We start from the raw sequence: 288,358 nt of genomic DNA on the forward strand, positions 1-288,358 counted from the left end.
TGAAATAAATACCAAATATGTTTAGATATTTGCCTATATTCAAACTAAATGATTCTAGTTAATTCGTATTACTGACCTACGATGACAAACAATTTGTGGAGATTTTATCAAGGCGTTTTGTTTTATTGAACTATAATTAAATTATGTCGTTTAAGAACAATCAAAACTGAGATTTAAATGATTTCTTTTTTAGAATTTAAATTGTTAATTTAAAGTCTAAGAGAATTCGAAAGGAATTTATTTATGGAAGATTTAAATTAGAGTGAAATGAAAGAGTTTTATTTTTACTAATTATTAGGAAATAAAAGAGAAAACAAAGATGCAATGCGTTTTTGATTTTGAAATTCGAATCTGTTTCATTGACTTATGTGTGAATGATGAGACCTTATTCAGTATTTGGACCACTTGATAACCAGCCCAATTATGAATAAAAATTCCCCGGGAGTTTTTTCCCTTTTCTTATTTTTCATATTCAAATTCAATGGGAAAAAACACCCGGGGAACAAACTCCCGCGGAATTTTTTATTCATAATTGGGCTGAACGTATTCTGAAGGCTGCAAGAGAAAGCGATACAAAGTCCAGGATGAAACAGTAAGGTCATGTGCAAATGAATGTCTTGGATTATTATATAAAACCTAAAAGAAAATAAAGTTGTAAATTAATTTACAGACTACAATCATTCATTTCAACTGATATTTGCCAATCCCCCTTGTTCTGAAAACTGAATCCGAGTAATGTTTTCATTATTAAAACAAATTTGGAAACTTTATTTGAAGACTACTTATCTCAAATTATACAGATATGAATCAGTTGGTTTCAGTAATATGGCAATAGAAAATAAACAAAAGAAAATGTCAAAATGGTTTTGGTTTGGAAACAGTGACAAATATATATCACACTCATTGCCTATTGAACATTTTATTTTTTCTCACGCTCTTCAAACCACAGCCATTGAAAAATGGTTGTAGAACGTCAAAATAAACACACGGTTCGATATTACTCTTTTTGACAACTGCCATTTGTTGCATATCTGTAATAATCTGTGCTATTTATATTCCATAATTTCTGTTATCAAAAACATGGCATGTAGAAGAGCGCCATCTTCTACAAGTCTCATGGACAATCTAAAGGAAATACTAGAATGTACTATTTCCACAATGATCACCTATAGATTTTATAACTGCTTCACAGTTATAAACAATGTTAATAACAGCGTTTTATCAACATTATTGATAAGTAGAAGTTTATACTGATATAAATGTTTGTAAACATAATAAATGTTGCAAGCAGGCGTTACAGACCGTTAAATTCAAATTGATAATTGAATTTCGTAACAATGTGTATAAAAACGATGTAAAAACTGCGAGAAATATTCAATTAATGAGCAGTTTCAAAAATTATAAAAACTGCTCCAAAGACAAGATAATATAATAGCAAAAGAATTGAAGAAATTTCCGAAAATTACTCCCCGGGTGTTATTCATAATCACCCCTATCGACAATAACATGTGATATTTTGTTCGAATGAAATATCCATTTCCCTCAAAGGTAAAATTGCTATCGTGATATTCCCATGAAATTTTCATTCACAATAGTTGATTTTGTTCGTAACAGCTGCTTATTGTTACAAAATTCCATCTAAAAATGTCACAACATGGGGAATTTTTTCAAGTGAATAAAATTGATTAAGAAATCGGAACATTTTTCATGTGAAATATTGATTCGCGATAGGGGTCGCAGATTTCCATTCCGATCAAAAGTGGAATTAATTCCGTATTTTGCTTCATCAGAAAAAATAAAACAAAAACTTCCTTCGGAATGAAACAACTTTCTGTTTTCATAGTGGAATTGATACTATTTCTATGTAATTAATTGTTTTTCTAAAATTTTTAATCAAAAAAAATAAAAAACGATGTCAAATTAAAATCATAAATACAGAATTATTGAATATTTTTGGAATTTTAAAAACCTAAAACGAAATCGATCAGAAAACAAAATGTGTGACAGGCCTGATTATGGCTTTATTACTAGAAAAAACCAATTGAATACATTAGTGAGTAGTAATAAATCCTTTTTATAGATGTTTGTCAACATGATGATGTTGTAAGGGGGGTAAATAAAGATTTAATTATAATTACTCATTATAATAGTTAAAGCTGGTTGTTAACGCATAAATATCACCTTTTTTCATTCAGACTTCAAAACTTTTTTGACTTTTTTTCAAAATGGACCGTTTTTATACCCTTCAACTTCGTGAGAAGGGTATATATAAGTTTGTCATTCCGTTTGTAATTTCAACGTTTTTCTGTCTGTTGAAATCAACTTTCCGAAGCCCCCAAATAACTTACATACATCAATATCTCCAGAATTCTTCCGGCACGGTTGCTATTTAAAATAGAGATATAAGGAAAAAACCAGGACCTCGATTTTTGAACTATTTTTTTTACCAATATCTTGATTACTAAGTCATTAATAAGACAATATGGATATCTAATGATAGATATTTCAAAGACCTTTGCAATGACGTATATGAGACCATAGTAAGTTGGACATACAATGGGTTATAATCGGAAAAAATATTTTTTAATCCGAATTTTTTTCGCTAAATATTAAAAAAAAAAAATTTTTAATTAAAAAAAAAATTAAATTAGAAAAAAAAAACAATTCGAAAATTTTTTTTTCAAAAAAATTAAAAAACAACTTTGGAAAAAAAATTGGTGTTTAAAATTTTTATTTTGAAGTATAATTTGGTGAAGGGTATATAAGATTCGGCACAGCCGAATATAGCTCTCTTACTTGTTTTAAATCTAACTTATTTTCAAATTTGCCCTTTATTTACTTTTTTTTTTGTTAAAAAGAAAGCTTAGTTTTTGTTTAAACCAATTATTTAAAAGTAATAAAATAAAGTGCTTGTTATTTAACCAATATCAACTAAAGCTTTTTTTAACAGTGTATAAAAATAACATTTAATAATATGGCAACATTAATAATAATAAATAAAACAACAAAAAAAAATTTTGTGATCATAATTGATAGTAAAGCTCGACTTGAGCTTGTAAAAGCTTTATTTTCAAAAAACACTTAATAACGACTAAAAATAAAATGACTACAATGTTTAAATATTAATTATGCATTACAATTAATTTGTAGCGCCTGCGCAAAAGGCAATTGACCCCGAACTTGGAATTGAATTTGATTTGATGTCTGTCTGGCTAATCTAATATGTTGCGATCTAAATACGGACAATGTGCGAGCAGTCAACTTGAATTGTAATAATCAAGTTGAAGGTAGATCAAATAAATAATATTCGATTTAAGTTGTGTGTATTTCCGCTTTAGTAACTGAAATAAATTTATTTATTTTATGGAAAATCTGAATTAAATGTTGTAAACAAATTTAAATAAAATGCATTTGTTTGTTGGCTGTGTTTGGCAAACTTTTACTTAACGAATGTTTGAATAATTTACAGATTTATTTTTTATTGCTTACAAATTTGGTTTGATACATATATAATGCATATAACAGGTAAATGATCTACATATGTGATAAGTTTAAATACATAGCTTTATTTGTTATTATACCCTACACCACCATATTAAGTTGGTGCTGAATTTTGTAACACCCACCTTAAAGTATTCCGATCGACTCAAAATCACTTTCTGATGTCCATCTGCCCGTCCGTCTGGCTGTCCATGTAAACCTTGTGCGCAAAGTACAGATCGCAATTTTAAAGATATATAAAGCTTTTAAGCAAAAAAAAAATTTTAAAATGGTCCCTTTTGGAAAAAAAATCGATTTTGCCAAAAAAAAAATCAAAAATTGTATATCTTATGTTACAAAACATTTATTTTGCTATATATCCCACTCGTATCCCACTAAGCGACCAAATAGGTCTTATAGGAATAGACCCAAAACATTTATTTTTATAGATATCGAACTCGCATCCCACACGAGACCAAATAGGTCTTCAAGAAATATATCTAAGTCTTTTTTTGACAAAAAAAAAAAAAAGTGTTTTTTTTGAAAAAAGTCAAAGTTTTTGATTTTGCAAAAAAGTCAAAAATTGCAAGGTCTGAGTAACAAAACATTTATTTTAATAGATATCGAACTCGCATCCCACTAAGCGACCAAATAGGTATTAAAGGAAAATATCTAAGCTTTATTTTTTCGGAAAAAAAATTTAATTTTTTTTTATTTTTTTTTTAAATATTTTTTTCGAAAGATTGGAGAAATAGCTATCTAAACTATTTGGGACACATTTTGCTATGAACAATAGGTAATAAATTACATGGATGAGAAAAATCACATGTTTAGCCAAAATGACAAATTTTTGTGTCTGAATTACTATCCAATAGGTCTAACCCCGGTGCAAATTTCATCCCGATCGGAAGACATCGATTTTAAAAGTTTGTTCACTTGACATAAAACCCCCCATATACATAAATCACACGACCTAATCTCATGATGATCGGTCAATAATTGCTCATAACACCCATTTAAGGCCCACAACCAAAAATCACTCACCAAACTAAATTATTGAAATTTTAAAAGAAAAACATTTTTGCTGATTTACTCAGCATAGATAAACACATAGGGCCTGATTCAGAAACACGAAAGAAAAACAATTTTCCTTTCTTGCTTCTGAATCAGGCCCATAGATCGGAAACTATAAAAAAAGCTTAAACAATAAAATTACTCAAAATAATCACACATACAAGTGTTGTTTTTGTTTTCACATAGTTTGTTTTGAAAATACATTTCCAGCACTTAGGTTTTTGACAATTGAGTTAGGTCATTGACAGGTGTAGGGTATTATATATATATACTTTCTTACTTGTTTTCATTACATATTTGTATATTTATTATATGTATAACTAAATATTGGTTATTATATTAATGTAGTCCGCTGAATTATTGTTTGTTTGTCGATTTGTTCTTAATGCTTTAAGCCAACTTTTTGAATCGCTGAGTCTGTCTTGAGTTCTCGATGTGTTCGGTACGAATAGCGGAAAAACAACACGTTTTAATTAAAACAAACAGTAACAATAAAGTGCATAAACTAATTAAAATTGCAATTAAATTTGTGATAAAAACAAAAAAGTGCATAAACTAATTAAAATTCCAATTAAATTTGAGATAATTTTTTTTGCGCTCCTTTTCATTCTAATTTCATAAATATTAAAAAAAATATTCTAATTAAAATCAATTATTCAAAATTATTAAATAATCGAGATTTGTTTTATTTTCATTCTTTGTTGCTGTAACATTTGGCATGTTGATTTTTTGATTTGCTGCAAATTATTTAATTAAATTATAACAATAACAAACTAGAAAAAAAAACCAACAATTATAAAAAAAGTTTTTACAAAACTCTAAACAAATGTTTCGAATTTTTGGATGATTTATGAGTAAATAATGTAATTTTAACAACATTTTTTTTATACAATAAATAATTGAAAAACAAAAAAGCAGAAACGGGAAATGCTGTGTTTATCACATCTGTGAAAATATTTTTTGTTGAAACAAAACATATTTATTGTATTGTTTTAGTGTTTAATTATACTGTGCTAATTTAGTAATGCCTATTCGATTTTCAAGATTATATTATTTGATGAAATCAGAAAAATATAAAAAAATTATTAGCTTTATATATTTTGTATACCCTCCACCAGAAATTCCCATCTTTTGACATTTCATTTGTAAATCTTCGAAATTTATATGACATATTTATTGTTTAACAAATCGCAGTGTCTCGACTCTACATATGTATGTACATATGGACATTTCCTCCGATTAGTCAACCAGGATCGAAAAATAAAATGTTGATAATCATCGTGTTTTATTGAAGATACATATTTCGATATAATTTGGTACATACATATAAGTTTTTCGGCCCCAGGACGAAGTCATAGTTCCCATATAAGACCCGCTTCCGTAAATCACTTTAACGTTCATAAATCTCATAAAAACTTTGGTATACACATAAAATTCAACATAAATAACTTTCACATAGCCGTAAACTACGACCTAATTTCATGGTGATCGGTTAATAATTGGTCCCATATTTGGACCACTTCGAAAATCACTCACGATAAAAATTATTGAATTTTTAAAAGAGAAATGTTTTTGTTCATTTACTTAGTGTAGGGTATTATATGGACGGGATTGACCGACCATGCTTTCTTACTTGTTTATTAAGGAAATTTTAAGATATTTATGGGAAAATGAATGGTGATAATAATAAAAAAAAACATATGGAAAAATCGTACGTTCGCGACCGTTACTTAGGCCAATTAAACAAAAACCAGTAGAGTTATTTTAGCTAGAAAAAGTTTTGTTTTTTATATTCTTTAGACATCAAAAGCGTACGAACGTACGTTCGTTACCCCAGGAAATGCTCATATGTATGTATAATCCTCTATGACAGGTATTGTTCATATAAAGTGTTAGAACTAGTTCTTACCCCAGAGAAACTAATTAAGGGAACTGTTCTGTGTCGTTTTCCTTTCCTATATAGACATTATAATGTTTACGCCTAATGTTTTAATTTCCAACAATTGACTTGGTGTGTTAGTTCTTAAAGTTTCTTTCATATAGCTTTTTATTCCCACCATCACTATTTTGTCAATCCATTTGTAACATATCGAAATATTGATCGTAGAACCAAAAATCCTGAGTCCTAGTAAGATTCCAAGATGATATAGCTATTTCCGTCTGTCTGTCTGTTGAAAACACGATAGGGTCCCAACGAAAGGAGCTAGATAACTGAAAATTTTTATTAGTTATTAATTAGTTCTAAGTAGTCTGAAATTATACTGTAAATTATGGCGAAAATTGGGCAACATTTCTCCCTAGGAGAAGGTTCCCTCTTTACTTAAACATTTATAATTGTCTTATAATAATAAATATACCTGATAGATTTTTATCCTGATAAACGTCAAAATGTTTATCAAGATAAAAAAATATCAGGTATAGTCAACATTTATTAGTATTATTGCTTCGTTATGACAAAATTGTTAGTGCTTTTGTTCAGACAACTTTGTCTTGACAACAAACGTCATTAATTGTTATGATAAATATTTGTCAAGTATAGACAGGGAGTAATGAAATTGGACATAAATAAGATTTATATGAACCAAAATCTTTCTAGCTTAATTCAAATTGAATCAAAATCATTATTTATTTAATTAATAATGCAATTAGATTCAAACTTTGAATGAATCAATTCTAGGATATTTTTTTACATTTTATATATTGAAATTACCCTACAATAAGTATTTCCCCTCAATTATGAGCCTTATTGGATAAATAGGACTCAAATTAGTAGGTTGGTAGATCAGCAAGCAGGTTCGGATGGTATTGCAATGTTGAGATATATGTATCTCTCTCTAATCTGTCTAAACTCGTCGTTTACTAATGGTACGCGTCTCTACGGATGTTCTCATTTCTGGGTCCTCTGTACAAGATCGATACTTGACGTTCCCCAAATTGGTTTTAAAAAAGTCTTATACAGTATACCTTCTCAGTCAAGGCTTACTTTCGATTTATGAATGATTAGCCAGTGCATATTATAAGCTTTAGTCTCATATGGTTGTTAAGTGTAACTGGTGAAAAGTTTTCTCCCCTAAATGTAAACGTATAAACCACATCTCCAATTATCTAGTTCTCTAGATGCTATGATTGAGTTCTCGTATGAATCTGCAAATGTAGAAATGGTTAAACTATCGATCAATGGTAAAGCTCGATAAATCCCGGGAAATCCGCAAAATTTACAATACCGAAATTCCGGGAAATTGTACGAGAATTCCAGGGAATTATTTTCCTTAGTTTTATGTGAAGTTTTTTGAAGTTGACTTTCTCTAAAAGATGCTTAAAGCTCCAAAACAAATGTAAAAGATTCATACAAGAAAAAAGATTTCACTCAAACATACCAATATGAACTTGTCATTATTCAAATTATTTCAAAAACTCGTGAATGTTCAGCGCTGTCACAGTATTCTATTCACAAAGATTAAAACGAGGTTTTTTTGTATAATGAAACCACGTTCATTGTAATTGTATTTTTGTTTAATATTATTGGGTTTTCTTCAAGTTTTAATTAACATCTTTACTTAATTTTTGATTTAATAAGCAAAACATTGCCGCCAATTCAAAATAAAAAAAAAAATTTTTTTTTGCGAATTTACCGAATTAATTGGAATCTAACGAAGGTAGAACAAAATCTAATGGAAATTGAAGCCATTCCGTTACAAATGGCAACAGGTTTGTATATAACCAAAAATATAAATCGGGTCAGTTTATCACTTTAAATTAAATTTTTATTGGATTTTTTTATTTGTTTCCAATTACTTCTTAAAACCAAAGAAATTGCTTTTTAACGATGTATACATTTTGACCCGATTTCCCAGGATATGAAAAACTGGGGGAAAGATAAACTCTATTCCAGAGTCTGATAATTAACGAAATTCGTTCGTTGGCAGTTTGTTTGGAAAACATTTCTTAAATGTCCTTTGCATCAGCATTTCTTAATAGTTTTTGTCCCTCTACCGGTGGCTAAATGTTCCTTCGCATGTAGAGAAACAGACAATTAATGTAATTCATTTAATCCGTTAATAAACTCAAGCATTAAAGACCGACAAATTCTAAATTCCTAATTACTGGATAATGCCAATGATATAAAGTCTAATACAACTATAATTCAATTAGCTTGACATTGGACTCAAGGCTGGAATTACACTTGTTTTCAACTTGAATTCTAGCAAAAATGCATAAAATGAATAAGGAAATATTTTTGTTAAGCTTTTTGTAATAGATTTCAATTAAAGAACAATTAATTGATTAAATTAATTTAGTTAAGATTTAATTAAATGAATTTTTAACAAAGTACAGTCGGTCATACCTGCTAATCGGGACTGATTTTTGAAAATCCCGGGGATCGGGATTTGGGATTCGGGAAATTTAAAATCCCGAAAATTATAAGAAAGAATCGTACATAATTATGTCTTTACAATTGAAAGTAAATTTTTTATTTAGCAATTAATTTTTATTAGACACTAAAAAGCATGCTATTGCATCTATGTTTTCGTCTGCCTTTTTGGAACGAATTTTGTTTCCGACATATGCTGCTGCCGAAAATCATCTTTCATATTGGCAAAACCGTTTGCAAATACTTATAACAAATCTGCAATTATTTTCCTCTTGTTCCTTTAGAAATAAAGTGATCTATTTCTTTTGCAAGTTGCAAATCTACATTATAACTTGGTTTCGTTATTTGGGTTTTTTACATTTATTAATAATATCTTTTAGCCTTTGAGCAATCGAAATATTTTCATTTTGTTCGAGCTCCTCATCTGAGATATTGATTTTATCTTTGAAGAGGATTTGAAGAGGATTTAAATTGAGTTTTGTTAGATAACTTACAAAAAAATGTGAAGAATTGATTTTCCAGAGCCCCACTCTAGGAAAACCAAAAATATCGCTTTCCTTTATTAACTATGTTGTAGCAGGAGTTGAGCTTAACAACTTTGCTGAACATCACTTTCCGATATTCGATCATGTAGAATGTCAAAATGCATAAAAAAGGCACACAAAAATTACAATTTCCCCTATTTATTTATGAAAAACAGGATTTGAAAAATCCCGGGTTTTTAAATTAAAATCCCGGGCTTCGGGGTTTAAGAAATCCCGAAAACCCCGGGAGTTTTTTTTCGCTAAATATTAAAAAAAATGAAAAAACAAAGAAAAAATTTTAAAATTTAAAAAAACAATTCGAAAATTTTTTTACAAAAAATTTAAAAAGTGCAAAAAAAATTCATTTTGTTTTCCTAAAAATATTTTTTATTTCGAAGTATAATTTGGTGAAGGGTATATAAGATTCGGCACAGCCGAATATAGCTCTCTTACTTGTTTTAGATTAAATTATCTGATTCTTAATTGGCATTTGATCTTCAAGTAAAAAATCCTTCCTCAATCATTCGGCTTTGAAAAGTAAATTAAACAGTTGACACTTTCTTACCTTTACTTACGCTGTTTTCAATTAAAACATTAAAGAAGTGCAAGTGCAGCTATAATTTGTTGTTCATTGGTCGTTATCTTCAATGGGACAGTCAGTCACACGAGTGAATGTTTAAAGTTTATTGACGTTGTTATGGATATGTCAGTTTTGTATATGACATTTGCAATTTGACGCATGAATCTATAATCCTACAATAACTTTCACTGATTTCAAAAGTGATAGGAAAAATTGAATTATTATCGAACACATTAAAAATTATTTTATTAAAGTTCAATTTATTTTCAATTGATAAAAATGTTAAACAAAAATACTAAATAACAATCAGTCAAAATGGTAGAATGAAATCTAAACTTTTCAATGAGTAGCCAAAATATAAAGGAGTTTGCCGCTAATTACAATTATGCAATTAACAATCGTATTTTAGCTTAAATTTGATCTAGTTACTTGATATAGATTTTTTACAATTAATTAAATTTTCCACAAATTAAGCGATTAAATTTCAGAGAATCAATATTATCAATTTAAGTCTAAGTACCTAGTAATAACGTTTTACAGTTTTGATTCTCACCTGGTTACTAAACTCAAAACTCAAACTGCTATAAAATTATTATCGCTATATCGTCTCATAGTTAGTGGAGAGTCACCAGCCAAATAATAACATTACGACTTGTTTTGACTGACTAAATAACCAAGATTATTTTTTTCTTATTTTTTTTGTTATAAACAAAAAACTTAAAAATTTTAAACTATTTGCCAAGCATTATTTATTTACCTTAATCTCATTGTTTTTTTGTAAGAACTTTAGTAAACAATTATGCTGTTGCCAAAACAAAATATAAAATTATTATTTAACCAAAAACAAAATGCAAACTGTGTTTTATCAGCTGCAATTAACTGGATGATATTAATCATACAATTAAAACATATATGCAGTTTTTTTTCATCCAAATCACTGCCGCTTAAGAATCAATTTCAAAATTTGATTTTATTTTAAAATAAACGTTACGTTCGTAAACATTTAACGAATCATCAATTGTGGACAGTGGGTGGGGGGAAGTACACACATAGTACAGGTTTTATTTATATGGCTAATGAACCGAATTTTGTTTTAAAACGTATTTTGTTCTGTATTCATTCTAATTGTATTACATACATGTTTTTTTTTACGTTTTGAAATAAATACTTTTTCAGTTTAATAAATTTCAACAAAATAAAAATCAAACAATAGACCTTAACGATTTCGAAGGCACGTTTAAGTTTTATTTTAAACAAATGTCGTGTTAATCATATATATTTTTGTATTTCAATAAGTAATTTTAATGAACATGTGACAGAGTTTTACAGAGTATACAATTTGCATATTTTGCAATACAAAACTTCTTAAAAAATTAATTTAGGAATACTAAGATGCAGAAAATAATTCGCTAATTATGAGTTAACAATGTTATATCGAAATAGTTTAATTTTGGGACGATACATTAGACTTGCATTTTAGCAAGTTTTCATTCAGGGTTATTCCTGTTCTCACTTTCACCATTTACCTTATTTTTGAAAGCATAATTACAACAATAGTATCTAATTTTCTCAGAATTTCTAATTATAAATGTTTACACGTGATTTTTTTAATATTAATTATATAATTTTCGAAATTTTATTTTATATTATTGAAATTATGCTTTAAAAAATAGGGTGAATGGTGAAGCGAGAACAGGAATAGCCATGATTATTTATCGGTTTAATAGTCTCATTTTAATTGAAGAGCTCTTTGATACATTTATATCTGGAAGGACAACATTTAATGTGAAATGATAACTAATCTTTTTACTTAATGTCTTGAGAACAAACAAAATTGGGTTTATAATTTTGCAAACTGATAAAGAAATTATAAGAGTTTAATCGAACTGTAAAATCCTTGAAATAATTCAAATTCTATTGGATTTTGTTAGGTACTTGACACTTTAATATTCCATAATCAATAGGTTCAATTGACTTCAAATGTCCCAAAGATGACTTCAGCATACGTTCCGACGATGTTCGAGAGTATCAATGGGGTAACAGTTTCGTCCCCTATAAAACCCATCGCTTTTTTTAGAACCCGGTCCAGCAACTCCAGTAGTAGTGGTGTAAAAGTATGGAGTATTTGGGTACTCTGTACACAATACTGTCTATTTTTCCCGGTACTCAATATCGAAAAGTAACTACTCGATATTTTCAGAATTGTATTTTTTTAAATCAATAAGGAAAAAAAAATCAATATTTCCAAAATTCTTGAGAGTATCCCTAAATGAGATAGCGAGATATTCTAGGATAACGCTTATATGGACAGGATAGAAATCAGGGTAATTGTATAGCAGACAAATTGGCCAAAAGCAGGAGGACCAATGGATACACCTGTGCTATCGCGAGGTCGACCTGGCGCGTCTGAAAAACAAATCTACTTACGGAATTCCGTCGTGAGCAAATAAGACTAATTCACCCCTATCGGCAATAACATGTGAAATTTCGTTTCCATGAAATATCCATTTCCCTCGATGGGAAAATTGCAATCGTGATATTCCCATGAACTTTTCATTCACAATAGTTAATTTTGTTCGTAACAGCTGTTTAATGTTTACAAAATTCCATCTGTCGTAAAGTAGGTATGGGTTGATTAACTACTCGCGCGTCATTGCAATTATTTTTTAAGTGCAATCAGGCCCGTTTTAGTTTTTTGCCTTCGACAATTTTGCGTATCACTCTGGCACGTGTGTGATGTAAGGCTTCGTATAACGGTTCCTGTTTTACGTCGTTTGCACCAACCGCGTGTCTTTTAATGTGATAAACCCTGGTGGAGACCATTAAAACTCTTCGTTACTGGTGGAGTACCAATTAAAACTCATATCGTGGAGTCTTTTAAGCGTTCCAGCTTCCTATATGAAGATATAGGTCGACTAGGGACTTACTTAAATCGTGTGGTATACCCTGGCGTTTTGGTTACGTACCCTTGTCATAAATTTTGAGAATAAAAAAAAAAAAAATTCCATCTAATTTTTTCACGTGAACATAGTTGATGAACGAAAAAAGGAAAATATTTCATGTGAAATATTGATTCGCGATAGGGGTGATTGTTTTCTTTATTACATACATACTGGGCCTACGGTTTAACGATTACTGTAGAAACTATCATAACGAAGAAGAGGAGGAGACTGTGTCTCACTTATTGTGGAACGCCCTTCCTCTCGTGTTTAGATGAGATATCAATGATGAATCTAAGACGCTTCCTGGTTGGTTCACTTTGGAAATAAGTAGTAGTGAAGTATAAGTGGAACCAGAACCTTTTAAAATTCTTATCTAAAACATTGGTAAATCGTGACGATGCCTTTCGCTATGAAATGTATTGAAAGTCTGATCTTTTCCTTAAAGTTGTTGTATATAATAATTATTCAAAGCACGTTTGCACACTGAACTAACGATATGTATATGTATGTAAGTCCCCATATTATCGGGAGTTTTCTAAAAGTTGATATCAGCTGTTATTTAGACAGACGTGCAAAAGATCATACAAAAGTTCCTATTCTAGATCTTTTGATCAACATACAAGTACATAAATGACTAAATTGCTTATCACAATTTAAAGATTTTAACCAGTCACTTAATAAAAACATCAATTAAATCTTAACGCCTCTTAAGTTTCTAATTGATACACGCTATAAACATATTAAACTTCTAAATAAGTAGTTGATATTTAAACTTTATTACTTTATCATTTTTCCCCAAACTATAAAATTTATGTTTATGATTTGTTTTCATTTCTAATCAACTGTTTTCGGTTTAGCGTTTAAAGGTAAAGTGCTACGTCACGTCAATGTTTACGTTAGCTCTAATCGTTTATTGATGGATGCGTCGTTGCCAAATCTTATCAAATCTGTGTGCGGCTAATCGAATCAGTTCAACAAGGCTATTAGGGGTTAACAAGAAAATTACAATACAATTTCTTATTAAAATCAAAGAGGAAAACAAATTTTGGAAAAAACACTCATATGTAGTATGTAGTTTGGCTTAATCTTATCTGAGGTTGAAGTGACTGAATACTGTTGATGACAAAAAATTTAGTTAGGTTTTTTTCCACATATGTAATTGACAGGTGGAGGGTGGACTATTGGTGCTCTACAATGGGTATGTTTAGGTATGAAGTTGTATGTGTTATATGAAACTCTTATTTTAAAGTAATTTCAGTTTTGGATGTTTATTTCAAGATTTCGAATCCAAAAATCTGTAATAACAGAGCTGCCGATTTTTTGTACAACTTGTTTCAGCCAGATAGAACTTATTACGAAAGAGTTAACTGTCATAATGCGCTCACTTTTTGACATTTATGATCATCATTAATAGAATGCTGCTTCAACAACGCTAATCAATTTGAAAATCAGTCATCGATTTGCGCATCTTATAGACGATTGTTTTATGGCCAAATTGTGTTCAGCGATAAGGCTCATTTCAGTGCACGTTTGGTGCGGTTTACACGCTGGTGATATCGTCGGAACTTATTTCTTCAAAAATGAAGCCGGAGCTCGCATTACGATGAATGGAGATCGTTAAAAATGATCAATAATTTTTTGTTTGAAGATATGGATGATAATTGATCCGGACGAGTCGTAGTTTCACCAGGATTTCTAAATGTTTTAAAAAAGATAGGAATATATTAGAATTAAAGGAACAAATTATAAATATTAAAATATTTCTTGCATCAAATGGATGCTTTATAAATTTCCTCCCACATGTTACCAATCCTGTCAATCACTACCTAGCTGTTCTGTAGGGTGTATAAATTACCATAATCTTAGATTGTATTGAATATTTTAAGGTACTCGAAGTAAAGTGACCTAATATCAGCGCGGAGTAGATAAAAGTAAAAAAACATACTCGTACCTTAAGCGGATTTTAACACTAAATATCAATTTGTGAGTGATTTTACCAAATTCAAAAAGTTAATTGTGAAAATTAGTGTTAAATGAAACATTGTCGTGTGCACAACGTTTAAGTCAAGTGATGCATTTAAAATTCTAAAAGGATCGTTACACTTAAAATCCTTTGAAATTTAGTTAAACTAATTAAATGGTTTAATTTACATATTTATGGTAAATTTTTATAACTTTTATAACGGCAAAATAAACTGTAATTAAAACATGTTTAAAGTGAAAACTATTTATTAATGGTTATTATTGTTATTAATTATACTATGAGTGTTTATAAATTCAATAAAAGTCACGTTTTTTTAAATTAATTTAAATAAACAATTATTGTGATAATCGAATGGTTGGTTCGGTGTGTATTTAAAAACTTATATTAAAGACTCGTTTATGGGATAAGGATTAACTTTGTTTTGGTTAAACTTAGTTTAAATTTGAAATGTTTTTATTCATCATTTGATAAGCTGCTTTATAATTTAGATTAATTGGAACAGCATTCCAAAAAAGTCACGTTTTTAAAAATGAATTTAAATTAAAAATTGTTGTGATAATCGAATGGTTGGTTCAGTGTTGTGTTTAAAAACTTATATTAAAGACTCGTTTGAGGGATAAAGATTAACTTTGTTTTGGTTAAACTTAGCTTAAACCTCAATTAAATCTTAATATTAATATTTTATTAATATTTTGATAATCTTTATAATTTAGATTTATTGGATCAAAATGTTAAAAAGCATGAAAAGAAAAAACAAGAAAAAAGTAGAAATCTAAATATCGTTAATATCTACCAAAATAATAATACGATCGCACAGCACAGTAGTCGTTACTTATGAACTCTAGGTTACTTAAAGACACTTAAGTGACAATTGACTTCTTGCTAGTTTACATGGGGTGTATAAATGACTTCTATCTGCACAACAAAGAGCTCATACGTGTCAACTGTCCAAATATATAAATTGGAGTCATTAATTTTTTATACCCTTCACCTTCGTGAGAAGGGTATATATAAGTTTGTCATTCCGTTTGTAAGTTCCACAATATAATTTTCCGACCCTATAAAGTATATATATTCTGGATCCTTATAGATAGCGGAGTCGATTAAGCCATGTCCGTCTGTCTGTTGAAATCAACTTTCCGAACGCCCCAAATAACTGACATACACGATTCATAGATCAATATCTCCAGAATGCTATTTAAAATCGAGAAAATCGGTCCACAAATGGCTGAGATATAAAGAAAACACCAGGACAACCTCGATTTTTGACCCATTTTTTACTATATCTGGATGACTGCGTCATTAATATAGACAATATGGATAATATCCATTGGATATCTAATGATACATATTTCAAAGACCTTTGCAACGACGTATATATGTAAGACCATAGTAAGTTAGACCAGCAATGGGTGAAAATTGGAAAAAATATTTTTTAACCTGAATTTGTTTCGTGAAATATTAGGACATTGTGACAATATACAAGCAAGTTGACAATTGAGTTAGGTGTTTAACAGGAGAGTTTCCGATCTATGTGTATTTATTAGGGTATTCAATTAATCGGGTTTCTGGTTTAATCGGTTAATCGAGCAAATAATTAATCGGGGTTTTGATTTCGGTTAATAATCGGTTAATTTTAAATTATTCGATTAACCGAATAATTTCTATTTTAATTTTAAACTGAAAAACAAACAAAACATAACAATTCAACAATCCTTTTTATACAAATGTGAGTTTTTTTAGGATTTTAGTGAGATCTTCTGAAAAAATCTTTAAACTAAAGAAATTAATTTAAATGTTTTCCTTTTAAATGATTTTTTCTTTAGTTTTAATAAAAGTTGACTTGGAAAAAACTCTGTCACTGATTGTCGATGTTGGAAAAATCAAAAGTAAGGCATGATAAAGAATATTCAATTTCTTAGTTCTTTTTTTTAGTTTTTTCTAATTTTTTTAGATTTGAATACTCTTAATAGTTTTTTTTTAAGTTCTGATAAAAGACTCGTTTCTGTAATGTCATCCGACTCATTTGGACAAAGTTTATTTTATCATAGAACATTGTAGAAAAAATGTCATTTTCAAATTCCTTAGTTTCAGTTTTGGAAAACTATTGTTAAAAGGGAATGTTCATGAGTTAAGACATACAATTTGAGTGTTTAAAACTATATTTCTATATAAAGTGCAAAAAAAGAAATTTCGGTTAATCGGTTAATCGACACAAATTAATCGGTTTATTTGTTATTTGAAAATCGGCAATTTGAAATTATTCGAACAGTTAACCGACAAAAATTAATCGGTTAACCGATTAAAGGTTAATCGATTGAATATCCTAGTATTTATCAGGCCTGTCACAGAATTCCATTCCGATTGAAAGTGGAATTAATTCCGTATTTTGCTTCTTCAGAAAAAGTAAAACAAAAATTTCTTTCGGAATGAAACCACTTTCAGTTTTCAAAGTGGAATTGATATTTACTTGTAATTATTTGTTTTTCAAAAAATGTTTAATCCACTTCTGTACCAAAAACCTACTTGTGTTTTAATATAAAAAACGCTGTTCAAATTATAGTACAGAAATAATGAATTATTAAATATTTTTCGAATTAATAAATTACACGGAATCAGAAGAACCTAAAACGAAATCGATCGGAATTGTATCTACGGAATTGAAACCATTCCGAACAAAATGTGTGACAGGCCTGATTATTGTCATTATTATCTCTAAATATGAATATCCTTAGATGTTTAAATGTTAATCATCTTAATAATTTATTTAAGTTTTAAATAAAAATTTGGCTTTGTCGCATAGAGAAAATAGAATTGGTGATGATAACCGAATTTATTGCAAATCAAAACGTCTTTATGACCGAACTTTTCTGTTGTGACAAAACAATTTTAGACTGGGGTGACAAATATGGTTATTGAAATCGTAATTATTATGTCAACTGAGTTTCTATTGTTATTTATTTATAATTTACATAAAACATAGAATCAATAATTAAATTATCTGTTAATTGTGCAGCCATTAATTTATTTACTTGCTATCTTATCTTAAAACAAACAATTCAGGCGTCTGATTTTTGCAACCGATTGCATTGGTTGTCATGATTAAATACCAACCAAATGCAATGTTGAAGTTTTTGCTGCTGACGTCTTCAATTTGATTTTGACAATCAAATAGAAATTACTTATTCAATTGTTTTAATCGTAGGACGATTATCAGTTATTATTTAGCATTTAAGTGAATGACAGATACAAAATGAAAACAGCTTGGAAAGATTTAGTTCCCAAGTTGGCGATTGCAAACACTTAAGATATAATTTCATATTGAAAACAAATGATAGGAATCTCAAAAAGTTAATGGAGCAAAAAACATGTTTTCATAGCACTGATTAGATTCCTTAAATTCTCTGCAAATGTTAATTAATCGTTTAGATTTCTATTTAAACATAACCATAGAATACCTTATAACCATATAAATACCGTTAACGGTTTACTGTTATTAAATCAGTTGCCAGCGTTTGACTCTTTCTAACTAATTTATTTAACTTCTTTATTTGTATCGTTTTAGTCGACATAAATGTTTAAAGGCTGGTCCTAATTTATAATTTTACTTTAATAAAAAAAATAAACTACATTTTTAATTATTAACAAATAACATACATACATAATTAAACATAAACTGTGATACCTTTAAAACACACAAACAAACATGGGTCTACCAGAAGTTTTACCAAGTCCAAAGACTGAAAGCCCTTTAGAATTACAAACACCAAAAGCCCGAGAGGCCGCTAATGAAACCGAAGATGTAGAAGCCACAACAAAGAAAAGCCATAGAACCAGGTAAGTTATTAAACAACTTCAGTTTTTATTATTGTAAATAAAATAATTTAATATTTGTATAGCAATATGGAAACTGCTATACACTTATTTAAGGGCAGCGTGGGTGCTGGTCTGTTTGCCATGGGTGATTGTTTTAGAAATGGTGGCTTGGCTGGCGCCGCTATATTTTTACCCATAATAGCTGTGATATGTGTTCATTGTGAACAAATGTTAATTGCTGGCTCCATATTGGCAGTGGAACGTACTAAGGGCGCCACATTTTATGATTATCCCGATACGGTAGAGAAGTGTTTTGAATATGGTCCCAGGCCGTTCAGACGTTTGGGCAAAATTATGAGAGTTATGGTGGAAACGTTTTTGTGTGTGACACAATTTGGTTTCTGTTCAATTTATTTTGTGTTTGTAACCGAAAATTTGCATCAGGTAGGTGAAGAATTCAAATTTTTAGTATTAAACAAATGTAAAACTCTTTTTCCCTTTCCAGATTTTAGAATCATATGGCTATAGTATAAGTTTCAATCTTACCATGCTATTATGTTTACTACCCGCTATGCTGCCTTCTCTACTGACCAATCTTAAATATATTTCACCCGTGTCGGCCATAGCCAGTTTTTCTCTAATCTTTGGTATGGTAGCCACGCTCAGTATAGCACTATCCAGTGGACCAATGCCCTCACCAGCCGAGAGACATTTATTTACTAATGGCCCCCAAATGTCTTTGTTCTTTGGCACTGCTCTATTTTCCTTTGAAGGTGTTGCCTTGATTTTACCCCTACGCAATGCCATGAAGCATCCGGAAAAATTCAACAGTCGCTATGGCGTTTTGAATATTACAATGGTGGGCATTACCACGATTTTCATTATAACCGGTTTTATCAGTTATCTTAAATGGGGCGAAGATGTTCAGGGCAGTATTACCTTGAATTTGGATCCAAATAATACGTAAGTATATAAATTATTTTATGAAATTTATAAATCTAAAATATTGAAAGAAATATTTTGAAAGTTTTGAGTCAATGGGACAAATAATGAGGATCGAAGTCATAGGGTAACAGACGAGACGTAATAGTCAAAAACATAAGTCTATGTATTTTCTTGTAGTATATGTCTGATATCAGACAAATGATTTTTTGTATTTTTGTTTGACAATATCGAAGAAATACACAAAGAGCGGAAACTAGAAAATAACAAAAACAAAAAAAAATACTCAATATATAATAGTTTTTTCCACTAATACATTCACACCACTTAGGTTTTTGACAACTGAGTTAGGTCTATGATAGGAGAGTTTCCGCTCTATGTTGTTGTCAAAAACCTAATTCATGAGAAAAAGCCTATGAATAAAGCTAAAGAATTTCAAAGATTTTGTGGAATTTTGAAATTTTTAATTCTTAATTAAGATTTCAATGTATTAAGTTTAATTAATTCGAAGCTCTGATTACACTAAAACCAAACTGGTAAAAAATAACTCAAATTAACTGCCTGTTCCACGATGTCGAAAGAAAAATGAGTCGAAAAAATTTGTATGAAAAACACTCAGTTTTTAAAATTCTTTCGAATAGTTTTCATACAAATTTATTCGAATCATTTTTCTTTAGACATCGTGAAACATGCCTTAAAACTGTATATAGGGTAAACATTTAAATAAAATAGAGAGGTACATACGAAAAGTAAAGATAGAACCAGCATTTTGGGTTTAAGGTCCAAATCAAGTTAAAAAAGCTACAATCTTTAAAAAACGCTTTCCCTATCAAAGAAGCTATATTAAAATAAGAAAATTATTATAAATATCCCTTAATAACTATTAATAATAATTAAAACTCATTTCAAATTTAATTTTAGATTATCCCAAGTTGTTAAAATCGCCGCCGCTCTGGGTGTATTCTTTGGCTATCCCATTCAATTCTTTATAATGATTAGAATCATCTGGCCACCCATGAAACAAAGTTCAACCAGTGCACAAAAATATCCCATTACGATTCAAGTCATTTTAAGATTCATCATGGTTTTACTAACCTGTAAGTACAATAATACCTTACTTAAATATTTGATTCAAACGAAACTAATTAATTTTTTCATTATTTTCCAACAGTTGGTGTTGCTTTATTGGTGCCCAAATTGCATTTGTTCATATCACTAATTGGTGCTTTCTGCTCCACTGCTTTGGCCTTTGTTTTCCCAGTTTTTGTAGATTTTGCCATTAGAGCTCAAAGACCCAAGGGTTTGAATACCTGGGTGTTTTTGAAAAATATGTTAATCTTGGCCATAGCAGTTTTGGGCATTATCACTGGAACCTATGAAAGTATTAATGAAATCGTAAAGGAATTTAAGGAATAAGTTAGCTTTTAATATAAAAAAAATAAGTATTACTTCTCTCTATTTGTATATAAATTGTTAATGATATTTTACTACTACTACTACTATTTTGTTAAAAAAAATTTATATTGTATATTATTTTTTGTTATTTAAGTTTGATTATGTGTAGTGTATTTACTTGTCGTTTTTAAAAAAAATTAATTTAAACTGGTTTAATAAGTATTATATGTAAAGATAAAAATAAATCTCAATACCTAAGTTTATAAATACATTTAAAAGTTATTAAGACTTTATTGAAACAAATTACAAGTAACTGAGTTTTATTTATTTTTTTTCTAGAGGCATTTGTAATGAATGGCCTTTGTTAAATTCTAAACTGACATTACTAAAAGCCATAACATTTAAACAACTGCCATGGCAAAATCTTGTTTTATTGAGCCCCAAATCAAGCATTAGTTCAAGTACAACTTGTTCTTGAATTTGTCAGCATTGGTAATACTAATACATTCATATGTATTGTAAATGTTTTATTGAGCGCAAAAATTTATTGCATATTTGTGAGAAATTTAATTATACTTTTCTCTGTTTGCATTGATTCACTAATTTAATATTCACATTTCGATTTGTTTTTATTTCCTTATTTATTTACACTTCTCCCTGTTGTTTCTTTAATTTTTTCTCTTCCATTTTTTGCTTATTCTTTTCTTTTTTCTTAATAAATTCACTTTTATCCAAATTATTTTGGAAGAATGTGGCTTCTTTGCGTGCCTGTGAGACCTCTGTCATCAGACGTTGTTTATGAACGGCCGTTTCGTAGTTCATGCGTTCGGTAAGATGGCACCATTTGAAACGTGGTAAGTACTTCATGCTCCATAGATAATCGAAGAATTGTGACTTCTTACGTGAGGAAATTTGTTTATTATTTAATAAAGGTACAATTTGTTTGGCCACACGTTTTGACTCAAACTCCACCCAACCTTCAGTGAAGTGGCGGGCAAAGGGTTTACGCTTTTTCTTCTTTTTATCAGGACCTGGAATTATATAAATATGTACATATTTTAAACAATTTGTTAAATAGCTAAACAATAGTAAATAATTCGGATTTATGACGTTATGTATTTAAATAAAATATAAATTTAGTTAAACTCTATTACTCATATCGAACTGTAAACAATTAACATGTATTTACATATAAAAATAAATAATTTTCTAAACAATACAGTAGGAAATTTTTATGGAAAATTTAAACCTGTTTTTATATATTTTAATCTAGATTTTAAATTTTGTTAAGAAATGTATTAAGTTGTGGCTTAAAAACAATTAAAATTTAATTGCAAAGTATTTAAATATCTTAACAGTTTTCTCTGAATCATACAGTCTGTGTGTATAACAAATATTAGGTGCAAACATATTTTCCATAAATTTTTTTTGAAAATATTAATGTTTTGGGGAAATTTATTAATAGAGCCAATATTTTGGGAAGAAGTGACAAATTTAATATATTTACAGTGACGGACATTACAATAGAATCACTACCAATATTTCATTTAAAACCAGGAGCAATCATAAGGATTGGTGTGGGCCAGAAAATATAAAAAAGTGGCAAAATGTGTTGTGGAAGGACGAAACGACCATTAATTTAATTGGTAGTGATGATAAGACATGGGTTAGACGTCCAAAAAATGGCAAAAATCAAAAACGTTTAAACATGGTTGGGGAAATATTATTATATGGGGATGCTTTTCTTGGTATTGCATTGGTCCAATTTATTGGATTAAAGAAAATATGGATAAGCACTTGTATGTAAATATTTTGGAGAATGTTATAAAGCCACATGCAGAATGGAATATGCCCTTAAAATGGCTCTTCCAGCAAGATAATGACCCAAAGCACACGTCAGGTCTTGCCAAAAAATGGTTTTTATATAACAAAATTCATGTTATGGAATGGCCGTCTCAACAACCAGACTTAAATCCTATGGAAAATAGTAAAAGACAAACTCGGACTTGAAAAATTGAAAAACAAGGAAGAACTTTGGCAGAAAATTCAGGAAATATGGTATGCAATTTCCCGATCTACATGCGAAAGTTTGTTAAATTCAATCCCCAAAAGATTTGATGCTGTTATTAGAAATAATTGATATGCAACAAAATATTAAGAAAACAACGAATTCTTATGATGATTTTTTATTTTTAATCATTTTAAGACTGAATGATTCTATTTGAATGTCGCATATTTTATTTAGTCTTTTAGATTTGACATCGTTTTTAACATAAGAATGTGTTATTTTTTATTTTGTTTTTTTCTATTTATTGCTTACGTTATGAGCATTAATATATAATGAACAAATTTTACATTTTGAAATCAAATTTTGTAGTTTTACCGCTTTAATCGAATTCATATGTAGTGATTCTATTGTATTGTCCGTCACTGTATTTAAACTATTTTTTTTTAACAGGTTTTCCGAAGACCTCTGATAACCTACGAAACCACATGTGGTTCTGATACATATATTCACTAAAATGTTGGTTAGGTGTCGATTTGCTTACGCTTCGGATTATTGTAATGGGTCCATTTTTTATCGCAAGTAATGATTCGGTGCATAAATAATTTTATTTTATAGCGTTCAAGCATCATTTCGGACATGAAAAATCGTCATTCGTGGTCTGTGGGTCTTTTAGATGAATCTTGCTCGCAAACGTTTTAAAATTGATGCTTGTGAAGATCCCAATGATTATGATTGCTCTTGTTGGGTTTGACAACAATATTCATCGAGTAATGCCTCGAAATCTTGTTTTTTTTTGGATGGGCTGGGCGATATTTTTCCTCCGTGTCAAAATCACCACTTCTGAACCGCACAAACCATCTCTCACACGTTGAAAACGTTTGGTGAGCAGCGACTTTTTTTCAAATTAAAGAAGTAAAGTAAAACTTCCCGCATATGACGCTTGGCACAAAATGTTTAATAACGAAGTGAGAATAAATGACAGATTTGTACCCTTCAAAATGAGATATAAGTTATAAAAAAAGAAAAACCGCGTTCAAAAGATACACCATCTATTGTAAATACCGCATTTTAAAGCCATACACAAAGGGGATATTCCAATTTGATAAAGAAATGTTTTGACCAAAAAAATATTTATTTATTTTTTTATTTATTTATTCACAGTAATATAAAAAAGCCTAACAAGTAATAACTAATAACAAGAGAGATATGTATTTTTTCACCAAAGTATACTTTAAAATAAAATTTGAAAACCCATTGTACCATGTGAAAACCTATTTTTTGAAAAAAAATTTGGGGTGAAACAAAAAATTATATATGACGATGAAAACGTCTTTGAAATGCCTATCATTAAATATTCATATTGCCTATGGATCAAAAATAGTTCAAAAATCTGGCTAGTCGTTGTTTTCGCTTATATCTTGGCTATTTATCCGAACTTATCCGATTTATAGCAACTGAACAGGGACTATACCTGGTATATTGATGTATCAATTTTGTACATCGAAAAGTTGATTTCAACAGACGGCTATGGCTAAATTCACTACATTTTGATCCATTGTATACGCTGTTGGAAAGGTCTTTGAAATACCTATCATTATAAAGCCATATTTTGTTTGTTAATGAGTTAGTAAACAAGATATAGATCACAAATCGAGGTAGTCGATTTTATATCTATGAGTTATAACTAACTCAGCCACTTGTAGGACTATTTAAATATAACCTGTACAAAGACTACACCCGATATACTGATGTATCAATCAAGTATGTATTTGGGGTATTTGGAAAGTTGATTTAAACTGGCTGAAGGACATGTCTATATCGACTTTAGTGGTCGCACATACAAAATGTAGAAATTACAAACGGAATACCCCTACCATTATTCATGGTGAAACTTATAAAAATAGTCTTTTTCAGTTATCTATTAATTAAAATTGCAGCGGAAACTATTTTGTTGAAACCACATTAAATTAAACTAAGATTATAAAATAAACCACAATTCTTAACTTTATATATTCTTACCTCCTGGTAATTTTTCCGGTTGCAAATATACACGTCCAATTTTACCATATTCTCCTAAAAACTCTCTGATGCGTGTAACATTCATGTGTTTGGGTATGTTGGATACATAAATAATGCCCTTCTTGCGTTTCTTTTTGATTTTTTCTAAGCCGGATTTACGTAAACTACCCAAATCCATATCATCGTCATCATCTTCTTCCACAGGACTTTCATGAGCCAAGCCGGAGCCATCATCTACTTCTTCATTTTTATCAGCAACAATTTCTCCGACAGCTTCTTCCTCTTTATCACTTAAAACTGTTTCGTTTAAATTTGTGGTTGTTTCATCTTTTTTCAGGGATTTATTTAAACTACCCTTAGTCTTCTTTTGTTTTTTTATTTTGACAGACATTTTAAATTGTATTTTCTCGTAATTATTTTAGGATTTTAAAATATTTTTTTTAATAATTTTAAGCAGCTCAAAGAAAACAAAACAAACTAATTTGACATTTCTATTCACGTGTAGTTGTTTAGAGTTGCCTAGATTTCTCAATTAACAGGGTGTGTTGTTAATTATTATTTTTGTAAAGAGTAGCCAAAGTTTATTTTATGAGAAATACAACACCGTAAGCGACAAAACTACACGAATGAAAAAGTACAGGTAAGCAAAACAAGAAAAAAACTAACAAAACAAAATCGAAAAAATACGTTACACGACAAACGAGTTGTTGACATGAACGTGTAAAGTCGTTAAAAGAAAGAGCGCGCGCGTTAGTGTTTCATTAAAAATGTAGAAATTATAACAAAAAAATAAGAGTAACTAAAACAAACAATTAAAATTTAGGAAATTAACGAAATATGTAATTATAAACAAAATTATATTAACAATAATTCAACGATATATAAATAATTATTTTAGAAATTAAACAAACAACGAAATCTAAAAGAATTTACAACAACCAACGACTTAATACAGTGCTAAAACAAAGTGCAAAAACTACAACAACAACAAAAATAAGAAAAACAAGTTTAGAGTTTGAGTAATGAAACAAATAAAAAAAAGCAACATAATTAATGTTGATGAAAAAAATCATGATAGTTTAATAAATAATTATTGGAAGAAATCAATTGCGTAAATTTATTAACAATATACCTACCTAGGTAGGTAAAAATGTTAACGAAATCGTTAAAGTGCGTGTTTTAAGTTTTTTTTTCTTCCCAAACATTCCTCAAAATAATTCTGTGAACAAAAAGTGAATCATTAGAAACAAAAATACACAAAGCATTAACAACTCCAACAACAACACAAAGCCAGCCTAAGTTTAAATAAATTAAATACAATAAATTTATACAATAGCAAACCATAAAAATTTATTATCTTTATTAGAGGATCACTAAATTTTGGTACAATTTTGTTAATAAAATTCGTTTTGTATTGTGGTCTCTTTCTAACAAGTGTGCTGTTAATAAATAAAGTGAACAAAAATTCCCTATTGATCAAGTGTCCTTTAATTTTAAAGAAAAAACTCTCTTTTCGCTCTCAGTCATGTACACAAACTCACACAAACATGTACACGCAAACTCCCTTTACTAGTTTATTACTAATTCGTAATAACAACCCTGTGCTGTATTAAAGAACAACAACAAAAACAAACAACTGCAAACAGCAATAAGAACCACTAAAAAAATTCTTAACAACAATGCAGCTGCTTTTTTACGTTGATTATTTTTCTAACGATGACAACAACAACAGCTCAACAGCAACTTTATTACTAACCTAGTATACGCCATACGTTTGATGTGAATGCAATTTCAAAGAAAAATTGATAATAGTTTTCAATAAAAAAAAGATAAAGCAAAAGAATCAAGTGAAAAGAAATAATAATACAAATTAAATAAATAATAATAATAATAAGATTTTGTTACTACAACAACAATAAACTCAATTCCATCATACACTTAAGTGTGATTTTTCTTCAGTCGCCTTGCTTTTAATTTGTGTTGTTGTATTTGTGAATTTTATTTTATTATTGTTTTGAAAAAGAAAGTAAGAAAAACGTGAGTTTTGCCAACATGAAAGTCACCGTTTGTTTTGGTGACACACGCATTTTAGTGCCTTGTGGCGATGGAAATCTCTTGGTGAAGGATTTAATTAATGAAGCAACAAGACGTTATAAAAAAGCAGCAGGAAAGGTAAACAAAATTATAAATCTTATCAGTTATTTTACCTTAGTTTTTCTCTTATTTACAAGCATATATATTGTTGTTGTAGTTTTAATGAGTATTTAGGTAAGAAAAGATAATAAATAAAAGTAATGACAGTAATTCATGTGTGATTTCCTAGAAATTTTTTTTTGAGAAATTAGAGCAAGTGTGTAAAATAGTAATTTATTTAAACAAATTGTGTGAAAATCAGAGATTTGAAATATTTTTTGAATGGTTTCAATACAAAAAGTTTAAAATAATTTTCCGTCAGACATTGACTGAACATTTTTTGGTAATTGATTTAATACAATTTCATAACATTCAGAACAGATCTATATTTATACCTACGAATAAAATATTATTCGGTTAAAAAATATATTTAAATATTTTTTTTTAGTTTTATACATATGAAAAACATTTTATTTGATAAAATGTATTCTGATATATAGGTAGGTATTTAAATTTAATTTTTTTATTGAAAAAGCTAATAAAATATGTCAAACAATTAAATTTTCATTTATTAGTTATACGAATCAAATATTATTCGGTTAAATTATATTCGAAAAATAAATATTTTTTTTAAATTATAAAATATATTCAAATGTGTTAAATTTCATAGGGTTCGATTATTTTATTTGATTTGAAATGTTTCTGAAACGAATATAATTTTTTAACATAACTGTCCCAACAGTTATGCCATTTAAAAAAAAACAAAACATAATTATATAGTTTTATTCGGTTTATTATACGAATAAAACTTTATGCGATTAAATTTATTCGAATATATATTTACCTGCAAGAATTTGTTATTACAAACAACTAATAAGATATGTAAAACATTTCCATTTTCATTTATTATTTATACGAATAAAATTTTATTCGGTGAAAATATATTCGAATAAATATTTTTGACTTAAATTTTTTTTTTCACTTATTTTATTATTTTTTTCTAAAAAAATTATAAAATAAGTGAAAAATTTTGATCTATTATTTATTCGAATAAAATATATTCGAATAAATATATTTTTAACTTGGATTTATTTATATTTTTTTTTAATTTTATATAATTTAAAAATAAAATTTTTCTTCAGTTTTTGTTAAAAAATATAATTATTCGATTAAAGTTATTCTAATAGAATCACGCGATTAAGATTTTTTTTTATAAAAAAATTACTCTTATTACCAAAAATACTAAGATAAGTGAAAAACTTAAATTGCATCTGAATTCTAAAACGATTAAAATTTTATTCGCTTAAAAATTATTCGAATTTATGTTACTTATTCTAATAAGGTTTTTATATTTACTTAGCAATTTAAAAATTTTTAAAATTTCTAAAAAAATATTTTTTGGAATTATGATACGAATAAATTACGTTAAATTTATATTTTAATATTTATTTTATTTTATTAATATAAAAACATATTTTGTGGGCAATTTCATTTAAAATGTAATTGCTTCACAAAAAATAATAAAATCAACGAATTTTTAACGATAATTTACATATACGAAAAAAATATTATTCGGTTCAAAAATATCCGAATACATATTTTTTTTAGTAGTTTTTCTTTGAAAAAAACCACTGAATTGATTCCTAACATTAGTGAAATTTTAACGATTATTTATACGAATAAAATATTATTCGGTTTAAAAATATTCGAATACCTATTTTTTTCTAGTTCTTTTCTTTAGAAAACCACTGAATTGAGTCCTATGGACAAATTTCGCAGCATGAGTTTTTGAAATTTATAAAGTATTTCTTTGCACTTGACACGTAATGTTCAATAATATCCCAGTTAGAAATAATACATCTGCGTTGCACACACAAAAACACAAGGCTCTTTTCATTAACTTGTGTGAAAAATTCTAGATTCGTATAAATCATATTTTTATACTCAGGTTGAGTAAGAGCAAAACGTGTAGTTTTTGTTTATTTTAAATCTGTTTAGTTAAAATATTATCTAAATCATCCTGTGACTGACATATGTCAATAGGACATAATATGCACCTGACATTCATTTAAAATTATCAGGCCTCACCTAACTTTGTTATTAAAACTCTATCTTGCATTTGTTCAAATGTCAATTGGAAAAAATTATCAGGTTGTTACTAGTGCTGATCGTTTACTATTGATAACTAGCAGATTTTCTTAGAATTTCCTTTGGTAATTTTAAATTTATACATTATAATTTCTTTTCTTACATTTAAATATTTATTACTAAAGTTTTGTAAACATGTTTATTTTAAATTAATATTTTTAATTTTAGTCGCTTTATTTAGGCTCCATTTCATATATATTTCTTAGAAAATATAATTTAATTGTAATAATTTCCAAGAATACAGAAAATGTTAAATATTTAAACTCTTAGCAGTAGAGAATGTATCTTTATTTTATTAATTTAAAATGTATAAGTCATATTTAGTATTTATATTGAAAATTAATCATAAAACTATAAAAAATTCTCAATTTTTATTACTCGTTCCGTTCAGTATGTATTTATTTAAACAGCACATATTTTTGTGATAAATTCTTAAGAATTTCAACATTATTATCATTAAGTAAATTCCCTTAAAAAAATCTCAGATAAATATTTAATTTTTGAATGAGATAAGATTTATTTATGCTTAAATATCTGCTACTTCCGTTGTTACTTTTGGTGACAGTTAGCCTTTTTTTACCCCTGACAGTAATGAAAGTAAATTTGTTGAGTGTTTTTGAATGAGAATTGAAATTGTGCAATGAACCAGGAGAATTGAGCTCAATTTATAAGCATTTTCAAGCAAAGTATAGAAATGACTTGGAAAATCTTAAAATCTTATAGTTTCAATTTTCTATTTCCGTTTAATTTAATTGTAAAAACTTGATTTTAAGTTGTAATATTTTGAAACCCTTGTATAAATTCACACTGTTTAAATATTCTAAGTGTTCGTTTATTTCTCTACATAAATTTTCTCATACAATTTAACCAAACTAATTGAAATACCTTTTATTTTAATTATTTAATTAATGATAATAATGATAAGAAAAATCTATTTACAACAACTTAAAAAGGTTGTAATCATAAAGCATGTAGTTTTTCAAAATTAGTTTTTTTCAAAATAACATTTTTGATATGAAAAAGAAAAATTCCCATAAATTTTTAATTAAAGCTTAAAAGAAAATACCTACAAAGAAACAACAAACATAAAATAAACACTAACAACATGAACCCTAATGACCTTTAGATATCAGAAAACCTAATGGAAATTTTCTTTAAAAAAAATTTCTTGAAGACGCCCTTCTTTACACTTGCTGCACGATGAAAAGAATAACGATTTATGTTTTGAGAATAAAAACACTTTTTAACTCATTTTAAAAAAAAAAAAAAAAAAATGATAGATAGATCAAAAGTAATTAATCACACGTAAAAGGTTAAATGAAAAAAAGTAATAAGTAAGAAAGAAATTTGTATTTATTTTTCTAAATGTAAACATTTCTCATATCTCTAGCAGGTACTTGTTTTCAGTTTGATTGATTTGTTACTAAAGATATTAGAAACTAATAATAATAAAATAACAAAATTGAAAATATACTTTATTGGTTTTAGATGGAAATAAGGTTTTTTTAAGATTTATTTTTTTAAAGTTTTTTTTTTTTTTTATCAATATTTGTCAATTCAATATTAAAGCAAAGCCAAAATGAGTTATTGTTATTACTAGATAACACAGTGATAAGTCAAATATTATAATCCCTAACCCACACAATGTCTTGACAAAGTATTTGTTCTTGAAAAATTGAAGAGATCTTCTTCCACTCCTTTTTTTTGTAGAGAAAACAAAATAAATCTTCTTTATAAAAATGAAAAATCATGCTAAATTCTCACAAAGATTATTTATTTATGCTGCCTATGTCTACTATGTCTGTTTGTATCTTTATGTGATTACGAGTATCATCATCATCATCAAATTGGAGCATTATTATTTTGTTATTAAACATTACATTTTTCAAATCTTCTAACACTGTCTGAGGGCTTTTTTCCAACCTTTCGTTTGTATTTAGATTTTTGTTATGAAGTGTGGCACACCCTGCTCTCATCTTTTTTCTTACTTTCTTGTTGTTGTCTGCAAGATCAGAGCTTCGTTTTGAGGCTGGCGATGATCAATCAAAATTAGTTGTTTTGTTTGTGGTGTCTGTACAGAGAAAAAATATTATGTGTCATAGTGAATTATTTGTGTTATAGATTACTTTGTATATGAGCAGTTTATTATAAATTACATGCATAGATTATTATAAAATGTATATTTCTTTCGTCTTTGTTATCTACATATTGTACATTTATACAATATCAAACATTTATATTGATGGATTTGAGAGTTGATTTTAGCATTTCTCCTTTTTTTTTTTTTGGTAATAAAAGGGTTTTTTTCTAATAATCGTTTATTGTAGTACATAGCTGTAACTTGTGAATAAAATACAAAATATAAATATTTTTTATATTATTTTAGCTTTTGTTTCCAATTATAAATATTTATTTTCCAAATTATTTATTAGTTAATTAAAGTATTTCTCTAATTTATTAATAATATTTACAGTTAAATTTATGCATATTTATATCTTTTAAAACCAAATAAATAATAAATAAAATCATTTTATATTAGTTTAATTAAATTATATTGATATTTTTTTAGAAAATAGTAAAATTTTATATATTCAAATAAAACAAAGTTGAATAAAATTTAAATTTATTTCATTTAGATACAAATAAAATCAACTAATTTCTTTGGAATATTTATTCAAACAAAACACAAAAAACTAAAATTATTCAAACAAAAAATGATTGAATAGAAATAATTCTAGTAAAACTTTAGAAATATTTTTATTTCTCACAAATTTGAAACAAATAAATTTATTTTTCCAAAAATTACAGAATAGAAATAATTCTAATAAATGTTAAAGAATATTTTTATTTCACAATAATACTGATGTAAAATGTCTTCTGATTGCATTCTGAGTTGAAAAAGTTATTTTCGAAACGAATTACAAATTTTTTTCAGATTCAACTTGTTTTTTCTTAGATATTGTTTCTCTGATATCTAATATTCTATTTTTAAAAACTACTAATTAATCATTGATTATCACTAGAATATGGACACAGATTAATGGTTTCAATTTGAGGTTTATTATTAATTTAAATTGTGAAGAAGAAAATGAATTATTTTTAAAAACAGTTTTTAAAGTAACTAGTTGTTCAAAATGATCGTCTTACATGGCATTCCTCCTAAGGCTATTTAATAACCCTGCAAGTGAAATTAGACGTTCAAAATATCGTTGAATTATTTTTGAAAGTTGTTTTTGTTTATTTATAGCAAACGAAGGATCTTTTTCATAATCCTCGGAAGAAAAATCTTTATCGTCCGAGCTCATTTTCACAAACAAAAATATTTTTTTATAAAATTGTTCAAAAATTTGTTGTTAAAATATTTGATTTTATTTTCACAAATAAAATTATTCAAAGAAAATTTCTATGAATAAAAAAGTATTATAAAATTTTTTGTTGAATATTTAAATATTTTTCTTTTTTTTGGAGAAATAAAATTATTCAAAGAAAATTGCTTTGAATAAAATCTATCAACAAATTTTCGAATAAGTAAAATAATATTTTATTCATAACTAAATTAATATTTCATTTTTACTATAAAAATATAATTTGAAAATAATTACATGTTTTCATATTGATTAGAATATTTTAAAATCTATTCATTATATAATAAATAAAATACAACTTATTGTTACTAAAATACAAATACTATTAGTATAATTTTATAAATGTTTATTAAAAACTTTTAAGTATAATTTATTTAATATCGTATTCTATTGAAATCAAATAATATTTAATGCTTTATATTCTAAATAGATATATATTAATTAATATCCTATTTTGAATAATATAGAATGATTTCAATATAAATTTATTTTTTTAAATGTAACTAAAATTCAAAAATAATTAAGCTTTTGGAAATATTTTGAATAAAAATATTCACAATTTACAGCTATGTTGTAGTAGAGAAAGACTGAAACAGACATGTTTCTATAAAAAACTGGTATACACATTTTTCACTAGAATTTTTCTATAAAAAAACTGTTATACACAACTTTTTCTATAAAAAGACTGTTATACACAAATTTTTCTATACAAAAACTGTTATATAAAAATTTATCTTAAGAAAAACTGTTATACATACATTTTTTTATAGAAAAAATACTGTTATACACACTTTTTTTTAAAAAAAACTGGTATACAAATTTTTCTCTAGAAATTTTCTATAAAAAAACTGTTATACGCAAATGTTTCTATAAAAAAACAGTTATACACACATTTTTCTATAGAAAAAACTGTTATACACATATTTTTCTATAGAAAGACAAACATTTTGCTATAAAAATCTGATAAACACAAATTTTTCTATAGAAAAATCACATAAATTTTTTTATAAAAAAACTGTTATACAAAAATTTTTATATAGAAAAAACTGTTATACACAAATGTTCCTATATGTTATACAAACATTTTTCTATAGAACATCTGTTATACACAAATAAAAAAACTGTTATACAAACATTTTTCTATGGAAAAAACTTTTATACACATATTTTTCTATAGAAAGACTGTTATATCCAAAAATTTTTCTATAAAAAACTTTTATACATAAATTTTTTTATAAAAAAAATCTGTTATACAAACATTTTTTTACAGAAAAAACTATTATACACAAATTTTTCTATAAAAAACTGCTACACAAAATTTTTTCTATAAAAATTCTGTTATACAAAAATGTTTCTATAGAAAAAAAACTGTTATACATAAATTTTTCTGTAGAAAAATCTGTTTTTCTATAGAAAATACTGTTATACACAATTTTTTCCATAGAAAAAACTGTTATACACAAATGTTTATATAGAATGAACTGTTATATACAAATGTTTCTATAGAAAAAACTGTTATATACAATTTTTCTATAGAAAAAAATGTTATACACCAATTTTTCTATAAACAAAACTGTTATACAAAAATGTTTCTATAGAAAAAAATGTTATACACAAATTTTTCTATAAAAAAACTGTTATACAAACATTTTTCTATAAAAATCAGTTATACACACATTTTTCTATAAAAAAAAACTGTTATACAAAAAATTTTCTTTAGAAAAAACTGTTATACACAAATTTTTCTATAGAAAGAACTTTTATACACAAATTTTTCTATAGAAAGAACTGTTATACACAATTTTTTCTATAGAACAAACACAAATTTTTCCATAGAAAAACTGTTGTACACCTCCGCCTTTGACAAAAACGTAACGCATAAAATAATCTTAATTAAATAGGAATTATGTTGATTCCTATTTAATGTCTAATAATTACCAAAAATCTATAAATAAAATACACATGGCACAGTAAAAGACTAATAAAAGAAAATCAGTTTCCAATCTCCAGTTTGATTCAACGAATCAACACCAAGGAGTAAAAAGGAAAAACACAAAAAAAACATACATAGATGAATTGTCAACCAAAGGTTGACTACAGCAACAGACACACTAATCTATATATATAAAAATTAAATGGTCCATGTGTGTAATGTCATCACGTGAGAACGGCTGGAGCGATTTGGCTGACTTTTTTGTAGTCGGTTTGTAAAGAAAAAAAATTAAAAAATTACGGCTAAAACCGGCTTTTTGAGTCCAGTCAACTGTAATAAAAAAGCCCCTAAAGTATGCAGTACAAATTTAGATATTTTATTTGCAAATAAATAAGAACAGGCAGGGTTGGACGAACTAACATTTACCAACCGGGCGAAGCCGGGGCGGTCAACTAGTAAAATAATAAATTTGTAATAATAATAATACACATATATAATACAAAATACATATTTGAATTTTCGTCTAATTTAAAAATAATATAAATATGAATTTGGCTTCCCATATTCTAATTCCTAATAATAGTAAGTTAAATACATTACAATAAGACCTTGACAATGAAGATTGTTGATGTCGCCCTTGGCAGGGTAGAAAATGCATTCCAATTTGCAAATTGTCTAAAATTTTAGTATTCAGTGATATTCTTTGAATTATTACAAATAAATTATAATAAAATGAACTTAAGCCTAATTAAAAATTTGCTTTCAAAATAAGTATTTATACTGTCATATTATGATTCAGACATTACTAAACTACTTTTAAATAATGCAGATGGTATGTAGTAGTCATTCGAAAGTATTTTATTGTAATTAGTAATTTTTGCTAACTATTTGAAGGCTTTATAAATTAGATTGCATCAAACAGACAATGACAATAAAACTTTCTTTACTTATTAAATCTGGATCTAGTATTTCTTAAAATTAATATTTTGTAACTAGAAAAAGTTAATGTTTTAATATTCATCTCAATCATTTCGCATTCAGACAACTTTGAACACAAAGTAGAATAACAACTACTCATATCAACAAAATTATATAAGATTAAAATAATATAAGATTAATAGAAAAAACGTAATTTCTTTATACAAGTACCAGCATGTACAAAACAAAAAAAAAATACAATTATTATTCAAATAATGTAGTTTTACTTGACACTCCTCCATACAGTCTCAGCGCAACACCTGAATGAAATATTAAAATATTGTAAAATTCTAAGTAGAAATAATATCTCTATAAAATTAACACATGAACAACCTACTATAATTGTTCAATAATGGAATTTAACTGGTTTTAAATAATTAATATTTCAAACTATTGTACATAGAGTGACAAATGAAAAATATGTATTGAAACTATTACGTCAAGTTGGGTAAAACTTACTTTTTTTTAAAAAATAAAAAATGCAATACAAAATTATATCATTTTATTTGCATTATTATTTCTCGTAGTACACTGATCGGTACTCATAGTCACCAGGGGCCGAAGATGAACGATTATTTTCCTGCGAATTTAAACAAAAAAAATAATAAAAAAAGAAACAGCTGTTCAGACAACAAATTATGCCCAAGTACTGGTTTAAAAGTTCATATATTGGACTGACTTTCAGTTATCAAATTTGATTATGATTTAAAACTAATTGCAGTTAAATTTAAATTATTAAATCCTTTAAAGTTCTGCCTTTAGAACAATAAAATATTGAATGATATATGCAATGAATAAATAAATAGTGTTTCATTTTATTGTACATTAATTAAAAATGAATGACTTTATGTGTGTTTAATGAAATTATATATAATTTAGCAAAATTTAACATTTTTATCTCATTTAAAACTAGTTAAACAAACGCCTACAAAATAAATTTTAATTGTAAAATACAAAACGGAAACATCTGACAACGTACGAATAAATGTGTGACGGGGACGATAAACGCGACGCTTTGTACTCCTCAACAATGGAAGGTCAGCACTATTTTTGTAGAGCATTTTGTTTTTAGATTATTTTAAAACAACTTCATCGACTAAAATTACCATCAACCACATATGAACACAACTAAATTAATACACAGAGAGGGAGAGAGAAAAAAATCAATAAATTTGCAAAATTTTTAGTTTAAAAACAAAAGCCTACTTAAAAATAAAAACAACAAATTGTGTGCTAAAATGGCCCAATTGGAAATATCTAAAACACATCTTAAGAGTCTTTTCAATCATTGCAATATCAGCAATTCAAGAACAGTTGCAATTTTTAGCAAAAACTTTCATTACCAAGTAATGGTTTAAAATGCTAATAGAACGACCTCTTCAATACCATTTTATGCAATGGAAGCAATCACATTTTTAACTGTGATAATCAACGTTAACTAAAACTATAGATGCAATTTCAATATCATCTGAATGCTTTATTTATATTTAACAAAAAACTTAACAATCTTAAACCCAGTTTAACCGCTAGCTTTTAATTATTGAAAATATTTATTGTGCTTGCCACATTTCAAAAAAAATACTGCTACATACTCTAGATATTTTTGAATTATTATTTATAGTCTGATTAATTGTAGTTTAGTTAAACTTAGAAGGCTTCTTTAAACCCAGCTAACCGTTAGCTTTTAATTATTGTAAATATTTACTTGCCATATATCAAAAGAATTACTTCATCTCATTAATTGTAGTTTAGCTAAACTTTTTACTAAAATAACAAAGTTAAACTGGATGAAAATCACAAATTTATCAAAATTTAAACAAAAAATTTAACTAAGATTAGTTATAGTTTAGTTAAGGAAAGCTTCTAATTTCCTTAACCTCAGTTTAAGCGTAAAATAACAAAGTTAAACTGGCTGAAAATCACAAATTTATCCAAATTTAAACAGAAAACTTAACTGAAATTAGTTATAGTTTAGTTAAACTTAGAAGCTTTTCTTAAACCCAGTTTAAGCGTAAAATAACAAAGTTAAACTGGATTAAAAACACAAATTTATCGAAATTTAAACAAAAAACTTAACTAAGATTAGTTATAGTTTAGTTAAACTTAGAAGCTTTTCTCAACCCTAGTAACAGACATACACTTTGAATTATTTTAAAGATTTACATGACACAATTACAAGAAACAATCTACAGTAATCCTGAGATTTTGTAACTCGTAATTATATTCTGATTTATTGTAGTTTAGTTAAACTTTATATTAAAATAACAAAGTTTAACTTAAAATATGAATGAAATACACAAACTTATCCAAATGCTTCGCTATTTATTAAAGGAAAAGCTTAACTATGATTAATTGTAGTTTAGTTAAACCCTGGGTTAAACACTTAAACCCAGTTTAATGGCAAGTTTAAGTGAAAAATTTTAAAATACTATAATATTACTTATTTAGTATTATTTAACGATTTAACTGTGATTATTTACTGTACAGTTAAACTTCGTTTAGACTAAACTTCAAATCTCAAATTTCAAATCTTTTTTTCAATGTCTGGATATTTTTTATCGTTATATCATAACAGTTTTCATTTACTCTCCGGAATAAACCGAATCTCTGTCAACTATTTGACAGCCGTATCAACCGAAAGTTTATTCCCCCAGGAAAACTGCATTTACATTGTCATAACCTGTAACAGCTGCAGTCAAAATGCTGAAATGTCTTGAAGAAGACTTAATTTTTAGTCAGTACTAAGAAACAATTTCCAATTTCCCAGCATATCTGTATGCACATTGTCATAACCTGTAACAACTGCAGTAAAAATGCTGCAATGTCTTAAAGAAGTTTTTAATAACTCATGACATTGTCTTGAGTACTCAATTTCCAACAGGGAAATAATTGTAATTTATAGCAGAATAACTACGTCTATAATTAAATTTATACTCAATCTCAATATACAGATACAATATAATTGTATGGCAAATACTACACTAACTCTACACATTCAGGTTTGTTCATCTGGTCTACTATAGTAAATAAGTATAAATTGCAACCTAAACGTGGGAAACAAAAATGTCAGCATTTTCTTTTAACAACAAAATATTGCAATCTAAGCTTTTGTTCTCATTTTGAAAATAAAATAAAATGAAAAAATCTAATTTCAATCGTTAAAAGTTGGTATTAAAATAAGCAGAACTCAAAAGGTATAAAAACATTTAACAAATTTCTAAACATATTTTCCATTTCACATACGCAAAAATATTTATGGTCTTTATGCCCTCATCAATTAACTGAATGATGAACCACATTTCAATAAAACAATTTTGAACAATTTACAATTTAATAGTGCAGGGTTTTACCACGTTCATGATAACAGCAATATTTACCGCTAAAAACGTTAGTTTTTTGCTATTTTTTCAAAACTCTAAGAATTCATTGCTGGCAATCACTGCTGTTTTTGTTAAACTTCTATTTATGCTCATGGTTTAAATGAATTACCACATTTGAAATGTAATTTGAATTGTAGCAAAAAATTCAAAAAAAGAATACCATTGCCAATCATATTTAATAGAGCTGGATTATAATAATAAAACTAAATTAAGAACACACGTGTTTTTACAGTTATTTATGTCTTATTTTGCCAAAAATATTTCAACCCAAAAACATTCCCCGTTTTATTAAACTTGTTTTAAACTAAAACATGTTTATTAACAGAAAACTGATTATCTTCCTTTAGTACTTGCAACATTATTATTATCATTATTATTATTATTATTTTTGTGTTCAACTGGAATTTAAGAGAAAGAAAAATAACTGAAATAAATAAAATTATTTTGACATACTTTTTAATGCATTACCAACACAAACCGTCGTATCGTCATATGATTGGACGGACAGAAAGACAAAACAAACTACTTGTTTGCCCCACTCTGTTTTTCTTACCTTATTGTCTGCATTTTTTGCTTAATATGTGGTTTTGTTTTTTAAACAAAAATTCAAAAATACTCCAAATAACATGAACATTTCCTGCTCGTTTGTTGTGTCTCTTTTTTTTTTGGTTAAATTTCACACACAATTATATGGGTTACACTGGAAGAAACTAAAAACTAGATCCCTTATATTAAATCCTGTAAACGTGGTTTAAGTGCAGCTTAAATTCTAAACATTCTCTTAATCTTAATTATTAAACTGTTTAAATTTTCATTCATTGTGATTGGCATACATTTTTAAAAGTATTTGAAAGTTTAACAAGCCATATTCCATATTACAATCAAGATCTGTACTAATGGCAGTTACATGCAGGCTTATGCCAAACATTTCTATGCTCACCCCTGTACCCTCCTACTCACTACAGTTTCAAAGTTTATAATTCAACCGATATTGAGCATAATTCACTTACTTGGGGGTAATGTATAGCAATAATATCGATATTTTAACAGAACTGATTAATTGTAGTTTAGTTAAACTTAGTTTACTTGAAACTGTGGATACACAGTTAAAGCTTAACTATGATTAATCGTAGTTTAGTTAAACTTAGAATTGTTCTTTAAACCCAGTTTATTGTAAAGATTTACAAAATATGAATGAAATACACAAACTTATTCAAATGTTTCAATAATTGCAGTTTAGTTAAACTTAGAAGCTTTCCCTAAACCCAGTTTAACCTCATGATTTTAATTATTGTAAAGATTTCCTTGCTAAATTTTAAAATTGACCTTTACTCCCACATAATCCTGAAATTTTGGAATTGCTATTTATATTCTGATTAATTGTAGTTTAGTTAATCGTAAGACTTAGATAACAAAGTTTAACTAAAAGCTCATCTGAATGTTTTAGTTGTAATTAAACAAAAAATCTTTATTAAGATAAATTGTAGTTTAATTTTGTCTTGAGATTTTTTAAAAGTTATTTATATTCTGATTAATTGTAGTTTAGTTAATCGTGGGACTACGATTACAAAGTTTAACTAAAACTATATTTAAAATACACAATCTCATCTGAATGTTTCAGTTGTAATTAAAAGAAAAGCTTAACTATAATTAATTGAAGTTTAGTTAAACATAGAAGCATAACTAAAACCCAGATTAATCGTTTGATTTTTATTATTGTAAAGATTTGCTTGCCTAATTTCAAAATATACCTTTACTGCTGAGATTTTGGAATTGTTATTTATATTCTGATTAATTGTAGTTTTGTTAAACTTGGATCTAAGATAATAAAGTTTAACTAAAACTATGGAAGCAATACACAATCTCATCTGAATGTATTAGTTGTAATTAAATAATAAATGTTTATTATGATAAAGTGTAGTTTAGTTAAACTAGGAAGCTTAACTAAAAACCAGTTTAACAGTCTGCTTTTTTAGTGTTTTAAAGACACACTCTTGAGATTTTTGCATAGTTATTTATATACTGGTTAATTGTAGTTTAGTGAATCGTGGCACGAAGATAGCAAAGTTTAACTACAACTATATCTTTCCAAATGCTTCATTAGTTATTAAACAAAAAGCTTAACAAATATTAATTGCAGTTTAGTTAAACTTAGAAGCTTCCCTTAAACCTATAATTTTAATTATTGTTAAGATTTACTTGCCAAATTTCAACATAGACCTATACTCCTACAAGTTTACTATGATTAATTACTTTAGTTTAGTTAAACTTAGAAGCTTAACTAAAACTTTCTGATTTTATTTTAGTTTTGTTAATCGTGAGACTAAGATTACAAAGATTAACTAAAACCATGTTTAAAATACACAAACTTATTAAACAAAAAGCTTAACTATGATTAATTGTATTTTAGTTAAACTTAGAAGCTTAATTAAAACCCTGTTTAATCGTTTGTCTTTTATTTTTTTGTAGAGATTTACATATATGAAAAGCAATATCTACCCTCCCCTTAGATGTTTGAATTGTTATTTTTATGCTGATGAATTTTAGAATACTTTAGTTAAACTTGGGATTAAGATAACGATGTTTAGCTCAAGCTATGGAAGAAATACACAAATTAATCGAAATGCTTTAGTTGTTATTAAACAAATAACTTAACTATGATTAATTGTAGTTTATCTACACTTAGAATATTTCCTTAAACCCAGTTTAACCATAGCTTTAGATGAAAATTAAACAAAACAAAAAATATTAAAGAACATATTTATTAATACGATACTTTTAAACACAGTAAACTTCATTTAAACTAATTTAGGGCAATTTAAATGGAATAAAAGGATTTTTTGGCGAATGTTTAAGGATAAACTGCAACTTTAACCAAATTCCATTTAACTTAAACTTTAGTAGTAACTCTTTAAAAAAATAAATGTAAAAATGTTCCTGTTTTTAAAATAATTTTTCCCAGTGTAATGCAAAGCATACAAATGTTTGTCATACTACTTTATGAATGAAAAGACAAACTCTAGCCATAAGTTTTTAGTTAAAAAATTTCATATTTCAGTTTTGTGCTACTCAAGTTGCGCATGCTCAGTATGACTGACTGACTGACTGATTATTATTATGTACTTGGGTTTCTGTGAATTTTACAAAATATACATACCGATTGTATTGTATTTTGTTAAAAATTTTATTTTTAAAATGTGAAAAAAACTACATATTGTATATTTAAAATTAAGTCAATTATATGTGGGACATTAAGAGGTACAGGTTAAAATAAATATTTACTAAAGACAAGCAGACACATGTGGGTGCTAGCACATACACTCGTACTTGAAATTCTTAGGAATGACAAAGAAAGTAATTTATTATAGTGTTTGCTTCAAGGAAACTATAACAATATGACCGCAATATGTACATTGAAAACAAATTCATATTTGTCATTTTTAAGGTAGACAGACGGAAGTTGTTGAGATATTTTAAGGACATGTCATGGGAATATTTTTATTTATAGAGTGCTAATGTAGGTAGTCGAAAGGTAGTTTAAAATTTGTTTAATTTTCCATCTGAATCTAGGGTTAAACAGAGTTTAAGGAAATCTTCTAAGTTTAGCTAAACCACAATTAAACATAGTTTAGCTATGTGTTATCATAATCTCAAGTTTAACTAAACATAAATTAATCAGAATTTAATAACTATTCAAACAGTAATAAAAAACAAACGGTTTTAAAGTTAGGCTTCTAAGTTTAACTAAACTACAATTAATCATAGTAAATCTTTTTGTTTAATAACAACTAAAGTATTTCGATTAATTTGTGTATTTCTTCCATAGCTTGAGTTAAACATCGTTATCTTAATCTCAAGTTTAACTACACCTAAATTAATCAGCAATAACAATTAGGTAAATATCTACAATAATATAAAACAAACGGTTTTAGAGATAGGCTTCTAAGTTTTTGTTTAATAACAAATGAAGCACATGGATAAATATAGTTGTAGTTAAACTTTGCTATCTTATTCCCACGATTAACTAAACTACAATTAACCAGTATATAAATAACTATACAAAAATCTCAAAAGTGTGTCTTTACAACAATAAAAAAGTAGACTGTTGAACTGGATTTAGATAAGCTTCTAAGTTTAACTAAACTACAATTAATCATAATAAACATTTATTGTTTAATTACAACTAAAGCATTGAGATGAGATTGTGGATTGCATACATAGTTTTAGTTAAACTTTGTTATCTTAGTCCTAAGTTTACAAAAAAAAAACTACAATTAATTAGCATATAAATAACAATTCCAAAATCTCAGCAGTATTTATGAGTATAGGTTGTATTTTGAAATTTGGCAAGTAAATCTTTACAATAATTAAAAGCATTAGGTTAAACTGGGTTTAAGGGAAGCTTTTAAGTTTAACTGAACTTCGATTAATCATAGTTAAGCTTTTTGTTTAATTACAACTAAAATATTCAGATGAAATTGTGTATTTTAAACATAGTTTTAGTTAAACTTTGTAACTACAATTAATCAGAATATAAATAACTATTAAAAAATCTCAAGACAAAAAAGGAGACTGTTAAACTGGATTTTAGTTAAGCTTCTAAGTTTAACTAAACTACAATTTATTATAATAAAGATTTTGTGTTTAATTACAACTAAAACATTCAGATGAGATTTTAACTTAAATTAACTTAAAACTTTGTTATCTAAGTCCCACGATTAACTAAACTACAATTAATCACAATATAACTAACAAATTCCAAGATTTCAGGATTATGTAGGAGTATAGGTCGATTTTAAAACTTAGCAAGTAAATATTTACAATAATTAAAAGCATGCGGTTGAACTGGGTTTCAGAATAGCTTCTTAGTTTAATTTAACTACAATTAATATTCGTTAAGCTTTTACTTCAATAAGTTTGTGTATTTCATGGCTTTAAAATTTTGTCTTTTTTTATTCGCGAATTAAAAGTATCGAGAAGGAAAATAATTAAAAAAATTCGTGTAATTCTAATTGAAAGCAATTACGAAGATATATATATTTTATTTATGATTTTTTTTTATTTATTTTCCCTCTCGATCCTTATTTTATTTTTAAATCGCGAATTAAAAATAAAAAAATGTTAAAGCCCTCATTAAAACTTTTAATAGGTTTAGACAGTAGTTGAAATGACAAACTCAAATGCAATTAATATTAATTTATTGTAATTTAATTTTAAGCCTTTTTAACCCAAGCAACTAAGCATGTTTTAGACAAATGTAAACTACTAAAGCGCATTAAGTCAAGTGTTTAATAAGCATATGAAATTTAATATATAATTGTAGATTCAAAACAAACATATTTTGTACATACGAGTACTTCTTGTAAATGTCATACCGTTTTACCTTGACCTTTAGTTTTTCAAAGTTTTGTTTTGGTTTTTCTGTGATTTCCCACGTAAATTGTGGCAATTACTTTGCATAAAATCATAATTATTTTATGTTGTTTATTTAAGTTTTACTTTAAAATACTTCTTTGTTATTTATAAAAAAACATATCACAAAAGAAAAAAAAATTAAAGAAAAAAATGTTGTGGTATGTTAAAGTTTTTAATAAAAAAGTTTTAGTTTTTAGGCTTGGTTTAACACACGTCCCCACCCGCATACTAATTTTTATTGAAATACGAATAGAAGTAAAAATGACAGCACAACTACAATGTATTATTTACTGTATAGTAATTGAAATAATTTAATTTATGCAAATCAAAAAAAAAAAAACTGACAACAAAAATCCAGCACAAATAACAGATTATTTTATTTAAAAAAAAAAATAACTGAATTAAAATAAAAAAAATGGGATTTTGAATTAGAAAAATACAACAAGTTTTAAAAATGGTAAACCTTCTTGACTAAAAATTTCAGATTTTAATATATTAAAAATAGTATAAATCAAAAGAAATTGAATCAGAAATTGTACTTGCATTACACTGAGTGTAATTTTTTGAGTCATGGAAATATAACCATATAAAGAAAAAAAACGTATATAAGACCATAGTAAGTTGGACCTACAATGAGTCAAAATCGGAAAAATATTTTTTAACCCGATTTTTTTTTTCACCAAACAAAAAAATTTAAACAAACGAAATTTTTTTTTAAAATTTAAAAAAAAAATTTTAAAATAACAATTTTTTTTTCAAAAAATTAAAAAATAAACTTTGGAGAAAAAAATTTTTGTTTACCAAAAAATATTTAAAATTCGTGTTTTGAAATATAATTTGGTGAAGGGTATACAAGATTCGGCACAGCCGAATATAGCTCTCTTACTTGTTTAAAGGCAAACTATAGTTCCAATTATTGAATTTTTATTTAAAATATGTTGTTTGATGTTTCAATAAAATTCGGTTTACCTTTTAAAATCTCTTAGATTTATTTTTAAGCCGCCAAAGAATCATTTTTCTTTGTTATCTTCAAAATTCCACAAAATCTTAACACCTTTTGAATGAAACTTTCATAATAGAAACATCAGTTTGTTCCCCCGCACAACTTCATCCACATTCTATTGTTAATTAGTATTTAAATATTGACTTTTATTTTCTATTGTTAATCACAAAAAGCAGGAACACACATCAATAAATACAATGAATAATTCCTCATGCGTCTGTCAATGTTAAAAGGTTTAAATGAAATTTCTTTTTGTAAGTAAATGTCAAGTAAAGAATATTTAAAATCATGTCGGTAGAAGAACGTGCGTAAGATCTGTAAACCTAACAAATTGAAATGCTTTGTATTGGTTTTTAAGTAAAAAAAAACAAAAAATAGGCAGAAAGTAGAAAGAAAAACTTGTAGAATTTTTACATTAAACTCCATGTAATGTAATACAAAACCTAGAACAACAAACAAATTATACCTACATACATTTTAACTTGTACAATGATGCAGTAAATGCATACAGTAAATACAATTCAACAGCAGTAAATGAAAAAATAGCACATGAAATAGCCATTGTTTTACTTACCTATAAGAATTCAAACACAGTTTAGTTTATTAACAATGTGTGCTATTAGTTTAACCCCTGCTGTTTGTTTGCATTCAACATTTGTATAATGTTTGACATGTGCTAGAAAATGGAAAATGTTGTTTATAAGATGATTAACATTACAACAGGAAACAAAAGAAACCAAAAACCATATTCTTCTATTCTTTTCTTTTCATTCTAAAACTGTTCTTGTACAAAGTAATGGCAACAAAATAGAAATTCTCTAGTAGAAAAGTATTCCTGAAACAATGTTGTTTTGAATCACAAATTATATGCCTAACAATAGCAAAAAGGAAACCTACAATTATTTTTTTGTTACTGCAGAAGTTTGAACATTAGCAACTGCATACTCCAGTTTGAGTCTAAAGTGCATGTCTGTCTCTCTATGATGTGTGATGTGGTGAACATTAAAAAAATGTGGTTTTCTAAAATGTTTACATTACAAATTTACCGAAAATATAATAGAAACTAATTTAAATGACAGCTGTCATTACACAAAATGTTTGTTTAGTTTATTTTCAATTAATCTAAATGTTAAATTAATTTTCAAAACAATTGTTTTTTTTTTGTTAAAAACAATAGTCTTATTACTTATTCTTATGTAAAGATATCAGTCCTGATGAATCAGTAGCTTTATTATGATTCAAATGACAATAAAAACCAAGGAATTACTCATACTTAAGAGCGAAATAAACGAACGTACGATCGAACGCATGCTTTGTTTTGAATTTTCCATATTTAGATGTTTTTGTGTTTTATTTTTTTAAAACTTTATCTCTCACAGAGCTTATGCTACACTCAAACAAATTGTGTGTCGTTTAAAAAGAAACAAATTTACAATGAATTGACAATAGATCGTTTAAGAATTGAAATTCGAAAGATGAGAATGTTTAGGAAGGAATTGTGATCATTTCTTCAATACATAATACTGCTTTGTGTATTCATGACTTCATCCATTCGTGGCTTCCAATATGAATTTTGTTAAGGATATACAAAATCGGTAGTTGTGCCTGAATCCATCAATCTATCCGGGAATTAAAATGCAAGATCACCACAATGTAATTTATTGCAAAATTGAGGCAGGCTTGGTTATCATGAATGTACATATATTAAATCAATACTATAAAGAAGTCCAATGTACTGAGAGGACTCTTAACAAAATATGACATCGCGACTCCAAATAAATTTCGAAAAAAAATTTATCGCGATCCTTTACAAGATCTTAACGAATCATGCATGATTGCAATAAGATTTTATAATTAAATACCGCCAAATTTGATAATCAAAATGCCTCCAAATGGCTTCAATGAAATCTGGAAAACATGTGACAGGGGACGAATCCTGAATCTAGGCTTAAAGAATTCCACTGTATTGAGAGCACTATAACAAAATATGGCTCCAAAGAATGCCGATCATTTTACAAGATCTATGCATATAAGACTAAAACTAAAAACCAGTCCACTGTATTCAGAACAGTTTATTCTTCTGAGGGTCACTCACGAGTCTTTAGAGCAATATAAACTCAGAATGCGGAAGTCTTAAAAGAAATAAAATAAGCAAAACTTCAAACTCGGAATATTCTCGATTTGAGATCTCCCCCAAGACAACTAATGCAAGTGGCAATTTTAAATATTCAAAACTTGGAATTAATTAGTTACGAGATTGATGTAGGAATATACTATTGGGTGTATGACTTAAAAATGCAGGATTTTATCAAATTTTTAGCTTTTATTTTGAAACATTTGTACAATATAAATTTATTCAAAGTATTGGCAATTGTTAGTTTTCTGGCAACATGTGGATTCCCAGTCAGAAGAACTGCTCATCTTTTGAGGACAAGAACAAATCAAGCCAATTTCGGATACTCTGTTCTCAGAGAGAGCGTTCTGCATCGATCGAAACAAATAGTTCTGGACTATAAGGCGTGTGAGGCAAAACTTACCAACCAATTCATTCTAAATACTTTTTCACCGGTATTGCATAAACGAATCATTTGCGTTCGATACAGGTTCCTTGTGAAGGTCTGGCCAGATTTCAATAGCTCATAATATAGAACATTGGTAGGCAAATAGAGGCATTTAATTTGTGTGCAAATGAAGCAAATGAATGAAATGTGTGTATTTTTACGCTCTTTTGTTCACATTCGGGTTGTTTGACGAAAATCATCGCCTACCATGGATATAGAACATTACCTTAACGACATAGATATTTAGCTTTGTTGTCGATTCGGCTGGTTGGTAGGGCTTCAGATACGATCTCTTACGCTTCGGGTTATTGTAAAGAAACCATTTTTCATCGCAAGTAATGATTCGGTGCTAAAATGATTTTCATTTATAACGTTCAAGCTACATTTGCGACATGCAAAATCGTCTTTCAAGGCATCTCTGCTTGAATACTGCTGCTCGCAAATGTTTTTAAATGGCTGCTTGAGTAGCTCCCAATGATTTTGCAAGCTCTTTTTCATTTCTTGATCTTCAAACTTTCAAACAAAACATAATATGGTCATGTCATCTAATAGGTTTAAAAATAATCATATTATGATTGAGCTAGAATCATAATATGGTTGGGCTCAACCATAATATGATTGTGCTGCAACCATAATATGATTAGTTTTAAACCTATTAGATGACATGACCATATTATGTTTTGTTTGAAGGCCAAGAATTGGGGGCTTCAAAAATATATGTTACCAAGGGATTAAATAATGGTTAATTAGGATCATATTTTATAATTCTACACATTAGTAACAATATCATATGGTAAACTGGTCTAAATGAGTCAAAATATTGGTAATTTATTAAGGAATGTTGAACTAATTTTGTGAAAAATATGAATGAATAAATTTACTTACATTTCTTAGAACAGACCAAGTTTGCTTATTGGCACAAAGTGTCTAAATGGTGTAAATGTAAAAATTCCTTTTTAAAGTGACATGTTGTATTTGTATACATCCTGTCCCCAAGGAACCAGTTACGTGACTAGTTATCTTTCCCTTAGCAAATTTAGGGAAATGCTTGTCAGCAATATTGAAAACTTGTTTTAGGTGTGATCCTGTCTCCCAGGGACCAATTATGTGGCTAGTTCTCTTGCCCTAGAAATCAAAATTCCGAAAACTTGTCTTCAAAATTTAAAACTTTTAAGATGAGTTCTAAAATTGTGTGTGTATGTGTACACAAAATATTTCATATTGAATTATTTATTAAAATTGTATAAAGTTTTCTTTGAGTGTATGATATAAAATAATGTAAACAAATAAAACATGACGCATGCATGTTATTTTTGTTTTTTTTTCATAGATTTCATTCTCAGACAATAACAAAAAAAAAAGAAATAACGTACCTAATAACTCCTAACAAAACAAATTATTTTATTTAAATTTTTGCACAATGTATGAATACTATAATTTCCATAGAACGTAATGTGTTTGGTAACGTTAGTTGTCATAGCAACTCCAATAAATATTTAAAGAAATAAACTAAACGTTTAATAATAATGGTCAAAGAAAAACTTAAAATAGAATCTCATTGAAAATGCCTTATGAATTAATAATGTTTTGTAATAGAAAATTGTCATTATTATTTATTGTTTAAATAAATATTATGGTTAATGAGGTTAACAAGACTATGAGGTTTTATGAAATTATTTTGATGAAAGAAATTTCTTGGAAAGAACTTTTGTTTATAAAAATAAACCATTTATCTATCATTTCAAGTAAATATTTGTGGTTTTGTTTTATATTTATTTATGAAAAATACAACTGTATTTATATAATATTTCCTAAGAATTGACACTACAAAAGAATAATATTTATACTCTAATACATCAGTTGGTTTTTTGTATAAAATCAATATTGAATTTACATCAATATATTGAAATTCTAATTTAATTAGTAATCACCCACAAATAATGCACCCTTTTATTTAAATTATTCATAAATATATAAATAAATATTGCATTTATGTGACAAAAACTTCAACTCAAAAATATTTTACAAAGGCTTGGTTCTTAACAAATATTGACATACGTTTTTCTATAGTTTTAAACCCCCTTTACAATGATGTTAACTTGACCAAGCATATTTTTGTGTATTGTAATAAATCATTCATATTTCTAGTTACGCATAAATTGCACTCAAGCATAAAATAATTAAATGCACACGAGTCATACAACATTTGAAATACATTTTACGTACATTTAACGTACATATGTATTTACAAAGTTGTCATAGTAATGAAAATTTATTTTTATCGATTAATGTATTTTTTTTTTTCATTTAATTTTGCTATGCAAGGCAAAATAATAAAGGTAACCCCTAAAAAAGGTTAATAATAATACTGCTCAATGACATGCAATTGTTTAGATATAAATGCAAACATATAACATTTGTTTAGTAATTTAGTGGGTTAAAATTTAAACAAGGAAGTGGTAATTTGTTTCAAGGTGTGTCCTTTATTTTTCCTAATTTAAAGGAAATGCAAGAATTCTAAATATCCCTTAAATTTATGAAAATTCTTTTCATTGCACTCAATATTTTATAGATTGCACTTATGTATGTAATAGCAATTCGTTGTTTTCTACAATTTCTGGTTGCTTGGCAACTTTGAAAGTGTGGCCAACGAAAACATTATTGGATTATTTTGCATACACTCAAAGAAATTTTGACATTTCAAAAAATACATCGGCTGTGCCGAATCTTATATACCCTTCACCAAATTATACTTCAAAATTTTAAATATTTTTAGGTAAACAAAATTTAATTGTTTTTCCAGTTGTTTTTTTCATTTTTTGTAAAAAAATTTTTTCGATTGTTATTTAAAATTTTTAAAATTTTTTTTTTTTTAATTTAAATTTTTTTTTTAAATTTAAAATTTTTTTTTAAATTTTAAATTTTTTTTGAGAAAAAAAAAATCGGGTTAAAATTTTTTTTCCGATTTTCACCCATTGTAGGTCCAACTTACTATGGTCTTATATACGTCGTTGCAAATGTCTTTGAAATATCTATCATTAGATATCCATATTGTCTATATTAATGTCTTAGTAATCCAGATATAGATCAAAAATCGAGGTTGTCTTGCTTTTTTCCTCATATCTCAGCCATTTGTGGACCGATTTTGCTTATTTTAAATAGCAAAATTCTCGAAAGCATGTCTGACAGAATTATTGAAGATTTGGATCCCGAAGATATCAGGGGTCTTCAGAAAATTGATTTCAACAGACAGACAGACGGACATGGTTTAATCGACTCTGCTATCTATAAGGATCCAGAATATATATACTTTATAGGGTCACACGAAGGTGAAGGGTATAAAAATGGGAATTTTTTATACTTTTGCTTATATTTACCACAACAAAAGCCAAGCGATTACAGAAAATTTAGATTAAGTTTGAAATTTACCTAAAAACTAGTTCTATTTTGGAGGAATCTGGACCTCGCAGTAACCAAAATTTTTAAATAATTTTTCATTGAAGTAATCTTTCAGAGAAATGCGAGATTTATCTTTTGAACGCGGGTTTTGCTTTTAATAACTTATATGTCAATTTGCAGGGTACATATCTGTCATTTATTCTCACTTAGTTATTGAAGATTATAGTGTAAACAACACAGTTTTTTCATGCTCGAAACGGTCGAATTTTTTGCCCAACAAAGCGTCATATGCGGGAAGTTTTGCTTTAATTCTTTAATTTGAAAAAAAGGTGACGCTGAAGCCCACCGATTGCTCACCAAAGCTTATGGTGAATGTGTTTCATCGGTTTCAACGTGCGAGAAATAGTTTGTTCGGTTCAGAAGTGGCCAGGCGAACATGAATTGAAGGCATTACTTCAGGAAGATTATTGTCAAAGTCAACAAAAGTCATTGGGAGCTACTCAAGCAGCAACTTCAAAACGTTTGCAAGTAGCAGGATTCATCCAAAAGTAGCAGGATTCATTAAAAAGGCGTTTTTAAATGTACGAAATGCTGCTTGAACGCTATAAAAGAATCATTTTTGCACCGAATCATTGCGATGAAAAATTTAGCCATTACGAAACATAAGAGATCGTAGGTGAAGCCTGTCTAACCAGCCGAATCGACACCAAAGCCAAATATCCATGGCGTTAAGGCAATTCTCTGTAATTGGTAGGACAAAATGGGTTCTATCTATTATGAGCTGCTGAAATCTCAACAGATCATCACAGGGAACAGAATATGCGGCCAGACATGAATCCTTAATATTCCATCATGACAACTATAGGCCACATGTTACAATACCTGTTAAAAATGATTTCGAAAGAAGTGGTTGGGAAGTTTTGCCTCACCCGCTTTATACACCAGACCTTACCCCGGCCGACTACTATTTGTTTTGATTGATGCAGAATGCTGTCTCTGGGATACGATTCACTTTGGAACAGAGTTTCCGATATTGGCTTGATTCATTCTTGGCCTCAAAAGATGAGTAGTTGTTTTGGATAAGGAATCAATATGTTGTCAGAAAGATGGTGAAAGGTCATAGCTAACAATGGACAATACTTTGAATAAATTTTTATTATTTAAAAAGCTAAAATTTTTAAAAAAATCCTGCATTTTTAAGTCATATACAATATAACAAAATCTAATATGATAAAGTATTTAGATAGCGGAGTCTATATTGCATCAATATATCCTCTATGGTATTATCGATTTGTGGAAAATCGGGTCGAAAATAGATAGAGATATAAGCAAAAAAAAACATCATTCCCTTTGTAACACATCGCAATATTGGTCATAGACTGACGAAAGTATATACATATGTACATATATTCTGAGTTCTTAGAATATTTTAAGACGATCTAGCTATGTCTGAAATTTTCCCCAAATATTCCCTGTTGAATAAATAGAACAAAATGTCCGTCTGTTTGAGTTTTTTCCGGCCAAAAGGGCGATTGTTCAAAAGCCGATTTATAGAATTTAGTAGTATTTTTCTATAGTTGAAACAAAAAGTTGACTTTTTCGACTTTTCTTGATTTTTTAAAAAGTCGACTAGTCGACTTTTTATATTATTTTCATGTAAAAAATTAAAACAAATAGTTTGATAAGAAAAACCCATTTTATAAAATGTTTACATAAAAATAAAAAAAAAATCGACGACTTTTTTTTGATCGATTATTCGATTTTTTTTTTTCAACCAAAAAGTCGATTGTTAATAAAACCCTATTAGTAGGTATTTGTAGTGTTGACTTTTTCTTAATATATTTGCAACAATTGAAACACGATAAAACGGTATAGCTATGTCTGTTGAAGCCATGATAAGGACCTAGGAAGATGAAATCATCCTAAATATTCACTGTTCATCAGAAATGTTATAGTTTTCTTATTTTACTTGCTACTTTCTATGAGTGTAATTTTTTTAAGTACCTAAAAACTGAATATTCATAATTTTGTTGGCTTTTGTTTTGTTTGGTAATAAAGAATCTCATATACATAAATTTTTTCGCAATCTACAGTGGGTTTAATTGTTGGCTTAACATTTGTTTTTTTTTTTTCTAAAACAAGTAGCGAGTGAATATATAGCAATAACAACAACATAATTACCATGTCTGTCAAACCATAAATCCTCTACGTTCTAGGTTTTCAACATTTACGCTTAAACTTACACAACTGCACTAATTTGGCTTATTTGAAAATGTACCACACAGTTTTCTTTTTTTTTTATTTTTTTTCAACACAAACGTGTTTTGATTCATGCTTTGTTTGAATTTTTTATTATTGCTGTAACTTTTTTAAACCATCCATTTCATTTCATTCTTTCATTGATTTCAAAAGCTTTTTTCATGTATTGTTTTCGGCCATCTGCAGACTGAAAGTAGTATGATGATGAGTGGTCTGTAGTGAGTGCTAAAAAGTAACGAAAACGTCATAAATGAAATATTTTTTCAAAAACTAATGTTGGCTGTTGGTCAGTCAGTTAAGTTAATATGATTGTGTTGTTGTATGTATGACAAATTATTTAAGTTTATGGTTTTTGTAGCTATTAACGAAAAAGTTTAGTTAACCGTAACAGCCAACATGTATTCATTAAATTTTAGAAAAAGAGGGCCAATATTTTTTTTTTTTCATTTTTTATTATTATTTTTGAAATGTGTGGTCGGTTGCAAGTAGCACGTTTTTAATTATTGCGAGTACATAGCAGCAGTTATTGTTGTCGCAGCCATGTCGTCAAATTAAACGTGTTTTTTTTGATAAAAGACAAATAAGAACCGTTTTTTTAGTTTTACAAACTCATAAGGATATTATTATTTTAATTGAACACGTTTTGACCATAAAATACTTAAACTGAAAACTATTTTCGTTTTTTTTTAAATTTTTTTCTTTAATCATTAGTTTATTGCTCTTTTATTTAAACCACTAATTGATTAAATAACTATGTACTAATACATATAATAAAAAAATAGTGTTAAATAATACAGGGTATTTAATGAAATTTTATTATTGTGATCATTTCATTTAAAAGTTTATAAAAAAAGTATTTTGATACCACACAAATCTATAAATTGCTCTTAATTGTTGTAAATACAAACACTTTTATTAGCTCATTTTTAATTTTTAAATTAAATTGTTTGATCATTCCAAACGCCTACACTTTACTATGCTTCACTTTAAACAACATATTTATTAATTTCCTTGGCAAAACATTTTCTGTTATACATGTTTTGTATCGTTTTAAATTAATTAATTATAAAAATTACTTTCAAATTGATTTATTTTGAAAAAAAAAATAACCATTTATGGTTAAATATTGTTGCCGTGCCAATTGCTGCTGCATGCAGCTTGAAAGTGTAGGTTTTTTTAAATTTTATTTTGTAGTTTCCTAAGCGGAAATGTTTATATTGCAATTAATTAACGAAAAAAAAGTAAAATATGACATTAATCAAAAAGAAAATGAAGTGTTAAAGAAATACAAATGCTGAGTCATTTAGGCATTATGTGTATTTTTTGGTCAAGACCAAAGAAAAAATGGAATAATTTATCTGAAAAACAGTCGCAGAAAACATTCCTAAAGTCTATTAATCGACTTTTGAACAATTGACATATTTTGTACAGCTTTTGAAGAAAATCTATTAAAAAATTTGAATAATGGAACTGAAAAAGGTCGTAAATTTTTTTTAATTTTATGCAAACATTTTACAAAATGCATTTTTGTCATCAACAAATTGTTTTTTTTTAGTATTTTACATTAAATTAATGTAAAAAGTCGACTTTTCAAAAAATCTAGGAAAGTCGAAAAGTCAACTTTTTGTTTCAATTATAGAATCCTGATTACAAAATTCTATAAATCGGCTTTCGAACAATGTATTTTTTGGTCGGATAAAAGATAGAACAATCGAACTGAAAAAAGTCGTAAATTCAATTAGTCGACTTTTGAATAATCGAATTTTTGTTCGAAAACAATCGAATAATCAAACTGAAAAAAGGTCGTCGAATTTTTATTTTTATGCAAACAATTTATAAAAAGAGTTTTTCTCTTCAAAAAATTTTTTTGTATTGTTTACATTGTAATAATATACATAAAAAGTCGAAGAGTAAACTTTTAAAAATTTTACAAAAGTTGACTTTTCAAAAAATCAAAGAAAGTCGAAATATCTACTTTTTGTTTCAACTATAGAACCGAAACTACGAAAAATCCACTTTTTGTTTCAACTATTATAGACTTTTCAAAAAAGAACAGCCGATACAATCGAACTGAAAAAAATCGTAGATGTTTGTATTTTTATGCAAACATTTTAGCAAACAAGAATTTTTTTAAAAAAGTCCAATTTTCAAAACTAACTACTAAATTCTATTCAAATGCAGCCATGAATTTTATACATTAAAGATGATAAAAAGTCGAATAATCGAGTGTCGAAAAAAAAATCTAAGAAAGTCTTAGTGTCGACTTTTAATTTCAACTTACGGTTCTACTTAATTCGTTCTGGATAGTACGTATTCTTAAGAAGATTCAATTTTGTATGTGTTTTTCTTCAATTTTGTAAATTTATTTTAACAATTTATTAATGATTATTGTTTTTTCTTTTCTTCCAGGTATGTACCAAAACATTGTCAAATTCTATACCGATTTTGTAAGTAATTTTTTAAATTTGTGTAAATAGCTTTATTAAAATAATCCATGATACATAAGTAAATGTTAGAATTGATTATTAGTCTTTGATTTTCAAATACAATTGGTCAATACAACAAGGTCATATATCATGTAATATTGTCATAATGTCCTAATATTTCACGAATCGGCGGCTCGGCTTAACCGACTCGGCGTTTGGCTCAGAGAGTAGTATTATTTTATAAAATTTTTTTTCTTGAAAGGCAATAGCAACATGTGAAATATTAGGACATTATGACAATATGACATGATAAGAGACCTTGTGAATTTACCAAATATAATTTCTTCAATTTGTTTAAATAATAATTAACTTGAGCCTAAATAATAATTAATAATATTAATCACAAAAAGAAAAGTTCGAAATAATAACCACTAATATTAATTTAAAAATACACCGGGCACGGTGTATTTTTACAACTTCTGTCGAGTTGTGCCTGATAAAAGAAACAACAAAAACAAACATAAAAACAACAATTGCTTCATTGTTAGCTGACAGCTGACTAAAGCAAAACAAAACAAGTAATAATACTAAAGAATACAACACTGAAAAAGCTCGTAAATTTCGTCTAACTCAAACAAAGTAGAAAAAGAAATAAGATTAAAAGAAAGATTTGATATAAGTCCTTTATTCTATTTCTGTAAAAACTGGTGAGTTAAATAGATGATATTTACAAGCGACACTTACATCGACACAAAAGAGTGCTGATGATGGGGTGGTGGCTAACCCCGAAAATGCATTCAATTCTGCCGTGTGTCTAAATATAACTTTTTAAAACTTTGAAAATTTAATAGAATAAATTGTATTTCTAAGGAAATCAATTTAATGAACATGAGCCTAAATAATAATTAATAATATTAATCACAAAAAGAAAAGTTCGACATAACCACTAATATTAATTTATTTTTTTAATGAACTAGTTCCTTTAGAGCTCTATATTTTAAATTGATTTAACAATAATTTGCAATTAAATAATTTCGTTATATTTTTATTCATCCCTCTCTCCCCAATTTTATACAATTGCATACCAGGTGTTCTTTATTTAACCCATTAAAAACCAAGACCATTTAAAATGAAAAATTTTTAAATTCATTTATTTATTTAAACTAAAATACGGTAAAAGAACATAGAAAATTAAAAAAAATTAAAAAAAAATTTTAGGAAACATGTTTTTGGGGCTGTACCTGAATGGGTACAATGGCGTAAAGTGTATGCTATTTTTATAATCTGTGAAAATTTTTAAAACATTACTTTTTCAACACAACGCAATATCGTATTGTTCAGACAACCATCTTATTCTGTTATGACATTCACCCCATCGTAGGGGATTTTTTATCCTTTAAGGAAATTGGTTTCCAGGAGTAGTTGCGACACCAGAAGCCAGTGTAATTTGTATATGGGTCTCACTTTGTCAGTAGCATCTAAGTTAGTGTTATCAGCCAAATTAACAAAACGAATCTGTTCCGTGATATAATTTCGGAAATTTTGGAGTGCGAGTATCCTCGCAGAGCATCCAATACATATCTTCTTTTGGCATAGGGCGATATTCACTGTAAAGTAAAATACTCAAAATATATTCAAATCTTCTGCGTTGAAGGATACATTGTGCTTATTAGCTTGCGATGCATAAATGCAAGTCTGCTAAATGGTTAAACTAAAAACCTTTTCCCATTCAAGTATGAAATAATATTGAACTCATTGTCCAAAAAAATAGTTTGAGACATTTGAGCATCGCATGGTCTTATTATCCAAATATAATTTGTTTTGCTTGATCTTGAGGGCATTATTTTCTGTCAGAACATCTCAAGTGGAACATCATCGTCGCTATCACTGTTATCACAAAATACTTATATTTCACCTGGTACATCAGAACTCTAACAATATCGTCAGCAACACCTTCATCTTCATCCATATTACAATCCGAATCTGATAAAATATTAGCTATCAAAATTGTGATGCTCATATTTTTTCCATAAATCTAGTTTTTAAAACTTTTGCATTAAAAACTTCACGTTTTGATGGTCTGAAATTCTATTTTAGCGTAAGAAAAATCTTAAAAAAAATAATACATATCAAGCCATTGTACCCAATTGGGTACACCGATTTTCCTAATCACACAACTTTGTCCCAAATAATTATTTTTCTTATACATTTTTATAAAATGTACACATAATCACTCCACTTCACAAAATTATAAAAAACTCTTGCTTTCGTAAAACTGTGTTTGCTCCCCGCAGCTCAATTGTTACTAACCTCGCTAATATTCCAAAAAATGATATAGCATTATAAAAACAGGACAAAATATACCTTAAGGGTATTATTTTTTTAAATTTTTTATGTGTGATGTTTAAAAGCACAGTGTGTTGAATGCAAAATCACAAAAAAAGTTGTCAAATTTATCTTGTTAAAAAATTTATGAGTATTTGAATATTGCCTTTTTTCTGTACTCAAGCAGGTACAATGGCTGGGAATGGGTTAATTCGTTTTGTTATTTTCTTTATACATTTCAACTACAAATCATGGATGGAAAACTTTAGTTTCGTGAGAAAAAGCTACACTGACAAGCCTGCCATATATTCTGTTTTGTGTGGTTTCGTTTCCTTAGCTATTACTCTGATAGATTTTGCAACAAAAAAATGTACAAAAGCGCATAGAAATTCTTGTTCTATGGACAATTCCAAAAAACTTTGCCGAAGAAACCATAGCTCAAAAATGAATTTCGTACCCACTGCCTTTTCAAAATCGAGGCAGAATTAAATTTTATTGCCTCTAGCCAAATTTTTGAGTACCACTTTTTTGACGAAATTGTTATGAAAATTGACGAATATTTGATTCTCATAATGAAATCCGGGAGCTCTCTGTTTATACCTGATAATACTATAGTCCCCATTTATTAATATTAAGCTAATTCACAAGGTGTCCTAATTTCAGAAGTACTAAAATAATAACAAGAAAAAATACGACTGTTGTGAACAACCCCTCATAACTAAGTGTGCTATTTCAAATCTAAATCAGCTGATATAAAAGACAGATACAAAATAAAACAATAACAAAAATTTTCTTTAACAATGCCAAGTGAGAAATCTAAAATAATATCCGGTTTGTGCGAAAAATACATTTTCGAGGTGGTAATGGCTGACTCAAGTAAATAAAGATTATCTTAAATTTGTTTGCATATTATTCTGCAACCACTTTTACACTTTTACGAAAACAAATTTTGTTCAAAAAATAATTGTAAACAAAAACAGCTGATTATCAGAGACCTGTGTCGAACACTTTTATCGGTGGCGGCGGCTTGTGAAAAATGGTATGGCGGCTTTGCATAATTTTTCCAGACTATAACTTTTTGACTGCGATTCTCAGTGTCGGCTCCCGAATATTATCAGCGACTCGGCGGCTCGGCGTATGCGGCTATTAGGGTTCGGCGCAGGTCTCTGCTGGTTGGTTACGACAGCACAATAAACATAGCTAACAGAGTAGTAATAGTTTAGGACATTTTTTGCTTGAATGGCAACAATAACATTTTTAAACCATTGTGAAATATTAGAACATTAACACAATATGACATGATAAGAGACCTTGTGAATTGACCAATTATTGTTACGTTATGACAAAAATGTTAGTACTTTTGCTAAGACAAGTTTGTCTTGACAATAAATGTCATTTAATTTACAGTACTAAAACATGTAAATAGTACTAACATTTCCATCCCTGGTTTAATAAAGTAATCGGTTTTTTGTATTCATTCTGACTCTATTTTCTCGTTCTCTATTATTTGTACTGCAAATGATTCATATGTATTTAGTAATCGTGTTATTTTATATTTATTTATTATTTCAATGCTTTTTTAAGTTAAATTTTTATGTTTTTGATAGGGTAAGATCTGTCTGCTACAGAACTACAACAATTTATTGTTGATTTTCTCTCTCTCTGTTTTCAATAACCCAAATGTCGCGGAAAAAACGCCTGTTTGGCTTTGAAATCTTTTAAGGTCTGTTTCACGATGTCAAAAGAAAAATGATTCGAACAAATTTGTATGAAAACTATTCGAATGAATTTTAAAAACTGAGCGTTTTTCATACACATTTTTTCGACTAATTTTTCTTTCGACATCGTAAAACAGGCCATTAGTTTAATTTCGTTGAAAAAGCAAAGTTTTATCTTATTCTCTTTAAGAATTACATTAGTCTCGTTAAGGTTGTGACTAGTTAACATTTCAAAACTTGAAATAAGTTGGAAACAATTAAATTAGGGTTAAATTAAGTTTCATGTGGCCATTTATATTGTGAATATTTCTCTTAATACAAATTTTAACAAATTTTTAACAAACGATTTCATTTGAAAATAAATTTCCATATTTTCCAGCTCGTTTGGAGGTAATACAATACATAAATTGTTGGCATCACTTAAACAAGGTGTTTTGTTGTTTTTTGGAAAATGCTCATGTTATTATTATTATTTTTATTATTGTTGTTGTTGTTGTTACTTTTGAGCTTAACAGGAGTTAACTAACAACTTGTATTGAAACGTTTTTGTTGCTGTTTTGCTGTTGTTGTTTTTGCATTCTTATGTCAAGATTATAGTAATTTGTAGTTGTTATTGTATTGATTGTAGTATTTTTGATTTTCTAGTGGATTTTATTAATACATGTTATTGTTACTGTTTCTGTTGTTGTTGTGTCTTGTTATTTATGGTGCAAAAAATAAAATGTGTTGTTGTTTATGTTAAACTTGTAATTTAAACTTGTGCGAGTATTATGATGGGAGCAACAGGGAGAAAACCGATTTTAAAGGTTGTTAAAGGTCGCTACTGGGAAAATTAAGATAAATTTAATGTTGAACAGTGATATCAATTTTGTGTTTTAAATTCAAATGTCAAGCTAAAAATTAACTAAACAAAATTTAAAATTTAAAACATATTCAGCACAATTATGAATAAAAATTCCCCTGGAGTTTTTTTCACTTTTCTAATTTTTCCTATCGAACTTCAATGGGAAAAAACTCCCGGGGAACAAACTCCCGCTGAATTTTTTATTCATAATTGGGCTGATTGTTAATTTAAAAGCTACTTTGAAAGATATATATTCAAAACTAAATTGCCATAAAAAAATTGTTTTATAAACCTTTGTAACTTTTAAAACTCCATATTCATAAAGAATTTGTAAATTTTAAAAATAAATTTTCCATACAAAATTTGTAAATTTAAAAACTAATTATTTATTAATAAATGTATTGGGTTTATGAGTTAAAAATGAGTGAATTTTTAAAATTGTTCAATATGACATACAAAGTATATGGGCAATTCCACGAGAATCGCTACCACGACTGAAAAAACAAAAACACTTGAAAATTTTTTTCAAGATGATTTGAATAGAAGAAAATAATAAAATTTATTACTATGTGAAAGTATTTAGATCATATTACAATATTTTAAAGACAAAAATAATAGTTTAAACAGATTATATTTAATTTTTTAATATTTTAGGTATGTTTTAGTCTAAAATTGCGGCGAAAACTAGGCTCCCAATTAGCTTGTAGTATGAAATGTATTTGACTCTGATTGTTTTTTGCTATTGTCAAATTGTTTATTGAATTTATATTTTCTATTAATTTTTTTAGTTTTTTGTATACATATACATATTTACATAATATATATTGTTTTATTATAAGAGAAAAATCTGTCACGTACTATATTAAATTTTATTTATGTATTATAAAATCATCCAAAGATTGTTTTTATTTAAATATGTCGGATTGTAAAGGAAAAATATTTCGTTTAGTGTAAGAAATTAAAAGAAAACATAATGCCTCTCACGATTCGAATATTTTCGCATATTTCTACATGTACCTCAAAATGACTACATTGTCACGTTCGATATACCTTTATTTCGCTCAATATTTTGGACAACAATATTCCGAAAGAATTTTTTATTATTTTCAAATATAGTACCCTCTGAATGGAACATAAAGACCAAATTATTTATCAGATACTCTTATTTTTGCAAAATCTATTCCACTCTATAGACGTACAAATGTTACGTACGATGATATGGAATTGCCCATAAGTATGTTATTAAAGACAAAAGCCCCGTTCAGAAGATATGCCATTTGTTGTGAATACCTCATTTTTAACTTATAAGCCGAATAATTTGTTTTAAATTCTATTTTATAGTCTAAATGACACCTCAGTAAATTTAGCTGAATAGGAAATTTATAAAATTCTTTTAAAATATTTAGGTATTTTAATTTGTTTTCATTGTTCGTTTTTTTTGTGAGTGAATGAATACCTTAAAAGTTTTTTATGTTTTTTTTTTAAACCAAATCCCAGTTTCACTTTTTGTTGCTGATAAATTTTCATTTCTTAAAATTCTGGCAAAGATATGGGTTAAATGAATTGTTAATTTTTAGCTTTTTTGTTTATAATTTTCAAAATATATTTTTATTTTAAGATTGGGTTGGGCTGGGCTTAACTTTAAAGTGTTGGTTGCTGTGTGTGGCTGACTGGCTGGCTGTCTTTTACGGTGATTTATTTTGTCGTGGCTGTTATTGTCGTTATTGATGATTTTGTTCAAGTTTTTGCTTGGATTCCCTGCAGTTATTTCACATTAAGTGTCTAAAAATTATGGTTTCACCAACAAAATCTTGCATATAATGTCCTGTTTCTGTTTTTTGTCTTATATTTTTTAGGGGGTTTCTTTTGCATTCTGGCCTCCTTTGTGGTTGCTTTAAACATAAAATGCGTGTAATCATGCCTTCAAGTTCAATTACGTGTTTGGCATAACAAAAACAATTGGTTTAAACTAATATAATAAAAATGCAAATGTTTTGAACTGACTAATTTGTAGACATGCAGCCTGTTTTTGTTTGGTATTTTCTATTACGTTATATTTTAATAGCAACATTCAGTTACACCATTAGACAGACATTCTTAACACTCGCCACCAAAAAGTCATTATAAAACTATTTTGTTTGCATTTATTGTTATTGTTTGTTGTTGTTTTTTATTTGAGCCGCCACCATTTAAGGCACGCAGTGTTAGACTGACTATTGTGTCATGTCTTGTTTTGTTTCGTTTTGTGTGTGTTGTAGCATTTTAATTATTTCGAAAAGTTCGGAAAAAACTGCATTTTTTCCCAGTTTTCCTTTAACAGTATTTAAAGACCGCTTTATGCCATCAATTAGACAATGGCATGTCAGTTTTTTCCTTCATTTTTTTGTTGCTTTTGTAAATTATAAAGAGGGTGTTGGGTTTTTTTCTAAATTAATTAAAAGTCTTTGTTGTGTTTTGATAATTAGAAGTTAACACGTTATGTGAAATCATGTAATACTTTTCATTTTTGTTCATTATTAGTTCAATAGGTTACTTTCTTTAGCAAAAAAAACTGGTTAAACGAACAATTTTTTTTTTGGAATCTAAATATTTGAAAAACAAAAGACTTAAGCAACGAACTGTAAAAAAAATCATGAAAACTTAAAATAATTTTTAAATTTTTTAAATATAACTCCCAAAGAAAAAATATAGTTTTTTTTTACTGTAACCATTTCAATTATTTATATGGTTGTGGTAACCATAATATGCTAAAGTTAAAATTCACATGATTACCACAATCATATATATGATTGTAATAAATAAATATATGTTTATGGCAATCATGTTCAAGATGAATCATTATCGTAATATGTTATTTCCAAATTATGATAACCATAAGCCTAGAACAATATGATTGTCACAAACATATAATTATTTACTACATTTAAATAGTTACCGTGACTATAATATTGTTATAAAACTTGTAAAAATTAAACGTTTATTTCAAAAACCAGTCAAACAACAAAAAATCCACAACTGAGTTGTTGGGCGATTATTGTTTTTTTAATGGTAAATGAATCGTTTAATGCACAAAAATTAAATACTGCTCACCTATTATGGTGAAAAATAGCCAAGAAATCGGTGTTTAAATTAGAAAGAGTGACAAGTGACAGCGCCTACTATGTAATACTACTCCCTAATCAATTTTTTTGTTCATAAATGTTGTAGGACTCAATAAATTTTAAGAAAATAAGAGATTTACATGATCTAAAACTCTACTTGGTGGCAGATGAAGAATTCTATGAGAATATTTTTCAGTGACTTACAGCGGAAGCAGAATGCACGTATTCATGGTTATGAATATGATGTTAAACTCTTTAAAAAATTCATCAAAAATATCAATTTTGTAAAAGTAATTTTTATGTTTCTAGAAAGTTTTCTTTGATTTACTCAAAATCAACAAATTGTAGCTTGACTGGTTTTTGAAATAAACGATTTAAATGTTTCTCTGCGTGTAGGGATCTTATATAAAACAAGTAAGAGAACTATATTCGGATTTGACGAATCTTATATACCCTTCACCAAATTATACTTCAAAATAATTTTTTTCCAAAGTTGTTTTTTTAATTTTTTGGATAAAAAAATTTCGTTTTTTTTTAAATTTAAAATTTTTTAAATTTTAAAATTCATTTTTTTTGTTTTTTAATTTTTTTTTAATATTTAGCGAAAAAAAAACTTTTGGTGAAAAAAAAATCGGGTTAAAAAATATTTTTTCCGATTTTCACCCATTGTAGGTCCAACTTTGAAATATCTATCATTAGATATCTATATTGTCTATATTAATGACTTAGTAATCCAGATATAGGTAAAAAATCGGGGTTGTACTGGTTTTTTTCCTTATATCTCAGCCATTTGGGCACCGATTTTTTCGATTTTAAATAGCAACCGAGCCGGAAGAATTCCGGAGATATTGATGTATGAATCGTGTTATTGATGTATGAAACGTGTTATTTGATTTCAACCGACTGACAGACAGACGGACATGGCTACTTTATAGGGTCGGAAAATTATATTGTGGAAATTACTAACGGTATGACAAACTTATATATACCCTTTTCACGAAGGTGAAGGGTATAATAAAAGCCTTAATACTGGCTGAATTTTTGGGATTTTAACAAAATTTTTAATTTTTTATTAAATAATTTTCAAAATATTTCAGTTTTTTTTACAAATATTTTATAAATTATCATTTTATGTTTTATTTTCTTGTATATGTTTCACTTAATTTATAATGGTTACTATTTATTATTACTTCTTTTTTATTAAATTTCTCTTTATGTTTATTTGGTTTGTTTTGCTAATTAAAATTGTAAGCGCTAGTTTTAATTAAAGTTTTATTTCATTTTGCAATTGCTGGTTTTAAACACATTTTTTTAACTTATAAATCTTTAGGTTTTACTTTTTATAAAACAAAAAAAAAAACACACATTTTAATTGCTTTTTATTTTTAATAAAAACCAAGCCTAAAAATTACTCAAACAAGCCTAAAAATTTTATTTGAAATAAATTTATAAACATAAATTATTTCACAATTTACTATATACCATTATATAGCACTTACTAAACAATTTCAAATATTTTAAAAAAAATTAACAGATTTAGGGCAAAATAATTAAAAAAAACTTACAAATTTATTTAATAAAAACCCTTAAAATAAAAATAAATTTAAAGAAGATTATTACTTTTAACACAAATTTTGCAGAATTTTCTACTCAAACAAAATTTGTCATGATTTCCAAAATTTGTTTTTAAAATAAATTGAAATTTTACATTTCATGTTAATTTAATACCAAATGTAACCTTTGTAATTTTAACCACCATAATCATAAGGTATTTCCCTATTTGTCTTTGTTTGTTATTTTCTTCAAGTCTTAAATAGTATTCAAATCAACGCCTTTTTCAATAGTTTTTTGTTTCTTCATAAAAGTATTGCATGTGTTGTTGTTATTTCTTTCTTTACTTCTCTCTTTTTTTATTATTATTATATTATTTGTTTATTTGTTGTTATTTTTCTCTACAAATTTGGTATGATTTGTTAGTTTTTATTTATTTATTTCTTTATTTTTTCATGGTATTTTAGCAAAATTCAATCAACAGTAGCCGCCTAATATTGTCTGAGTCGGCTGTCTAATTGTATGTTTTTATGGTTTTTTTTTTGGTTTCTTTTGCTCATTATACTTTATTTATCTTCTTTCCCCTTTTCTGAATTTGTTAACGTTTTGTGATCATCACAGATTTTTCTCAAAATTTATTGATTTTTAATTTCGAGGGTTTTATTTTTTTGGGAGAGCTCATCAAAGCCGTTTAAATTTGTGGGAAATTGTGTAAGCTTTAATAAAAATTTAACCTAAAAACCTGATAAAGTAGCAATAAACGCAAGTCTTCAAATATATATCCATCAGTGCAAAAGTGGTGTAACCCATAATTTTTTTTGGTTGCTGTTCTGGTGTTACATACAGTCCTTACATTACTAATATCAATACAAAAGTGGGGTAAGTTACCTTTTGGTATTCAAAAGCAGATGGAGTTGAAGAAATAGTTTTTGCACAGAGCATAATATAACAAAGTAATGTAGTAGAAGTGGTGTAAGTTGAATATACATAACACTAAATAAATAGTTTGGGGTTATACCACTTTAGCACTGATAGCCTCAATTTAGTTTATTCTTTTTTTAGCACCTTGAATACATATTTCCGAACATATCTTAAAATGCTTATATATGTATATTCTGAAAATAATTTAATTATTAATTTCGAAATTGAAAAATGTAAGAAATTAGTCTCAAATATAACTAAAATTATTTTTTTTATAATTCCTTTTGATGTAGAAATTATTTTAAATGCATTCAAAAATTTTCGAACATAACTTCGAATTTTCGAATTCTGAAAATACTTAAAATTCATGAAAATTTTTAATTTTTTTCAAAAATTTTAATTTCGAATTTGGAAAATGTAAGAAATTGGCCTCAAATAAATCTATAAATCAATAAATTGATTTAGAGATTATTTAAAAGCTTTCAAAATTTTTCGAAGATAACTTCGAATTTTCGAAATTAATTTTCGAACATTATATTGTTTAGGTATCAGCTTTATGCATGATATAGATATTATTTTAAAGGTTTTAAAAATGTTTCGAATATAAATTTGAATTTTCGAATATAAATTGACATGATTGCCAAATTTCAGCCTATTCTGGTTACGAGAACTGATACAAAATTCAGTTACAAATGTTGACATAAAACGACATATAAACAAATAAACAAACATTGTTTTATTTTTTTCAGAAAAGAACACAAAGAAAGGTAAAAGGCATAATAAATGCAGCATTTATGCCAGAAAAGAAAACACCATTAGTAAAACATTTAGAGCATATTTAGAATTATCTGGCCTATAAGAATATGTATAGGTTTTGCATAAAATGCATAACTGTAAGGAAATTGGTATCATTCGCCAAAAGTTTTCCGAAAATCGCAAAATTTAAATCGCAGGTACTAAAAACTAGAGGAGGTATTGACATATTTTTTATCCCTGTTATATTCTCAATAAATCACAAAAATTCTGAAATTTGTTTAACAAAATTTTTAAAAATTTGAAAATGGAGTTTTGAAATTAAATTTTTTTGATCATACCTGCGAATAGGTTAACGGTATCCTAAGAAGAGAAAAACTCATATGCGAGTAAATATGGATATATTTTAAATAAAAATCAGTTTTTATTTTAATATTTCTCAAAATATATTAATTTTGTTACTACATTGAGGAACCGCAGAACAAAAGGTACTTTTTTTGAAAATTTAAAAATTTTGGGAAATTGATTTTTTTCTAGAAGATTTTAACCCAAATATTATAAAAATGCCAAAAAAATCAATTTGTAAAAAAAAATCGAAAAAAGTACCTTTTGTGCTGCGGCTCCTGGGGAATTTTTAATAACTTTTTTACATTTTTTATCCAATTTTTGTCATTTATATCTTATTACAAAGAAAATTACTAACACATTTCGATTATATTGCATTCAATTGCAAAAGTAGTTATTTAGTAGCAACATTTTTACAAAAATTTAAAAAAAAAATTTACGAATTTTTGCGATAATACAGTTTGTGGGTTATTTTGACCCAAAGGAGATGTAAGGAAAATCTCCAAAAGATTTTTTTTAATGTGATTTTCATTAATATAAATAAATCTACTTATTTCTGTAGCATAATGTAGAAAGTTAAGAAGTTTCACAAATTTATTTCATATAAATTGTCAAATTTTGTATGTATCTGACCTTTGACCTCGATGCGCCTTCCGAAATCATTGTACGATTTGGCTCAAAATTTCAGCACTTAACTTTTAGACCGGCACTCCTTGAAATCTAAAAAAATCGGCTGTCACCCAAAGCTACGTTTACACGGTTGTCAGCTTGCCAGAAACATGCTCAGAAAATGGTTAACACAACCATGAGAACTTGTGTTGAAACATATGGTTGTTAACCATTTATTGAACATTTTCTGACAACTTTGTAAGAATATGATAAAATCTATTGGATTATATGTTTATCCATCTATTAATTTATATATCCATTAAAAATCTGTGCATTAAAGATATGAAATGTTTCTTATTTTTTTTTAATTTATAAAGAAATGTTTGAATTATTTTATGAATATCAATTAAATCGCCTTCACTTGCATCACGTTTTATTAATAATCTTTTGTTAACTATTTTAAGAGAATCATTGAAATGTTTTTTTTAAGGAATATTTGTTTGTTTTGTAAACAATTAAAATGAATTTCCTGTTTACTTAAACAATATTTAATTATTGACATACAAAATAAAATTTATATTAAACAGTCGTACATATAAACTAAATAAATAAATATTTATTATTCTTACTCTGCGTATATGGTTGGCAGCTAAAATTTACAAAAAAAACTTAATCTCATAAAATAATAATTACAGTCAATCCTTATGTGGAGAGATATGTATGTAGATGTCTGACATAGAGACACAAAAATGTTTTTATTGAAAAAAAAAATTCAGAAACGTAAATGATGAAATAATGACTAAGAAGACAGGTAGCAAAAGCAATTTAAAACCCACAATTCAACAGGTACTCAAAATTGTTTTTCAACAAACAAATCTATTAATGAAATATTGAATTTTTGATAGTTCAAAAAAACTCTTTAACTTAGTATTTTTAAAAAAATATTAAGAATATATGGCTATTTCTATTTAAAATGCTCTATTTTAAGTTAATTTTTTTTGAGTTTATAAATAGTTTTATTGTTTCTTAGAATAGTTCTTTCAACTAGATCCTGTACAATGAATGTGTGATTATCAAATACATAGCACAAAGTTTGTTGTACTTGTATTTACTATATAAATAACGTATATAATTAAATAAAAACTCCATTATTATAATCACCATCATCATGGAATACAAAATTTTATAATTATGCCACAAACGTTTGAAATATATATTTTTATATATTTTTTTATTATTAAGCGCGCATTGAAAAAAAATGTTTTTATATGCAGCGTTTATGTTTTCTTTAGATTTCATTGGAATTATAATTTGTACCTTTCAAGAATACTTAATCAAATAAATCCTTTTTTTATCATTTCATACAAGTTTCATGTCGTGTTTTCAGTACTTTGTAGAAAATACTCCACTGATCTTTATTCATTTCACTTTGGATGATTTGGTTGGTATAAGTTTGTCTGGCTGCCTGTTTCTTTGAATTTGTAAAACGGAAGGGGGTGTGTGTGATGAAATTTGAGCCATGTCAATGTAGGAATTGATGGGACCAACTATTTAAACATAGTTTTTTTTTTTTTTTGGTAGATGAAGGAAAGGCTGTGAGAACAAAGGTAGAAATATTGTCGTTTATTTGAATTTTATTATGAACTTAATATAATCCAGCCGAGCCTTAATTGTTTCCTGTTTAAATATATTCTTCAAAATCTATCTAGAAACCATTAAAATGCAATAACACTACTAATGCCCGTAATTTCAACAAATAGATATCTATCGGTGTTTATTTACTTGTGGAGTAAAAATATTTGGTAATATTTACCCGTCGATATTGATTTAAAATCAATGGCAAGTTACTTTTAGCAGATAAATTATCTGCTGGGAATTTTACATCGTGGATATCTATTTGTTGAAATTATGGACATAAACAACCCAAGTTTTGTTTATAATTCCTCTTATCTATTTATTTTCATATTGATTGTATTATTTAAAACAAGTAAGAGAGCTATATTAAGCTGTACCGAATCTTATATGCCCTTCAACAAATTATTCAAAATAAAAATTTTCAATATTTTTATTTAAACAATTTTTTTTTTCAAAATTGTTTTTTCATTTTATAGGAAAAAAAAATTTTAAATTGTTTTTTTTTAACTTTTTTAACTTTTTTAAATTTAAATTTTTTTTTTTTAAATCTATGACCTTTTCCCATATTTCTGGCAACATATGGATTCCGAGCCAATGTTGCTGTTTTTAAGCAGTTCAAACCAATTTCGGATACTCTGTTCCAAAGTGAAACTTATCCCAGAGAGAGCGTTCTGCATCGATCGAAACAAATGTTAGTCGGATGTGACATTATCTGGACTATAAAACGAGTGGGGCCAAACCTTGCCATCCACTTCATTCTAAATACTTTTTAACAGGTATTGCAACATGTGGACGAGCGTTGTCATAAATGGCCGCATATTCAGGGTGTTTTTCGACCAATGTTCGTTTCAGTTGCATTCGGTACAGATTCCCTGCAATTGTCTGGTCAGATTTCAGCAGCTCATAATAGATTGGAGCCTTTGTGAGGAATGATGGAATGTTAAGGTTTCATGTCTGGCCGTTTTTCGGTAAATGCTCGCTTCAAACGAATAAGTTGCGTTCGGAACAGGTTCCCTATGATGGTCTGGTTAAATTTCAGCAGCTCGTAAAATATAGGACCCTTTTGCTCCCACAATATACAGAAAATTGTTATGAATATTTTGCTTTGGTGTCAATTCGGCTGGTTGGCCGAGCTTCAAGTACGATCTCTTACGCTTCGAGTTATCGTAATGGATCCATTTTTCATCGCAAGTAAGGATTCGGTGCAATAACGATTTTCATTTACAGCGTTCAAGCATAATTTCGGACATGCAAGATCTCTCGGCTTTAGTTCGTATGATATCCAATTTCCTTTTGGATGAATCCTGCTGCTCGCTAATGTTTCGAAATTGTGGCTTGAGTAGCTCCCAATGATTTTGCAAGCTCTTGTTGAGTTTGACAACAATCTTCATGTAGTAATGTCTCCAATTCTTGGTCTTCAAACTTTTTTGGCTGGCCTGGGCGATCTTTGTCTTCTGTGTCAAAATCACCACTTCTGAACCGAACCGAACCTCTCTTACGTTGAAACTGATTGAAGACATTCATTATAAGCTTAAAGAAGTAAAACAAAACTTCCCGCATATGACGCTTTGTTGGTACAAAATTCGAAAATTTTGAAGCAATTATATTCAAAGTTCTCTCGCGAACGAATTAAAACCTTTTCGCAATCTATTTTCGTTTAGTTGTTCTCATTAATGTATAATTACACATATTCTAATCATTTATACCATATAGGAGTTTAACAAAAGGCCTAACCAGAGGATTCTTTACAAATAATAAATCTTTTGTATTTAAAACACTCAACCACAAGTACCACAAGCGACTACTCATCTTTATAAACAATTTAAAAAGAATATAATCTTATAAATAAACAGGTCGGTCGCATACATTCACCGGTTTCAACTTCTTTTGTTCCATATTTATTTTTTTAAATTACGAGTAAGAAAATAAAGTATTAAATAAATAAATAATGATGAAACAAATCTTTTGTTTTTTCTTCTTTTTCTTTTCTCCAAGATTTCAAGTAATTGTCAGTCACACTTCCCGCATGTTGGTTTAGTTAAAAATAATTTAGAATTATAGCTTTATGTGTCACTTTAAATTTGAAACCAAAACAAGAAATGTTGACAGTAATAGAGATTTCCGGTTTCAAAGATCTAAAACTTCAATTACATAAGACCAGGAGAAAGAAAGGTTTTATTTTTAAAGTTTCTACAACTTTCAAATGGTAATAATATTGTTTTATTATTGTCACTTAAAGTTTAAATGAATGTTAAGAAAGTTTAGGTTTTTTTTTCAGTAGTTAATATTTTTTAATTTAATAAAAAACATTTAACAATGTAATTACATTGTTTAACATTTGTTTGTTAAATTTTTCACAAATATTTTCTATTTTGGTGAAATTTATTCAAAAACCAGTTCCATTACTTTTAATATTTTATAATTTATTTTGAATTTTTTGTTAGTTTTTCTGGTTTTATTTCCTTTTGCCACTAATTGGCTAATATTTTTCGTTTAATTTCATTTAACATGAAATTTTTAAGACATACATTGCATTTAAAACTTTATTTGTTTTTTTAGCTAACAAATCCTATTTAATTTAATATTATTTGGAGCGTATGTAATAACAATTGATTTCTAGTTTTACTTACATAGTTTTTCAATTCGTTTTCTTTAATTGTTTAATTTTTATTTACATTTTCTTCGAGTTCTTGAGGTCAACTACTGCAGACCATGTGGGCATCCATTAAATATTGTAGTTGCTAGTAAACAGTTTAGCGTTTTACATTTAGAACTTGGCTGTTAAATATTAGAAATGTTTGTCTCCAATTTGTACTTAAAACTGCAGAAAATGTTACTCGTTTTAAATGAGAAACCTTAGAAAATATTTTACACTCATTTCTAGTTTATGTATGTTTTTTAAATCAGTGTTTAAATGATTATTTTGCTTAGTGGTCAATTGAGTATTAAACAACATTGTTTATTAATATTGAGAGCACTGTGTACAGATATATTTTTAGGCATTTAAACATTACTAAACATTCGAATAATTGCAAGCCGTCAATTCCGCTAAAAAACTTAAATGGAAGAGGGCAATTGTAATTGTAATAGTGCAATTGTAATTGCAGGAGTGCATTATTAATTGCAAGAGTGCAATTTTAATTGCAAGAGTGCAATTGTAATTGCAAGAGTGCAATTGTAATTGCAAGAGTGCAATTTTAATTGCAAGAGTGCAATTTTAATTGCAAGAGTGCAATTTTAATTGCAAGAGTGCAATTGTAATTGCAAGAATGCAATTGTAATTGCAAGAGTGCAATTTTAATTGCAAGAGTGCAATTGTAATAACAAGAATGCAATTGTAATTGCAAGAATGCAATTGTAATTGCAAGAGTTCAATTTTAATTGCAAGAGTGCAATTGTAATTGCAATAGTGCAATTGTAATTGCAAGAATGCAATTGTAATTGCAAGAATGCAATTGAAATTGCAAGAATGCAATTGAAATTGCACTCTTGCAATTGTAATTGCAAGAGTGCAATTGTAATTGCAAAAATGCAATTGTAATTACAAGAGTGAAATTTAAACTGCAAGAGTGGAAAAGTACAATTTAAACTGCATGAGAGCAATTGTTATTTCAAGACTGCAATCGTAATTGCAAGAGTTTAGTTTAAACTGCAAGATTACAAGTGTAGTTGTAGTCGGGGTGTTCGAATTAAATGCTTAATTTTTAATCTCTAAATTAATTTAAATTTTCCTTCGGTTTTAAATTGTATAATAATCTAATACTCTCTTAAAATGATTTTATTTAATAAGATTTATTTGAAAATTGGATTAAATGTTAAAACAGACATTAAGTTTTCTTTAAATTCCCACAAACAATATTCCTCACAAGTATTAACATGCTCTCTCTCTCTCTAATTTGATTTATTTACAAAATTGGCTTAAATGTAATTGTATATTTTCCAAAAGGGAATTAAAACTGAACTTCCTTAAAGTCAATTATACATACATCCATGTATTATAATAATTAAATCTCAATTCAAAAGTTGAATACCAAAAAAATTCAAAAAAAAAATAAAAAACATACGTCAGTCAATAAACTCACCCACCTCGATATCGTATAACAATTACAAACGCTTATTTTTACACTGTATTTTTATTATATTTTGGTGTGTTTTTTTGTTTCTTACACATCTTAATGTCTGTCGTATTTTACACTTCATTTACATTTTACCACAAATCAGTGACAATTCGTTATGTCGTTTTTTTTTGTACATTTTTTACCAGTTAAAGAAGACAACACAATTGTTGTTTCAAATGCATTATTGAAGGTATTTAACAGAATGAGAGAGAGAGAGGGTCAGTTTTGCGGTAAATATATTAAGGGTTTTAATCTTCTATCTGAAATATACCGAAACTTCCTCCCAAAACCAAAAAGCTTTAATATAAAAAGGACAAAAAAGAAAAATTTAAAATAAATTTTAATTTATTTTCTCCACCCCCACCCGTTCCAAATGGTTGATCCTCGCCTGAGTAGACATAATGAAGTGAATGTCATGTTAATAAGATAAGTCTAATCGGCTTTTAAACTCTTAGATAACCTCTCAATTTCGAAAATTTCGTACTGTTTAACGTTTACGGGATTTATTCTCGTTTAAATAAAGCAAATTAGGAAGTGAACTCTGCCCTAATTAATTATTTTGTAATAAAATTGATTGATCTCTCAAGTTATTGTCTTACAGGAAGCATTATGACTCTACCCTGCAGTATAACAAGAAGATAATATATCCCTTTTTGACTACTCATGATTTTGTAAGCAATAACAATTTTCATTTTGTGATATGTACATATTTTCAAATCTTATCTGCAATTTACTTATCATTCTCTTAATAACTTTAACTTGAGATGGTGCAACTGGCCCCTTAAGGACACATTCATACGTAACGAAGGTTATTGTACGATTTTCATATATTTTATACGTTATTTTGACGCTTTGTTGGCTTCATTTCAAAAATACAACTGACATTGTTGTAAATTTTATTTTATTTTTCTTGTCGTTTTTTTGTTTTTTTGTCAAAGAGACAAGGAGTGGGGGTGTGTGTGTTAGTTGTACAAAAGCCAAGTGTGCTGGTGTAAGTGAGTTAGTTACCTTCAAATGTATGCTTTGCTTATGCCCAGCAAACATTGGAGGGTTTGATTTCAAACTTTAGCTCAAATGTCAAACGTTTGATAAAGATTTGAGAATAATAACTTTCTTGGGATTTGTAATATTTATGTATATGATTCTTAAAGTTTAAATAAAATGTGGTAAAAACTAACTAAAATATAGGGACTGTTTACTTTGGAAATTTTCAATACAAAAAATATTGAAATTTTCCAATACTAAAATAAGTACATAGTATGAGGAGCCGCAGAACAAAGGGTACTTTTTAGAATTTTTTTACAAATTGATTTTTTGGTATTTTAATAATATTTTGGGTTGAAATCTTCTAGAAAAATCAATTTCCCAAAATTTAAAATTTTCAAAAAAGTACCTTTTGTTTTGCGGCTCCTCATATATTAAAACAAGAACAGATTTGTGATGTATATTTGGAAATTGTTTATTTTTCGAAAATTCAAACTTGTCTTCAGCTTTGAGAATACATTGAGAGAAACAGTAATAGCAAATGAAATTCTCGCGATCATTTAGCTTTTAATTAGGTTTGAGAATGATTTGGAAAAATTGATATCAAGTAGAGAAAATGTCAACCTCAAATTGTATTCAAGTCTGCAACTATATTTGAATTAGGTTTTTAAATGGATTTCTAAAGTTAAAACCAAAATAATTCAATCTTATGAATTTGTTTTTGCTGGGTTGCTTATACCGATGATGATTTTTGGTGGTACTGTCTGTGTGTTGTGTGGATTTGTTGCAAATATTTATGTTTGGTTGTATATTTGTTGAGTTTAAATTTAGTTCTTGTGTTTGTAATCATCATCATCTTCGCGATTGAATGACATTTTCCTTGTTGGTATTTTATATGTATGAATGTGTTTTCCATTGTTTGTTTTTTTTTATTACAATTTACTTGTAGCTATTTATATTATTTATTTGTAAAAACTAAAACCTTGTTTCGTTTAATTTCTTAAGTGAATTTATAGCATTTGTAACGCTTAAGTGGATTTGTCATTTAAAACGTCACGTGAATTGTTGTTTATGTTTGTAAAGTATTAAGAGAGAAAGAGAGAGATTTTGTAAATTAAATTGAATTACAAAGAAACAAAGTATTGTATATATTTAGGGGGCGTTATTTTTAAATATAACAGATTTGTTTTATACTCGTATTAGTATTTTGTGATTTCTTTATACATATTTTTAAAAGTATAAGTATCAATTGCATTTTAAAAAAATCATTGACTTTATTATTTTATTTATTAATTTTTTACTTTTATCTTTCTTTGCAGGTAAATTTTTAAACACTTTCTCGATATTTGGTTACATTTTTGGAAACTCGATAAGTATTGTTATTATTTATTACATAGTATTAACCTCAACCTGTTTTTCTTTCTAATAGTCATAAATCTATGACACCATTTTTTTCTATTATCTTATCATAGGAAATCTATTGTTTTTTGTGTAATTTATATCTACCTGCCCTTATGTCAACCAAACCCCTATTGAGCATTTAACGCCTTTAATAGAATTGAACTGAATTGATATGATTTGTTATTTTTGGTTATTTCCAACATTGCAACATGTTGCACTTTATATCTTATCTTGCTGGCATTCAATATTATTGTATTTTAGTTTTTGGGTTATTTAGGCCAGACACACTTAACTTTAATACTTTTCGCCCTTTTTTCTGTTGCTAGATATGAGGTTTTTTTTGATTAATCATTGATTGTATAGAAACTTAACATGCATTTGATGTTTTTCTTATCATTTTATTTTTCTGTTCATATGTTTGTTTTTATTCGATTGTGGTAAACAAATTTTTGGCTTTTACTTTTTGTTTTTTATTTTACTCATTGTGTATTTTTTCATTTTTCTATATGCTGTTTCTTCATCTTTTTTTATTTTGTTTTATTATCTTGTAAATAATATTAATAATAAAAAAAAAATAAAATTCATAAGCATATCAACGCTTTTTTAAATGTATTTAAGAGCCCTACTGGCAGTCATCTTTAAAAATATTAGCTAATTAGTATTGTTTGCAACAGTGAACATAAATTTGTAAAAATCTACTTCAAATCAAAATCCTTTGAAAAAATTGTTATACACAAATTTTTCTATAGGAAAAAACAGTTATACACAAATTTTTCTATAGAAAAGACTGTTATATACACATTTTTTTATAGAAAAAAGTTATACAATCATTTTCTATAGAAAAACTGTTATACACCAATTTTTCTATGTAAAAAAACTGTTATACAGAAATTTTTTCTATAGAAAATCTGTTCTACACACATTTTTCTATATAAAAAAACTGTTATACTGACATTTTTCTATAGAAAATCTGTTCTACACACATTTTTCTATAGAAAATCTGTTCTACACACATTTATCTATAGAAAAAACTGTTATACAGACATTTTTTCAGTAGAAAACTGTTATACACAAATTTTTCTATAGAAAAACTGTCATACACAAATTTTTCTATAAAAAAAAACTGTTATACAGAAATTTTTTTTATAGTAAAACTGTTATACACAAATGTTTCTATAAAAAAAAACTGTCATACAGACATTTTTTCTATAGAAAAACTGTTATACACAAATGTTTCTATAAAAAAAACTGTCATACAGACATTTTTTTCTATAGAAAATCTGTTATACACAAATTTTTCTATAAAAAAACTGTTATACAGACATTTTTCTATATAAAAACTGTTATACAGACGTTTTTTCTATAGAAAAACTATTATACAGACATTTTTTTATAGAAAAACAAACATTTTATACTATTTAAAAGCTGTCATAAAAAATTTTTATTTCTGTCATACAAAAAATGTCTATAAAATACACAAATTTTTCTATAAAAAAACTGTTTTATAGACATTTTTTTATTTAAAAACTTGTAAGATATACATTTTTCTATAGAGATAGCTTTAATACACAAATTTTTCTATAGAAAAACTGTTATACACACATTTTTCTATAAAAAAACAGTTATACACACATTTTTCTAGAGCAAAAATCTTTAATACACAAATTAGTCTATAGAAAGACAGTTATACACAAATTTTTGTACAGAATTTTTCTATAAAATAAAACTTATCCACAAATTTTTGTATAGAAAAACAATAATATATATAAACAAAATTTTCAAAAAAAAACTGTTATACAGATATTTCTTTTATTGAAAAAACTGTTATACATTCATTTTTATACAGAAACACAAATGTTTCTATAAAAAAACTTATACACCAAATTTTCCATAGAAAAAACTGTTATACAGATTTTTTATTGAAAAAAACACATATACACATATTTTTTTTATACAAAAATCTATAGAAATCCTGTTATACACATATTTTTAAATATACAAAATAGCTATACACACATTTTTCTATAGAAAATACAGTTATAAACAATTTTTTCTATAGCAAATACTGTTATATACAAAATGTTCAATAGAAAAAAACTGTTATATTGGAAATGCGTAATTTTTTAAAATGTTTAGCTTTTATTTTGAAACATTTGTACAATAAAAGTTTATTCAAAGTAGTGGCCTTTGTTAGCTATTACCTTTTCCCATTTTACTGGCAACATATGGTTTCCGAACCAAAAGAACTGCTCATCTTTTGAGGCCAAAAAGTGAATAAAGCTAATATCGGATACTCTGTTCTGAAGTGAAGCGAATCCCAGAGAGAGCGTTCTGCATCGATCGAAACAAATAGAAGTCGGACGGGGTACAGTCTGGACTATATAGCGGGTGAGGCAAAACTTCCCAACTACTTATTTCTAAATAGTTTTGTCCGAGTGTTTTCATGATGGAATATTACGGTTTCATCTCTGGCCCCATATTTTTAATCAGTTGCGTTCGTTACAGGTCCCATGTGATGGTCTGGCCACATTTCAGCAGCTCATAATAGACCCTTTTGGTCCCACCAAATATAGAGTATTACCTTGGCAACATGAATATTTGGCTTTGGTGTTGATTCGGCTGGATGGCCGTGCTTCGGGTTATCGGAATGGAGCCATTTTTCATCGCTGCAAAACGATTTTCTTTTATAGCGTTCAGTTTAATTTCAGACATACAAAATCGTCTTTCAAAGGCTCTCGGCTTCAATTCGTATAGTATCCAATTTCACTGCATTTGGATGAATCCTGCTGCTTGAAAAAGTTTTGAAATTGCTGCTTGAGTAGCTCCCAATGATTTTGCAAACTCTTGTTGAGTTTTACAACAATCTTCATGGTGTAATGCCTCCAAATCTTGGTATTGAAACTTTTTTGGTTGCCCTTTGTCTCCCGTATCAAAATCACCACTTCTGAACCGCACAAACCATCTGTCACACATTGAAACCGATGAAACACATTCACCATGAGCTTCGGTGTGCTTCAGCGGTATATTAATACTTATTTGTTTTTACTGAGGGAGTAGCGCATTCCTGCAGTCATCCATTACCCACTCTGTGTCTCAATACACTCAATGCATGCGATTTTGTCTGCATATGATCATTAAAATATCATGCTTTTTTGTGTTTTTATCTTTTGAAAAAAAGTATTATTAATCATTTTGTAAGCTAAAAAAAAAAAAATAACATAAAACCATTTCATACATGGGAGTATAAATATTAAAAATAAAATCATTAAGATAAATTTTATGTTAAAAAACAAAAATGATCACCAAAAATTAGTCATAGTATTTTTAGGGCTTTTTTTAAACATTTACATTTCAACAAAATTTTGGTAATTTAACAAATTAAATTACACAAATTGGAGTTAATTTCTATTGTCATTTAAATGTAAGTAATTGTGATGAAGTTTTTGTTTAATTTATTACTACTGGTTTGTTTTCTTGTGAAACAAAAGTTTGAAATAACAAAAAAAACACTAAATAAAATAGAGATTTTTAAATTTAAATATTGTGTAATTTATAAAAAAGAGTCGTGCGGCTTTACATGGTACAAATCACTACCAATTTACAAGTTTAAACTAATTGAAGTCTGAATAAGCTATAAACTAATTATTGTTTTAGCTCACTGAAACAATTCCTTTATTCCTTAAATTTATTCCAAATTGATACATCAACCTAAATACAGCTTTTTAACTCTCACCCTCCCCCCTCCACATTTCTCTCTGTGTATCATTAAATTATTACCATTTCCATTATATTTGCTTACTGCAAACCATGAATTTAAAATATTTTTCACACTAAATGTTGGAAAATCATAAAAAAGAAGAAGAAAGAATTCCAAGAATTAAATAACTGCTGTGTGGATCTTGTTACAATTATAAAAATAAAAATAAAAAGTCGCCAAAAACTTTGTTTTCAACATAAAGCAAAAACGTAAAATATAAAGAAATAAAATAAATTATAAAAAAAAACTCTTTAGCGAACATTGACTTGAACGTCAAATTCTTATGAAAAAATAAAAGAAAGAAACAAAATTAAATAAATGCAACTGCAGCTAGAAACACGCTAATACTTATTACTTCTTTCTACTCGTTTATAGTTTCAGTACTTAAGAAAAGAACTGCAAAACCACAAAAAAAAGAGAAAACTCCATATAAAAAATGGAGTAAAAGATTTCAATAATAAAAAGTGGGCCTGCAACAGGGATGGGCAATTTAATAAAATTCCGCGAGAGTTTTTCCCCGGGAGTTTTTTCCCATTGAATTTGTATAGGAAAAATGAGAAAAGGGGAAAAACTCCCGGAGAATTTTTATTCATAATTGGGCTGATTATCATTATTCTAAGGACATTTTAAATACTTTTTTATTAAATTATTTCAACTTAATTTATTTTGAAACATTTGTACAATATACTAAATTTATTGAAAGTATTGGCCATTGTTAGGTATGACCTTTTCCCATTTTACTGGCAACATAAAGATTCCGAGTCAAAAGAACAGCTCATCTTTTGAGGCCAAGAACGAATCAAACCAATTTCGGATACTCTGTTCCAAAGTGAAACATATCCCAGATAAAGCATTCTGCATCGTTCAAAACAAATAGTAGTCGGACGGGTCGAGGTCTGGACTATAAGGCGGTTGAGGCAAAACTTCCCAACCACTTCATTCTAAATAGATTTTAACATGTATTGCAACATGTGACCTTGTCATGATGAAATATTGTGGTTTCAAGTTTGGCCGCATATACTGGGCGTTTTTCGGCCATTGCTCGCGTTCAGTACAGGTTCAATTTGATGGTCTGGCCAGCTTTCAGCAGCTCCCACCAAATACAGATCATTACCTTAGCGCCATGGATATTTGGCTTTGGTGTCGATTCGGCTGGTTGGTTAGGCTTCACATACGATATCTTACGCTTCGGGTTATCGTAATGAGTCCATTTTTCATCGCAATTAATGGTTCGGTGAAAAAATTATTTTCTTTTATTGCGTTCAAGCAGCATTTCAGCCATACAAGATATTTCAAGGTCTCTCAGCTTCCGTTCGTATGGTGTATCAATTCTGCTGCTTGCAAACCATTTGAATTTGCTGATTAAGTAAGATAAGGTAAAGTTTCCAGGCAGCCGCGAAGTGAAGAAAAGAAGAGCAGCTCACGTGGGTCCAAAGTTATAGGTCCCTTTGTATTACCTGAAAGTAGTCTGAAAAAGAGGGACAGATAGATATTAAAAAGAAAGAAGGGTAAGATTGAGAAAGTTAAGATGAAGATGTCCGATGAAAGAGGGAGAAAGGAGATTTGTTTGATTGAGTAGCTACCAATGATTTTGCAAGCTGTTGTTGAGTTTGACAACAATCTTCATGGAGTATTGCCTTCAATTCTTGGCCTTCAAACTTTTTTGGCTGGCCTGGGAGATCATTGTCTTCCGTGTCAAAATCACCACTTCTGAACCGCACAAACCATCTCTAGCACGTTGAAACTTACATACATGATTTATAGATCCGCTATAGACCCGGTTCGGTTGCTATTTAAAATCGAGAAAATCGGCCCACAAATGGCTTAGGTATAAGGAAAAGTCCAGAACAACCTCGATTTTTTATCTATATCCGGATTACTAAAGGGTAGGGTCACACGTATAAAATACATTTGAATTCTTTTATTTATTTCAAAAACTTTTTACTTAAGTTGATTGATTCAAAACAAAAAATTTAGTTTTATTTTATTTGATGTTGTTTGATCGTACAGAATACTTGTATCAGTAAACACCTCAAACAAATTTGTGCTAAAAAAAGTGGTTACGCTTTTCTCAGCAAATATTTGCCATGTGTGACCCTACCTTATGTCATTAATATAGACAATATGGATATGCAATGATAGATATTTCAAAGACCTTTGCGTATATAAGGCTTAAGTAAAGCCGTGTGTCCACTTCCAAGTTTTCTTGCGGAAGTTACTTCCAGAAGTTTTTGTCATGTAAACACGTATTATAAGTCGACTTCCAGTAGTCATGGCTTGCAGAATTTACTTGCAGCAATTATGTGGAAACACGTGTTTGTTGCTTGATGGAAGTAACTTGAACGACTTGCTGTGAACTGCAAGTGTTTTGAAGACTTGCAGAAGAAGTCGGGTAAACGGTTTGTGGTATTCTCTTCTGTTTTTTTTGGAAGAGTAACTAAAAGACGGTCTGGTGGTGGTATAGTCAATCTCATTTTAGTATCCTGCTTTTGAATATTTGTTTGAATTAAAGATAAAATGTATTCAAAATCATCATTAAACATTCTCAGGAAATTTTTCAGCTGCGTGGATTCTTCGGTTTGCAATTCTTCAAGTGTTGTATTTTGAAAACTTAAATCTAAATACGCCCAATTTCTCACCTAAACACTTCTTTTTGTTTCTTTAATTTGATGTTTCTTTTTAGTTAAATATGCTGCAATTTTTGTATTGTCATTCGTAAAAGAGGCAAACTCGTCTGCAATTTCTTGCAGCAAGTTCGTCGTAATAACTTCTAGAAACTACTTCTGGAAACAGACTTCCGCAAGTTCCGGTTTGAGTGGAAACACTTCAGCAAATACTTGCAGAAGTTCTTCCGCAAGTGACTTGCTAGTGGACACACGGCTTAAGTCGGACTTAAAATGGGTGAAAATCAGGAAAAATATTTTTCACCCTGAATATTTTGTTTCACCCAAAAAAAAATGTTGGAAACAATTTTGTTCGCTAATCCCAATAAGCATTTTTACTGGAATTCAAGTTGAAAGTAAGTGTAATTCAAGCCTTGAATTATAGCCAAGCAATTGAATTACAGTTGTATTACGCTTTATTTCAATAGCATTCTCCAGTAAAAAGGAAATATAAATTCAAGCCATATGTTTTTTGTTTGAAAAATAAATAAATTTTCAAATATTTTTCATGTTTAAAGTATAATTACATTTGCATTCAAGTTAAATTCCAACAAAATGTTCAAGTGCTTGAATTTTCGGGGCTTTGGTGCTTACTGGGATAAATTTAAAAAAAAAATTATCATAAAATTTTGTTCGCTAATAAATTAAAAATTAAAATTTAGTTTACCTAAAAATATTAAACATTTTTATTTTAAAGTATAATTTGGTGATGCCGAATATAGCTCTTGTACTTGTTCAAATTAAAGAAGTAAAGCAAAACTTCCCGCATATGACTCTTTGTTGGCACAAAATTCGACATTTTCGAAGCAAAAAAACTTAGTTGCTTACACTCTAGCTATCAATAACTAAGTGAGAATAAATGACAGATATGTACCCTTCAAATGACTTATAAGTTATTACAAATAAAAACCACGTTCAAAAGATACGCCATCCGTTATGAATACCGCATTTTTAAGTTATTCACACAATATATAGCGCTTTGAATTTTTTAATTTGCCTATTACTCAGTATAAATCAATAATTTAGTACTTTTGGTAAGAAAATAGTACCTATTCTTTAACTTAACTTTCAATACTATTTTAAAACCTTAAATTTACAACCCTGGTAGCAAAAAAAAAAATAAAAACAAATCACTTGTTATAGATAAATTTAAAGCAGATATTTCTTATAAATTTTGGCCAACAATAAAAGAAACTCTACAAATATGTATGTAAACAAAAACGTGATGTAGGTGTAAAGTAGATACTTAAAAATATGTACTCACAAAATGTATCTATAAAAAACTGCTTAATTTTTTTTATTAGTTTCAGATTTTTGGCAAACTTCTCTTTATAAACCACATGTGTTTATCTTGTTTAAAAATGTATGTTGAGTGTTTTTTATCTAATATTTTCTAATTGAATTAAATGGCAAATCAATCGCACAAGTTTGCACAAATATGCTGGCTTGTCATGCCACAACAAAATGTAAAAAATAAAATAAAACTACCACAACACAATTCACTTTCGTAACATTCCAATCCTCCAATAGTTTTTTTTTTGTTTAGTTTTTTAAAGCAAAAAAATACAAAAAATCTTGTTTTAACTGCCAATTGACGGTTACGAATGGAAGACATTCGAAATTCGAAAGAAAAAGAATCTTTAAGCTCATATTTTTTGGTTTTGTTGGTTGGTAGGTTGATTGTATGTAGATTCTTTTGCTGCCTAAGCATTGTTGTTGACATCTTTTCGTTTCTTTTTTTAAGCTTCCTCCTCCTACTCCCTCTTCTTGTGCTCTCACACTATGTAGAGGTAGAATTTTATGCTGCTAAAACTCTTTTATTTTTGTTTTTTATTTTTTTTTGTTGTAAATTTATCTATGACAATCTAAACATTTGAATTTATTTTTATGCTGAATTGAGAAAACCTTATGTACCCTACATTATGCAAACAGCAATATTGTAAAAACCGAATGAAAAACATTAAAAATATTGTTTTAACTTGTAGTTAGCTCTGACCTTAGATCGTAATGTGGAAAATGTTCTCTCAAAAAGTGGGATTAATTTTGTTACCACTAAACTAGAATAGGACCTGAAAAGATTTTTAAATTTTTAGTATAAAAAATGTTTAAAACATATTTGAGTGATTTTCATATAAAAATGTTAAAATTGTTATCCGGTCGTGTTTCAGAATCAGGCACTAAAGTTAACCACAAAATTATTTTTCGTTAGATTTTTAACTGATTAATTTAAATGTTAAGTCCTCTAGTTAGTGCTAACTTTAGGTTAAGTTTTTATTAATAACTAGTTGATCGCCCCGGCTTTGCCCGGTAGCATTTACTAATGTTAGTTCTTCAAGTTTCTCCAACCCACGCACACCAGCCTGTTCTTATTTATTTGCAAATAAAATATCTAAATTTGTACTGCATAATTTAAGGGAGCTTTTTTATTATAGTTGACTGGACTCACAAAAAAAAAGAATTTCCGAGTTTTAACCGGAATTTTTGAATTTTTTCTATACAAACCATCTCCTGAAAATTTCGAATCGAATAAAAAAAAATCAGCCAAATCGCTCCAGCCGTTCTCACGTGATGCATTACATACATGGACCATTTCATTTTTTTATATATAGATTGTGTAAAAATAAAGTGTTTTAAAAGTCGACTTCTATCTACTGTCTTAAGCTTTTCTTTAAAATTCTGCTCTTTTTCGCGTATTATATTTTGCTGCCATTCAGGCGATCTGTTTGCACATTTTATTTATTTTTTTTATTTTTTCTTGTTGTCTATTTTTAAAGAATCTATTGAAGAAACTATTCAACATTCTTTTGCACATTTTGCGAGTTTTCAAATTGCGCCTGCTCATGTTTTTTGTTGGTTAGATTGCATTTTAGTTACAAACATCTAACTGCCGCTGAATTTTTGTAGTCATACAGATGGACAGACAGAAAGACAGACAGACAAGGCATATTTATTCTTTGCAAACAATTTTTTTCTTTGCAAAAAAAAAAAACAAAAATAAATGTGCCGTCGAACACACGTTTAAAAGCAAATCAAATAAATAAATGTTGAGGCGAATTGATATAAAGTGATTTAAAAGAGTTAAAACTTTTGAATAAATTTCCGATCTATACCAAGATATGTGTTTTCAACCTAGAGTAACGAATTAAAAAATGCGGGATTTACAATAGATAGCGTATATTTTGAACGCGGTTTTTGTTCTTAATAACTTATGTCCCATTATAGTGTAAACAACAAAGGTTTTTTATGCTTCGAAAATGTCGAATTTTGTGCCAACAAAGCGTCATATGCGGGAAGTTTTGCTTCAATTCTTTAATTTGAAAAAAAGGTGCCGCTGAAGCCCACCGATTGCTCACCAAAGCTTATGGTGAATGTGTTTCATCGGTTTCAACGTGCGAGAGATAGTTTGTGCGGTTCAAAAGTGGTAATATTGACACGGAAGAAGACAAAGATCGCCCAAGCCAGCCAAAGAAGTTTGAAGATCAAGAATTGGAGGTATTTCTCCATGAAGATTGTTATAAAAAGTGCTTGCGAAATCATTGAGAGCTACTCAAGCAGCAATTTCAAAGCATTTGAAATCAGCTGAATTCATTTAAAATCAGGGAAATTGGGTACCATACAAATTGAAGCCGAGAAACCTTAAAATACGAAAAGAAAATAATTTCTGCACCGAATCATTAATTGCGATAAAAAATCGATCCATTACGATAACTCGAAACGTAGGAGATCGTATGTGAAGCCCGGCCAACCAGCTGAAACGACACCAAAGCCAAATATCAATGGCGCTAAGGTCGTGATCTGTATGTGGTGGGAGCAAAAGGGTCCTATCTATTATGAGATGCTGAAATCTGGACAGACCATCACAGGGAACCTGTAGCGAATGCAACTGATTCTTTGGAAGATCTTTTGGCTCGGAATCCATATGTTCCCAGACAGATGGAAAAAGGTCATAGCTAACAATTTAAAATAATTTGAATTTATAAAATAAAAGTAAAAAATTTTAAAAAATCCCACATTTTTAAGTCATACGTACCAAAAATATAAAAATTTTAACACCTTCAAAGTCCAAAATTTCCAAAAAGTACCAAATTCATATTTGGTATTTCTAATAAATGAAATAATTAATATATTGATACACGTTTTTTGTCGTATGTTTTCAATCAGAACGATTTGAATTTGAATGCAGTTTTCTAAAAAAAATTAAGTATTAAAAAAGTACCAAAAAGTATTTATTTGAATTTGGCCTAGATCTAGATCTTCTCAGTTCGACTTCCAAATATAACCATGTTAGTTAATTTGTGTGTATCTGGTGGAAACAATGATTCAAATTTTATTACTATTGGCTCAATAATATTCCAGGAATTGCAAATGAATTTTCCCTTTTTTACCCATGTTGGTAGTTTATTGGGAGCTTTTATTAAACTAATAATTTATAAAAAGAAAAGTACCAACAATAGATTTAATTTTTACCCCGAATTTCCATAAAGTCCCAAACACTTATTTAAAATATATTGTCTGCCAAAAAGTACCAAAACACAATTGTATCCCTGTTTGTACTTTATTCAAATAAATATCAATATCGTTGTATGAGCTCTCATTAGAATATTTATGTATATGTTTATGCCAATATATAGAGACAAATGTTTTATGAAAAAAGCACCAAAAATATATAAAATTTTTAACACTTTAGGTCCAAATGTCCAAAAAGTACCAAAGTGATAAGTGCATAAAGTTCATAATTTAAATGTTATTTCTATGTTTATGATCTAAAAAAAATACCAAAGAGCAGTTCAAGTTACAAAAAAGTACCAAATCACAGTCTTCGTTCGACATTTGATGACATTGTAAATAGGAAAGAAGAAAATAAATGGCAGTTTTGGTACAATAAATAATGTAAGATATCTGGGGCCTTTGGACAATTGATTTTAACCAACATACGGACAGATAAACTTAGTCGTATTGAAGTGTAGTATAATTACTTAAATTGTATGTTTTATTTAACACTATGTTTTATTTAACACTTTCTTACAAAATCTGTGACATGCCCTAATATTTTTATATGAAATCATATTTAGTAAATAATATTGAATAAAAACTTTAGTTAACATTGAGAGCTATTATATCATTTACTTATTTTAAAGATGCAAATTAAAAATAAATTAGAAATAATTTTAAACAAAAATTGTGACAAAAAAACCTCATATGTACGTTAATTAAAAAGTATTAATTGAAAAAACCTGGTGCAAGCTAAAAATACTAAATAAATAGCCAACAATAACTATAGTGACAGATATTTAGGAATTTTTGAAATGATGAAATGTTGAAATTCATAATTTATTATTAAATTGCTTATAAAATAAAACAATATGCTCATGAATTGAGTACTGAAGAAAATTTCCATTCAAATTCAAAATTTCTTTAATTGTCTTATTCCAATTATAAAATAGAAGTTAAAGTTAAACCCCAAACACTTAACCAAAGTCGAACAAAATTAAATGGAATTATTAAATTATGATTAATAATAACTATAATGACTTTGTTCATTTCAAAACCATACAAGTTGATAATTGATCAATGTGTTATTTAGTTTTTGAAAATTATCTTATTTTTTTTTCTACACAATACCACAAATTAGAAGAGTCAGACATTAAGAAACATAAACTAAAATGTAAACAACCAGAAACTATAACAAATGAATGAATGAATGCACCTGTTGCCGGTTGGTGCTCTCCAAAAACCACTTTATTTCTACAAAGAAACAAATATTTCCATAGTCATCGTTTACAGAAAAAAAACACCTAAATTATGTTTGAAATTTAATTTTTTTTGAAAAAGAACCACTTGTTTTCTTAAAAACGAGCTTTTTTTTTGTATTTAAGACAGACAATTCTCTTCAGGCCTTATCTATTTTTAGATTTTTCTTTTATTATTAAAATGACCTTTTGGTAGTCATTTACATTTTATTTCATTTGGAATTTTGGAATTTCTAATGAATAAAGTGCAATGAAAGTTATAGATAGATGTGTTTGACCTATGACCACTTTAAATTGTGCCCTGCATTTTAATATTTGTATAATGTGTGTGTGTTGTTTTTGTTGGCCTTAAAAATGTTTTATAATAATTTTGGTTTCTTTGAGAATGTTTTTTAAGAGTTTGAGTTTTAGTGGTGAGAGGGAAGTTTAGGGTGTTAAAAGGAAGGGAAGTATACCTGAAGAAAGTTACAGAATATTTTAGAAGTGAAATATTTATATGTAATTCTAACTTATGTAGGATCTTGTTTGTCATTATTCTAGATTAATTACTAAAATCATTTTCAAAAAGTACTATTAGAATTAAGAAAAAGTACATTAAAGTCGCCCTCACTCACTTAGGACCGTTTCTAGGTTCATTATTATAGAAAATGCAAAAAGCATCTTTAATAAAAGTACCAGTTCCCTCAACCTGAACATCTGTCAAGTTAGTATTTTGAAAATTAAATATTTTGGCTAAATTTTATGTTTCAAAAAAGTACCAAACTATTTACCCGAATTTATTGCAATTCAAGTTCGAAATAGAACTACAATTGACTCAGTAATTTTTAATAAAATCTATTTTCCCGTTTTTTTAGTATTTTATTTAAATAAATTTCAATATCGTTAATATAGAGACAAATATTTTATGAAAAAAGTACCAAAAATAGAAACTATTCGCCTTCAAGGTCCGACTTAACAACCATCTTAGTACAAGCCTTTTAAAGAAAAATTGTTTTTTTTTTAAATAGTACCAAATTGTGTATCCCAGTTTGGCCCATCTTGATCTTGAAATGTAAGTTACTGAAATCAATTATTTTAACAAGTAAGAGAGCTATATACGGCTGTGCCGAATCTTACATATATACCCTTCACCAAATTATACTTCAAAATAAAAATTTTAAATATTTTTGGGAAAGCAAAATTCATTTTTTTTTTCCAAAGTTTTTTTTTTAATTTTTTGGAATTGTTTGGATTTAAATTTTTTTTTTTTAAATTTGAATTTTGTTTTATATTTAGCGAAAAAATACTTTTGGTGGAAAAAAAAATTCGGGTTAAAAAATATTTTTTTCCGATTTTCCGATTCTATCATTAGATATCCATCCATATTGTCTATATTAATGACTTCGTAATCCAGATATAGGTCCAAAATAGGTAAAAAATTGAGGTTGTCCTGGTTTTTTCCTTATATCTCAGCCATTTGTGGACCGATTTTCTCGATTTTAAAATAGCATCGAGTCGGAAAAATTTCGGAGATATTGATGTATGAATCGTGTTTGTAAGTTATTTTGGGGGCTTCGGAAAGTTGATTTCAACAGACAAACAGACGGACATGGCTTAATCGACTCCGCTATCTATAAGGATCCAGAATATACATATATACTTTATAGGGTCGGAAAATTATATTGTGGAAATTACAAACGGAATGACAATCTTATATATACCTTTCTTACGAAGGTGAAGAGTATAAAAAGTACCAAAAATAAATAGTTACATTTTTTACACCTTCAAGGACCGAATTTGCAAAAAGTACCAATCACTTAATATTTTTTGGTAAGTGAAGAATAGGAATTAGAATACTATTGGGTGTTTGACTTAAAAATGCATGATTTAAAATAGTTGGAATGTGGAATTTTTTACCAACATAGCGTCATATACAGGAAGTTTTGCTTTACTTCTTTATGTGTTTCATCGGTTTGAACGTGTGAGAGATGGTTTGTGCGGTTCAGAAGTGGTAAAGGCCAGAAAAAAGTTTTATGACCTAGAATTGGAGGCATTACTCCATGAAGATTTTTGTAAAACACAACAAGAGCTTGCAATATCATTTGGAGACACTCATCCAAAAACAGGGAAATTGGGTACCATACAAATTGAAGCCGAGAGAACCTGAAAGGCTATTTTGCATGCCCGAAATGATAATTGAACTCTATAAACGGCCACATTTTGTATTTCGAATGAAGTGGTTGGGAAGTTTTGCCTCTTCCGTTTTATAGACCAGACCGTGCCCCGTTCGACTAATATTTGTTTCGATAGATGCATAACGCTCTCTCTGGGCTACGCTTCACTTTGGAACAGCGATGTTGGCCTCAAGAGCTGTTCTTTTGGTTCGGAATCCATATGTTGCCAGAAAAATGGGAAATGGTCATAGCTAACAATGTCCAATACCTTGAATAAATTTATATTGTACAGACATTTGAAAACATTTCTCATTTTTAGGCTCTCATTAAAAAGTCTCGTTAATACCCTTCTTTAGAATTGTATGATGCTCAAATTTATTTTTCGTACACCCCTTCAAAATGTTCCCTAAATATTGGAATACCTTCTCCCCTCCAATTTAAAGTATGTGTTTTTGTTGTTGTTGCCAGCTACCAATATTCAGTCGTTTGTTTTTTACGACTTTGTTTAATATTATGTTGTCGTTTTTTTTTTGTTGTTGTTTATTTTATTATTGTCTTTATTATTTTTCATTTCTTTTTCTGTTATTGATGGTGTTGCTGTTGTTGCTAGTGCTGCTGCTGCTATTGCCGCAGCTCTTGTTGTTTTTGTAGTATTTTTTCAAGGTTTTCTATAATTTTGTTTTTGTTATTTTATTATTATTTATTTTTTTTCTGCTTCACGATGCAGGAACCTGTTTAAAGAAACTTGCATTCTTTAAAACTGCATCACATTGTGAACGTGTTCCAAACAACCAACCACCGATATCATCATCATCATCACTACCACCATCGATCCATCCAACCAAAGAGCCATTTTAGAAACTGAACTGAAAAAAAAAAATAAGACAAGACAAGAACTAAAGAAAAAGAAACTCAAAATAAAAAAAAAGAGGCAGCATGTGTTTAGGAAAATTCAAGAGTTACTTACAAACAAATGAACGATGATAATGATAAAAAGGCTATAAAAAATATAAATATATATTTCTGTATTTTTTTTTGTTGTTTGTTATAAAATAAAACCAAGAAAATGTCCATTCTACTGACCACAACAATAGTCAATCGCTGTAGCCGCTCGTATTCTCTGTCCGTCCGTCTGTCTGTCGTACATTCATTCCCTCTTCTTTCATTTTAGTATGTAGTGTAACTAACCTATAGTAACCATAAATTTTAGCTGGCGGTCTTTTCATTCTTAACAAACCATCACACACACTCACGCCGATATTCATAATAAATTTACAATATAAAAAAAATTAAAACTAAACAGAGATTCCAAAAAGGTTTCTTTAAATTTGGTACTTTCTGCCCATTTAAAATAATGTATGTTTTACACAAATTTACAGTTATTTTCTTTGTGATGTCCTTTGTAAACAAAGGACAGAGTTGCATATGTGTGTCTTAAAACACAGCGATGATTTAACAAGTAGTTAGTCAGTGGCTATTATTTTGAAAGGCAACTCACAGAAAAAGTGTATTTAGGAAAGGAATTTTTCTGATCTAAATTTATTATTTATTTTATAGTAAGTTCAAATTTGCTTTACACTGAGTAGATTTCTATAAAATTTATGAAAAGTTTGTGAAACTCTGCTTTAGATTCTTCAGTTTTTTTTCGTGTGTGCATTCTCCTGCTGTTTGAGGCTTCTTTAGCTTTCTATTATCTTGTCCATATGTATAAATAAATATATTTTTATACGTTTGTATGTTTGATAGTTGTAAATGGAATTCCCTTTGAGACATTTGCCACAGTTCATTAAGTCCAACTTACCAACAACCATCGTAGTACTCCAATCCTTTTGATAATAATGACGAAGATGTTGAGGATGACAATGACGATGATGATGATGATGACGATGCCTTTCAAAAGATCTCATAAATTCATAAATTTATGTGTGTCTGAATGAATGTGTAAGCTCCCTGCCATCCAAATAGTATGTTTGGTTGCAAGCATGCATCTTTCATGTGTTGAAAATCTCAACAATAAAAAAAAATAGAAAACTAAATAGATTACATTTTGATTAAAAATTAATTTCTATATACAAGATGATTAAATCATATTCTTAATCTATTGCATTGTAGATTTATCCCCAAAGAACTTTATAAATCAGTTTTCCTTTTATGTATTTTTTTTATATATTTTTTAGTTCTATTTAAACTTATTTTGTTTAATGTGCATTACCAGAAAAACGCCCTTAAATTAATAGTTTCCCTCCATAGTTTCTTCTTCATTGTTGGATTATTATCTTAATGAGTTGTTTCAAATTTAAATTTTAAATTAACTTTTTATAGCTACATTTTTTGAGGCCCTTTTCAAGAATTATGTTTATTGATTGTAACCTTTTTTATATTTACAACAACAAAAACCTTTAAAATTTTCAATATATGACTTGATTGAGCAAGATATTTTTATGCTTGCATGTCAGATTAATTAAATAGTTTGAAAATCTATTCTATTGAATTGTAAACGAATATGAAAAAGGGATTTAATATGTATAGCTTATTTTTTTTGTTTAAAAAGGCAATTAAATGTTATTAATAACTAAAAATATATTCAGGGAATTATATTTAATGTAATCCTAACAATTTTAATGATTCCAAAGATTTTAATGATTTTATAATATTTTAAGAATAAACATTTGTTAAGTAAAAACATATCTTCTAACTTATTGCGTATTTACAAGTTTTTATGGGAAAATAAATTTAAAATTTTAGGGATTTTTTTTAATTTTTAGCTTTTATTTTGAAACATTTGTACAATATAGATTTTTTTCAAAGTACAGTGCACTCGCGATAATATGAACTAATTAAAACCAGGCCAGTTCACTTTTGCAAGATTGTTCATATTTGCGAATAACATTTAATTTCCATATACAGCTAGGGAAATCCCCAAATTATTATGCCGTTGAAAATCTGTATCTATGTACACAGAGTTTAGATTTTAACCCAATCACTTCTTTCTAAATAGTTTTTAACATGTGACCGATAGAATACGTTTTATGGACGTTTTTCGGCCAATGCTCGCTGCAAACGAATCAGTTGTGTTCAATGCAGGTTTCCTGTGATGGTCTGGACAGATTTCTGCAGCTCAGTATACATAGGACCCTTTAAATTTTATTTTTTTTTTAATTTTAAAATTGTATATATACTTTATAGGGTCGGAAAATTATATTGCGGAAATTACAAACGGAATGACAAACTTATATTTATGTACCCTTCTCACGAAGGTGAAGAGTATAATAAAAACAAAGACCGCGTTGTAAATAAAATATTGTAAATCCCGCATTTTTAAGTCATGAAGAAAATAGTTGATAATGAAAATTTAATTAAGAATTAATTCTTGTGAACCTTTGTTTAAAATTCTTAGTTCTATAATGATTTTTTCATGTTTTTGGCAATTTTTTAATTTTCTAAAAGTTTGTTGTTTTATGAGCATGTAATAAATATATAAATTGATCACGAATAAGAGGCCTTAAAATTTTAAATTGTAAAACTTATTAACGTTTTTATTGGTTGTGCGGTTGAAAGCTCTACTAACCTATAATATTTCGTTTTAATATTCGGTTGGCCATCGAGCGGTGTGTTGAATTTTAATATAGTCTAGTCACATCAAAGACAACAACCTCCAAAAAATATACATTACATGGTGAATTTGCTTGACACAAATGTCTCCATATTGTAGACATGTTTTTTACTTAGCAAATACAACAACCCTGTTTGTTAAACCACCATCTTTGTTAGTAAGTAGAGGTGAAGTTTAATACTTCCGTGGTGTAGATAAATTAACGGTAATGTTGAACTAAACATTAGTGTGGTTAGTTATAACACCAGCCCTGTTCTGTAAATCGAATCAGGGTACCGTTTTGGATTTTAAAATGAATACACATAATTTGCATGGGCATTTATAGCGATTTTTGTTCAAGATTTTAGAGTTTTTTGGAAGTGAATACATATTGGCATAATAACAAAAAACTAATCATTGGACTACAATTTTATTATTGGGCGTATAGCTTCAAAATATATGGCGTATCTTTTGAACGCGGTTTTAGTTTCTAATAATCGAAATAATCCAATTTATTGCCTACCTTGGATATAGTACTATATTCATGTTATATGTTGTGGTTTATACTTTTTATTAATTACTTACGTTAAATATATTTATATTTTTGTATACATATTCTATGTAATAATTGATATATAATATACTAATATGATGTTTATCAAAACATTTCCTGTTGTTAAAAATTCTAAACAAATATGTAGCAGTTCTTTTGAAGTACAAAATAATAAATATTTAGTTTTGAAAATTGAGCCCCTTAAGCTGTTGTTAAACATTAAGTTTAACTAAGTACTTATTTACTTAAGTTTTTCCCACATTTTTTATTTTTTTTTGTATTTTTTTGTTAAAGATGAACAAATTGATTGTTTATTTTGTTGGTGTAATAGATCTTTCAAATAAATACAACAAAGCAAATATGTAAACAAAACAAAAATGATGAATGCAGCAAAACTTTAAAGTTTATTTGGTAAACAAAAAACCGATTGTTTAGGGTACTTGGTTTTCTTTTGACGGATAATATTACAAATAAATATTCACTGAAAAATATATTATTTTTACATGTCTATAAACCTTCAATACCATACAACTTAAACATAAATGGGTTTTAAAAGACTAAGGTTTGGTATTGTATAAAATTGAATGATGTTTCCGTCGTTTTAAGCAATAAAAGACACCTGAATCACCTAAATGAATGTTTGTCATAATTGTGTAAGTAATTGAATTGTTTATGAAAATCTTGATGAACTCAGTCAGGCATATAGAGAGAGAGGTTGCTGTAAAGTTCATACATTGAAATGAAATCTATTAAAGTAGTTGGAGTAGCAATTAAAACGACTCAAATCTTTACAATTTTTATATTTATCTGCTGCTTTCTGACTTTTTTTTATTGAAATTTACTTTTTTAGTACCCAATATTGTATTTACACACGTCGTTTAAGTTTCTTATGAAATCGATTTAACTGTTGAATCGAAATTACAAAATTTTCTTAATAATTGTTTATTTATTTTTATTATTTCTCAAGTTTAATGTTAATTAAAGAAAACATAAACATGTTAAAAGCTTTTTAACAAACCCATTTAGGCTTACAATTTTCTAAAAAAGTACCTAAAAACAAACACGTGCATATTTAGTACTTCATACAAATGATTAAATATGTCTGTTTGTATATTTCAAGTCCATATTTAAAATATTTTGCCACATTTGAGTGATTTTTATTATTTTCTTAACCATGTTATTTTTTATATACTTATTACTCGTATATATTTTTTCTACTCTTCAAGGCCAAGTTTAGTTTATTTTTTTCTGCTTTTTAAAAGGGTTAATGCAATTTTTTCTATAAACATACATAAGTATTTATTTAAAGTTTTCTAAGTTTATATGTCTGCTTTGTTGAAAAAAATCACTGAACCATATTTTTTGCCAAGTTTTTTTTATAATTTTATTAGCTTATAAGCTTAAACAATGTTTTATATTGTATATATTTTTTATAAACAAAAATGTTGTAATGTTTTTAATTTAGGTTTTAGTTTGGTTTGGAGATATACTAAAAATCTTCTTAATTTATGTTAAAGTGAGTGTTAAACTTTGTTAACCCCCCACAAAAAAACAAAAAAAAAACAAAATTTAACATTGAACTTTTTCCACTGGTTTTTTATTATAAAAAATTATTAGATACTTAATTTAATGATAAAGTTTGTGTTTAATATGCAGTTCATGATGATGTATTTTTTGGTGAAAACGTGAATTTGTTTTGGTCACAAATTTAGATTTGCCAGCTTTTTTTGAGGCATATTTTTCCAAATTCTACAGATCTATTTTTTTCATGAATAAATCCATTAGAAAACTTGTCGCTAAACAGGTTTTCTTATTGAAAACTTGTTGCTAAGCATAATTTCTAATGGAAAATTTGTTGCTAAACTTATTTTCTATGGAAATTTTTTGCTGAAAATATTTTCTTATACAAGGTGGCGCAAAAGTAATCCTCCTATCAGAAAATGCTATAAATTTTGCGATTGGCCCCTAATGTCAGTTCTGTTTTGACATTTGTGTAGTAAACACATGCGAAATACACGTTAATAAACAATGTTACGCTACACTGCTCCAGAACGCGGAATATTGCTGACTATTTATTTGATCAATAAGGAAGATGATTTATCATCAAAAATAATCATGAGTGATGAGGCCCATTTCCATCTTAGCGGGTACGTAAATTAGCAAAATTTACGCTTCTGGGGCACTGAAAAACCGCGTGTAACCCACGAAGAGCCATTACACCCGCTCAAAGTCACTGTATGGTGTGCTTTTTTCGCTGGAGGAGTCATCGGACCTTTTTTCTTCGAAGACGTCGCGGGCCAAACGGTTACTGTGAATGGTGAGCGCTACAGAGCAATGATCAACGAGTTCTTTTTGCCGCAACTTGATGAATTGGGATTGGAAAACATGTGGTTCCAACAGGACGCTGCAACGGCTCACACTGCACGTGCCACAACCGATATGCTGAAGGATGCATTTCCCGGGCGCCTAATCTCCCGTTTTGGCGATTTGCACTGGCCAGCAAGATCGCCTGATTTGACCGCTCCAGACTTCTTTTTGTGGGGCTTTTTGAAGTCACGGATTTATATCAACAAGCCTCATACTCTTGCAGCTCTTAAAGACAATATCCGTCAAGAATGTGAGGACCTATCGCCGGAAGTTTTGGCCAAAGTGATGTAAAATGCCATAAAAAGGGCTCAAATTACAATCAACTGTGGCGGCGGTTATTTACATGACATCATATTCCCGAATTGATGTAAAAAAAATTAAAAGACCAAATAAAAATAATCCACAAGAAGAATCAAAGTTTTTAATTTTTTTTTTTAATTACAACCAAAAAACATCGGAAGTTTACTTTTGAGCCACCTTGTAGAAAATGTTTAGCTAAACATGTTTTTGTATACAAAATTTGTTGCTAAACATGTTTTCTTATAGAAAATTTGTTGCTCAATATGTTTTCTTATACATATATTAGACATTCTTAGTATGCTGAAGGGTATAAAAATTTGTATTTAAGTTTTTAGGTTAAATACAGTAATTAAAATATTTTTTTTTTCAAATATTATTTATAACCAACAACAAAAATACATTGCAATTTTTTTCTCAATTTCACACTAAGTGGTTAATCAAAATTCACTTTAAAAATATTTTAGGGTTGGGTGAAAATTGTTGTAGTTGTGCAAAAAAAAAATCATATGTAAAATACTTACAATAAGATTTTTTATGTCTTTAAACCACACCCAATACAAACAATTTATTTGAAATTGTATGAAATTATTTTCCATGAATATTTCATAAATTTAAGAAAACTGTTAAAAATGTTAAGGTAGGTTTTTCCATGCACCTTTTAGCACTTTTTTTAAAACATAAAATGTGAAAATTAATTATTTTGATTTAGACTTCATTCCTGCACTTCCCACGTTGTAGCTGGAAATTTATGCACATTCACATTTGGTGTTTTTTTTTTAAATTTTTTTTCCTATTGACTTTCTTTATAAACATATGAAAAATATTTGATCTAAATTGTTTAAAGGAATGTCTTAAAAGGGTTTTAAATAAAGAGGTGTTTAATAGCTAAAAAAATGTATAAAATAATTAAATTTGAATTTGCATATTAACATTTTATAACTTATAATTTATTAGTAAAATGTTAGCTGTCACTTTGACAGTTTAAAGTTGTAGTAGTGTTAAAAATACAGCTCCTGTTAAAAGTCTCTGTATTCCCAAGTGTTTCTTGTACATGATTGTTAACTTAAGTCAAAATTACTATAGACTTAACTAAATATTAAAAGTGTCTTACTACAATCTTCATTCAAACATACTTACATACATACATATGACGTTGTATTTTTTCTAGTTACGAGGAGTCGCTTTGGTCTGAACTCTATTTAGTTAAATTATATGTTTACATGCATTTCAGTTGAGGTGAAATGAATTGAGTTGAATTGAATTGCATTGAATTGTGTTGAGGTGTTTGTGAATTGTTGTGAATTATTTAAAGTGTGAGGAGTGATGTATCTATCTGAATGTAAGTAAGTGTATGAGAATTTAATTACCCTAAAGTATATAAGAGATGAAATTTAAAAAATTGCATTGTAATGCAAAATATATAATGTGAAAATTTATTTAGATTTAATTAAAAAAATATAAAACTTCAATTAAACTAATTATTTTAGATGAAAAACTTTACTTATAATTAAAACTATGATTTTAATTAAAAAACTAACTTTCATCGATGAAAAATATGTAGTTTAAATAATTATAACAAACGGATAAGGCCAAATAATATATGAGAGTATTTAAATATTTTATTTAATTAATTCACTTAATGCCTGTGGCACCAAAATCCATAAAGTTTTCTTTTATAAAAAAATGCTTAATTTCAACACTAATAAAATACTGTATTAAATTAAGCAACATTGTTTCTATACAAAACCACTTTGTTTAGGTTTTGTATAGAAACAATGTTGCTTAACATATTCTTATAGATAATTTGTTGCTACTTAAAACAAAGTTGTTGCTCAACATGTGTTCTTAAAAATTTCTAAATGAAAAGTTGTTGCTATACATGTGGCTAAACTTATTTTGTTAATAAAAAGTTTTTACTAAACATGTTTTTATTTATTTCTCAACATGATTTCGTAAAAAAGTTGTTGCTAATCATGTTTACTAAAAGACAAGTTGTTGCTAAACACGTCTTAATGAAAAGTTGATGCTCTTCTGGTTGTTTTCAACAAAGTTTGTTGCTCAACATGTTTACTTAATGAAAAGTTGTTGCACAACATGTTTCCTAATGAAAATCTGTTTCTAAACATGTTTTTATATAGGAATTTTGTTACTAGACCTGTTTTCGTATAGCAAATTTGTTGCTAAACATGTTTTCGTATAGAAATTATGTTATAATTTTGTTACTCAACATATTTATAGAAATTTGTAGCTCTACATGGTTTCTTATAGAAAATTTGTTGGTCAACATGTTTCCTTAATGAAAAGCTAATGATAAACATGTTGGAATTTTGTAGCAAGGCCTAAAAAATTTATTGCAGAACTTGTTTTGCTCAACATGTTTTCTTATATATAATTTGTTGCCCAACATGTCTTCTTATAGAAAATTTGTTACTCAACATGTTTTCTTATAGACAATTTGTTGTCCTTAATGAAAAGCTGTTGATAAACATGTTTACGAATTTGAGTTTTGTTGCAAGGCCTGTTTTCGTATAGAAAATTTTTGCTAAACATTTTCGTATCATTTTATGTTGCTAATAATGTTTTCGTATAACAATTGTGTTGCTCAACATGTTTTCTTAGAAAAGTTGTGACTAAACAAGTTTTTGTGCAGACATTTGTTGCTCAACATGCTTTATAATAGACAATTTGTTACTCAACATGTTTTCTTATAGACAATTTGTTGGTCAACATGTGTCCTCAATGAAAAGCTGTTTCTAAACATGTTTACGAATTGAAGACTTGTTTTCATATAGAAAATTTGTTGCCAAACAAGTTTTCGTTTAGACATTTGTTGCTCAACATGTTTTCTTATATGAAATTTGTTGCTCAATATATTATTCTACAGCAATTTGTTGCTAAACATGTTTTCCTATAGAAAATTTGTTGCTAAACATGTTTTCGTTTAGAAATATGTTGCCCAACATGTTTGCTTATTTAAAATGTGTTGCTCCATATGTTTTCGTATTGAAAATTTGTTGCCAAGTCCATTTTCTTAAAGAACATTTGTTTTCAAAAATATTTTCATATATAGAAACATTTGTTGTTGCTCATTTTTTTAATATAGAAAATTTTTCCATTTGGGTCAAAACGATATTTAATTAAATAATGTTAAAACAAGAGTTTTCAATCTAAAATATTTCATTTTGAAATTGTAACGTGTTTTTGTAATAAATTTCATAGACCTCAAGCTTAAATTGAAAAAAAAAATCCAATGAACAAAAATCAACATTGTTGTTGCTGTTTGATGGACACAAAAGAATTTTTCATGCACCACACACTTGTTTAAAGGAAGGAAGCCTCAAATATGTGTGTTTGTTTGCATGAGTATAATATGGCGGCTATACACTGCAAAAAATAAAAGGAAATCTTTGAAGCGTTACAAAAAAAAAATAAAAAATATGTAAAAATATAAATTTAATTGCACATGAATGCAGTGTAATTTTCTAAAACAACAAAAAACATAAACAAAACAAAACAACAAAAACAACATAATGTAAATTGACCACTTGTTAAAACATGTAAAGAGGGGAAGAACAAATGGAGAAACTCTTAAAATTGCAAAGCCGTAAATAGAGAGAGAAGCAGAAACAAGTAAATAAAATAAAACTCTTTTTTTTAAAGCAAAATAAAACGGTTTTACAAAATTTTAATATTATTAAACATGGTCTAATGAATAGACCATGGTTGCATGGCATGTAATGAATTTATTTAAAATGAAATGAAATTAAATGAATAAACTAAATTTAGAAATATTGAATTTTAAAATAAACACACATTTTAATGGTTAATAATGATTTGTTGTAAGCGGCATTTGAAAAATTTCTCTAATTTGTTTAAAGTGGAGGGGAAGAATAAATTTAATTTTATTCGTTTTAATCACACTAAATTAAACTTAGTTAAAAGCTTAACTGCAGAAACTTCAATACATTGATTATAATTTTATTAAGTTTTTTTTTTGTTGTTTCCTAAATAAATAAATAAAAAAAATCATAAAAATTAGGTAAAACGGTGAACGAACTCAAACATTTTAAGACAAAAAACAAAATCAAAAATAAACCTTTTCAAAAACTTACCAAAAAAAATCACACACGAACAAATCAAATGCCACAGTTAAAGTAGAAGCAGCACAAATTTGCTGCCAACTTGACTACCAACCAACTTCTGAGCGCTAAGATAAAACTTAAGTTTTTTCTTTGAACGCATTTTATAAATAATAATACAATAAAATCGAAAAAAAAACTAATAAAAAGTTATGAACGGAACTTTAAAAAATACATGCCAACACAAAAAAAAAATCCATACAAAACAAACACAAAAACTTTCAATATAAACAAAAAACGCGATATAAGTTTTTTTTTTGTATTTTTTAGCAAATGCCAAATCTTACATTTTCAGCCCGGTTGTGGTGGTGGTTGTGAGTGTTTAAGTCTGACGTTACTTGATTTTTGATTACTCATTGCAGAAGCTAAAGCCAAAAATATTCAGCAAAAATCAGCTGCTGGTTTAACAACTTCTGAATTGTTTTTGTAGAATTTTTGTTAATAAAAATAAATTACGAAAAAACAACATTTACACACTCAAACTCATCTATCTATGTATCTATACAGTTAAATGGTACATCTGGCTGGTTTTTGTTTGGTTTGGTTTAGTTTTTCTATTTTTATAGGTTTTTCTATAAAAATAAAACACCGGCCGATTTCTGTTGTGATTAACTCTCATTAACTCATTAACGTTTATTTAAAATTTATGTTTAAAGCCAAGCATGCGCGCACTTTTTTTGTAGCTATTTTTTCTTAAGTTTTTATAAAGGGAAGCAACTGTTTTTGGTTTACACTGATAAAAATAGTACTACATACTGAAATATATATACTGACAACATATTATCAAATAATTCACGAAAACGGCTGAACACTAAAAAAATCATGTTTCACTTTCTTAGCTCAACATGATTTCTTATTGAACAATTGTTTCTCAACATGTTTTCTTATAGAAAATTTATTGAAATCGATAAAATCGGTCCACAAATGGCTTAAATATAAGCAAGAAACCAGGACAACCTCCATTTTTGACCTACAGTGGTTGACAAAACAGTGGAAACTTTTCCAAATATTTCATTAGTGGCCTAAAATCTGAAATATTTTTTTACAAAAATTTTAACATTTTTGTAGTATTTTATTTGTATACTTTTATTAACTTAATTTAACAAAAAACAAATTCTAAAAATGAGAAAACAAAATTAAAAGATTTCTTTATTACGGCATTGACAAAACAATGGAAACTTAGGTATTATTTTAACAAATATGGTCTATACTTTGCAATAACTCAATATTTTGTTGGGTATCCCTTATTTTGTATAACTGCTACACGTCGACGATGCATTGAACCAATTAAAGAGTCATTGGTCTCCTTTGAAATATTTTGCCATTCCCTTATAACCGCGTCCGATAAATCTTCCTTCCTTATTTTACGATCTACAATTTCCCATAGATTTTCTATGGGATTGAGATCTGGCGATTGGTTGGATTGTAACCTCTCGGTTACAACAATAGAGGTGTGTTTCGGGTCGTTGTCGTGTTGGAATATCCAAACTAGGGACATATTTACCTCAGCGTACGGATACATAACATCGTTTAATATGGTTCTGTATCCTATACCTGTCATGGTATCTTTTATAATATGAATTGGGCCCATACCTTGCCCTGAAAAACATCCCCATACCATAATATTGCCACCGCCAAACTTTACAGTCTTATTTGTGTACTTTGGATCTAATCTTTTTCCCTTTGGTCGTCTTACAAATGTTCTCCCATCACTGCCTCTTAAATTGTATTTGGATTCGTCGGAAAAGAGGACAGTATTCCATTTCTGTATCGACCAGTTTAAATGATCCCTGGCAAATTGTAGACGAGCAGAACGGTTCTTTTTAGAAATGAGTGGTTTTTTCACAGGACGATAGCAACCAAGACCAGCCTCATTTGCCCTACGACTAACTGTTCGGGTACTTATTTCTAATTTTAGGCTATTAACAACCTCTCGAGGAGTTATTTTTGGGAATTTCTTGAACTCTCTCGCTATTAAATTATCTTGTCTAGATAATTTAAGATAATTTAATAGCGAGAGTAGTCTTACGAGGTCTTCCACCTAAATGTTGAGTTTTTACAGAACCGGTCTCACGAAATTTCTTTATAAGTTTTGAAACTGCTGATTTATTTATTGAATATTTGTCACAGATACTTTTTTGTTTTAAACCAGCTTTAAAATCGTTAATTATTTTATTTTTTAAGTCTTCACAAATCTTAACTTTAGCCAAAAAAAAAGCAATTATGCGAAAAACCAGAATTTAAAAATAAAATAACTGTAAACAGGATGCTTTTTACATCGTTATTTTAAATATTATTTTCGTTTTACACTTCTTTCTTGCAGAAGTTTAAAAGTTTCCATTGTTTTGTCAGTACCGAAATAGTGAATATTTTTAATTTTGTTCCCTTTTTTCAGAATATAATTAATTATGTTGTTTGTTTTTCAGTTAATTTATATAAATAAAACTATACTAAACAAAATTTTTATTTTAAAAAAATATTTTAAATTTTGGGCTACATATGGAATATTTGGAAAAGTTTCCATTGTTTTGTCAACCACTGTATCTAATGATAGATATTTCAAAGACCTTTGCAACGACGTATATAAGACCATAGTAAGTTGAACCTACAATGGGTCAAAATCGTCAAAAAATATTTGTTAACCCGAATTTTTTTACCAAAAGTTTTTTTCGCTAAATATTAAAAAAAAATTGGAAAAAAAAATTAAAAGTTTAAAAAATTTAAAAAAAAACCGAAAATTTTTTTTCCAAAAAATTAAGGAAAAAACAACTTTGAAAAAAAAATAAATTTTGTTTACCTAAAAATATTTAAAATTTTATTTTGAAGTAAGTATAGTAATTTGGTGAAGGGTATATAAGATTCGCACAGCCGAATATAGCTCTCTTACTTGTTTTTATATTAACTAATCTAATTATTAATTGGCATTTAATCTTCAAGCCAAAAAACCGCATTAAAGAAAAATTCAAATTCTGATACAGTTTCCAGCTTTGAAATATTGCCATATTCCGTAATTGTTAATACACAGAGAAAACGGATTTTTGATAGCAACCGAATTTGTTGCCAATCGAATGACAATATTTTAGAAGGGGTAACAAATGTTTAGTTGCTTCAAACGAAATTCTTCTTTATCAGCTAATTTTCTGTTGATAGAACCGACAAATTATATGTGTGCATTCGGATCATTAGATTGTAGGTTTAAATAGCTGAAACAAAAAGTCGACTTTTCGATTTTGAATAGTTCGACTGTTCGAACAATCGATTTATAAAATCCCAAATCGTTTTTCCAATAAAAAAAAAAATTATCAAAACGATTTTCAATATCTGAGTTTCTTAATAATTATTTATTCTTAATTATTTATCAATTATAACCTTAAAATTTTTTTTATGACAATTTCATTAATAACTTTATTTTTCATTATTTTTTATTTCCAGGTATGTTTTCAAAATTTAAAGCAAAATATTAAACAAATCACTTGCCGCCTGTAAGGTGGATCAAATGTGTATATTTTCGATAAACGTGACTTGGTAAGAAATATTTAAAAACCTCAAACAATTCTGGATTTAACAGTTTAAAAAGCATTGGAGAAATCGATACTCAATCACTAGCTCTCTTAAATAATTGACTCACACACTCTCTTTAGGAAAAACTATTTTCATTGAACGATCTCAACAACAAACACTTTTTAACCACCATTTTACTCGTGTTATTCACCATATTAAAATAAATACACATAGAAACAAAAACAACAAGTTGTTCATTGAACAAGTGCTGGGTAATATACATAAACTCTAATATTTCGATATTTTCTGTGTTAAAGATGGCAAAAAATAGTACACAAATGCAAACAAATAAAACATTTTCTATTTTATCTGTTTCGTTGATGGTGTTTTGTATTGAATTGCCACCAACTTTTTCATTCACTTACTCTCTTATTTACTGACGGTTATTTCTCTTCCTTCCATATTGTCTGATGATAAACAAAAAACCAGTAAACACAGAATACCCAACAACACAATAACAACAAACACATAAATATTTTTTCGATTTTTCACTTGTTGGTTTAACATCAACAACATTGAAATTCAGTTTTAATTCAAACACGCTGCGGTAACGAACGTATTTTTGTTATTTTTATTAAAAGTAGAAAAAAAACAAACGTAAAAATGAAAAACGAGCGATTTTTTTAAGTTTAACTTAAAAATTCAAAGAAAATGTAATAAATAATTAAAAAAGATTTAAATAAAATATTATACAAAACTAAAAGAAATATGGAATCAGGCATGCATTCATTTGAAATAGTAAATAAAACCTTAAAAATTAAAAGCTCTTCTGTTATAATAATAACTTAAGCAAATATTCGTGCAAAAATAAAAAATAACCCAAAATAAGCAGAGTAAACAAAACAAGTATTTGTAAATTGAATTTTCTGCTTGGAAACCAACAAAAATACGAAAAAAAATAAATAAATAAAATAAAATGAAGTAAACTAAATTGAAATTGTAAAATGTTTAACTTAATTTACTCTTATTCGTGTGACTTCATTTTGGAAGCTTTTTTTCAAAGTTTGTTTAACAAAATTGTGAAAAAAATAACAAAAATTTGTGGCATTTTAGTTAGTGTTGTGTATATAAGTGTTTTCTTTACTAAATTGGCCTTATTATGGGAAATTCTTTGAAAATCATTCATTATATTAATATATTTTTTTATTTGTTAGTAAAAGTTTGTGCAAAATTATTGTTTAATGAGAAGTGAATGAGTAACTGCCAGACGAGTAGTGGATGTTGCAAAAATAAAAAAATAAAAATAATTAACAATTACAAACAAAAATTTAAAAAAAAAGTTTCAAATTATTTCGAAACAAAATATTTATTTCAATAATTTATTTTTTACTACCTGTAATTTGTTATGTGTTGTGTTGTGTTGTGATTTCAAAATAATTTATGAAATTTTTATATTCTAATCGAAAGTTCAATTATCTTTGAACATATTTATCTTTTAGCAATTTTTTAAAGAAAATGTCACGCAATATTTGATGTTTTATAGCTTTTTGATAGAAATTATCACTTAAATTCTAGAAATTTTAAAACATTTTTTTGTGAAAAGAAATTATAATTGATATAAAAAATAAATTGAGCAGAATCCATTTAGAATTAAATAGTATTTTGTTTCCAAAACAATTGATTTCGTTATAAAAACACAATGCAACAACTGCTGCTTATATTTCCGCATTGAGTGCAGCAATAAATTCAAGACAATTGCGGAAAGATTTTTTTAATTTGCTTTTAATTTCCCAGCAAATATGCATAATAGGGTGGGTCAATTTTTTTGACTACTAAGCGTATAGCAAATTCGTAATCTACGGAAAATTCTAAGAACTTTTCCAGAAGAAACCATGGTTCTAAAATCAAAATCGAGCTTCCGGTTTTTTACGAGAAGATTTGGAGCTCAAGAACTCTTTTGTTAAGAGACCTCGGGTATGTTCAGTTTTAAAAATAATAATATTTCTTCGTTTGTGTTCCGATTTCAAAAATCGTAGCTATCAATTATCACTTATAGCGTAAGAGATATTGGCATTTGAATAATACATTTTTACCCACCCTACTCCAGTTTTTTGATGACCGCGGTTTCAAATATTTTCCGATTTTCTCTATTTTTAATTTATAGGAAGGACTAACAAGAAATGTATATATAACATAAAGAAAAAATTGATTAAAAATAATGATTGAGTCCAAAGTTATGCTTAAATTTCAAAAAATTAAAAAAGGCGATTTTTCGTTATTTTTTTGGGAAAAAAATGCTTTTATTCTTTTTAAGTTATCTAAAAAAATTTCTAAGAAGATGTATAAAAATGTATAAGAAGATGTATAAAGAATATATAGCTACGAGATGTTATATGTAGTACTCGACGAGAAGATTCTATATATATGTAATTTTTTTGAAATCGGAACACAAACGAAGAAATATTATTATTTTTAAAATTGAACATACCCGAGGTCTCCTAGCAAAAGAGGTCTTGAGCTCCAAATCTTCTCATAAAAAACCGGAAGCTCGATTTTGATTTTAGAACCATGGTTTCTTCTGAAAAAGTTCATAGAATTTTCCGTAGATTACGAATTTGCTATACGCTTTACCACGTTTTTTGGGCCCGAACAAATTGACCCACCCTAATGCATAAGGGTAAAATATTGATAGTACTATTGAAATAGAAGAAGTATTACCATAATAAATTATATATCACAGTGATACTACGTGATAAAAGATCAGTTTTGCCCAAAGTCATGCACTTTTTTTTAATGAGTTCCCAAAGATTTGGAGGCTCGGTGTAATTTTTGCATAAATGTTATAATTTTCTCAAGCTCATATCTTGCAAACAGTTCGGAATTTTGATTTACTCTCTGAGGCAAAGTTGTAGCCCCTGTCATAAAGAACAAAACATGTGAACATATAAAATCAAAAAAATTTCATCTTCAAGATCAAAATCGCAAAAAACTTTATCACATAGTGGTGTCCGTATATGGTTATATTTCCATGACTTAAAAATTACACACAGTGTATTAACTTGTTATTATCAGCATTTAAAGTGTAAAAATATCATAGAAATGTACTTTTGTATCTGCTGCTCTTTTTGTAAAAGAAAAATTCTAAAATTTTAAAAATTTTGTTAGAATTTCTATAAAATTTTTAGCATTATAAATTTATTCATAGTATTGGCCATTGTTAGCTATGACCTTTTCCCATCTTTCTGACCACAATTTTGAGGCCAAGAACAAATCAAGACAATTTCGGATACTCTGTTCCAAAGTGTAGCGTATCCCAGAGAGAGCATTCTGCATTGATCGAAACAAATAGTATTCGGACAGAGCAAGGTCTGGACTATAAGGCGGGTGAGGCAAAACTTCCCAACCACTTCATTCTTAATTGTTTTTAACAGGTTCGAGTATTGTTATGTTGGAATATTACGGTTTCATATCTGGCCGCATATTTTGGGCGTTTTTCGTCAAATGCTCCCTTAATTAAGATTCAGTTGCGTTCGGTACAGGTTCCTTGTGATGGTGTGGGCAGATTTCAGCAGCTCATAATAGCGCTGATGGATATTTGGATTTGGTGTCGATTCGGCTGGTTGGCCGGGCTTCACGTACGATCTCTTATGCTTCGGGTTGTCGTAATAGATTCATTTTTCATCGCAAGTAATGATTCGGTGAAATAATGATTTTCTTTTTCGGACATGCAAAATCGTCTTTCAAGGTCTCTCGGGTTCAATTCGTATATGACCCAATTTCGCTGCTTTTGGATGAATCCTGCTGCTCGCAAACGTTTTGAAATTGCCGTTTGAGTAGCTTCCAATGATTTGCAAGCTCTTGTTGAGTTTTACAACAAACTTCCAATTATTGGTCTTCACGTCAAAATTACCACTTCTGAGACGAACAAACCATAGCTCACACTTGATGGAACACATTCACCATAAGCATTGGTGAGCAATCGGTGTTCTTCAGCTGCACTTTTTCTCAAATTAAAGAAGTAAAGCAAAACTTCTCGCATATGAATTTGCTTTAATGCAAATTTATACATTTCGATAACGGTATTTATGGGTAAAAAAAACAATTACCAATTGAGAAAAACCCCGAAAAATTATCAAAGTTTAATAACCTCACAACTATTAAATGATAATAGACTATGAATAAATAATACTAACACCATAAATTATATTACACTGTCTAATAAAATTTTGTATGAAAAAAAACCCAGCAAATAAATTACAATGAAAGTGTCTAGTAAACAATTGCAATAGACATAAAATACTGCATACAAACGTTGCTTATCTGTTTCTAACATCAAATAACTTATTCCCTCTATAATTTTGATGATCACATTCCCATGACGTCCCTTTTATACTCATATGGAAGTATAAAGAAATACACATGTCTTAGCCAAAAGCCGCTGGCTGTTTGAGAAGACATGTGTGTAACATATACTTTACTTTACAGGAAAAACAAGAAATTCCAAAAGCAAATAGGATTTTTTTTACGTTTTAAGTTTTTAAAAGGAAACCTTAAGAAAACTAACAAACAGTAGAATTTTTCCCACAGTGGACAACAGGTAGAGTATCATCTATCTGTATTTGGCTACCTGTAGGACTAACAACAAACAAAAGAGGGTGTTTCTTGTTGATTATTTCCTGAAGAAGTCAAGAACAAATTCAGCTCTAGCTATTCAACCCTGTAATTGTCTTTATTAAAGTGATGTAATTGGAGTTAAATTGAATGTCAAGTGCTTAATTTTGTATTTATTTCAATCTTAATTAATCTTTTAATTCTTTTAGTTGCCTTAAATACTTTAACACATAAAAAATTATTTAGATCTTAGAATGAAATGGAAAAGTTTATTATTAAAATTCTGGTTTGTTTCTACGTACGTATGTTCAAATGAATTTCTGGCATTTAACTAGTATTACTGCTTTTTCATGTTCATTGATGGTTGGCTAAGATCAAAAGTTAATTTCACTTGCGCTTGTTGAATATTTTACTACGTACATATGTATGCAATTATTTAAAAACAATTTTAGTGTTTTTTTTTCATCTTTTTAAATCTAGGTTACAAATCCCAGTTTCTTGTTGTCTACTTGTACAATTGAAAAGAACCCATTTTCTATACTACTCGCATCGTGTGAAAGTTTTAATAATATATTTGTGATAAAAACATATTAAAAACATTTTATCTAAACAATTCTGTTGTTTGTTTATTTGTGTAAATCAGGGATGATGACAGTTTAACTGGACAATTAAATTAAATTATCTTTCCTGATATTAAATTAAAATAAAATCTTGTGAATGTCAAGTGCTATCCGCCGACTTATAACAACGAATCTGTGGATTAATGAAGGGAAAACTAGCCAGTAAACTTGGATTTGTCAGTAGCTAGTGCTGTGGGAAAGAGAAGAAGAAATGCCTTGACGAAATCAGACACTAGGTATTTGGCATACATATTCTAAACGATCTATCTGAGATATCGGGAATGAAACAACGGGATCTTATGGTTTATAAGTTATACCTATAATTTTCATAAGGATTGTATCTTGTATTCTAATCATTAACGAATAATGTGATAGAATAGAAGGAATTCCACTCCACTTGTTGCCATAGAGAAATATACATAGAGCAGAAACTAGAGAAAACACAAACAAAAATAATCACACATACGACTGTTGTTTTTCACATAGTTTTTTTTTTTACTAATACATTCTCACCACTTAGGTTTTTCACAACTGAGTTAGGTCTTTGATAGGCGAGTTTCCACTCTATGTATATTTCTCTATGCTAATAGCTATTGAAGCCATATAAATCATGGAATATCAATAAAAATAAAATCAAAATTTTGAAATGCGAAAGAGGCTATCGACCAATGCACAGTGGGGCAGTTTAACTTATTGAAATGAGCCCTACAAATGATCCAGGGGACTCAAAGTAGGGTACCTTCGACATGTAAAATTTTGAAACAAATGCAATTTTTTTGTTTTCTATTTTTCAAAGATTTTTATATGTTTGGAAAGCGCTCGGCTAGGTCTTGAAAAAACATGCTTGTGCTATTTATCTCTTATAATTTCAAAATTGAAATTTTAAAATTTTGCCATATCTTGTTTCGCTTTTTTAAGAATGGAGGTCGGATTTTTAGACCGAATGGACTCGAATTTTTGTTAGTTAGACAACTAAATTATTAATAACATAAAACAGATTTCAGAGTAATATCAATTATGGATCCAAAAATAAACAATTTTCAAAATAAACTTTCTTTAAGAACATATAACAATTTTATATTTTTCTGTAAGGTATCTTTACGAAGAACATTTAGGTATATAAAATACGTCCTACTTTTCTAGTATGTCGCCCTTACGCCTTTCGGAATGTGACCTATTTTTTTAATCAAAATTTCACCTTTAAGCCACATGTTCTAAAATCCCAAAGCTGGGATCAAAAAACGCGAAGCAGTATTAGAAACCTTGGTGTGTTCCCCATTTATACCCAAAGTATTTCCCAGACCCGAAGGAAATAAAATACAATTTTTGGGATTTTTGCTCAAATTTTTAGGAATTGCGGGATGTTTGTTTACATTTTGTTATTTAGAATGACAAATTTAAAAAAACGTTGAAAATTTCATTTAGTTTTGTTGGTAAATAAAGATTTTATTACATATTACATATTTATTGAGATTCTAAAACTAAAATTTGTATCAAAATTTTAATAGGATTGCAAATATTATGAATAATTTGATCCACATTTATTCCGAGTTATATTTTTTTGCTTAGATAAGTTAATTGTTGGTCCTAAAAAAAAAATTTCAAGTCAATATCTCAATTACATTCATAAATATGCCACTTTAAAAATCCGTTCATCAAAAATATTGCACTTTTTCGTACTAAAAATTTTTTATAAATTTTCTTAATATTTTATTCTAACTCAGTCACATTAAGAAAATTTATAAACATTTTTTAGTACGAAAAAGTGCAATATTTTTGATGAACGGATTTTTAAAGTGGCATATTTTTGAATGTAATTGAGATATTGACTTGAAATTTTGTTTGTAAGACCACAATATAAACCCATCTATCTATATAAATCTTACGTGGACAGATTTCCTCTAAGAGAGAGGAAAAAAATTATTCATGTTACACACTTTTTTTATGGAGTAATGAATTTCCACATTTGCAATGTTCCCATGAGATTTCGTAATGGCTTCAAAATCTATCCATAGTTTTATTTATTTAAATAAAATTACTTTTTATATAATTTTTAATTACATATATTTAGTTATAATACCCAAAGTTTAGTTGCAAAATTAATTTAAAACCCAACTTAAACTACAAAACAAAGCGTTTATTGTGTGAATAAATGAATTACAAAATGAAAGTAAAAATTTTAATTTCATTTCAGAAAAAAATATTACAAACTGTAATTATAAATCATTGAAGATGATTTAAAGAAAAAAGCATTTGAAATACAAAAGAAAACTTAAAATATGTCACTTGTTAAATTAAATAATAAATCTAGCTAAATGACTATGATTTTTTTATTTAGATTCATTAAGAAAAATAACCACAACTTTGAAATAAATTTGTATTTTGTCACATTTAAAAGAAAACATCAAACACTCTCTTTAATAATAGCAAATGATTGATTGTTTTTTTTACAGATTTAATTTTTGTTTGGTTTCTTTTGTGTTTTTATTTCGCCTTTTTTCACCAGCTATTTATTTGTGCATTTGTAAATTGGTTGGTTTATTCGTGCGACCATTAAAATTTTATTGTAAATGTTGCATAATTTTGTTTATTTTTTCGAGGTATTTCTTTCAAAAAATAAAAAAAAATGTAAGCGCTGGCGGGTTGAATGATAGTGGAAGGCCGATTTAATAATAGTGGTCAAAGACATGCAACTTTCACGAGATAGTTTTTTTTTCAAAATTATTTTTAATGATGCTGAAAACGCATTTTCAACCAGCCAGCCCATTAGGCTGTCAGCAAAAACAGTGGTATATTGTTAAAAAAAAGATTTTTCAAGGAAAATTGCAATACAAATTCATTTATACATACTTCCTTTATGTAAAGAAAGTTTAATTTTTTTTATAAATACTTATAATAAGCAAAAAATTATGCCACCAATTTCAACAAATGGTTTATACACATTAAAATAGCCGGTAGATGATTTCATCTTGACATTAACTTCAAATCAAAATACTGAAAATTACAGAAATTAATACAAATTCCCAGGAATATTTTTATCAATTTGTATAAAAACCTTTTTTTTTGTAAATTCTCATCTACATTACCCCTTTGCAAGATGGGCAAGTTTTAAATCCCACTCTTTAACTGTCATAAATCTATCGAACTACCTACCCACTTGTAAATTATTTTTATCAACCTACTATTTTCTCACCCATCATCATCATCATTATGGTTTTTTTTATTATCATCTGCATCATGTGTCATCAAGATACTCGTACGATGCTTTTGTTTAAAAAAAGTTTAATTATCATGTCTGTTGAGTTTTCAAGCAAACAAAAAAAATCTAGTAAATTTTCCCAAAGAACTCCATTACTGTGTCATAATGTAAAAAATATAATTCGAATATGACTTAATTACTCTTTTTGTACAATTATTCGTTAAGTGCATTAGTGATTTCTGCAGCATAAATAAAATTGAATACATATTAGAGTTTCTATTGGGTACATGACTTAAAAATGCGGGATTTTTTCAAAATTTTAGCTATTATTTTGAGACATTTGTACAATATAAATTTATTCAAAGTATTGTCCATTGTTAGCTATGACCTCTTCCCATCTTTCTTAAAACATATGGATTCCGAGACAAAAGAACAGACCATAAACGAATCAAGCTAATTTCGGAGAGAGCGTTCTGCATCGATCGAATCAAATAGTAGTCGGACGGGGCAAGATCTGGACTATAAGTCGGGCGAGGAAAAACCTCCTAACCACTTCATTCTTAATAGTTTTTAACAGATATTGCAACATGTGGACGAGCATTGTCATGATATAATATTACAGTTTCATGTCTGGCCACATATTCTGGGCATTTTTCGACCACTGCTAGCTTCAGTTGCTTTCGGTACAGGTTCCCTAATAGATGGGACCCTTTTTCTCCCACCAAATACAGAGCATTACCTTAGCACCATGGATATTTGGCTTTGGTTTCAATTCGGCTGGCTGGCCGAGCTTCACACACTTTCTCTTACGCTTCGGGTTGTCGTAATGGATCCATATCTTATCGCAATTAATGATTCGATGCAAAAATGAGTTTCTTTTATAGCGTCCAAGCAGCATTTCCGACATACAAAATCGTCTTTCAAGGTCTCTCAGCTTCAATTCGTATGTTAGCCAATTTCCTTGCTTTTGGATGAATCCTGCTGCTTGCAAAGATCTTGAAAATGCTGATTGAGTAGCTCCAAATGATTTTGAAAGCTCCTGTTTAGTTTGACAACAATTTTCATGGAGTAATGCCTACAATTCTTGGTCTTCAAACTTTTTTGGCTGGCCTGGGGGATCTTTGTCTTCCGTGTCAAAATCACCACAGAAATCACTTCAACTCTTAACCAATAATACATTTTTTTTGTTTGCATACGAATGACATTAAAAAGTGTTGCAGTTAAATACGAATAACAAAAAAAAATTACTTAAATGTTAAATCATGCTGCAAATGATTATTTGCTCTACTCTTTGCCACTAAAAACAACTCAACCGACATTTGTAACATTTACGTATTGTACGACCGAAAAGAGTCTCAAAACAAAGAACTAAATGCTCTGCCGTCAAACCAGCTACAACTTTATACGTTCTTACAAGATTAAATTATAGATTCAATTCAGATACATGCACATCTACAATACTGCATAATACGAGGGCAATCATAAATGTTCTTGTAGAACTTTTAATATAACACATTTTTTACTCAATCATTATTAACTTTCCTTTCAAATTTTTTTCAATTTGTGTAGCCCTAATCTCATTGTTGAAGACAAATCAATTTTGAAAAGTAACATCTACAATGTATCTGAAGCCTTTTGGCTTGTCTTCAGATACATCCAGAGATTTTGGCGGGAATTGAAACCGCAACCCTCAGATTGATATTATCATCTAATCTATCGGGCCATCCTGTGTGTAGAAAATGCTGAACGATGGATATTTTGCCTCTTAATTGCTACAATATTTATTTACGGCTTTAAATTGAACAAAAATTTAATCAAAAAAATTAAAATTAATTTAATGGTTTTGATTATTAGGAATTAATTCTATAAAGAATGCATTCTTATGGGAATGAACTCAATACGTTTGGAGTACTACGGAATTAAGCCAACAAATTAATTCCGGCTGAATGCTTCCATTGGAATTTTGAAGGGAATATATTTGATTTTGAAAATCAATCTATGGGAATATTAATATTATTTTCTCTCTCGGAAAATTAACTTTATCCAACAATGCTTTGGAGATTTATTAGTTTCCTTATTTAAAATACTTGTTTATATTACCCTCGTATAAGTATAAATAAACATAAATGTTGTTAGTAGATTGGTAAATGATTTGTTGTGTTTAAGAAGAGTTGCAAACAACAGCAACAACAATAATGAAAAAAAAATATCCATAAAAACTGGATATTTATGGTTGAGGAATGTGGCTTTTGAAAGGCGTTTTTATTCGTTAATTCTGAGTAGAAAATAAACGAAAAAAACACTATTTTGTTGGTCCATTTTATTTTTTTTTTTATATTGAGAAATATATGCCAGATTTAATGAAAAACATGGAAATTTAACAGCAATTTGTACATTGTACAACAATGAGGTTTAGAGTTTCTTAAATAAATCTCATCTAAGATGTTGGGTTTCATTTTCATTTTGTATTAAAGAAACCATTATTACTTACAAAGATCAAGTGTTTTTATTGTTTGCCTTTTGTGGCTGCAACTGACGACTGACTGGTTAAAACTCTTTATCATCAAGTGAAGTGTCAGTTTAAGTCCAACCAACAGTGAATAGCAACAACAGAAAACAAATCTAAAAAAGTTTAAACAAAAAATAAAAGAAAATTTTAAAAGAAAAGAGAGTAGATTTGCTAAACTTAGATACTTGAATGGAATGGACGGTTGGATTGTATGGACTGATGGCTAGATAGAATGTGTGTCATTGGAAAAAACTATTAAATGTAACTAGAAGAAAATAAAACTCATTATATTTAGTCACATTTTGACATCTGTGACACTTTCAACAATGCTTAAAAATACATATTAAATTAATGTGCCATTAAAATATAATTAAACATTAATTTGGTTTTAAAATTAAAAAAAAAAACAAAATAGAAAGAAACCCTTTCATAAACAAAAAAATCAAAATTTAATATGGCGATTTAACCCTCTAACCCGCAAGAGTGCCTCAAGGCATGCATTACAAAACACCAATTATCTCAAAAAGTAATTATAATCTTTTTTTAAATATAACTGTGACTTTAGTTACAGATCCCTCGAAGGTCGAAATGCATTCTGAATTTTAGTTTTTGTTCTGTCAGATGTTTTGTGAGTGATGTCATAATTTTAACACGTGAAATTTTATGTCATTTTTTTTTAAATCAAAGTTTAACTAACTTTTAGTCGCCCGATCAATTCGAAATATTTTTTATTAGTTATTTTTCATTCGTTTTTCAATAAAATCGTATCATAATTATTGTTTTTTACACCTAAACCGTCATTAATGCTCTGAGGCACTCTTCAACTTTTTGCTCCTGGTGGTCGATTCTGGTTCTGTGAAACGGTGAAATGAAAAAAAACTTTTAATTTTCGTTTTCATAAAAACTTTTCATATTATCATTTCACAATTACACAAATTCAATTTGTTTTATTCCACTTGTTCTCTTCATATGAAAACACTTGAATTTATTTATCATTTTTTCACTAAACGAGAATCAAAAACTCTATGAAAATATGAAAAAACTTTTCATTTCACAGTTTCACAGAACCAGAATCGACCCCCTGGTTCCTAAACTTAATTTGCAAATTAGTTTCTGATGGCAGTTCTTAGTTTATTGGGTCATAATTACCCTAAAAAATTATTCGACTGGTTAGAGGGTTAACGAAATCCTTACTCTATGTCTATATCTGATAAATGTTTGTCTTGATAAACGTCAAAATTATTGTCAAGATAATAAAGAGACCGAAAATAACGGGTTCACTTTCATTTCAATGGTAAATTCTCATTCGCAGCCATTTAAAAATCATTTTTTGTGATATATCACTGAGAGAGTGATTTATTCGAGAACACATTAGGTTTGGGGTTGAGAGAAACAGAAAAGAAACAAACACAAATAATCTGGATGAGTGATTTATAATTTATTTTTTTCGTAAAAGTCAGCTTGTGACTTTTATTTGAGAACATGAGAAATAAATCGCAAAAATGCATTTGATGCAAATCAACGCTTAAATATATAAAATTTATCAAAAGATTAATAAATTAAAAAAAATTCTCATTTCTGTTACTCAGACTTCATTACTTCATACTTATCATATAATTTCCATAATTTGTTAAAAATTGCTAATAATATGTTATTGTATGTAAATAAAAGATAAAGTGACAGTTATTAAGAACAAGAACTAATGAATTGTTTATCTCACACCAAACCATTAAAAATCAACAAAAACGAATAAATGTCATACCAAACCAATTAAGTAAAAATCATTTTATAACCGTTATTTTCAGTGATTTATTTTTATCACAAAAATATAAATCACAATTTGGGTTTTTTGGTATATGGACGAGTTATTTTCGATCTCTGGTTGAAAGCAATTGTAATTCAAGCCTTGAATTATAGTCAAGCAATTGAATTGCATTACACTTTATTTCAATAGCATTCTCCAGTAAACAGGAAACATAAATTCAAGCCACAGGTTTTTTGTTTGAAAAATATTTAATTTTTTCAAATATTTTTCAAGTTTAAAACATAATTACATTTGCATTCAAATCAAATTCAAACAAAATTTTCAAGTGCTTGATTTTTCGGGATTTTGGTGCTTAATTGACATCAAACTTTATGAGTTGTTATGATAAATATTTGTCAAGTATAGACACAATGCTAGTTGCAATAATCTTTAACACAAATAAGGAGTTTGGTCCATAATTTTTTTATTTTATTTTTTAAAGTTGTCGACTTATAAATTTTATTATAAATTGCTCTATATTTTGCAATTTAATTATTCATATTTACATATTAAAAAGTATATTAGATGTGGAAACAACAAGTTCAAGTTCAATTTGTTTTTCTTATTTAACAATTAACAACAATTTGCCAATTGGGAACCAACAATACAGTGCAAAAACAAACTAAAAAACAAACCAACAAAATAGTTATTGCATTTGCATTCAATTTGTTTTTAAACACTATTAACTATTAGCTACATGTTTATGGTTTTTTCACCTTATTAACCAAAATACAAACAGGTAACAGCAGCAATAACAACACAAATCACATGTTTTAACTTTATTTTTGAATTTTTGTTTTCGTTTAAATCTGGTTTTGTGTTTTTTTTTCCATCATTAAGTCACTTGCGCCAAAGGCTTGTTGTTGCTGTTGCTTGTTATTATTTTGTTTTTGTTTTGTATGATTGCCAGTAGTGCACTATATTTAATTTTTGTTAACTATTTTTTGTTTTATTTTTTTCATAAATTAATTTTGTTGTTGTTCAAGTGAAAGTGATAGTGAACTTAAGTGACCCTCACGTAATTTTCTGTTTTACTCGCCAGTCTTGTTATTATTATTATTATTGCATCTTTGTATTTTGTGTGTTTGTTTGACGTTTGGCTTTTGTTTTCATTTTTCTTCCTACTTTCGGTGCTTTTTCTTGTTAGTGATGTAAAATAAAAAAAAGATGGCCGTGCTCTCTTTAGGTGTGTTTGTTTCTTACATACACACATATGTACGTCTGCCAAACTGTCTGTTAATCAGATTGTTTTTTGTTTTTTTTTTTTGTTTAACAAAAATCTTTTAATTGACTTGTTTAGTTATTATATGAAAATGTTTGTGGTTGATTTTGTTAAGCCAGTTTTGATTTATTTTTATGGGAAAATAAATAAAGAAATGTTACTTGTTCATTAATTATTGTATATTTTATTTATTTCAGTAATTTTTTAATGCTGCAAAGAAATGTTAAAGCCTATTATTTTGTTTTTAAAGAAAATCGTTTTTCCCAGGGTTGTTAATTTAAGCGAATACGCTGCATTGTATTAAACTTTCAAAAGATGTAATAGCTATTTAAATTAGAATGTTTTATTTAACATATTTTTAGGTTTTCACCGTTATTTTGTTTCGAATTAGGTAAAAATTCGGGGTTCGCAAAGTATTCAGTTTTCGGGCAGAATGTGGCCCGATATTAAGGGGTTACTACAGAACAAAAAACATGTTATAAATCTAACCCCTATTAACACGAAGTCTGGTTATGTGTTAACTAATAGTTATACTGACAGTTTTCATACAAAAATAATTTTAACCGGCAGTATAACTATTAGTTAACACCTAACCAGACTTCGTGTTAATAAGGGTAAGATACATAATTAAATTGTTTTCGGTTTGTTTCGGATTATGCCGAATATTATGTATGGTTGGTTTTCGGACTGAAAAACCTCGTTTTCGGTGGGACTCTAATGTCATTTATTAAATCAATTTTAATTGTGGCATTTTTCACCATTATATAAAAAGGAACAGTCAGAAGGGTTTAACTCTTTTTTTAACAAAGACAAACTGCAAAGCCTTTTGGCTTGTTTGCAGATACATTGAATTGAACCCCCAACCCTCAGATTGATATGCCAGTACATTATTGTCTAATCTATCTTAGCACCCTGTGTGTAGAAAATGAACGCTGGATATTTTGGACGAAATTCTATATTCGTAAAATCGTTGTCAGAAGGCTCCAAATTTGCCTTCTTTCAATTGCCTCTTAATTGCTACAATAAGTATTTATTTACGTCTTTAAATTGAAGAAAAATTTAATCATTCCATAAATTTTATTAAGCTATTAAGCGGTTTTGAATTCAAGAAAACTTGAATGATTCAATTTCATTAATTTATAAGAACATAATTAATTGAATAAATTTTAGGTTTCCTTTTTACAAAAATTGTCATAACCAAAAATACATACATATATGTATGTATATTTTTAATTTTTTTTGTTGTTTTCAATATAAAATACGAAAGAAATGTATTTTTTTAAACGTTAATGCTTAAAAATGCTGGAATTTTGAAAAATTTTAATTTATTTTACAAATATAAATTACGGAATATAGTTTTCAAAAATATTTCCATTGTACTGTATTATTAAAATCCTAGGGAACAATTCTTAATTTTTTTTAATTTATTTTTGATCGTAGATGTCATTATTAGGTAAAAATTCATATCAGAGCTTTTGTAAATCTTGGGAATGTAAGAATAGTTTTGAACCAATCTAAATGAATTAATTTTTTTTATTAAATTTTCCTTTAATTTAAATTCTTAATAATTTAAAAACCGTTTAAACGATGTTTTGCTTTAATTTTTACCCGCGAAATTAAATATTTAATAAATAATTCTTTTTTTATACAAAAATAGTTAAGCGCACTTTCATAAATTTATTATATGTAGGTATATTTACAATTTACTATAATTTAACTAAGCCCTTCAATTATTGAATATTATAAATATTTTTTTATTTAAAATTTCATTGTTTTTTTAAATTTGTATTGTTAATACATATAAAATAAACATTAAGGTTATAATTTTAAATATTTTTACATAAATTAGAATTGATTCCCATTATTAAAAAGCTGCCAAGTGCAACAAATATTTTAAATAATTGAAAATTGCACGCAAGCAATATTAATGATGTTTTTTTTTAATTTACTAACTCAAATTCGATTAAGAAAACATATTTTAATTGAAAAAAATCAATAGAATTAAATAAAAACTGACATTGTTTTTCAAGCTTGACTGACTTTTAAAATTGTACATATTTATTTTGTTTTTTTTTTTAGAATATTCTTTGTTTTTCTCTTCATACACCACTTACTACTAAATACAGGTGTGTCAACAACAAAAAATAATAAAATAACAACAGGTTCTTTCTCCCTCCCCCTTTTAAACATATCAATATATTTGTTGGGTTACTGTGTTTTGCATACAAATATTTGTTTATTTGTTTTTTTTTATTTAATGCTAAAAATATTGTATAATATAGAAATATCTGTCTAATGTATTTAGTTTTTATAAATTTTCATTTTAAATTTGCAATTTAGTGTGTAATTAGTATTTATTTTACAAAGAGAACAACAACATCAGCCAAAATGCAAATGGTGGCATTTTGTTATGTCATAACAAGACACTTTTTCTTTAACTGTTGTATGATTGTGTAGTGACTACACAATCATACAACAGTTAAAGAAAAAGAAAAACAAAACAAAAAAAACTTGCTCACAAATAATGAGTTCAAATCAACATTTTGACACTTTACACAGCTCGTGATCATATAAAGAAAAAAATCTCTCATAAATTGTGAAAATAAATTAAAGCAAATGTTTGTTTGTTGCTGTTGTTTATTTTTCATTTTTGTTGGTATAACTGTAGGAAAATAATTTGATTTGATGTCATGTCATGAAAATGTTAATGTTAATTCTGCAGCAGCTTGGAAGTTGGCAACACATGACATGCAAACTGGCAATATAATTTATCATGATAAATAACAAAGATTTATAGGTTTGTTTGAAATCAGCTTAAAGTGTTCGTTAAAAATAGAATTTTAATTAAAATCTATAGCAAATGAAATACCATTTTAAGGGAATGATTTTTTTAGAAATCTTTTTTTATTGCTTAAAATAAATCTGGGCCAATTTACTAACATAACTTTTTAAGTTTTTTTTAGATTTTTTTCTATTTTGTTTTTAAATCATGGTATTCTAACTAATGCTTTCAGTTGGTGCCCCTAATTGCTAATGTAATTAATCACGTTATCGCTTGGTAATACCTGGGTACCACAAAAAGCCTTTAATACATGTATTTGTTTATATCTACTTACATACATATATTTATCGTCCAATATGTTTAATAGTTTGGAAATTTCTGTTGTTGGTAATGCGATTACAAATTAGTTAGTTGTTGAATTTATCTAAGTACGTAGCTTTAAGAGCTACATACATGCAATATATTTTATCTAAAACATGCTTAAGTTCTTTGTAAAAGTTAATTTATTTTAATTCGATTACATATTCATTTTATTTATAAATAAATGAGGTAATTTATTTAATACCATTCAATGGCATGCAAATGTAATTAACTATTCATGGACAATTTATTATTTTTAAACCGCGAAAAGCGGATTGTATGTGGTTTAGTTAGAGTGAACGCTGAAGAAATAATTGTTTACACTAAATATATTGAGGTTTATAAAGCTAAATTTTCACAACAAATTTGTTTTATAAACCTTTGATATATTTAAAAACATTTAACCAATACATTTTGAATTCAAAAGATTTTGTAAACTAATCTAAGTAAATTTTTATTTTTAATCATGACCCTTTAATCAAATCTCTATATCTTCCGCTTGAATATTTAACTTGTAACATACATATTTCTTTTTTAACTTTTTTTCACGTTTTATTGCAACATTGTTAAACTCAAATGCATACAATTATTTTCAGACATACACTCTTCAGCTACACGTTCCTACACTTCATTTTAACCTGTTTAACTACAGTTTTTTTTATATATTTTTTTTTTTTCAAAAATATTTAACATATTTATCTGCATACTTGTAAATAAAATGTATGTGAGTGAAAAAAAGTCAACAATAGCCTGATCTAGTATGAAATGTTTTCTTTATTTATTTTTTTTGTTTTGCGTACAACAGCAACACTACATAGAAATGAAAATAAAAATATCTTCCTGTAGTAAAATGAGATTTACATCAGTTATCAAGTAACGGTTGTTATGTGATTATACGGTTACATTTTTGTTGTAGATCTGATACCCAGTTGTATAAACAATAAACCCTTTAAATACAGTTGAGATCTTAACGGTAGTTGTTAGATGATCCTCAAGTTTATTTTTTAAACATAGAAAAATTAAGAGTTATTGTAACTGAAGGGCTTACCGCAAAAACCTGATAAGCTAAACTGATTTTATGTTATAATTTTATAACATTTTAATGAAATAATGGTATATTACTTAAAAATGCGAAATTTTTTAAATTTTTCGCTTTTATTTTGAAACTTTTGTACAATATATATTTATTCAATGTATTGGCCATTGTTAGCTATAATCTCTTACCATCTTTCTGGCTTATGGATTCAGAGCCAAGAATAAACCAAGCCAATTTCGGATACTCTGATCTAAAGTGAAGCGTAGAAAGTAGTAAACGCATTGGATTCACATACCGGTTACACAGAGTCAGTTACCTAACTGGTTACTTAATCAGCTACATAATTAATTATTTTAACATCTATGGATTCTAATTGACCTCAAATAGTCATTTAAAAAGACATCTCATAAACAGTCTAATAACCGATTTCTTGTAAACAAATCTTCATCCGACAACTCTCCAATAGATTACTTCTGGTGGGTAAAATAACTACTTTCTAAAGTGTAGTACAAAACAAGTAAGAGAGCTATACTCGGCTGTGCCGAATCTTACGTACCCTTCACCAAATAATACTTCAAAATAAAAATATTTTTAGGTAAACAAAATAAATTTTTTTTTCAATGTTGTTTTTTTTTAATTTTTTGGAAAAAAAAAATTTCGAATTGTTTTTTAAATTTAATTTTTTTTTTTAATTTTTCTTAAATATTTAGCGAAAAAATTCGGGTTAAAAATATTTTTTTTAAAATTTTTTTTTTATTTTTTTTTTAATATTTAGCGAAAAAAATATTTGGGTTAAAAATATTTTTTCCGATTTTGACCCATTGTAGGACCAACTTACTATGGTCTTATATACGTCGTTGCAAAGGTCTTTGAAATATATATCATTAGAAATCCATATTGTCTATATTAATGACTTAGTAATCCAGATATAGGTCAAAAACGGGGTTGTCCTGTTTTTTTCCTTAATTCATAGCCATTTGTGGACCGATTTTAAATAGCAACCGAGCCGGAAGAATTCCGGAGATATTGATGTATGAATCGTGTATGTAAGTTATTTGGGAGCTTCGGAAAACGTTTAAAGTGACTATACTCAAGATTACTTAGAGACACTTAAGTGACAATTGATTTCACGCTAGATTACCTGGGATGTATAGAGTAATCAAATGACTTGCACATACGTGTCAAATGGCCCAAAATATATAAATTGGAGTCAGAAATTAGTGATAGGGATACATTGACTAATTGCTTAAATGCTGGGTCGCTTGAGTATTCATAACAAGAGGATTTTAATAAGGTGACATCGGGAATACTGCTGTTTATATTGAATACCTACGGAATAGAAACCATTCCAAGTGAAATGAGTCACAGCCTGATCGTTTTGATTGATTGCCTACTGTAATTGTTTACAGTAATTGTATTTTTTAAATAACCTCTGTATTTAGGCAAATTAACCTATATTTCTGCTTGAGTAAATAAGTTTTTATACATTTATAACTCTTTTGTTTATTTATTTGTTTAATAAAAAAAATACTACAAACTCATTGACACATAGAATCTTATCGGACACATAGTAATGTTATAAAGGAAATAATTAGTAAATTTATAACTAGACAAATATTAATAATTTATTTACCCAGTACGTGTGTTATACATGCTTGGTACAATGCAATTTTGCTAAGGAATTTTTGCGATAACACATAAGTAAGACAACATAGGTTTTTGTTTTGTTCTTCATCGTTTTATTGACAAAATGATTAGAAAACAATGTAAACTTTTACTTTTGTTTTGCAAAACAATGTATAAGAATTTATAACTTAAAATTAGACAGGGTGTTGCTTTAATTAAATGTAATACACTTTTATAAAAACTGATGAAAAATACATAATTCATTTAAAAAAGTAACTAAAGTTGATTCAAATTTAAGGTTAAGCTCGAAGGACCATGGCAAATTTTAAATTCGAGTAGTAGTAAGTATTCATAATCTTCTATTTAAATCTACTTTCGTGGTCGTCTGTCTGTATTATTCACAAACTTTATTATCAATCTATGAATATTTTGTTGATATTTGTTTTTTTTAAATGAATCACGTGTTATTTTGTTAGTCTATCGAGTTTAACAAGCTTTAACAAATTGTGATTTTTATTATTTTATAAATTGAGTCACAATTTGGATATTTATTTTAAATAATCTTTATTTTATAGTGCATGGTGTTTGTGTTTTAGAGGAATTAAATCGTTTTTTGTTTTACCAAAATAATTGGAAATCAGCTTGTAATGCAGTTTAAGATTTCACTTTTTACATATTACAAATAAAAATAGCCACAGTTGATCATTTGAAATCTTCTTTAAATTACTTGAAAATTAAAGCAATTTATATTGAAATTGGTTCAATTCCTTGAGTCTTAGTAAAAATAGACTTAATATTTTTCTTGGTAACAAAAAGATAAGATTACCTTACATTCAACTTAACTTAATTATTCACGTAAATGAATAAGATAATTTTTTACAAACAATATTTTTTTCTTTTTATTATCAGTAGAGTTTAAAAATTGCGTCATTATCAGTAAAAAAGTTTGCAAAAGATAAAAAATAAATATTTTTTCAATGAAATGTGAAATTTTTTTAGTATTATTTGAGTTAAACAACACAACACATAACATTTTAACAAATTAAAAACTAAAATCTTAATTTATTTAATATTTAAAGTGAAGAAGAAAAAAACAGCTGCAAAAATGTTTTACAAATTAAGAGTAATTAATAAATAGTTAATTACAAATAAAACCAAACAAAAAACGAATAAATATATAACAAGTATTATTTAATTAATTAAACAAATCTAATTAAAACTATAACTACTAAATACCAAAGAGTTTTTAAAAAAAAACAAAACGAAATAAAATGTTTGATTTACCACCAAAATGTCCAGCATTGGCTAATAAATTGACGGGCATATTTGGTTGGCGTCATACCTATAAAGTCTCGGCCAAACATGAAGGCATACAACATGTCTATTTACAAAAATCCTATTCATTAACATTGCCAACCAAGAGACCACCATCACCATATGGTTATATTAAGGTAAATATATATAAATATACAATACATAGAAGTATAAAATCCAAATCTAAAAAAAAAAAATATTTTATTCTTATGGTAATGTTTATTTGGCTTTTCTTTATTTCTGTTTTCATTTAATTATTTTTATCATAAATGACAATTGGTTTTTAGTATTATTTTTTTTTTTGTTAAAGCAGTGGCCATATTTCCGGTTGAGTACAATATACATAATTATTAATACATTCTTTGTTACTTATTAAAAATGTTAATTTTACACCATTTCTAAGAATATAGGAAAATATGGTTTTGCGGAGTTGCCAACTATTTGTTCTCATGTTGTTAGAATTTTGAGTGACAACGTTACACTCAATGAACTTTTTACATAGTAAACAAATTAGTAAATCATTTAGGCATAGAATGGAAGGAAAGAGAAAATTCATTGAAAAAAATTGCTTTCTTTTCTTACATATGTCTGATACAATAACAAAATCCATGGCAATACATTGTCATGAATTGGGTTTTTGACAACAGACTTAGGTTTTTGGCTCTCAGTTACCTATCTCGTTGTCATCTATGGATTTAAGGCTCCTAATTTCCAAAATTTTTTCCATTCCTATAGCAGAAAATCATTCTGTGTCTAATTTGTAAATTAGTCTTTATACATAAAATACTGAAAACTGTTTGAAAGTATTAAATGAGTCTCGAGAGTACCATGGTACTTTTCATTATGAAAAATCTGATCTTTAAAAAGAAAACTTAGTGGATGTATGACTTAAAAATGCGGGATTTTTTAAAATTTTTAGCTTTTATTTAAAAACATTTGTACAACATAAATTTATTCAAAGTATTGACCATTGTTAGCTATGACCTTTTCCCATCTTTCTGGCAACCAAAAGAACTGCTCATCTTTTGAGGCCAAGAACAAATCAAAACAATATCGGATACTCTGTTCCAAAGTGAAGCGTATCCCAGAGAAAGCGATCTAAATCGTTCGAAACAAATAGTATTCGGACGGGGCAAGGTCTGAACTTTAAGGCGGGTGAGGCAAAACTTCCCAACTACTTCATTATAAATAGTTTTCAACAGGTATTGCAGCATGTGGCTTAGCGTTGCCATGGTGGAATATTATGATTTCATGTCTGGCCGAATTTTCTGACGTTTTTCGGCAAATGTTCGATAAAAAGGAATCGGTTGCATTCGGTACCGGTTCCATGTGAAAGTCTTGCCAGATTTTGGTCCCACAAAATACAGAGAATTACCTTAGCGCCATGGATAATTGGCTTTGGTGTCGATTCGGATGGTTGTCCGGGCTCCACATACGATCTTTTACACCTTGGGTTATTCTTAGCAATGATTCGGTGCAACAATTATTTTCTTTTAAAGAGTTTAAACATAATTGAAGACATGCAAAATCGAATTTCAAGGTTTCTCTGCTTCAATTCGTATTTTACCCAATTCCGCTGCATTTTTATGAACCCTTCTGCTTGCAAACGTTTTGAAATTGCTGATTGAGTACATCCCAATGATTTAGCAAGCTGTTGTTGAGTTTTTCAACAATATTCATGGAGTAATGCCCTCAATTCTTGGTCTTCAAAGTTGTTTGGCTGTCCTAGGCTATCTTTGTCTTCCATGTCAAAATCACCACTTCTTAACCGAACCAACAATCTCTCGCACATTGAAACCGGTGTAAATTAAAGAATTAAAATTCGAAATGTTCGAAGCAAAAACAAGCTTTGTTGTTTACACTATAATGTTCAATAACTAAGTGAGAATAAATGACAGATATGTACCCTTCAAGATGACATATAAGTTAGTAAAAACCAAAATCGCGTTCAAGAGTTACGCCATATATTGTAAATCCCGTATTTTTAAGTCACCCACTAGATTTGAATTAAAAAAATTGTATCATTCAAAGTTTAAATGAATTTTGTTATGAATTAATTTTATTTAAATAAAAGCCTTTGGATGAAGCTAAGAATTAGATTTTGAGAAAGAATTCGGTGGAAATTGAATTAATTAATTCGAATATCTGATTAATATTAAATGTATATTCGCATTGTATCTACCTGAACACTCCAAAAGGGTTTAGATCAGTTGATCAGAGTCGATCGAGTTCGGCCTCTGATGGCATTTAGTGCCTTGATCCATCTTTGTTGCAAAGTTCACATTTAAGTAATGCCTAATTTAAAGCAATAAACAAAAAATGTAATTATAAAATATTAATAATCGCAACAAATATTTAACCTACATAACTTAAAACAAATCATAAATTCTACTGAAAAAAACAAAATAATTTAATTTGTTAACAATTTATTTTTGGTTTTCATGCTTCGTTTGTTTTTTACTCATGTTGTGATGCAATTTATTAGATTTTACGTTTTTTAACTGCCATTATTTTGAATACAATCTTGTTTTGTCCATATGTTTGGTCTATTTATTTTGTTGGTTTATGAATAGTGGTTAACATTGTGTGAACTTTTTTCAGATCGGCATTTTTTTAGATCAAAAATGCAACTCCCACATTTTTTGTTTATTGAAAAATTTAACATACATTTTGGTGTTAAACATGAGTCATTTATGGTTTATTATTAATTGTATTTGGCTTTAAAATGCAGTTGTTTTGTTATTAATAAAAAAAATAAAAATAAAAGGCGTCAAACCCTTTTGATAGCCACCATATAAGGTAGTAAATATTTGTAATTTGAACAAAAGAATTATAGAGATAAATGTGGAATTGAAAAGTCTTACAATTCTAGGTGACTTTACAAATTTATAGTTATTTATAAAATAAAGTTTATTTAAAAAGTCCAATATTTTCTCCACCCATAATAACCTCAGCCTTAATTAATTTTCCTAATAATTATCATCAATAATAGTAGTATTTAAATATATTCTTTGGTATAGCAATGTGGCATAGCATACATTACGTATTCATTAATATTCCGCTACTATCGCCAGACACAAGCCCTACCTGAAGATATTCATACATTTAAACTTCCTTTACAAAACCAAACTCTTGAATTCAAGTCACGTTTTCGATAAATATTACAAAAATAATTAACAACCATTATAAATTTATTTATATTAAAACAAATTCTTATCTATTGTATTTTTTTGCTATATTTTCAGGATCCAGATTCTTGGGTTTCAGTACATCATTTACAAACACAATGCGGCATTTTAGATCCAGACGATTGTGTACGTGATGTAGCCGATGACCGTGAATATATACATGCTAGTTTTGAGGATTCTGGACCAGATCCAGGCGTGCCACAGGGAGGTGGTGATGGTGCTTCGGGTAGTTCATCTGTCGGCACCGGTTCACCAGATATATTTCGTGATCCCACAAATACAGATGCGCCCACAAATGGTGCCCACAACGATAATTCGACACCTCATATTGAGGTCACCAGTACGACGGCTTGTCCTATGACGGGCTTAGGTCTACAAGTGCGACGTAGTAGTGATCCTAATCTATTGGCTTCTTTGAAAGCGTCTGAAAATGGCAATAAACGTTGGTCGGCAGCAGCGCCCCACTGTGCTGGCGATTCGCCCGAACGAGTGCACATAGAAAAGGCGGGTTATTTACCACCTCAGTGGGAGGAAGAAGATGATGGCCACCATCAGGCGCCGCCAGTACCACCACATCAACCTTTTGCTAGATCCGGCCGACTGTCTATGCAGTTTTTGGGAGACGGCACCGGTTACAAATGGATGGATGCTGCGGAGAAATTGCAACAGCAGCAACAGATGCAACAACATGCCCAGCAGCAACAAGAGCCATCAAGGGATTATCAACAGCAATTTTTCTCCAGCAAGTCTTTGCCGCGAGAAAGCACACGCAAAGAACCACTGGGACAAGCCTACGAGTCCATACGGGAAAAAGATGGAGAAATGCTTTTACTCATCAATGAGTATGGCAGTCCTTTAGGTCTAACAGCCATTCCCGACAATGAACACGGTGGTGGTCTGTTGGTACAACATGTGGAACCTGGCAGTCGCGCTGAGCGTGGACGTTTACGTAAAGGTGATCGTATATTGGAAATTAATGGTACAAAACTGATGGGCCTAACGGAGCTTAAAGTACAGGAATACTTGCGCAAAGCTTTAGAATCTTCCGAACTGAGAGTGCGAGTAATAAGAGCTAATACTAAGGGCTCGAAAAATCGTCGTAGAGATTCCAAGGTGGCTGAAATGATTGAAGCTGAAGAGAAAATGGCCTGTAGTTTGGAGAGTAAAGTGGCCACAGTTTCTCCTACCAAAAAACCAAATACAGCACCAGTGGGAGCTTCTTTGCAAGTGGCCAATACCCGTAAATTGGGTCGCAAAATTGAGATTATATTGAAAAAAGGTCCCAACGGTCTGGGATTTTCGGTAACAACGCGTGACAATCCTGCTGGTGGTCATTGTCCCATTTACATAAAAAATATATTACCCAGAGGAGCCGCCATAGAAGATGGTCGTTTAAAACCCGGCGATCGTTTGTTGGAAGTTGATGGTGTGGCCATGACGGGTAAAACCCAAACAGATGTGGTCTCAGTATTAAGAGCCACCTTACCAGGAGCCACAGTAAAATTGGTGGTCTCAAGACAGCAGGAATTGGCAGAACCTGAAGAAAGGGAAATTGTAAGTACTGTTAACAAACATATACAAATATTAGACATAATTATGTTTAAAAATGTCTACTTTTATATTATTAAAAATCTCTTTTGTATTTTAGAATTTCGAGAACAAGGAAAATGAATTTGATTCACCACCCAAACCTCCAGCTCCTGTGCTACCAGCCTCTATGCCAACCTATCAAAAGGATGTTAAAAAATCAAATAGTGCCCGTTCGCTATTCGAACAGCATCAGCAGCAACAAAATCACAATCTTAACGAATCTCAACATTTTATAGATGCTGGCAGTGAATCGGCGGCATCAAGTGTAAGTCAATCATCAAAATTAATAATTCCCCACAAGTATTAATAAAAATCATAATCATTTTTATCGTTTCAACAAAACAGGACAGCCTACAAGCTGGCATTGCCTGGCGTTCCCGAGAAATGCTGACCCTACACATACCCGTACATGACACCGAGAAAGCTGGTCTTGGTGTTAGCGTTAAAGGCAAGACAAGTTCCAACATTACAGGCTCCTCAAATGGCAGTTCGAATGGCTCCATGAAAAACGATGGAGATTTGGGTATTTTTGTTAAGAATGTCATTCATGGTGGTGCAGCCTCACGTGACGGGCGCTTGCGCATGAATGATCAATTGGTTAGTGTAAATGGTGTCTCCTTACTCGGTCAGAGTAATGCTGAAGCTATGGACACATTAAAACGTGCCATTGTCAATCAACCGGGTAAACATCCTGGTATGATTACTCTGCAAGTTGCTCGTAAAATCACCAGATCAGCGAGTTCGGGTGACATTTTGGAGCACACCAATGAGAGCTCAAATACCAGTGACAATAGTGGAGCCACAGTGATTTATTTAAGTCCAGAAAAACGTTCGGCGGATAAACGCAATAGTAGCAGTTCAAATAGTGAAATGAATCGGTGAGTTGTTTTAATAAATTTCAATAATTTTTTATTAATATATTTATACTTAATAGTTGGAGCAACCCCGTTTTGGATAGACTAACCGGTGGTGCTTGCTCTGGCAATTCAGGACAAAAAGGTCGCTCAACTGCAGCTGCCACAAACTCCGCAGCAGGTGTTAAGAATAGTGCTACTCATGCTCTTCGCAATGAGAGTTATTATATGGCCACTAATGAAACCTGGTCACCAGCTTTACATCACCAACCACAGCACGTCAACAATTCGGTATTAATTGAACACGATCCCGAGCCAACATCACCGTAAGTAAAATTAAATCAAGAAATTCGAAAGAATTCCATTACGAATTAATTTTATCATTTTCTTTTTTTTTGTACAGAACTCTTCCTCATCGTCCCAATGAATCTGTAGCTTCAAGCGTAATCAATACAACTACATCTAGTAATCCTACTCCCGGGACTGCCCCTCAAAATTTCGATGCCACTTATTCGTCACAGCTTAGTCTTGAAACGAATAATTCTGGTGTAGAACATTTTAGTCGTGATGCTTTGGGTAGACGTTCTATATCGGAGAAACATCATGCCGCCTTAGATGCCCGCGAAACAGGCACCTACCAGCGTAATAAGAAACTGCGCGAAGAGCGAGAACGTGAGAGACGTATAGCACACACCAAGTCAGCAGTGTTTAGTGGTTCTATGGAATCATTATCGGCTCGTATAGCTGAAGCTAATGCTAGAATACCCGGTTATAAACATGCCAAGACCAACTCGGGCATTGAACAACAGCAAATACAGGCAGAAGCTAGAGATCAGGTAGGCGACTTGGGACCTTCATTGGGTTTGAAGAAATCATCTTCCTTGGAGTCTTTACAAACCATGGTACAAGAAATTCAAATGTCTGAGGAACCACGTGGCGGTCCTACCACATTGAGAGCACCACGCGGTAGAGGACGCGAAGAGAGTTTGAGAGCGGCTGTTGCTAGTGATCACGATGTGAAAAGTAAGTATATTTCAAGATTGTTTAAATTGTGCGAACGATACTAATTTGATAATTGTATCTTTTGAAGAAGCTCACCAAACTTGGCTTTTAGAGGATGGGGATGCTGCTGATGGTGGCTTTACCCAACGCAATGGTCCCTTCCAAAGTTCCCTTAACGATGGTAAACACAAATCTAGATCAAAAAAGCCCGGCATTTTACGAGGCATTGGCTACATGTTTCGTTTTGGTAAAAATCGCAAAGATGGTGTAGCACCAGCTGATACACAGCCACCCGTTACAAATAATGCTGCAAATGAAAGAACACCTGCCAATAATGAAATACCAGTAGCTGCATTGGCGGCACTAGATCGTAATGTTAAATTAGCCCCTCCAGCTTATCAACCTCCACCTCCGCTACCGCCCGCTAATGCAAATGGCACGGGCGGAGGAGGTCTTGTAGTACATGGTGATAGTAGTACAAATGGGGGCATACATCATAATGATATATTCAATCATCGTTATCAACACTATTCCAACTATGAGGAGCTTCAACAACACAATCATCTTCAACAAATAAGGTGAGCACAAGTTTATTTTTTCCCTTTTCATACATAAATTACAAAACTGCATCTTTCAAATCAAATCAATCCAAAACTAAAACAATATGGGATAAAGGAGCCAACCACATGATCATAAAACATACATATTTTATACTACTTACATTTTAAACAAATAGTAGGCATTTGATTTACCTAAAATTTTGAACAGACCTTTCTTGGTTTCAAATACAAATAAATTTATGTACATTTAAACATTTTGCTAAGCTTTTTGGTTTTATACATCAACAAAGTTTTCATAACCTTTCCTTTTCATTGCGTTCTTGTTCATGCCTCTTCCAACTTTTGTTTGTTATTTTTCTAAATTGAAACTTTTTTGAAAAAATCTTGAATTGTAAAAACAAAACTTTTTCCATTTTTGTAACATTTATGTGTCATAGTGATGAAAACTGCTCAAATAATGATGTTTTGTCGGAATCAACCTTAGAATGCATGCGCCAACAAGTGCTTAGACAACGTCTTAAAGTCGAAGCTGAAAGGTAACTTTTTTTAAAACAATTATTTTTGGTAACGAAACAAATACTATTTTGTTCAATTGCTTTTGTGCATATTTCTTTACAATTTGCTTTTTTTTAATTTTAGTAGCTTATTTTTTATTAATTTTGAAAATATTTTTCAATTATTTTTTGTTTGTTTTAATTATGTTGAAATTTTATTTAGAATAACTGAAAATACTTAGCTTTTAGAATATTTTAGTTTTAAAGAAAAAGTATTTCATGAATTACATAAGGCATCACAAACTAATTAACCTTGGGACTTGCGATTTTTATCATATTCAGTAAAAACTTGCTCTTGAAAGTCATTTGGACATTCCCAAGGGTAACTATATAATAAGTTTGTCATTCCATTTGTAATCTGGATTGTTATAGTCATGTCCGACTGACCGTCTGTATATTGAAATCAACTTCCGTAGCCCTTAAATAACTTACAAACGTGATTGATACATCAATATATCGGGAATTCTCCCGGCTCAGTTGCTATTGAGAAATTCGGCACACCTCGGACAACCTCGATTTTTGGCCTATTTTTTATCTATATCTGGATTACTAAGTCATTAATATAGACAATATGGATATCTAATGATAGGTATTTCAAAGTCCATTGCAACGATTTATATAAGCCTATCGTAATTTGGACCTACAATGGGTGATAATGGAGAAAATTATTTTTTAACCCGAATTTTTTTGTTTAGCAAAAAAAATTTGCTCACCAATAAATTTAAAAAAATTTTAAAATAACAAAATTTCGATTTTTTAAATTTAAAACAAAATTTAAAAAAAAATTAAAAACAAATTAAGAAAAAAAATGTATATTTTAAATTTGTGAAGCTTATAAAGCTGATATCGGATTTTATTGATTTAAGATTCATTTGAAAGAGACTTATGTATGTTCTCTCATGACTGCATAATTAAACAAAATATATGTTTTAAATAATGCAAATCAATCAAATCCGAATATGGTAAAAATTGTGCGCTCTTTGCTGGATTTACAAAAAAAAAATAACGTGTAAATAATTTAGTTCGTAATATAAATTAAACCCTAAATTCAAAAGCAGCTTCCATTTCAAGAAGATATTTTAAAAAATTTTAGTTTTAATGTGTAAAAACTTAATGAGACCAAAATCTAATGATTTATTTTCTGACATTTGTTTCACTGGTTTCAATTTCTTATCGATTTTCTTCAGACGATAACACCTCGATATTCTAGTTAATATCAATGTCTGTGTTTCTATAAAAATGATTAAATTAATAATTTAAACAAATAAACACATAATTTAGAGAATTTATTCGAATAATTTCCTCTTACGATACGAAACTTTTAATTTTTTAGGTTGGTATTGAAATGAAATTCCTAAAAGTTACTTTTAATGCATTCGTATTTTGATAACACAAATACTGATTATTTGTAGCAGTTTTATATATTTTTTTGATTTAACTTTAGATTATACAATTTTGCTTACTTTTTTATATTGGCTGCATGTATCTTTGCTTTATACCCATTTCTTTTCACATATTTTAGAGCAGTGTAAACTGTATTTCATTTAAAACATATTCATTTATTTACTTTCTTAAACTTTTTATCTATTTTCATGAAAATTAAACAAATTTCTTCTGCTTTTATTAAACAATAAATTAAAAAAATAATTAAAAATGCATAAATATTTGAATGGGCTTTTTAATATTCTACCAACTGCAACTTGAACTAAATATAAATATGTAAATATTTTATGATATTTGTATAAATGATTATGATGTGTGTGTGTATGAAAATACTAATGACAGTCGTCGTCATCAACATTATCATTCCCAACGTAGTGCGCGCTCACAGGATATCAACCTGCAACAATATCAAACGAACAGCAATCACAGCAGCAATAACACAAGTCTACGTTCAAATTATTACGATTACGAAACAGCACAACATAATTTAAGTCAAGGATCAATGCTTAACAATAGTTTTCAGCAACGCACGGGCAGTATTAAACACAACGGTCATACGGGCATAACCATAAATGCCAGTCAACATCAGCATCCTGCACATCATCAGCAACAACAGGCTTCGGTCGCCTCAGCGGTAGCCACACAAAGTCAGGCTCATTGGAGAACGGCTGCCATGAATGGTTTTTCGCCAGCCACCTTGAATAGCAGTGCTCGCAGTCGTGGGCCGTTCGTAACACAAGTGACGTTGGGTGGTCCTACGAATGCGAATAGTATTGCTGCCGGGCAGCAACAAACGAAACAATCGCAGCCTACCTACCAAACGGTACAAAAGCATCAAGCTCAATCCCAATATTCGGGGGCTGTAGCTGGGCCGCAACATACCGCTTCAAAAGTGTGACTATAGGCCAACGTTCTTCGTCAATGTCTAGGCGAAGACGTTGTTGTTCGTGGCTTAAGCAGTAATAGAAAAACTACTACTACTACTAATTCAGCTACTACTAATTCTAATACAACAAATTGCTTCAATAAAGGTGGTCAAAACGGTGGCCTTGTCATTAATCCCAAACATAAAGCCGAAGCTAGTATACAGGAGCAGGATAATGAGACGGAGGATGAGGATATTGTAGAGATTTTTTATTTTGCCACCGAATGCTAAAAACAACATTATCCGCAAAAACTCCATAAACTTTTATTAATAATAAGTCTTAAAATTGAATTTGAAAATGGTGAGTTTTCTTAAAACATATTAAATATTGTCTTTATAACTTTAGTAGGTTATAAAAAATTTGTGTATACCTTTACATACCTTGTTAAAAATATATATATTTTTTTTGTTTTAAATATTACTACAAACTACTATAACTATACTCTATAAATTAACAACAACAAAAAATTGTGTCTTTAAAAAGCAAGTGCAAATTTTTGAATATTATTTTCAAAAGTAAAACGCAATTACAATGTTAAGCTTCTTTCTACATTCAAGATAATGCAAACGAATATATAGATTAATTTAAAATTACTTGTAAACTTAATATATTTGACTAGAGACTGTTTATTACTATTACAAAAAAAAAGAAAATTATATATGTATATAAATGTTTAGAAATTGCTTTAAAGTGGGTATTTTTTCCAATTGCTTATTTTTAATTTACATAGAAAGTATGTAATAGAATACTGTATGAAATTTGTATACTTTTATTTGAATTTATTAACTTAATATTGAAAAGGGACTGAAATTTGTTGTATACGAACGACTATATTTGTTAAAAATTCAATTTATATTTATAGACATTAGTAGTTACTTCAAAGTTTATCTGATTTAAAAATTTGTAAATTTTCTGGTAAATTTTTCTAGTAAAAATTATTAATTATTCAAGTCATTGATTGGCTTTTAGTTTACACTGAAATCGTGTTGATTTATTTTTTACAATTTGTTTATATATTTAAAAAAAATGGTGGTACCAGTTTAGGGTTAAATTTTTGTTAGTTTTATTGGAAATTTATATTTTCTTTATATTCGGAAGAACAATTTATTCAAGAACTTGTTACTTTACACAATACTTTGATTGTAATTTATATCAGTGAATTATTAAATGTTATATGTTGTGTGTTTTTTTTTTGTTAGATTAACAAAACACCCTTTAATTGTTTACTGTAAGTTTGTTTTATACAAAACTTCATAGTTTTGAAACCTTAATAAAAATCGTAATTTGTTGTTTACTCATTTATCAAAAAACGTGTTAAAAGTTACACAATATAAAAAGCCAGTATTATAAATAAATTTTAGGGCCTTATTTTCTAAATCCCGGCCCCAAGTGAAAGTTTATATGAGAAACAAAAATAAAAGTTTATATGAGAAACAAAAAAAAAAATTAACCATTCCGTTAATGAATTCATTACGAATAATTCATTGGCTTACTTCCTTAGTAATTCAAACGTATTAAATTCATTCCTTTTAGATTTCATTATTTCTAGAATTAATTCCTTATAAAATCATTAATTTTTACTTTAATTCAAACCCATTATAAAAAAAATCTATTGAATGATTAAATTAAACATTAATCCCATTATTAATTAATATCAAAGATTTCAAAGAATTAATTCTTAATTCATTAAATTTTCAAAATCGAATTAAATATATCCTCTTAACAATTCCATTAAACCATTGAGTCTTCATTCTTTATAGAATCTTTAATAATTAATATTTTATTCTTTAATTCAAAACAGCATCAATAATTTATTGAATGATTTAATTTTTCTTCAAATCAATTACAAAAAGGCTTTATTTATACAATTTGTTTCAATTCATTTTGTAAATTATTAAAAGCAAAACAAGTTGTATAAGATTTGAATTAAATGGTTTTTATTGTGAATACATAAATTCAAGAATGAATGAATTCTATTACAAAAAAAGATTGAGAAAATAGGGAAATACCTGATAAATTTTTGTCAAGATAAAAAAAATTATCAGATATAGTCGACTCCACTTATTAGTATTATTGTTTCGTTATGACAAAATTGTTAGTGCTTTTGCTCAGGCAACTTTGTATTGACAACAATTTCTTTAACTGTTATGATAAATATTTGTCAAGTATAGGCAGGCGGTTACTGGAAGCTTTTATTAGTGAATATTTTGAAAGTGAGGTTATGTTTTATTTTTAGAAATTTGTAAATAAAATTTAATAAAACAGTTTGTATTCTTTTAGAAAAACTTATAAATCAATAATATCAATACAATTTCAGTCCTTTTTTAAAAATTTAAATTTCTAAATATAAAACTTAATCACCCCTATCGTGAAAAACATGTGAAATTTATGTTCCCATGAAATATCCATTTCCCTCGAAGGGAAAATTGCTATCGTGATATTCCCCTAAACTTTTCATTCACAATAGTTGATTTTGTTCGTAGCAGCTGTTTATTGTTTACAAAATTTCATCTAAAAATTTCACAACATGGGACATTTTTTGACATGAACAAAGTTTATGAACGAAAAATGGGAACATATTTCATGTGAAATAATGATTCGCGATAGGGGTGAATAAAAAGTAAAAAATTAATATGTAAAAATAAAATTTGTTAGGAATTAGTTATAAAAACAATAAATGTATAAATTAATTTTCTGACTAGTACTGGAATGGAGCTATTTTATCAATGGTCACATGTTGTCATTTCATAACTGAGAATTCAAAATAAGATAATCGCCCCTATTATGAGTGTCATTGTCGTTTTTTAATGATATCATTAAAAATTTGCAACAACGACAATTGGAATTGAGCTGTAAGAGTAATATCAATTTAACTGAAAAATGCCAAAGCAGGGAACCATTAACTTGTATAAAAAACTAAAATTTCAATTATGACATAATAACATATGACCATCGATACTTAAACATATTTTAAAATTTAAATTTTGGAATTAAATTATTTTATAACGAATTATATACAAATATTTAATTAAAGTCATTCTATAATTACTTATATTTTGTCCATTTCTTAATAACAATATGTATTATAATTAACATTAACCCCTGTATTCTGATCTTATGACAAAATTGTTTTTAATAACAATTTTCATAAAAATTATAACAAGTTTACAAGTTGTTATAATTTTAAAAATGTCAAAAAAGTTCACAATACTGGGTTTAATCATTATAAGCGAAATTCATTCATAAAAGGAAATACATTTTAATAATAATTTGAGCAAAATTTTCAGATCGAAAATTTCTTTCCACAAAACATTTCTACTTATAAATAAATTTTTGGAAAAATACCCACATTGTATGTGAATACAATTTAGAAAGCAGGTCCATTTACAAAAGTATTTGACATGATTGTTACAAATTTATTATACAAAATATAAAATTTATACATATTATAATAAAGAGAAAATTTAAAAAAAAGATACAAAAATTAAAATGTTTTAAAAACATAATTTATATTTAAAATAACTGGCCTAAATAGAAATATTGAAATTAAAAAAAATAAATGCATAAAAACTTGATAAAATTTTATTCAAAATAAAACTAAAATACATACAGTAAATGAAATCGAAAGTTCATAATTTTGTAACAATAATGAAAATTATATAAGCTAAGCACTCAAAAATATTTAAAAAGAGTGTTTTATTTTCAAATTTGTTAGGCAATCTACTATACACAGCTTAAAAAGAAAAGAAAATACTAAAACTGTGATTATATATTTCGAAACAGTTTGTAAAATTAAATACTTAAAAAATTTAAAAAAAAAAATACGAAAAAAAATTTATAAAAAAATGAAGGCAATTGCTACATTCCAAATTAGTTATAATTATTATTAACAATAATTAATAAACATAATTTCATTTAGTTTTTTAATAACTGCGAAAACGTATGTATTTTTGTAGTACAATGAATATATAAAAACACTAAAAATTCAAAAAAAAAAAAATAACGAATAAATATGAAATACTTTTTACATCTATAAACTTTAAAATATTTTTTAATTTAATTTTTAACTTTTTTATAACTATTTAATATAAATTCATTTATACTTTAAAAGCAAAACATTAGCAGCAATATTTACTGCATATACTATATCAAGGCGTATTAACAAGGTGAGTGCGTCCCGGCAACAAATACAACAATGCAAAAACAACAGGCAATTTGTTTTTGTTAAAATGTACGGTAAATGTCAAAATCAAGGCGAATTAAAATATTACTATGTTATTTACAATAACAAATGTAAACATAAACAAAGTTTGACATATAGTGAACATAAAACCACAGCGAATTATGCACTCACCATATTAATACGCCTTGTACTATATTTTATAGTTTTTTTTTAGTTTTTTTTGTAGTAAAAAAATTTGTATAATTTTTTGTTTTTGTCATATTTTCTACACTGTTTCTATATTTATTTTAAAAACACAAGTTGATACCTTTGTTTTAATATACAAAATAGATTTGGAAATGGTGTAGAAATACGTTTTTTTGTTTCTGTTTTATTTAGTCTTTATGTAAATAATTCTTTATCATTTTCATCAAATTTTTTATTAACTTTATAAAATTAATGAATTATTGTAAAAGACACTATCCCAAAACCATTTAAAAATTTCCATACATATTTGTTTTTAATATGTTTTCATCATTCAACAATTTCTAGAATTATCCAATGTTTATGTTTATTTTTTTTTATAAATAACCATATAACAACAAGAAAGACATTTAGAATTTAATTGTATAATTTAATGTTAGTATTATATTTAATAAATATTTGTATGTTTATCTCTGTATTTCGAATTAACTTAAGTACGATTATTGATAAATTTGTTTAAAACTTCAAATATGAATTAAAAAAAAAAGATAAAATATAAAAAAAAAATATACAAAAATTATTGAAAAGAAAAAAATATATCATTTGGTTTTATTGTTTTTATTTTTATTACAAATCATACTGTATGTATATCATATCAAACCCATGTTTTAATTGTATGTTTTTAATTTAATGTCGTGATTAATATTTATTAGATTCATCTCAGCACTCACGTTTTTTTGTTTCGCTCTACGTTTATTTCAAGCAACATTTTTGCATTTAATTATAGCAGAATTTTAAGTTGTGTCATGAGTTTAAGGCTATTGTGAATACTTGTTGTTGCTGACACTAAGTGCTTTTAATTTGAAATATAATTTTAATATGCATAATTACATACATATTTATTTAAATAATTTATTACCAAAACGATTTACACCATAACTGGATATAGAAGGATTTTCCAGAGTCTAGACTGAATGAATTATTTTATTCTGGCATTATATTGAACGTATTCGAGGCTATACGTCTTCTAAAACTGTTGCTTTATATTCCTTTTAGAACGATTCTACACACACACAATATCCATAGGTCATATTTCTTAAAAATATATTATAAATTTAACTATGCAAGCTTAGTTAATATAACCTCGACAAATATTTTGTTTGTAGTATTATTTTAGAACCTTAGTCAGGATGACAAATACTTTTGTCAAGAAATATGATAGAAATTAAACTTACATATATCCTTAGATGACAACTAGATAAGTAACTGAGAGCCAAAAATCTCTGTCTGTATTGCCATGTATTTTGTTATTGTATCAGCCATAGATAAATTCACATAGAATGGAAACTCTCCTGTCAGAGACCTAACTCAGTTGTCAAAAACCTAAGTGGTGAAAATGTATAAGTAAGAAAAAAAAGAGCAAATATTTATCAAATGATCCAAAATATATAAATTGGAGTCAGTCAATTGATCAGACATTAGTGACTTTTACTGAAAATGCAATATTTTTCGTTTTCAGATCATATAGTATTCGATTTTTAAAAAACTTAAGTCTGCTTCATTAGTAATAAATAAAAAAGGTAAGTTATAAAAAAAGGGGGAAAATATTCTTGTAATAAAAAATAAAAATAAACTATGAATACTGAGTTTTATTTCAATACAAAGTTGTTAGTAAGTATTAATTAATTGTTAATTATTAAAGTCTAACTCCCGTATTCATAAAAAAATTTTAAATTTAAACAATGTTTTAAAGCAAAATTTCCATACAAAATTTGATTTTAAAACGTTGTTTAAATTTAAATTTCGTTTATGAATACGGCCTTAAATGGATTACATTTTACTTGTTCATTATAAAAGGTATTTCATAAATCTGGAAAATATTTATCAAGAGTTTAAAAAAAAGTTTAAATTTTTATAATAGTTTAGTTTACCATGTAGCCAAGATTTCGTACTATTAAACTGAAAACGATTAAATTCAATATCTCTTAAACTCTTCGAGTTATATACATAGTTATAACAAATTTCACCTGTTCACCTATTTGTAAATATTTGCCATATTTTTTTTAATTATTGTGAATCTGGAGGCTGTAATTCGGTTAATTATGCAGATAATGTAATGAAATTTGACTGCTAATAGAGCAGAAATACAGCATAATTATCTGGGTTTTATGCTGTTATCCGCCAGTATTATTAAGATTTAAGTAGAAAACATTTAATCTTTCCATAATGGCCATGGCATGGGAAGGATTAATTTTTGTTTAGGAAATAGCTTAGATCTCACTCTAACAAAATAATATCCATGTCAATCACCCCTATCGCGAATCATTATTTCACATGAAATATGTTCCCATTTCCCATTTTTCGTTCATAAACTTTGTTCATGTAAAAAATTTCCCAAGTTGTGAAATTTTTAGATGAAATTTTGTAAACAATAAACATCTGCTACGAACAAAATCAACTATTGTGAATGAAAAGTTTAAGGGAATATCACGATAGCAATTTTCCCTTCGAGGGAAATGGATATTTCATGGGAACATAAATTTCACATGTTTTTCACGATAGGGGTGAATATCTCATAAACTTTGGAAGTTATGTGAAAAATCTAAAACTGTTATTTAGCCATTTACTTTCTATCAAATTCTGTTCACCTATTAATTCGCTAAAATTTTAAAATTTATTTTTTCAAATTTTTAGTCCTTGTGAGTCTTGCAATAATTTAGCTATAACCAAAGAATATAAATCATATGATTATTTGCTTTAACTCATTTTGTTTTGCAGATAATCAAATGAAATTTGACATGCACATAGAGCAGGAATTCCGCTTATACCTCAGATATGTAATATGTGACCACGCCCATTGTGGGCGATTACATTGAGATTGAAAAAGAAAACTTGTATTTTCTTAAAGTGGACGTGGCAGTGGGAGGATCGAATTTAGTTCTGAAAGTAGCCAAGATGTTATTCTACCTAGCTGAAAAAGATTCATGTCAATATCTCTTATACATTTGAAGTTATAGCTAAAAATCCAAAACTGTTATTTAGCCATTCACCTTCTACCAACTTCTGTTCGCCTATTAGTTCAGTAAAATTTTGTTTATTAATTTTTTTTTTGCAATTTTTTTTAGTCCTTATGAGTCTTTCAGTTATTTAGCTATAGCTCTGTTGTTCCTTAAGATAAATAAATAGAATTTGAAATCTTAATATTAATAGGCAAGTCGATTTCTTTAGACCCCTTTTACAATCACATTATACTTTCAATTTGGGCAAGAAATATACCATTTTAAAGGGATTTATTCACAGATGTGCAGAATATATATTTTATTGAAATCGGTTCAGTTTTTTAGGAGTTGTAAGCGTTTAAAGATTTTACTAACACATATGCAAAAACGTGTACATGTGAACCTTAAGCTACAAAGTAAACAAAGCAATGCGTGTTTGTCCAATTTGTTGTTGTAAATAAATAAGAGAAACAATTAAACAGTTGTGATTTCGCTCTGTTTTAAGTGAGAGTTGTTATAGAAAACAAAGAAGAAGACTTTGTATATTTTGAAGGTGTTTTTTTTTATTTTCTAACTCCCATATGCATAAACAATTTTTAAATTTATCAAAGGTTTATAAAACAAAATTTCCATTCAAAATTTGTTTTATAAACCTTTGACAAATTTAACAAGTAAGAGTGCTATATTCGGCTGTGCCGAATCTTATATACCCTTCACCAAATTATACCTTAAAATTTTAAATATTTTTAAGTAAACAAAATTTAATTTTTTGAAAAAAAAATTTTTTCGATTTTTTTTTTAAATTTAAAAAAAAAATTTTTTTTGTCTTTTAAATTTTTTTTTTGAAAAAAAAAAATTCGGGTTAAAAAATTTTTTTTCCGATTTTGACCCATTGTAGGTCCAACTTACTATGGTCTTATATACGTTGCAAATGTCTTTGAAATATCTATCATTAGATATCCATATTGTCTATATTAATGCCTTAGTAATACAGATATAGATCAAAAATAGGTCAAAAATCGAGGTTGTCTTGGTTTTTTCCTCATATCTCAGCCATTTGTGGACCGATTTTGCTGATTTTAGATAGCAAAATTCTCGAAAGCATGTCTGACAGAATTATTGAAGATTTGGATCCCGAAGATATCTGGGGTCTTCAGAAAATTGATTTCAACAGACGGTCAGACAGACAGACGGACATGGCTTAATCGACTCCGCTATCTATAAGGTTCCAGAATATATATACTTTATAGGGTCGGAAATAAAAATGTAGAAATTACAAACGGAATGACAAACTTATATATACCCTTCTCACGAAGGTGAAGGGTATAAAAACTGTTTATGCATATGGGGGTAAATATATAATTGTACATAATTAAATAGTTATTTTATAATATGTGCAGAACTAAAATTGTGACGGTTTTCAAACTTCATACGAATCAATTAATCAAAAATGGGACGGGTCGGAAAAAATGGTAAGTCGCCTCCCATACAAAGTAAATAGTTGTTTCTAAATATTTTGTGAACTATAATTGCAAGATTCTTCAAACTTAGTCTACATGGCTCTTTTATAATTTTGCATAGATTCGCTGAAATTGTTCGGGATTGGAATAGTGGGCGTGGCACAACCTTTACAAAGTATATAATTAATTTCGAATATCTGTAGAACTATAATTGTAAAAGTGTTTAAACTTTTATCGAATTAATTTCGTATTACTGTGCTGAATATAGACGGAATTAGATTAGAGGGCATAGCACTCAAAATAGGAGGTTAATATAAAGCTTGATATTTACATAAAAGTTTTAAAAATGGGTGGGATCAGAGCAGTGGAGTGGTGTCTCCCATACAAAATTAGTTAGTTATTTTCGAATATCAAGTGAACTGTAATTGAGAGATTCTCAAATTTTGTATGTGTTATTTTCATATTTCCATTCATATTTTTTTAATTTTACTAGGGTAGGGGTAGCGAAGTGCACCGGGTTATGCTAGTATAGATAAAGCAGTAATACGGCTTAAAACACGGATATAAAATTAGTGACCACGCCCATTATGGGCGGTGTTATTAAGATTTAAAAAGAAAACGTTTAATTTTCTCATTGTGGGAGTGGCAGTAGGAGGATCAAATGTAGTTCCGAAAGTAGCCAAGATATTATTCTATCTAACTTTCTTCCAACTTCACCTATTAGTTCAGTAAAATTTTGTCTTGTGCTGGGTATACACGATACTATTTTTCGTACTAATCGTAGTATGAGTTGAAGTACGATTTTGTGATAGACGTTACTACAAATCGTACTATTTCCTTTGAAAAAAATTACAAGTAATAAAAATATCACAAAAATCAAAAATTTTTGATTTTCATACTTCGTTAGTACGACAACATGATACACGTTACTAATTTTATACGATTTATCGTACGACTTATCGTAACGTGTATACCTAGCATTATAATTTTTTTAAATTGTTTAGGCCTTGTGAGTCTTGCAGTAATTTAGCTATAACTCTGTTGTTTCTTCAAATAAATAAATAGAATTTGAAATATAGATAAAGCAAGAACATGACATAAAACACGGATATAAAATTAGTGGCCACGACCATTGTGGGCGGTTTTATTAATATTTAAAAAGAAAAAGTTTAATTTTCTATAGTGTGCGTGGCAGTGGGATGATCAAATCTAGTTCTTAATGTAGCCAGGATATGTTCACCCATTAGTTCAATAAAATTTTGTCTTAATTTCTTTAAATTTTTTAGGTCTTGTGAGTCTTGCAGTTATTTAGCTATTACTATGTAGTTTCTTAAGATAAAGCAATATAATTTTAAATGTTTATAAAGCAGGAATATGGCTTAAAACACGAATATAAAATTAGTGGCCATGCCCATTGTGGACGGTGTTATTAATATTTAAGAAGAATACGTTTAATTTTCTCATAGTGGGTGTGGCATGGTAGGATAAAATTTAGTTGAGGAAATAGCCAAAATCTTAACCAATCTAACTGAAAAAGATTAATGTTATTATCTCATAATCTTTTGAAGTTATAGCCATAGAGAAATACACACAGAGCGGAAACCAGAAAACTAGAAACTCAAATTCTATTTATATATAATTCTGTCCATCCGAATATTTCTGTACTCGCAAGTTATAGTTTTTACTGGGATAATATATCATTTATTTACATAATTATATACATACATATTCAGGCCTGTCACACATTATGTTCGGAATGGTTTCAATTCCGTAGTTTTTATTCTGATCGATTTCGTTTTAGATTCTTTAGATTTCGTGTAACTTATTAATTAAAAAAATGTTTTTATATTTAAACAAAAGTGAAGTTTTTGGTACAGAAATTGATTAAAATTTTTAGAAAAACAAATAAATATCAATTCCACTTTGAAAATAAAGCTTGAGTGTCTGTAATTCTCAAACACTCTATAGTTTTATTTGTATAATATCTTTAGTTTTTCTAAAGCCCTTTGGGAAAAGGTTTCCTGATGATCTGGCCTAAGCAACCAGTGAAATGCGCATAGGAACTAGCTTATCCCCCAACAAGAAATTTCAGTGAATTTATCAAATTCAAAATTGGGAATTTAGCATAAAAACAATTTTACTAAAATACTAATTTTGTATTCCCGAATAACCTTTTAACGGAAGTGATTTCATTCCCAAAGAAATTTTCGTTTTACTTTTTCTGAAGAAGCAAAATGCGGATCGGAATGGAATTCTGTGAAAGGCCTGATTGTTTTCGTTATTTTATTGCACATATATTTTTTTTATTATTAAACCAAAGATTGCACTACATGTATCGAAATTTATCTATTTCTTAAAACTAAAATTTAAAACTATTTAAATTTTTAATAAATACATTAAGAAAAGCATCACAGTTCAAACAAATACACATAATTCATTTCCATCTATTACCCATTGATTTGGAATTCTTATTTTGCTGACTGTTTTGGGCTTCTTCTTGAGCAGCTAACTCTTCATCTAACAGCAATTCAAAATTACCCAAAGCATCGGCACTGGGAATTTTATTCCAACGGACACTGTAATAATACAACGAACCATATAAATACGAAATAGTTCCTCTATAAAATCGTAAATAAAAAAAACTTACTCTGGTATCCCATCTGGTGGTAGAACAACCGATAATATATTATCAATTAATTTGTATTTTAAAATACGATCCGTCACTGTTGTCGATGTCAAAGAGGGTGATGCATTCACTTCAACCAACCAAGGTTTAAGATTATTATCGATAATGATGTCGTAGCCATAGCATTCAAAACAATGACGATCACTGGCCATTACTGGTGCCACGGCTCGTAGAGAATGTACGATTAACCAAGAAATGGCACCAAACAAACGATCGGTTACCTCTTTGCCTCGTGTACCTTCCAAATACAGGGCTAAATTTTGTACTGACCATTTGCCACCGTGCAGAGTATTGTATTCACCCTGAAATAGAGAATCAAAATAATAGGTTTGAAATATTTATATAAAAATGTTTTAGATTTGTGAGTATTAGAGGGTGGTAGTTATTCGAGTTATATAAAGATTAGGTCCAGATTAAGATCAAAGTTTTTGGAGTATGGGTTTAAAGTTTACTTAGTTTTAATTACTCATAAGTCTAAATTGAAATACATTAGACTTTCAATTCCAGTCAGTTTACAATCAGCAACTGATGTAAGCAATCTATTCGCTGCTGAGTTTACCAGTTACCAACTATTGCACTTACCCCATGTTTTTGTACACTGACATTGGTTAAATGTACATACATATTGTCAAGTTCCGTACAACTCGTATCGTACTTAACCGTACAGAAGCGACAGAAGCCTTGTTTAAACAGATACGCTTTCAAAGGGCGAAATGAGGTGACCAAAACATATAAACGTAAATCGAATTTCTTGCCACCAATCAGCAGTGGATTGTCGATGTAACGTGAAATGACATAACTTTCCTTAGCGATCTGAGGATGAAACGCACCCTTGGCTTCACGAGACCATTTTTTCAGTTTCGATAGTTTGTTGATTAAAAATATGCCGGCTCCTTGGGATTTGCCACAAGGTTTCATTATCCACGTACTTTGGGGATTTTTTCGATACTCCTCAACAAACATGTTGTAATCTAATATTATGAAATGTTAGTACTTATATTTCTTATATATCAAGTAAATTTCTTTTATACAAACCCGCTGGCAAAACAAATGTCACTGGTATAAAATCTAAATACAAATATCTGGTCACCCCACAACCGGACCAATTCAGGTCGGACTTTTCAGCCAAAGCATTGCCATCTCTTTCCAAATCCTTGCGATAACGTTTAATATTCTTCACCAATAGATCTTTGCGCGACAATTCGTAGTGATTTGGAAAATGATTTATCATTTGATTGTCATTCATGCGATAACCACTGTCCACACTGAAGATATTGCGACATGTCTGCACACCCGCCCAATAAAAATTCCAATCATCATCGCCACCAACTTGATGCCAACCACGTTTTTCGAAATTATTCACCAGCACCGACTTGTCGAAATCGGTGCAAAAATACACCTTCATGCGTTCATGGCCCATGTTATTGCTGACTCTAAAATGAATTGTTTTCAAATGAATTTCTTTCCGTTGCATAAAAAGCATTGCAATTCTAAAATTACCTTCCATACATGCTGGAATAGGTGGCATTTAACCTTTTAGCAGCACCACCTGTTTCTTGAGCCATTTGTAAAGTTTTTAATTACAACAACTTTCTTTTTTAAATTGCGAAAGTTTTTAATCTTAAATATGACGTATTTTTTTATAAATAAATTTCTTAACGCTGTTCATTCACATTTGTTGTTATCCTTATAATGTTCCTACTACTGCTTTTCTAGCCTTGTAACTTTTCTGATTTGATTTCAACTTGTGGCATTTATTGAACCAACAAAATCAGTTGCAAACTTATTTGGTTTCATGTGACGATGATAAATTGAATTTTGGTTACCTAGGAGTTGTTACTGCCGCTTGTTGCTTCTATGTAAACAGTCTCTCTCTCTCGTTCTGTGTTCGTTACAATTTATTATGCAAACACAAACATATGTAGATAAAATCACAATATAAACCTAAACAAAATCAATATTTCCTTACAATTTAATCTATAAATTATTTATCAAAATAAAAAACATGGAAAAAAAACTATGAAATCGAGTCTTCATAGAGAAATATACATAGAGCGGAAACTAGAAAAAAAAAACTGATACAAAAAATTAATAAAAATAATCACACGAGTTTTGTTTTCACATAATTTTTTTACTAATATATTCGTTTTTACAACTTTTTGACAACTGAGTTAGTTTTTTAACATGAGAGTTTCCAATATGGTTGTCTCATTCTTCCGTAGCCTACAAATAACTTACATACATATTCTATGCTATAGACCCGGTTCGGTTGACTTTTAAAATCGAGACAATCGGCCTACAAATTGCTGAAATATAATGAAAAAACCAGAACAACCTCGATTTTTTACCTATTTTTGATCTATGTATATCTGGATTTTGAAATTATTAATATAGACAATATGGATATCTAATGATAGATAGTTCAAAGACCTTTGCAATGGCGTATATAAGGCCATAGTAAGTCGGCCCTACAATGGGTCAAAAATGATATGTATAATTTATTTTAAGTATGTACTTCTAGAACACCAGAGAGAAGGTGGAGCATTTTTCCCCGCTGACCAAAAAGGTTAGCAAATACAAATTAGTTAAGAGAAAATAGAAAACAACAATCTCAATCACAAATTTAACAAATACGGCTGTACCGAATCCTGTATACCCACCATCAATATGTGACAATTAAAAATTTCAAATAGGGGTCAATTATGAACCGATCCACACGAAAGTAGGTAGAAAGATTTAGGTTCATGTTAAAATGGTTTATGTCCAATTTCATAACGATATTAATTATTACAAGACAATTATGAATGTTCAAGTCAAATCTTATCAACAGAAGTATTTGTTTAAAATTTCAGCCATCTAGATCCTTTCGTGTTTTCATTAGACAGACAGACGGACGGATATAGCTAGATCGCCTTAGAATTTTATAGGAACCCACAATATATGTATATACTTTTGTGGGTCTGCGATGAATATTTCGATGTGTTACAAACGGAATGAGAAAATCAATATACATACGTGATATAAAAACACAGTTCTCTAATTCAAATTAACGAATTTCATCCAAAAAGCTTCATAGAAAAAAGCATAAAAGCTTTACACCCTCGATCATATGTTATGCTAAAATGTTCTCAGTGAGTGAAAAATAAAATGTTTTGTATATCCACAACAATGATCAGTAGTAAATATTCACCAGCTGACAACAATAGCAACCGGTGAAAAGAAAAATCGCAAATAAGTTATGCAAAAGAACGGCAACTTATTAAGAAAAATATTTATTTATAAACTAAACTAAAGTGATCAATTTTGTATGTGTGGAATTTGTAAACAGAAACAAAAATAAAAATAAAACAAATTGAATACAAATTACATACATATTTATAATGGATTTATTATTCCTGAGTAAACGTATTTATTTGGGCACCGAAGATGGATTTATACATGGCGGTATAATAGTCAACAATGAGGGAATAATAGAAAGAATCTTAAAATCAGCTGGGGAAGTCAATACATATTTGTATAATATAGAATCTGAGGCTGTAAGTAGTGCAAATAATGTGCAAAGAAATGCTGCAATTATTTAATATTTCATTACAATTTAATATTTATATATATTAAAGGTATATGATTTTGAAAATTTGGTTTTAATGCCTGGACTCATAGATGTCAATGTACATATTAATGAGCCAGGTCGTAAGGATTGGGAAGGCTTTCTTACGGCCACAAAAGCCGCTGCCGCAGGAGGTTTCACCACCATAATCGATAGACCTACGTATGTAAACTAACGACTTCTTGTAGTTGTTATAAATTAAATATTTCTTACTTACAGTAATGCCATACCTGCCACCACTTCCTTGGCCAATTTAAAACTGAAATTATCCACTGCCCGTGGTAAAATTTATGTTGATGTTGGTTTTTGGGGCGGTATTGTACCCGGTAATACTGCTGATATTGAGCCTTTAATAGGTGGTGGTGTCATTGGCCTACAATGTTCTCTTTCACCAGCAGCCGAACCTGTTGGCAAAGAATTCCCTGCTGTTAGTAAACAACATTTGGATAAGCTTTTGTCGAATCTAGACAACAATATTGTTATAGCCGTTCATGCTGAGGAGATGTTGATGACACCCATCAAACCCAATGAAAATGAACCCAAATGTTATGAATCGTTTTTGAGAACAAGACCTGCCCGTATGGAAGTGAATGCTGTACAAATTGTAGCAGATCTGGCGTTGAGGCATAAAAAGTGAGTAATTTATGTTAGTAAAAGGAATGGGTGTTTCAGAATGCCACCAAATTTATATTGAGAAAATACAAATTGAGACCAAGAAATCTAAATTAATGTGAAATTCAGAAAAGCTAATTAATATTGAGAAACAACCAACTGAAATTAAGAAATCTGAATTAATATTACTTAATATTAATATTAATAAAATACATATGTATAAATTTAAATTGAGAAATCCAATTGAATACATATTAAAAAAATCAATTGGAGTTTGATGAATCGAAATTAATATTCAGACAATTTACATAAATTAAAATTGTGAAAATACAACTTGATGTTGAAAACCCAAAATTGTTAATGAGAATTAATAAATTTCTTTAAGTAATCTTGTCCATTGTTAGCTATAACCTTTTTCCCATCTATCTGACAACATATACAGCCCAATTATGAATAAAAATTCCCCGGGAGTTTTTTCCCTTTTCTCATTTTTCCTATTCCAGCGGAATTTTTTTTTCATAATTGGGCTGATAGATTCAGTTGCGTTCGGTACAGGTTCTCTTAGCGCCATGGATATTCGTCGATTCGGGTGGCAATTCGTGCTTCACATACGATCTCTTAGGCTTCGGGTTTTCGTAATTAATAAATTTTTCATCGCAAGTGATGAGTGGGTGCAAAACTGATTTCGAAAATCCCAAAAATGGTATTTTTTTAAATGGTCCACATTTCCTTCGCGACTGGGAAAATACTTTGGGGATCAATAGGGAACACATCAGGGCTTCCAAAGCTGCTTTTCATTTTCTGATCCCAGCTTTGGGATTTTAGAACATGTGGCTCAAAATTTAAATTTTTATAAAAAATGGGTAAAATTTCGAACGGTAGGGGAGACATATTCGATAAATGGTTATATGGTCTTGAAAAAAGTTTTTTTTAATAAAAAACAAGTAAGAGAGCTATATTCGGCTGTGCCGAATCTTATATACCCTTCACCAAATTATACTTTAAAATAAATATTTTTAGGTAAACAAAATTTAATTTTTTTTAATTGTTTTTCAAAAAAATTTTTTTTTAATTTTTTTAAAAAAAGTTTTTTCCAAATTTTTTTAAAAAAAGTTTTTTCCAAATTTTTTAAAAAATTTTTTTTTTTTTAGTTTTTAAATTTTTTTTTTGGAAAAAAAATGTATGACAAAAAACATTTTTTGATGAAAAATATTTTTCCCTATTTTGACCCATTGTAGGTCCAACTTACTATAGTAAGTTGGACCTACAATAGCCTTATCTACATTGTTGCAATGGACTTTGAAATATCTATCATTAGATATCCATATTGTCTATATTAATGACTTAGTAATCCAGATATAGATCAAAAATAGGTAAAAAATCGAGGTTGTCCCGGTTTTTGCTCATATCTCCGTTATTTATGGACCGATTTTACTGATTTTAAATATCAAACTTCTCGAAAACATGTCTGACATAATTATTGTAGATTTGGATCCCGAAGATATCTGGGGTCTTCAGAAAATTGATTTCAACAGACGGACAGACAGACATACAGACGGACATGGCTTAATCGACTCCGCTATCTATAAGGATCCAGAATATATGTACTTTATAGGGCCGGAAATGAAAAATGTAGAAATTACAAACGGAATGACAAACTTATATATACCCTTCTCATGAAAGTGAAGGGTATAAAAAGAGTTAAGTCACCTTTTCGCCCAAAAAACAGTAAAAAAAAGCGTTTGTATATTATTAGTAATTTAGTTGTCTAACTAACAAAAAAAATTCGAGTCCATTCGGTAAAAAACGCTCTATATTTTTAAAAAAGCGGGCCAAGATGTGGAAAAATGTTCAAATTTCAATCGGATGGGAAACAAAAAAATGGCAAGTATTTGAAAATTTTACATGTCGAAGGACCAGATAAATTAAATTTAAATTTTTAAATGGCTATAACCAAAGTGCCAGATTTATTTACAAAAAAGTTTGATTCTGCCTCATTGTGTAGCGTTCAAACAGCATTTCGGATATGAAAAATCGTATTCGATTTTGGAAGAATCCTGCAGCTCGCTCTTGTTGAGTTTTACAACAATCTTCATGGAGTAATGCCTCCTTTTGGTATACAACCTTTTTTGGATGGCCTGGGCGATTTTTGTCTTCCGTGTCAAGATTACCACTTATGAACCGAACAAACGGAGTGCTTCAGCGGTACTTTTTTTCAAATTAAGGAAGTAAAGCAAAACTTCCCGCATATGACGCTTTGTTGACACAAAAAATTCGATATTTTGGAAGCAACAATTCTCTTTGGTTATAAACCATTTTCCGTGCGCACTCCTTACTACAAAACTCAGTTCTAACATTCATATATTACAATCATTTAATTGCTAACTTATTTATATATTTCAATACTTGCAGAAAACAATTTCATTTGTTAAATCTCAGTTCCAATGAAGTCCTGCCCATAATAAATGAAGCCAAAAGTAAAGGTGCTCAAATCACTGCCGAAACATGTCCCCATTATCTCAGCTTAGCAGCCGAAGACATTGAAGACTGTCACACGGAATTCAAAACTCAGCCACCAATACGTGAAAAAGCTAATCAACCAGCTTTATGGGAAGCTTTAAAATCAGGTTGTTTAGACATTATAGCATCAGATCATTCGCCAGCAACACCGGGACCCAAATGTTTAACATACGGCAGAACGAGGGGTAATTTTATAAATGCCTGGCCGGGCGTTTCATTCTTGCAATTGGGTAAACTATAATTTTTATAAACATTTTATGTTTATTTAAATTATATATATTTTAAAATTCTAGGTCTACCCATAGTTTGGACCCACTGTCAAAAGCATGGCTTGGGCATGCAACACATTTACAAAACCATGTGTGAGAGACCTGCCATATTGTGTGGCTTGGAAAAATCAAAAGGTAAAATTCTTGAGGGTTACGATGCCGACTTTTGTGTTTGGGATCCCGATGAAGAATTTCAAGTTGATACCAATATATTGTATTCCTCGAATAAGGTAAGCAATTTAGTTGAATTTAAATTGTTAAAAAATTCATAAATTTTTTACAGGCCACTCCTTATTCCAATCAACGTTTACGCGGTGTTGTACATGCCACCGTTGTAAGAGGCCTGCATGTCTATCAACAGTATGAAGGATTTGGTCAGCCGTTGGGGAAAATTATCTTACGTAAAAATATCAAGAAAATGGTTAAATTTCAATAGAACCAACAAACAAATGACAAAACCATAATAATGTTGTAATAAAAATAAAGTAAATAATTTTTACACTGAAAAGCAAGGGAAATAAATTTAAATTTGGGATTTAAGTAACATCCTTAAATATGTATGTTAATATATAGAGTGGAAAGTTTCCACTATACATCTGTGTATTTCTCTATGTTTTAATTGTTATAATAGGAAGTCTAGGCAAATATTTGATACGTTTAATAAATCTTCCCAGAGCTTGGGCTAAGTACACTTTTTATGAAAATTGAGATTTTAATACAAAACATTAGAATAAGTAAAAATACATTGTTTGCTTTACAAAGTTTACAATTATTTTGCTTTTTCTCGTTGTTATACTCTGATATGCAAAATTGCTATGTTCATTTAATAGTAAATGAAATTGAGTACAGCTACTATAATTAATATATTGTTACGTTTTTACCTTTTAAAAACGTGGTTTATTTCCTTTAAATAAATCGGATACTTTTTATTGCAATTAAAAGCAGTTTAGTAGTTAAAATTTGTAAAAACTCTTTATTTATTTAAAATGTATAACAACAACAGTCTAAATAGTCACTCAGTATTTTTATACACGTTTATAAGTTCGCAGAAATACACACACTTTATAATGTACAGTTGATGTCTTTACTCAAAGATGCTTCAAATTAGACTCATTCACTACTGCAACCGCAGTCACTATTTATATACACTGCCATCTTCATTTGAGTAGCCTAGATTGTTCTTAACGATCAAAACTCGTATATTCGAATTCTAGAGCTTTCGATGTTAAGTTATCAGCTTAAACATTTACTGTTGCCATACTCAAAAACAATGCTAATCAACCGCATGCTTTCAACATTGTTGATAAGTAGAAGTTTCTACTGATGTAAATGTTTATAAACACGATTAATGTTGCTGGCAGTTGCTACAGGCCGTTAAATTCAAATCGCTAATGCAAATTCGTAACAATATATATAGCGTAAACAACAAATAGGAAGACAAAGATCGCCCAGGTCATCCAAAAAAGTTTGAAGACCAAGAATTGGAGATTGTTGTTACTGCAAAATTGTTGTCAAACTCGACAAGAGCTCGTTGGGAGCTACTCAATCAGAAATTTCAACACGTTTGCAAGCAGCAGAATTCAACTAAAAGCTAATTGGGTACCATACGAATTGAAGCCGAATTGAGACCTTGAAAGACGATTTTTCATGTCCGAAATGATGCTTGAGCGCTATAAAAGTATCATTACTTACGATGACCAGCTGAATCGGTGTATTTAGTGGGACCAAGACATGGTACCTGTACCGAAAGTAACTGATTCGTTTGAAACGAGCATTGGCCGAAAAACGTCCAGAATATGCGGCCATCATGACAACTCTAGGCCACATGTTTCAATACCTGTTGAAACATATTTAGAATGAAGTGGTTGATAAGTTTTGCCTCACTCTCCTTATAGTCCAGACCTTGCCCCCTCCGTCTACTATTTGTTTCGATTGATGCAGAACGGTCTCTCTGGGATACGCTTCACTTCAGAACAGAATATCCAAAATTGACTTGATTCGTTGTTGACCTCAAAAGATGAACCATTTTTTTTTTTGGCGCGGAATGGCCAATAATTTATATTGTACAAATGTTTCAAAATAAGACATACACCCAATAACTTTCTACCAGATGATATTCAGTTGATAGTACGAGAGGAATGCCATAACCACTGAGCAACAGTTGAATTATTACTTTTAAAGTGAGCTGTGCCTGTAGTTTTCCTAGGAACCATTTTTAATACTTTTTCCTACTTCCAGCAGTAACATATGGGTTACTTTAGAAAACACTTCTTCTTCCAGAAGTGAAATAATCCGCACTTTATCAACACATCCAGAAGAGTCATATTCGTTACTTTTAGAAGTCACTAAAAAGTGTCCCCACACTTCTTTCCGACTGATGTTACTACAGCGATCAGAAGACGAATTCATCCGCGTCGAATTTAAACATTATGAGGTTACAAGGCAGAAACTTCTGCGATAGAAAATGCTGTCAGCGATATTTCAAACAAAGGATTTTAGAAAGATTTTTTTTGTCTCCTATAAAATTTTTGGAAAATGGAGCTAAACGTTATGATAACTATTTGTCTAGTGTAGACACCGAATGGGATTAACTGGGGCTCTTACATAAAACTACAATATAACAATGTTAGCAGTTTTTCTTTATGTGTAGCATAATTTATGTTGATTGAGATGCAACAAGTTGTCGTGTGGCAAACAAGCGGTACAAACTCCATGTCAATTTGTTTGTTTTCAGTTGCAAATAAATTGTTTCATAGTCGACCACAAAATAAATATGTAGATTATTTGCACACATATACGAAGGAAATCTGAAAATTGCCTGAGAAAATCTGAGAAACTAACGTTCTTTCCATAAACGTTTGTTTTTTTTGGCAATTAGCTTTTATTTGTTACACATACGTAAAGTACGGCTAAAGAACGAATTTTCCCTGTAGTGTGTTGTGCGGTCCACTGGACAATCGACCACAAAGGGATGTGTTATTGATGAAAAACATGTATTACGTAAAAATCAGGAACAAGTTCTCTAACTTCATCAGATAACATTCCATTGTAGTACCGATAGAACATTGAAACGCAGCTCACATTGCGACGGTGTTCAAGCTAATCAACAGAGTTGGATACCCTACTGTCGCCCTCTCCGGTACGCGGTCAAACAGCTCCAAAATAGACTTTGAAGCACCAGCCCATACATGGGAGTTGTACTCCATTTTCGTGATGTACATAGTGAGGAGATCAGATGGAGTGAAGTAATTAATACACCATTTCAGAAAACCGATACACTTGAATGCTTCTTTCGACACTTCAGAAATTTGTTTAGACCAATGGACATCATATTGTATTTTTATGCCCAGAACATCTAGAGTGTCTGATTCCACAATATTAGTCTGTGAGTCTGGCGAGCGTCGAAAGTGACCCTATTTGCACAACCCCATTCAGAGATTGTCACAAGGTCCCGATTAAGGGAATCATTCATGTTTTGCCTCATTGCCCCAATCTCCGACTTGGTCTATAACTGAATATGAATGAATGGCAAATGTAGCTATCATCTGCAAAAGCATAGATAGGGTAGGAAGTTTGACGTTGAAGGTCTTTTAGAAAAATAAGGAATAGAGTAGGAGAAAGAACGGAGTCTTGTGGCTCCAGTTTTTCCCGAAATTCGATATAATTGAAATTTTCTTTGAATTTTTCGAATTCTAGAACTACCAGTCTGTGTAAATATACGGTGTATTTAAGGATTTAACCCCTGTGTAAACGTAAGTTCATTTCTAAAACAGAAAAATAAAAATTTTACACACGATTTGTTTATTTTTATTTTTATTAAAATTCTTTTCAGCTTGTCCTAACAAAATAAACACATGTTTTATACACTGATATTAAGATGTTGTCAATTGAAGAGCCACACATGCTGTGTGTTTATGTATTTATTGTGGTTTTACAAACGAGTGACATTTAAAGTTTAAATTCAAATCCGATTTAATCTACAAAGATTATGAAAAAGTGTAGGAAAATGTCAAATGCTTAAGGAGATTCAAAAAATACATAATAATAATGTCAAGAGCAGACAAGGATTGTTCTTTATGATTTTGGCAGGTAAGTCTAAAATCAGTGGGAGTTTACAATAAAGAATGAGTAAAAAAATTATACAATTTTTAGTTTAATGGAAGCTTGCAACAAAGTCTTTTGTATTGTATAATTTTTTAAATAAATATTGTATACGCAACCATTAAATTTGTAGCAAGTCCTGGGTGTCGTATAATTGTTGAGTAACAACTATTAATATTACTTATACGATTTCAAATATAAAAACCCCTAAAATTTTACAAATACTTATGAACACACGTTCATACATATGTACATATGTATTTTAAAGAACTCTCTTGTGTATTAGTAAGTATTAGTTCCTAAATAGTTTAAATATAAAATAAAACACAATAGAAAAGCTTTCACTTTTATATTCTCTCACTTTAGTTAAACATTTTGAAAAAAGCTCTCTTTTCTGTGAAATGACTTATCACCAAACGACGTATTAATAACAAAGTCATATGTTAAATAGCAGGTGCTACGAAATGATGATAAAAACAAAACGTAATAAACCAAAAGAAATGAGTACAAATTGTTGAAACCAACAACAACTGCAACAAAAAAATTGCCAAAAAGAAACAAAAAATATTAATAAAAGAACAAATGCAAATACAATAAAAATATCAATAAGCGGTTCATTTAAAAAAAATATTGAAAATTTAAATATTAAAAATTAATAATAATTATGGTGAGTTTTTTTGATAAAGCTGGCCACACACGGATGATTTGTGAGTCCGATTTGTTCGTGTTCGACGTCTTGTTACTTGTTAATGGGGCTGTGCGCGAACAAAATCACAAGTAATTGAAAATTTTCAATCACAAATCAGGCGAACAAATCATTCCGTGTGTGGCCAGCTTAAATGAAAGAGGGTGAAACAAACATACAAATAATAACAAAAAAACAGTTGTCGTAGAAATACATACGTAATAAGCTTAAGATACGAAATAAAATACATAAATGTATTTGTTGTATTTAACATACAACTACATTTATATACTACTTATGTATGTATGTATTTATTTATACAAATGTATGTATATATTTGTAAATATCGAATAGTGAGTAAATATACCAGGAATGTGAAATTAAGATTACAAATTGTACTTAATGGATTCGAAAATTGTAACTTTTCGGCAATAATTGCAACAAAAATCCATAATTCATTAACAATTTTTGGAGCTACATATAGTTATTAATGAACAACTTTGTGATTTCATTACGAAAAATATTAATAATTTGTTGTGGACCATGACTGCTTAGGTTACATATCATTCCGTCAGTAATTTCTACTATATTAATTTTTGACCTCATGGTTCCCGTTACCGCTAAGCAAACGTTACCGATATAATCGTAAACGGTCGAGCAGCTCCAAATAGACTTTGAAGCACCAGCCGATACTTGGGAGTTGTATTCCATTTTCGGTCGGATACAGGTGGTGTAAATAGTGAAGAGATCAGATGGAGTGAAGTAATTCCTTCACCATTTCAGAAAACCGAGACACTTGAAAGCTTCTTTCGACACTTCAAATTGTATTTTCATGCCCAGAACATCTAGAGTGTCTGATTCCACAATATTTACATCATCCGTAAATACAGATGAAGCAACATAGTATGTGAGTCTTGCGAGCGTTGAAAGCGACCTTATTCGCACGAATTTTAATTTTTGGAGATTTTATTAATAATTTAATTCTCATTTAATGTTACCGAAATAACTGCAATTACTTTTACCGCTAAAATACCGTTATGGAAATAAGTTTTGAATCGGCTTCTTATAGACATGGACTTTTCGATAGTCCCAAATATCTTATGAACGTTATAAATCTTGTATCATTACATCAAATATACAGTGATTGTTAATACAATGGAAACTTTTGCAAATAGTTAAATAATAGGTCAAAACCCAAATTTTCTTGTGGAATTTGTATTTTCCCATATCTCAATCCGTCTAGTCATGGAAAATAATCAACAAAATTTTTAAATGAGTATGAACAATGCCAGAATCCTCCAAATTACACTGACTTTTTTATGTAAATTTAAAATTTTTGCCAAATTTTCTCTAATCGCATAGATGAAATCAACAATGAATGCCTTTTTGTAATATTGGGTGTATGACTCAATAATGCGGGATATACAATAGATGGCATATCTTTTGAACAAGTTTTTGTTTTTGCTTTACTTCTTTAATTTGAAAAAATTGCCGCTGAACCACACCAATTGCTCACCAAACTTATGGTAAATGTGTTAAATCGGTTTCAACGAGCGAGAGATGGTTTGTGCAGTTCAGAAGTGGTGATTTTGACACGGAAGACATAGATCGCACAAGGAAGTCAAACAAGTTTGAAGATAAAGAGAAGTACTCCATGAAGATTGTTGTAAAACTCAACAAGAGCTTGCTAAATCATTGGGAGCTACTAAATCAGCAATTTCAAAACATTTTCGAGCAGCAGGATTCATTCCAAAAACAGGGAAATTGGGTTCCATACGAATTGAAGCCAAGAAACCTTGAAACACGTTTCTGACGTTTTGTCCGAAATGATGCTTGAACATTTTTGCTTCGAATCATTACTTGCGATGAAAAATAGATCCATTACAAAACCGCCATGCGTAAGAGATCGTATATGAAGGCCGGCCAACCAGTCGAATCGACACCAAAGCTAAATATCCATGGCGCTAATATATTTATCTGTATTTGGTGGGAGTAAAAGGGTCCTGTACCGAACACAACTGATTCGTTTGAAATGAGCATTGGCCGAAAAACGCCCCGAATGTGCGGCCAGACTTGAAACAGTATTATTCCATTGGCCACATGTTACTATACCTGTCAAAAAGTATTTAGAATGAAGTGGTTGGGAAGTTTTGCCTCAAATATTTTATAGTGTAGACAGTGCACTGTCCGACTACAATTTGTTTCGATCGATACAGAACCCTCTCCCTGGGATACGCTTCACTTTGGAACAGAGTATCCGATATTGGCTTGATTCGTTCTTGGCCTCAAAAGATGAGCAGTTCTTTTGGTTGCCAGAAAGATGGGAAAAGGTCATAGCTAACAATGGCCAATACTTTGAATAAATTTATGTTGTACAAATGTTTCAATTAGAGATGCCAAACGGGGAATCCCGTTCCCGAAAATCCCAAGAGGAAAATACTTGCAGATTAGTTATAAGCAGGGAAACCGGAAATATGCTCTATAAAAAGCGTTTTAAGCGCTTTAAATATGCAGTAAAAACTTTAAAATATGCTCTTAAAATTTAAAAAATATGCTCTTAAAAAAACAAACTTTTACATAATTTTTAACCAAAAAATATACTTTTATTTAAACAAATCAATACAATTAATTTCTAAAAAGGTAAAGTAACATAAAATAAACAAAAATAACATGAACTAAAACAAGTATAACAAAAAATAAATACAACATAAAAACTATAGGAACTTAGGCTATGAAAAGGCCTCGAGAGGTATTTTGATGATATTTTATGTAAATATAAAGTCACTTCTTCAATTAAGGTTATAATTACAAAATATTGACTTAAATTTTCAAATAAAAATCGTTGTCTATTGTATCTGAAAATATTTTTATAGATAGAAAATGTTCTTTCGACATCAACTGATGTTATAGGAGCAAATTTAAAAGACGATATTCTTTAACACTTAGAACGGTTAAGTATGAATTAGAACTAAAATTTGATATTTAGATGGCGCTATTATTAAAATAGTGCTTATTTTATGTTAAAACAAGTAAGAGAGCTATATTCGGCTGTGCCGAATCTTATATTCCCTTCACCAAGTTATACTTCAAAATAAAAAATTTAAATATTTTTAGGTGAACAAAATTTTTTTTTCAGTTTTTAAATTTTTTGGAAAAAAAAATGTTCGGATTGTTTTTGAAATTTTTTTTTTATTTTTTTTGGTGAAAAGCCATCTATTTTTTTGGAATTTTAAACAAAGGAAGTAAAAACTTGTAACACAACAGCGAAAAATAAGTAAGACAAAATGTGTTTTTGATAAAGTCAAAATATGCTATTAATTAGAAAAATATGCTCTAAAAACGCAAAAATATGACATAAATATGCTCTTAGAACAAATATATGCATTTAAATAATATGCAAACATATGCACTAACAAATCGATGCCAAAATTCTTAAATAGTTATGAAACGTGTAAATATCTTATCCATGTGCTCATTAGACTCACCAGAAAAAACATGCATTTGCATATTTTGGTTTCCCTGGTTATAAGTATTTGCAAACGGTTTTGCCAATATGTAAGATGTTTTTCGGCAGCAGCATATGTCGGAAACAAAATTATTTCCTTTTTTTATTTCCTTTTTAGTGTCTAATAAAAATTAATTGATAAATAAAAAATGTACTTTCAATTGTAAAGACATAATTATGTACGTTTCTTTCTTATAATTTTCGGGATTTTAGATTTCCCGAAAATCCCGAAATCCCGATCCCCGGGATTTTCAAAAATCAGTCCCAATTTGCATCTCTAGTTTTAATACATTTTTTAAAATTTGTTTGGTGCTTTTATTCACCAGTGAAATAGTCCATTTTTGGCCAAAACCGTTTTTTTATGATAAACTTTTCATTTGTAAATAAAATAGTAATAATTCCTTTATTTCGGAAAGTCAGTATTTTTTTACACAATTGGACAAATGAATTCGTTACAATTACAGCTATACTAGCAAAAAGTACATCTCAAAAAGTACAACATTTGCATCTCTGGTTTACATAGGTACTAATGAGAAAGTAGTTGACTAAAGTGCAAGAGAAAAGAGAAAGAGGAGCAAAGAAAGAGTGTCAAAAATTATAGTGAGGTAGTAAACAATTTATTTAAAAACAAAACAAAAAAAATTTATAAATACTAAATAGAAAGAAATATTTTGTTATTTTGTTTTTGTTCAAGAGTGCTTAAATATTTTTAAAGAATAAAAAAGTATTAACAAAAATAAAAAATATAAATACATAGTACATGTATGTATGAATGAATGTACTGTGAATATTAATATTTAATAAACAGGTAAATAATGTAAATAATATTGCAAAATATTTAGCTTTTTGACGTGGCGGATCAATACAACAATAATTAAGAATTAATTTTAGTATAATATGTAGAAACAAAAACGAACAATAACAAAAAAAAAAGAATTAAATTATTTCGTACCTGAGTAAGCAAAAATCATCAGACAAACAAACATTTTAGAAACACATTCTTACGTGCATAAACTTGAGGTAGAAAATGAATAATAAAAAAAACAACAACAATAATAATAATAAAATATACAAACATAGTACGTATTTATGTATCTATGAATGTATCTGAAGCAAGACAAAAACTATCTTAATTACGAAATCAATGTTGTGTTGTTATTGTAAAGAAACGTAATGTGGAAAAATTCGCACACATTTTTTTCTTGTTGTTTGTTTGTCGTCTAAATTCTATCGTGTCATTTCAGTGCAAGAGTATGAGTAAATAGCGATATGATGACATACATACTCTACTATTCGTATTTACAAACATACATACATTTATATTTTAATATATTCAATTCTAATGTTGTTGTTATTGTATGTACATTTGTATATAGTACATTTATACATACATATGTACGTACATTCAGTCCTCCTCATCATCATCATCATCATTACTAATGTGTGTCGTAGAAGTATATGGAGCTGTCTTTGTAGTCTTCGTTGTGGTAGTCATAAATAGTCAGCCATAATATTATCGCAAGCTTATTCATACATACATACATCAACATTCAAACACCTAGTCAACTAGTAGTCATAGTCATAGTCGTAACATATCGTAAACGTATTAAAAGAAATCGCACAGTGGGTTCAAAGTTTATATATATATTTTAGAATATAATTTTGTTATGTTCTAAATGTACATAATTGTACATACTGTTACGTTTTAACCTTTTCAAAACGCTGGTTTATTTCCTTTAAATAAACCGGATACTTTTGATTGCAAATAAAAGCCGTTTAGTAGTTTGAAAATTGTAACAACTCTTTATTTATTTAAAATGTACAACAACAGAATTAAATAATCACTCAATGTTTTTTTTATACACGTTTATAAATTCTCAGAAATACAGACACTTTATAATGTATACGAATTCACTTGAAAAATACAGCACACTTTAAGGCACTCAGTTGATGTTTATTCAAATAGCGTCTCTGATAAACTCACTAACGACTGCAACCTCTGCCACTATTTATAACACTGCCATCTGCACTCTAGATTGCTCTTTAACTGTCAAAGTTCAAATATTCTAGATCATACGCCATCTGTGGTGTACTTTCTACAATGTTCCTTAACTGAATATTCGAATTCAAACAGCGTTGCCAACTTACGATCAATGGTCAACTGAAAGCTTTTATTTAATAATGCCCACAGATATGTTACAGTTTGCTATTACAGCACTGTTAAATCAGCCCTTAAAATCGTTATATTTGAATTCAAGTAGAATTTCGTAACAATACGTTAATCCCATCTAAAACTTGGTAATAACTTGCAATTACTAATAACTTTTCATACCCTCTTAGAAGTAGATACCAAAATATAGTTTTTATCCCTTTTCTTTTTTAAAATTAGTTTAGATGTTACATATAAGATTTCCAACTTAAGCTTAGTATTCTGTTAAAAAATTTCGTGCGAAATGCTGTCAAACTACATTTGTACGCCTATAGAGTGGAATAGATTTTGCAAAAATAAAAGTATCTGAAAAATAATTTGGTCTTTATGTTCCATTCAGAGGGTACTATATTTACAAAAATATTAAGTTCTTTCGAAACATTGCTGTTCAAAATATCGAGCAAAATAAGGGTGACATAAAACGGAAGTAATGTTGAGGTAAATGTAGAAATATGCGAATCGTGAGAGGCTTTAAAACTATTATTTTTGCCCTTAAAATTTTATAATAAGCTTTAAATACTTTTACATAGTAAAATTTTAGTGTTTTCTACTATTCAAATCACATTGAAAAAAAGGTTCAAGGGTTTTTTGTTTTTTCAGTCGTGGTTGTCATTCTCGTGGCACTTCTTTCGCACGAAATTAAAACCAACAGTTGATCAAGCAGTCAATAATATATTTATTAATTTCAATTGAACAAACTTAAAAATTTATATTGTTTACACATGTAAAACGGGCAATAGAAGCGATAGCCTTGTAAAATCGTGAGATAGACTACATTTATTGCATATGAAATGTTTCGCATAAAAAAACCAAATATGAACAGAGTACTAGGCTTTAGCCACTTGTTTACGTTCTAAAAATCCTTCTAAAACCTATTTTATGGCTCTAGCTTTAGACGTTTGGGCTGGGCGATAATGAATTAATCAGACAGTAACCCTGTAACGTTACTCTATTATATATTTATAGGTATTTTTAAAATTGTTGAAATGGATCCGAAACAATTTGCTTCTGGCCTACCTTTTCATTATTATTGGGTGTATGACTTAATAATGCAGGATTTTATAAAATTTTTATTTTAAAACATTTGTACAATATAAATTTATTCAAAGTATTGGCCATTGTTAGTTATGATCTTTTCCCATCTTAACAACATTTGAATTCCGAGACAAAAAACTGCTTATCTTTTGAGGCCAAGAACGAATCAAGCCAATCACCCCTATCGCGAATCAATATTTCACATGAAATATGTTCCCTTTTCCCATTTCTCGTTCATCAACTTTGTTCACGTGAAAAAATTCCCCTTGTTCACCCCTATCGCGAATCAACATTTCACATGAAATATGTTCCCTTTTCCCATTTCTCGTTCATCAACTTTGTTCACGTGAAAAAATTCCCCATGTTGTGAAATTTTTAGATGGAATTTTGTAAACAATAAACAGCTGTTACGAACAAAATCAACTATTGTGAATGAAATGTTTAGGGGAATATCACGATAGCAATTTTCCCTTCGAGGGAAATAGATATTTCATGGGAACATAAATTTCACATGTTTTTTACGATGGTTGTGAAATTTTTAGATGGAATTTTGTAAACAATAAACAGCTGTTACGAACAAAATCAACTATTGTGAATGTGATATACCCGATAGCAATTTTTCCCTTCGAGGGAAATGAATATTTCATGGGAACAAAATTTCACATGTTATTGCCGATAGGGGTGAATATCAGAAACTCAGCTCCAAAGTGAAGCGTATCCCAGAGAAAGCGTTCTCCATCGATCGAAACAAATAGTAGTCGCAAGGGGCACGGTCTTGAGTCTAGACTGTAACGCGGGTGAGGCAAAACTCCCAACCACTTCATTCTAAACACTTTTTAACAGATATTGCAACATGTGGACGAGCATTGTCATGATGGAATATTATGGTTTCATGCCTGGCCGCATATTCTGGTCATTTTTCTGCCAATGCTCACTTCAGCATTGGCCATGGATATTTGGCGTTGGTGTCCTTAGCGCCATGGATATTTGGCGTTGGTGTCGATTCAGCTGGTTAGCCGGGTTCACATTCGATCTCTTACTCTTCGGGTTATTGTAATGGATCCATTTTTTATCGCAAGTAATGATTCTGTGCAAAAATTATTTCCTTTTATAGCGTTCTTTAAGTATCATTTCGGACATGCCAAATCGACTTTCAAGGTCTATCGGCTTCAATTCGTATGGTATCCAATTTCCCAGCTTTTGCATGAATCCTGCTACTCGCAAACGTTTTAAAAATGCTGCTTGAATAGCTCCCAATGATACCACAATCTCTTGTTGAGTTTGACAACAGTCTTCATAGAGTAATTCTTCCAATTCTTGGTCTTTTAACTTAATCTTCCGTGTCGAAATCACCACTTCTGAACCACACAAACCACCTCTCGCCCGTTGAAACCGATGGAACATATTCACCATAAGCTTCGGTGAGCAATCGGTGTGCTTCAGCGGCACTTTTTTTCAAATTAAAGAAGTAAAGCAAAACTTCCAGCATTTGACGATTCTTTGGTACAAAATTCGACATTTTCGAAGCAAAAAAAAAAAAAAACATTTGCTGAATTCACAACAATTTGTATCGTGTATCTTGTATTAAATACAATTTTTGTTTATTAGTTTGTGAACACCCATTGTATATTGTATGAATGTTTTTGAAAGCGTAGTATGTATAACAAGTAGACCGACTCTCATTTGTACTATGTGTGCTCAGCGAAATTTATAGCTGTAAACCATACAACTTTTTAAAAACATACAAAATAAAAGTGTATAAGTGTATTTAATTTTTGTATGAAAATTTCCAACAACAAGCTTACACTATTGTATTTGAATTCAATAATACACTCGATACAATTATACAAGGGGGTTTGTGAATTCAGCAATTGTTATTTACACTAAAACCCTTCAAAATGACATATTAGTTATTAAAAACTATTGTAAATCCCGAATTTATTTGTTTTGCTGATGACACATATGCACATTCATGTCACAAATGCGTTTTTGGATTCGAATAAAAATTATTCTAATAACCGAGCAACAAATATGAATAACATCTTTTAATTTAGAATAATAAATTGATTTGCAAGTTAAAATTAAGAAAAAAAATAGTTGGAAAGTAAATTTTTTAATTGGGCTTAAGTTCAGTTATTATAATTATAATTATTATCAAAGAATAACACTGAAAATTAATTTTTAGGCAAATGGCAAATTGGAATGCATTTTCTACCCTGCCAAGGGCGTAGTCAATCTTTATTGTCAAGATCTATTGTAAATATCATCTATTTAATTTACTATTATTAGGAATTAGAATATAGATTGGCAGGGTAGAAAATGCATTCCAATTTGCCATTTGTCTAAAAATTAATTTACAGTGTTATTCATAAAATAATTATATTGCTGAAACTTCTAAAATAGTTATTTTCAATGTCGGTTAACCGGTTAAACCGGTTTTATAAAACTAAAAAATCATTAACCTTTGTTCGATTAAAATAAAACTCGAATAACTGATAGCCCTAATAAGTACTCATTAAAACAATTTCTCTTAAGCTGCTTGGTTTTTCATTTAACTCAGATTATAACTAAATCAGTCTTTTTTTTGGAAAGATCATTAACTTTCGCTAATTTTTCGCAAAGGGAACCACTGTGTGTATACGTATTTTCTACATTGTGTATACGTACCGATGTATGTATGTATAGGTTCACATGTTTGTACGAACGTGTTCGTTTCGTTTGTACTGTTGCTCATTCTATTCGTAGTCGTCGTAGTCTTCGTTTATTTAAGACATACAAACGTACATTGTTGTTGCGGTTTTTGTTGCTGTTGATGTGAGCTTTTACTAGCAGGCAGCACCAAACAACACAATCGTCAGTTTATTGGGTCTGCCTTTCGTCGTTGTGTTGTCATCAAATTTTAGTCTACTACGTAAAGTAGTCGCTGTGAGTAACGAACGCGCTCTTGCTTTTTACCAAATAAGAAAAGAATACATATACATACATCTATATACAATCATACAATAATAATAAAGAAAGAAAAAAAATAATAATAATAGAACCATCCACGAAAAATAGCGCGCCAATTAAATAACAAAATTCCGACAAATAGAAAAATAAACAACTCGTTATTTGAAATTCTGTATAAGTGTAATAAATAGTTAACAAAATTGTGAGTGAAATATTTTATAAAAAATACAAATTTAAAAAAAATTAGTTTTTAATATTTAAAATTAAAAAAAAAATCTAAAACAAAATACATACAATATGTAGATATGTATCTTTAATTTTATAAGCAACAATTACATTATTGTTGGATATTTTCATTTTTTTTTAACCAAAAATAAAAAAGCAAAACAAACAACAACAATAATAAGCAATCAAATAATAATCTTGACGTAATCGCCGCAAAAATATTTAACGACGTCGCCAAAACGTCGAAAAAACGCGACAAAAGATAACCGAAACAACCCAACAAACTACCACTACCAACAGCAACAGCAACAATACATACCACGAAAAATAATAATAACAACAGCAATAACAATAACAAAAGCAACAATAATATTAAACGAATACGTATGTACGTACAAACATAAGTATGTACGTATGTATGTTTGTACATTCAAAAACCCATCACCAACCGATTGGCGGTATAAAATTACGTTGAGAGGAATAAAGTAGTAGAGCCGATCAAAGTGGAATAAATAAAATAAAATGAAAATATCTGGTATAAATTGTATACAAAAACAACTAAATGATCAGTAAGCCTTATCTACATACAAACACACATACACACACATATGTATCCACATACATACATACTTATGTTTGTATGTATGTAAATATTTATGAATCTATGTGTGTAGAATCATACAAACGTATTTATATTTTAATAAACCATCATCACACTACATACGTCGCAGCTATTAAACAACAATTTATACATAGTACTTTTTTTTAGATTGTTGTTTTTCTTATTGCTTGACTTTTCTTCTTCTTATTCGTGTTGTTTGATTAAACATTTTTTTTTTTTGCATTTCATATTTTTTATGAAAAATAAAACATTTACTTTGATAATAAAAAAGAGTTTACTATAGTTGCAAATAAATATTCAAAAATCTGCAATTCACATTGATTAGTTTAATACAACGATTTGTGAATTCCCAACTAAAAGCCTATAAAAATAAAACAATAACTTTCTCCTAAACTTTAAATTGAGTTTTTCAAAATTCTTTGGGGATTTTAAATAATCAAAAATTAAAAAATTGTTTGTTACTTTCACATGGATAGCTATAACAACGGTTCTCAAATGAGGTTACGCGGTCCACTAGGGATCTATATAAACATTACAGGGGGAGGGGACAACTCAGGAAAACACTAAGCTAAAACACTGTATTTTAATTGATATTCTGACTTTAAATGTTCCTTTTTAAGAGAAAAAATTACATTCATCACAAAACAACACATTAATAATTTGACATCACATGATTATACAAAGTCTTTATTGTGAAAATGTCGTCTTCGATCATCAATTCTAAATTATTCATCATTTGCGTTATTTAATGCAGCGGTATCCATGTCTGATCTACAAAATGTTAATTTAAGACAAACTTAATGAAATATCCAAGAAGAAATAAATAAAATCAAATAAATGTAACTTGCATGCTAAATTTGATTTTGAGTCAATTGAAATCAAAAACTTTTGGTTAATTAGGAGCTTTAATAATTTTTTAATACGTGAGAATTAGGGATGTCAATCCCGAAATCACGATCCCGAAAAATCCCGGGATTTTCAAATCCCGGGATTTGTGAAAAAGAATCCCGGGATTAACAAATCCCGAAATATTATGAGATTTTTGATATTTTAGGAAGATTTTTGAAGCACCCAAAATACTTAGAAAGCTAAATTTCAGCATATTTATAATACTAATCTCGCTTCAAATCCAAACGCAGCCAGATTTTTTCATTTGAATCAGGGAGCAGCACGGCTCCCTTGCATTGACAGGCTTTTACACAATTTACACTTTTACGAAATTTATGTTCAAGTTATTTTCTGAAGGGGACTAGGGGCAAATGTAGCCCGATTTCCGCAGTACTTTACAGTATAATTTCAGAGTACTTACAACTTATTTTGTACAAAATTTTATAAGGATTGCCGCATAATCAAGATATTTATGACTGCTCAAACAGTACTCCGGGGGACAATTGTATGGAGCTAGGGGAAATCATGGACCATTTTATTTTAATTTAATGCATTAGTTTTTGATTTGTTATATTTTTACTTAAATATATTAATGAAATTAATAGTTTTTATTGTTGAATTTGATGTTTTTGACGTTTAACTAAAATCCCGAAGTCCCGAAAAATCCCGAAATCCCGGGATACCGGGATTTACATTTCTAAAATCCCGAATCCCGGGATTTATAAAACCCAGTCCCGTTTGGCATCCCTAGTGAGAATATAGTAAATAAGTTTATTACAAAAAATGTCATTTTGGTGAAACATTTTTTTTCCCCGATTTTGACCCATTTAGATAAAAAATAGGACAAAAAATCGAGCAATTTCTGAGCAGATTTTCTCTATAGCGGATATATGGATGTATGAATCATGTATGTAAGTTATTTGAGGGCTAAGGAAAATTGATTTCAGCATACAGGCGGATAGTCATGTCCATCTGCATGGCTATATCGACTCCACTATCTATAACGATCCAGAACATATACAGCCCGACTATGAATAAAAATTCCCCGGGAATATTTTTCAATTTTCCCATTTTTCCTATTCAAATTCAATGTATAAAAATAAGAAAATTCCCCAAAAATCTTCTGAAAAATGATGATACCCGAAAAACAAATGAAGTGACCTGGTCACAAACGAACTCTAATGTACATACATTTTATGGAATTAATTGATTGTTTTCTTAATTTAAAATAATTTACATATATAATGTTTCTCAATTTTATATGGAATTTTGTAAATTTTTATTTGAAATTCGAAATTTCATTTGGAATTTTCGCAATTTCAAATCGAATTTCTCAATTTCATTTTGGAATTTTTGCAATTTAAAATTTAAAATTGAAATTATCAATTTCATTTTTAATTTTCACAATTTAAAAAGGAAATTCTCAATAAAAATTGGAAATTTTCAATTTCATATGGAATTTTCTTAATTTCAATGAAAAATGGTACTAAAAACATTTTCGTACCATTTTAAGGAATTATGTGCTTTAGTACTTTTATTTTATAATTTTTGTCTAAATAAGGATGTCCATCTGTCCCTTAGAAGTAGGGTTTCGAAAGTCTGTAGCAACATAATGTGGTAAGTCCTTCATCATATGAATGGTTGTCACAAACATATACTTATTTACTGTAACCATATATATGGTTGATACAATCATGTGAATTGTAAAAATAACCATATTATGGTTACCACAACCATGTAAATAGTTACTGTGACTATAAATTGTTAAAAAAAACATGTAACAATATTGAAATGGTTACAGTTAGATTGTTTGACTTATGTTTGCCTATAGCATGCATACTAAGTTCTGTACATAGACAATATGTATTGTATATTAAATGAAAGGCATTTCAAAGACCTTCTCTACCACAACTCTGAAATTTCGATGGATAATGGGATAATTTTGTGGAACATTTTTAACCGGAATATTTATTAATGAAAATTCCGAAAATGTGTGTTTCCCCAAAAAATAAAAATAAAGCAAATTTTTCTTTATAAAAAGGTTTAAAAATTGTGAAATAAAGTTCATTTATCCCTTAGAGGGTTAAAATGAGTTCAATAATCAATAATGTTTGTTATTTCAAGTAATTGTACATAAACCAAATGCAATGTTTGGTTTAGTTTAAAATTTTACTCTATTATTATTATTAATCATTAAATACTAGTACATACATACATACATAGATACATTTTATTATTTTTTTTATTTGTTTGTTTGTTATTTATATTTTTATTTATATTGAGTGTAACAACTGAGCAATACAAAGAACTTTGCTTTTAATTAAATGTCAATTCGTCTGGCACTTTTAAATGACGTATGTACGACGGGTGAATGCAGCAAGCAACGCGGTGTTACAATGCAACGTAATGTTGAAATGTATTTATTGTACAAACGAGTACAATAGCTAACAGAGCAATAATTTAAAAGCTAAATAAAAGTACATATTTACGATTTTATACATTTACAATTACAATGCATGCATACATCCATAAAAATAATAAAAACAAAATATGATCATATGTCGTAATTACATATGAGGTGTTTTAGTTGAATATTGGCGAAAAAAAAAACTAAACAAAAATTAATGCTCTTTGTTCTAGTCATAGAGAATAGACATAGAGCGGAAACTCTACTGTCGAAGACCTAACTCAGTTGTCAGAAACCTAAGTGGTGAGAATGTATTAGTAGAAAAAAACTATGTGAAAACAAAAACATTATTTTGAGTAATTTTTTTGTTTTAGTTTTTTTCTAGTTTCCGCTCTATGTTTCTCTATGGTTCTAGTCCCAGACCTATAACTGAAATATAGATGTATGTCTTGAGTTCTATTTTTAAATTTAAGCAAATATTTGGTATTTTATCCAACTTCAAACCCAACTATTTAATTTTAAGGTTGTAAAAATGCAATCTATTTTAGTTAATATGTATTAGTACTACCTATATCTTGTGCAATAAGAGTTTTTAAATAACATTTATTTTCTAAGAACTCTATTAGAAGTTTGAATTTATAGATTGAATATTTGTATGTGCTAGGGTATTCAATCGATTAACCGTTAATCGGTTAACTGTTCGAATAATTCAAAATTGCCGATTTTCAAATAACAAATAAACCGATTAATTTGTGTCGATTAACCGATTAACCGAAATTCCTTTTTTTGCACTTTAACTTATTTTTTTGTATTTATTTTTACAAATGTCAAAGTAAAATTACATATTTTTTCGAACATCCAATAACAACTGACATATTTAATTTACGTGTATGTACATATTTGTTGGATGAAAACATTAAAATTGACGAAACTGGAGACTTTACTGAAACGAGTCTTTTATCAGAACTTGTAGAAATTATTGAAAGTATTCAAAATCTAAAAAATTCAAAAAGGACTTCAATGGTATAAAGGACGATTTTATATGCTTAGAAAAAAATAATAAAAAAAATACTGAGATGTTGGAAATTCTTTATCATGCCTTATTTTCGATTTCTCCAACATCTACAATCAGCGAGAGAGTTTTTTCCAAGTCGAGTTTTATTAAAACTCAGGAAAATTATTTATTTTTTGGCTGAATTGTTATGTTTTGTTTATTTTTATGTTTTTGTTCTTTTTATTAATAAAATACTTAAATAAATATACAAAATTCGTGGTTTTATTTTCAGTTTGTAACTTAAATATAAATTATTCGGTTAATCGAATAATTTAAAATTAACCGATTCTTAACCGATTAAATCTAAACCCCTATTAATTATTTGCTCGATTAACCGATTAAACCAGTAACCCGGTTAATTGAATACCCTAGTATGTGCACATGCATATACATGGTTAGTTTCTTACTTATAAACTTAACAATATGCAACCGACCTTAACAATAGGAACGTAAAAATTAATAAAGGAGTGTAATTTATAATATTTTGATATAAAAAATATTTACTGTAAACATTAAGGAGGTCTCAATGTTTCCAACTGAAATTAATGTTTTAAAATATGTTTAAGACAAATACACATGTTAATATTTAGGTACGACATAAAAAAATCACTTAAATTAAAGAAAAAGTAAAGATATGTTAAAATACACCTTTATTTTCAGAAGGTGACAGTAGTAATGAGTTTCGGTGTGAACACCCTTTTTACGATATGGTTGCAGCAAATCTATCAAAAATACAAGGCCTGACTCACTTACTGACCCATCAACGTCCAGCCCAAACGGCTTAAGCTAGAGACTTGAAATTCGGTGCACGGTGCACCTCTTTCTTTCGCTTAAAGGTTAAAGTCTAAAACCTAAGCCGTCAAAAAATAAGCGGAGCTTGCATAATACTTTTTTGGTAATTTACTTATAAAGGGTAAAACGGGTAAAAATGGAATTTTGGTACATTTTTTAATCTAATTTATTTTCTAAAGTATTAAGGATAGGAATAAAATTTAAATCGATTTGTTCTCTTCTCAAAAACGTCTCGAATGTTTTTGGTACTTTTTTTGAAATTCGGACTAATAAATGAACAAAATGTAACTGATTTTTGGTACTTTTTCTAAAAAAAAAATAGTTTTTAATTCACAATTTATGTTTTAAAGTATTACAGATAGAAATAAATTTAAATCTAATTTTTCTCTTTTTAAAAAACTTTTCGAATCTGATTAGATACTTTTTTGAAATTCTGGCAAATAAGGAATACAAATTAGATCGATTTTTGGTACTGTATAAAATTAATATTTTCTCAATATTTTGGTTCAGAAAAAACGAATTTAGGAGTGATTCGAATTGATTCAGCTCAGTCCATTTCAGCGAAAATTTATTTTATAATAATAACATGTCATCACCCATAATATTTTGGTTCATATTTTATAATTACATGATTGATTTTAAACGATATTATATCTAACTACAACTAAATTATGAAATTGTTATCTTTATGTGACTACAACCATAATATGATCATGTCATCAAAAAAAAACATAGTTTGTTTTTATTAATTTTCCTAAATGTTTGTTTTAATTTATTGACCAAAAATAGAGTTTTAGTTTTCTTTAACAAACTGATTCCAAAATAATATTGAAAAGACAGAATAGTTACAATTTTTCCAAATTTACAAACGAAACGGAATCTAATGAAGTTAGAACAATATCCATAGAAATAGTAACTAGGAAATTGACATCATTCTGAACGGAAAGAATGTGAAAATTATCTGGGAATTACCGGAAATATTTGTTTAGAAATGTCTGTATTTCTGTATTTAAAGTATTATTTCAGCACAGATTCATTATGATTTATTGACAATCGAATTCGGGTATAATCGAATGATTCGATTGGCAACAAATCACAATGAATCTGTACGAAAATAATACAGAAATACAGACATTTCTGAATAAATATTCCCGGGAAGTCCCGTGAATATATATATTTTTTTTACTACAAACATTTTTGTACAATTTTAATGATTTTGCAAGTTTGTCTACCGTTACCGCTAAACTATTGTTGCCAAAATAACTGCAATTACCGCTACCAATATAATCGAAAATAGCATTACCGCATGTCTATAAATAATTTTAAATTATGAAAATAAAATTTTTTAAAAATGGTCATATTATAATCAAGCCGGAATCATAATATGGCTGTAGTACAAGCATAATATGATTATTTTTACATAACTATAATATGGTTGGACACAATTATATTATAGTTTTCCTACTATTATAATATGATCGCTGAAACATGATATGATTACACATGATTATATTATGATTGACAATAAACAAATAATCATAACAAGGGATTAAATTGTGGTTAAGTAAAATCATATTGTAATACACATTTGTAATAATCTTTAGCTTTATATATATAATTCTTCTGTACGTGTGTTAGTAACTTAGTAACTTTAACTCTTTCTGCCACGCTTTTTTGTGTATAAGTTTAAAATCAAAAATAAAATCAATTATAAAAAAGTAAGAAAAAATTAATCAAAACATGAAATAACCACCCCATTCCAAGGTTTTTTGTGGAGTGAAGTGGTTAGTTTACTAACCACCACACATTTTTGTTTCGTATAAATTTTATATTTTTGACTTAATTTTCTGACAAAACAACCGAAATATCAAAGTAACACTGAATTCGATGATCAATAACACTCTGTGCTTTTTTATTGAATGCGTTTTCACGCATGCGTTTCTCTTAAAAAAAACTGATTTTTACAATATTTTCAAATTAATATATTTATGTAACCAGAGCACCCTGACGGCAAAGTTTTGCAAAAAAACATAAACGAAGACTTCAAAAAATATAATTGTTTAGCAAAATGGCAATAGATGCCAATAAAGTATGTTTTAAAGACTATAGAAAATGTGGTTAGTAAACTAACCACCAAACCGCAAAGAGTTAATCCCTTACACTATTACATCCAAGAAGCACCTTTTTCAAATTACACGAAAAAATGCTTTTATTTCTTTAAATATTGGTTAGGGGCCTGATTTAGAAACATGGACAGACAATTTATTTCAAAAAAGTTTATGAAAATTAATTATGTAGTTAGTTTTCAAATAATTGTTGGATGTTTTTTTATACAAACATTTTAAAATTGTTTTTTAGTCGTGTTTCTGAATCAGAAGCCATTAACAGACGAAAAGTTTTTTCTAATTTTATGTGAATTTTGGTTTACACTGTAATTTAAGCAAAAAGTGTTTGTACAAAGACAACAAAAAAAAAAGAAAAACAACGACGTAATCACCTTGCTGCATTTTAGATATACACTCATTCATTTGTTCACATAAAATAACAAATTTTGAATGAAAATTTAACAAAATTTTATGTGCATATTTTGTGTTTTTTTTATTTTTCTAAAATAAAACCTCATGGATTTGAATGTGAATGAATAATTCTGTATTTTTCTTACTTTTTTATATGTATATTGTACATAGTACGTAAAGTGATTGACGTTATTTTTGTTGATGTGTGATAAACATTTTCGTAACTTTTTCAAATGATTCGGGCGGAGGGAAATAATTTTTATATTGTAATTTGATAATTCAGCACATTTACATAGATTGTGGCAGCTCTTGTGGCAGAATGTGTTGAAACGTCAGAAAGACATTTCAGGTAAAATATCATTAAGTGATGACTTGTAACTTCTGAGATGTTTATAACATATTTATTCCCAGCTGTGCAGTAATACTAATTGTTATTACATACTGATAATAGAAAATGTTTTCTTCCAATGGACAATTTTAGCTTAAAATGGTATTGCAAAGTTATCTACCTCCTATTTGTTTTATTCAATACTTTGGCAATATAGAGGGATAATTTTTTAATACATTTAAAAAACATTTAGTAACGTTCTTTTGGTTATATTTGTATAAAAGGATATCGCACCAGAATCTTAATCAAACAAAAGATTAATTTCGAACAATTATGTACATACTATCTTAAATTTGTTATGTTTTCGTTTGTGAGAGACGACTGTTTTAGATCGATAGCATATCTTAAATTGTATGTAATTTGTATGGGGCTCTGATTACTCACACATTAAATTTTTTATTGGTGTTCAAGTTCTGTTGGGGGCATTCAAACAGAAAACTACTCGTATTTTATTTATCAATCAAATTGTTTAATTTGTGTTTACACTTCCAATTAATTAACATTATTTTATGTTTTTTTTTATAAAGAGATACAGGTGAAAGAACAAAATATTTGTCTACAACAAAGTTTAAGACCACAAATATACATTAGGGTGGCGCCCAATACAAACATTGACTCCCTATGTGGACTTAAAACTGCAGCATTTTTTAAAATAATTAGCTTTTCTTTTTAAACATTTTTACAAAATAAATTTATTCATCTTTCTGCCAACATATGAATTCCTAGCCAAAACAACAGCTCATCTGTAGGCCAATAACGGATACTCTGTTTCAAAGTGAAGCGTATGCCAGAAAGATCGTTCTGCATCGATCGAAACAAATAAACGGACGGGGCAAGGTCTTGACTATATGTCGGAAGAGGCAAAACTTCCCAATCACTTCTTTCTAAATAGTTTTAAACAGGAATTGCTATAGCAATTCATGTATACATGTATACATGTGTCCATGCGTTGTCATGATAGAATATTCTGGTTTCATGACTGTCCATTTTTCGGCCAATTCTCGCTTCAGTACAGGTTCCCTGTGATGGTCTGGTCAGATTTCAGCAGCACAACAGATAGGACCCTTTTGCTGATACCAAATACAGAGCATAACCTTATCACCATGGATATTTGGCTTTGGTGTAGATTCGACTGGTTGGCCTGGCTTCTCTTACACTTCGAGTTATCGTAATGAATCCAGTTTTCATCGCAAGTAATGAATCGGGGCAAAAATGATTTTCTTTTATTGCGTTCAAGCTGCATTTCGGACATCATGCTAAATCGTCTTTCAAGCTATCTCGGCTTCATTTCCCTGCTTTTAGATGAATCCTCGCAAACGTTTTTAAATTGCTGTTTGGGTAGCTCCTAATCCCAATCAAAAACAATCTCATGGAGTAATGCCTCAAATTATTATTTTTCAAACTTTTTTGGCTGGCCTGGGCGGTTTCAAAATCACCACTTCTGAGCCACAAAAACCATCTCTCGCATGTTGGTGAGCAATCGGTGTACTTCAGCGGCACTTTTTTTCACATTGAAGATGTAAAGCAAAACTTCCCGTATGTGACGCTTTGTTGGTACAAAATTCGACATTTTGATTTTCTACTGGAAATTTTTAAATTTTGATTTGACTCTTTTTAGAGGATTTAATCTTTTTAATTCCCAAAAAATTCAAAATATTGCGGAAACATAGGTATGATAACAAAAAAAAAGAGTTTTAAAATGCGAATATCTTGTTAACTGTAACAGATACTCTGGTGTATATAGTCCTTCATATACAGTATAATCTTTCAAATCTAATCAAAAATTCAATACTTAAACTCCACTGTTCCTCTTCTAAAGCTACGGATAGATTAATTAAATTCGAACTATCCATTTAGAATACAGATTCAGAATACTTTGGACATAGAATAAATTCATAGAAGGGAAGGAGAGAGATATGTGAATTAATAAAATTAAACAAAAATACTCTCTTTTCAAACATGGCAATTAAACGCACTCAGTCTATTTTTTCCCATGGAATAAATTTTTTAGACCTATTTGAACAATATTATTGTTTGAGATCACACCAAATTGAGACGTACCTTGTCCAATTTGAGTTGGCAATTCTCATTTCCAAAATGGACAAGTTTCTAATGTATTCCTCAATACCTATATTTACTAGAGCTCGTTGTCACATAATTGAAAGCTCTTCAAAAAATTATTAATACATACATAGTTTGTAGGGGGGGTTGTTAGGTTCAAATCATAGAGAAACATAGAGCGGAAACTAGAAAAAAAAAACTCAAACAGAAGAATTACTAAAAATAATCACACATACGAGTGTTGTTTTTGTTTTCACAAAGGTTTTCGACAACTGAGTTAGGTGTTTGAAAGCAGAGTTTCCATTCTATGTATGTTTCTCTATGGTTCAAATTATGACACCTCTATATATAAATAGAACAAAACTATTAACTAGTTTGTAAATATAATTAAATCATAAACTATATTAAAACGAAGTATATAAATAAACAAAATATGTATTCTTATCTCACTCGAAATAGTTTTGCAGTATTATCATAGTGAAACTATTATATCACGATTTGTACGAGTAACGTCTATATTTATTAAACAGCACCCGTTGAAGTCATCATTTGTGACACACATTACAACAAAAAAAATGTGTCATAGATATTTTGAATAGAAACGTAACCTATAGCAAGATGTATAGATATCACAGGTGTGTTCTAAAGACATTAACATTTATTATAGTTATAATTATTAAATATGCTGTCTGCCAAAGTTGTAGTTATTTAAGGACATGGTAGTTTAGAATTTTGATAAGAAAACTAAATTAGTTTCAATTATTTGCAAGCACCTAATATTTTTAAGTTTAAAATCGTCTTTAAAGCTTTGAAATTCCATAAACGCGTTTGAAAGTCATGTGATTTTAAAAATCCACAAACAAATAAAAGTATTGTAATAGAATCGTATTAATACAAATGTAGGTATGTATTTATGTACATATAGCAATTATAACTCACCTTCAGATGTTTTACCTGCCGTTTTGTATTGAAAAATTAAATAAAAATAGACTTTTCGTCATGAAATGTTAAAAAAAAACCTCATTGATTTTTTTGTACTATCCAATACCATTAAACATTATTATTTCATTCCATCATATAACCAACCATATGAGTAGTTCAATGACCTGTAAGAAAATAAAACATTTTTTTTTGTTAATAATTATAGTAATTGGTTCTCTAAAACAAATATGTATGTAAGAACAATAATACTAGAAGAAATATTTAAACAGAAAAATAATTCGAATACATCAAATTATTTCAAAACACAAAATGTAAAAACATTTAAACTAGAAAACTAAACAATATCTACCACAGAATTTTCACAAGTTTTTAAAAGTTTTGCTTTAATAATCGTTTTAAAGGTGGGCGGTTGTCGTAGACTATTTTTAACCAAATAATTATGTTAAATAGATGGATAGATAGATGGATGGATGTTTGGACAGTTTATAAAATAGAAAAACTTTTCGTAAATAAATAAATAAACTCAACCAAAAAACAAACAAATCAACACACGAAAAAATGCCATTCCATAAATTTAATAGATATATTTCAATTTAAATATTTATGTACATATGTATGTATCAAAGCTTCTAAAGAACTAATTCTTAATTAAATTTTCAAAATAGAATTAACAATTTCATTAACACATTCAGCGCGAATGAATTCGTTGTCTTACTTTCTTAATACTCCAAACATATTGAACCCATTCCGTATAAAATTAATTCCTTATTGAATCATTTAACCCTTTAACCGGCCAATTTTATTTTGAGGTAAAAAAATATACCAGGTTATTGTTTGAAAAAAAAAATACGTTGGAATAAAAAAAACAAAAGACAAGTGCACGTTCATATTTATCACAATAAGTAAATTGTTTGTCTCTTTACACATATTTACCGTTATAATGGGAGAAATAAGCAAATAAAGCAGCATTACATACATTTAAAATACCCCGCCTAAAGGCAGCCTTGCCGGTTAGAGGGTTAAGTTATATTTAATTCAAATACATACCCAATAAGCATTTTTACTGGAATTCAAGTTGAAAGCAAGTGTAATTCAATTCATGAATTATATTTAAGCAATTGAATTAAACATTTCCTAGCATTTGTTTGCGACTCGATAGCATTTTTAGTGCAAAAGATGGATTTCATCGAGTTTAAGTTTTCATAATGATAGTTATAAACATGTGGTAACGAACGTACGAACTTTGCCTGACAGTAGTGAAATGTAAAAATCTGCGAAATGGAATGGAATATTTAAAAGCGATTAATACACTACACTAAGTAACATTTTTCTTTTAAAAATTCAATAATTTACATATATTCGAGCGTGATTTTCGAAGTGGGCCTTCTATGGGAGCTATGACCGATTATTTACCGATCACCATGTTAATTAGGTCGTAGTTTAAGTTAGACTGAAATTACCGTTATTATTAAAATACTGTTACCAAAATAAATACAGTAATACTGTTACCACTAAAATACCGTTACTGAAATAATATAAATAATTAGCTAACCGTTTCACAACACAAGCCAAACTTGCTAAAAACCAAAACCGACCAATATTCTTCCGTTCCAAGTGAACGATATCGAAGAGATAATGAAAAGGGTATGATTTGATTTTGTCGCTTAGGGTCTGGCTCACTAAATGCCAACAAACATTTTCTTTCTTATTTTATATTGAAAACAACAAATATATTTGAATTTTTTATTATTGTTTTCAATATGAAAATAAAAAAGAAAATGTTTGTTCGCATTTAGTGAGCCAGGCCCTTAATATGTATTATTTTTAAGTTACATATTTATTTGTTTATATTTACTCTAATAAATCAGTACATAATTTTCTTAATCATATTTTAACCTTTTCAACAAAATTTTTATCACTCAGAAATTTATAAGCACGTTAACGTATTTTGTTTAGTGTTTTGTTTACCTTTCTAAAAACTAAATAAACACAAAACTTTACACCGAGAAAAAAATCGAATGTGTAATTTAAAGCGTTACGTTTTTTCCATAACGTAACACATACCATTTTAATAAATGTGTAGTGTTGAAGTATCTGTGTGCGTTAAGATTTATTTACCGTTAGATTGTGTGTAAATATGTACATGAATTCATATACTAAGTGTAAGTGTATGTGTTTATATATACATATGTGTGTATGTATGTATATTGATGGGGATGACGACTCGTGTTGTAAAGACAGCCTTGAACTTCGTTGTTCTGGAAGGTTGCCTGCCTGCCTAGCTCTATGACTATGAATGGTTGTATTTATTATTTTTTTTTTTTATATGAGAAACAAAAAGTTTCATCGTTGTTTACAGAAATATTCAAATTTGACGAAAAAAAAAGTAATAGAGGGAGGACGCATAAATATGAATACAATTTTTAACAAGTTTGAGTTCTGTGTTTTTTTTTTCATTTGCTTGTATGCATTTGTATTTGTGACAAATATTTGTATTGCCGTGTTAAATATAAAAACAATTATTCATATGTACAACATATCATTGTTAAAGTTGATATACATACCTACAAAATATTTCAAATTGGACACAATTCTATAAACTGTTTCTGAAACGCTTCGTAACTGAATAGAATGTAACGGACAAAGATATCTTTAATAGTAACAACATTTAATTTGGCACAAATGAGTCTTTTGTAAGCTGATTTGCTTTTTATGCTCATAAATATGCTGCAGAAAATTTAAAGAAACTAATTTTATATAATTTTTAAGACATACAAATATTATTCTTTAAAATTATTACAATTTCTTTAATAAAAAATTTAGATTATTGAAAAAATATGAAAAAAACATTGCAATTTTTAAAGAAATTAAGTTGTTTTTTAATTTTTGCTGTGAGGTAGTTACTAGGGTTAACTGTTCGAATAATTCAAAATTGCTGATTTTCAAATAACAAATAAACCGATTAAATTGTGTCGATTAACCGATTAACCGAAATTTCTTTTTTTTACACTTTAACATATTTGTTTTGTATTTATTTTTCCATTTTAATTCAAATACAAATGGTAAAGTAAAATTACATGTTTTTTCGAATATCCATGAAACAAGTTTAGTGAGTATAGCAACTGACATATTTAATTTACATGTATTTGTCGGATGAGAACATAATAGACGAAACTGGAGACTCTACAGAAACGAGTTTTATCAGAACTTATCGATATTATTAAAAGTATTTAAAATCTAAAAAACCAAAAAGGACTCCAATGGTATAATGGAGGATTTTATATGCTTAGAAAAAAGAGAAAAAAAATAACTGAGATATCGGATATTCTTTCGATTTCTCCAACATCTACAATCAGCGAGAGAGTTTTTTCCAAGTCGAGTTTTATTAAAACTAAAATTATTTACTTTTTGGTTGAATTGTTATGTTTTGTTTATTTTTTCTTTTTATTTATAAAATTCTTAAATAAGTACACAAAATTCGTGGGTTTATATTCAGTTTAAAATTTAAATAGAAATTATTCGGTTAATCGAATAATTTAAAATTAACCGATTAAATCTAAACCCCGATTAATTATTTGCTCGATTAACCGATTAAACCAGCAACCCGATTAATTGAATACCCTAGTAGTTACCAAATATACAAATATTTTGCTAAAGTACAATACAAAGTTTTTGTTAAAACTGACATCCAATATTTTTAAAGAACATTCGAATTGTCTAGAAATTTGCGAGTGGTTAGTTGTTTCCAAAAACATTTTTTTAAAGAAAAATTTTTTTGCAAAAAAAAACAAGTAAGAAAGTATGGTCGGTCAAGCCCATCTATATAATACCTTACACTTGAGAAATGACCAAAAATATTTTTCTTTAAAAATTTATATTCCTGAGTGATTTTCGGACGGCGTTATTTGGGAGCTATTTTGATTTATTTCTATATAAAACTTATTTTTGTTAAATTTTATGTGGATTCCAAAATTTTTAAGCTAGTTTTCGGAAGTGGTCCTTATATGGGAGCTATGACTAATTATGGACCGATCTTCATACAATTAGGTGATATTATATCTGTACATATAAAACTTATTTGGGGTGAAATATGCGTATATACCTGTATAAATTAAACAGTTATTGCCGAATAAGTCCTATTTCCATATGGGAGCTAGATGAAATAATGGGCCGATTCCAAAGGCTTCGTACTTTGGGCGAAAAAAATGCACGTGTCAAATTTGATCGAAATGTCGTCAAAATTGCGACCTGTACTTTGCGCACAAGGTTTACATGGACATCCATTCAGCCAGATGGACGTCATAAAGTGATTCTTAATCGATCGGTGGGTGTAATATTTTTGGGCGTTACCAAGATCAGCACAAACTCATAACACTCATAAAATATACAAAAATACAAAAAATGCCCTAAAGATACCAGATATGACAAAATGAAAATATGACATAAATGTGCTATAAAAATAAAGTAATGCAAAAATATACACTAACGAATCGATGGCAAAATTCTTGAAATGTTCTGAAACGGATAAATATCTTATGCCCGGCTATATAGAACTTCCCTGCTTATAACTAAACCACAAATGTTAGTTTATATTTATGATTAGTTTGTAGATATGTATGAGTTTGCGAAACTTGAAAACATTATGGTTCATTACAATTTCCAGTAACCCAGAAGAATTTACGAACCAAAGGATTTTCAATCAAATGGCAATGAATTATATATTCCGTCATAGAATATCGTTCCGATCGAAAATTAAATTTACTCCGCATTTCGCTTCATCAGAAAGATTAAAACGAAAATTTCTTTCGGAATGAAACCACTTTCAGATTTCAAAGTGTAATTGATATTTCTTTGTAGTTATTTGTTTTTCTGAAATTCTTAACCAATTTCTGTACCAAAAACTTTACTTTTGTTTTAATATAATAAACGCTGTCAAAAAAATCAGAAATACAGAATTATAATAAATTAACCTAAAACGAAATCGATCGAAATAAAATCTTAAGGAATTGAAAACATTCCGAATAAAATTTATCATTTTTACTGTACATTACATACTTTCTTACATAAAATGGACTGAACTTCGGCTCATATTTCTATTGAAAAAATTGTTTTTTAAACAAATTATCAATGTTGGCTACAGATTCAAAACGGATTTCGATAATGGTAATTGTAGTTATTTCGGTAACAGTATTTACCGTTATTTTTTTAATTAACAAAAAATTAAAAATAAGTTTACAAAGGCGGTATGTTTTATATTACATTTTAAATTCTCTATATTTCAATATCAAAAATTTGTATTTTCATAGCGTAAACATATTTATAGAACAGCGGTAACGGTATTTACGATTATATCTGTAACGGTATTTCAGCGGTAACAGTAATTGCAATTATTTTCAATTGTCAATTATACTCTAGAAAATCCTGTAATTATTAAATTATAAATAATACTATTCTGAATTTATTTCATTTATTCAAAATCATGCTCTAAGTTCCAAATATGATTCAAATTCAACTCAGATAAAAAATTAAAACATTTGAAGGATTCTAATTACTCCTTTGTGAAATGCAAACAATTAAAAGCTGGTCTCCCCAATGGGATGCAACTAAAAGCGTAACAATAGCTTTCTCTTTCTAACACCAACCTTTTAAGGCTGTATTAAATAACACAATTGGTTTTCAAAATATAAGAAAACAGTGTTAACAACTATTAGTTAAACTAGCGCCTTTATACAAATAAAACTATGCCAAGTAACAAAAACAGCAAAAACAAGGCACATTAAATAATTTTTAAATACAAACACTCATGAATTAAAGTAATATATACGTTTCTTATAAACGCAAAGTATTTTTTTAAAACAAACTCTAGTAAATTTGGGGGGTAAAAAGTTGGCAACACTAACACTACTTGCTATTTTTATTGAGTACAGAGAGGAGCATAGTAGAAAAATAGAAGGTAGTTTCATTCTCTCTTTATTTTTTAAAATTCTACGTCTGACATGCTTAAGGATTTTGACGTTTTCGTTAAAATAGTAATGCCATATCAATTTCAAATTTTACCTTTGGGAATACATAATTTTCATTAATTTGAAAATTATTAAAAAAATTTAAAAAATATTTACCCAACAACAACAACAGTTTATGGATATATGTAAAGCTTGCGAAGAAGATTTGCCAAAATAGCCAATGGTGTGCTCCGACCATTTAGTTAAAAGTAATATTTCAGTTAAAACAAAGCGTGTGAGATTGGATATGAATGCTGTCCCAATGAACACAAAGTAACTTCAAAATACTATTTATTATGTAAACATATTTTGGGATATATACCACCGATTATTACCGATCATAATCCATTAACTATGCACACTGGAGTAGAATCGAAATTATTTGAAAATAAATCTCGTATTTCTAAACGGCGTACCCAAGGAATATTCGAGTTTAAGATTTGAAAATGAACCCCACAAATACTTCAATGGCGGCGCTATGGGACCCAAAGTAGGGCACATTCGACATGTAAATTTGTTAAACGCGTGCCATTTTTTGTTTTCCATCCGATTTCAAAGACTTTTTATATTTTCTGAGAGTGCTCGGCTAGATCTTCAAAATACATTCTTCCGTGTGCTACATGTCTCTTATAATTAAAGCTCCATTTAAAAGATATAAAATATTTACATAGTAATAAAAAAAATGAAGAAAATGCATACATATAAAAATAGTCATCGTGTTTTAATAAGTAATCGAACGTTAGGAATTGAATCAATAACTCCCAACACAACATAATACATTTTTATTTAAATAATAAATTAAATTACACATTTTTTGTAAAAAAATTCTCGAAAATCATAATCATTTTTTGGAATGTGGCAACGCTTTTTATAATGCTCACAAAAAAAGGAAACTTCAAAAAACCTTATTTAAAAAAAAAAAATTTGATTGAAACTACCTTCTATATTTTTATCATGCTACCTTCTATATTTTTATCATGGAGAGGAGAGGTTTATGTTTTTTTAGTTTGCTCTCTCTTTAATGCACAACAACAAATGACGTAGTGATGTCATCAGAAATTATTTAGTTTTTCTTTTTCCCTCTGATTGTTCGTGTGTTATTTTCTTTTCGTGCGTGCTTAAATATAAATAGTGCTATTATTTAAAAAAAAGTTATACAAATATATATAAAAAATTAAACCATAAATTTAATACTTTTTAACAAAATAAACTGTATCAAAAGGTGTGTAAATAAATAATATTGACAAAGTTCTCATGGCAAATGCCAGCCAATGTTTTCATTTTCGTCAATTGTAAATAACGGCAAATTGTGTACACTTGCAAAAAACTGAAAATGAAAGAAAACTACACTACATACAGTGTATACTATAGTGTTTTTATTAACATTTTGTGATGTTATAGATAAAAATCTATGAAAACAGAGTTTAAACGGATCGGAAAAAGAATTTTTAAACAAATTAACAAGAAACCAAAAAAGTGTATAAATTAAGAAAGAAAAAAAAAACGTTTTTCTATTAATGTTAAGGGGAAAATAAAACAAATAAAATAAATAAACAAGAAATGAACTGAAAAACAAATAAAATTGTGTTATACTATTTTTTTTCCTATACGACGACATCAATTATTTTTTTTTGTATTCTCAGCTGGTTACGAAGTTTGCTCTACAAGAATTCGTTGGCAACAGTTTACTATTATCTACTATTATCCCTAACTACACGTAAATGTTATAAACATTTATTGAATAAAACAAATTAAATAAATGTTTTACTTTTTGTTAAAATAAGTTTGTTTAAAAATTTGGTTTATTTAGGCACTAATCTTATTCAATATTACGTCACTACATTACCTTAAGTGATTCTTGTAAACTATAACATCATAAAGATAATTTACACTTTGTCAGCGATTCCCCTTCCACCCTCAAGCACATTATTTTATTCACTATTCATTATTCCCTTCTATTTCGTGCTTAGTTTTTTTTTTGTTTTTTTTAATCTACAGTCGGGCACCGTTCATTCTACTTAATATTATACATGGCCAAAGCTGCCAGATTTGAGAATTTATCGGCTAAATGTTTGGCGATTTAATGTTTTTGTTTGTAGCGATTATTTTTAAATATTTTGGCCCATAATCATAGTCAGAAATAAAGAATACTTTAAGAGAATTAAACTCGACTTTACTCAAGAGTCGACTTTAGGTCTATCATAGACAAGTTAAAGCATACTTCTGACGTTGAAGTCGACTCTAAATATAAAACTAGCTGAAGCTGTTTTTAACTCGTTTAACAACAGCATCTGCTGTTCTTCACCGAGTAAAAAAGTTCGTCACAAAGTAAAAATGTTTAAGTTACAAGATATTGGTAGAGATTTTGCAATTATTGAACAGTTATCAATAAAATTAGTACCAAAATATCGTAATTAGTCTGCTTTTACACAGGACAAGTTTACTTGAAGCAAGTCTCGTCGATTCCCTTTTAAACTTGCTCGTCTGTTTACACACAGCAAGTCTGTGAGCAATTTTGTATGGCAAAACCTAATAGACGCCATATTGAAAATGAGAAAACAAAAGAAATTTGAAGAGACTTGCCAGTCTCTTCTTTCTTCTTGCCTCTCTCTCCTATAAACTCTAGACTTGTGCAAGAAAAATTGCCCTGTGTAAAAGCAGACTTATCATATTAATCTTATCTTTTCCATTTTTCCACAACAATCAACTTTCTTTCTTTAGATGTCCCGGTTACTTTTATTGTTTACGTTTTTTGGATTTTTTTTAATTTTGTATGTCAGCTGTTGAGCGTTGCTACTTGTCTGTTTTTTGTTGTATATTGTATGAAAACATTTTCTACATTTGCGGTGGCACCCAGTTAAAGTCGATTCAATTTAAAACATACTTTAATTTTGACTATAGTTGCAAAATAATTAAAAGCAGGTTTTTATTTTAAAGTTGTTTCTAAAAAGAACCGACTTTAGTGTTTGACTATGATTATGGGCCTTTATTTTTAATGCATATTCAAATACAAGTACATAGCTCGAACAGTTTATTAATTTTGATGTTTTATTCATTAATGCCCATTAACTCGAAGTCTGGTTATATGTTAACTTGTAGTTATATGCGTATACATTTTTGATTCATTTTCCAGCCCCTGCCAATTAACATCAGTTCATTATACATAATAATGCGCCTACTTACCACGATAGGCTCTGCAACCAGTACTAATTTAAAACATAACTCGCAATTACAGAGCTGTCAAACAAAAAACTTTCATCTCCTTTCACCACTTTTCCTTCTCCAATCTATCGCCTTTCCAAAGAAAGTGACATCACAGAATTCCATTCCGATCGTAAGCTAAATTAATTCCGTATTTCGTTTCATCAGAAAAAGTAAAACGAACTACAGAACTACTAAATATTTTTGGAATTAATATATTACACGGAATCTGATGAATCTAAAACGAAATCGATCAAAATAAAATCTATGGAATTGAAGCCATGAAGAGAACAGAAAAACAAATTGCACCATTAGTCTTAGAATCTGTAACATTATTAATGGTGGAAAAAATAAAAATAAATGGCTCAAATTTTTTTTTTTTTATTATTATTATTTATTTTCAACAACCTAGCCTATTGGCCATAATCGGTTATAAATTTCTACTTAAAAAATTAGTTTACATTAAAAAATTTAAATATAAAATAAATTAAATAATTATGATATAAATTAAATAAATATTATAAATAAAATTGAACAAAGTCAAAACTTAAACTCAAACATATTACATTATAAAACATCATTATTAGATAATGATTCTTTAATTGATGTCAGTAAATTAGCAACTTGATAAGAAAAACTAGTTTCCACTAGGAAAAAAGAAATTTGATAAGTATATGTGTAACAGAAATAATCAACCATATAAAAGAGAAAACATGGTACTCAGTACAACCTAGAAACTATAAGGGCCAAATATATGTATATATAAATATTAGTCACTGAATGTCTGTTAGTTGATACCACCTTCAGAGATATAAACAGTAGAGGGACCAACCTATATGACAAACAATGTAATCAAAAGGGTGTATATCTAATAATCAATTACAATACTCAAATCCTAATATCATAAGTGATTCAAACAATAATCAAAACAAGTTCGAATAAGTTCATGAGAGACTGATAAATTCACCGGAAAGGTACCTATCACAGTCCACAAATCAATGTCTACACACTATCCGCAAATTAAACTTCAAACATATATACTATTTTGGCGCCTCAACCAATTGCACTAGTGCAACACGTAAATCAAACACTAAATGTAACTCCAAACACCAAGACAGCTTACTAAACAACATTTCAGGAATTCACAAACATAACACAGTCAAGACAGTCTCATTTAGAGTCGTATATTTAATTTGATAAGTTATATTACCAATAATGAATAATTCACGCTTTAAACTTAAACAAAATGTATCGAAACAGGCCCCTTTCACTTAAAATCGTTTACTATGCTAATTTTAAAAAAAAAAAATATCTGCACCGAGAATCTCTAACGGGAGTCGAACCCGCAACCACCAGGCCATCCTAATAGAAAAATTTTAATTTGAGATCTGAAATTACCGAATATAGAGACGAGTCACTCCCTATTGTCAAACAAAAATACAACAAATCGTTAGTCTGGTACAACAACAAAATATATTAACTAGACCTGATAAATATACATTGATTAACATGATTAACTCTGTAACAGTACGTGTTAAAATAACAAATCACCAAAATCTGTACTACAAAAAAATTACCGGCAGTACAAAATAAACTCGGACCATGCTTTTACTAAGACAGTAAGGAATTTTTAAATCGTCAAATTTGGCATCAATGTCTGGCAACCTTATACGCGATTTCAAATCTATATTCAAAGTTTAACACTAACAACTTGTGTATGTTTTTTTTTTTTTTTTCATACGTAACAACGAAAAAGAAATCAAAAAGCAACACAAGTATAGAAAATATGAACAACGTACCTCTGCATAGAACCCTATTAAAACACATACACACACACTCCCCAACACAATAACTTCGTCGACGACATCATACATATCAACGACACAATGTCATGACGTCATTTCATAAAAATAACAAAACCAAACTAAGAGCTAAACGAAGTCACACAGAATTTAATTATGTACAATAATATCATAATAATGTGATTGGTGTTTTTTTTATTTGTTTTTGTTGTTATGAATTTTGGATAAAAAATTCTGAAAAAATGTATGTAATAAATAACGTGGATATGAAATAAATATAATTTATTTTGTAATATTAATACCTATCAAAATTTCGTAAAATCTATTTACAATTTCTATGTAAACCGGCTTTTCTCACAATTTTTGAGTTGAAAAACTTTCCGTTCTCCAGTTAGTAAAAAGTTTCTAAGGGAAGCCGGTTACTGAAATACATAATAAATCTTTGAGGTGATTGACTAGCAGAGACATGAACCAAAACTCAAATATCAGCTAATTGTTTATTATAGCACAAAAATTAGATGGCTGATCAAGGCTTAACAATCAGCATGGAACCAAAATAAATAATCATACAAAATATGTACAGAGGACATTTTTATATAACAACAAACAAAATGAGTCCTCAGAATCCGATCTTATATGTATGTATGTTCATACAAAAGTATGACCCAACAATGAACCATATTAGTGTGACAATTTTGTAATTCTTAAAGTTAATTCTCAGAAATAGAATTGTTGAAGTCAAATTTCTTTGGAATTGAAATTGGTATAATATAAATACTCTACATAATATAAATACTTTGAATGATCCAAAGGATCTTAGAGCTATTATAAACTTCTAGATTACATATGTATATAAATTTTGAACTCGTAAAATGTAGTTTTATATATAGCTCGGTTATGTAAATGAAAAATTAATAAAAAAAAAATAACTTTAAAGTATTTAATGATATAAAATTAGCTCCGCTGTAATTCTTACGACTGCAAAAAATCTCTCACTTCGATCCTCTACATAAATACATACATATGTATGAATATCATCAGAATTATTGTTATAACTTTTTTAGTATTTTTTCTTTTTGCTAAACGATGATGAAGAAATGCATGCGTCACTTTATCAAAATGTTTTTTTTTTACAAATAAAAACACAAACAATAACAAAATAAATATACTACATACCAGAGCTGTAAATGAATCACTCATTTTTGAATTAATTCGCGAATCATTCACACAAAAAAATGAATTGAATGAAATTTGAGTCAATTCAAATGAATTTGGTAAAAATGAATTGCAATTCGTTTCCAATTCAAATGAATTGAATTGATTTTGAATTAATTCAAATGAATTTGGTAAAAATGAATTGCAATTCGTTTCCAATTCAAATGAATTGAATTGATTTTGAATTAATTCAATTCATTTACAATTCATTTGAATTGAATTGATTTTGAATTAATTCAAACGAATTAGAAAAAAAATTAGCAATTCATTTCCAACTCCGACGCGAAATTCGCAGCATATTTAGCAGATTCTTCAATGTCATTAAGTATGCAGTATAATTAATCGACGGTTAAAAAGACTTCCTTTAAATATAATGCGCCGTTAAATCTAATTAGCCTTATTTATGAAACTCAATTGAGTTTTGAACTACATACATTGTTATTTTTCCTGATTTTTGATTATTTTTGGAAGATAGTTTTATTTTTTGAAATAAATATAATATAAATATTAGCAAAAAGTTTATTGTTGGGTGGTCGTGGGTCAAAAAATATCAAAAATTATTAATTGCTTCGTGAATATTAAATATGTTTTGTCGTTCAGTGTATTTCAAAATGAAAATCAGTTCTTCTTGAAGATAAACTCCAAACACCATGTTTTCATTGATCAGGCGCGTATACAGGACAAGGCTTTTCAATTTTTGTACTGGATATTTTCATTTTGGTAGGAGAAATCTTTCATTCCCCCTAGAGATCTGCTCTTGAATTTGATTGATTGCAACTCATTTTTGAATCATTCATTTGAATTGCTAATTCTTTTTTCTAATTCATTTGAATTAATTCAAAATCAATTCAATTCAAATGAATTGTAAATGAATTGCAACTCATTTTTACAAATTCATTTGAATTGGAAATGAATTGAAATTCATTTCTGCCTAATTCGTTTGAATTGATTCAAATTTCATTCAATTCATTTTTTCAATTCAATGAATTAATTCAAAATTTAGCTAATTCATAATGAATTAAAATCAAAAAAGAATGATTCATTTACAGCTCTGCTACATACATACATATAAGTATAAAAAATAAAACAGACTGAAAATGATCATAATACATGTGCATATTCTTCATCTTATACAAACACGATAAAGACGAAACGATGGCCTCCACTTACCACAAGAAGTACAAAACACTTGAGTAAGGAAACGATATTTTAAAAGTGGGAAAATATTAATGCTGATTGTAGTACTTTTTGTTTCCCACCTATTAGGGTTCCTACGCGGGAAATACCGAGGAATTTATTTAGATTTTTTCTTCTTCATTCCTTCAAGATCTTATTGATCGCTTAGTGGGATGCGAGTGGGATATCTATCAAAATAAATATTTTGTAAATCTAGACATACAATTTTTGATTTTTTTTTTTCAAAATCGAATTTTTTTTTCCAAATGGGCCCTTTTTTAATTTTTGCTCAAAAGAAAGCTTAGTTCTGTGAACTTTTGACAAAACAACTTAAGTGGAATTTTAAAATTTTTCAGGAGAGCACAAAAACATGAATTTATCGATCAATATTTTATTATTTCTCCTTGAAGAACTTTCTCAAAGAATTATACAAAGGATAAATAATAAAATAATTATCGATAAATTCAACAGCTTTTGCGAATTAAGTTGTTTTGTCAAAAACAAATCAACAACAACTCCAAATAAGTCGATTTGTTTTTTTATGATATCTCAGAAACTAATATTCGTAAGAAGAAGCAGATTACTGTAAACGGAGCGTTTTGAAAAGTTAGTTTTATTATAAAAAAACTAAGATATTTTCTTATCTCGACTTAAGATGTTTTGTCCAAACTCCACAGAGTTGTTCTGCTTTAAGACCTATTTGTTCGCTTAGTGGGATGCGAGTGGGATATATATCAAAATAAATGTTTTGTAACTCAAGACATACAATTTTTGTTTTAAAACTCGCATCCATCCCACTGATTTTGCAAAAAAAGTCAAAAATTTTATGTTTTGATTTACAAAACATTTATTTTGACAAATATTCAACTTGCATCCCGCTAAGCGACATTTTGAAAAAAAAAAAAATTAAAAAAGTTTTTGATTTCGGAAAAAAATGTCAACATTTTTTTTCTATTTTTTTTTTCGAAAGATTGAAGAAATAGCTTCTAAACTATTTGGGATACATTTTGCTAAGAACAATAGGAAATAAGTAACATGGATGATAAAAACACATGTTTGGCCAAAATGTAAAATTTTGACCGCCTCTAACTCAGAGAGTTCACCAACGATCTTTTGAAAAATTGTGTCTGAATCCAAAATAACTCCCGATGGGAAGACATCGATTTCAATAGTTGGTTCACTTGACATGAAATCCCCCAGATTTATTATAATTTGTGCAGAAATTTTAAAAACTCATCATTTTGTTTAAAAAAAGTCAATATTTCGAACCTAACTATTGTTGGAGTGTCGTGAGGGAGACAAATGAAAAAATGTATAATAAAATACTTAACATTATAACTCCAATTATGAATAAAAATTCCCCGGGAGTTTTTCCCTTTTCTCATTTTTCCTATTCAAATTCAATGGGAAAAAAACTCCCGGGAATTTTTTATTCATAATAGGGCTGTGTATATTTATTTTTGATTTCTTGCTTCAATTTCAATGTTATTATACTTCGCCATTAGTGGCAAGTCCATTGCAACGATGTACATATGTATATGAATAAGGCTAGAATTAGTTGGACCTACAATGGGTTAAAATCGGAAAAAAAATATTTTTTACCCCGAATTTTTTTGATCATTCCAAAAAAAAAAATTTAATTTCAAAAATTTTTAAAAAAAATTAAAAAACAATTTGGAAAAACAAAAATTAAAAATAATTCCAATTTTGTTTAATAATAATATTAAAAAAAATATTTTTTAGTATAATTTGGTGAAGGGTATATAAGATTCGTCACAACCGAATATAGCTCTACTTGTTTTTATAACATTTTAATAAATTCCACACAATTTTGAAATCCTGAATTTTTTCAATTTTTTCCCTAAAGTCGGAAGTCCTAAAATACCAATCCCATATAAGTTTCACATCTTAAACAAAAATCTTTAAACTATTCCATATTCAATTGATTCGCACTGTAGGTATTTATCTGTATATGTTGTTGCATATAAAAAAAATTAGCAGCTATTTACTTTCATATACATATGTACAGAGATACATAAATAAGTATGTAAATGTTTATGTATTCAATACATAAGTGCATATTCATAGATCCATTGCATGTAAATATTATGATAGCATTGCAACTCCAGCTTGTTTACATTCATAACACAACATTATGACGATGATGACGACGACGACGATCCAACCGATAAATGGCCGGCCGTAAGTAAAAGATACTGGCTAAAAGCAACTGGCAAAAACTTGGTCAGCCAGCCAGCCAGCAGGAGTAAACACTTGGTTGGAACAAACAGCAACATTATTGATGGTGATAGAGTCGATGATAAAGTCAACAACGTTGAATCGTTTACTTAAACATTGTTGTTACTACTGTTGCTGTTGTTATTGTTATTATTGCTGTTTTTACGTTTTTGTTGTTTGTTGATAGTGTGTTCAGGTGACTCATACGCGCAAAATATTGTTGTGACGATTACAAACAGTTGAATTGAAACAAGTATTAATTTATAAGTTGTGGAGAATTTCTTGAATACATGCATACATATGTATGTACAAACATTCGTACGCATACATATTAATAATAATCTATAGATACATAGTATATGTATCTCAACAGTAGTACACTAACAAACATTTTTTATTTCAGTTAAATATTTTGTGTTTGAGCGTGTTTTTGTTTTATCAAGCAAAGTTTTCATTCTTTATTCCTTAAGATTTGTAGTTAAACTAGCAAATACAGCGGCGCATTGTAAATGCTTACACATAGACTCGAAATTAGAATAGTATAATAAAGCTGTTATTATTGTTTTGTTTTTTTTTTTAAATAATGGAATTTTATTTTGAAATATTAATTATGTTGTTTTTTCGTCTACTTGTAGTTAAACAACATTCAAACTGGATAATTTAAAACATTACGTCATTATTTGGACCTCAGCAGTAGGAACAAAACCACCGCTGTTAAGAAAACCTAGACAAAATCACCACCGATTACGTCCCCGTTCAATTAAATTCGAGCCAGTTTAATTTAAAGTGTAGTTTGGTGTTTGGTGTAGGCTCGCGTGTAGACACGCAATTACTAAAGCCTTAAATCAAATTTCAGCAAAACATAACACAAAAACACTCACTCTGGCACTGGTACACTCTATCAACGGAAAAATAAATACAAAACTCTTGAGGTAGAGAGGGTAGGTAGTACAAAACTGAAAAGTGTTGTCTCCAACAGCAAGAAAATATCCAAACTGAAGCAATTGTCGGAAGACGTGACGGTGCTGTTGAAGATCGAAAAAATGGACAGCATCGTAGAGGAGAATGGCAACTCCTCAAATAATATTGACGACACAAATACATCGGGAGCTGGTGGCGGAGGAGTAGGACATAATTTAACTATAACAGCGTCACAACAAAATCCCCAGCAGCATCCATCCCAGCAACAACCTGCAGCGGTACAATCTACACAGCAACAAATAAATTTAACACATTCAAATAACAGCCAAAACCTAGCGCCTCCACCACCAAACCAGGTGCAAGCCTCAGTGGCCGCTGCAGTGGCGGCTGGTACCGTTTTAACCACCACCTCAAATGTTGTACAATATTTATCCAATAATCCACACGGCCTGCCGGTTTGTTAATAAATGAACATGAAATTTTTATTCGATTTTTAAATTGTATTTTTTTTATTATGATTTTTAGGTGCAATCCGTCATACAAGCAGCCAATCAATCTTCGGTTATACAAACCGCTGCCGGTAACAATTCACAGACACCTGTTGCCATACCCAAGGGTGTTTTATTTGTTAATAAACCAAATACCACAGTTATACACACAACATCAGGCAATGCTGTCCAAGTAAGTTTTATTTTATTAGTCTATTACACTTTTCTCTCCAATCAAAACTAAATCCATATACATCTCCATCATACGAGAAAATCAATTGGAGTTGTTATAATCTATTATCTACTAAAAAAAAATTATGCAAAAATACATATTTGAATAATGCTACCAAACCTTATGGGTTTTAATAGGTACTATTTTTAGTGCTTAATTTTAAATCTGAGAATTGAAAATTATTAAATTTAAAAAAAAAAAAATTAGAAGAATATTCAGTTGCTTTTACAGTTATTCGGTTACATAAATTATTTGTTAAGTTGATCATACCTTTAAATTTCGAATTTGAAATCATATAGTACAGCCCAATTATGAATAAAAATTCACCGGGAGTTTTTTCCCTTTTCTTCTTTTTAACATTTAAATAGGAAAAGGAAAAAAAACTTCAGGAGAATTTTTATTCATAATTGGGCTGATAATTTCTTTTTTATTTTTTATTCTTGTTCTCTTAATGATAAAAAAAATTGGAGGTTTTTTATCAAAAAATTTTTGCTTAGAATGCAAATGTGCTAAATTCACTTTTTATGAAAATGTCGTTTTTATACAAAACGATAGAATGCCGATAGGTATCGCTAATTTGGATTTAAATTTGTATTATTTCTTAGTCTGTTGAAATTTTCTTTATTAATGAAAAACTGAAGGTCATCTTTAACTTGTAGTGCAGATGAGCTAAGTTCACTAAGTTCACATAATTTGGACATTTCCCAACCAACGTATTTTTGAGTTGATAATACTTTGATGGTACTACTGTCAAAGCATTTCTACCAAAATACCTCTAAAATTTGTTTACAAAAATGATATTTTAGCTTTAAAATATTTCGTTAGCTTTATAAGCAAACGTATATATGGATATTTCCACTTTCCCTAACGCGACATTCGTACACTTTTGAAGTGAAAAAATAATGAAATCTTAACAATTTTTTTCGTTTTTTACATTTTTCGATAGCAACATGTTAAGTGCAAAAGATAGAATTTGTCGATTAGTTGTTTCTAACATATTATAAAAAAATGGGATCCGGAACAAGACAATAAATAGAACTCGTTTTCGACTACCTCTAGAATACTTAAAAAATCAGCAAATTGGAACAGATTTTTTTTGAACTTAAAATGGAAAGTTGTCACTTTGAAATGTTTGCATAGGTTTTAATTTTAAAACCTTTAATAAGATTTATCATGCGACATTTGTAACGCGTTTGTAATAAAAATAGTTATTATAACTTATAAGTGCTGTATTTTTGTCAAATGTTTAGCCTTGCAACATATGGATTCCGCGCCAAAAGAACGAATCAAGCTAATATGGGATACTATGCTCCAAAGTGAAGATCGGATACTCTGTTCCCAGAGAGAGCGTTCTGATTCGATCGAAGCAAATAGTAGTCGTACGGGGCAATGTATGGACCTCTCAACCTCTTCATTCTAAACACTTTTTAACAGGTATTGCAACATTCGGAGCGTTGTCATGATGGAATATTACGGATTCATCCAATGTTCGCTTCAAACGAATCATTTGCGTTTGGTACAGGTTCCCTGTGGTGGTCTGGCCAGATTTCAGCAGAGCATAATACATAGTATTTTTTTCCTCCCACCAAATGCAGATATTTATGGTTGGCCGGGCTTCACATACGATCTCTTATGATTCGGGTTATCGTAATGAATCCATTTTTCATCGCAAGTGATGATTCGGTGGCAAAATGATTTTCTTTTATAGCGTTCAAATAGCATTTCAGACATGCAAAAATGTCTTTCAATTTCACTGGGCTTCAATTCGTATGCAACTCCCAATGTTTGCTTGCAGATATAAGGTTCAAACATTAATTAATTGCTCACGTTTTGTTCATCTGTTAAATTAATAAAAATGGCAAACCGAGACAAACTTTGAAAATCGGAATAAAATGTTTGGTACGATTATTATATGCAACAACTTAATTTTTAGTTAAAACCATTAAATTTTTATTTGTATACATTTTTGAACCAACTGATAGAATGTTAGACAAAATCATTTGCTTATTAACATTTGAATTTTCGATTCCGCTGGACAATAATGTACATTTTTTATGTATTTTTTTAAACATTTAAGAGCAATTTTAGATTGCTTATTTAATTTGCATTAACAGATTTAAAAATATTAAAAACAAAAGATCACAGAATGTTATTGGTCTCACCAATTAAATTTGTAAAAATACACTTAGCGCCTTTGTATTCTAAGCTGGTGTAATATTTTATATCAATATACATACATATGTATATCAATTAATAATAACAGTATTAAAGGCATTATTCTAATATGTACAATTATATTTCTTACATTATTTTGTACCTAATTTTGTTTAATTAAAATTTTTATGTTTCTTTTTTTTTCAAACCCAAAATTGTTCATCAATCCATTATAAACTACCACACAAATAAACGAAAACAAAACTATAAAAATTAGATTCCTCCACATTTTCAATGCAAGATAAAACCTGAACCGAACACACACCACCTCGACACAAATAGTGAAGATAGTTTCACTGATGAGGATTCTCCTCGCGGCCGAAGAGAACTTACACGAAGACCTTCGTACAATAAAATCTATTCGGAAATTAGTGGTCCCGATATAACAGGTAATTATTATGATTTAAATATACATACATACATTCTAAAATAAATCATGTATTTATGTGTCTGATTTCATTTATTATTGCGTAAAGATCCTTAATTAATTAGTTTTCTTTATTTTTTAATACACCTTCACCACAACAGTTATTATTGCTATCTTGACGTTAAATGTTATTCATTTCATTAATGTAACTTCAGTTTTATATACATACATATTTTTAAGTTTTATAAATATCAACAAAAACAATTCATTTGTTTTTAATTACTCTTAAAATCATTTTCTTACATTTGTAATTAATCATAATCATTCTTATTGTATTCATGATGATACCATTTCGATATCGTAGCCAACACATTCGTTGAAAATTGTGTGTTTCACTATTTTCTTTTTAATAATGTTAAATAAAAAGTTTACCATGAAAAAGAATTGTTAAAAAAATATTAAATCTTAAAAAATTCAAATAAAATGAATTTTTGCATGTTAATGTTATTAAAGGAAAATATATCAATCGATTTGAAATGGTTTCATTCATTTGTAACATAATATCGTTTATTCTTATAATAATCATTTATAGGCATTTATAGGAATGGATGTCTTATTCATCATATTATGGCTGCGAGTTCTCTGACGCTTTTTTAAACTTCTGTCTGTCCTACATTTTTTTTGTCATTGCTTAAGCTTAGTATCACATACATTATTGAATGTTAGAGAAATTTTTTAAAAAGTTTCCGATAAGATTCAAATTTTAAACATTCTCTATTCAAAAATACAAAAAAGTATTCCGTTTGTCACAAAACATAATTCGACATTTGTCTTGTCTTCTCTGTCCAATAAATTTTTTTTATAAATAGAATACATAGTATTTCGAAATTAAATTCGAATTTTCAAAAATATTCCAAAAAGCTTATACTACTTGAAATACTTTAAAATTCCTGAAAATTTTATTTTTTCTTTAAGTTTGCAATTGGCTTTAAATAAAACTAACATTATTTTTTAATAATCTTAAAGATTAGAGATTATTTTAATAGCATTAAACATTTTTCGAACATAAGTTCGAATTTTCAAACATGATATTGCATTTGGAGCTTATACATTTGTTCGAACATTCGAATTTGATTCAAGATTTAGAGATTAATTTAACAGCATTAAACCTTTTTCGAATTGCATTTGCAGATTTAAAATTTTTTCGAACATTCGAATATGATTTTGAATATTCGAATGCTATTTCGAAAAGTCGAATTTGATTTCGAATTTTCTTCGAACGTCTTTTTTAAATTTTTTTTAAATTTGTCTCGAAAAATAAATAAATAAAATATTTTGTCAAAAAATTGGCAACGAGCTCAACAACAATGTAGTTTATTTGTAAATCATAAACTGGAAGGTCGAAATAAAACTCTCACAATAAATTATATATACATATTTCTTGAAAAATGCTAAATTGATTTCGAAAAAATAGTATTAAACGCTTTTAGCTTATGAAAGAGGGATCATAGATAGTTTAGAAGGGGTGTGTACTGTAAACTACACTTCCACTCATAGACCCATGTGATACCCTTCAGAAATAGAGCTAGATAAGTGTAAAGAAAAGGAAAAAAGTAAGATTTAGAGGCGAAATAAAATATCGATCTAAAGTACAGAAAATAAGTGTAGAACGGAATTCTCCAAAGAGGCAAACGAACCCATACAAAAAGTATGTGCTACATCTGAGACAATTAATGGTTACAATTAAACTTCAACACTTTTTGAAATTTGCAAAAGAAAAGCCACATTCCTTCTTCAACATACTACATCATTATTGTGTTCCTTTATTTAAAAAAAAAATGTAAGAGTACTCGTTCTGAAAACATTCATACATACTCGTAAATTATAATAAATTAGTATTATGATTCACATAAAACACATTTGAAACATTTAAATCACATCAACCTAGAAGTGGACAAAATTATAGAAAAATACACACAAAAACACAGCTTTTCGGTAGACGAATTAGGAAATTGAAATCAAAATCAAAAAGAAAAAGAAAAATATCTCTCTGCACACACTATATTACTTCACATCATGTGCTCTTTATTATAATTACTACTTATTATAATCGTATTTCATTAAATGTGTTTATATCAAATCAATCAATCAACAATTATTATTTATTTTAAAATCAAATCACCACTACTACTACTACTTAAAACTACATACATACCAAAAAACCTTAAGCGACATCAAAATTGTATGTAAAAATTTGTCTGTATATTTGTTGTTGGGCATTACAAAAATCAAATCAAATAAACAAATTATTAACACCAAAACGCTTCTACTCATTATTAAAAACCAAAAATAAAAAACACATTTAAACAATTTAATGTTTATATTACTAACTACTACTTACTATGTACCTACTTACTACTTACTCGTCTATTGATTGACCATTAAAGAACAAAACAAACCAAACCAAAACGAAAAAATTAATTTAAAAATTTTATGTTTCTTCTTTTTTATTTTATTTTCCAAACCAACTTTTTTAAATGGGATGATTTCTTACAAAAAAAAAAATATAAAATAAAAAATAAATACTCAACAACAAAAAACACTTAAAAACCATTTCAACTCTAAAACACTCTTACATTTTAAATAAAACAAATGAAAATTATTTTGAAAAATGAATGAATGAATGAATATGAATATTAAGCTGGAACAAATATGCAAATGTCAGAAAGTGTTGGTATACCCGCCTTGGCACCTGGTTCGGCAGGACCTACAGCTGGTTCCCTAATACATTTACCGCCAGAGAACACGTCAGCATTTTATTTACCCAATAGGATGCCATACAATCCTAGTAAATATCCTTGATTTAGTTTCTTTTTAATTCTTACAAGGGAATCTTTATTTTATGCTCTCATTTATTGCTATAATTACAGACAACAATGTCATTGCCGAGGATCAGACGAGAAAACGTGAAATACGTCTGCAGAAAAATCGAGAAGCGGCCCGGGAATGTCGTCGGAAAAAGAAGGAATATATCAAGTGCCTGGAAAATCGTGTGGCGGTGCTGGAAAACCAAAATAAAGCTCTGATCGAAGAGCTTAAATCGCTCAAAGAGCTTTATTGTCAAACCAAAAATGATTGAGACAAACCTCCCAGTCTAGAACACGAAACCATTGTTAAAGTTATTGAAGAAGACGACGATGATGATGCTCATTTCGTCAGAACAAATGAGGAGGAGAAAGAGGAAAGGGAGATAGAGCAAGATATCGAATTAATTGTTAATAAAAATGTGGAGATGAAGCAGCAACTGATTACTGATGAAGCAGCTGTAGAAGAAGAGTACGAGCAGGAAGAGGAAGAGTTGTTGGTTATCAAACCCAGCACTTCTTCGGCAGCCACATCTTCTGTTATAACTTTAGGCAATGGTCGTTTTCTAGATATCAGAAAGTCATTGCTTTTACGCAAGGCCCTGGTGGAGGATCAAAAGCAAGAGGTTGTAGTTGTCTGTACAACATCAACTCCTACCGCTTCTTGCATACGACCCACTACTTCGGCTGCAAACGATTGTGAACCTGATTAGAAGTTTAATTTTAATATCTTTTTTGAAGAAAAACTAACAACTCATTGTCTTAAAAAAAAAAACAACAGAAACCTAAAAGCTACACAAGAAATCTACACAAATAAAAAATAATAATAATAATAAATACTACTTTTAAATAATTTATTTAAAATAAAATTAAAATTAAAGAAATTGTACATATAAAACATAAAAGTCAACTTTAAACTTAAAAAAATGTAAAGATAAAGAGAATCTTAATCTTCACTCAATTGAAACACTAGGATTGTTTCATTAAATTAAATTAAACACATATTAAAAACAAAATGCATTCACAATTGTTTCTTGTTCATTTGTGTGAAGGTTGAGCTGCTCTTAATGTGCATATTGGTATTTAATTACTGGTAATTGCTTGAATTTTAAGATTTATTCAACTTAAATCATCTTGTCTATATTTTCTATATAATCTATTATTTTTTGTATATTTTTTTTGTTACTAAAATTACGAAGAATAAGAAATGTTTATTGTTATAAAGAAAACAGAGTATAATTTATTTTTAGGCTCAAAACTAAATTTTAATTAAAAAAAAAAAATAAAAAACTTTTTGTTTTTCTAAAAAGTTCATCATATAATACAAAGAAAAGTAAAAATATTTAATATAGAAAATTTTTTATTTAAGTTTTTATGTTACGAAAAAAATGTACTGTAATTAACTTTTAAAAAAAGCAAAACATATGTATTTTGTAAATTTTTCTAAAGAAAATCTATTGTTTTTTATATAAATTTCTAGATTATACAAAAACAAAACTAAAACAAATTAAGGCAATTTTAAATATGATCCCAACTGAAGTAGGGAGCATTATTCAAATGCTAGTAACATTTTTTTTTAAGAAAATGTTTACCATGTTCATGAGTTAAAAGGAGAGTGTTTAGACAACACTTTAATTATTTTTTTTTTTTTTAAATACATATAAGTATAATGCGTAATTAATTAAATAATTATGTAATTATATGCTCTTTGTTATAACTTTAATTTAAATCTAATTTAAATAAATGCAAACAAAAAAACAAATAAACAAAACCAAAACATTTTATCAAAATGAAAATATAAAAAAAAACAACAACAAGAAACAATGTTTTTTTTTTTTTTTGAATTTGATTACAGATAAAGGAATATTTAGCAATGCACATAATCAGGTCAACCGAAGGCTCGATTTGTGATAAAAATCATGAGAATGGTAACGATATACAATTGAAACTTTAATTCTCTATAAAAATAATAATAATTGTATTTACTTTCATATATTAACAAACAAATAATTTCTTCAATTCAAAAGTCAATTTCTGAAATGTAAATTTGGATAGACAATTTCTGAAAAATGTTTTTTTAACACGAATTTTTCGAACCCGAAAAATGTTTTAAATAATAAAGTAGTTTTTTTAACAAAAATATTTCAGCCATTCTGGGACATATTTAGAAAAGCATATCTTACAGATCTATGCAAATTAGTTTAAGAATACATTTTAGGACAATCTTGATTTTATAGCTCACATCTCCGCTATTGATGCAACGATTTTATCGCTATTCAATAGCAAAATTATTCAATATTATTTCCGAAAGATCTTTGCACCAAGGAAATTTTTTATTCTTGAGCAACTTTTATACCTGCGTCAGCCAACCTAATTATGTGAATTGAGTTAATAAATTAAAAACAGCCAAAAAGTAACCCATACTTTAAGTCAGAAAACTAATTCAAATGCAAAAATAAAACATATAATATCATAAGAACCGCCTTTCAACTTTCTATGTAATTTATGTAGGTAAATATTTTTCACAATTATAAAAGTTAAACAATTAAAGAAACAGTAGTTAGCTATGAGACACGAGTTTTTTAAATTCGTATTATTTGTATACATATTTTAAATATATGAAAGAATTAGCTCAAATACAAATGAGAATAATACATACATGCCGTTGTATGTAGATGAAAATACCCAGCATAACGAGTGAGGAAAAATAAGTAGAAAAATCACCACAACTACAGTAGTGATTTTCAAATCTTAGTGAAAACTCAATACATACATTTTACATGTTTTAAGTTTGTTTCCAATTTTTTTTTTATTTTTTTTAAACTTATCAGTCAAAAAAATGTATGACAAATTTTTTTGGTGAAAAAAAAATCGGGTTAAAAAATATTTTTTACGATTTTGACCCATTTTAGGTATAACTTACTATATATAGACTTGTATACATTGTTGCAATGGTCTTTGAAATTTCTATCATTAGATATCCATATTGTCTATATTAATGACTTAGAGCTGGTTTCTGGGATAAAGATAATCTACATTCTTCGTTTAAACCTAAATTAAACTAAAAATTGTGTTTCTAACTTATTGTTTATTTAAGGTATTTATAGACGGCAATACTGTGTATTAACACTTTTCAAATTTAAAATATTATTGAAATCTTTCGGTATGTCAAGAAATCGTTTCGAAAAATACATTTATTGTTTACACGATAGTATTACAAATATTTTATTTCTATATTTTTCTGCTAACTTTATTTTTATTTTATATTTTCTTTACATTTTTGTTTGTCGTATTTGTTTTTATAAATACATACCCGATACATATGAAAATAAAAAGTTTTTGAATTGTTTTAAACAAATTTTCAATCATAGAGAACATAGAGCGGAAACTCGAAAAAAACTCAAACAAAAAAATTACTCAAAAAAGTTACACATACGAGTGTTGTTTTTGTTTTCACATAGTTTTTTTACTAATACATTCTCACCATTTAGGTTTTTGACAACTGAGTTAGGTCTTTGACAGTAGAGTTTCCGCTCTATGTGTTTTCTCTATGTTTTCAATACCGACCGTAAATCAAAAAAATCAAGTAAATACATTGCTTTTGATTAGAAAAAAATTATTTCATATTAGTTTTCAGTCAAATTAGTTGAATCAGTGAATTCATTTTGTAAACACATTTGATTCAAAATATTAATTGAAGTATCAGATAAAACTTCGCACAGTGGTATAGAAAAAAAAGACGGAAATAAATCTGTAATTTCTAAATCCTTAGTCCTTAGTTATATTTGAAGAAAATTTTATATGCGCAAAGAAGAAGTGTTGAAAAGTTTAAATTTTGACCGCATGGGCCCACCAGGGGTGCGGCCAGAGGTCCCCATTGTAGGACACCTCGGGTATGTTCAATTTTTAAAACGATCCTGTTTCTTCGTCTGTGTTTTCTATCATCGGCTTCGAATGTATTAATACCTTGTGTACTGAGGATGTCATTGGTAACCAAAGATACAAATCTGAAAGCATATATCACTATTAAGCCATATATTGTTTTCATTTCGAAAATTATCTTCCTTTCTTCTGCATTTTTGACATTTTTCTTTTAAGTAATTGTAGACAAAATGGCGGATTTTTCATCATTTCAACCAATCGTACAGCCCTTAGGAATAACAGGAGCACTAATTTTCTTCACAATACATTTAATAATAGCATAATATTTTGCGTCTTTTGGGCGTTCTTTTAGCCAAAAAGTTAATTTTTTTTATAGCACAGTAACCTAGAAAAAATTTAATTACTCAGAAAGCGCAAAAATGCGCAGTATGAAATAAAGTGAAATGAATTCACGACATTTCAATATATTTATTTCATTATATTTCAAGTTTAACAAACGTTAACATTTTTTAAAAGCTTCTATAAAATTAAAGTTTTGAAATCAAAAGAAATTACTTTAAGGTTATGTTTAAAAATTGTAATTTTTAAAAATAGTTTAAAAATATTTAGGAAAGAAAAATTAAGTACTTACACTTCTCGTTGTTTTCCATTTTAAACATTATTTAAATTATTCACACACTTTCCACAATTAACGGTTAAAATTTACAATATAATATTGATACTATTCACAAATTTTTAAAAATGTATCGAAACTTTGACTTTGAAGGCGTGCTGTCAAGCAGTATTTTGTATTTTACAAAAACCAATTGCGAATTTGATTGCATTGGAGTTTTTGTAATAGGTTGACAACAAAAAATAATGAATAATAACAACTTCGAAATTTGAATTTCGCACGGAAAAAGTGATACTTTGAACTATAGTGCATTGGTGAGTATAAAATGCCAAAGCACAAACAGATGAAAAATAAAATAAACTATTCAGCACAACAGCTCTTTGTTTTGATTTGCTTTATTAACATCAATATAATTTTTAATACATACATATATGTACATTTTATATACTTTAATGTCTCTTTTTCTTTTACAAAGTTAAAATTTACAAAAAAAAGTTATGTACGCGGTTGATTTTTTCTTATACAATTTTAAGTATTGCCATATTTATATGATAAAATTTGAGGAATGCACATGTGATTTGACTGAAAAGTATGGCAATGCTTACAAAATTAATCCATTAGTGAGAAACACAATCATTGGTTAAATCCCTGTAAAATATGTTTCAGGTTTAATATAAGCTGAGTTTAACCGACAAGTAAGAAACTAGCTCAGATATAGATAAAAAATTTCCCAAAAATCTAGGTTGTTCCGGTTTTTTCCTTATATCTCAGCCATTTGTGAGCAAATTTTATAAATTTTAAATAGCAACCGAGCCGGAATAATTCCCGATATATTAATGTATCAATCATGTTTGTAAGTTATTTGGGGGCTACGGAAAGTTGATTTCAACATATAAAAAGTAAATTTTAGGACCGATTCATAAACAAGATCGGAAAGAAACTAAGGCTGACTTCCAAAATGTTAGTTGCTTTGTATTTGAACAAAGTATACTGTTTCATAATGCCGGCATACAAAATGCTTACTGTGTATACTATTTCAAAATGCCGAAAATGAGTATTTTGAACGCAGTAAAAAAGCAATCACACATCGGTTTTATAGTTGATGCTTTCTTTGACAATTTTTTATTTACGCACACAAATAAAAAAGAAAAGAAAGAAAATGTCAGACTCACAAATGGAAGTAATATTATTTTTTTACTGCCTAATTCGTTTCGAAAGGAAATCTTTTCTAATTAAAATGTATTTAGCACACATTTTCGAACATCATTGAGTTACGCAGTGTAACGATTCCTAAGTTTCATTTTCCGAAGCCCACAAATAACTTGCATACATACCTCAATATATTCGCAATAATCCCTGAAATATCAGCAAGAACACGATTACCTCTATTTTTATCTATATCTAGATTACTAAGTTGTTAACATATCGATGGCTTAACATAAAAAGGCCCTAACTTGTATTTTTTTTTTTTGGTAAGTCCAGATTTTCGTTTATTTCGATTAATGGTCCGATCATATGTATATCATAAATAGCCCAAAAAATATCGACTTAAAAAAACACAAGTTAGGGCCTTTTTATATTAAGTCATCGATATACAATAAGGATATCTAAAGACATTTCTATGACCTTAAAAACGACCTCTAACGCCAGAAAAATTCGGACCTTGACTTGAATAGGTCAAAATCAGGAAAAATATTTTTTAACGCCAAATTTTTTTTCTTTTCAATATTTTTCTTAAAGTATACTTTGGTGAAGAATATATAAAATTCAGCACAGCCGAATATACATAGCTTCTCTTTGTGCTGGGTATGTATTATTAATATACAGATAAAGCTTCTTTTCAATTTTTTTTTTCTGATTTTGAAGATATTCATATTGAAAGTAATGGAATGAATGTTAACCAAATAATTACATCATTATCAAAATTTTGAATAAGAACTTACATGTTTTTTCCAAAATAAAATAATTTCAACGAATTAAAAACTCTAATTATAATATTAAAAAAAAATTCAATTATTTTTCCTTTTTAAGAAAACTAAAAAACAACATTTTTTATGAAGTAAAATCTAACAACAAGTTATATTTTTTTTATTTTGTACAAAAATATCTCAATCCAAATAAGTAAAGAAACTATTTTTGATGTAAAAACCCCCAGTAGCTAAGCATCTGTATGAAAAATTCCATATAATCTATATTTCTAAATTCCAATTTAATTGTGATTTACATTTTTAATTTTGATATGTAGTTATAAAAACATTTTAAATCTTAACAAGAACAACAAAAAAAATCAAATGTCAAAAGAAAACCAATAATAATAAACGTTTAAAAAATGTGTAAGTGCAAAAATAAAGTAATTGTTATTTTTGTCTTGAAAATAAATACATATACAAAGAAAATATACATACATACAAATTTTATATTTATTTCGGAATTTCGTGAATAGTTTTTAAAGGCTTTTTTACACTATTAAAGTATTTTTTGTTTAATTTTATATTATGGCGCCTTTTTAAAATTTTTGGAACTCATTGAACTAACTCACTTGAAATCTTAACACACCACATAAATGTATTTTCTATGTCTTAACTTTTTGGTATTAATTTAGTTAGATACATGTCGTAATGAAATTCTATGACTATTACATTTATTTGTACGTATTTAAAGTGTACCAGAATATTCTGGTATTTGGTTAAATTTGAATATGTTGTTCCAATTTTAATGTTATTTTTGGTATTTTTTCATAAAAATATCTCAAAAGTTTAACGTCCTGGATTTTTTTCAATATTTTTAACGAAGTAAGACTAACCTAAAATAATAAACCCAAATAAGTTTCACTCACCTAATGAACAAAAACCATGTAAACTAGTGTTATTTTACCATCAAAAACTAATTTTTATTTGAAGATTTGGATAAAACTTCAGAAAAATATTCCCCTACGTCTTAATATGAAATTTTAATTGAAATTAACACATTAATTTGCCCAATTTAAAAAATGCAAGAAAAAAATAATTGTATTTAGTTTAAAAGTAAATAAAACTGAATATTTAAAATCAATTTAAATCTAAAAACATATTCACAATAATTTAAATAAATTCCATGAAAATATTGTTATGAACACTTAAGCAAAAATAATGGCAGGGGGCGGTTAGTTGCCCTTCTCCAGGTCGTTTCCGTTTTTCGTTTAAAAACTTCTTAGAGAAAATGAGACCAATGTTTAGTTTTTCCTTTGTCTTTCTTGTTATACGCAAAAAGCTTAAAATGGGACAACAACGTTTTTATTACCTTCTGTCTCGTCTGTTTTTCGTCAAAAAGCTTACACAGTGAAACAAACATCAATTTAATTTGAACGAAAACGAATGGTATGATATATCACTAACAATTTTAGTCCCGAATATTTAAAGGTAGTAATTGTCATCTTTTGAATTGGGCAACATTTTCTGTCTGGCTTTTAGGAAGTGATGAATTCCAAAATCAGGCCTACTAATAACATGAGTAGATTTTTTAGTGTCTGTTATTTTTTGACGGATTTAACTTATGAAGTAGTGGTAAATTTTACACCCTCTATATTTTTTTAGGTTTTAACAAAAAGGCTTTCGAATAATGTGCCTGTCTCTTATTTTTAAAAAGAAAATATTAACGAAGAAATTTTTTTAAAGTAAAATTTTTTCCAAAAATTATAAGGTGTAAAATTTACACTACATCAGTGACTATTAGGGTTCCTACGCGGGAAAAATTTCCAGGGAATTCCCGGGAATATTTTTTTGTTAATTTTCGGGAAATGTTTGTCGGGAATTTCTTCATAAGTTTTCTTCTAAAAGTTACTATATTCAGATAAGTTTTGATGGCCAAATTTGTTGATAATTGAATTATTCTATTATATCCATAGATTTTTTCGGTTCTAACAACAGATAGTCAGTTGGCAAAGTATTACTATTGAAATAACGGAATTTTTTTCACTCAACTCAAGCCACAGCAGAAATATTTGGTTATTAAGAATGAATCAAATTTAAAATTTATGCTCATAAACGAATTATTAAGATGCCTGACATTACATCTTTTAGGGATATTCAATGATTATTATTCATATTTAGAGAAACTAATAACAATAATAGTGGTTGAAATTTGTTTATCTACAATCAGATTTGAAAAATTTCTCTAACTACGCATGTTTTGTAGATTTAAAATGGTCGAATTTCATAAGTTTTTTAATTAAACAATAAATTTATTGATTTCATACTGATTAGAACTATGACTGTGACAATACCGACCAAATGTCACTATTAAATCAGAAACCCTTATAGAGGCTGGACCTACAACCAAATACAGTTATTTTATACTTCTTTTAAAACCCTGGTAAAATTATAGGTCAAATTATTCGTTTATTGGTTTAATTTAGTGTTAAAAAATTCCCGGGAATGAAACGATTTTTTAATTTCCTCCCAGGAAAGAAAAAAGTCCGGGAAATTACGAACCCTAGTGACTATGTCAAAAATGTTCACATCATAAGTTAATGGTTAAATCCAATTGAAATCTTGTGGTGGAAACTATTTGACATGGGTTTCCCACTCGCAATAAACTTGGAAATAATTATGTACTCTATTGTCAAATTCTATTGACAACACCATAATATGTTCACGTGTCATACAGCCCAATTATGAGTAAAAAAAAACCTCGGTATTTTCCCTTTTCTCATTTTTCTATTCAAATTCAATGTTGAAAATGGGAGAAGGAAAAAAACTCACGCGGATTTTGTATTCATAATTGGTCTGATAGTCATAAAAATAAGGAATTACGAAAATTAATTTCATGAATACGTGTTCTATCTCTACCCCTTGAACATAAACATAAAGTTGGAAATAATGTTCAATTTTTCTGCCATTATTTCTTATATTAAGAAATATAAAGCTAAAGTTCATCGCAACTACAAGAAAATTTTTTAAAAACTAATATAATAGAATCGGAAGAAGTATGTATATATATTACAAATGAATGCGTAATAATTTTGAATATAGAATTTCTACACACTTGTAATTTTGTTTGCTTATTTAAATATTATCCGATTTTTTTAAAAAAAAATTAGGAATTCAATTTGGGATTAAACTGTTTTCGGTTTTGGATAATCTGACTGTCAAAATTTATATACCCATTATCAAATATAATTCAAAAGAATTGTTATCCTTTTATGGGACGAGTTTCTATAGAAAAATTCTAAGATGCTTATCGGAAAGTTTGGTAGTATCTACTCAAGTACCTTTTAGGTTCCAGAATATTTATACGTAATATTAAAAAAAAAATGTTATTGTATACATATAAACAAATACTTTGTGTAAAGCTTTCAAAGTAAATTTTGGAAAAGCTTTTTTTGTTATTAAATGTTAAGGGTGAAATAGAGGTGAATAGTTGTAGATTTTCATGCATTATTTGTACAAAGTTAATGAATATAAAAAATTGCCTATTTTTATGTACATACACAAAAAGCAAAATAAACCTAAAAAGGACAAACCAATGTCAAAATTATTTAAAGTAAATTATCGATTTTATTCGCACATGCTACGTAGAGTCAAACAAACATTCATCTAAATATGACGTTTACCCTTGAGGTCGTCTTTAATGAATGTCACAATGATAATTATGGAAAGTTTAGCACCATTCATAAGATTTTCTATCTAAAAAAAAATAACAAAAACTACAAACACTTAAAAAAGTTGTTGAAATTTAATATGAATTCTGTTTGAATCTGAAATTTGTAAACCGAGTGATTTCGAAACTGCGATTTTCAAAAGTGCATTATTGAGAAATTGATGTTTTGAAATAGCTGGATTTTTTACACAGAAACAAATATTTGAATTAGTTTTTAAAATCTAAATCGATACTCCGATTCGATGTATAGAACAAGAGTCAATGTTTAAGCTTTAAAAATAATTGAACATATTCATGATCAATTTATAAATTTATCAAAGCAGGATTTATTTAAAAAAATCTTTTCTCACTGTTCTGTAAACGGAACGTTTTCGATTTAAAACGAATTCACATATTGTGGTGTTCTGTAAATCGAATACACATGACTTACTCGTTTTACTTTCGAGTACTTGATTCAATTTACAAATTCGTGCGATTTGCAGAACACCATTTTGCCAATTTTTCTTTTTTGAAATCATTCGTTTTACAGAACAGAACAGAACAGGAGCGTTTGTATTTAATTTCTTAAAATAATAGCGGAATTTTCTACAGAAAAATGTGATCAAATTTGAAATATGTACATATTTTCTTGAAAACATCGAAAACAAAACTTAAAAAAAAAATCAGTTCAACAAAATTCTTCATTTTATAATTCTAAAATATATTAATTGACTATAAATCGATAGTTGGATCACTTAACTTCCCACCAAAAATTTCGATCTAAAAATTCCAAAAATAAAAAATATGAGGGGCCTAACACGATCGACTATTCGTATGCAACAACAAGAAAATGATAAGAAATCCGTTAAACTTATATAAGAAAAATTGGAGATTGTGCATTAAAAATACAATCAGAAAATTATTTTTATGCAACATTACAATGCATTTACTAATGTGATAAGTTCTTGTGATTTATATTGCCCACCAAATCTGAAAAGTTCTTAAAATTGCTTATAAATATCGTACATGAAACGAAAATATGAACAAATTTTATTATACTTTTCTACCAAAAATTTATATTCAATTATTTATGTATTATTCCTACATAATTTGGCTAGAATGCTTTTGATATTACATATTAGTTGAATAAATAAAAAAAATACATTTCTCATCAATACTCGATATGTTCTCGTATGTATTCGTCATAATATTTCGTTACAATTTATGAGTCTTCAGCAGATAATGGAAGTACATACTAGGAAATTTTTTTCATAAAATTTTTGTGAAATGTTGCCGTTACATTTTATTAAATGAGCACCTCAATATAAAGGAATTATGATACTTTTGCAAAATATGACTTTAGATCATATAGACCATTTCCTATGGATCATATAAAATACAGTTCGATTATAAAAAAAAAAATCGATTATTATGTTCGATAAGGAGTCAAAAACTTATTATTATATATGTTCATACCATTCACTACATAGTTTTCATATAATTTTCTCTACGCGATTATTTTTTCGTGTATTCTGATATATATTTTCGGAATAGAATTTTTTTCCACAAAATATTCCATCAAATTCTTTTGTAATCACACATCTAATGAAAAGGGTTAACATTTCATATTGATTCCATATACATTATTAGTATGAATCATAATTTGGATGATAATAACTATGTAGATTATAAATAACGTTAACTTTATGAAATGACTAACTCAGCTCAAATTTTTATTTAGTTTGTTTACTGATGATAGTGATTCAAAAATGGATTCATGGGACATATATATAATATCCATAGGATAAACTAAATTGTTGTAATAAATTAGTTTGGTTCCTAGTTTTATTAATTTAATTTATTATCACAATTCAGTGATATAAATAAAGAAATAAATATTAAATAAAATAATATTTAATATTTATTTTAGTAAACAAACAAATTCCCTAAAATCAAAAAAAATGTTTTACATAATAGCAAAAAAAAGTCGTATCTATAATAAATGCCCTTTTAAATTATGTATATAACTTAGTGACCGAATAATTATTATTGGAGATCTTTAAGATAGCAAGTTTTTCAATGATTACCAACATAATTTTAATTTGTTAGAAGATTTTAAAGTATTATTTTATGTCATTAATAAATGAGTAATAATTAATATAACTAAAAAATAATCATAACTTCTTTAAAACATTTTAAAGAACTTATGATTCTTATTAAGTTGATTGTTTATATTTTCTTATAAAATATATGTACCACAATTCCCAATCTTATATTAAATTTACAACATCTGGCAACCTTATCGAAATACAACAATGCAATTGACAAACTCATCGAATATTTTTTAATTTTTTGTCTCGTTCGTTTTTCGTCAAAAAGCTTACACAGTGAAACAACAATAAAATTCTCATCGCTGCCTTAACTCTTCTAACACATACAGATCACAACCGGCAAAAGAAATTCCAGCATATTGTGCTTTTTTTAATTGCACAGAAACGTCCTTCAACTGACATTGAAATGAAGCACCCCCCTAAACAAAATAAAAAGCAAGCAGCCGAGAAACTGGCAATTCAAGTGAAGCTAAGAAAAACTGCACAGTTTATTCCTTGCTAGCGAGCTGTACGGTCCGGTTGTTTGGAAAAGAAAATAACCAAGTGTTTAGAAACTTTTCTCCAGAGTTTAATAAAAGAAATTAATAACAAACATGTCTAAGATCGGTATTAACGGTTTCGGTCGCATTGGCCGTTTGGTTTTGCGTGCTGCCGTCGATAAGGGTGCCACAGTTGTTGCTGTTAACGATCCCTTTATCGATGTCAACTACATGGTTTACTTGTTCAAATTCGATTCGACCCACGGTCGTTTCAAGGGCACCGTAGCCGCCGAAGGTGGCAAATTGGTTGTCAATGGCAAAGCCATCACCGTTTTCAGCGAACGCGACCCCGCCAACATCAACTGGGCCAGCGCTGGTGCCGAATACGTTGTAGAATCCACTGGTGTCTTCACCACCATCGACAAGGCCTCTGCTCATTTCAAGGGTGGTGCCAAGAAGGTTGTCATCTCTGCCCCATCTGCTGATGCTCCCATGTTCGTATGCGGTGTCAACTTGGATGCCTACTCCCCCGACATGAAGGTAGTATCCAACGCTTCCTGCACCACCAACTGCTTGGCTCCTTTGGCCAAGGTTATCAACGATAACTGGGAAATCGTTGAAGGTCTCATGACCACTGTCCATGCCACCACTGCCACCCAAAAGACCGTTGACGGTCCCTCTGGCAAATTGTGGCGTGATGGCCGTGGTGCTGCCCAAAACATCATTCCTGCCTCTACTGGTGCTGCCAAGGCTGTCGGCAAAGTTATCCCTGCCTTGAACGGTAAACTCACCGGTATGGCTTTCCGTGTCCCCACCCCCAACGTATCTGTTGTCGATTTGACTGTCCGTCTTGGCAAACCCGCCAGCTACGATGCCATCAAGGCCAAGGTTTTGGAAGCTTCCAACGGTCCCATGAAGGGAATCTTGGGCTACACCGATGAAGAAGTCGTCTCCACCGATTTCGTCAGTGACACCCACTCCTCAGTCTTTGACGCCAAGGCTGGCATTTCTCTTAACGATCAATTCGTCAAGTTGATCTCCTGGTACGACAACGAATTCGGTTACTCCAACCGTGTCATCGACTTGATCAAGTACATGCAAAGCAAGGATTAAATTGTAAGCCGTGAGGAGGAGAAGAACATAAATTCGTCTAAATCATAAGAACGCTACAGTAAAATTTTAGAAATACACGCCAAAATTATTTATAACGAGAAGCATAGAAAACAGAAGGAAGACGCACATCATACAGGAGCCTGAGCATTTACTTTATACAAATGAAAGAATAAGACATTTCAAGTTTGCTGGTCATAACCCAAGTATGGCTTAAACTCCTCAACAACCAACCACCTCCTGATTATAACATCATAAATTCTCAATACTGTATTCAATAATTAATAAATTATAATTAGTAGTTATTACTCACATTTAAAGTTGATAAAACAAAAACCAAAATAAATGTTATTTAAAACATTAAAACAAAAACTACATTCAATTGTTTAATTTCATTTTGCACCACCAAACTTATATAACTTTTATTGTTCAGGAAAATTCTACAACATACACTTGAAAAAAGAACAACTAATGAAAAAAACAAGAGAATGCAATTTTTGCAAATAAGGGCAAAGTGAGAAAGCTTAATTAAAAATCTCTCACTGTGCGAGAGATAAAAGAATTTAATTGCATCATTTTATTGTAATTTGTGTGTATTTGTTGTTTTTAATGCATTTAATTTCATAATATATTGGCAAATGTGCCGTTAATTATAGCTTTGTTCAATATTGTTGTTGTAATTTTAATAAAAAAACACAAAAACAAACAAAAAACATGTTTTTTTGGTACTATTATGTAGTAAATTGTGCCGGCTTCGGCCATTTTGTGGAAATAGTATTGTACATTTTGTTTCTATTATAGTCATAATATTGTTATCATTAGTTTTTTTTTCCATGTTTTCGCTGATGTATGAATATTGTTTATCATGAAATTGCGTTCCAAAGACAAAAGGTCATTTATATTTGTCATAAAACTTGTTTACCAAAACAAATAACATAAAAGTTTATTGATTGGTATTAAAATTTAGAATTTATGGTCCAGGGGTAGGACGCACTATTGTATTGTATACACATCTTGGTTCGTGGTAGGCGACACGTTTCACTTTCTATAGTTTATTAAAAACAAGATCCCCTGCCCTCGCTGACAACAATGTATGGGGTGTTTTGGGTAAAAATACATTTGGATTACAATTTCATTTTCTCTCTACACTTTGCATCATGCTATTTGTAAAAAAAAGTCATCGACATTAGGGAAAATAAAAAAATATGTTCATATATAATACGGAAGTGTGTTAAACATTATTAATGTAGGTACATATGTATGTAATAAGAAGTGTATGGTACACATTTGCAGTACGCATGTTATCATTTAAAAATGAAAGTATGTAGAGCTAGATGTTATTTTCTGTATACAAAAATTATTTATTTATAAATATTATTACTTTTTCATCCATACATACAAAACTATTGATCTGTAGATATAAACTTTTATCATCATCAATCAGCTGTGTATCATTAGTGGAGTAGGTATATTTCTTCAATTTATGAAATGTGGGTGTGTCTTTAAAGGTCATTTCAAATGTCCTAAACGTACTTTTTATATTTTGTGTTTTTTATATATACATACATATATTTGCAAAAATAAAAACAAGTTGTTGCTAAAAACATACCTGCTTACATACATACACTGCATATGTCAAAATAACTAACTAGAAAAAGCTTACAAACGAATGGACTTGGTAACTCTATTTAAAGAAAACTTAACGAAAGTCAGTAATATCAACTAATAATTTCTTCAAGTAAAAAATTCGTAATTCAGCTCTGGGTGGAGGAAGAACTCGCGCGTCATTGCCATTATCGTTTAAGGGCAATCAGGCCGTCCTTTTTTCGCTGCCTTCGAGGGATTGCGTTTCACTCGCATTGGTTGATGGTTGGCGTCGTCTAACTGTACCGCGTTACGGTTCTTCGAAGTTTTCACATTAACCACATGCATTCGTTTTGGTTATAATTTATAACCTATAATTTGTCGTGGTGGAGTACCAAACAAAACTCAATTTGGAACACTGGTGGAGTACCAAACAAAACTCATATTGGATTTTGGTGGAGACCATAAAACTCAGGAGTTGAGTTCGAGAATTCCGGCTTCCTATACGAAGGTATAGGTCGATGTGGTAATTCCTGGAGGAGACTCTTAAAGGGCGTAAGCCAGATTTGCTGATGGCGGTATTTTTAGGCCAAATTTAACTTAAAGGAAAACAAACAAAACAAACAAGTAAAAAATAATTACAAAATGTTTGAAAAAAGTAAAAATAATCATTTTATTTCACTCATAATGCATAATCAATTTTAAGTTAAACAAATTTAAATAAAATTGCCTATAATTCGTTAACTAAATCACTCATATTTCCCACCAAAAAGGGATTTTCATTAAGAAATTTCCAAAATGTCTAAAATTCGTTAAATGAAGGTCCTAGAGCGAAAATAATGGAAATCAGTGATAACTCATATATCCCACCAAAACTTGATTTTTATGAAGAAAATTTCTTATAATACCAAAACTAGATATCTTTTTTTAAGGAAATTCCAAAATATCTAAAATTGCTTATAATTCGTAAACTAAAGGTCATATAGCGAAAATAAAGAAAATCCGTGATCACTCCTATTTCCCACCAAAACTTGATTTTCCAAATTTCAAAATATCTAAAATTGCTTTTAATTCGTAAACTAAAGGTCCTAGAGAGAAAATAAGGGAAATCTGTGATCACTCATATTACACACCAAAACTTGATTTTTATGATGAAAATTCCAAAATATCTAAAATTGCTTATAATTCGTAAACTAAAGGTCCTAGAGCCAAATAAAGAAAATCTGTGATCACTCCTATTTCCCACCAAAACTTGATTTTAATAACGAAAATTCCAAAATATCTAAAATTGCTTATAATTCGTAAACTAAAGGTCCTAGAGCGAAAATAAAGAAAATCTGTGATCACTCCTATTTCCCACCAAAACTTGATTTTAATAACGAAAATTCCAAAATGTCTAAAATTGCTTATAATTCGTAAACTAAAGGTCCTAGAGCGAAAATAATGGATATCTGTGATCACTCATATTTCCCACCAAAATTTGATTTTTATGATGAAAATTTCAAAATATCTTAAATTGCTTATAATTCGTAAACTAAAGGTCCTAGAGCGAAAATAAAGAAAATCTGTGATCACTCCTATTTCCCATCAAAATTTGATTTTTAAGATGAAAATTCCAAAATATCTAAAATTCTGTATAATTCGTAAACTAAAGGTCCTAGAGAGAAAATAAAGTTAATCTATGATCACTCCTATTTCCCATCAAAATTTGATTTTTAAGATGAAAATTTCAAAATATCTTAAGTTGCTTATAATTCGTAAACTAAAGGTCCTAGATAAAACATAATTTTTATAACGAAGTTCCAAAATATCTAAAATTGCTTTTAATTCGTAAACTAAATGTCCTAGAGAGAAAATAAGGGAAATCTGTGATCGCCCATATCTCCCATCAAAATTTGATTATTAAGATGAAAATTCCAAAATATCTAAAATTGTGTATAATTCGTAAACTAAAGGTCCTAAAGAGAAAATAAAGTTAATCTGTGATCACTGATATTTCACACCAAAACTTGATTTTTATGATGAAAATTCCAAAATATCTAAAATTGCTAATAATTCGTAAACTAAAGGTCCTAGAGAGAAAATAAAGAAAATCTGTGATCACTCATATTTCCCATCAAAATTTGATTTTTAAGATGAAAATTCCAAAATATCTAAAATTGCTTATAATTCGTAAACTAAAGGTCCTAAAGAGAAATAAAAGAAAATCTGTGATCACTCATATTTCCCACCAAAATTTGATTTTTATGATGAAAATTCCAAAATATCTAAAATTGCTTATAATTCGTAAACTAAAGGTCATAGAGCGAAAATAAAGAAAATCCGTGATCACTCCTATTTCCCATCAAAATTTGATTTTTAATATGAAAATTCCAAAATATCTAAAATTGTGTATAATTCGTAAACTAAAGGTCCTAGAGAGAAAATAAAGTTAATCTGTGATCACTCCTATTTTCCACCAAAACTTGATTTTTATGATGAAAATTCCAAAATATCTAAAATTGCTTATAATTCGTAAACTAAAGGTCCTAGAGAGAAAATAAAGTTAATCTGTTATCACTCATATTTCACACCAAAACATAATTTTTATAATGAAAATTCCAAAATATCTAAAATTGCTTATAATTCGTTAACTAAAGGTCCTAGAGCGAAAATAAAGAAAATCCGTGATCACTCCTATTTCCCATCAAAATTTGATTTTTAAGATGATAATTCCAAAATATCTAAAATTGTGTATAATTCGTAAACTAAAGGTCCTAAAGAGAAAATAAAGAAAATCTGTGATCACTCATATTTCCCACCAAAATTTGATTTTTATGATGAAAATTCCAAAATATCTAAAATTGTGTATAATTCGTAAACTAAAGGTCCTAAAGAGAAAATAAAGTTAATCTGTGATCACTCATATTTCACACCAAAACTTGATTTTTATAATGAAAATTCTAAAATATCTAAAATTGCTTATAATTCGTAAACTAAAGGTCCTAAAGCGAAAATAAAGAAAATCCGTGATCACTCCTATTTCCCACCAAAACATAATTTTTATAACGAAATTCCAAAATATCTAAAATTGCTTTTAATTCGTAAACTAAAGGTCCTAGAGAGAAAATAAAGTTAATCTGTGATCACTCATATTTCACACCAAAATTTGATTTTTATGATGAAAATTTCAAAATATCTAAAATTGTGTATAATTCGTAAACTAAAGGTCCTAGAGTGAAAATAAAGAAAATCCGTGATCACTCCTATTTCCCACCAAAACATAATTTTTATAACGAAATTCCAAAATATCTAAAATTGCTTTTAATTCGTAAACTAAAGGTCCTAGAGAGAAAATAAAGTTAATCTGTGATCACTCATATTTCACACCAAAACTTGATTTTTATGATGAAAATTCCAAAATATCTAAAATTGTGTATAATTCGTAAACTAAAGGTCCTAGAGCGAAAATAATGGAAATCTGTGATCACTCATATTTCCCACCAAAATTTGATTTTTATGATGAAAATTTCAAAATATTTAAAATTGCTTTTAATTCGTAAACTAAAGGTCCTAGAGAGAAAATAAGGGAAATCTGTGATCACCCATATTTCCCATCAAAACTTGATTTTTATGATGAAAATTTCAAGATATCTTAAATTGCTTATAATTCGTAAACTAAAGGTCCTAGAGCGAAAATAAAGAAAATCCGTGATCACTCCTATTTCCCACCAAAACATAATTTTTTATAACGAAATTCCAAAATATTTAAAATTGCTTATAATTCGTAAACTAAAGGTCATAGAGCGAAAATAAAGAAAATCCGTGATCACTCCTATTTCCCATCAAAATTTGATTTTTAATATGAAAATTCCAAAATATCTAAAATTGTGTATAATTCGTAAACTAAAGGTCCTAGAGAGAAAATAAAGTTAATCTGTGATCACTCATATTTCACACCAAAACTTGATTTTTATTATGAAAATTCCAAAATATCTAAAATTGATTATAATTCGTAAACTAAAGGTCCTAGAGAGAAAATAAGGGAAATCTGTGATCACCCATATTTCCCATCAAAATTTGATTTTTAAGATGAAAATTCCAAAATATCTTAAATTGCTTATAATTCGTAAACTAAAGGTCCTAGAGCGAAAATAAAGAAAATCTGTGATCACTCCTATTTTCCACCAAAACTTGATTTTTATGATGAAAATTCCAAAATATCTAAAATTGCTTATAATTCGTAAACTAAAGGTCCTAGAGAGAAAATAAAGTTAATCTGTTATCACTCATATTTCACACCAAAACATAATTTTTATAATGAAAATTCCAAAATATCTAAAATTGCTTATAATTCGTTAACTAAAGGTCCTAGAGCGAAAATAAAGAAAATCCGTGATCACTCCTATTTCCCATCAAAATTTGATTTTTAAGATGATAATTCCAAAATATCTAAAATTGTGTATAATTCGTAAACTAAAGGTCCTAAAGAGAAAATAAAGAAAATCCGTGATCACTCCTATTTCCCATCAAAATTTGATTTTTAAGATGATAATTCTAAAATATCTAAAATTGCTTATAATTCGTAAACTAAAGGTCCTAAAGCGAAAATAAAGAAAATCCGTGATCACTCCTATTTCCCACCAAAACATAATTTTTATAACGAAATTCCAAAATATCTAAAATTGCTTTTAATTCGTAAACTAAAGGTCCTAGAGAGAAAATAAAGTTAATCTGTGATCACTCATATTTCACACCAAAATTTGATTTTTATGTTGAAAATTTCAAAATATCTAAAATTGTGTATAATTCGTAAACTAAAGGTCCTAGAGTGAAAATAAAGAAAATCCGTGATCACTCCTATTTCCCACCAAAACATAATTTTTATAACGAAATTCCAAAATATCTAAAATTGTGTATAATTCGTAAACTAAAGGTCCTAGAGCGAAAATAAGGGAAATCTGTCATCACTCATATTTCTCACCAAAGCTTGATTTTTATGAAGAAAATTCCAAAATATCTAAAATTGCTTTTAATTCGTAAACTAAAGGTCCTAGGGAGAAAATAAAGTTAATCTGTGATCACTCATATTTCACACCAAAACTTGATTTTTATGATGAAAATTCCAAAATATCTAAAATTGCTTATAATTCGTAAACTAAAGGTCATAGAGAGAAAATAAAGAAAATCTGTGATCACTCATATTTCCCACCAAAATTTGATTTTTATGATGAAAATTTCAAAATATCTTCAATTGCTTATAATTCGTAAACTAAAGGTCCTAGAGAGAAAATATGGGAAATCTGTGATCACCCATATTTCCCACCAAATAAAGGTCCCTATCACTCATATTTCCCACCAAAATTTGATTTTTATGATGAAAATTTCAAAATATCTTCAATTGCTTATAATTCGTAAACTAAAGGTCCTAGATAGAAAATAAGGGAAATCTGTGATCACCCATATTTCCCACCAAATAAAGGTCCTACCTAGGTCGAAAATAAATAAAATCTGTGGATCCCACCAAAACACGATTTTTATGAACAAAATTTCAAAATATCTAAAATTGCTTATAATTATAACACAGGTCCTAGACCGAAAATACAGAAAATCTGTGATCATTTTCAAAAAAGTGATTTTCATGAAGAAATTTCCAAAATATCTAAAATTGCTTATAATTCGTAAACTAAAGGTCCTATAGCGAAAATAAAAAAAATTTGTGATCACTCATACATAATTCACACCAAAAATTTTTTTTTATGAAGAAAATTTTAAAATATCTAAAATTGCTTATAATTTGTTAAACAAAGGTCCTAGACCGATAATAAAGAAAATCTGTGATCATTCATATTTACCACCAAAAAGTGATTTTCATGAAGAAATTTCCGAAATATCTACAATTGCTTATAATTCGTAAACTAAAGGGCCTAGAGCGAAAACAACGAAAATCTGAGATCACTCATATTTCCCACCAAAACTGGATATTAAAATATCTAAAATTACTTATAATAAATACGTCAAGGCTAATTTATTTACTAATTTCTTACTTTATTTAATTCGCATTGTCAGTAACTAACTTAGTTGATTTTAAACTGAATTTTTAGTTTCTCGGTGGGATATTTATGAAATTGTTTTTATTAGTTCCTTTGTTCTACTGTAGATCTTTCGTTAAGTGCAAGCCTTTCGAAATTAATTTTGTAAATACATTTTTGCTTTTCTTAAATTAATTAATTTATTTTTTAATTATGTAAAATGATGCTTTTATAAAAAGTTATTCCTTCTACTTATGATACGTAAAAATATTAATTTAAAAATTATTCTTCCTCCATTTGTTGTTGTTTGTTTGTATTTTTTATTTTTTCTCCATCCTTATCAAAACGTGTGTGCAGGCCGTGTTTAATGAAACGTCCAGCAGCTCCTTTGTCTAATACGGGTCTTATGGTATTGCGTTCATAGATTTGTTTATCACGTAGAATGGTTTGTCGTACGCGTGATAGTTCGTTTTTGATTCCGTGCTAAAATTGATAAATGTGATATTATTTATTTTTAATATGCTTAAAATAATCAAGAATAGTATTAATATATTTATTAATATCGTCGGTTAGGCCAGATATATTATGATTTTTCAGTCCAGTTGCGAACTGTTGTAATAATCGTAAGGGACTTTTGGATATGACCAATATTGCTGTGGGACGATCAATTAAATCAATGTCATTTTTACAGAATTATCTGGGTTTAAGTGATTTTCGGAAGTATGTCTTATATTTGTTTTTCGGAAGTAGAACACAATATTTGTATGTACTGTGAACATATAATAAAAACTTCAAACATCAGCACAAAAGCATTATACATGCTACCTATGCTGTTCAGAGCTCCACAGTATATAATAAATAGTAAAGGTTCACCTTGGCAACCTAACTTAGCAACCTAACTCTAAGAATGGGTTGGTAAGAAAAGCACATATGAATGAATTTTTTGAATATTTTATAATTTGGGCTACGAATTTGAGTAAAACTTGTACTACTTTAGAATATATATGTTGAAGTCTATGTTTTATAAGAGATTCTAGCCTGTTTCTACAACGTATTGTTGGTTTTCGTTACTATGCTCTGCAAATTATGCTTGTAGAATACTACTTGTAATTAATTGTAACCCTAAAATATAGAATTAGTTGTTCCTAAACTTTCTTACAGATGCATTAAAAAGCCTATATAAATCTCATTAATTTTAAATATGAAATAAGCACGACATTCATTTATAGTAGGTCAAGCTTCGGAACACATTTTGTTTGTGTGTGCAGGGTAAAAAATAAGAAAACTTTAGCTGAATTGAATAACAATGAAAATTTTTATTACTACAACTTACCTCATTTGGATCCTGTCCTTGTAGTTTAACATACATCCAGTACAGAGAATTAATGGAGTAGGCCAAGTAATTGTCCAATTTAACTTTTTCCTGTGTAGATAATTCTTCGAAATCCTTGAAACCCACTGCAGTCAAAATGGAAGTTTCAATTTTGTCCAAGTTATTGTCGAAATTTTCCACGCATTTTTTGAATTTTTCATCATTTCGTAGTTCAGCATAATCTCGGGATGAAGACATGGTATTTCTGAATGCACTTTTATTTTAATTATACTAAATATTTTACTAAAATCAATGTTTTTGTTTGCTCAAATATTTTTTTAGACGAAATTAATTAAATCAGCACGCGTTAATTTGACACTTTCGGTGTTTGTTTTGTTTTCTAATTCTATACATTTATTTGACACTTGCTTTTTAATTGTTTTCTCTTCTCATTTTCATAGTGATTTTTATGGGATGATTTAAATTATGATGGCACGACTTTTTTAATTATCGTTCGACGTTTTTAATATAACCAACCTTTTTTCGGATTTTTAAAATGTACGTACGACTTTTTGATATTGCTAATTTTTTTATTTTTATATTTTAATGTAAAAAAAATACATGGTTGCAGATTTGAAAAACAATTTCTTTAAACAATATTAGACATTTTTCAGTTAGTAAATAGACTTTTCAACGTAATCATTATGAAAAATGTTAAAAAAAAGTCGTTTGCTCAAAAATCGATTTAAAGAACCCTACTCTACTACATATGTTTTACTGACTATTGTGAATTTGTTTTTATTTGTTAAAAATTTCTTTTATTTATTTACATTTTGTATATTTGTTTCCTCGTTCCAAAAATATATTTTCAATGTATATTAATTTTGAGTAGATAAAAAAGCATTGGCATAATGTTTAAAGAAAGTTTTAAATATTACAAATCAAAGTGGCCTGTGCCGGATTTCAAAGATGTTATAGATTTTCATGATGATTCCAACTGCAGCGCAAAGGTAAATAAATAAATAGCATCGTAAATTTGTAAAAAAAATATATACAATTTATATAATTAAAACGTTTTTTATGTTACAGATAGAGGATTTACAACTCAAAGACGATTATGCAGACTTGGGCTTACCATTGGGCATGAATCCTATACATAAATGGCGTTTGTTTAGGCTCGTCGAACATCCGGGATTAATTGTCATACGTCATGCATTCAATACACATGGTGAACGCTACTGGATGGCTAGAAGTCTGCAAGATTATCCAAAATATCCCAATCGAGTAAATTTAAATGAGCGACTTTTTAGCAAAACAGTTTTGGATGACTGGTGGTCATCTTTACAACAGTGCGACGATAAGGACGAAGCTAGGCGTATGAAAATCTCTATGCGCTGGACCACACTAGGCTATCACCACAATTGGGACACCAAGGTCTATAGCGAAGATTTGCACACAGAATTTCCAGAGGACTTGGCACGTATGACAAATTTCTTTGCTAATGTTTTGGGCTACGACAACTATAAGGCACAGGCTGCCATTGTTAATTATTACCCCATTGGCACCACTTTGGCCGGCCACACAGATCATTCTGAACAAAATTTAGAGGCTCCCTTATTTTCATTTAGGTTTGTTTAACAATAAAATTTAACTTAAGTAAATTTATAAATTTCCTTCATCAATTTCAGTTTTGGACAAACTGCAATTTTCCTTATTGGTGGCAAAACGCGAGAAGAAAAACCTGCTGCTTTATTTATAGAAAGTGGTGACGTGCTGGTCATGTCACAACAATCACGTCTGTGCTATCATGCTGTACCACGAGTTATGAAAGCCAGACAGGAAACTTGGAATAACCAAATGTCTAGTGCAAGACAAATGCAGGAAACAAGTATAGAAACGTTGCAGCCGTCAAAAAAATTACGCACTGATATAACTTGCTGGAATAACAATGAAATGGAAACGGCTTTAGTATGGTCCATGGATCCTTTGCTGTATCAACAAGTGAGCAATGAATTGCATTGGTTGCCCTTTAAAAATTATCTACATGATTCTCGTATTAATATAAATGTCAGACAAGTACTAAATAATCAACAACAATCCTTGAGTTGTTAATACTAAGCTATTGCTGTTTGCTATTAATTATTATAACATAAACATTCATGCATAATTTATTATTATTATTCTTTTATTGTATGAAACAAATCTATTATTATAAATAAATGTTTTATTTTATTTAGAAACAAACGAAAAAAAAAACATTTCGGCATCAATTTTTATTACTATAAACTTTGAACTGTACCACTGATAACATGTAGGGACGATATAAGTGTTGCGAATGCGATGGCAATAAATGACACAGACCCAAGAAATCGCAAGCTACGGTTCCAAAAACCAATGGCCAAAATACCAATCTCAAAAAGGGATGCCGAGTTGATGCAGGCTATGTGATTATATTTTTAGTAATTGTTTATTTCTTTTCAAAGTTATAGTTATAATTACCTCACTAATAGTTTTGGTCATGTCTTTAGATTGAATGGAAAATAATTTCGGGAGGATTTTGTTTGTAAATTTTTGTTTATCCGTTTTATTTAAAAGTTTTATAAATGTCTATTTTTACATATATGTATCTACAGTAAGTAGGGTTCACCTAAAGGATTTTAATAAATTTAGAATTTTTATAAACGAATTATTTATGTTTCTAAAATGTTTGGCCAAAATCGAAGAAACACAAATAATTATTAAATCTATTAAGGGTTAACAAAGTTAAACGAAAACTAAGGAAGTTAACTATGTTGTTCCAGTAAAAATGAATAGAGATTAACACTACAGTTTGTATTCAATCCGGATTATAAAGATTCAATCAATCTGGATTATAGATTACACAATGTAGTGAAAACTGATATCTGGATTACCGAATAATCCGGATTAACGATGTCCGGATTATCCAGGTTTTACTGTATTTATTCTGTAAATATAAGTAAACAAAAACAAAAGTATACAAAAAAATATATTCGTCTTCAAAATCCAAGGTGATAATAGCAAAAAAACAATCAGAGTCAAATTCAAGTTTCAAGGATTTTTGATTTTCAGTCATGGATGACGTACTCATGGAATTACCCATATACATAAAACAAAATTTAAAATGATTTTGGAAAAAAGAGTTACGTGCAAATATCCGTACAACTCTAAGAGGAACGTAAATTGCTAGAAGAGAGTAAGAGAAAAAAGCATCTGCATTGAACTTAGTAAATAGTAGATGCTCAATAAATTAGTATATTTAATTATTTCAGACAGCTACACTTAGTCGCAATAAATAAATTTAACTTTTTTGTTCTACCTCGCTTTCTCCAAACTCTTGCGCGACCATAGATTCATCTGTAAAAATAATCCTTTCCCAAAACATAGGATAATGTAAATGTTCTGAATAGCATAGTCAAAACGTATCTTTTTATTGTTGGAACTAATGAACGTTTTATTTTCTGGCCATGCACGACTGAAGTCCAGATTTTTTAAAGCAGAGGTTATTTTTTGATATCTTTTTTTAATTCAACGCTACTTTATTTAAAATTTCTAGGACTTCTCTTACAATTTTACGCCTTAAAATTTCATCAAACTTTAATGGACGTCCTGCTCGTGGCAAACTTTCAAACCTTTTATAGTTCCTAAGGATATTTTCGAAAATCTGTCGATATTTCCTTTCTTTTCGCCATTTTCAGATTCGTTGTATTAAAATTAATAATAAATTAAATCGGGTTTCTGGTTTAATCGGGGTTTAGATTTAATCGGTTAATTTGAAATAATCGATTAAACGAATAATTTTTATTTTAATCATGATACCTACAATAATTGTAGAATGTAGAATCACTAAGGAGAGTTTTCAATTTTTGATTTTTTTCATATTTTTTTATATTTTCCTTTGTTAGACGTACAAGAATTGTATAATTGAGAATTTATTTTTTACTGAGTGTAGCTTATATTGTTAACTTCTAATGTCAAAAATAACCAAGTTATAACGAACCATCAAGTACATGATTTTCTAAAACAAAATAACGTATACCTTATTCCAAACATCCTATTTTTTTTGGTTTCATTTCCTGATTTATACATTTCGTTTCAATATCTGGTAGTTTTCAATTTATAACCTTTTTTGCTTCTCCTTAAAAGTTATGTTACGTTAATTTACGACAATTTCGTAAACAATTTTTATTAAATTTCGAAGGCTTATTAGAGTTCGAGTAAAAACTCGTTCGTTATCGATCACAATAATTATGATTTTCTATACATTTTATTCGATATCGTTGCGTTGTCAGTTCCCTAAATGATATTACAATCTGTTGCCAAATTGGCGACCAGAAAAAAAAATTCCCTTATAAAGTTATGTTAAGTTAATTTGCATAAAGATATTTCTATAATTGGACCAAATAAACAATTCAAATTCTTCAACTGATTTTGTAAAGCTTCACTAAAATATTTTCAAAGAGTGAAATAATAAAATCGTTGACTAAAGAAAAAATTTCGAACGCTTATTATAGTTCGAGTAAAAACTCGTTCGTTTATTCGATATTGTTGCGTTGTCAGTTGCCTGGCAGCTATCATTTCTATTGTCAAATTGGCAAACTTCTGGCTACGCAACTGAAGTTACAGAACCGTTATTTAGAATTCGATCTGAAGCTGGCAATTTCAAATATCTGGACCAAACTAGAACATGCGTTTTAGCTCAAAATGTGTTGAGTGTTGTTCCTAGGTCTGGTTGTTATTTTTTTCCAAAAACACACACACATACAATTATTAACTTACCCCTGTTTAGTTTTGCCTAAAATCCTTTGACTGAATCCGCATAAACAGCACTACTACTTGTTTTCTTTCAAATTTTCTATATATTCTCATTTAAATTTTTTTATTGTTAAATTATAATTTAGTTTTTCCTTGTTTTAAAGTTGGTTTGGTTGGTTTTGTTTGTTTGTTGTGTGTGTATGTTTCTGTGTGGGTGTGTTTTGTTTGTTTGAATCCGTTGTTGTTGTTGTTATTTTGCTGCTATTCATTCATTCATTATTTTTGTTGTTGATGAAATTTTACAATTAAATTACAGAAATATAAATATGCCTAAAAATGTTTAGATTTTTATGCATAATCGATTTGTTGGTTTTTGTTTTTTTTTTTTAATAATTGTATATTTTTTGAATCTTTTGTTTTTTGTTGTTGTTTATAAATAATCGTAAAGCTACTTAATGTATATAATTTGTTTATAATTATAATTTATAATATATGATTTTTTGTTATTTTCTTTTTTTTTCTCTTTTATTTTACTTCTTAATAATGTTAATTTGTTTTTTCTTTTAGTTTTTTTTTAGAAATATTTTTTTGTGTTTTGTTTTTTTTTATTATTTATATATATATGTAGATGCATATATAATGTATAATTATAATTGATAATCAGTTATATTTATATGTAAGTATATATATATTTTTGTATTTTTTTTATTTTTAAATTTAATTTTGTTTTCTGCTTTATGATGATGGAGATTGGGGAAGGAAGGGAGGTTATTTCTATTTCTATATTTATTTAAATATATATATATCAATATTATTAATAGTAATAATAAAAAAACTACTAAAAATTGTTTTTTTTTGTTTTGTTTTCTTGTTGTTGTTTTTTACTTTACTTGTCTACTATGTATATTATATAACAGTATAAATTTTTTTAGCAAATTTGTTAACATCATTTGATTTTTTTTGTTTGTTTTTATTTGTATTTATAAGAAAAAAAAAATCATATTTTTTTAGAACAACATTTAGTACAATAATTATAAATAATATTAATAATAATAAAAAAAACTATACAAATAATACAAATGCTCTAAGTATGAAGCGTCCTATTCACTAAAAAAATAATAATATAATTAAAAAAAAAAAATGAAAAACATAATAAAATATTTGTATATTTAATATATTTTTGTATTTATTATACCAGACCAATAGTTGGTAGTTTCTTATTTTTTTTTACTTTTGTTACTAGTTGTAGTATATAATATTGCATACAAGTTTTATATACTTTGTTAGAATTTTTCATTTTCATTTTGTTTTTGTTTTATTTTTAATTTTAGTTTTAAATCAATTTATCAATTTGGAATTTAAAAGTTCTTTTTTACAAAGGAGTTTTTTGTAGCACATGGGATTTGGGGTATGAGACAGGAAGGTAGGAGGGGAGTGGGGAGAAGGTTAGAGTTTTGGAAAGTTAGAAGTTTGTTTGTTTTTATTGATACTTTTTATAATATTTTATGATTTTTTACAGGTTTTTTTTTCATTCTAAAAAAATACTTTTTTAGTTAAACAATTTAAAAAAAAAGAGTTGGAAAATTAAAATTATACACAGTTGTTGTTTATTTTTAGTAGGGGAAGGGGAATAATTTTGTTTTTGTTTTTGTTATTTTATAATACAATATGTTTCTTTTAAAGATTACTTGGTCTCTTTTCCGATTTATTTATAATATATATTTTTGTTTTATTTCTTTTGATATCTCTAACTTTAGTGTCTGTCTATCATTTAATTTGGAAACTTTAAATGAAGTTAAACCTTGAAAGCTCTTTAGTTTATCATCGGCCGGGTTGGGCATTTTGGGGTGCAGGTTGTGGTGGTGCCATATTCATTACACCCGCGGGTGGAACTCCCGGTTCTTCTTTTTTAGGCGCCAACATTGGATCTACGACCATGGGGTGTGGCATGCCGCCCATATTAGGTGGCTTCCCTCCTAATGAAGGTGGTGGTCCCTGTTGGGGCTGTCCCATTGGTCCCTGTTGCATGCGATGATGCGGTGGAGGTGGCGGTCCTAAAGGCCCGACTACTCCTGATGGTGGCGGTATGGGTGATGGTTCTTTGCCTCTTAAATGAGCGGCTGATTGCACTGCATACATACTCATTGCTGCTTTATGTCGTTCTTCTTCGTGCCGCAACGCCACTTCCATTAGGGGATTATAACGCAGAGCACTCATTCCGTAGGGATCGCGGCCATAAGGATCCATAGGCCAGCCTGGCGGTCCACCAGGACCAAAGTGCGATAGTGGTGGTCCTCCCATACTGGGAGGCATCATTTGTCTAGCCAAATGAGGTGGTGGTGGTACCCCATGCGGACCATGACGACTGGCCATAAACGAAGCATGATGAGCTGCGGCCGCTGCATTGGCCTGCGCTTGTGCTAGCTGATGTTGATAGCGGGGATCTGCAGCAGCTGCTGCTGCCGAAGCTCTCATCATCATGGCATCTTGTTCTTCTTTAGAACGTGGCATTTGTGGCATTTCTTCTTTGATGCGCATCTCTACGCCTGGACCACCTGGGCCGCCCTGCATATCAGACACACTGCGATGAGGAGATCGATCACGAGCTGAATTCATAGCTGCAGCTGCCGCAGCTGCTTGTGACAATTTATTGCTCTCGTTAATACGTTGTTGTTGCAACATTCTTTCTCTTTCCATTTCTCGACGCTCCATTTCTCTTCGTTCTCTTTCTTTGCGTTCCCGTTCTCGCTCCCTTTCGCGCATTTCCCTTTCCTGCTGTTCTCGCTTCAATTTCTCTTCTTTCTCCTTACGTTCCCTCTCTTCTCGTTCGCGTTGACGTTGTCTCTCACGCTCTCTTTGTTCTCTTTCGCGCATCTCACGTTCTCGTTCACGCTCTTCGGCCTCGCGACGTGCATTATCCAAGGCCGTTGTGTCCGGTTTCATTGGCCATCCCGGTGGTGCTCCCGCCTGGTGATAAGGCACTGTGCGCTGTAAAGCAGCTCTAAAAAATCAAATAGTATATATTTCATTTAAAAATGCGCAATTGTAAATAGCTAAATAAAACATACGTTCTCCAAGGATCATGTAGTGCACCGCCTAGGGGTATTTCTCTACCAAATGGTGATAAACCAAAACCAAAAGGTCCCACATAGCGGCCAAAAGGAGTAACTGCAGTACCTACAAATATAATAATGTCGTATTAAAAGTGTTTCTCAGAAGATATTTGTAAAACGTCGTAAATTTTTATAATTACAAAATATTTGTAATTTCATACTAAAGTGTTGCACTTAAACTTACCTATATGATTAGGTGGTGCACCAATGAAACTAGCCGATAACGGAGAAGTTTCAAATGGTGAACGTCCCGGTAGTGCGGTAGCATATGCAGTACCCGGTGGCAATTCACCCGGTCGATGTAATAGATGTGGCGAAGCTGCCGCACTTAACGATAATGCCGGAGAAGCTTTCATACTCATGGCCGATACAGCTGAGGGAGAAGGACCTGCTCCTAGATTTGATGATGCTGTACTGGTTTGAGATACAGTAGCTGTCGGTGTAGCACTGGCACCACTACTGTTGGGCGGTGCACCTGGCGTTGAGCCACCACTACTTGCTGAGCCACTTGCTGCAGCCGCTGCCAATTTATCGGGATTTTGTTTGTTTTGATGATAATAAATTTCCCACGCAATACGTACATGCATTGCATTCCATCGTCCAGTTTTCTGCAAAGAGGTTTTCAAATTACATATATTTATTTTGAATAGAGCTAATTTGTTTATTGTATTAATTTTATAATTAGTTTAGTAGTATTTGGGCTCTGAAAGGAAAAATAGAAAGAAACGTTTCTCCGTCTCCTTTCTGATAAACTTCTTGTGTCTGTATGAAATATTTGAATCTCTTTTCAGTTTTAGATGGTGGAAAAAGAAAAACATACCGTGAACTTAATGGATTTGGAAGAGGAATCTACAATATTAGTTGGTAAAGGCGGTTGAGGTTGTTGATGAGGATTTGTGGAGGGCGATGGTTGTATCGTCTGATGGAGTTTGGATGAGTTTTCGAGTTGGAGGTGGATTGATTTGATTAGTGGATGTCGATGGTGTTGATGACAAATACAAAGATGATGAGTTAATTTTTGTTTTTTGATTTTGGTTTAATGAACATGAAAATGAGGAGGAAACAATTTTTGTTGTTGGTTTTAAAAGGATTTTAACAAAAAAAAAAAAATGATGATAATGATAGGAAGGGTGGATTAGATTGTGATTTTTGCTTTGTTATGGAACATACCTTTGGCGCAAATGAAGTTAAATGGCTGGGAGGCATAAATGGTGTAGCGCCCCCCAAGCCTGGATGCAAGAGACCAGCTGGCGTATATCCGGTGTAGCCGGGCAAACCCATGCCCGTACGATAAAAAGGTGATTCGGCAATTTTGGGAATATCTTTGAAAAGTGGAGGGGGAAAGAGGGGTGCCGGCGCTGGAGGAGGTGCTGCCGCCATGGCTGTTGGTAAAAGTTGTTGATGCTGATGCAGATGGGTGTGTTGATGTTGATGATGATGTAATTCTTGCCTTAAGTAGGGCGAGGGGACTGCAGAACTTGGAGCATGTGGCGAAGGTCCCGACGAAGGACCGGAGCCACCAGCAGTAGAAGTAGGTGGAGCTGATGTTGAGGCAGATGGCGATGCTGCTGGTGCGCCTAGTGGCGGAGCGGATGTTGAAGTTGGAGGCTGCTGATGTCCCGTTTGTTGTGTAGACGGCGGCCCCGCCAAGCCACTGCGATCCAGGAATCGATTATCTAGCTCACGTCGTAATAAATCCGCTTGATCATCTAGTAGATATTGAATTAGTATTGAAAATGAATAATAATGAATGAAAATATTCACTGGTTTTATGTAAAAACTCAAACTTACTTTTGCTTGGTTGGAAAAGAGATTCTGCCGAAAATGGATGGGGAGCCGAACTTTGTGTTGTTGAAGTAACTGGAGCGCTATTTGCGGCTGTTGTTACTCCGGAAGATGGACCCGACGCTGATGTGGAAGAGTGAGAACTGTTTATAGAACTAGCTGGCGCAGACATTGCAGAAGATACCGGAGGGTGAGGCGGCATGGGAGGCACAAAATATTGTGGATGAAATCCTGTCGACCCAGGAGGTAATCCGGGTGGTGGAATACCGGAAGAGGAATGCAGTGTTGGTGTATGTGGTGAAACCGAAATGGGCGGTGGCAATCCTCCCGCTGAACTTGTTGGAGGAGGCGGTGTAGGTCGCGAAGCCATCGAAGACGAGGAATGAGTAGAAGCCACGGACGTAGGAGGTGGTATCGACAGCGACGATGTGCTTTAGAATTAGAAAAATAAATCATGAGAAATTCGGTTTGAATTTAGAAAATATTAGATGGAGAGCTTAGTGATTGATGCTACAATATCTTACCTTGGTGGCCACATTGATGGTCCTTTGGGACCTGGCCCGTATTGTAAACTACCCGGCGGTGGTTGATGCAATTGCGTGGTCATCATCGGCATAACACCTGAGGCGTGAGTGGTTGTAGGCAACGAAACCGTGGAACTATAGGAGGCATTTGATGAAATAGCCAACGAAGCAGCAGAATGTGGTATTGGCAGCGGCGGTGCTCCACTCGTTGTTACGTATGGCGATGATGATGCGGATGATGCTGTCAATTGGAGTCCGCCACCTAAATGAGTATTGGCAGTTGAGGATCGCGGCATATAAGCAACATTGTTATCGTTGCGTTCCTTTGACGGACTTTCAGTTTGCGGTGAAATTCCTTTGTGAATCACAGATGTTGAAGATGTTGGTGTAGTCGTACCCATACTGGATGGTGGTTGACTACTGGCACTGCTGCTGTTGGATGTTGTGGGAGAGGCTCCTCGCAGCAGACCCGGATGTGGTGGCAGCATATGAGGCGGTAATGGTGGCATATGGGGAGGCGCCAAGTGTGGATGTCCCATCAAATGAGGATGAGGTGGTGCCAACAATTGCGTACCATCTCTCGCCAAAGGCGATGAGGGTGGCAGGCCGCTCGAACCACCGCTTATTGTAGCACTGAGTGGCGTAGATGCCGATGTGGTTGTTGTTACATTTGCTATGCTATGGGCTGAGTGGGATACCGATGGATGTGGTATTAAACCAGCACCAAGCGATTGATGGTGCGATGGGGGCAAAGGACCACCTAAAATTTGTGACTGCAACTGCAGCGACTGAGGATAAGGAAGATGTGGATGATGCAAAATATGTGGAGCCATTGAAGATGCTGGCGGTAGGCCATGTTGACTTAGATTTGCTGCTGACGAGGGTACCGAAGTCGGGGTTGGCACTGTTGTGGGTGCGGAACTAGTAGGGGTACTTGAACCACTGCCACTGTTGCCCATCGGTCCAGGAGTGTGCCCCGAACTTGAGGATTGACTGACAGGCGTTGGTGGCCGCAGACTGGGAGGTTTTGACATTTGCTGCATCATGGGAGATTCTCGACTTGTACGTGGCGAGGCACTTGGCGATGGCACTGCAGGCGGCAAATATGGACTATGTGGCAAACCACTGTATGGGGCGTATAGTGGATAATTCGGATAGGGCGGGCGATATGGCGACGAATGCAAAAGCATGGGTGAAATGCCATTGGGCGGCATGCCACCCGGCATCATTCCAGGAGGTGCAACACCAGGTGGCAAGCCAGGCGGTAGACCCCCGGGAAAAATTCCTGGAGCAGTTTGTATAGGGGGCATGCCACTGCTACTGCTGGAGATGGTTGAGAACTTTGCCATGGAGGTGACAGTTGAGTGAGCAGTTGAAGAAGGATGTGATGATGACATTGCAGAAGCCATCGACGATGGATGAAAGGAGGCAGATGATGTGTTAGGTAAAGATGATGGTTTGTTGATTCCTGCCAACAAAGACTGCTGTTGCATTTGCTGCTGCTGCTGCTGGTGATGCGGTGGCGGTAAGCCTTGCGGTCCAGGAGGTGTAGCCGTGGATGGCATGGCATTTGCATGAGGTGAGATCCTAGGTGCACCACTGTTTTGTGGATGTTGCCCAATACCACTATTTGCAAATTGTGGCAGATAACCATTCATCATTGGAGGAAGCGGCGACGGACCGCCGTGACCAACTCCATGGGAACCTTTTTCACGATTTTCGGCCTCATTTTGTTTCATGCTCATCAGTGACTGCTGCGTGTTTGCACTGGTATGCTGCAGAGTCGAGGGAGGGAATGGATGCGTTGGGGGTGGAGGACCAAGTCTACTGTTTATCGATCCAGCCGCACTAAATCCTCCTGGTGGTCCAGCCATTACATTCGGACCAGTTGACGATGGGGGCATTTGAGCACCGGGTGGTAACTGCATATTTGCTGGAGAGTTAGCAGCCACTTGGGAAGAAGGATGTCCAGACTTTGGATGCATACCTTGCAAAGGCGATGCATTCGATTGAGATGGTGGAGGTATTGATGCGGGAGACATGAGATTTCCAGTTACGGGAGATGGAGAACCTGCCAAATGCTTGTTTCCAAACGGGCTATCACTAGATGCATGAGGATGTTGTTGCGAATGCGGCGACGGCATAGGACCTGACGGCGAGGGAGAAGTCAGCGCATTGCGAGGATCATTGGGAAGCTGCGAATCGAAACGAAATAAAATATTAAAAAAATTACAAAAAACTTTAACATTAAACAAAAATCACCTGATTGGCAGAAGAAAATGCAGGCGGTATATGAGAAGAATGGGGTGGACCTAATGCCGGTTTTTCGCCGCCAATATTTGGAGGTCCTGGTGGCGGTGTTGGTCCAAACATAGCATGAGGAGGCAACGTCCCTGAAGACATCATCATATTATTACTATTATTCGATGCCAAACTTCCTGGACCAGCACCACCTGCAGATGATGGTCGACCATCATGAGGATGCAAATGTGCATGTGGATGACCCGTCGTTGTACTGCCACCTTGGGGTACTGACGACGAAGCAGATGTTGTTGAGACTGCACCGCCAGCCACACTTGCAGGTGGCGGTCCGGGAAATGGTGAGGGTGGAGCTGAATTCTGCTCATTATTGCCAGATTTTTGCACTAAATTGCCGGCAACAGTAATAGAGTTAGAGGAGGCAGGTGTTGTGGTGCTTGATGTTAAACTTGTTGTCACGGATGAAGGTGCTGCTGTACTAGTCGCCTGTTGCGGATAATCGGATGATTTTCGAGGAGTTGTTGGACTTGGAGTTGTATTTGAAATTTGTTGAGTGGGCGTAGAGGGAAAAACTATGGCTCCTAACTTTTCAGAACCCTGCAAATGGAACGTAATTTTTATATATTAAATTTATTATACATACATATGTAGATATATTTAAATTAGCATTTATTTTCTAACGTAAGATCAAAAGTTTGGCTTATAGTAAAAAAAATATGGCTAAATTTCATATTTTATTTCAAAAAAAAATTGGAAGCATTTTCCTCCTTTGCTCCAAAAATTTCCTAATTTTTTTGGAGTAAAAAAAAGCTTCTCATGAAATACAGACGAAGCAACTGAAATTCCAGCGATGATTGAAGTATGATGCCAAAGGTTATCTCTGTGTGTCTGCTCGTGTGTCGGTGTGATCTTTCTTTTTTAGTTTTCTCTTTTGATGCTTGCTTGCGGCTTTAGCATAGGAAGCAAAAAAAAACTCACCTTTTGCACTGTTGATGTAATTGCCATTGTTGCTGGTGATGATGTTGGATACGAAGATAGCAACGGCGATGCAATTGTTGTTGCAGCGGTACATATCGTGGGTAAAGAGGAGGATGTAGACGAAGTTGTTGATAATGAGGACATGATGGGTTCACTGCTGGAGTGGTTTTTTGAACCAATTGATGTCGTTTTAACGACGTTAGAAGATGATTTTGATGTTGTTGCTGCTGCTGCTGTTGAGGATGTTTTTGTAGCTGTTGCAATTTTAGTTGTTTGCGGCTTTTGACTATTGCCACATGTTGTTGATGTTGCTGATTTCGAAGAAGATGACGCCGTTGTTGTAGTAATTTGTGTTTGACTGATGCTTGAGGCTGACGAAGATTTTTTTGAAGTTTTTGAAATCGCCGCAGAGCCAGCAACTGCAGCAACGGCTGTTTCGGCGGCAGCAGCAGCACAAACACCATCCTGTTGCTGTGCATTGCTACTGGAAGACTCGACTCGTACAATAATCGCTATTTTGTTAACTTCTCTCGAATGTTGGACCGTGAATTTCCGATTTTTTTAAAAATTATTTTAAAAAAATCAAAAAACTACGCGGTTCACCAACACTAATACACAAATATCCACACAAAATGTTCAAAACAACAGCAAATATTTCGTAATTGTTTTTTTTTTTTGTTATTTCCAATAGCAGGGATGTTATGATTTGAAAACGATTATTACGATAATTCGGACACTTTTTATATTTGGAATTTTATAGTTTTTAAGTTTTAAATAAACATTTTAATTAGTTTTTAATACAATTTTGTTCATTTATCAATTTAAATTAATTTGATAAATACGACAGACAGACAGCTAGCCAGAGCGATATAACTTATAAACACTTTGAAGTTACGTACATACGTTCATATGTAGATACATTTGTATATTTTTACATTTAGCTTGTCGTCGTTGTCGTTTAAGCACTTAATAGAGTCTTTTAGTATCTCAATAAAAAATTAAATACATGGCGACACATTTTTGATGATTTGATTTAATGTGATTCCATTTGACTACTTTGGCACTGTTCAGCTTTCATTAGCAGCATTAATTTCACAAAATTTACAACCGTTTGATTTCTGTGTGACTTTTTTTGTTTGTATTTTTTATATAACTTTTATATTTAAGCAAATTGGTACTATAATTTTTGGTTTCAAGAGTGTTCTAATGCATTTCTATTAAAAAAATAAATAATTCAATTATTTATTTGTTATATTTATAAAGAGAATTTTTAATTTAATATCATGGATTAATAACGTCCGTCAGTCAATGCGCTACTATTTTTTCGGAAGCATGTTTAAATTTTTTAAAAAAAATTTAAAGTTTTAAGTGAAATTAATAAATAATTATCGTTACGAAAAACGATAATCAGAAAGGTTGTTCATTTAAAAAAAGAAAAAAATGGAAAATTACACTCAGATTTTTTTACACTTTTACACAACAAAAACATGAACAAAATTCCACAAAAACATACAACTTTTTTTTTGATTTTTTTTCTTGTTTTTGTTTTTTAAGTGTAAATTTCCATTTTTTGAAATGAATACCCTGAGAGATTGAGAAAATGGGGGAAAATTATTCTTCGAAATATTGGGAAAGTTTTACTAAATGTTTACCTCGTGATCATCCCACTTTGAATGTTTATGTATTGTTAACCATACAATGCACGGTGGTCAATTCCGGCCAAAAATCCATAACTTCTTTATTTCTTCATAAAAATGTTTGAAATTTGGTATTTGTATTAAGAATAACATAACCAACCGATCGATAAATATTTCGATGTTCAAGTACAGGGTTTGGTCAAAAAGCATAGACGTTCTTAAAGTATCAAAAATTTGCATGTAAGCGGCTGAAATTTATTCCAAAAATTAAAGAATAAAAAATCGGTTATTCAAATTTCGGATTACATATACAGGGTGTGTCCAAATAATCATGGACGTTTTAAAAGCATCGAAAAAATAGGTTATTCATGTAAATGCCTGAAATTTAGTCCAAAAATGAAAAATAGCATAAGTGATTGAAAAAAGCTGTCGTACAAATTTCGGAATACATATACAGGGTTTGGCCAAACAAAAGTGGACGTTTTGAAATTATCGAAAAAGTTAGGTTATTCATGTAAAATTTGAAATTTGGTGTACATTTAAGAAAAACACACTTGATCCATCGCAAAAAATATTATAAATTGCATATAGGAGTTGGCCAAATAAACATTGACGTTATAAAAGTATCGAAAAAAGTATGTCATTTTTGTAAATGGCTTCAATTAGGTTTATAATTAAAAATAACATAAATGATCCATTGAAAAAATTTCGACATACAAATATATGGTTTTGGCCAATTCAGCATAGACGTAAATAACCCTCAAACTTACATAATTTTTGAAATTGACCAAAAAAATACAAAAAAAAATGTGTAAAATATGTAGGCACTGAAATCGTTCTGGTTATTAGAATGGCAAATAATTGCAGCTGAAATTTATAGTACTTACTCTTGATACTTTACAGTATTAGATGTAATTTACACTTAACCTCTAATAGCCCCATTTAATTTGTTCTGGCCTTTCAAACTTTTTTTTAATTTAGTTTCTATAGATTTTAAACTAGTTCCAAATCATTTCACTTTTATATAAAAATAACACGCAAAAACTCCTTAATAACTACGTAGAATGGTTAACTGCTAACTGTTATTTAAAAAAAAATTATACGAACTTTCAAAATATTGTTGTCCAAAATATCGAGCGAAATATCGTACGTGACATAAAACGGAAGTAATTTTGAGGTACATGTAGATGAGAAAATTTCAGAATCGTTAGAGGCCAAATATTTTTCCTTTTCAATCTGCCATATTTATGTAAATAAAAAAAGTTTTAAGGCTTTTTGTTGAAAATTGAACTTTGAACTTGGACAAACCAAAGCGAATTGTAAACATTAGAAACGGGTAATTTTTGTTTCCAAAGAAATGTTTCTAATATTAAACTAAATTCAAATTTGAATCCTCTAGAGTCTAGAGGATTGTAGGTATGTATTACAAAGTGAAAATGCATTTTAATTGAATGGAAGTAGAATATCGAGTCTTTTAGTGATCCTCTTTATTTCGTACAATATTTATAAACATTTGGTCAATTCACAAGGTCTCTTATCAGTCATATTGTCATAATGTCCTAATATACATATGTATGTATTTCGACTCAGCAGCTCGGCTTACTGAGTCGAATTTCAATTTATTAAAGTTAACACTGCTTTTTGAAAATCCCTGTATCATATAAACAACAAGTATTATGTCGCTATTTCTGATGACAAAACAAAATCCAACTGCACTATATGACTGACTGACTGGGTGCGGTTTCACGAATAACTCTCCAAGGTAGTAAAATCTCCCGGGTTTTAACGTACCTAATACATACAAACATAGTTCATACTGTCCACAGTTGATGCAATATTTAAATTAAAACTAAACTAGGTATTTAACATTAAAAAAAGGTGGACATTTCGTAAAATTCCGTAATAGTTAGAAATACATAGTAATAGTTGGTTGACCAAAGCCATTTTTTCATTTATCTGAAAGAGGGGGACATAAAACAGTAACATACCAACAACAAACACATTTGTAGATTTCGCATTGGAATTAAAAAAAGAAACGAAAAAAGTTCAAGTAACTACTTTGTGTAGACTATAATAAGTAGTAAAGTAGTTAAAGTTGTACTGTAGTTGCACGTACACACGCACAAGTAGGTACATTCAGTCATTCGAACGTTTCTTTAGCAAAAAAGTACACCAACCAAACACAGGTCTTATGTTGTCTTATTTCAAAGCTTTGCGCATTTTTTTTGTTGTTCCATTTTATTATAGCTTTGTTGTTTGTATATTATTTGTTAGGTTGTGTTCTTCTTCAGGGTGATTTTCTATTTGATAAAAAAGAAAAAAACATTCACACACAGAAAATAAGGGGGGAAAATAATAAGAAAGAAACAAGAACAGCACACTTAAGCTACATTATGGCGCACATAGTAGTAAAGCACTTAATTAGAGGAGCGATTACTTTAGTACTTGGATGCTTAAGCTGTTGTATGTACTCAGCTATTTTAAGCTTTCTCTCACTGCCTGTGTACGTTACGTTGTGTGTGTTCGTTTGTTTAGTAATGATGGTTCTTTTTAAGAGAATTTTTCTTTGTGCATACTTTTTTTTTCTATTTATAAAGTGTATGTAGGGTATGTATGTGTATTTGTTGTTGAAATTATTGTAATACTACATGATAACAAAAGTTGCCAGATATGTATTATTACATATGTATTCGCATTTAAACAAAATAAAGATTTTCTTTAAATACATAATTATTGATAATCCGAATATTGTGTCCTTTATTCTTATGAATAATAATAAATATGCATGGTATACTTATTAGGGTTGTCAGTCGAATAAAAATGATTCGATCAATAATTGTAAATAAATCGAATAGTCGAATAAAGTTATTTTAAATTTAAAATTATAAAAAAACAAGTAAGAGAGCTATATTCGGCCGTACTTTAAAATACAAATTTTAAATAGTTTAAGGTAAATAAAATTTAAATTTTTTTTTTCAAAATTGTTTTTGAAAATTTAAAATTTTTTCTTCTAATTTTTAAAAACAAATTTTGGATTTTTTTTTTTTAATTAAAAAAAAACAATGTAAAGAAGTGCTGCAGGGCACCTAAAATTGAGTTGAAATATGCTCTAAAATTAAGATGGCCAACCCTTTTATTAAATTTTACTAAAAAAACTGATTTTCCATTAAGATTTACTTTTTAAAAATAAGATTAAAAAAAGAAAAAAAAATATCAATTCAACAAAACTGTGTAAAGGATAATTAATTTTTTCGGAAATTAATATGAATTATATTTGAAGAGTTTCGGTTTGTTTCGGATTGTGATGAATATCAGTTTCGGCATGAAAAACTCGGCTTCGGTAGGACTCTAACATACATATTTACATACTCTATTAGGTATGTATGTATGTATTTATCCCCAAATAATTATTAAAGTACACATAGTTACATAATTCTTAATTAAACTCTAATCAAACATTTCTGTTCCAATTTGCCTACAACAAAATTATTTTTTCGCACACTACACAGAGAGAAAGAAGCGCAATATGTTAAATATCGTCTAGGAATAAATTACTTATTTAATTAGTCCGGTAACTTCATTATTAAAGGTATGAAGCCAAAAGGCATTTAAAACAGCTTATAATCAAAAGAAAAACAAGAAGAAACAAAAACAAAATAAACCAAACCAAACACACACACAAAGTGAGAAGTATGGAATAATAATATTAAATACAAAAAAAAAACCGACTTGTCGGCATGTTTCTCGTAATGTTGCACTGCAACGTAATTAACACTGTAATCCGTACCGATTATAAATTAAGACAAATTGATGGAGTGTGTCGACGAGGAGGTATTATAAAAGTTTTTGGCAAAAGTCCACACACACTCTCGTGTAGAAAAAAAAATACACAAAATGAAATAAAAATGATAAAAAAAAACTGGGCATATTCACACAAACACTTATACGCTCACTCAACTCATAAAAATGGTAATGTATGGATGGATAGATGGTTGGTTGGTTGGATGAATGCCTGAAACAGGAAGGGTCGGTCGGTCGTTCGTTCGTTCACAAGTATGAATGTAGTACAAACAAAATAGAGGCGTACTATATTAGAAGAAATGAGGGGTCGGTCTGGTGTGTTGTTTGTAGATATTTATGTATATGAATGGTGTATTAAACGCACACAAGAGCTTTAACAAGCAAAATATTAAAGAGAACAAAAAAACAGCAAGAAAGCGAGAAAACAAAAAGAAAAAATATAATAAAAAAAGTGGTGTTTGCAAATAAATTCACAACGGGCAGCAGCAGCAATATTAAGCACAACAGCAACAACAATAGTACGCAAAACCTCAGTAAATCGTATGCATACCCCCCAGACTTGCTTGCTACTCGTTCGTTCACAGCAGAACATAAAAAAACAACAACAAACAAGTCAACTAAAAAGAAACCGAAACCCGAACAGTGGAATTTTTAAGATAAATTTATTTAAATACTCGTATCAAGTTTATCATCATCTTTTGCTGCTTTATCACGCCAAATTAACCAAATCTCTTAATAATGACGTAAACAATGACAAACAAACATACACACATCCATACCTACCTACTATAACAGTAATTTTAAGTTTAATTGAAAAGCAATTTTTAGTACCAAGAGAGAAAAGGATAATAATGAAAATCTTACAAAATGATAAAGGAACACGTAAAAATTTTTTGAATTCAACAATTTTAGCTCTCTTTGAAGTCATGTAAACAATAAAGAGAGCAAATTGCATTTCATTCAACCTCTTATCCTTGGAATATGAGTTCAGAACAGGGATGGAAAAATAAACTTTTGTTCAGTATCAAAACAAAGTTCAAATGCTACTTTTTCACCCTCAGAGTTCTAATTTAAAAATTAATTATCTGCATACTAGATGCAAATCGACTAAAGAAAAACTGTTATACACAAAATGGTCGAATAGTTGAAATTTTTATACAGAAAATTGTCGATAGAAGAAACTAATATGCATGCAGTTTTAATAGAAAAAACTGCTATACACAAAATTAGAATCAAAAAAAACAGTTTAGAGCATTTTTCTATAGAAAAAACTATTAAACATGCAATTTTCGATAGAAAAAACTGTTATGCACTCAATTTTCCACAGAAGAAACTGTTATACAGATAATTTTCTTGAAAAAACTGCTATACAGATAAGAAACACAGAAGAAACTGTTATACAGAAAATTTTATATAGAAAAACTGTTATACAGGCAATAATTTTCCACAGAAGAAACTATTATACAAATAATTTTTTGTAGAAAAAAACTATTATAAACAAAATATACTATAGAGAAATTGATACAGATAATTCTCTATATAAAAAACTGTCATAAAGACATTTTTTATACATTTTTTTTTGAAATCCTGTCACAAAGTAACCATTGCGTCATTGGAACATCCGAATGGATTCAGCTTCTTTGCACTGAGCTTTGTATGAAAACAGAAATAAACAAATGGATGACAAGACATGAACGGACAAGTTTTTATCAAATTAATTGAGTATTTTTAAATAAAATACTAGACGTTTTTTTAAAGTATCGAATGAGTCACGGGAGTGCTCAAAGTTTAATTGTCAGCAGATATGATCCGTATTTTTAAATGAATTTATTGAAAGCTTTCCAAATATTTATTAGAAAATTTATTGGCTCCCATACGAAAGGTATAGACAATTAATGTAATACAATTATTATTGCAAATAAATCCATCCTATAATATTTTTATGTGGATTTAGCTTTGTAGAAATTAAGCACATTGAGTTATGAATATTTTTTAAATTTACAAGTTTCAAAAAAAAAAAATTTAATTTATGAACGTTTTTCATTTCATTTTAATTGAAAAGTTAAAGGTTATTACTAGAGGCTTTTTGTATTCGAAATTTTTATGTTTTTTCATTATAAAAGTTTCGGTTTCGGAATTCGGCGAAATTTTTCGCGAATACTGGCAGTGGCGGATTTTTGGCCTAATCCGAAACATAAACCGATTATTAAGTTGGACTCTACTATTTTTTCATGTTTCCTTTTAAATCTCAGATTTGTGTCGCAAACAAAACTTAAAAATATTTCATTTGAAAATCTATTTTTCACAAAAATCCACCAAATTTATCTAATTTTGCTCTTGCAGTATTACAATTAGAAAGAAGGTTGGTTACAAAACGGTAAACAGGTAAAGTTAACGTTAACGCTAATTTGACATATTTCGGTAACGATATTTTGGCACATTTTGGTAACGGTATTTTAATAACCATAATTTCACACTGAATTAAATTGTTAATAAAATTTACAAATATCAAAAATATGTTGACAAAGTTGGTAATTTATTAAATTATAAATTCTGAAGATTTAAATTATTACAATAAAAAAATTGTATTTATATAATTTAAAATTATTGATAGAATATCGGTAACGGTATTTCGGATTATGTATATCAGTAACGGTAATAACAGTTATTTTGGTCTAACGGTAACCGTAGTTGATCTGAAATTGTATTTTAGAGGTAACGGTAGCTTAGCGATACCGGCAGCCTTAATTAAAAGAATTCAGTTCTAAGCCATTAAAAACCGTGGTTTCGATTAAAACCGAATACGAAACTCTAATTATAGGGTCCCAAATTTATTTTGTATAAATTATAAACAAAATGTAAAACTTGTCACTCAGGGTGAAGAGTAGAAAAGCAATTGGGACACAGAAATTTTTTTCTAAAAGAAAATTTCTATTTAGTATTTGAACCACTGTGTCAATATCCACAATGCGAAAATCAACGTTCAAATAATTTTTTTTTATTAATATTTTTTTTTTTTTGTATTTCATTTAACATTCAGACATAATACACTCTACTCTTCTATACAGTTTACAGAGGCGGCTACATAAGGAACAAATTTAAATACACAACTAAAAGATGGCAAACGACTATAACGAGAGAACAACAACAAGGAACAACGACAACATCATGAACGATGACTACGACAATGTTGTCGTTGTAGTCGTCGTCGTCGACAACGTACTGTAGTAGTACTCGTCGTAGTATATTTGACAACAATAAATGTTTTTTTTCTTCTTCTTAATTTTTTTGTTGCTGTTGTTAGGTTGTTGGTGGAGTAGGGGAGAAAGGAGGGCATATGGTGGCAAAAAAAAATTCTCGGCTATTATTGTTTTTTCTTTATTCTTTTTGTATTGTTTTTCTTGTTGTTTTTAATACGTTTTTATTTTTATTTCATGTTTCCTCGTTGTTATGCGCAACGCGTACTTATGCAAATTTACACATAAAACACTCGCACACACATATTCACGAGTGAATGAAAAAATATAAAAAATAACAAAAAAAAATACTCAAGTACGAAACAAAACTTTATAAATGAACGACGAAAAAGACAGTCAGTCAGCTAGTAGTAGTAGGGGTCAGTTTTTAGCAAGTAGTTCATCTGCATTTTTATTTAAAAACATGTTTTCAACATTCTGTATGCTGACAACAAACATGCGTGTGTTAGAGATCGCCTGAATATAATTTTTTTTTTTTTTAAATATCTTTTAATTGGTGAGAGTTTTGGCTTAATTAAACAAAGTTAAAAACCACATTCTAAAAATTTGCACTCAAATTTTAGCTAATTAAAGTGAAACAAAGTTTGAGTTTCAAGCCGGAATGATGATGACAACGATCAGGAAGAGCAAGACGTTGACGATGATTATGTGTGTGAAGGCAAAAAATTGGTCAGTCAGGTCTTAAATGTTAGTATAAGTGGTAATACCTACCTACCTACTATTTGTACCCAAACATACAACATTTACTTGCTGCACAATCAGTTAAGCTGTTGTTGTAGTTAAAATTATTCTTTTTCATACTGTTGCCTATAATAAACACACTACATATTGCAAAATCAGCACATACTCTCAGCACAAACAAACTCGAAGTCATGTAATTTAGCCTGTCTGCCACGTATCTACATACATAAATTGTTATACTCGCACAAGGCAACAAACATTAAAAAAAAAAAAAAAAACTAAATAAAAATGAAAATGAATGATCAAACAACGTATGTGCATAAACGATGTGCAAGCTAAAGAGGGTACGGCCTCTTTTTAGGTAGTTTATAAAACAGAGGCGCAACAAAAAAACTCTACTCCACCTTTCCCATTTTCAATTTTACTCTGTAGCTGTAGTAGACTCACTCTTATCGTTTAAGGAAGAGTTCCAATATTTTTACGAAATTGCAATATCAATTTGAATTTAACGGTCTGTAACGACTGATTGCAACATTGATCATGTTTTTAAACATGTTGAGAGTACGCAGTTATTAGCACTTTTAGTAAATATGGCAACACCAAATGTTTAAGCTGCTAACATTAACCTTGAAGCTGCTAAAAGCTCTGGAATTCGAACATTCTCGTTTGTCCGTTAAGATCTTTCATGAAGCTACTGGAAGGAAAATGGTGCTGTGTATAAATAGAGGCAGAGGTTGCAGTCGTTAAGTTAATCATAGGCGCTGTAAGAGTTAACATGAACTGTGCTACCAGTATATTCTTATACATTGTAAAGTGTGTAATATAAGTGTGTGTATTAAAACACAGAATGATTATTATAAATTTTAAACTACTAAACTGCTTTTATTTGCAATCAAAAGTTTATTTAAAGGAAATAAACTACCGTTTTTAAAACATAAAAACGTAACAATATCATTTAGATTACAATGAAACTGCCTGATAGCTGGTCCAAAGTAGTCAATGTATTGGTTACATAGAGTCAGTTACCTAACTAGCTACCTAACTGGTTACTTAACCAGCTACATAACTAATAATTTTAACAAATAGTATTTTATAAAGACATCTCATAGTCAGTCCAATAATCGATTGCTTGTAAACAGAGCTTCCTCTTCAATAGATTACTTTTTTTACTGTTTAAAATAACTACATTCTATAGAGCGGTACAAAATAGACGTTTAAAGTGACTACACTCTAGATTACTTAGACACACTTAAGTGACAATTGTCTTCACGCTAGATTACCTGGGATATATAAAGTAACTTCTCTCTGTACTAAATGACCCAAAACATATAAATTAGAAAGAGCCAAGTGATCAGACATTAGTGACAATTACTGTCTTTAAGGGATACATTGACTACATGCTTAAAACTGGCAGACCACAGCAGGCTATCAACCACAATCTGTCATAATTAAAATACACATTTTTATATGAAAACGATTATTTTGACGCCATCACAGATACATGACGCTGTAGCCAACTTAAGCTAATTTCAATTTTCGTAGCCGACATTGAACAATATGTATGGAAACGTCAAACTTCATTTTCAGCTGGTTACGATGTTGCTGTCGTTTTCATTGTAACAAAGTAGCTGGATACATTGTGACGATTGCTGCCAACGACATTTGTAGTTGTGTAGACTATTTAACCTGTTAACCTGCTGTTTAAAGCTGGCTTTTGACAGCAGATTTAGGATTTTTGTCTGTATGCTAATTTTATGTGTATATTTTAATCTATGCTAATCTTTGTTTCAAAATTTAAGAATATGCCTTCAGAAATTTTTCCCCAGTTAGTTTCATGAGGAACGAAATTGATTGTTTACCTTAACTAATAAAAATAGGAAATTGACGTTAACTGCCTAGAATACAATTATTCACCCTTATCGCGAATCAATATTTCACATGAAATATGTTCCCTTTTCCCATTTTTCGTTCATAAACTTTTTTCATGTGAAAAAATTCCCCATGTTGGGAAATTTTTAGATGAAATTTTGTAAACAATAAACAGCTGTTACGAACAAAATCAACTATTGTGAATGAAAAGTTCAGGGGAATATCACGATAGCAATTTCCCTTCGAGGAAAATGGATATTTCATGGGAACATAAATTTCACATGTTTTTCATGATAGGGGTGATTATCTAAGACTTTTTCAATTCAACAAATGGATGACTGAAGAAGATCAGCAATTATTCAACCTTACATATGCTGCTTGTACATTTTCCAAATCAAAAAATAATATATCCGGACGTACCCTTGTTAGTCGAGTAAAAAAATTTCCAAAATACTGTTTTGTACTTCTTATCAATTCTCGATTTTTAGAAAAATGTGCAAATACAAACTTAAAAACTGAAACGGTACCAATTTCACTTGTGCATGGCACTTTTTTGTGTGCATTCCTTAGTTCTAAACCAAAAAAAAAACTTAAAATCGAAGAATAATTGTCGGCTTTCGGTTACAGTTAAAATCGAGCACGAAACTAGTTTAAGGAGATTCATATTATTAGTGAAGATTCTACAAGTAGTTTTGCTTTTGTCTTTGAATTGTGATGGAATTTCCGCTGTATTTTATTTATAAACAAAATGATTTTCTAAATTGTAGATTTTCATATTAAACATAATCTGAAGGGAAGTTTGGAATTAAACATGATTGCCAGAGAAGTTTTGTTGAATTTTTTTTTTTAACGTTTTAGTAAATTTTTATATTTTTTTAAACAATTTAGACGAGATTTTTAAATTATTTGCGATTTAAATAATTATATTTTGTACACTTTTCCTTTTAAACATTTAAATTTTAGTACATTTTTCAATATTTTTTTTATTTAATTTATTTTATTTTGTTATTTTATTAAACAATTTATTTTTAAACACTTTTTGCAATATTTTATTGATATTTTATTCAAAATAAAATTATTTGAAATATTTTAATGATTGAAGTGATTAATCAGGGAATGCTGATTATATATTTATAAATATTGCTGTCACTTGTCATGTTTTTAAAATATTTTATTTTTTATATTGGTTTTTAAATAATTAGTTTATTATCTATCCATAACTGGGCCGATTTTTTTTTTAATACGAGTACACTATTTTTTAAAATATTTTATTAATTTTTGAATAAATTTCAAATATTCGAAAATGTTTTTACAAATTCTTAAATTAATTTGTAATTACTTCATTATATTTAGTATACAACAGTTTATTCACATATTACAGATTTTTTTTTAAATGAAATCTTTGCTTTTAAATTTAAACATTTAAGGAATTTTTAACTTTACTTTGTATTTTTTTAAAATCATCACGATTTAGGTTTTTTTTACACAAGATGTGTTATTTAAGATTATTTTATTCATTTAATTAAAGGCTTTAATGATTGAATTTTGAATTAAACTACATATTTATGTATTTATTTTATGCTCGCCATTATTTTATTTATTTGGTTTTAACAACTGTGTAATTGGTTTTCAATTTCTTTTTAACCACTTTGCAATATTATTTATTTTTTTTAATTTCTTTTTTAGCTATTGTGGAATTTTTTAAATGATTTAACAAATGCAGTTATTTTTAATTAAAATTTTATTTGTTTATTATGTTTTTTTTACTATTTTTAAATCAAGGCAAATTTTCGCTTATGTTTAATTTGTTAATTTATTATCATTTTGGCTAAAATAAATAATGTTAATTTAGTTTGCTTTGTTTTGTTTGCTTTTATTTTTTTTATTTAGTAAACACAAATATTTACTTATTTATATTTAAAATATGATAATTTCATAAACGACACCTTCATTGAAATATTTTTTGCATTTATTTAAGGCATTAAAAAAACTTCTCTAGCCGCTTTTCCAAAAATGGCTGTATTTTTATTATAATAATGGACCAATTGTATTTACCGAAACTTTTACCAATTATATTTAATTATAATCGCACTAATTAAATTCGTATAAGGATTTGTATATTTTATTTATATTTTTTTTGGAATTCAAACTGTCTACTAGCTTCAGGTAGCGAATTTTTCGTTTATACGTCACTGAATATGTTGTTGTTGCAATACAACCATGTTGTTGATGACGATGACGACGACGACGATAGGCAATCAACATGCAACCACAATCAACCACAACAGGCATGCACAGGCCAGGCCATACACTGCTATGCCCGACCAGACCGGGACAGGCTAGCTATTAGCTGGCCAGGCAACAGAGTCATTTTGCGCGGGTTATCTTAAAAGTTTTTCTTAAGTTTGAAAAATAAAAATACCTCTTGTAATTATAATAGTTTGCAAGGTTGGCAACCGTTACCGTTTCAATTTGGCAACCGTTATCGATCACTTAGTTCGTATGCAGAACATAAAATGGACAGCATACAGACAATATAATTTCAAATAGAGTACCGTGTTCGGTTTTAACCGAAACTGTAGTATTTCAAACCGACAATTATTCTTCGGTTTTCGATTTCTTCTGTTAGAAAAACATACCTTTTATTATATTATAACGTAATTTCCAAAATAATTAATTTGGCTGGTGTGAGGATACATGATTTTAGACCTTACCAAATACTTCTGGTTTCAAAAACCAGTCAAGTAACAAAAAAAAAAATGAGTTATTGGGCGGTTTCTGTTTTGTAAAGGTAAATCCATCGTTTAAAGCAAAAAATATTTAATACTGCCCCTCTATTATGGTGAAGCAGAGCCGAGAAATCCGCGTTTAGTGCAGAAAAATGTCAAGTGACAGTTGCTTGACTGGTTTTTGAAATAAACGATTCAATTGTTCTCTTCATTTAATTAACTGTGAAAAATACGATTTTCTGAAGATGTACATATTTTTCAAATCAATCAAATAATTGTATATGAGTGTCACAGATCTGTGATTTAAAGGGGTACAAGAAAAAAATATTCACAATACAATGGGCTTAATTTCAAGTCAAATATATGAACATTGAGTTCTTTTCCAATGGATTCCGTTGCTTTTAATCCATATATAGAAATCTTCATAGCTAATGATCCGTCTTTTGTTCATTATCAAATGTTTCTTGTTGCTATATTTTTTAAACCGAAAGCGGTTTTTCTATTTTCAAAGAATAAGAAATATGAATAAAATGAATAACTTTTCTAATTTGTTTCTGACTTGTACCCTATATTTATAGACTATTGAAAATTGGTAGTGGTATGAGTAACATTAATTTAAAAATAATATTGCTCATACGCAACGGTTTGAAAGAATTAATTCTTAATTTAATTTTCAAAATCAAATTAAATATATCTTCTTAACAATTCCATTAAAGCATTCACGAAATAATTCGTTGTCTAAATTCCTTAGTACTCCAAGCGTATTGAATTAATTCTTTATAGAATTAGTTCCTTATTGATTAATATTACTCATACGTCGCACAAGAATTACGGACACACACTTGTTCATGTTCTGCTGAGTGGGGAAAACGTGTCGATTGATGTTCATATTTATAATAACATCGACAAGAGTGGTCCACACGAGGCAAATTACTCGCGAATGTATTTTTAAAATAGCAGCCGGTGTTCGGCTTGTTACATTTATGTACTAATACAAAGTTGTTTGCCATAATTTATTGTTTTGGCATTCATTCCAAAATTCAACATTCGATTTTAAAGAGATTTGATCTCAAAATATAAAATGGAAATACTCCATGCTTAAAATAAATAATGTTTGCACATACATATTTTTTTTATAATTTCAAATAACTTATCAGCCGGCAGTCGTATGTGGAATATCTATGGTAGAGGCAGTGTAGTGGTACATAACATGTACGATTGAAAAACTAACCATCCATCCATTGGCAAACATCAACAAAACATACAGAACCCCCCACCCATCATCCCCTTGCCAACCAATGCATATGAATGTTAATGAAAACAGCAATAGCAACAACAACAACAATAATAGAAGGCCCTCACGCAGTGGATATAAAGTGTAAGCGATTTTATTCGTAAGATTTGGCACCACTGCTGTTCTCATTGTATTGGCTGTGGCAAAGTAAATTAATAAAGTAGCGACAGTACTACAACAAATACAACATTTACAAAAACCACAAGCAATTTTGTTTTTGGTTTAAGGTCTGAGCTGTCAAAGTTGCCTGTTGTTGTTTTTGCTTTTGGGCTTGTTGTATTTTTCGCCACAACAACCACAAGTGAATTGACAGTTCAGACCAAAGTAAAAAAAATAGTCAGCTGTTCTACTGTGTCTACTTTATTAATTTACTTTGGGCTGTGGCAAATTTGCAAATAAACAACAATAAAATAAACAAGAGCAAGAACAACAACAACAGCAAGAAGAACGACAACTGTGCAAAATAGCACATACATGGACACAAACATTGAACGAACATGAATAATGAAAAAATAAGAAAAAAAAAATATCAAATGTAACTTGAAAATCGCCAAAAAAAAAGTGTACGAAATTTAAACGCATTCTAGGTGTCTGTCCAAAAGCATCGTCATACATGTGTATACAAAATACACACACATACTCTATGCATTATAAATAAATAAAAGTAGATTGTAGAGTGCAGAGTGCAGAGGAGGGGACAGTCACAGAAAAATTAAATCCATAAACCAAAAAAAATGTGTTTTTTTTTACTAAGTATCTGTCCTTTTGTCTGTTTTAATCCAATCATACCGTATCAATGGTTTAACTTTTTTATTATTTTTTATGTTTTTTGTTTGATGTATTTTTAATTTTTTTTTGATGTGATTTTTTTTTTATACAATTTTAAACATCAAAAAATAAAACTTTTTTTTTGCACACACACGAAACTTTTAAAGTGACGTTTTCAACAAACACAAAACAAAACAGAAAACTACAAAACAAGCGACTATAATAATACGAGTTTATCGCTGTCAAACATCGAACGTGAATTGTTTTCTTTTCTTTTTTGTTGTTGTTGTTTTCTTTCTTCAAACTAAACTTTCCGACAATGTCGACCGACAACCGTTATATTTAGCGTACAAAAAAGCTCCACTTGCTTTCATATCACGAAACACTCTGAATACCATGGATTTTATAAAGTACTCAACAACCTAGTACTTTGATTTTTTTTTGCCTTCGTTTTATCACACACAGATACACCAAACAACCACACTCTCTCAGTTAGAGAGAGATTTACAATACATATGCATTCAAACAAACTACAGCAAATAAAAAGTCACTGAGAGTGTGAGAGTTTTAACAATTTTTCAAAATATACAAAAAAAATAATAAAAAAATCTACTGAAAAAGAAAATCACAAACAAATCACAAACCAATTGGTGGGTTGATTCGGGGGGAGGTGAGGAGTGGTATAGGAACGTGATAAAACAATAATGTATGCAAAAATATGTGATGAGTTTTGCTCCTGCAATTGTTGTTGCTGCTGCATTTTTGTTGTTGCTGTTTTGTTTTGCATGAGAGCAGAGAAAATTGTTGCATTTTTGGTTTGTTTGTGTGCATTTGTTTACTCTTTCAGTGTTGCCCAAAATTAATGGGGAACTATAACGAAGCATACCGGTACATTATGTGTAGAAAATCTTTTCTAAAATAGTTTTATTTTGGAATCAGCTTCTCAGAATTATCTAGTATGAATTGTCCATAACAGCTGTGTATTGTTTACAAAATTCCATCTAAAAATTTCACAACATCGGGAATTTTTTCACGTGAACAAAGTTGATGAGCGAAAAATGGGAAAAGGGAACATATTTCATGTGAAATATTGATTCACCCAAACTAGTTAAACCATTAGAAGATTTATTATGAAGATATCTGTCCTGTCGTAATAATATCTAAATTACTGAAAATAATCATGGTAACTACATACAAAGAATTTGGCCATATACTTTAACCACACATACTTAGTCTACATTCCAAAAACATAGTTGGAACGAAATGAAATTGTCGATCAAAAAATGAATTAATTTTTAAACCTTTACTCTACTAAATTTAATAATATTTAGTACACATATATGTTTTCAATGACCATACACAATTTAATGTTCTCCAGAATTTAAAAATTAGCTTTAGTTTGTTTTTTTTATATAGAAAGTTCATATTTTTTAATAGATGCGTGTGCAAATTACCAAAATTAAAACGGTTAATAACTTAAATAAACTCAGGCTCGGATTCAGGTCAACCATTTGGAGGGGAAAATAAAGTAAAATTTATTTTAAATTTTTCTTTTTTTCTTTTTTTAAAAAACTTTTCGGTTTTGCAGGGGAAATTTCCTTTTGGATTTTATCATTTTTGATTTCAGATTAAAGCTAATGAATCGTAGATTTTAAAGAATTTTTCTAGAAATCCGTTTCTCACCTTCTCCTTAGTCAAAGGATAACTCAAAAAAGCCATCTTAAATTTTTCAAAGATTTTGCACAATTAGAAACATAGAATGGGACCGTGGAGGGTTTTTTGATTATTCTTTGAATAATTAGAACATATGTACTAAATGTTTATTATCACGTGATCCCCTACATATCCCCTACAACATATCGTTTCCGCGCCAAAAGAACTGCTCATATTTTTAGGCCAAGAACGAATCAAGTCAATTTCGGATACTCTATTCTGAAATGAAGCGTATCCCAGGGAGAGCGTTCTGTATCGATCGAAACAAATAGTAGTCGGACGGGGCAAAGTCTGGACTATAAAGCGGGAAAGGCAAAACTTCCCAACCACATCTTTCTAAATGTAATATGTGGCCGATCGTTGTCATGATGGAATATTACGGTTTCATGTCGGGGGGTTATTCGGCCAATGTTCGCTTCAAATGAATCAACAGTTCCCTATGTTACAGATTTCAGCAGCTCATAATATATAGGAACTTTACCTAAATATAAGGCATTGCCTAAGCGCCATGAATATTTGGCTTGGGTATCGATTCGGCTGGTTAGTCGGGCTTCACATACGATCTCTTACGCTTCGGGTTATCGTAATGGATCCTCTTTACATCGCAAGTAATGATTAGGGGAAAAAATGATTTTCTTTATAGCGTTCAAGCAGCATTTCAGAAGTACAAAATCGTACTTCAATGTCTCTCGGCTTCAATTCGTATGGAACTACTGCTCGCCAACGTTTTGAAATTTATATTTGAGTAGCTCCCAATGATTTTGCAGTTCCTCCAATTCTTGGTCTTCAAACACTTTTCGCTGTCCTATGCGATATTTGTCTTCCGTGTCAAAATCACAACCTCTCGCACGTTGAAACCGATGGAATACATTCATCATAAGCTTCTATGAGCAATCGCTGTGCTTCCGAAGCTTTTTTTTAAATTAAAGAAGTAATGCAAAACTTCCCGCATAGGACGCTTTGTTGGCACAAAATTCGACATTTTCGAAGCAAAAAACTTGTTGTTTTTTGACAGATATGTACCCGTTAAAATTACATATGTATAAGTTATTAAAGACAAAACCCGCATTAAAAAGATACGCCATCAACTGCGAATCCCGCATTTTTAAGTTGAGGAAAATCTTTAGAAAATTTAAGTATGTTTCAAACTTTATTAGGAATATTCCTTTATTTGTTTGCAAATGGCAACCCTATAATATTCTCCCGTTTTTTTTTTGCTCGAAGAAGAAAAAAATACACCAAAAAAAAACATTGACAAACAGTTGTACTCTCGTCTCGACGTTGGCCATGTTTTTTGTGTGAGTAAATGTGAATATTAAAAATTTCAATTCATGGTTGAGTATTATTGTACCCGTATATCCAACAGATACAATAATCCCCAAAATGCAAAGAAAACAAAAAACAACAAAGCTAAAAAATCACAACGTAGACAACATCGTATATAAAAAAAAATACAAAATTACGACAAAAAAATCTTTAAAAAAGAAGAAAACTGTATGCCCAGTACTCCGTAGATACTTTCTAAGATGCTTTTGTTGTTTTTATTTATTTATTTGTTTGTTATTCTTTTGTGGAAGCACACAAAAGTGTAGTTTAATTTAAGATAGAATTGCATTGAATTTAAATTGGAAGAAATGAACAAAAAAAAAAGAAAAAAAGTATTGTATAAAAATGAGAAATAAATAAAGTACTGAATCCAATATAGCATGGCATTCCAATGAAATTTATTCCTTTTCTACTTAAGGTGAAGAGGCAAGATGATGATGAACAAATGTATATGGATGGACAATAAAAGGGGACACAACCAATGTGAATTACTACACAAACAACAAAAACAACAACAGCAACATTAAACTCATGGAACGTGTAGAGAGTGTATAAACCACAGGAGCACGTAGAATACAAATTCAAAAACTGAAGAAGCAAACAGAAAAAATGTACAAAAATTACACAAATACAAAACAACAGCAACAAAAAAAATTCCAAATTCATTTGATATTCAGCATCAGTACAGCTATCAAATACGAGCATTGCAAACGTAACGAGAGATGATATTGCCAATAAACGATGTATGAATATGCAGGCAGGCAGGCAGGCAGTGAAGTCAAGTCAGTCAGGCAAACCAGGCAGGCAGGCATTCAGGCAGCTATGCAGTGCAATGCAATAATAACTACTACTCTACTCGACATCAACTCCAATCGACTGACTCCATTCCATTCCAAACATACACACATTGAGTGTGCATTTATGCACTTTGGAATTATAATTTACTTATATGAATATGTATGCATACATGCATGCACGCATCTATATAGATATGTACCTACTACTATATGGACGGATAGATGGACTGACTGACTGACTGACTGACTTGACTGTTGGCTGGCTGGCTGCTTGCTTGGCTGAACGAAATGAATGTTCAGGCATATTCCCCACATACCACTTGCATACCAAACAAAAGCAACTAACCATACGACCATCTAACAAACCAACCAGCCATTCGACCGAACGAACGAACGAGCGACAAAAACCTAACCAAACATCCCAATAAACCAAAACTCTACTTTGCTCAACCAAACAACTAATGTCGTCTGTCCATTCCACTAAGTGAGTACAACAGTGTTGATCACTAAATTAGCATAAACATTTATTAGTACATATTTTTATGTTTATATTTATTCATATCTATTTACAGTGCACGAAAAAAACTAAGCATACAGATTAAAAAAGTGGAAAAGGGGACATTATTACTTAAGAATGCGTTGTTTATTAATTTTTCATAAATTAAAAACAAATTGCAGACATTTTCCGTTAAATTATCCTCAATAATAAAATTTGATATAAAACAAGTAAGAGTGCTATATTCGGCTATGCCGAATCTTATATACCCTTCACCTTTGTTGTGGATGCATTATTATTTTTTATAATTAGTATATATGTATGTACATTGCCCACTTTCAGCGTACAGCATCCTAAATTTATCAAGAACACAAAAAACAACAACAACGCCAAACGAAACAGAACACCAAAAGAAAAAACAAAAACAAAATACGCAAGGCAATGAAACCAACACACATCCAAACATACGTTTAATTGTATAAAAAACAACAACAACGCCAAAAGAAACAAAACACAAAAGAAAAACAAAATACGCAAAGCATGCACATTCAAACATACGATTTGTTGATTTTTTGTCAAAAAATCCAACACACAACCAAACATACGTTTAATTGTATAAAAAACAACAACAACGCCAAAAGAAACAAAACACAAAAAAAAACAAAATACGCAAAGCTTGCACATCCACACAACCAAACAAACGGTTAGTTGTATAAAAAACAACAACAACGCCAAAAGAAACAAAACACAAAAAAAAACAAAATACGCATAGCTTGCACATCCAACCATACGTTTTGTTGTTTTTTTGTCAAAGCATGCAATACATTGTGTTTTTTGATGAAATTTTCAGAGGATGTCTCGGATTTTTGCTCATATCTCCGTTATTTATGGACGGATTTTGCTGATTTTAAATAGCAAAATTCTCGAAAGTATGTCTGACAGAATTGTTGAAGATTTGGATCCCGGAGATATCTGGGGCCTTCAGAAAATTGATTTCAACAGACAGACAGACAGACGGACAGACAGACAGACAGACAGACAGACGGACATGGCTTAATCGACTCCGCTATCTATAAGGATCCAGAATATATATACTTTATAGGGTCGGAAATGAAAAATGTAGAAATTACAAACGGAATGACAAACTTATATATACCCTTCTCACGAAGCTGAAGGGTATAAAAAAACTGTTTTCAACATTTATCACATATCAAATACAGTGGTTGACAATACAATGGCAACTTTTCCAAATAAATATTCAATTAGTAGATCAATATAAAACAGAGACCTTAGGAAATTAAGATTTCATATAAATTCATTAGAGTTAATTTCAAAAATTTTATTTGCGGGTATCATAATTTTTCTGAAGGTTTTTGCGTAAATAAAAATAATGGCGTCCTTTTTTTTGGAAAATTTTCACTCCTTGTGGTGGTTCAACGCACCTAAACACACGCATTTTGAGCACATTTTTCTGTAGAGCAAAAACGGTTGAATATATTGCAAATATGATTTCACGAGTCAATTCTGCATCAAAAATTAATACAATTGATGTTTATTGAATCCTTAATAATAGTTTCAAAAACCAACAACAGAGGGCGCAAATCTCATAAAAAAAATAAAAAACTGAATTTTAGTTTTTTTAAACATACACGATGAAAATGCATTTTATGCTTAGGAAAATTGCACCAATATTTTAAATTAGAGTTGTAATATATTCTACGGTTTTTGCTCTACAGAAAAATGTGCTCAAAATCCGTGTCTTTAGGTGAGTTGAACCCCACCACAAGGAGTGAAAATTTTCCAAAAAAAAGGACGCCATTATTTTTATTTACGCAAAAACCTTCAGAAAAAGTATGATACCCGCAAATCAAATGAAGTGACCTGGTCACAAACGAACTCTAATATACATACAATTTATATTTATCAAATAGTACTCATTTAATGTAGCAAAAATCCTTGCAGTTTTGATGGATTTTATCGACAGGTGTTTAAAACTTCGATGTTCGAACGTTCTTTTACGTTATTTTTCTCAGTTTTTATTTTAAAATAATCTAGAAACTGTCTTCTATTTAGAAAACTCGAAAATCTCTAAATTAGTTTTAATTTCAAGACATTGAGAAATTTTTTTATTTGTTTTTCTAAAAAATTTAATCAATTTCTGTACCAAAAACTCCACTTTTGTCTTAATATAAAAAACGCTGTCAAATTAAAATGCATATCTGTCATTTGTGAGCTGCAGGATTCATCCAAAAGCAGAGAAAATGGGTACCATATGAATTGAAGCCGTGAGGAGACCTTGAAAGAAGTTTTTGCACGTCCTAAATGATGTGTGAACGCTATTAAAGAAATAATTTAATAATTTTTGCACCGAATCAGTACTTGCGATGATAAATGGATCCATAACGATTACCCGAAGTGTAAGAGATCGAATGTGAAGTCCGGCGAACCAGCCGAATCAACACCAAAGCCAAATATCCATGGCGCTAAGGTAATTATCTGTATTTGGTGCGAGAAAAAAGGTCCTATATATTACGAGCTGCTGAAATATGGCCAGACCATCACAGGGAACTTGCAGCGAACGCAACTGATTCGAAAAACGCCCAGAATATGCGACCGGGTATGAAACCGTAATCACCCCTATCGCGAATCATTATTTCACATAAAATATGTTCCCTTTTCCCATTTTTCTTATGAAATTTTTATATGGAATTTTGTAAACAATACACAGCTGTTACGAACAAAATCAACTATTGTGAATGAAAAATTCATGGGAATATCACGATAGCAATTTTCCTTTCGAGGGAAATGCATATTTCATGGGAACATAAATTGCATATGTTAACGCTCGGCCACATGTTACAATGTTAAAAACTATTTAGAATGAAGTGGCAGGGAAGTTTTGCGAATAAAATTTGTTTCCCTTCGAGATCAATGGATATTTCATAAGAACATAAATTTCACATGTTATTGCCCATAGGGATGAATATTTCATCAAGAAAATGGTCGGCCAAGAAGTGGTTGGGAAGTTCTACGAATTTAATTTGTTTTAATCGTTGCAGAATGCTCTCTGTGGGATACGCTTCACCTTAGAAATTGGCTTGATTCGTTGTTGGCCTCAAAAGATGAGCCGTTCTTTTGGCTTGGAATCCATATGTTGCCAGAGAGATGGAAAAATGTCATAGCTAACAATGGGCAATACTTTGGATAAATTTTTAATGTACAAATGTTTCAAAATAAAAGATAAAAATTATAAAAAATCCCAAATGTTTAAGTCACACACACAATAATAAGAAAACAATAACTAGATTATTTAGTTCAAGATAGTTGACAAAAAAATTGAAATTTTCTTCTTTTGTTATAATTAAGTATTATTTTCACACGTATTACTGTACTAATTACTTCACCTTTACTGTGAATACATTCGTACGTAGCCAACCAACTCAACTACTACTGCCACTACACATTACACTACATAGTGCCTGCGAAAAGTTACTACATTTTAATACATGATACTCCTCTTCCTCTTTTCAAGTATTGTATGTATTCAGACTATGCCAACCAACATGCCATGCCACATTACCTTATACACCAAATTTAACAGCTATAACAGCAGCAGCAGCCACAGAACCAGCAATAATAACAAAAACAATGAAATGAAATAAAATAAAACACAAGCAACCATCCAACAAACCACTTACTTATTTAGTACCTGGTGAATTAAAGCAAATACAATAAATAAATAAATACGAAAAATGCCATATAATCACTGCTAAAGCATCTAAATTAGCGGCAATCACACAAAAACATTCACACATTATTATAAGTATGTACGTTCGCAGTGAGACGACAAACGACCGGCTCAACTAAACTCAATCCAACAACTCGACGACTACTACTATGACTCTGACTATATGACTACAACGAACGAACCAACAAACCAACCGACCAACCAACAAATCTGCAAATAGCAGTAGTAGTACTCATTTGTATTTTTAATACAAAAAAAAACACAGCAAATATTTTAAACGATGCCAGCCAAAGAGCCAACCAACAAAAAACAATCAACTCAACCAAAAACTGACTGCTAGTCAGCCAGCCAGCTAGTTAGTCGGAATGGTTGACAGTCTGCCAGCCAAACAACTAACCAAACAGGCAACCAACCAACCAACCATCCAACATCCAAAGCACACTCATGTACAAGTACACACTTCTCAAGTTGTAGTTACTTGAGTGTTTGAGGGGCAACAAAGAGGAATGAATCAAAAGTAGCAGCTCCGTATAGTAGTCATTCGTATTGCAATACATAATAAAATACTTGAACAAGCATTTATACAAGAAAAACCAAGTTACAGACTACATCACTGAAATGTCCACACTCTTAACAGTTAGTAGGGGGCCACCCAGCCGGCCTATCTTGTAATATAGATAGCTAGATAGATTTGAAGTACACTTCACATAGTCCCGTTACCTAAAAATATCCCGCCTATACCCCTGATAAAACCTAGTAGATTTCCTAGATCATCACCCTGCCGGCAATAACATGTGAAATTTTGTTACCATGAAATATCCATTTCCCTCGAAAGGAAAATTGCTATCGTGATAATCCCATGAACTTTTCATTCACAATAGTTGACTTTGTTCGCAACAGCTGTTTATTGTTTACCAAATTCCATCAAAAAATTTCACAACATGGGGAATTTTTTCACGTGAACCAAGTTGATGAACGAGAAATGGGAAAAGGGAACACATTTCATGTGAAATAATGATTCCCGATAGAGGTGCATATCTAGCTATATCCCCCAGTCCATCATGGAATCTTTCCCCTAGCCATTTTTGCCTGAGACCCTATAGTCTAAGACAGTTACACAGAATATGTTCCACTGTTTGTAGTTCCTCAATATCGTCACACAACGTACAGAAGTCCTGCGCGACCAAATCTCATTTATCAATGAAGGCTGCAATTGAGGAGTGCACGGTTATCACTGCTACTAAAGATCATCCAACTTTGCACAAATAGCTCTGGACAACCTGCAAACCGTCCTACTACACCAGGATTGGTTCGTATAGTCCCGGAATCTTTCAGAAATCTATATATAATCCTATATAGGAGGTTTAACTTCGCTGTCCCTATTAAAATAGTCCAGATCCGAACCCTGTTTGGCCAGTTCATCTGCTAAGGCTGCAAGTAATCGATCGGCTTTACATGCAAGTACAAGTTCTTAAAACTTAATTTAATTGCATCTTCACATGTTATACCATTTTTCCATTCCCGGAAAATATTAAAAAAAGTAGGTTCATTTCCGGGAAAGGTAAAAAAACCAGCAGCGTGCGATCTTCCAGAATTATTAAAACTGTGGAGGAACCAGTTCGATAAAATCCACAAATAATTAATGTCGCAGAAAATTAATATATCAAAAGGTACATCCATTTCTTTCATCATTAAATACGACTTGAGAATTCGGACTGTCAAGAGACAAGCAAAAGCGAAAGAAATAATTTTCGTATTTCCATTTTTAAAGCATACAAATTCGAATAATTTGAACTCTATAAAAGAAAATCATTATTTGTGATCGATCCATTACGATCGAAAATATTTCTTATGATTTGGTGTCATTAAGAAGAAAATGCTGTAAAGTATTTACAGAGGGAAAAACGAGTTCTAAAATTAGGAACGAATGTTATCAAGTTGACAACGAAGCGTTCATAATACATATTCCGAGAACATCAAAATGAGGACAATGTGATGTTGAAATAAGAATGATTGTTATTGTCCAAATAAGAATAAGGTGTTCTTAGCAACCTTTTGACACTTTTTTCCCCTCTATGTTCGAACTAATCTAAATTATTTATTCATTTTCTTTAACAGATCCAAGTGCCAAATATAGCACACTCTCAACAATTACATCCAATAAGACAAACAAAAAAAAAGAAGGGAAAAAAGAAACCAAAACACAAAACGTCACTTGTATACGAAAAAGTATTAAACTCGTACTCGTAGTGAAGAGGAGAATTCATGCTTTCCTTCCTCTTTCATGGTTTCACAGTCAGCAGATTGAAGGGTTGTCGTGATGTTCTTACGTTCAAATGAACGAACTAAAAGGTCCGCTCCACCGTACTACTGTACGTATGATTTGTGTGTATGGATGTATGTTGGTTTTGTAACATGCCAGTATGGTTGAGTGTTCGTATGTTCGTTCATACTCGTACACAATCATTTAAGTTGTACATATGTTTGTTTGTGAATGCCTGCCTTTTTGGTTGTCTGTTAGCGTAAAATAATCGTTTTGCTGTTATCGCACACAAAGATTTGTTGTTTTTGTTGCTGTTTTCCTTGTTGTTTTTTTTGCTTGTTCTTGTTGGGAAGAAGTAGTACGGGTATGATTGTAGTTACGAGGGCAATAGGAAAAGCGCACTTTTTGCAATTCCATGAGAATTCAATTCCGATCCGATTCCGAAAAATTTCTAAAACTACAAAAATCTTCGCTAAAGTTAAAGATTTCAATTTCTGTGGATCTTGTAAAGTTATGTCAAGTCTGAAAGGAATTTGTTCTTGGGTTGAATCATAATTTGCCCGACATTGGGATAACTTATCTGGGAAAAGACAGTGCAAAGGTTCGTTACTCTGTCCAAACAAAAATATCAAAAGTTTATATTGCTCGGAAAGTGCGATTTTAAGTAGACCTAATAGAAATGTTCGACCGAATATTCGTTTTCGGATTAGTCCAAAAATCGATTACCCGAATCTTAAGAGATTGTATGTGAAGCCCGGCCAATAGGGTTCTATTTTCTTGCTAATTTTCGGGAAAATTTTGTCGGGAATTTCTTCATAAGTTTTCTTCTAAAAGTTACAATTTTCAGATTCGTTTCGATGGCCAAATTTGTTGGTAATTGAATCCATTCTATTATATTTATAGATTTTTTCGGTTTTAGCAACAGCTAGTCAGTTGGCAAAAAAGTATTACGGTTGAAATAACCGAATTTTTTTCACTCAACTGAGACCACAACAGAAAAATTTGGTTAAGAATGAATCTAATTTAAAGTTTATGCTCTTAAAGGAATTATTAAGTTGCCTAACATTACAACTTTTAGTGATATTCAATGAATATTATTCATATTTAGAGAAAATAATAACAATAATAGTGGTTCAAATTTGTTTATCTACAATCAGATATGAAAAATGTCTAACTAGATTTAACATAGTCGAAATTCATAAGCTTTTTTTAATTAAACAAAGAATTTATTGATTTTATTCTGATTAAAACTACGACTGTGACAATACCGATAAAATGCCACTATTAAATTAGAAGAAGGCTGGACCAACATTGTACAACCAAATATAGTTATTGATACTTCTTTTAAGATCCTGGTTATAAGTCAATTTCTGGTTTTTGGTTTAATTTAGGGTTAATTAGGAATCCTACCGGCCAACCATTGCGCTAAGGTAATTCTCTGTATTTGGTGGAGGCAAAAGAGTCCTATCATGAACTGCTGAAATCTGACCATACCATCACAGGGAACCTGTGCCAAACGCAACAGATTCGTTTGAAGCGAAAAACGGTCAGACATGAAACCGTAATATTCCATCATGACAACGTTCGGCCATGTTGAAAGTATTCAGAATAAAGTGGTTGGGAAGTTTTGCCTCACCCGCTTTATAGTTCAGACCGTGCCCCGTCCGACTACTATTTGTTTCGATCGATGCAGAACGCCCTCTCTGAGATACGGTTCACTTTGGAATAGAGTACCCGATATTAGATTCGTTCTTGGCCTCAACAGATGAGCAGTTCCGGAATCGGAATCCATACGTTGCCAAAAATTGTCGGGTAATTTTTATAAAAAAGATGTATTCCATGGAATTTCCCGAAAATGTGGCAGCATAATTAACGTCAAATGTTCAATAATGCATTACTTGGCAGCACTGATTTACGTCAAATGCTGCCGCAAATACTGCAACAATTTAGTTTCTGATGCAATAGTGCGCGTTTTAGAATATTTTGTTGAAAAAAGCTAAAATATATATATTTATAGTTCCGAGGAAGATTTTACGTTTAATATTAAAAAAATAATAATAAGAACCAGGTTGGACATGGAAGCAGAGTTCCAGGAAGGAAAAAAAAAAAACTTTGAAATAACAAAGGAACAAATAAGCCGAAAATTTTGCAGAACGTTCTAAAAAGCAAACTGCAGTGCAGTGCTGTTGCGCGGTAGCAAAGCATCTGCAACAGCTGATCACGCATCAGCAAGTAAATGCACAAATTTACTGCATTTACGAACTTACCCTGTGTCTCCATTAGGAATCCTTTTTGAAAACCACCAACAAATTAAAGGAACCATTAAAATTAAACCATTGAATCATCTCCTAAAATAATGTATTTTTCATAGTTTTAAAAGAAACTGTTTTCATTCGGCCCTCGTATACTTGACGTACATATATTCAAGTGGAGCATACACACAAACAAACACTCACACACCGTGCAGAGGCAGTTGAGTGCCTCTAATCGTTGTTGCCGCCACTGTTGTAATCGTAATAATGCGCGTAATTTAATAAATCGTAAAAAAGCTACTTGAATGAAACATGATTACTATTTATGATATGCGCACGCCGAAGCGAAAATTACCGACAACAACAACTACAACAACGATAACAATACCAACAACATTAAACACTAACAGCCATATAAAAATATTATTTTAAAAGTGGGGAAGACGACTATGGCTGGCTGACTGCTTTACACAGAGTGGCAGCCAGAAATGGGAGAATGATGAGGAGGAAAATCAAGATTGGGGTATGGTTGGTTGTTAATGCCCACAGCTAAAGTGCTAAAGAGTAAGAAAATCAAATCCCAACACAAAAAAATTAAAAAAAAAATAGCATCAATGCTAAGATGAGACTGTTGATGATGATGTTGTTGTTGGTGTTCATGACGATGAAGTGAAAAGTGCGAAATGGATAACGATGCAAACGACGACAACGACGACTTTAATAATTTTGCAGCAAAGACCACCAAATCAACTCAACTCTATACAATTCAACTTAACTGACAAACCAAGCGTATAATTTTTTACACAATCTCTATTATTAAAAAAAAAAATGAACCCAAATAAGAAAAAAAAAAAACATCAACATCAACACTATCAAACCGTGCGAATAACTAAACTTGCTGCTGATATTCGACAATTTTTAACTTTGTTTAAATTCAGTTAGTTTTGTCTCTACCACAGACTGAATTGAATACAACTCAACACTGTAGTGGGCGCTCTGGAGTGGGATTAAATGAGGGTGGTAAGTTGTGAGTTGTAAGTTGTAAGTATGAGTAGCATACCAATATGGTTGATGATGATGCTGATGGTTGGTTGGTTGTTTGGCATTACAGTCAGTCGTCGTCGTCAGCCTCCGTGTAAAATTGAAATTTAATAACATTTTGTGGGGTCGTTGGAGGATTTAAACCTTAAATGTTATTACCACACAGATACACACTCATACACATAAATACGTAAACTCAGACAAATTTTTTTTAAAAGTGTCGTTTTATTGCTACTCGTACATTTCAATAGAAACAATATTAAAAGCAAAACGGCTACAAGAAGATGATGGAAAGGGGAGGAAGAAAGGATGAATGGATGGTTGGTTGGTTGAATGGATAGTGTGGGGTGTAAACAAAAGTTAAATGATGTTAAGAGTATACACTATGGCTTTTTATGTCGAGTTGTACGAATATATTCATACATACATACATATGTTAAAGCTTACAGTGGGAGCACAATTTTTTTCTTTTGTCATCTTGGGAATTCTGGATATTTTGTAATTTTTTTTCAAATTTAAATAAATGCTACCTAATAAGCAACAAGCTCCATAAATTCAAGCACTTGAACATTTTGTTGGAATACATATGGCTTGAATTTATGTCACCTTTTTACTGGAGAATGAATGCTATTGATATAAAGTGTAATACAACCATAATTCAATTGCTTGACTTTTACTCAAGGCTAGAATTACACTTGCTTTTAACTTAAATTCTAGTAAATATCATAAGTTCTGGTACAATTATTATTACTCCTACTGTAAGAAATGTACCAATCACATAGGCGTCATATTTACACCCAATAAGCACCAAGGCCCCAAAAATTCAAGCACTTGAACATTTTGTTGAAATTTGACTTGAATGAAAAAATATAATTATGTTTGAAACTTGAAAAATATTTTAAAAAACAAACAAACAAACAAAAAACATATGGCTTGAATTGATGTTTTCTTTTTACCTTTAATTCAATTGCTTGGCACTGGAATCAAGGCTTGAAATACACTTGCTTTCAACTAGAATTCCAGTAAAAATATTTATTGGGCAGTTTTTGTTAAGTGATATTTATACTTTATTTACGTATTAAAAGTATTTGGCTTGCGTTATTTACAATCATGGAATTAGGTGATATTCCATGATCCATGAAAAAATGTGGCGCAGAAACAGGCGACATTTACGGGAATTATGAACATCCTGATTCGGGAGTCCCGAACTGATATGTAATTATTTAAAATTTACAGTTGGTTCTTAAGATATGCTAGCAAATCCAGTGTGAGAGAACTTTTGATTTATGGCTTCTGAAGTTCTCACACTGATGTGAAGAATTTTAAATGTGACAAAAGTAGAAAATATATCTCTTGAAATACAAAAACAAACCGGTTATAAAGGGTGGGTTTAAGGTTCGTTTTGTTCACTTAAACCCAGTCAAGCGGCATTAAGGCTTTATTCCTACGTTCTATGCCTGCGGTGGACACCCTTTATATATTTGTTCAGCCATCATCAACTCTCTCTCTCTACATCCATTTGAAGTGGCGCGAGATCTTGACATTTATCTCAACGATGCGCAGAATCATAACCTTAAATATCCGGCTTATCATACATTTCGTTCGGAATGGTTTCAATTCCGTAGTTATTATTCCGATCGACTTTGTATTAGCTTCTTCAGATTCCGTTCGATTTTATCAATTCACAAAATAGTTTATTTATAATTCTGAATTTTCAAATTTAATTTGGCAATGTTAAAACAAAAGTCAAGTTTTTGGTAAAGAAATTATTTAAAAATATGAAAAAAAATTCCACTTAGAAAACTGAAAGAAAGAAAAAAAATTGTATTTTACTTTTTCTAAAAAAGCAAAATGCGAAATTAATTCTTCCACTTTCGATCGTAATGGATTTCTGTGACATGGGGGTATGATTGATTACGCTGATACAACAACTAGTTCCTAATGATTAAGCATGTCTTCTGTAGGAAGACTTCCATTTACTGCGAGATCTTAAATTTGAGCTTCATATACACTTGACTATTATACAAAAGAGTTTGTTCTGGACACATATGGTTCACATATTGCATAATAAATATTTATTCAGACATACTTAAGACACGGTACATAAATCGAAGTGAGTTGAGTCCTGATGCATGCCTTTTCCATCATACATTAAAAATATGTGTAACTGATTGAATATTTGATTAGTAAATATCATATTTTTTAAGCAAATTCTATAAGGTCCTTTTTTCATTTTATGTTTCAGTTTCGGTTTTCGAAAAAATTGTGCCCGAAACTCGATTGTAAAGGTAGGTTCACACGATTGCCGCAATGCACCAATTATTGGTCTATTTTATACGTCAATCGTGTGATTACACAACTTTTTGGCTCATATGTCAAACCACAACAATATTGTGCTTATTTGGCCCAATCAAAAGCAGCCCTGGTGCGGTAATCATGTGAATGCTTGATAGGCAACATGCACCAATAAAAAAGTTAAAAATACACCAATATTTATTGAGTCTAGTGCGGCAATTAAAGAAGATAATTAGCGCCAATATTCATTTTAGTAAATGAAATATTCTTTTTGTGAGCCACTCTCAGTTTCTCCAACCCTGCCTGTTCTTATTTATTTGCAAATAAAATATCAAAATTTGTATTGCATACTTTAGGGGCTTTTTTTATTACAGTTGACTGGATTCAAAAAAGCCGGTTTTAGCCGTAATTAAACCATCTCCTGAAAATTTCGAATCGAATAAAAAAAAAATTAGCCAAATCGCTCCAGCTGTTCTCACGTGATGCCATTACATACATGGACCATTTCATTTTTATATATATAGATAGATGAGGCAATCATGTGACTGCAGAGAATTTGATTGGGACAATTACTTTATTGGGCCCCAATTCATTACAATAAAAATTGTATTAAATTGTTGCATTGCGGCAATCGTGTGATCCTACCTTAAGTCTAATCCAAAAACAAGTATTCGGTTCAACTCCATGATATTTTAAATTCTCGGCAAATTTTATATTTCAAGTAGATTTTTGGGTTAATCATTAATTTTATTAGATTGTAAAATATTAAAAACTAAGTGCTGTTAAGTTTACTTGAGTAAATCTTGAGTTTAAAGAGAGGACGGAAAAGAGGAAAATCTTTCCAATCTCCTTTCCTCTCTCATCTACAAACTCAAGACATGCGCAAGTAAACTTGACTTCTATTAACAAGCACTAAAGATCTAAAATATTTTTGAAACTATCAGCCCAATTATGAATAAAAAATTCCCCGGGAGTTTGTTCCCAGGGAGTTTTTTCCCATTGAATTTGAATAGGAAAAATGGGAAAAGGGAAAAAACTCCCGGGGAATTTTTTTTCATAATTGGGCTGTATTTGAAAATCTGCAGGATGTTTGGTATTTTGTTTCTCATTTGATTAATAATTTGTCCCACTGTGTGCTTGAATATACCTATACACAGTATTTGACTCTGGTGTTATTGTTCAATGTTGATATTATTATTGTTTTTGTTGTTGATGGTATTTTTTTTTATTATTACATTTTTTTGCTATTTCTGTTGCTGCTGCTTTGGTAGCATAAAATAGAGGGGTATGCATGACAAATTGTTGATGTTAGACACAAGATACTTTTTATTCTTTTGCCAAAACCAAACGAACGTAAGAACCAAACCAACTAACCAGCCAGCCAGCCAGCCAAACCAACCAACCAACCAATTCAACCATCATCCAGTCAGTCATCTACATACATTTATCGTTAGTTAGTTTCGGTTATTGTGCTACATCATGATGTTGGTTGGTGTGTTGATGAGAATGAGGCTGGTGATGATGATGATGTTATATTGTTGATGATGGTGCTGCTGCTAACACAGATATCTTTTTCGCTCTAAGGTCTTTTCATTTCGTTGTTGTTGATTCCTTTTGTATTATAAAGCCATGGCAGTGGAAGTTAACACATAATACTCGTTCACATGCAACAAACATGAACAATATACATACATACATACTAGATATTATTCGTACTGTAGAGACATGTTGTACATTTCGGTACGTTTACATTTGGGGGAATTTATATTCAAAAAGTTCCCAATAGGAAAAGAAAGAATGAATTTTTTATATTGTACTTGTACTACATTTGTTACACCGAAAATTTGTTGTTTAACCCTTATCTCACCCTTGTGTGGAAAACCACACAAAATTTATATTTTTAATAAAAATTCTGTTCCTGCCGCAATACAACAGAAAACACATTTTTCTCATTTCGAGATATTTTAAAAGTTTCGTTGATTACCCCTCTTGTGTGTTTTTCCACACATATGTAATTTCTATGTATAGTTGTTGGTTGTGTTCACATTGAGGTCCGTCCATATTACCCAATTGTAAAAAATTACATTTGTTATCCTTATCTCAGCCTTGTGTGGAAAACTACACAAAATTAATATTTTAAATACATACGAAAGAAAGGTAAATTATATATAAACTAAATTAAATGTGTATATAAACCAAAAAAGAGTTTCGTAGCTATCCTATCAAAATTGAGAGCTTTTAATATGCTAAAATTATGTCATCATGATTTTCGAGTTTTAAAAATGAAGTGTCTTCAACCCCCCTCCAAACAATCCATCCAAGAGCCCCATGACCTCCCCTCCCCCTCGGAAAAAGGTAGGAATCAATGATTAGCAAGGTTCCCAACCACTACACCAAATACACAGAGGGCGTTTTTTTTTAGACAACGACAGATGGCAGCCCCATTACTATAGGACCTGCTACACAGACCAATCATCTGCTTAGCTGGAACAACAATTGATTAACGAAACTGATACAGGACAAATATAACAATATACTGGATCTTATGGCAACATCGTACATGGAGACGCACGATATTCCAAGAACTGGGAAGACGCGAAAAACAACTGCAACAAATCGTGTAAGATGGAGATGCTTTGTGGAAGCCAGATGCTCCCAAATTGGTTTCAAGTTTAATTAAACAGTAAACCGAATCCAAGAACATGTTTGGGACTTTAGGAAGCCTACTTGGTAAGCTAACTTCGAAGTTTACAAATACGTTCACACTCTCAAAAAAAAAACATACGTTGTTTACCCTTCTGTGTTGTTTTCCACACATACGGTATGTCTGTGCATTTTACTCAAGTAACATAATTTTTTCCGGGACTTTAGGAAGCCTACTTGGTAAGCTAACTTCGAAGTTTTCACTCTCAAAAAAAAAAATTACGTTGTTTACCCTCGTGTGTTGTTTTCCACACATACGGCATTTTACTCAAATAACATAATTCTTTTTTTGTCATAATTATGATTTACCATTAATAACATGTTTATATTTGTGTGTTATGTATTAAAAATATTAATTTTGTGTGGTTTTCCACACAAGGCTGAAATGAGGATAACAAATGTAATTTTTTCCAATTGGGTAATATGGACGGACCTCAATGTGAACACAACCAATAGAAATTACATATGTGTGGAAAACCACACAAGAGGGGTAATCAACGAAACTTTTAAAATATCTTGAAATTAAAAAAAATGGGTTTTCTATGGTATTGCGGTAGGAACAGAATTTTTATTTTTTGTATGTATTAAAAATATTAATTTTGTGTGGTTTTCCACACAAGGGTGAGTGAGATGAGGTTTAAACACCAAATGTACAAATGTACTTTTTTCCAATTGGGTCATATGGATGGACCTCAATTTGAACACAACTGCAAAATACATAGAAATTACATGTGTTGAAAACCACACAAGAAACTTTTAAAATATCTCGAAATGAGAAAAATGTGTTATCTGTGGTATTGTGGCAGGAAATAATTTGTATTGTTGTATGTATTAAAAATATTAATTTTGTGTGGTTTTCCACACAAGGCTGAGATAAGGGTTAAACAAACAATTTATGGTGTAACAAATGTAGTTTTTTCCAATTGGGTTATATGGACGGACCTCAATGTGAACACAACCAACAACTGACAAACAAACAAATAAATGAAAGAACGACCCAGCCAGCCAGCAAACGAACGAATATTTACAAAATAATCCAGAGGTTTTATTCATTGTATGAAAATCAGGATACAATAGGAGAGATTGTAATATGGATTGAATATGGATGGATGAATGCAGTAGAATATAAAATAGAATGTATAAATACACAATCTCTACTTACTTACATACAGCACAAACATTGTACAAAAATATCAGCAATGAAAATCATTGGATGGATGGTTGGTTGGTTGGCTGACTTAAGTGTAACCAGAGTTGAAGGGTAGATAGCAGAGGTAGTGAGTGGTAGAGGAGGAGAGAATTGTATAGAATCGAGTTGAGGAAGGAAATTACAACAAAAATCCCATATTAATATCTCAAGAGGAATTGGGAAATTTTATTATTATTTTAGCAACAAACATAATCGTCAAGTACATATTGAATATCAATTGCTTTTTGGTTGGGGGAGAAAGATATTTTGGGTCATGATGGTTGGTTGGTTGAATGGTCTGACTGGCTGTTTGTCTATCTGACGTTTTGACTGTTAGATTTGTTAGTTTGTTTATTGTCTAAATATATCTTTCATCTATAAGTGTGTACGAGAGTGAGTGAGTGTATAACCATATAGGAATACTAATGCTAACTGTGTTATAAAATCATATTAATATTTGATTAGCTTGTACCATTTTCATTTGAACATGCTACATTAAGTGACTGAATATGTTGTAGATTTTCATATACATACATACAATACATGGGACATGGGAACGTGAATGTTCTGTTGTTGGGGGGGGCCAAAGAGCAGGAGTGAGTATATGTTTTCAGTTACGTATGCACAACAATACAAAATCGAAATAAGGTAAGGCAGGGTAATGTTAATCCATGTTAGTTCAAACATAAAACACTCACACACAAAACAAAAAACCTTTTTCCAAAAAAAAACTAAAAAAAAAGTAACAAGCCCCCCTGCTGGGGCCATTTAGCAGCGGTAATAGTATGACTATAACTGCTGCTCTATTACCACCAACAATAATAACAAACACAATGCATACGTTATAAACCAAACGTACGTTACGTTCAGCAAACAGCAACCATGAAGCAAGGAGTCAGGAACACATTCGACTATAAAAAAAAAATAAACAATAAGAAAAAAACACTAATGTTTATGTTGTACTTTTTTTCTTTCTTTCTTGGCTATAAGGATGGATGGAAGTTTGGTTGGTTGGTTAGGTTTGGTGGCTGGCTGGATGATTGTACGAATATGTCTAGAGTTTATGGTAAAAATAATAAAAACGTTATAACACAGTACTACTACAGTATAGTAAGCATGTAGTAGGAATGGTGATGGATGAACTTGCTGATGAGGAGACCGAAGTTGTAGGTAAAGTGTTGTAATATTTTCTGTTGTAGAGTTGTAAAAAGGCCAACATAAACATTATGGTTGGTATGTCACGTCAACGTACATACATACAGTTGTACACATGTTCCTACTTGTACTCGTTCATGTTCCTCCTGTGTTTGGTTGTCGAAGTAAGACCCAGTGGTAGTTTAGTTAAGTTTTCATTACATGCCTTTTAAAAGGCTCTTTCTCTGTTGTACAGGCACTTTACAAACAGAAAAAAACTACATTAAAAAAAAAAACATTTCATATGGCATGCGACAAACCAGGAAGGCAGGATACAAAGAAAGATACGAAAACAAGATATATTTTTTTTGTAATTTCTTGTAAAAAAAATAAGAAACATACACTTGGTGTTAAAAATTTGTAGTAAATCTTCCTTTAGATCTCTTAAATTAAATTAACTGATGATCGGCCGATTTCTATATCTAGTGGCAGTTGAATAACATTGTAGTGCAGAGAGAGTTACTATATATAACCCATGTAACCTAGCGTGAAGTCAATTGTCACTTTAGTGTATCTTAGTAACCTATAGTGTAGTCACTTTAAATGGTTATTTTGTACTGCACTTTAAAAAGTAGTTATTTTTACCACAAGTAGTATGTATATATTTGTCGGAGAAAGATTTCTTTACAACCAATAGGTTATTGGACTGCCTATGGCCCGTTTTCTAAAATTTATTAGGCCGATAATCTATCCGTTAACCATTTTGGTTTTCTCCAAAAACGTTATTTTCAGATGGCAATACCTCTCAAGTGACACCATGTTTACATAAATCAGCTGTTTAATGTGGCCATCGACAGCCGGAATCTTTTGAGAAATTCATTATCCTGCATGTCTGCCAGGTAGTTAGGCCTGGCATGATAAACTCTTTCAGCATTCACTTGGAACTCATGTTCTTCGAGTTCATCCTCCATCAAATTAATGTTAATTTCTCTATTAAACTTTTTTTTTATAAAATCTATTTAATTTCGTTTATAAGCAGTCAGCTGATTGCATTTATCTGTACGATAAATAAATAATTGGCTTTGCGTCAGAATAGAAGCAAATGAGACATTGAGAAAACCAAATTTCATTAATCTGCAGTTTTTCGTTGGGAAAAAAAGATAATAAGCTAATGAGAAAACGGCCCTATGAGTTGTATTTTTAACTGACTATTTGAGGTCAATTAACAACCGTACATGTTAAAATAATTACTTATCTAGCTGATCAAGTAACCAGTTAGTTGCCTATTGACCCTCTGCTCGACATTTGTCACCCTAAATGATAAATAAATCACTAGTTCTAGACAATCTCCTAGAACTGCTGGGATATGGGCCCCTATTATGAGTTGCATTCGACAAACGATATTCGTTGGCTATCGAATATCGACTATCGAATGTAAAATTCGTATTATAAGTTGGCATCGTTGTCGAAAATTTCGTTGTGAATCAAATTTTTCAACGAACACAATTAAAAAATTGTTGAAAATGAAGTAATTGTAATTTTATTTGTTTTTGGTGGACCAAATACCACTAACTGAAATATTTTCGTTAATTTTATGCAGAGCTAAGGTTGTAAGTAACGAATGTGCGTCATAATACAAAATGACAATTCGTTCGATCAGCTATTTCGACTACAGTCGAAAATCGAATTTAGTTCATACAGTGAGGCCTCGATTATCCGTGATGCGATTATCCGGCAACATCAATTATCCGTGAAAGAAAATGAAACAAATTTTGGATCGATTTCAACTTTTTTCCATCGATTAACCGTAATTACCTCAATCCGGGATTATAAGCAACATTTTTTTCGATTATTTTTAACAACAAACACAATGTGAATAAAACGAAAAAGAGGAATTCCCCATTCGAAACTGAAAATATTTAAAGACTGCTGAAGAACCAAAAGTTCTGGATTAATAGTGAATGAAAAGGCTAAAATATTCCACTCAAAATTAAACAAAAAAGCGACATGGAATTCACAAACTTAATACAAAAATCTTCAGCTGATTATATAGCTGCTACAATTCATGTCAATAGAATAGAAAAACTCAGCAATGAACAATGTATACAATTTTCCAAGACGTCTTTGATCCAACCGATGGATCAGGGTGCAATATGGAGCTTTAAATGTCATCGGAAAAATATAGTGCAAAAACTATTCACGTCAATCAATAGATAAGAATTTAAGAAAGCGTTTAACATCAAGAAAGCACTATTGTCAATTAATAATGCTTGGAATGCTGTTACTTCTGCAGTTTTGAAAAATGCGTAGAATAACTTACTCTGCCCAGAAAATGAAATGCTGTGGGCATATGTCCGAAATTTAATAAAATCCTTATATTATTTAAACATGTACATAAAATCCTTTAAAAAATTACTCAAAATTGGTACTCAATTAACCGGGAAAATTGATTATCCAGAATGCTTCCGGTCCCGACCAATACGGATAATCGAGGTCCCACTGTAATAGGCACCATGTACATTATTGAATTTTACTGATTGAAGCTAAATTTCATATTTAAAAAAAAAACCCGGGATTCGAAAAAGTCCAGGAAAATAGGAACCCTAAATGCCATAGACAACTGATGAATAATGCATACTTTATGAAGAAAAATATAAGAAAATAAATTCACAAAATTCACAAAAAAGTATTGAAATTTTATATTTCGAACTCACTATATTCTTCGTAAGCACTGGTATATCAATTTTAGTTAGTTTTAATAAAAAAATTCAATTATGTTTATTCACTAGTTGATTTCATGTACAAGTTTAACTCGCGAATATTGGCCGCTTAAACTAGCAAACTATTTAATATAATCGATAACTTAAACTTTAAAGCATTGAGAGTTTAAACTTGATTTGATGAATTTTGAAGTGCATAACCTCAATAAAAGTGTTCTAATCATTTTGTTGCGAGTTAGGGTAATGAATAGAGTGCCCAAAAACCGGCAAATTTAAGAAACCGTTTTCCGGTTTAACCGAAAACGTGTGTTTTTGAAAAAACCGGTTTTGGTTATAGTCTTTAAAAAAACCGGTTAAACGGTTTCGGTTTTTGTCTTCAAAAAAACCGATTAACCGGTATATATTAAATTTTTATTTAATATGAAAAACGTCTTCTTAAATTTATTTTTATTTATGGACGCTAATAGGAAATGTGTTAAGAATTGTGTACTAAATCATCGGATATGTAGCATTTTTGAATTCGTAAGGCTCTATCTTTATGCAATTATTTTATATCATTTACGAAATATTGTCAAATGCTATAATTTTCTATGAAATAAATCAATATTTTTAAAAATGGTATCAAAGTTTTTCCTAAATATGTTTGAATGAGCCTTAGAAAATATATTTCATTAAAACCAGTTAACCGTATTACAAAAACCGGTTTGACAAAAAAATCGAAAAGTTAAAAAACCGAAACCGGTTACAAAGATGAAAAATCGGTTTTCAGTTGTTTCAGTAATGAAGCCATATCCGTTGCCACTGTTTTATTAATTTTCGAAATTCAGTCTCGATCGTGAAGGTCGTTTCTTCTAAAAACAACAACATCGCAATGAAATTGGTGCAATTCCGAGTATTAGTTCCACTTACATGATCATTTCGCTTTAGAACAAATATAGTGAAATATCGGAACTCTAAAAAGTGTTGTTGTTCAAAAAAATAAACGGTTTGTGGGGACTGAACCGCAATGTCGTATAATTAAGGTGTGCCTGACCATTAGATCCAGATATAAACATTAAATAGTTTATAATCATTTAATCGTTCACAAATTTGTTTCAGAAATGAAAAAGTGAATATGCTTTCGAAGAAAGTTTTGAAACTATTTGCCTAATTAAAAATTTACTTTCAAATTATAAAAAAATTATTTTGAAAAACTATAAATTTATAGGAAACATTTTTAAAACCCCACTTTTTAATAATAATGTTTTTCCACTTACTGTAACAATATAAAAAAAACTTACATATTTACAGATATAAATTTAGCATTAAAAAAAGAAGAAAAATAAAACCCTCTTGCTCCACTACGAAAAAATTGCAACAGAAATTTTTGTAAAACGTCTAAAGGAACACTAACTCGCACATAAACTCGTACATACAAGTTTAAGCTCAACGTATAATAAAAAATAAATATAAAAAAGCCCTAAAGTGAGCAGCAAAGTACTGCAACAGCATTTATAATATACTCCTCATTCGTACATACGACTAGACGGACAGACGGAATGACGGAGTCTCCACTATAGTGGAAAAAATAAAGTGCCAAGCAAGCAAACAAATTGTCTGTAAAATGTTCACAACCCAAAAAAAAAAAAGAAAAAACAACTCAAACAAAAAAGAATAAACAGAGATGGGAAAAAAATAATACAAAAGGGCGCCACTCCCTGCAAAACACCTTGTCTATAAAGTACATAAACCGCTGTTTAAAAAGAAACTCTAAAATGATGGTTATAAAGTGTATGACAAGCTCTTTTTGTTTTGTTTTGTTTACTCCCTGCTTGCTCCACCGCGCTTTCACTCATCCCCCTGTTGCTTGTAATCTTGGATTTTAATTTCAAAGTTTTAACAGTGGCGTGTTTGTGGAAGGAAAGGTAAAGATGTGAAGGGTAGACAATTAATTTGACTTTTTTAATATGTTGTTATTAAAAGCTTAATTTTAGTGCTAGTTTTGGGTGGTGAGTTAAAGTTGATTTAACGATTAGTTTAGTTAAACTAAAACTATGCGAATCAGAAGTTTAATGATAGGTTTTTAGTACAAGTTAATATTTGGCAGATCAATAAATTGCAACCATTAAACATAAATAAATGAGATGATAAAATGAGCTGAATCTATAAATCCTAGATAATCCTGAAATTGTATTAATTATAAACTTAAATCTGAAATAATCACCCCTATCATGAAAAACATGTGAAATTTATGTTCCCATGAAATATCCATTTTCCTCGAAGGGAAAATTGCTATCGTGATATTCCTGAACTTTTCATTCACAATAGTTGATTTTTGTTCGTAACAGCTGTTTATTGTTTACAAAATTTCATCTAAAAATTTCCCAACATGGGGAATTTTTTCACGTGAACAAAGTTTATGAAGGAAAAATGGGAAAAGGGAACATATTTCATGTGAAATATTGATTCGCGATAGGGGTGAATAAAAATCTATGAAATTAGACTAATTTCATTCATCCTAATTTAGCGATGACTGAAATTTAAATTCTTGAACAATTTACTTTTTCCCATTAACACCCTGCCACAATAAATTATAATCCCGAGTGGATCAAATGCGAAACTATTGTTTAAAAATAATTGCATTACTGCACTCTGTGGTAAAATTCTTGAATTATAAAGACAGATTTTCAAAATGCAATGCGGTTGCATTATGACGGATCATATACGTGGACGGGTCAATATTTCCTTGACTTTTTGAATGAAACACAGGTTTTTCAACATAGTCTGCTTATCAATTTTGTTATCCCTTCGACAAAACTTATCGTTGGAGTCAAATCTCTTTCTGCCGAGTTATTTCTTCAGGTTTTGAAACAATATATAGTCACTCGGGGCTAAATCCGGAGAATAGGATGAGAGATAAATTCGTAGACTAATTCATGGATTTTTTCCATGGAAACTGCAAAAATGTTCACCCTTTTGTGTACCCGATTGTGCTCTTATATCCAAATGATCATTGGAAATTGAAACAACTGAGCCATGTGAGATGCCTATGGCTTCCACAATCTCTCGGACTTTCAATCTTCGTGATTTTTTCAATTTTTTCGGGTGTAGAGACTTTAATTGGGAATCTTCCGTGCTTGTATGGCCACAGCGAAATTCAGTACACCACTTTTTTTAACATTAAAATAGATGGTGGAGAATTACCTTTTTCAAATTTTGACTGGAGTCAACTGGCAAATGGAGCAATGTTGCCATACTGGTGGAGTACCATTTAAAACTCGAATCGTAAATTGGTGGAGTATATCATTATCACTCTTAATTTTATTAAAAATGGTTTAAACGTTCCAGCTTCCTATAGAAGATATAGGTCGAATAGGGACGTACTTGAATCGACGTGGGATACCCTGACGTTTTGCGTACTGCCATTAACATGACAGATGCTTGTTGACAGAATTCAAAAAGTCACGAACTTATTGACTTGAATAAAGAGCCATATAATTTGTTTTATCTTAATAAGTTTATTTCCTTCCAAAAAAATCCACCTGTCTGCCTTTCATTAACACCCGATAGAAACATTTTCTTTTGCTTCTAAGAACTTTCTGAGCTTTATACGACTTCAACCCAGCATTAGCTTTTGCTCTGCGCACAAAAGAATCAGTGCATTTAACTTTACGATCTGCTTTTCTGATAGAAGTTTTCGGTGCTCTTCGAAGGAGTTGTTCGACTTAGTTTGCCTTACCAATATCTGTTCGATCTTTTTTTCTTCCAGATTCAGGTTTTCTTTTCAATGTTCAAATCTTCCTTATGCAATGTACCTTCAAATCTTTTCCTATTTTTTTGAAAGACTATATTGGATTTTTTTAAAGTTTTAAATATTTTTTCAAGTAATTTTTTTCGCTGTCCATTTTGATCGAAATAACAGTTGAAAATTAATGATTTAGAAAAGATAATAGCTGGCATATAAAAATAATCAGCCCAATTATAAATAAAAATTTCCCGGGAGTTTTTTTCCCTTTTCTCATTTTTCCTATTCAAATTCAATGGGAAAAAACTCCCGGGGAACAAACTCCCGAGGAATTTTTTATTCATAATTGGGCTGAATAATTTGTTGGACCAAGGATAAACAGTTATAGTTTAAGAAATCGTGAAAAAGATATTCACTTTGAACTACTGCCATTAGATTTGCTGGGTCAAGTCCTTTTGACATGAAATCTCAGGTATTATAAAAAAAATAAGAATTGAAGGGAGTAAATTGCACTTCTGTCAAAAAAAAATCTAAATCTTGCTTTTTATTTTTTTGGATATCTTCAAATGGAGACAGTCAAAATGAAATAAAAAGCCCCATTTTAATTCAATTCTAAAGTACACCATTGCTTATGACTTTTCTTTCTTTCTGCAAACAAATAGTACGTATGAATTACAAACAGAACAAGACAAATTCCCCAAAACCTACTCCTATATACAACCAGTATAATCATCAACAAGAGTTTTAACAGCCAAATAGATTTCTGCTTCTTTGGTTAATGTACGCCAGACACTTTAAGTAAACATGGATTTTTTTCTCCATCAACATCTATTACCTACATGCTTTCACGAGTAGTAGAGTACAATTTTACAAAAAGAGTGTTATCAAAAATAACAACAACAAACAAAAATAAAACATACAAACAAACACTTATTTGCAAGAAAAAAATAATATTTATTTTCTTCTTCATCTTAATGAATTTGTTTCCAACTCACTCTTCCCCTCTCCTTAACATCATCGTCTTTCAACCTAGTAAACGCAGCAGTGTAAATGACAACACAAATCCGTCCCAAGCAATCAACCAACAACAAAGTTATGAACATACGAGTGACTACAAGTTAAAAGCCACCAACAAAAACGATAATAATACAAAATCTTTTTAAGCAAATAAGTAAGTAAAGTGTAAAATACATTATAAAATAAAAAAATAAAAAAAAGCTAAAAATTAAATCCATGTAAAGCTTAACTCTTTTGTCTGCTAATTTATCGTTTAATTTGCATGTGAACGACGAACGTGTAATTTACTAATTTGCACTTAATGTGCGCGAATTAACCTTTTTTTTGTTGTTGCTGTTGCTATTTTTATGGAAAACAAACACTCATAACCAATTGAATTTTAGCTTAAATGGAGAGAGAGAAAAAAACCAACAACAACAACAAATAAATAATAAAAGGTGACAACACAAAACAAAAAAACGTAAAAAAATGGTTTCAAGTGAGTGAGTAAGTAAAGTAGCGTGTTTTTCTAAATGTGAAAAATTCATTTGTAATGCAATATTATATTAATTAACCCTTACAACGCCAATTGACTATTTAAATATGGGGTTAGAGAATTTTAATTTAATTACTTGTTAAATGTTCAAGTTAAGATAATTTTAAATACATACATATGTATGTATGCATGATTTAGATATTTTTTTTAATAGAAATAATAATCTGTTAAATATGTTAATGTTGAAACTAAACTATCAGGAGGCCTGTCACATATTTTGTTCGGAATGGTTTCAATTCCGTAGTTTTTATTACGATCGATTTCGTTTTAGGTTCTTCAGATTCCGTGGAATTTATTAATTAGAAAAATATTTATTAATTATGTATTTCTGATATTAATTTGACAGCGCTTTATACAAAAGTGAAGTTGTTGGTGCAGAAATTGATTAAACATTTTAGGAAAACAAACAATTACAATCAAATATCAATTCCACTTTGAAAACTGAATGTGGTTTCATTCCGAAGGAAATTTTCGTTTTACTTTTTCTGAAGAAGCGAAATACTGAATTAATTCCACTTTCGATCGGAATGGAATTCTATGACAGGCCTGTATACAAGGTAAATGACTAGGACTAGAGGATTATAAATTTTTAAGAAATGTTTGGAATTAACATTTACCATAAAAACCTGAACATTCATGATTTAGTTGTTTTTTGTGAATCTAAATATAAAATTTCTTGACATTCGGTTTAGAACGGAATTTCTGGTGCAATAAAATCTATAAAAAATGTTATTATTAAAATTTAAGAACCCATGTAAAATACAAGTCAACTCAAAAACAGCTCAGCACAAACTATTACTACGTTTATACGCACGACTTATTCGCAAATAGCTAACTCACGAAAGCAATTCCTGATTAACGACACTATTTGCAAATAAGATTTTAAACATTGCCATATTTTTTTACGTTTTTAGCTTTTCTTTCGGTTTTTAAATATTTCATTGCGTTTTTGCATTAATTGGATTGCAAGACAAACAAGAATTTTTAATTCTTTCATTTTTGCATTTAAAAAAATTAAGAATTTTCCATAACCAAAGTCACATATAAACAGAGAATTTAAACTCGCTTTAATGGTACATTGGTTATCCATAACATCCCTCCGAAATATCTCGTAATAAAACCAGATATTGGCAAGAACAAACTCAAAGCTCCATTCTGAATTTGCTGACACAATTTGGTTAAACGAGTTAATCATCTACTCCCACTGGAATGACTACCAAAGGCTTAAAAAATATTTTTCCCGATTTTGACCCATTGTAGGTCCGTCTTACTATGGCGTTGTAAAGGTCTTTGAAATATCTATCATTAGATATCCATATTGTCTATCTTAATAACTTAGTAGTCCAGATATAGATAAAAAAATATGCCAAAAATCGAGGTTGTATAGATTTCTTTCTTATAACTCAGCCACTCAACCGAGACGGGAGAATTCCAGATACATTGATGTATGAATCATGTATTTAACTTATTTGGGGGCTACGGAAAGTTGATTTCAACATACAAATGATGGATAGACGGACAATGCTAAATCGACTCTGCTATCTATAACGATCTAGAATATATATACTTTATGGGATCGCAAATGACAAACTTATATGCTGATTATAGCTATACCACAGAGTTTTATTTCATTTGACTGTTCGCCTGAAAACAATTTCAAAGAAGTAAAACAAATTGCAATCTGATGTTTACGAAATCAATTCACTGAATATATCGAATGCAGTAATTTTAACACATTGCCAAAGATATAAAAATGATATTTAATAATTGTTTAAACAATGTGAGGATTTTACAAAACAGCCCCCTAAATCACCAAAGGGTTAATGCCACAAAATTAGCCAGAGGTAGAGATAGAGGAGAAATGTAAATAGATATTTAATCCCCTAGTATTTTATTTTAATTTTTTGTTTGTAGTTGTAGCTGTTGTTGTTAAACTAACATGTAATGCTAAACAAAAAACCAACCAACAAATCAAATTAATTTTCCAACATTCATTAATTCCATTTTGACGTTTCAACTGATAAAAGAATTAATTGTTTATAAATGAATTAATTATTTAATAGGTGTTTTTCAGTTTTGTACAATAATTGAAATGGGGGGGGACTAATTAAATAAATATAATTAATTGTTATTATACTCTTAAACACAAACATAATTGTAAAGCAAAGGAAAATTAAGAAGTTGATAAATTAAATCATTTCAATTAATATAAAGTTTAATAAATTTAAACATTCTCAATACAATAACAACATTTACATAGTTTTAAAGTAATGAAAAATAAAAATTTACACAACATTTTTAAATTATCTCAATAAAACAAAATACAAATGTATGATTATAGTAAAAGAAAGAAATCTAAGAAATTGTAAAACCAACATAATTTTCGAAATAATTCCTTTTGATAGCTGAACACTCACTCACTCCTCTTGGCAGTGTTCAATAATTTATTCAGTGTAGTAATAGTATTAAATAAAAAGAAATAAACGAATGAATAAATAAGTAACAAAAAAAAATCTACTTTATTGCTAGAGGGCATTTTATGTTAATTTAAATACCACCTACTGTTCGATGGAAATGTAGTGATAATGATAGAATCAATTTTGTAATAACTTATTAACGTTTGACTCGACGACTCCATCCATCCATCCATGTATTAAGACTAATAATAGTAATAGATAGACAACACAGCAAGCACAGCTATTAATAATCATGGTAATAATAAAGTAATACTAATAACAACAACAAACAAAAAACCGCATTTTAATGAATATTATCAGGTAATTTGGTCAATAAATTTCAAAAATTAATAGTTTCAAAGAGTTTATTACAAACAAACTACGAAACAGGTTTTCTTCATTTGCCTCTTTTGGATTTTGTAATCTCTGTGTAATCATTCATCATAATTATGGTGTTGTGTTGTGTTTGGTTTTTTTTATTTTTATTTTACACAAAATTTTTATAGTTAGTGTGATTTTTAGCAAACACAGCAACAAAAAAAATAAAAAATGCAAAAAGAGGACAAATAAGATTGATAGTTTTTCTATAGATTTTATTGCATTTTTTTCATTATTTTTTGGAAAGCTTAGTTTGGCTGGCTTACATGCAAAAAAAAAAGGAGAAAGTGTGAAATATATTTGAATGATTTATTCAAGTTTATTTTGATGTGTAAATAACATGGTTGGAGT

At 29.4% G+C, this 288,358-nt stretch overlaps 10 protein-coding genes across 22 annotated transcripts in view; 6 read left to right on the forward strand and 4 right to left on the reverse strand.

Moving 5' to 3' along the window:
* The first annotated feature begins 18,633 nt into the window (after positions 1 to 18,633).
* Positions 18,634 to 21,418, forward strand: LOC135956665 (neutral amino acid uniporter 4). Its single transcript, XM_065507216.1, has 5 exons — positions 18,634 to 18,793; positions 18,856 to 19,216; positions 19,278 to 19,735; positions 20,636 to 20,811; positions 20,886 to 21,418. The coding sequence occupies exons 1-5, from the start codon at positions 18,663 to 18,665 to the stop codon at positions 21,128 to 21,130; spliced, it is 1,371 nt and encodes a 456-aa protein (XP_065363288.1). The 5' UTR covers positions 18,634 to 18,662; the 3' UTR covers positions 21,131 to 21,418.
* Positions 21,419 to 21,712: 294 nt separating this feature from the next.
* Positions 21,713 to 25,545, reverse strand: LOC135957026 (uncharacterized). The gene is made up of 2 exons (XM_065507683.1): positions 25,137 to 25,545; positions 21,713 to 22,140 (listed from the first exon to the last, which is right to left on the reverse strand). The coding sequence occupies exons 1-2, from the start codon at positions 25,525 to 25,527 to the stop codon at positions 21,755 to 21,757; spliced, it is 777 nt and encodes a 258-aa protein (XP_065363755.1). The 5' UTR covers positions 25,528 to 25,545; the 3' UTR covers positions 21,713 to 21,754.
* A 260-nt stretch (positions 25,546 to 25,805) lies between these two features.
* On the forward strand, positions 25,806 to 136,969 carry baz (bazooka). Of its 4 annotated transcripts, XM_065510346.1 has the most exons (9): positions 126,123 to 126,436; positions 129,545 to 131,041; positions 131,136 to 131,342; positions 131,423 to 131,955; positions 132,012 to 132,257; positions 132,335 to 132,954; positions 133,022 to 133,511; positions 133,931 to 134,029; positions 135,833 to 136,960. In XM_065510346.1, exons 1-9 carry the CDS (start codon positions 126,257 to 126,259, stop codon positions 136,386 to 136,388), a joined length of 4,428 nt encoding a protein of 1,475 aa, XP_065366418.1. In that variant the 5' UTR covers positions 126,123 to 126,256; the 3' UTR covers positions 136,389 to 136,960. The 4 variants fall into 4 exon arrangements, with proteins under 4 accessions (XP_065366417.1, XP_065366418.1, XP_065366415.1 ...); XM_065510345.1 differs by lacking the exons at positions 126,123 to 126,436; positions 133,931 to 134,029 and adding an exon at positions 25,806 to 27,308 and having other exon boundaries at positions 135,833 to 136,969; XM_065510343.1 differs by lacking the exon at positions 133,931 to 134,029 and having other exon boundaries at positions 135,866 to 136,958.
* Positions 136,970 to 147,537: 10,568 nt separating this feature from the next.
* On the reverse strand, positions 147,538 to 149,944 carry TTLL1A (Tubulin tyrosine ligase-like 1A). Its single transcript, XM_065510314.1, has 5 exons — positions 149,428 to 149,944; positions 148,963 to 149,360; positions 148,510 to 148,898; positions 147,889 to 148,229; positions 147,538 to 147,817 (listed from the first exon to the last, which is right to left on the reverse strand). The coding sequence occupies exons 1-5, from the start codon at positions 149,490 to 149,492 to the stop codon at positions 147,676 to 147,678; spliced, it is 1,335 nt and encodes a 444-aa protein (XP_065366386.1). The 5' UTR covers positions 149,493 to 149,944; the 3' UTR covers positions 147,538 to 147,675.
* Positions 149,945 to 151,189: 1,245 nt separating this feature from the next.
* Positions 151,190 to 155,416, forward strand: LOC135959222 (allantoinase). The gene is made up of 6 exons (XM_065510313.1): positions 151,190 to 151,463; positions 151,545 to 151,696; positions 151,754 to 152,167; positions 154,559 to 154,896; positions 154,960 to 155,165; positions 155,219 to 155,416. The coding sequence occupies exons 1-6, from the start codon at positions 151,308 to 151,310 to the stop codon at positions 155,369 to 155,371; spliced, it is 1,419 nt and encodes a 472-aa protein (XP_065366385.1). The 5' UTR covers positions 151,190 to 151,307; the 3' UTR covers positions 155,372 to 155,416.
* Positions 155,417 to 169,296: 13,880 nt separating this feature from the next.
* On the forward strand, positions 169,297 to 204,812 carry CrebB (Cyclic-AMP response element binding protein B). 6 transcript variants are annotated; one of them, XM_065510318.1, is made up of 6 exons: positions 169,297 to 169,395; positions 197,584 to 198,324; positions 198,395 to 198,550; positions 201,021 to 201,192; positions 203,872 to 204,018; positions 204,101 to 204,812. In XM_065510318.1, exons 2-6 carry the CDS (start codon positions 197,992 to 197,994, stop codon positions 204,307 to 204,309), a joined length of 1,017 nt encoding a protein of 338 aa, XP_065366390.1. In that variant the 5' UTR covers positions 169,297 to 169,395; positions 197,584 to 197,991; the 3' UTR covers positions 204,310 to 204,812. The 6 variants fall into 6 exon arrangements, with proteins under 6 accessions (XP_065366390.1, XP_065366393.1, XP_065366387.1 ...); XM_065510315.1 differs by lacking the exon at positions 169,297 to 169,395 and adding an exon at positions 169,428 to 169,621; XM_065510320.1 differs by lacking the exon at positions 169,297 to 169,395 and adding an exon at positions 169,437 to 169,621 and having other exon boundaries at positions 201,045 to 201,192.
* Positions 204,813 to 216,721: 11,909 nt separating this feature from the next.
* Positions 216,722 to 218,220, forward strand: Gapdh2 (Glyceraldehyde 3 phosphate dehydrogenase 2). Its single transcript, XM_065507936.1, has one exon. It carries the CDS (start codon positions 216,850 to 216,852, stop codon positions 217,846 to 217,848), a length of 999 nt encoding a protein of 332 aa, XP_065364008.1. The 5' UTR covers positions 216,722 to 216,849; the 3' UTR covers positions 217,849 to 218,220.
* Positions 218,221 to 225,614: 7,394 nt separating this feature from the next.
* On the reverse strand, positions 225,615 to 227,087 carry Rrp47 (Ribosomal RNA processing 47). Its single transcript, XM_065508160.1, has 2 exons — positions 226,774 to 227,087; positions 225,615 to 225,923 (listed from the first exon to the last, which is right to left on the reverse strand). The coding sequence occupies exons 1-2, from the start codon at positions 227,008 to 227,010 to the stop codon at positions 225,723 to 225,725; spliced, it is 438 nt and encodes a 145-aa protein (XP_065364232.1). The 5' UTR covers positions 227,011 to 227,087; the 3' UTR covers positions 225,615 to 225,722.
* A 501-nt stretch (positions 227,088 to 227,588) lies between these two features.
* AlkB (alpha-ketoglutarate-dependent dioxygenase AlkB) lies at positions 227,589 to 228,959 on the forward strand. The gene is made up of 3 exons (XM_065508939.1): positions 227,589 to 227,762; positions 227,842 to 228,380; positions 228,441 to 228,959. The coding sequence occupies exons 1-3, from the start codon at positions 227,664 to 227,666 to the stop codon at positions 228,862 to 228,864; spliced, it is 1,062 nt and encodes a 353-aa protein (XP_065365011.1). The 5' UTR covers positions 227,589 to 227,663; the 3' UTR covers positions 228,865 to 228,959.
* Positions 228,960 to 231,887: 2,928 nt separating this feature from the next.
* Positions 231,888 to 288,358, reverse strand: part of tay (tay bridge) — a 76,260-nt gene continuing 19,789 nt past the window's right edge. For all 5 annotated transcript variants that reach the window (XM_065510369.1, XM_065510368.1, XM_065510370.1 and 2 more), the window contains 7 exons: positions 239,210 to 239,803; positions 236,948 to 239,142; positions 236,430 to 236,854; positions 235,809 to 236,347; positions 234,823 to 235,246; positions 234,594 to 234,702; positions 231,888 to 234,526 (listed from right to left, as the gene is read on the reverse strand). In XM_065510369.1, coding sequence (XP_065366441.1) covers positions 233,347 to 234,526; positions 234,594 to 234,702; positions 234,823 to 235,246; positions 235,809 to 236,347; positions 236,430 to 236,854; positions 236,948 to 239,142; positions 239,210 to 239,803 — 5,466 coding nt within the window. In that variant the 3' untranslated portion in view covers positions 231,888 to 233,346. The remainder of the gene's footprint in view (positions 234,527 to 234,593; positions 234,703 to 234,822; positions 235,247 to 235,808; positions 236,348 to 236,429; positions 236,855 to 236,947; positions 239,143 to 239,209; positions 239,804 to 288,358) is intronic.

The sequence above is a fragment of the Calliphora vicina genome, chromosome 4, assembly GCF_958450345.1.
Source record: "Calliphora vicina chromosome 4, idCalVici1.1, whole genome shotgun sequence".
In the NCBI taxonomy this organism is placed as follows: Eukaryota; Metazoa; Arthropoda; class Insecta; order Diptera; family Calliphoridae; genus Calliphora; species Calliphora vicina.

Excerpts from the sequence above, each read along its gene's own strand:
- LOC135956665 (XM_065507216.1), top strand. The coding sequence starts at position 18,663 with ATGGGTCTACCAGAAGTTTTACCAAGTCCAAAGACTGAAAGCCCTTTA. Across the intron at positions 19,736-20,635 it reads AATTTGGATCCAAATAATAC|ATTATCCCAAGTTGTTAAAA; the intron begins GTAAGTATATAA and ends ATTTAATTTTAG. Across the intron at positions 20,812-20,885 it reads CATCATGGTTTTACTAACCT|TTGGTGTTGCTTTATTGGTG; the intron begins GTAAGTACAATA and ends ATTTTCCAACAG.
- LOC135957026 (XM_065507683.1), bottom strand. The coding sequence starts at position 25,527 with ATGTCTGTCAAAATAAAAAAACAAAAGAAGACTAAGGGTAGTTTAAAT. Across the intron at positions 22,141-25,136 it reads ACCGGAAAAATTACCAGGAG|GTCCTGATAAAAAGAAGAAA; the intron begins GTAAGAATATAT and ends ATATAATTCCAG.
- baz (XM_065510346.1), top strand. The coding sequence starts at position 126,257 with ATGTTTGATTTACCACCAAAATGTCCAGCATTGGCTAATAAATTGACG. Across the intron at positions 132,258-132,334 it reads GATCCCGAGCCAACATCACC|AACTCTTCCTCATCGTCCCA; the intron begins GTAAGTAAAATT and ends TTTTTTGTACAG. Across the intron at positions 133,512-133,930 it reads AATCATCTTCAACAAATAAG|TGATGAAAACTGCTCAAATA; the intron begins GTGAGCACAAGT and ends TATGTGTCATAG.
- TTLL1A (XM_065510314.1), bottom strand. The coding sequence starts at position 149,492 with ATGGCTCAAGAAACAGGTGGTGCTGCTAAAAGGTTAAATGCCACCTAT. Across the intron at positions 149,361-149,427 it reads TATTCCAGCATGTATGGAAG|AGTCAGCAATAACATGGGCC; the intron begins GTAATTTTAGAA and ends AATTCATTTTAG. Across the intron at positions 147,818-147,888 it reads CCACCAGATGGGATACCAGA|TGTCCGTTGGAATAAAATTC; the intron begins GTAAGTTTTTTT and ends GTATTATTACAG.
- LOC135959222 (XM_065510313.1), top strand. The coding sequence starts at position 151,308 with ATGGATTTATTATTCCTGAGTAAACGTATTTATTTGGGCACCGAAGAT. Across the intron at positions 151,464-151,544 it reads ATAATATAGAATCTGAGGCT|GTATATGATTTTGAAAATTT; the intron begins GTAAGTAGTGCA and ends TATATATTAAAG. Across the intron at positions 154,897-154,959 it reads CGTTTCATTCTTGCAATTGG|GTCTACCCATAGTTTGGACC; the intron begins GTAAACTATAAT and ends TTAAAATTCTAG.
- CrebB (XM_065510318.1), top strand. The coding sequence starts at position 197,992 with ATGGACAGCATCGTAGAGGAGAATGGCAACTCCTCAAATAATATTGAC. Across the intron at positions 198,551-201,020 it reads CATCAGGCAATGCTGTCCAA|ATTCCTCCACATTTTCAATG; the intron begins GTAAGTTTTATT and ends TATAAAAATTAG. Across the intron at positions 201,193-203,871 it reads TAGTGGTCCCGATATAACAG|CTGGAACAAATATGCAAATG; the intron begins GTAATTATTATG and ends ATGAATATTAAG.
- Gapdh2 (XM_065507936.1), top strand. The coding sequence starts at position 216,850 with ATGTCTAAGATCGGTATTAACGGTTTCGGTCGCATTGGCCGTTTGGTT.
- Rrp47 (XM_065508160.1), bottom strand. The coding sequence starts at position 227,010 with ATGTCTTCATCCCGAGATTATGCTGAACTACGAAATGATGAAAAATTC. Across the intron at positions 225,924-226,773 it reads AAGGACAGGATCCAAATGAG|CACGGAATCAAAAACGAACT; the intron begins GTAAGTTGTAGT and ends TATCAATTTTAG.
- AlkB (XM_065508939.1), top strand. The coding sequence starts at position 227,664 with ATGTTTAAAGAAAGTTTTAAATATTACAAATCAAAGTGGCCTGTGCCG. Across the intron at positions 227,763-227,841 it reads ATTCCAACTGCAGCGCAAAG|ATAGAGGATTTACAACTCAA; the intron begins GTAAATAAATAA and ends TTTATGTTACAG. Across the intron at positions 228,381-228,440 it reads GCTCCCTTATTTTCATTTAG|TTTTGGACAAACTGCAATTT; the intron begins GTTTGTTTAACA and ends CATCAATTTCAG.